Source organism: Anser cygnoides, chromosome 3 (assembly GCF_040182565.1).
Source record: "Anser cygnoides isolate HZ-2024a breed goose chromosome 3, Taihu_goose_T2T_genome, whole genome shotgun sequence".
NCBI lineage: Eukaryota > Metazoa > Chordata > Aves > Anseriformes > Anatidae > Anser > Anser cygnoides.
The window spans coordinates 55,701,175-55,989,532 of NC_089875.1; the positions used below are offsets into that span (position 1 = coordinate 55,701,175).

The following is a 288,358-nucleotide window of genomic DNA, read 5'->3' on the forward strand; positions in this document are numbered from 1 at the left end:
GTAGTCAGGTAAGTATGTTAGAGGTGGGCAAAAATGAAAGAGCTGGGGGAATTGACTGGGGTCTTAAGACCAAACATAAGTGTTGATTGGCTTGCCACAACAAATGAGTATGTGTTGATGACACTGGCTGATACAAAGTGGGATACATAGTAAATATAGAGATGGTTTAGAAATAATGTAGGAAAGAGCTGTGTGACCCCGAGGACTGGAATGATAAAATACAATGAACTTGGAAGAGGAGAAAGTGCAGGGTTGAGTGCTTTGCACTAATAGGAAGAATGCCTCTGTTGATGTTTGGGAGTCACCCTCTGAAAATGAAAGAGGAAGGGAACAGAACAGACAGCTTTATTATCCATTGCTGGAAGATTGTGTGCCACTAATGTGATTCAGCTGGGCCCTAGGATATGTCAGTCCAGGTATTTTTGTCTGTGTTAGGGAAGAATTACTATTGTTGTACAAGGTGCTTGAGAGGAATCTTTGGGAACAGCATTTAAACTTCTGAACATCCATGTTTCAGAAAGATAAATTCAGCAAAACAGGTGCTGATGAAAGGCATCAGGGATGAGCGGATGTTAACCTTTCCTAAGGAATCATATGCACGCGGTTTATTTAATCTACTAAGGGCTAATGGGAGAAATGCAGGACTGTGGGAAGGGGGGTGGGAGCAGAGGCCAACCAGTGCTCCTGAGAGAGAGCCAGTGCTTTGGCTCAGGAGCTGTCATGGCTTCCACATGGCTTGTGACACTAATCCCAGGACTTGGACCTGGCCTGTTATGGAAATCGTTGGACCACAGCAAGGCTAAGTGAAGAGAATACAACTATATCAGGAACAGGAAAGAGAAAATAGTTTGCTTTTCACAGAGACCGAAATTGTCACCAGAACGATGAGCAGACGCAGAGCTCCCAGATATACATTCAGGCATAGATCCAGGGGTACAGACCTAAGTCTTGTACTGCTCTGGTGCCTTTTACAAAAACTAAGGTATGGAGCTCACAGAAAACTTAACTGAGGTTGGTAGAGTTGAAGCATATTCATTGCTAATCTTGCTAACCTGGGAAGTTTTAGAAGACACGAGTTGTTATTTCTGAGTGGAGAAGTTAACTGTGCTTGGGAGATTAACTAGAATTTTATTCTCAGTTATGCCAAAGCTGCTGAGTCTTGGAGTTTCCTCTCCAGTGAGACGGGATACTGGAAACTGTGAAACAGAAGTCCACTGCTAGGTAGCAATTCCTATGTTACTATGCAAATATTTATTTTGTTTTTGTGGACGTAAATATTGATTTGGGGCTTTCATGGGTTTCTGATGATTTCTATTACAGTGTTCATGTGTTTCTTTTTGATTTAATACATCATCTGCAATATAACTTGGCTATAGTTTCATGCTTGGCACTTAAATGTGACCCTGCAATTTTATTAGGATAATTGAATAAACGCCTTGTTTTTTTGGCTGAGTTCGTTCACCAACTGTTGCTGCAATCAATGAAGTGTTGATCCCTTCTGATAACAATGCGATTGTTCGTGCGCCTAACTGCAGATTTAACAGCCTAGCTCCCTATATTGGAACTTGGAGATGTCATTTGCATCTAAAGAGACTGGTTTTATCTGAGGCTAGTTATTAAAAAAGCAACTAATTCCTTCCATATGATACTATAAGGAGCGTGACAGAGGAAAGCAGCAGCGAAGAGAGTGTTAGTTTGCAGCTGTATACATGATGCTGTTGCGTGGATACGTTAAATGCGACTGAGAGCTGCTCTTAAGAGAGGGTTTTCATGACTGTGACATTCCTGCTGTGGTTTTGGGCGGTAGGTTTTCACCGGGGCGGCTCACCCAAGGATGTTGGGAATACCTACTCACTCCTAATGAGCTTAAAAGTAGGGGGGGAAGAAGGACTACAAACAAAACCCAAATAAAGAGAGAAAATAAGAGACCCAGGAGCTCCTTTTGGACGAGCATCCTTGCTGTGGAAGCCGGCGGTGGCTGTGGCATGCGGGGTCGGCCGAGAGCCCAGTGAGGGCTGCTCCCGGCCCCGCTTCGGGCGGCCGGTGGAAAACCACCCTCTGGTGAAGCCTGCATCGTGCTGCTCCGCCAATGGAAAAAATTGAGCACCAGGAGGAGGGTGTGTAGCCTGCAGACAAAAATACATCCAGCCTCGCGCGGGCAAGGGCTGTTTTTAGTTCCCAACGGCTGAGCTGAGCGTTTGGAAGTGTTAGACACAGTTTCCTGGCTTGCCTGGGGCAGGGAGAGTCGGTGTGTCTGCGTGTGTGTCCATGTGTCCCGACGGCAGAGTGTGGGGCTGAGAGGCTGAAGCCGGCACCCTGGGGGAGGTAAGTGGGAGAGGGAAGGGGGCTCGGGCTGGGGAGTGGGGAGGAGAGGAGAGAAATCCCCCTCCAAGCCCAGAGAGCGGAGCAGGCTCGTGTCGTGCCTGAGCCCCCAGCCGCCGCGCTTCCTCTGCCGTCGCAGGCTGCGCCTAAGATGAATGGTTTGCCTCCAGAAAACAGTTCTCGCTGGTCATCTGTCAAAGCCGATTGCCTGAATTGCTAAATAAACCACCGCACCGTATCGTTTTACAGCTCTGCTGCAGCAGGGACGGATTTTTTTCAAGACAAAGTATGAGAAAGTATGTTCAGTGTTGTAGTTTCTGCAACATTGAAGTGACTCTACTAATAAAATATGATTCGTAATCCCTCCAAATCTTTTCTATTTTCTGATTCTGTCTATTTTCGCCAAAATTTAAAGTTAACTCACAATACATAGACAGTGTACCCAAGCAAAGGTTGGGTAGCTTTTTTTGTGAAGCGTTAGAGGAAAATATTTCAGTCAACGCTACTGCTACTTGTGAACTGGGATGATGTGGAAAAGCATAGCTGCTGCTTCTGGCAGAGGTAGGTCCTGAACAGGTTTTGATCTTTCTACAAAGATTTTTAATGCTGCTTAGATTTTAAATACGTAACTCTACAGAAATTGTGTAAATGCTATGTTCAGTGGCACAGGAAAATTTAAAAGAAAAAAAAAGAAAAGAGGGAAATGCCCAAGGAATGGAGAAGTGTCTCTTTTTCCCCTCTTCTTTTTTTAAGAGGAAGGTGATTAATTGCTTGTGCAATGCAACCAAAGTTTGCCACTTTGTTTATGCTTCTTGCTGATGTGGTCACTGAGTTAATTTTGTACTCTGGTGACTTCATACTTCATTCTGGAAATCATGCCTTTCGTTCCCTTTTGAGTGGATGATTTGGTAAAATTATACAATGTATAGCAAATTGCTGGTTAGAGTCAAGGGATGGATTTTTTTTTAATCTGATCAGCTTTAACAGGAAAGGGTATCTGTATGTCATGGAAGAGAGAACTGGCACTTTCTGTAGCTGTAAAGCTACAAAGTGAGCCTTTTAGCAAGGAAATGTAATCCTTAGAGTGCTTTTTATTCTTGTAATGTGTGAGTAACATGCTGGTACCGTGGAGGTACAGGAAAGTAAGCCCTAAACTGTGCTGCTGCTGCTGCAGGGCTCTTGGCATGCTAAAATCAAGATCTGCTTTTAATTTTCCGAAGGACCCTGTCTCAAGTTAAATTCCTGTGACTGAGCCCCAGATCCTCTGTCCTCTTCAGGAAGTCCCAGGGCCAGCGGTGGGAAAGCATTTACTTTGGGGTCAGCACCCTCAGATGTTTGTGGATGTGTACACCAAGAGGCAGGACAGACCACGCCAAATGCAGTGTGGTTTTTCCCCTCCATGCTATGAGGCGAGTTGTGTCATGGGTGGCAGGCCCCATCTCTCAGCCCGAAATGCAGCACTGGGGCTGTATTTGATAGCATGAGGTGGTTGCTAGTGAAGGGGACAAAAGAGGAGGAGGAAAGATGTATCTGGCTAGGATTTGAGACTTACGGTTGGGCCACAGAGCTCCAGTCTCTCCTCCTGCCATTATCAAAAGGATGGCTGAGGCAGAGACCTCTGGGGGGTTTGCCTGGTCTCAGTCCCTGGAGCTGGGGCTGTGTGGAGCATCTCAGCACCTTTCAGGTGCACTGTCCTCCCTAACCGAGGCCCCAGGCCTGGAAATCCCTTGAAAGCACCATGCGAGTCTGCTTTGGGGCCTGCCAGCATGCTCACAACCAGAGTAGGTGGAGAAGAAAAGACCTTTCAGATCACTGAGTTCATTTCCCCTCCAAGGGCAGGAAATAGACCCTTTGACATATCAACTCTTTAACTACTACAGCTACTGCATTAAGCCAAGATGTGAGCTGGCATTCCTGTTTTTTTTTTGTCTTTTTTTTTTTTTAAGCTTAATGGCTTTTATTTAAATGGATGGGCACTTTAGCCATTGTGTATAAATTCAATAACATTTACAAATGGTGAAATTTGTTTTTCCTGCCAAAGAAAAATAAGTCTCTAGAGATTTAGATTGTATCAGCATTGGTATAATATGATAAGGATCTTCAGGCTTGACTCAACCTTCCATATTGCTCTAACTTGAAAGCTGTAAGGCCTAATCTAATTAAAGTGCCAATGCCTTGGACCCAGAAGAATGGGTTGAAGAAAAGAAGGAATCGTATCCCAGGTGAGATGTGTCATTCTGATGTGATATACCTGTGATGCAGTGTAGACCTGTTGGGATCAATGTTAGTTTAAGAGAAGGAACCAGAAAAGGGGATTGTCCCCTTCTTACATAAATGTGAAATTAGAAATCTATGTGTGATGTTGGTATGATGAACAGCATGAAATGAATTGTCTAAGGTCATGATGACTATATTTAATGAGAAAAAAATATTGTTTTTAATTCTATCTGTGAGCTACTAAGCAATTCCTAATATTATAACTATACAGGCTATAATTCTTTAGAGACTAATGAGTGAGTGAGGAGTTTTGGATTCAAATTGGATTTTTAAGGCAAAATTATCCAATTTTTTTTAAGGACATACTTGTGGTGTTTGGGTTATTCATTCTTTGAATACAGTGGTATATAATGCAAAATATCCTGCCAAGAATACCACGGTACAATTATTATGGTATATTTTTGTAATAGGAATGTGATTGAGATTGCAGGAATAAGAAATCTGCTTCTGATTTATGGGAGCATGTGACCAAAGTGCGTAGTTCTAAAAAATACAGTAAATTGTTTCCAGTAAGAAACTCCATATTTAATCCAGCTACAGTGTTGTGCTATCGTGCCTCCCTCATTAGTTCTGTGTGCCCGTCGATACGCAGCCATGTGGGAAGGTGAGGACAGGTTTACGTTCTAGCATTCTCTATTATTTTCATATTAAAAACCAAAGTAGATTAAAAGTTAATTTAAACTTTAAATCTTCAGTTCTCTGTCCCTGCAAGAATTCACTGAGCACATTGATTCTTTGCAAAGCTTATGAACAGGTTAATATCTGAAAGATAATTATTTAAAATTTCTAAGGCTTCATAAGCCATTTAAAATGGCTGGCGTTTTAGCCTGGTGTAAGGCATTAGAGAACGTTGAAATTATCTGAAAGGAAAAAGGAAAAACAGGAATTGCTTGGTCAATTAAAAAAACTTTTCTGGCTATACATATGTACATACATATATGTATGTATATATATAAAGTAGGTGCTCTGCATCACAGCCTGCAGTATGTTTAACTGGAAAAGGAAATAATAAATTGGTCACTTCATGTAAATGAGGAGGGGTTCTGTTTCATTTCTTCTTTCTCTGAAGTACTTTCTGATTCTCCATTATCGCAGCTCCACAAATGCTGATGACAGTCTCTCGTGGTGCCCGTATGAAACACATACCCAGAGCAGCTGTCTTTGCAGGGCCCTGGCACCTCCTGTTCTCTTCTCCTCCATGCTCCCCTCTGTACCTTCCCACTCCACCTTGCTTACTCTGGAGGTGAATATTACAGTCACACTCGGCAGCTGGGAGAAGAGTCCTAAGTGCCCTTTTGGAAATAGGTTTTCCAAATACAACAAAAAGCATACGTGACTCTTTGCCTGCTTCTTTCTTCGTTACCGTAGAGTACGTGGTGGGATATACTCACTGCCCTTCATATATAAAGGCCCTTTGTAATAGTATTGATTTCACTGCAAAGTGAGTTCAAACCCTGATTTTCTCTGGCAAACGTATATTTGCCAGTTGATGGCTGTGAGTGATCGTGCACGGAGGCAGCTATAGAGAACTGGTTCAGTGGCCCTCACAGAGGTGTCTCACCTGTACAGGGGACAGCCGATATTAACAGATAATGCTATCCTAATCTTGACCAATCCATATTACTCTCTTTTGTTGTTGTTGTTTTCAGCAGTTTTGCACCAATGCCATGTTTAGGGGAGTGCGAATCAACTTCCCTGCACCTCATCAGTGGATTCACAGGAAAGCTTCAACAGGGATTAAATAGTTTGTAGTTCACTTGATGCAGATCGCATCTGTGGGTGATGGTTCACTGTTACCAGCCATCCAGAGAAAAAAGGTGTCAAAATACAGCAGCCATACCTTTGGTGCATGGCTTCATGTCTCCAGAACATAACTTCTTTCTCCAGGTTAAAGCTTACCATTGCTAAAGCATACATAATTGATCTCTTACAACACCCTGGGTGGTGACATTGTCACTCCCAGTCACAGAAATCAGAACCTCCCTAGGGAGATCTACCACAATCTCTTGTCTTTCTCCACGTGGTGTATGGCCACTGTCTGATACTTGCTGTGGTTGTGGAGCATTCAGTCTACTTACGTTTTTGTGCTCGCCTCCCATCAGTCTGGAGTTTGTGGTTTTCTAACCTGTAGTTTTAGAAAGTCTCAGCATGGTGACTATGACTGTACTGGAAGCAGATGGCTGGCAGCAGTGAAACTGTGTTTGGTGTAAGCTGCTGCTGTAGCAGCCCAGAGCAGCACAGGAGCCTCGTCACCCTTGACTCAAACTTACCACCAATTCATTACATAAAAATTCCTAGTTATCTCATAAGCAAACCTAATACTGGAATGTTATTGTTATGGTTCAGTTTTGCTAGTAATGTAGTTAGCGAGTCAAGCTTCGTAAACCTTTACTTTGAGAGATGAAGACTGGGGAGGCGAGCACCCATCCAGTGGCAGAGAGCTGCCCTACATGTGCACACACCTCGATCCTAAGGGAGACGTTTTCCCCTCTAGCATTTATAAGGCAGTCTGGCTGCTGTGTTATTAATAAGGGAATATAGGTGGCAGGCTCCTGAGCTTCTGTGTTTGTTTTTCTGAGCCAAAAACATCTAGGAGGGCTTTATGTGCAGGACTGTAAAGGTGGGGAAATACGCTTTTAGCTCTGGGGTTATGATTTGCGTTAATTATTGGGTGCGGTGGTGATGGTGGGGTTCCCGGATTAGCATGTTTGCATAGCTGTGTTTTTTAAATGTGTCAAGGGGAACCAGGGTGAAGATTAAAAACTTCTTTTTTAGGGAATGTGGTTATAATTGAAAGCAAATAAACTTTTAATAGTCATCTTCAGGTGCTGCGAGCTGCTTTCTAAATATACTGATTATAATTGCAGCAAATATTCATAGACTTCGGTGTTGCTCACAAGAAGTATTCATCCCTCTACCTCTGCAAACAAACAGAGAAGAGTACTCTGTCTTCTGGGTAGGAGGTTGCTTTGAGAGATGGAAGGGAAGCTGAACTCAGTCCCCTGCACTGTAATTTCTAAAACTTCCAGAATTAAAACAGATAAAATGCGGGAGTGTTCGGGAAGAGCGCAGCCAGAGTTTTGCCTTGACCACCTCTGTGACCTAGTGTCACGCTGCCTTTGAGAGCAAGCCCACTCCCCCTGTGCCCCCTATTGTAATTAGCAGAAAGAAAATCGCTCCACACAAGTGTGAGGCAAGAGAAAGGCATCCCAGCTGATTTTCAGGGTGATGGTCTTTGTGCGACCCTGCAGATGCCGCGGTTGGTTATTACAGTGTGCGTGAATGTTTAACCTACCGTAGCTTTCTGGACGGCTGGGATGCAGAGAAAAATCCCTTGGGGCCATTTCTATGGGATTTATTGACTGTTCTGTTGTAGTGCTAACTGATTCCTGCACAGACTGAAATGCTGTTTTGTAGACATTGTACCCTGAGATAAATTTATTCATTCACCCATTATGTGATCTGTGTATTGGATCAGACGAGTACAATGGATGCTGTAGCAGCAGCTCGAGCCTCGAAGAATTGACTGTCTATCTTCTGAGGTCCATGACAGCAGCTTGCTTGCTACCCCACTCTGTTAAAAGGATTACCTAACCACTGCACAATTGCTATGGAGACCAGATGGTCTTTTAGCCTGTTTCTTTAGACAAATTGGGTTCAGTGTTCCCTTATGAATAGATATAAGCCCCTCAAAGCCCCCTTGTTGAATGTAGTTTTTGCTCCCAGATGAAGAATTGTGAATGCAGACTTGTGCTTGTTTGTGGTTGGCGCCTCCTTGACTGAGGAAGGCAGTTTTGCTGGGTGGGTGTCGCAATTTGTTCAGAAGTTTGGGACTTTGTGAAGCTTGTGTATTGTCTTATGTTTACCTTTACCTTCAATGTCAAGTCTTTGTTGTTCAATGCTTGTTACATTTGATGTCATTAACACTGTTTACACCAATGGGTGCACTTAGCAGCATAGGCGCATCAAAGCTGTAAGGTAAGGGTGTCCTAACTAGCAACCTTCCAAATTGTTAGAGAACAAATAAGTTAAACATATTCTTTGTTTCACTTTGTTTTCAAGGGTAAACTGAAATTTGTGGCGTCTTTTGTCAAATCTTTGTGATAGTAGCCATGAATTTGTGTTTGTAGGTCTGTAGCATCTTTAACGTGAGCGAAAAGGATATATCCCTCCTAGGTTATTTATTTTCTGACATTCTTCTAAGCTTTCTGTTGAGACTGTTTTTAATTCTCATTGGCAACCTTTACATTTGGTTACCTGTAAGGTAACAAAATACCTAGGTTACGAGTGAATTCTGTTAAATATCTGGAAGGTTCTTATGAAGAGCCACAAATATGCCATAAAACGAGTCAAAAAGAGCAAAACTCTGTATTCAAACCAGATAGTTATTCAATTGAAAATTGTGAACAATATCCACTGATTTTATGCAGCAAATAATATTTTTGGGAGTATTGTATCTTTTAAGAATGGTTTCTAATTAAAACCTATGTTCCGACACTGAGCTCTTGTACAGCTTCTTCTATTGAATGCTTTAGTCCCTGCACTGCTTCCGTCATCTGTGAAATTCAGCTTCTGTCCATCCCTTTTGAGTTACGGCCTCTGTGTGCTGAGCAAAGAGCTGATACATTTGGATGGCCAGGAAGAACCTGGGTCTTGCTATCTGTTGGTGTGTGCAGTGCTTGGTGCTGCCTCTCTGTTGTTTGACTGGCAGATTAGCTTAAAATCAAACAAACCTAAGGAGAGGGCTTGGTGGAGTGAGTTGCGCAGTGGTCTTTCACTGCAGGGGTCGTAGCTGGAATTTAGGCAGGACAGGGAAAGATAAACAGATCTTGCAGAACATGCCCTGATCAATTTGGTCTGAATTGTAGTGGATCACTGCACAGTCCAGTGATCTGTAATTGGTGCTCCAAAAGCGAAATGGAGGGTGCTCAGAGTTCACACTAATACATCAGTGAGAGGGGAAAAAGGTAGAATTAGAAAATAAAACATCTACCCAGTGACCTAATTGTATTAATTCAGTGTCAGTTGTTCAAGTATTAATGTTATTCTCCATTCTGTTTCTGCTCCTGTTTTTTTTTTTTTTTGTATTCGTTTTGCTTATAGCTTGAGTAAAGTATGTTTTCTTTGACTAAGAGCCATTTTTTGTCTTTTTGGTGTTTTCTAGAGAGTCTGTGTACACCTCCATCCTGGTTTTTTGACAAGTGTAGTGGCTGGCCACGAAGACGATGCAAAGCATACTAACTGATAACCGTATTCACATTTAAGAGAGTTCCTACAGGTATGTTCCTTGTTTAATACAGTGCTTTTTAGCTAAAAATGGTAAGGGCTAGAACTTAGGATGTTAAAATGTACATAAACTCTAGAAGATAAGATCCTGTCATCACAATTTTATTATTTTGACAACATTTTGATGAAACTGTAGTGAATTCAGAGTGATAGTCTGAGAGCTGACAAAGAGGCATAGTGCTGATTGAAAACGTGCTTTGATGTTGTTTCTGTAAATTACAAACAGTGGAAATTCATTCCAAGTAACAAAAAGAACAGAAGGATCATTTTTACTTTTGAGTACACTTTTTGAAGGTCCAAAATCGTATTTAACTCATTCTGGCAATTTGACTACTCCACTGTGTGCCATTCCCTGCGAATCCAGTAAAAAGATGAAGAGTGTTTTACTAAGTGAACTACCAAACTGTCCCATGCTGAATGAACATAACGCAGTTCTGTGGTGTAATGGAAGATGAGGCTTTTCACTAATCAAGTGCATTTTTTTTTCTTCTCCTTCTCCTGGATTGACTCCATTTAAACACAAAGCTGGGGATTGCTGAACAGTTTATTGAGGCAACACTTGGTTGCACAGAAGCCAGTCAAGCTGAAACTGCAGTTTGCTTGTCTCCTGGCAAAAGGGATTTCTCTGAAAGTACAGTTCACTTTACATCTAAGTAATGATTATCTTGCTGTCTCCCTTTCATTATGCCATTGTTCTTGGGAGCCAGAGGTTTTGTAAGTTATAAGAAAAGGATGTTGCCAAGGGTGTGGGTGGAGAAAGGTGTTGACATGATTTCAATGGAGTTAGATTCCAGCTTTATAACAGAGGGGTAATGAACCATACAGAGAATAGGCTTTCCTAGCCTGCCCCTAAAATAAATTCAGTTATGAATTTGATGTTGTAAATGGCTATTTAATGGTCTTTTTTGAAACAATTGTTTCATATCATTTTTTAAAAATGCACTTTCCTGTGTAGAGAATAAAAATGGTCTGTTACTTTTCGCTTTGTCTTCTGGTCAAAGATTCTAATGAAACTCTTCTTAATTTAGTGGAAAATGGGGAATTCAGAAAGCCAATACAGTCTTCAGGGATCAAAAAATCATGCTGCTGCCACAGCTGGTGCCAAGCAGAAGCCTTGCTCTCTAAAAATTCGGAGCATTCATGCTAAAGATGAGAAGTCTTGCTCCTTGCATGGATGGGGACCTACCAACAGTGGCTCAAACTACAAGTCGAGGTCTCTTGCCAGAAGTTGCCTTTCGCACTTCAAGAGCAGTCAGCCTTATTCAGCCAGACTCAGTGACACTGCGGTGAAGGTCTCTAAAGGCAGTGTCCATGCCAAACACAGGACAAATCCCTCAGGCGACTACTGCCAAGGAAATAATGCAGTGTTTCTGCCTGATAACGGTTTCCACTATATTGGCCTTCAAGCTGGAAGTAATCATGCTGCATCCCGAGAATGCAATGGGCACATTTTAAATTGCTACGGAAAGAACGAGAGCCTTGCATCAACCTCCCCATCAGAGGACAGGAGGAGTCCAAAAGTTCTCATTAAAACACTGGGGAAGCTGGACGGTTGCTTGAGGGTTGAGTTCCACAACAGTAGCAACAACAAAGTACCAACCGAGGAGTCCAGTGGACCGGTCCAGTTGCTGAGGTATTCACCTACCTTGGAGTCTAAGTCAAATAACCTGCTTGATGTCAGGAGGAACTCCAGTGCAGACTGTTCTTCAAGCCATCGTCTGTCACCTACTGATTCAAGGCTTCGATCTAGCAAAGGAAGTTCCCTAAGCTCAGAGTCTTCATGGTATGACTCTCTCTGGGGAAATGCTGGGGATATCAATGAGTTGGATGGTCCGTATTTGACCAGGAGCACTCCGGATACAAGCATTCATGCCAGTTTCCCAGCAAGTGACAACAAGAAGACGTTCAATCAAAGTTCATCTCTCTCCTCGCTTCGAGATCTCTATAAGGATACAAATTTGGAAAGCACTCCTTCACCTGGGATCAGGCTGTCTGATGAGTATATTGACACTCACGGCAGTCTAAGCAATCGTGTCTCGTTTGCCTCAGACATTGATGTTCCCTCCAGGGTAGAGCAGGGAAGTCCTGCACATTACTCCTCCTACACGCTCCCGTGCAGAAAGTCCAAGCCTCTCACTGAGGAGGCATCCAAGAAGGATACGTTAAAAAGCCGTATGCGACGCATCAGTGACTGGACAGGAAGTCTCTCGAGGAAGAAAAGGAAGTTGCAGGTATGAACAAATAAACCTAAGACTAAGTGTCTTGAAGTTGGTTTGTAGATTCCTCCTATAAATGTAATGATTGCACCATGTTTGCCTTTCTACCAGAATAGCTAATTACTAATTTCCTTTAGTAATTTGTGGAATTCTGTGAAATATTCCAACCCAGAAGTTGTGTGAAGTATCAGCAACAAGAACAAAAAGATGTAGATTTTTGTACGCAAATTCTCTCTTCCTGTTTGGGCATTGTCTTAGATAACTTAAGCTTCATATCTCAGTGAATTAGCTTTTGAAATTATTGCATTATTTCTGAAGTGTCTTGGAGTTTTAAAGCCTTCTCTTTGTTTCAGATATGAAAAATATAACATAGACATATACTATAAATCAGCATACATTATTTGAAGACCATGGAGGGAGCAGTAGAAATAAATTTGAGACATAGCATGTTATAAATATCTTTGCAAATAGTCTCTGTTTGTATTGTGTGATTCATCACTGGCTTTGGTTTCACTGTTGGTCCACCTCTAGCAAGGCGAGCAACTGTAGACCGCTGGCCAGACTTGCTGGTTCTGCCCCTACCTCCCATGAAGGTATTACATGGGGTGCCCTCCTCCTTCCTGTGTGTGAGCTTAGCTCACCAGATGGAGGAGCTTGAGTTGCCATCTGGCTCGCCAGGAGTTGGTGGTATGGAGGAGATGGGAGGAGGGCAAGAGGGAGGGAAAGGATGTTTCTTTAGAATTTAAGGCTAATCCCATTAATAGGAATTTAGGATGCCTGTGGTCAGGAATGAAATGCTCATAGTTGTAGGCCCCCGAGTCAGCTCCTTAAATGCCAGACTGTGCCTGGACTTCTACGTGTGAGTTCACAAGCTGAGCTGGAGGGCAAAGACTGTATTTTTATTTACTTTTTTTAATCTTCCCTAGTGTTTCTCATACAGAAAGAGCCACTGTGCTTCTCTAAATGAAGGATCTGCTCCCTTTCAGCAACATTGGGATGCTAGCTACTTCAAAGGCAAGCAGAGAGTAAGAGGAACCCCAACTTCTGCAACTTAGGCAGCAGCTAAGCTGTAGATCATATAGCGCACTTTCTGTGGCATGTAAAGCAAATGCCATCTCCCATATTGGAAATTTGGACAGGTATTGTGCCTGCTTTGAGGCATCTGTCACTGCAGTGTAAAACTCCAATGGCTCAGAAATGAGGTCACTATAAGGTTTGCCAGCATAAATCCTAGGTAAGGGCTACAGAACCAGGAAGATGAAAATGAAAGCCGTGTATTTGAATCACTTCTTTGTGAGTTGATGCTCATGTATTTTATCAGATGTTGTCTTTTCACCTTCTTACTCAGCTGTGAAAGAGAAGGCAGAAAAACCGGAATCAATAAAGTGGGCCTCAGCACTTTCTGCCAGGATTCTTCACTGATTTCGACATCCGTAGCTATTCTGGATTTTATAGCCAGGCTTTACATATGATTTCTGCATCCCAGACCTTTGCCATGTATTACTTAGCTATGACATTTTCAGAATGGTATTTGTGGTGCAGGATTCATAGCTGCCTTGAATTCACTATGCACTGAGCTGACTTCAGGCACAGCAAGGAAATTCTGCTGGTGAGATTGCATCAAACTGGAAATTGATTCTGGTGGAAGGAAATCAGCCCTAGCTCCAGAAATGATGATTTCTTAGAAAAAGGCATAGTAAATAGGCCTTGATTTTTATCAGACAAGTATCCACAGGTAAGACAAAGCAGGCAGTGGATTCTTTATGATTTTGCCTTCACTGTGAGGTTTGGTCAGTTCCTTTCTGCATCATATGTTGTGATTAACCTGTGATCTTTTCTAGGGGCTGCAGTGTTGCAGTGTGGTGATGAATACGCTCTCACCAGCTACTTTGGCATAAAAGTGTAGAAGTACCATGCATGGTTCTGCTGGCAGCTGGTTAGTCCCAGTCGATAGGACTGTTCTTCACGGAAACTGCAGCCCCTGTGCTTTGCTCTGAACGTTGTGTCCCTTTCTCCTTACATTACTAATAACTGGCTGTGAGTCACTTAGGCTGAGCGTAGGTGAAAGCTGGAATACTTCCCTGTCGGCAGGCTTAAGCATTGGGTGGATGGGCCCTCCAGCTGGCTAAGCCTCCTGCTTCACAGGGGCTCAAGGCCAGAAGGGACAGTCTGGGGTGTTGAGGTCAGTCCCCAGCCATCAGAAAGGCAGCGGGCTATAATCTCCTTCATAAATGTGAACAAACTGCAGCTTAAAATCCAGTAGACTTGTCCCCCAGCTTGAAGAGTGTTTCCAAACCCTCTTATTCAGATGCTTGGAACTCGTCATCTAATTTGCAGACTAAATATATTCCTGGCCACTCCATTCTGATGCTGGTGTTGTCCATTAGTTATCCTTCCTTATTATTTAATGTGTTATAATTTATTTAAAGGGAGAAATTGTGTCTAATGGACCACCTTTGCTGGGTCATGCAGACTCTCTTTGGTTCGCTGTCTTAAGATAGGAAGTCTGTCTCCTTTTTGTTCTGGCATGTTTTCCCTGCACCTGTTTTGAATCATTCATAACCAGACTTGGATATGGGATATTCAGGATGAGCCCTTGGCTGTGCCCTATCTGGTGAGCTGGAAGCATCCTTATGCCTGACTTGATCTGATATATCCTGGAACTGAGTTTATCTTTCTCATAATGGTCTCACGCCAAAGGCTTGCAGTTGTTCTGTGCCATCACCCAACCTTCTTTGCAGGAGGGTATCCTAATGCTTTCCCTTTCTACGTCACTGATGCTCTACTGCAGGACCCATCGTCATTGATTTAATCCTGGCTGAAACAGCACTGAGGAGATGCTCTATCACAATATGTTACATGTCGGTACTGAGGTGTGACTGGTGCGCGTGGGATGGATGTGTGGACAGAGCTTAGGCAGACTTGTTGCACAACCAGCCCTGCTAACGACGGTCATGTAAGCTCCATATGCAACTGCGCATGTGTCTGTCTATATAACATGGAGAGAACAGATTTATTCTGTGCAAAATTAAAATCCAGCCACCATAAACAACTGTGCAGATAGGTTCTTGAATGAAGTAAGTAGCCTCTTTATAGGAATTGTTTCTGAAATGTACAGGCTTTTATAAGCCAGAGCACTGAAATTTGGTGGTATAAAGAGAATTTAAAAGAAAACTGCGTTGAGGTGACTTCTTTACTTGGCTTGAAAACAGGTATTAGTTCCCACTTTCAGCTTGGGTCCTAATGAATTTAACAACCTGCATTATTTCCTGCCCTGTTCCTTTCAACTAATTATTAAATGCGTCACTTTGTCTAATTGGTATCTTAGTTAGCCGCTTTATCTTTTGCGTTATCTGCAATTATTCCAGGATATATCTCAGACATTGAGAGATCTGCTTGAACACAGCTGAGCAGATATACTGGTAGTTTTCTATCATCGCTAGATACGACAGACCGAAAATGAGCAGAAACTCGCCCGGCAGGGTGAACACCCCTGGCAGCAGTTTGGGTCAGGCTTTTTCAGCAGTGACCAGATACTGCTACAGTGTCAGCCTCCCTGAGGATCAGCAGAGACTGCGTGACTGTGACTGTGCCAGTGCTGCTCTTTTAAAACTAATACAAGTGATGTTGTCATGGTGAAGTGTGTATAATCCCAAAGTTTCATTCATTTTAGATCCTTTCTGAGAAAACATAGGATGTGCTGGTGGGCAGGTTGTATCCTGTGTGTTGTTCCAGTAATGGCCCTTCACAGAGGTCACCTTCTTATATCTGCTTCTCTCTTTGCTTTTCTTATTAGTGATTTGGGATTGAAAGAAATAGAATATGTTCCATAAACCATATGCTAATGTTTTCTGGAGAACACTGTCAGTTTCTGGAGAATAGTCAAACAATTAAAATGCAGAATTTTGGCACACAAGTTCAGTGACAGTAATTAAAAAGAGGGTGGAGAAAGCTTCCCGTTTCCCACAGAACTGCACATGGCCGGTGCAGTTGTGTGACCCATCTTGTACAGTCGTTTTGTGGGCATAAACACATTACATATGTGATTCCCCCTTTCTTCAAACAGTCTCTCAGCTTGCCTGTGGAAAATTGTTTACTGTCATTGATGCCTTAGATTTATTCGTCTGTTCTCACAGGCCCCGCTGACTGGAAGTCTGTATCTTTTCAAGCTGTATATATTAGAAAATGCATTCCCATTCATTGAATTTTAGGGTTTTTCCTGTAGGCACATTTGGCATCATTGTCTAAAAAGCAAAACTGCTGATGTTCGTCGAGCTACTCTCCGCGAGCGTCGATGAAAACTCTGCCACGAGGTTTGTGAGAGGTGCTGTGTTACTGTGACAGTTCCATCCTTGTGGCCAGGCAGTGTGAGGAAGAGAAGCCAGACTTGAAGCTAACCGTACCATAACGAGTGATAGTTTTCAACTGAGCATGGTATTTGGGAGGCCACCACCAGCAGTGTCCCGCTGCTTGAGAAGTGGCTTGCCCTGTGACACTTGCACCTGCACGTGAGCTTGCTGTGGCTCCCGGCTGTGTGCTGGAGGCCATTATACCATCAAAACACGGCACTACTTTTGCTCTGCAGTTTTGAAGAGCGTTGAGTAGGAAGCAAAGAAATATAAAAGTAGTTGCTTTCAAAGCTGCTGGTGAGAGCAACTCACAGGAGACCAAGGTTTATTTACTTTATCTGTGTACAGAAATCTGTGAGCAAATAAATGCTACTATAGAGACAGCTTGAAAGTATAATAGCTCTATTTTTACTGAGGGTTAATAGCTTCGCTGCATTGATTCTTTGTAGCCATCTCTTGTTTTCTCTTCCCTCGTACTTTCCAAGCAAGGGTCCTAAATTTTCTCTACAGCAAAAGGCACTGGATTTTTTGTGCTATATGCTCTTAGATCTCAGTTGCTTTTAAATGCTATCAGTAACACACAAGTTGGAAAGACAACAAATGGCCTCCTACGATGCACGGCATGGCTCTCGCCAGGGGGGTTACTCCAGGTATGAACCCCCCCAGCCATCGCTGGAGCCTGGGAGAGGTGGGAGCAGGCAGCTCATTGCTGGGCAAGGCCTCAGCCAGGCAAGACCCAAGCTGCCAACTCAGTCCCACTTGGACAAGCGGCAGCAGGATCTGGGCATGTATTAGCAGTCGTATCACAAGGTAGAGCTGAAGTCATGCACGACGTACCACCAGGCCTGGGTATTTCAGATTAAGTTGGCCGGCCCTCTCGATGCAGGGATGAAGTTGCACAATGCAATTAGGGGAAAGGCCCATGGGTGCCTGATGAGACAGTCAAGCTCCTGTGGGGTTTCCAGCAAGTCAGAAAATACACACCTCTGCAGTCTGGAAACTGGATTCCTGCCAGTCAGCAAGCCTGTCTGTCTTTTTTTTAAATTGCATCGTGTGTTAGATTAGATTTTTGTCAGTTGGTCAATGCTAACAGGCTTAAAATATTTTAAACTTTTGACCCTTTTTGTGTTGGTTGTGCACAGTTTGTGTAACAGAGAGAAAGCAGAGGTAAAATCAGCCAAGTTGTGCTGAAGGTAAAGGTAGCTGCCTCGCATGAGCAGTGTCAGCAAAGTATCGAAAGCCCTGTAATAACAAAGCGACTTGCTGTGGCATTGTTCCCGCTTGGCGGACATGTAAGTGGCAGTTTCATGTGGAGAAACGACGAAAGCCTTGACGGAAGGTCTGCTGTTGCCTGGAGCCCATCAGGTTTCAGGAAGCAGGAGCCCCAGTAGTTACCACTGAATTTGGAGGCTTCTTGCTGCCGTGCAACCTGGTCTGAGTTGCCAAGGCCGGTTGACTTAGCGGTGAGGCTTTAATGGGGGTCTGCTGAGTGAGCAGAGGTGGTGGCAGTGGCTGCCGAGGTAAATAAAGGCTGTGATGTAATGGTGAAGAGGTAGCCTTTGAGGAAGGAATTGACTGTGGCTAAACACGCAACAAATTTAAATGCCAAATGAGGTGTGTCTTTACTTTGAGTTCTGGTGACTGATTGCTGGCAATTTCCTTTTATGCACAGGAGCCAAAATGTAAAGATGGGAGTGAATACTTTGACAGCAGAATGGACAACTTTAGCACAGACACTCTGGCACCATCACAGCTCTCTGCTTTGCTGTGGTCACCCGGCTCCAGCCACGTCCTGTCCCAGAGAAGCGAGTCTACCAATGCGGTCAGCAGCGATGCCCTGAGGCAGAACATTTATGAAAACTTCATGCGAGAGCTGGAGATGAGCAGGACAAACCTGGAGAACACTGAGACTTCCTCGGAAACAGAGGACTCCAGCAGCGAGTCCCTCAGCTCCTTGGAGCAGCTGGATTTGTTGTATGAGAAGGAGCAAGGGGTGGTGCGCAAGGCAGGGTGGCTGTTCTTCAAACCACTGGTAACCCTGCAGAAAGAGAAGAAGCTGGAGCTGGTCACACGGCGAAAGTGGAAGCAGTACTGGGTAACGCTCAAAGGTAAATTGCTGTGTTGCTCCTCTGGCTTGGCAGCAGCAATTGTTTCCATTGGGTCTCCGCAGCTTTTCATGCATGACGGGTCCTATTAGCAGTTCCAGTAACTTTATGCTGTCTACCCTCATGCTTAAAGTGGAGCGTGTGCCAAAGCAGCCTGCTTAGTAGAGGTGCTGCTCATGTGCTTTGTATTGCATGTGCAGCCTTGCATTTACTACCGTAGTGGGAATTGTTTCATCTGACTTCCCAGTTTCAGTACTCACACAGAATTAGTAGTTCAGAAGATGCTTTGGGATGTTTGGAGGTCAAAGACCAAACTGAACCAAAACTGAGAAAAATACGTAATGTGTAACTTAAATACACGTGTAAGTGTCTCAAGGGAAGTCAAAATTCAAGGATCAGAAAGCCCCTGGTGCCTGATTCCCTGGCACAGGCACGCTGTTTCCTTGTCTCTGCTATACAGTTTGCTTAAAGTTGGGGTAAATTACCATAAAAACAGTCAGTTTGTTGCCAGAGGATTAGGTGGCAACATAACGAAGAGGTCAGTGCCTCCGTGCTGAGGTATTTGCACAGAAAAGCATTGCCCTACAGAGGTCCCATTCTGGGCAGAAGCAGTAGGGGAAAGTCTGCGGTGACTGAGGCTCAGCGTGGGGTGCTGGCTCCCGAGGCCACTCCAAGCACTCACCAGTTTCCCTTTTTGCCACGGATGGTCTTTCACATGGCCTGATCCTGACATTGCCAGGCACTTCTGCCTTTCAGCATGCCTGCCTTCCCATCTCCCCCATCTTACCCTGCCGTGAAACAGCCCTGTGGGAAGGCAATCCACTTAACAGAGGCTGCTGCCAGTGGGCTGCTGTGTGATTACTGTGTTTAGCCCTGCGCCAGCAGCACACATTGATGGCTCAGAGTAATAGAGCAGGTAGGTGTGCCACAAGAAGTGGATAGGTGTCAGGAAGTGTGAAAAGGAAAATAACATCTATTGTGGGGAGGAAGAGGAATTTAATGGCTGAGTTCATAAGCTTTTTTTTTTTTCTGTCTCCCCCCCCGCCCTTTTTTTTTTGAACTGCATCCAAAGGATTTGCCTTTCAGTAAATATAATGTGAAGTTAATGAGTAAGGAAATGATCAAACTTAATAATTTCCTAGCATATCTGGGACTGGAGGAGAGAAAATAACAACTTTCCCACAGGTTGCCCTTTTCAAAATTCTGCATGGGTGTAGACCTGAAGAAAAATGAACAGCAAACAGCAAGTGCTGAGAATGTTACCCTTGATAGTGCTGATTTAAAAGAAGCAAACTTGCAAGAATGTAGCAATTCTGCCTAATAATTCAGAGACCTGTTATCAAAGGATCAAAATGTAGGCAGTCTTAACACTTAAATCACTTATCCTGATCATCAGATAGCATGATTCATGCTTACAAGCAGTATATACAAAAGGAAAAACAATATCTGAATGCCACCCTTTTATTGTATGTGTTTGCGTTATGGAGTGTGAATGTGAGTTTGATCTGCTTCCTCTAAAATTCAAGTAGTTTCTTAACAATCCTGCCAAATGCCTAAACTGTAAGATATGTTATATACTAGTAGTCCATACATTTTTGGGATAATGAAGCTATGGTGCTCTGAGAATGAAGTCTGGTGCTTTGTGTTCAGTTCTCTGATTTGAAATTGACTTGCTGGTGACCTTGAACAAATCACATCCCTTCTTGCTAGCTGAAAATACCCAACCATAAAAAGAAAATAATAAAATTATTTGTAAAAAGCTTTATTAGCTTCTAACATTATGAGAAATATTAAATATAATGCTTTCTGTGTAGTATGAGTGATATGGCATTAGTGGTGCAGAATATCCTCCGCTTTGTTTGCTGTTTTAAGTATACATTCCTCATTTCCTTGATCTCATACCTTTATTGTCCTGTAGAGAGTTCTGATGCCAAAGTAAACTCGCCTGTCTGGATATCAAGGCGTAGTTCTGTTTTTGTAATATGCTGTATCAAGATCAAGGCACTTGCTTTAGCTCTTCCTTATACAGGATTTTGAGTAAGTCTGTATTTAATTTGTTCTGGAAATTTAAATAGCCAAGATATTTTAAAATATGACTTAAAATAGCCACATATGCAAATGGAGAACAGCATGTTTCTTTGCACTCTGGTGAGATGTGTTTAATTATAAATATGCAGAAGGCTCATAACCATCTGGTTACCTGCCAGACTTAAAAGTATACATGTCCTGAGGCCTTTGCTCCACTTTCAGGGCAATCAGGACCCGAGCTTGATTAGTAACCCTTTAACATGAGGAACTCTCTTTCCCATCTGTCTTGTCCAATTAATTTATTTTAATGAGGGAAATAGCTTTCCAATTCCCCCCTTGGTTTACATTTTGATCAAAATACTTGGACTATAATCAATCTTAGTGGGTCTGTCAGAGTTCATGAAACTACTTATTGCTAGGAATCACTTGGCTTGACCCAAAGATACATCTGGGGTGCCATACACCTAAACACACGTGCATGCTCTTCATCTATTATGTATTTATTTGTTTGTTTTTGTACATGTAAACTATCAGGATAAAAAGCAACATATCTTTAGGTACCTTCCTGATAACACATAGGGGAAATATGGAAGTTTTAAATAGAACTTAATTTGCATCTTTCTAAAATGCAGAAGTGGAAGTGGTTGTACAGTGTTGCTGCTGAAGAGTGCAGGAGACTTGGATTTACTGGTTTTGCTTGCACTATTATGTTGAAATGATTACAGAAGTCGTACATCTGATATGCAGTGTAACAAACCATATCCTTCTTTTCCTACTGCAGAGATCTCCAACTGTCTCTGTACCATAAAGGAGAACAAGTGAGGATGGGTAAGGAGAAAGGATAGGACCAACTCTATAGGATCTACTCTTATTCTAAATATTCTGCCAGACAATCTACAGTAGGACAGCAATAGGAAAAGGTGCACTTAAATAATGCACAGGCAGTTGGATTTATTTGATGCCTTCCCTTGAAAACTTTTCAGTTGTCAACCAGTTTGGTCAGTAACCTCTAATATATATTTCCTTTTTTTCTTGCAAGTGCTTTACACTCACTGGTGATGGAGAATGCAAAGAGATTCACCTGACTGACTTTCTCTTTTCATATGCTATAGATTTGGGCCATGAGAGGAAGAGTGGTCTCCAACTCATAACTTTTCACAGCAAATGTGCTCCACAAACTCTAGCCAGCCCATTGTTCCCCTTAATGAGACAGAAGAATCCAAAAAATCCTCTTGATTTTGGTTCTGATTTCAGATCTAACTTTTGAGTAATCTCCACCTCAAAATTTCATGAATTCGGATGATGCATTTGAGACTTTTAACACAGTGTTAAGTGTAAATGCTAGAGAATTGGTAGAATTAAGGCTGATGTCTGCTTTTACCTAACAATTTTAAATGTGTGTATAAAAGGAACATTTGTATTTTGCAGGTTTTGCAACATTCCCTTCGTTCACACTGCCTAGGTATATTTGTTTAAGTTTTGATGCTGCCTTGTGTTGTGCTGCCTCTTCGATTTGAAGGAAAAACAACAACAAGAAAAGGCAGATCAGAGAAATGGTGTAGTCCTAGCAAACTCAATCCTTGTATTGGCTGAGTTTCAAGTCTTCTACTGAATATGTATAGGGGTTACAATAGTAATGTATTCATGCATTTCTGGTCCCTAAGGGACCATTGTGATCATTTAGTCTGACTCACTGTGTAATGTGGCTGTAGGTCTTCCCTAAATTAATTCCTGAATGAATTCAAGCATATCTTTTGGAGAAGAATGTCATTGCTGGAGAGTCTACCACCAGCCTCAGATTTTTCCTAAATGCTTAGGTTATCATCAGTTTTCAAATTGTATTTATAACATCTGCTCTTATTTCTTCCAGGTTAAACATCCAGCCACAGCATAGTATTAATCAGTCTTCCAAATTAAAATAATAATAATAATAATAATAAAGTAAAATCAAACCCTCTTTTTTTCATCTGCTGTTTCCCAGGTATGAAAGTGAGGTGTATTTACATCTTTTCTCTAGATGCACAAATGGGCTATGAAATTCTTCAGAAATACAAGATAATTTTTAACTAGATTATTTTAGTACATGCTTCAGACTATGACTTCCATCAGCGGGTAAATCGGCACATCTCAGAAGACAGTAGGTTGCAACATGAGGCAGGAATGAATAGCTCACAAGGGATGTAGGAGAAACAGGCACCTGTTAAGCCAGCTTCATTGCCAAACGCAATGTCATCGTACTTCTGGGAACTGGGATCAAGGCTGCTCTGCTGTCCTCCAGAAGTTGTTCCCCTTGTTGCATCTATGATTGTTGTTACCAAGGATGAAATTTGCTTTGTGGATGCAACTCTCCTGTCTTACATATTATGCCATCTATGAGACTGAACATGATCAAACTCAACCCTTTTAAACTGTTTTAAATTATCCATAGTCTAAATCCCCAGTTTGCAGGTAGATCAAAGGAAGCCCAGTTTAAATTTGAGAAGTTTATTCACTTAGCATGTTTTTGGAAGACAGATGTTTCTACAAAGATTTCTTCAACAGCTGTTGAGAGAGAGTTGGTTCCCTTAAATAATAACGGAACACAAAAGCTGATTTAACTAAGCAGGAATTTTTCTACATGCTTAAATATTTTAATAGCCTGAGTTTACTGAGCTATCCTGGTGTTGTTTTTGTTTGTTTGTTTGTTTTTTGTTTTTTGTTAGTCCTGCGTATTTGTTGCATCTCTATTAGATTTCTGTTCCAACTTTTCATTGGCAAATTCAACATTAACTTCTGTTTCCCAGTTTAGAGGATCCTCCTTATTTTTCTAGCTCAAAAGAGGGTAACAAACATTCCATGTCATTGGGAATTTTAATTCACAGAAACATTAATATAAGAGAACTTGAATGGGACATCCAACTTACTTTCTCCTTACATTTTTTGTCCCTCTGAACTACAAAGGTTGTACTCTGCTGTTCTATGAGACCTACGGAAGGAATTCGATGGAGCAGAGCAGTTTGCCTCGATATGCTCTGTTTGCAGAAGACAGTATAGTACAGTCTGTTCCAGAGCATCCCAAGAAAGAAAACGTGTTCTGTCTCAGCAATTCGTTTGGAGATGTCTACCTATTTCAGGTAACAGTATGCATACCTGATCTTGTGATTGTTTCTGTTTTAGGATGTGTTTGTGAGTATGCACATGTGTGTGACTATGTATATGCATACATACACACACATCATGTCTGTACCAGTGACTTAAAATTAATACTATAGTTACACTATTACCGTATACTCTTATAATATTGATTTAAGTGTATGATATGACTTTAGGTATATGGTATTACACCAGTTGGCTCAGACAATTACTGTTCAGAAATAGAGAGAACAGAGATCCCAAATAAACAAGACACTTCTGGTCCCTACTTGTTACAAGCTTCCAGAAAATCAGCTGTGTTATCGAATGTTTTCATGTCTATCAGCATTCTGCCTTTACAGAATGATGGACTCAACCCTAAATCTGCTGGCCTCAGAGAGTTTGAGTGTGACATTCAAAAAGAAGGTTAAAAATAGTCTAAAGATCTTGGCTGCTTAACTGCAGCACTGGAAATGTTAATAAAGAACAGTATTATGTGGAACCGCCTGCATAAAAACATGTTGATTCATAGGCACACTTGTAAATATCTCTGGAGACACTTTGTGCAGATGTATTCTCTTTGCCTTGCTGTGCTGTGTTCCACTAATTTGGCATTTTTAAAGTAAGCAAACACCTCTCCTCAGACCTTACTTTTAAAATCATCCCTGTTGCTATGTTACCTCCACAAGAGGAGGTTTATCTTTGAAATGTGTTGGCTTTCACCTTAATTAATTGGAGGGATAAAGGATGTAAGTCACATCTTGTCCACAGCTCGTAGGTTCTGTTGCACTCCCACCAGAGCCCTCAGACCTTGAAGGTCTAAGAAGCAGAACCTGAAGGTTGGGGACAAGTCATGACAGTGCGGAAAAAACTCACAGTTCCTTTATTTTGCATAGTCTTAAAGGTAAAACCTTACTTGAGAAGTTTTAAGATAAAGTGCCTGAGATCTCAGGGAACCCGTCAAGCAATTCACGTCCTAGAGTTGCAGATTCATTTTGATTTTCTCTTGTCTGGTTGTAATATTGCACCTCTGTTTTGTTCACAGGCGACAAGCCAGACAGATCTGGAAAACTGGGTTACTGCCATACATTCAGCCTGTGCTTCCCTGTTTGCGAAGAAGCTTGGGAAAGAGGACACCATTCGGCTGCTGAAAAATCAGACCAAGAGTCTCTTCCAGAAGATTGACATGGACAGTAAGATGAAAAAGATGGCGGAGTTGCAGCTCTCAATTGTTAGCGATCCGAAAAACAGGAAGGCCATAGAGAATCAGGTACTGGAAATAGCGCGGTTTGTTTCTGCTACAGACTGTTATTGCAGTAGCATATTTATCGCCATTTCTTGCTTTGGCCTCCTACTATTGATGGTTTCTAGGCCTGAGAGCAATTGTCTTGGGCATAGCTGGCATGGTATGGTAGTCATAACTATTGCCAGGTTTCTACTACAACAATCCAGAGCAGCTCATGAAGTAGGCCAGCACTCAAAGCTGAGGATCAGACCAGTCTGTTTTATGAGCACAAAGCTATTTCTTTTCACTTCTGGAAAAAATGTAATTCATTTTCACGTCTCTGTTTTATGATATCCTTAACTATTAATAATATCTAGATGTTACATAGCATACCACAGAATATAGAGTATCTTCAATGAAAAATTGAAAGTAAAGATTTTAGTGTAGGTACATAGCAATACCTTTCGGCACCTTAAGATAGGATGTGAAGTATACTTTATCCAAATGGAATTGGAAGAAGGGCTAAGGCAGGCAAAACAACGTGCTTCAGTTGAAATTTAGCCATGACTAAAAGGTCAGGGATCCTCCAGGCTTCTTAAATAGCCCCCTAGCTGTCTAAATGAGAACAAGAAGTCAAGACCAGAGGTTCCATCTTGGGGGAGAAAAGCACCTCCATAAGTACCACTGGCAGTCTCTGGAACATTATTCCAGTATCAATTCAAAGGAAAGGGGCACAGAGTTAGTCACTAACAGCACTTCTTGTAACACTCTCTGGTTGTGTACTGGGAATTGTTTGTCTCAGCATAAGCCCAGGTCCATTGGTGCTTAGCTTGGGAGAGCTAACGCCTTACAGTCAAAATCTTCACCCATGGCTGGAACAGACAAAAATGTTTGCATCCAAACTTGTATCCAGGCTAATTTTGTTTCAGTGCAGCAGGAATTGAGCTGAATCATCAGGTGCTTCCCCCTGTAAATAGCTTTTGGATGCCTAATGTGTTATTCTGATCACAGTTTTGTATGATGGTGTTAGGAATACATGAATCTTGACTAAAGCAGCAGCTTAGTGCTGAGGAAGATTCACCATTAAGGTTCGTTTCTAAAATGAAAACTGGAGCCCCTCCTTCCCCCTTGAAATTTAGTTTTCTTGGTCTGTGTGTGTCTTGGGATTCCAGCCAAGCCCTGCTTAAGACCAGGCAGATTGATGAACAGCTAGAACTGTTCTTCAGTTAAAACAGTTACGTTATTGTCTGCGCAGTGGTGCATAAGACGTGAAGCCTTACTCTGCTCTCAGTTCCAGCAAGCGAACCAGGAATCCCTCCAGCGATACCTTATGGAAGTACATCTTGAGATTTTGACATCTTGTCCATGCCCACAGATTTGCAGGCGGCAACTGGCACACGATGCTTCAATTATGCATGCTCAGTGTCCGGGCAAAGGCTTCGCTGCCCAGGGCCTCTTATGTATACTAAGCTTCTCTAGTAGTTCAGCCTAACAGGTTTGTGGATTGAAGTTGCTGTATCTTTGATTTTATTAAGCCATTAACGAAAGACGTCTGATAATTTTAGTTCATTTGAGAGCTCTGCCTTCTCAGTCAGAGTAGCTATTCCTCTAGTATTACTTCAAGCTGCACATTAAGGCCTCTTGGGTAGCAACCAGAGTTTATTTCCTTTGATTCCATACAGCATAATTATGTTACTTTCGTTGGTGGAACACTTACTTTCATGAAGTTGATGCTTGTATTATTTACAATTCTTATTCTACTGGTATGAACTTAACCAAGGGCAGACTGACTTATACTGACTTCACTATCAAGCTCTTTGTAGAACACTTCAGTCTGAAGCTATATGGGCAGAGTTCAGAAGGTATGCAGGTGTGTGTAGGGATATGTGGTATTCATAAGAGTTCGTAAGCTCGTAGAGCGCTCAGATGTTCATAATTTCCATGTCACTTTATTTTATGGCCCAGAGCCCAGTGACTTGAATGGAGGATGAACTAGGCATCCTTTTATTGCAGTAGGTTTTGAGACCTATAAGTATATACAGATTTCTAGAGATGCTCTAGCGGTTAATATGGCCCATCATATGTGACGCACTGAAAAAAAAATCCTTATGTATAGCAGCTTAATTTGCCCACCCACTACGTACTGATGCTAGTAGTTTATTTAGAGTCAGCTGAACAGTATTAATGATGGTCAGGCTCTTAATTTCTGCTAATTAGATGTTCTGTCCTTGAACAACTGCCATTGTTTTCCAGCTCAGTCCCTGAAAGAAGTTGGCTGCATTCTGCTATAACTGCAATCCATCAATAGGGCTGCAGAAGATTTATTCCTGCTAATCTTCTGTCTGTTAATTTCTCAAAACATCGAATGGGGGCAAAACAGTGAGACAAAGAGTGAGATGGATTGTTTGCAAGCATCCACTCATTAGCAAACAATAAATTTATAATGAGCATTTTGTCCATTCTTGAAGCCTTTGATCTCTTTAAAATCTCTCCTTACAACTGCTGAAGGTTTGTTGGCAAAGTCACTTTAGAGAAAAGTCAGTAGATAACTTGGTTTCCTAATCTTTTGATTTAATGTCTCAGGGATGGGTTTCTGAAAACAAACAACAAAAAAACTTGATATAATTAGTAAGTAAGTAATATACTTACTAAGCTAACAGTTTTGAAAAAGTATTATTCCTGAGGGAGAAGTTTGCGTATATGTAGCTCAGTTGTTTAGAACTGTGGTTGTTTAGTTGTCTTTTGCCCACTTTTAGAAGCAAAAGGAATATAAATTCTTGGGTTTGTTTCCTCTAAGTTTGGTGGTGTTTTCAATCATGTAGGAGTTATGACTGAGGTATTGTATACATCCTGTTCAAGATAACTTCACTAGCGATATGTTTTGGGAAGTCAGAGGAAATACTATGATTGACTTCAGAGGGACCATGGTGGTTTTTGTGTAAAAAGATGAGGCACAAAATTAATTTATTTTCTCTGGGGAATTATATCAGAAGTTGTGATTTCTAAATCCTTTCTCTCTTTCCTTCCTCTTCCTCAGAAAAACAACCACACAACCTCAAGTTTCTATTTTCTTTCACATCTGTATTGATTTAAAACCAGTACTTTTCTGCTGAAGACTTAGTAATTCACAAGGCTCTACAAGTATGCAAAACCTTTTCTTGTTTCAGTTACCGTCACCTGAAAGGCAGTTGCATTAAGGAAATGTGGACTTCTAAAATTGCTCTATGTGCTTACATGTACACACGTGTTTTTTTAATTTGGTGTCCAGCAAGTGGGTGGATTTGCAGGCTGGCATTTGATAAAGCTAATGCTACAAAAAGGAAGTCCAAACAAAATTTAGAAAGGAAAGGTTTATTCTCTAGAGAAATGAACATTTTATAAACTTGATGCTATCAAACCAGTTGAGAAATGTCTTCAACCTTGCAGCCTAGACCAGGAATTCCTTCTGTCCGGATTTACAGGTCAGTATAATAATAGATTTAAGAGCAGTGTACAAGAAAGTGGCAGCCATTTGTATAGCTATCAGTATTGTTGGGCAGTTTAGAAGAGATCAATGAGAGCAGTGTACATACAGCAACTACTCCCAATAGGCCACTGGCCACATGGCTGGAAATCCCAAGTCTGCCCATACGACCCATGGCCATGTACGCTTATATTACTATATGCAATAAATATGTTGGTGGTGATGTTGTTCCCCAGGGTATGACTTCTCTCCCAAACATAGAGAGTAAGACAAAAGGTAGCAAGTTGGAAATTCCCATGGCACTGAGGATGATTTCAAAGCCCATGGAGTCCGTCTTTAAAAAAATATTAGCTTTCCTAGCTGTTTAACCTGGTAGAGAAATCACAGTGTTTGCTGTGAATATGGAGTCCTGTCTAACTGCCATTGAAGTTAGCAAAAGGGATTATTAGCATTTATTCAGAGCTTTTTTAACAAAATAGTACACATTAAGTCAAAAGCAGGGCTGTCTGTGCCTGTAGAACTGTTTTTAATGGGATGGAAAATCAGCCTCACAGTGAGGGCACTGCAGCTCTGGGTGTATTTCTTTATGTACTTGGTACATAAGCCTATTCTATTGTCTCATTTTAGTACAATAATATGAATAATGGTTGCTTGAAAGCATTCTGGGCTTTTCTCTTCAAATTTTAATATATTGGTATAATCATGTTTTCCAAGCTATTTGGAGTTTTCTGATGTGATTCATATTTTCTGTGTGCATGATACTTAACTTACTTATCAGATGGGTTATGAACAGAGGTATTTACTTGCAGGCACTGAAATGATGAGGCATTAATGAGAAGAACAGGCATATGGTTGGAGATGATTTTTATGGAAGATTTGTATGTGTCCTGCAACCAAAAGTAGTTTATCTGTTACTATAAAAAGCAAAATAAAGAGATCTGCAAGGTGATGTTCTGTTTGCTCTGGATAGTCATTAGATCCATTGGTACCTTTCTTCTTTTCCCTGTGGTGGTTTTTGACCTTTTACACAGGACATGACCCCATTACATTTTGTTTAAAATGTACCTATTTCCCTTTCCTCTCACTAATAAGCACAGGAAGACGACTGGAATAGTTTCAGGAATTTTAGTCTACAGGCTTCCCTCAGAAGACCAAGTTGCATGTCTTCATTTTCTACAAAACATCTTATGAAATATTGTCCAACATTAGGTGAAAACTCACAATAACAACTCAAAGAGAATCTTTTCAGGGAACTTTACTGGCACTTGCCAGTTTTGCCACATACAAATTCAAATTTAATTGCAATATATAGTTAGTTTTCTTTTTTTCATACCCTCCTAAACTGAAAAACACGATCTAAGCTTGTTATAACCTATCTTCAGTATGGGTGGTCTTTGAACTGGATAGAGCAGAGCTCTGCTTTCTGAGAGATTCAGTTCTTTTCGGGTGTTACACTTCAGTGTGGGATGGTTCCTCTCTACATTATTAGTAAAATCCTTCTCTTTTGGTAGTAGCCTGTCACTAAGGAATGAAGTGAATAGGCAGCCAGGAAAGTTAAGGAAGATCATCTCCTTTCTCCTCACTGTTGTAATTACTGTTTGGCAGATGACTGAATTTCCATCTTTGTTTCAGGAAGGTTTGTATAATGAATAAACTATTACTGAATGTAGAATTGCATAGCAGTGGCTTGTAGGATGAAGTTGGTGCAGGAGTGTGTGCAGGAAGATCTCGTCTTCTGTTTTTTGGGGAGGGGCAGCTGGATAATAACAATCAGTGGCTTTCTGAATTACATCCCTGGCTATAGACATGCATGTAGTACTGCCAGTTTCAGTCAGATTATTGACAAGAATATAAATTAGGTAGATGCAGGTGAACTTTTGTGCTAACAGTGGTATTGGGAATAGGTTTTCTTCTCTCCATTTTGGTTAGAAATCATGACAATTCTGACCATCCAAAACAATCAGGAAGATGACATTTAAACAACCAACCAAAACAACAACAACAAAAAAAAAAACATAAAACTATCATCATGTTATTGCAAGAAATTTTAACTGTTTCTTAAGTCAGTAGGCAGAATGAAAAATAAAGGAGCACATCATTGTTGTTTCGCTGTATTATATTCTATTTTTATTTCTTTGAGCTTAAAGTAATAACAGTATCTCTGTAGTATCCTTTAAAGTAATGGAATTTCTGGGAGAGTGATATTTTTGCTTCTCTGAGTTCTCTTTAGGAAGTAATGACAATAAAACTCTTTTCCCTGTCCCCAGATGCTGAGTGACTCATTTATCCAGATGGGTGCAATATGAATTGTGTCTGAGAACCGGGGACTGGAATGCAAAGAGTTTGGTGTTGTTTGTAATGTGGTTAAAAAGCTGTTCATATAAAACAGCAGCAGAAGTTTCTTTTAAATCCACAGAGTTCCCTACATCAGCTCGCGGAGACACTTTCAATCTGGACAGAAGATGTGTAGGGGAAAAATCTGCATTTCTTGTTTCTAAAGATAGTGAATTATGTCAGTGAGGAGCTCATGTTTCTGTACAGTGTAAGAACTGCTGCTAAATCAAATCAGTTTAAAAGGCTTACACACTGAGAGAACACCCTCCTCCCTCTGTGTCTTTTCTTGTATGCTACCTTAAATAAATGCAAAGTGGAGAACTGGTTTTGTTGTCAGGTGAGCTGTCCAGGAGGCAACTTCCTTCCTTCCTCCCATTCCTTGAAGTATTCCTATTTGAGTTGATATGGTGTCATTTCTGGCACAACTTTCGGCTATTCATATTCTGGTTTGGGTTTTATTACATTGGGCTCTCTTTGTGGATTTGAAAGAGAGAGAGTCCTTCCCCATTCCCAAAGGATGCTGTTTGCACTGTAGGATAGGATGGGCAAGGAGCCTGAAACTGTTAGATAGGAACTGTTCTTCCCTGTCCACTTTTTATGATCTCCTAAGCAGTACTTGATGGATCCCTGTGTCATGTGCTGGAACCTCCTGGCCTGAGCTCCCTTTTCTGAATATATCCCTTTGGCTTTCCCAAGCTCCCAATTTAGAGTTTACATGGAGCAAACCTGGCAGAGTTATTGAATGAACAGAAACCCCCTTTAGCTCACCTGTTCGCATGATTTAAAATGTAATTAATTTACAGTTGTTTCACTAGCCTGGAGGAGAATTTACTGTTTATAATCTGAAAAAGATCATTACTGCTATAAGGACTGCCAAAAGTAAGTTAACCCTTAAGATCTCCTGCCTGGTCTAAATCTCTGTTGCCAACATTAGCCCTTTCACTTAGCAATCCCCACATAATTGCTGTCTTGTCCCTGCATCAGGCTTCTTTGCCTTAGTTTCTCCCGATGGCCCAAACTAAATCATCCATGGCCCTAACTCTTTGGGCTTCCTGCATTTTACTACTTTCTACCCTTCTGCCATAGTCTCCTTTTTCTCTCCACTTTACAGGGATCCTATTAGCCTTGAGAGATTTATTTGGGTGGCCTCTCCTTGTCTTTCTCAAGTGCTCTCTCATGCTGCCACTAAACCCAGACATCCTTGCAACAAAACTTACCTGTTCTGAGGATGCCATCTTGCCATTTGCTTCACCTCCTTTAATGCTTTTCCTAGAAGTCTCTGCAGAGTTTTTTCAACTGTGATTGAAACTGGGTTAGAGGGAGAAGGGCTTTGGATGCCCTGGATACTCAAGCCTGCAGTGCAGGCAAGCAGTAATAACTGAGTAGGTCACACTGGGTGCGGTTTCATGTATGCTTGTTTGTTTTGGCGCGCCTCACTTCAGGCCATTATCTCTTATCTCTTTGCGGACTCACTTCGTACTGCTGTTAGCCTCTGTCACCCATTCCCACTCTCACTGCTGTCTGCTGCATCCACTTTTTCCCATTTGCTTTAGAAGAGATTTCAAAAGGTCTGTCTTGTCTGTGCACAATGAAGCTAAGTCCTTGAGCCGTCTTTCGGGCAGTCCTCCCACGTGGGTCAGAGATTTTCCTGACACAATAGCAGAATGAGGATTGCAGCATCTAATCTGCAGGCTGTAAATTAACTTCATGGACCAGGTCATACTGCACTTTGAAGTTGTTGCTTTTTTATTTGTGAGCTTCCCCCATTTAGTTTTCAAGAATATAAATCTTTAGGAAGAATTATCATAGTTTAAAAGGCTTATACAAATAGCAGCTGGTATTGGTTCGTGGTCTCCAATTGGTTCCAGACGTCCCTGGTTTTGATAAGACTGCAAGACAATCCCAGAAATTCCCTGCCTACAGCTTTTGCTAATGCCATTAAATGTAACATCGTGATTACCGATGCTTTTGGAGCTGATTAACTAGCATCCTGCATGACTGATAAACACTGTAATTTAATTATTTCTTCTGAATGTCCTTATGTTGTACCTCCTTCCCCTTCTTAGATTGTCTTTATTTGAATGTACAACTGAGTAGAAATGTGTAATCAGGATCTTGAAGAAAGCCTCAGAAACACAAGAATGCCTGTGTTCAACTCGTGTTCAGTGGGAACAGGATGCTCCACTCCAGCAGCGCCCAGAACAAACCTTGCTCTGTTCCTGAGGTGTTCAAAATTGGCTTGGCTTTGTACCCGTGGAGATGTCATCCCAAAGGGAAAGACTTCACCTGAACTTGTAGCTTTTGGCTTTGTGAAAAGCTGGCAACCATGTTCTCATTCTAGCTGGGTGTCAACATGGTGAAAGAGCTAGGCACAAAGCCTCTTTCTGGAATCATCCCACATGTAAGGTACTAGCAAGCAGAAAAATACTGGGTGAAGAGTGTCTGAGAGAAAGAAAAAAAAAAAAAGCAAAGTAAAGGACAGGGATCAAATAAATCCAAGAAAAAATTATTGTTTTTGTTTTGTACATTTTTTTGTTTTTTACATTTACATTGTTTTGTATTGTACATTTTGAATGTCTGTAGTGAGAGATTAGAGGAGGCATCTTCATTGTGTGCATATCTCTGTCCTTTTTTCTCTGAATTTTTGTGAGTTGCTCTCGTTATAAGCTTTTGTAAATTCAATATTTTGCTTTTAACAATGGTTTCTTGAAAGATTTTTTTTGTTAGTGTACAGTAACTAGTAATTTCATATTTGCAGATGTATCCTCCCTGCCAAATAAGATCACTTCTTGCTTCCACAGGTTTAGCTAGCTATAACTGATGCTATAGTCTGTAAGGTCATGTGTAAGGAAGCCAGAATAGGTAACATCTCTGTCAGTTGTAGTACATGCCTTTAGCACCATTTTGTTAAAAGGGCAGTTCTTGCCCTTTCATTGCTCACTTCATCATTGTGGAAAGTAAGAGAAAGTAAGACACTTGTGTAATTTGTGGTATTTGTCAGCATTATAAGGAAACTGAACTGATTTTGCTTCTAGAGCCTGTAGGTCATATAGTTCACCTGATATTTTTATGGTTTTTATCAGTTTGTTTTCTAAGTCATAAAGCTGCTTGTCCTTGATTAATCTAAACTTAAGGTGATAATGTCCTGTACTCCCAGGGACAGGCAAGGCGTGTCGGTGAAAGGTATGAAGGCAATGGATGTTAGAAAAAGCGATAAACTTCCTCCACAACCCTAAACCACCTGTTTAACAACAAGCTTACAGTGATTTGAGCTGACATGTGAAGGAGAGCATTGTCAGGGAATTTTAACGATCTTCAGCTAATGAACATGAACTTAATGTACATTAACCTAATGTACATGCCTGTTCTGCCTTTTCATGTGTGAATATCTACTATATTAAACACAGCTGTGTTCTTGTTGGTACTATTTATCAATCTTATTCTATGTTGTACACTGTGCTGCAGATTTTAGCTGCAGCTACCAATTTGTAAACTGGGGAAATCAAAAGCAAAATCTGACTTCAGTGCAGCGTTTATGTGTTTGTGTAGGTGAGTGCGCATCTACACAAATACTTAAAATCTGTCATCCAAGTCTTGATTCAGAACTGTACTCAACTAGTATATATTTGAGTCTTTTCACTTTCTTAATTTTACCTTAAAATTAGATTAAGCCTGTCTGTTACATTTGCATCTCTCTGTGTTAAATATGTTTAAAAATTTCACGAAGAAGTATGTATACATTCTTGCTTTTGGTCCAGCAATTCGTATTGAGTATATATAACTCATTTTTGCAGTATGGCTGAGCATAAGCATGTCTTAACCTATTAGTCAGAAAAAGAGTCGTACACGCTCACATTGCCAGTATTGTCTCCTATTTACGGATAGAGAGGCCGTAGGAAGATGGTAAAGCCTGAGCAGAACCTATCAGCACAGCTACTTCACCTAGCGTAGTGAATTGTTGTAGCTATGCAGCCTTGCTTTCAGCCAGGCAGCTGTACAATCTAAGCTCATAAAAATGAAGGAAACAAAACTAATCTCCAAAAAGAAAAAGGAGGAAAAAAAAAAAAAGCCCTCATGAACCACAGGGTTATGTTTTTATGTAACTGCTTTTGTGGCTATCAAACTACCCGAAGTTCATGGTATGTTCATCTTGTCAGTATGCATTTAAGACCACCAGCTTTGTTTTATTTCAAGCCATCTTTTGGGTTGATGTAACACAATATGACTGAATGTGTTTTGGCAGGGAATAACTAATCTAATCCATATACCACCAGATGAAAGTAATTTACTATGGGTTTGTGGAAGAGCTCAGATTTTCAGTGCAGCCCACAAAGACATTTTTCCTCTTTTAATTGTCCCTTTTTATATCTAAACAGATCCAGCAATGGGAACAGAACTTGGAAAAATTTAATATGGACCTTTTCCGAATGCGATGTTACCTAGCCAGTTTGCAAGGTGGGGAGCTCCCAAACCCAAAGAGCCTTTTGGCTGCTGCCAGTCGTCCTTCAAAATTAGCACTGGGGAGGCTCGGAATTTTCTCTGTGTCATCCTTCCATGCGTTGGTAAGTCTGAATGCACTTCTTATGGGTGTGCTACACAAAGCCATCATTAATGTACTTACATGTGGAATTGTGCTAGGATAATTCATGGGTGCACCCACATTCATTGTTCAGATGGCCTTGTTCTCATCCCACCCTTTCTGTCTCTTCCTTGACTGCAGAAAATGTTCTTACACAGAGACAGACTTTGAAACCATGAGGATATGGCCATGACTTTTTTTGGTCCCTAAGGAATCCAAAATCAGGCACTTTTGACTCATATCTAAAAATAAATAAATAAATGAAAGTAGATGTAAATGTAAAGAAGTCATAGTGTTGGAATTCTGTCACTGGGATTTTACCCCCTTTGAGTTAGGAGTTTAAAGTGTATAGGACCTAAGTAACTTATAGTGAAAAGAGCCTAACACTAAAATTTCCACAAGTGATTCTGGTCCCTCTGGGCTGAGCTGATCTTTTATGGAGGTCCCAGACCACCTAAAACGTTTTTCAGTTTTTAGAAGCAGTTTGATACCCTCCTGAACAGAAAGTGTTTTTAGAATAGGCTGAAATGTCATTTAAAAAAACTATGGCCTCTGTTTGCAAAGAATGAGGAAGCTCCTCAGCTACTGTAAGCTGTTGTCAACCTGTTGGCTTCAAGAGAACTACGGCAATAGCAGGTTTGCCTCCGCTTTTTATCCTTTACAGGGCTGTGAGGCTGGTCCTTGCAGAGAGGGGTGGACCTTGTTTGCTGCAAGGAACAGTAGCCCTCAAAGTCTCATCAGAGAATTCGTTTCTCTCTACTGCTATTTTTAACTGTGTGTTTTGTGTCATTGCTTGTTAATAACACAATGGTATAGCACATTTATCTCCTATATTTGCCAGTTTAGAGTCTTTCTTCCTCTAGCAAGTTTATATCTGACTAATAGATTATCATTCTTCGAGTCTGTTCATTAACTTTTTCTGTTGTACAGAGCAATATTTTCTCAGTTCTTTCAATCTGTCTTCTTTTGCCCCATGACAAATAATTATGCTGTTATGCCATTTGAATACCAAAAGAAGTGTTGGTACGTAAAGTTTAATCGTTGTCCTTGAGATAAGCTGAAGTAACTTTCATTTGATGTCTCAGTTTGAAATAACTAGGTCTTTTGCTCTTATGAAAGTGCTATAAGAAGGCCTGTCTGTGTTTAAATAGATCTGCTCCAGGGATGAAGCTGCTCTCAGGAAGCGTACCCTGTCTCTGTCGCAAAGAGTCCGTAATAAAAAGGGTTTATTTTCTTCACTGAAAGGACTGGACACACTGGCAAGAAAAGGAAAAGAAAAGCGACCTTCCATAACACAGGTAAATCTTACTTGCTGATGATTGGGGTACTGGAAGCAGAGAAGGGCTTGTTTCTTCTGGGGCTAATTTTGGCAGATGCTGTTGGTGCATGGGGAAGGAGACATCTGTCTATCAAACTTGCCTTTGCAATTTCAGTAGATTTGTGAAGAGGCATCAGTACATATCTATTTTTTGATTCCTTTGTGGTAAGCGTGGTTGGTAAATGAAAGCTTTTGACACAGTGGGTTAGTTTATTATCTGCAGTGCGAGACCATCAGGTTTGAATTTGTAAGAAAACTCGTCTTTTGGCCACATTGTAAACTGTTTGGAAGTAGGGTTTTGTTGGAGAGGGCTTGTATGCAAATCCTTAATACAGCATTGTGCTGACACATAACTAGGACTTTGAAGTACTATTGCAATTTAATACAGAAGAACACAGGTGAGTTTTCAAGGAAAAAGAGTGACTGGTCTGCGGATGGTGGCCTTGGAATCACCTCTACGAAGTAGCATGTTCTGCCTGGAAGTAGCCACAAGGCGAAGACTGCTTTCGTGCAAGGAGGCCAGTTTTCCAGTAGGTGCAGACAGCCGACGAATGAAGCTGTGCCAGTTTACTTAAGCTGAAGGCTTGGCACAGATGCGATGTGCTGGGGCAGGCAGGCCCCTGCGGGAAAGGCTGCACCACTGCCTCCAGCCAGGCTCACAGATGCCTCTCTGGAGGGCTGCATCGCTGCTAACACAACAGCATCTTGCAGGGTCCTCTTCTGTTTAAGAAACTAACAGCCTATGCATGCATTTAGTGTAAACCTCACACTTGTGGAATCTGTATTTCCTCAATAAAAACACAACTGAATGTGAAACAAAAGTTCACAGCCTTCCCCTTGGGGAAAATAAATAAATAAATAACAGCAGAGATGCTTCCTTGATGGTAAGGCAGAAGTTGTAGATGTGCACCCACGCTCAGAGCATTACTATTGTCGTTGGCCTTTGCCACGTCTGCTGTTAATACTGCAAAGCAGTATTTTGTGCTGTGTTCATCAGGTGACCTTGCTCCTGCTATTCCCTGAGTCTTGTATTTTGATTTTATTAGTTAAAAAAATCTATGATTGGCACTTGAAAATTGGCTGGTGCACATGTGGCATTCTGCTTGTGGAATATTTAAGCAAGCCTATCTGTGCTTGCATTGCAATAGACCCAGAGCTGATGCAACAGATTTACTGTTGCAAAATAACACGTCAGGATTTTCTTGTTTAGTGGTTTATATTTTTAATGGGTGAATATTTATCTACGTGTTGTGCTGGGTTGAAAAATCTTTGGGTGACTGCTAGGAATTTTAGTATATCAATCAAGATGTGTTTACATGGTGAAATTGAATAAGAATAGAAACTCAAGTCTGCCTTTTGAAAGAGGGAACTGAAGGAGGGATTTTCTCCAGGTGGTCCTTTTCATATGTTTTTCAGTGTACTCCCTGGCAAGGGAGGGTGGTCTGTGAGTCCTGCACCTCTATTTCTTTATTAATAACAGGCCTGGGGGAAGGGATGCTATGCCCCTTAGCTCTGTTCCCAGCTGGGCTGATACCTCTCACTGTCTTAACTGCGTGATACATCCTCCTGTATGCTTTATAGCCCGTGAAGGGGATTCTGTGGAGCTCAGGGACAGGGAATCTCATTTCCGCAGCAAGGAGTGGACGCTCCTGCTGCCCTGCCAGTGCTTTTCTGAGCACGGTGGAGGGAGCCCTGGCTGCAGGTGGAGGTGTCCCCAGCGTGTCCTCACCCTCTTTGTTCCAAAGCTTGCAACCAGCTGGCCCAAAAAAGTGTTCATTTTCATCCAAGAGCTCAGGTTCTTGTATTTATTATTTTTCTTTCTTTCTTTCTTAAACATCCTACAATAAAATTAAGGAAATGTAAATGCTGAGTGCTGCATATTAATAACACCGGGCTATGACTGAACCATAAAAGTGAAAAATTTTTAAAAGCATGGATTAAAAACTGACCCATGAACCTGGAAGGTGGCAGAAAAGGGAGCCATGTCATTGCTCAGACTTGTGTGTATGCACATAATTGTATATTAAAATCAGAATGGGCCTGGGGCTGTCTTTCTTGTCATCTCTTTCAAATGATGGGAAACTGGGTTAAGCAGAAAAATGGAGATTGGTTCTCTCCTTATTGTGCTCCAAAGCCCGTTTCAAAAAATAGGTTAAAAATTTCTTGCTTTCATGGATTTAATTAAAGTTCATTTGACTACAGCTAGTATGTTTTTACCTACAGTACCCTAGCTTCAAAATTAGATGTTATGTTCTTGAACATCATTGTGCCAGAGAAGTTTTTACTTTTAACTTAATTGTATGTTGTTAATAATAATTTGGAAAAAAAATAAAAGGGGGAAAAAATGTGTTCAGAGCTTCTATGCTGAGAGGCTTTCATAAACATTATTGAAGTGTCTCAGTCTTTTAGAAATCAGTTAATAAAACTGAACTGTAGCAGATGGGGGATGTCTAGGCTCACATTATCCTCAGTTTCTTAAATGCTTATCTGCTTTTCTTCAATCTAAATGATAAACTATTTTGAGAAATCATAAACAATAAAATGCTTTGACTACATCTGTGGGTAAGGCAAGGAAAAGGAAGTTAAAAAGTGGTGCCTGTTATTCACATTGTCAAAAACTGCATTTCATATGAAATTTTAGAAATCCATTGCCTTGGATTATCCAAAAGGTTTCTGCTAGGAAAAAAAAAAAAAAAGTAGATTTAAGTTTGATATTGTCCTGATTTGTTGACTTCAGTAGACCAAAAATGCTATTTATATTTGCACTTTAGGATGGTAATGTTAGTACCTGCAAATCTCAAGCCGGTATGTAAGATGGATAGACCTATCTTTATGTTTATACAGCCCTTTTCACCAAAATATCTGATTGTATCCTTAGCTATTTATTGATTTATTTTCTTTTTTAATTACATGAATAATCTTTCCACCTTTGTGAAATACTAAAAACTGCTAGTTACGGTATCTCTCCAGAAACTACTGACTTCTACACAGATGGAGAATGTAAGTTGCAGTTTCTGCTTTCATCAGTTACAGAGCAGGCACAATAGTCAGTTATTTTAATTCCTTGCTAGTACTGGTGCGGGTCAAGTATGCCTTTCAAGCTAAAGTTAGTTTGCCATGAATAGAGTCAAGCTAACTGCTCAGGTAGAAGAGCTGAAAAACTACAGGGTAAGAAGTTTTCTGAAAGTTCAACATTAATTTGATATAGTTCTTTTAAATCATTACGAGATTTGTAGCTATATCAAATGATATGCCAAAGGGTAAAACTGTATCTTGGAGCATAGTGGCAGAGTGCATGATTTGAAGGTAAATAGCTTTAACATTATTGCTAAATAGTAGATAGGAAAAACAAACAAAGAAAACAAACAAACAAAAACAACAACAAAACAAAAACAAAACAAAAAAAACAACAAGGAAACAAGCATGTGGATACTTTGATATATGTGTGAATATAAGTGTACATGTGGCCTGAATTTGAGAACTAACTTAAATTTTCTATATGGAGGGAGAATTCATTTCTTTAATACTAATTCTAGCCAGAATAAAGCCATCAGAAGTTCAAAACAATCCCTGGTGTTTAGGAAGTTGATATATTCATTTAGTTTTTGGTTTTAATTATTCAAAGAATTTGCCTAATGCACATAAGAAATAAAGTTTTTAATTTGTTTAATCCATTTATTTATCTGTATTATTTTTAATAGATTTTTGATTCAGCTGGAGGACATGGATTTGCTGGTGCCCAGAACTCAGCCAACTCTGCTGAGGTAAGATAAGCCTGTCCCTATTCTGCACCATCTGTTTTTCAAATTCCTAAATATGTTTCACTAAGCATATGATGAGACTGATTCAGAAACCCCACCGAGGTTCATAAAAGTACAGTTAGTGTTAGATGCCAGAATTATAATTCTGCTAATGACACCACTTTAACGTAAGTTTCTGAAGATGCATGGTAGCTTTAAATAAATAAATAAACAAAAAAAAATCCCATGAAACTTATTTATAGCACTAGTCCATACAGGTATACACTATCTGTAAGGTGGTGTCTAAGACAGAGAGAGATCTGGAAGTGAATCTGCTAGAAAACATCTTTCATAGCGTGGCAAAAACCATGCTGTATTTTCTACTTTGCCAAGTTCAACAGAAACTTTATATTTCTAGTATTAAGGCAAATTAAGTCTAATTTAATCCTGTGGGGCATACCAGCAGAGAAGTGTGAGTTAATGTATAGCTAGATATTGCCCAAGTCAAGTAAGAGGAAGTGGCATCCCCTCAACTGCGTTGCCCAGTAAAATAGCTGCTGCTGATACCGTTCAGTGCCCACAGAAAGGCGCCTTGTGCAGGAGCAGAGCAGAGTGCCAGCACATCAGGCACCGTCCCTCTTCGTTCCTGCAGCCTCCCTGAGGACAGCACTGTTGTCCCCTGGTCTAGAAGCAAAGCAGGATGCTCTGAAGTTCGTAATAACACATGTAGGACCACTAAGTGTTTTCTACCTACTGCAGAGTTTATATAGATAGACTCCTCCTCCCTTAGTAGGCTTGTGCAGATAAGCTGCAAATAAAAGATTAAAATTAAATATTAGACAGGGTTTCTGGACTTTGTTTTGTGTATAGTATAACTAGATTGCTTTAATTATAACACATACCAGACAAAAAGAGATGTTTGTCTTTCTACTTAACCTTCTGTCCCTTTTCCTCCTTTGTTTCCTGAGTCAGATATTCTCCAACGTAGTTTAAAACTTGGAAGAAGACTTAACAAAAAATAAAATAAATAAAAATAAAAACCATGCCACAGAACTATTCCTTTTCAGATGAATATGTATATACCAGTTCTTAGACAAAAAGTCAGAGTTTGCATTTAGAATGAAATATTGCTCTTGAAAATGATTAACTGTAGTGAACAGTTGTAATGAATCTCATGACAAAGGTTTGGACAAAGTTCGTCATTTCTCATAGTTTTATGTGTTGTTGTATTTTTTTATTTTTATTTTTTTTAATATCACGTGCTGCAAGGTTTATTTTCCCATCAAGGATATTCATTTAGTGGCTACATAATGAATATATAATTATGCAGAAATGATACCACTGAGAGGCATCTCCAACTGACAGCAGCTAATCCTGTAATGCTGTTTTGCCTCCTGAAAGTATCTTCACTTTTTTGTGTGTCTTTTGAAGAAATATACCGAAACAAATGAATTCCCTTCATTATTTGACCACCCTGTTATTTCCCTGGGATGGGAAGGTATTTATACCAAATCGCCCTGCTCTTTTCCAAATAAATTTGGGATTTCTGGGTGACATGGTCTCCTGTAGAGAACACTCACCAATTCCTCCAAAATGTACCGATGGCTGTGGTGTCAGATTGCCTCAGTTTCACACCTTGGCAATAGCAAAGACGATTCATTCTTGTCAGGTCCTCTTAAACCATGGAACGTAAGGTCCCTCCTAAAACAGATGAGGCAAAACCTCTTGGGTGCAACTCGTGAAGGTTCCTCCCAGAGGGATGCTGTGCTGCTCCCTCGGTTTAGCACTGACCCCATTGGGGTTGATGGTGCCACCGTGGGTCGTGTGTCCTCTGGCACAGCTCGCTCTTCTTGAACCCTTCTGAGGAGATACAGACAGGTTTTGGAGGTGCCGCAGGGCAGGGAGAAAGATGTCTGCTTCCCTCAGTGTCGCTTCCCTTGTCTGGAAAGGGACAAGGTCTGATGTCTCGACCCAGCGTTTGCAACGGGGCTTATGTGTTATCCTAAGTTACTTTGCTGAATTCAGGCAGGGGCTCACTGCCCTGCTTCCTGGGTGGAGGGGGCTGACGTGTGGTCAGCCTCGCTGCAGAGTTTGGAGACGCCGTTTGCAGAGCTTAGCAGGGCTGTTTCAGGACTCAAAACCCACTTCAGTTTAGGTGCTGAAGTGGAGCTCTGGATCTCAACTTTATTTCTAGAAAAACATCATCTGAACTGTATTTCAAAACCCTTTTTTTTTTTTTTTTATGGGAATTAAATATAGTGTGGGCATTTTTAAGATCCTGACATTTTCATGAATCATCCGACAACTCAGAAGTGATTCATCATAACTCTGAAAACCGTTACTTTGGCGTTAGCCCATTTTCATTGGCTGATTTCAATAAAAAACACAAACAGGATCAAAACTTTTATAAAATGCTACCTGAGGAATGCAGTGAATTACAAACAGTGAAGTCTGCCAGGAAGGCTATATTTTCCCTGAAAAGGATGATAAAAACAGAGACAAATAGTGGGGGAAATTATGAAGTAACCTATTGGTCCTGCAGCAACCCTATGGCACAACGTGTGACAGTCTGCAAATCCTGGCGCATATTTCTGGAAAATTGGATGGGTTGTTTTAACTTTACGTGGCAATGAATGAATGAACTATTGTAGTATTAGTCACTGCAGGCATAACAGGAAAAAAAAATCTCTTTTCATGTCACATTTTCTGAGATGGAAAATGTGGATGAAGCAACAGTATCTTGACGGCAGTTAAGGAACATATTTTTGTTTAGTAACAGAGACAAGGCTTATGTTTGGGCACCAGTATGCATGGCAAAGAAAGGAAAGAGTCTTTGGGTGGAAGAACTTTGTCTTGTCTTAAAAGCTGCCAGAAGAAGGTGACTTTAAACTTATTTCTCATCACCTTCATCCTCTTTATTTTAATCCCTGGCAATAGTGTGATTTATTTCTGTTGAACAGATACGAAGAGCTACTATCGCAGGGCAATAAACCATTCTGGTAATTACAAATGTCTGAATTGCTGGGAGCATCTCCCTACCTAAGTCAACATGGCTTCAGCTTTCCCTGAAGGAAGCCCCTGGAGAATTCAGTCTGACCATTTCCATCTCAACTCTTGCAGCATGCATGCCTTGCCCTTTCTCATTCCTCCTACTTACACTGTGGAAGGAGGTCATCATTTATTACCAGGCACTTGATTTACTGCTTTCTGAGAGGACCACGGTTCTGCTGGAATTATCTTCTTCAACAATAACAGTTTTACAAGCAGGTTGGAACCACAGCCACCGAGGTGAAACTTCACCTGGTGTAGATTTCATCGCTCCATTAATTGCAGTAGCATAACAGGATTGCTGTTATGCATAGTAGTTGCTCTATTTTAGTAGGATTCCATGGACCTATGTTAATCAATGTGTCATTTTTAGCTATTTAAAAAGGACAGTTGAGCAATCAGTATAAGATTCTTGCATGCTATTAGTGCATTAATATAATTCTGCCAAAACCAGCATTACTCTTGCATAAAATTATTCCTGTGGTTCGTTTGCAACCTGAATTTCTGCATTGTTTGGTAATTACATAAGTAGGACCGCTTACTACATCGTTTTTACAGCCACAGTTGTTATTTAGAAAAACAAAATAATACTGGTCTCTTTGTTGCTACTGGTAGATTGTTGTCAATAACTTTGCTGCCTGCAGCAAGGGAAGCAGTCCCTGTGCAGTGATTTTGCTGGAGCTTTTAATTGCAGTGGACCACTGGCCTTGTGTCCCTGCAGAGTCAGGAGGAAGAATTGCATAATCAAGGGGCTTTGTGTAGGCAACAAAAACACTCCAACCCACAGCAACAGGGGAAAAGAACAAACCAACAAAGAAAAAGCAGTCAGGAAGTAGGCACTCCTGAGAACAGCTCAGGCTATCTTAAGATCTGTCTTGGGTCACAGTTCTGCTGCTTTACTGGGTTATTGTCACTTTCCTTTGGCTGAAATGGGGAATCCAGGGAGCCTCTCTATATAAACACCTCGATAGGGGCAGTGGAGTGACATGCTGAACAGGCAGACCCAAATAGAGAGGTGAAACTCCAAGTTCAGAACTGCTCTCAGTGTTTTTCTTCTCCTTGTGTGGCTTCTGAAACGTCTAGCCTGAAGTGTAGTGCAGAAGAAAGCGTGAAAATGAAGGGCGATAAAATGACAGGGATTTTAGTTAGGGTGGATATTGTATTTGATCAAGCTTGAGTGGCTTTGCAATGAATGTGAATGTGAGCCAGAATGGTAAACAAGCAAGTACTCTGCTACCTATCAAATAATATGATCTTAAACTGTAAATAGAATGAGAACATTTTATTCCTGCTTTAGTCCTTTATGTTATGGCAAGCTTTGCTCTACAGTGCTCTCTGCTGGAAGTTTGCTATATTATCATTTTCTGCTAAAATTACAGTAATTATGTGGGTTTTTTTTTTGTTCTTTTTCTTTTCACATTTGTTAATTAGATAAAATTGTAGTACTCAATTCTTCTTAATAAAAGTTTCCCACTGCGGTATAATATCAGGTAGCTACATATTTTCACTTAGAGTTAAATCAACAAATAATATGAGATAAAGGCATAAAAGCCCATAATGGGAACTCAGTGGGAATGCAATCCATTCTCAAGAAAATTGAGTCATTGACAATGAATAAGAACAGGTAACAGAACTTTGTCCCTTGCTTACCATGGGAAAATGCACAGTACTGTGTCTGAAGATCTGGTGGTATATGTGCACTGCAAGCTATCAATGGAACTGTATATTTTTTATTTTAGCAACATCCTCATGTGTTGTACCTTTCTCCCTTGTTTCCAGCAGCAAGTTGATGAATTTTTGAACGTCTACTGCTCAGTGCCAGACAGCATCCAGAAGGAGGGTGCCTGGGAAACACAAACATATGTGCACTTCTGCGATGGCCAAGGAGTAGCATTAACCCTCAAGCCAGAACACAGGGTGGAAGATGTTCTTTCTCTGGCCTGCAAGGTATTAATTTTTCATGTACGATTGTACCTTGTTAATAGCTGTGGACTTCAGAAGGACCGTAATATATCTGAGGACTCCTTAATAGTGAACGAATAATAACAGTGTCTGCCTGTCCCTACATTAAGGCACATTTTGAGCATTTGCACCATTTCCTTTAGCAGTATTATTTATGTATTGTAGCCAAGGTAGCAGGACTGTGGAAAGCTTTTCAAGAGGCATTGCTCAAGTCAGCGCACACTGAATCCTTAAGGAGTGGTGACAGTTTGCCAGGTAATCAGCCCCTGAGAGATCTCCATCCGTGTCCACTCTGAGTTGTCACTGCAGCAAACTGAGCTTTCTGTGCAAATTAGTCACAGAGGAGTAATGGGGACTGTTTGATTTAATGCCAGGAGATAAGACGTTGAAAACTGCTGTTGCAGTGGTTAACATCTATGTTTGCTTCTTCAAGGGTCGTTTTTTGGCTTTTGATTAACGAAGTGCATGTTCTCCTTGAGAATTTCAAAGAGTGCATTATGTTTTGACAGTCAGTGCCAGAAATTTGAGGGGGATTGCAGTAGATCTTGGGACAGAAAATGGAGTCACAGATGGAAAGTAGAATAGAAATACCAGTTTTAACTACCAACAAAAGACCACCACCTCCAGAGCATCACAACTTACCTGGCACCTTGGTCTTCATTTGTGTTAGTGGTTGAATTTGGCTCTGACTTCATGATTCAAATCAAATTACACAAACAAGCTCGTTGGAACAGCTAAATTTTCACACCCAAATCATGTTTTCCTATTTTCTAACAAGTGGTAAATATAGTTTATTCACTTCACAAGTAAAGAGAAAAAAATGGAGAAAAAAAAAGAGGATTTTTTTTTGTACATAGTCCCACTCTGTACAAAATCTATTTGTAGCTTTTGGCATAGGTTAGTGTGAAATTTTAGGTGAGCTCATTCAACTGGCTTGAAGTTAATGAATTTTTAGGCTTCTAATGATGTAAAGGCCCCAGTTTAATAGCTCTTTCCACATGATAGTGTTGTATAAATAAATAAAGAAAGGAATTATATAAGTTTCTAAAAATCTAGGATGTACTACGTGTTTTAAATCAAAATAAGCACACTCTTTGTAGTCAAGTCACAGTTAATCTACAAGACATCACTGAGAAGAAATTATCTTCTCATTACTCTTGTTAGTGGAGACTGCATCCTGGAGAAACAGTTTATTAGCCTAGTTTACTTCCTAAAAATTCACTGTACAGGTTAAAGGAATTTTATGAGATATTGTTTGACCAGCAGATGGCACAGTAGAGCTGAAACATTTGGAAATCATTAAGGTAACGTAGAAGACCATTGAAAGAGGAAATAAAATTTATATTTATAAAATTAAGTTGAAAAGGAAATTCCTTACCTCTCTTACTCCATCATTCCAAAATATTTGTAATTCTAAAGCTGGCTCTTAATTTTTTAATGTCTGTGTCACATGAAAATTTAGTTTTAAGTATTTTTTTTCTGAAACATTTTTCTGTGTTATTTTTTTTCTATTCTGTGTGTAAAGCTTTTCATAAGCATTCTCTAATGCTGAATACTTTCTATTAATCTATTCTGGTTCTTTTCCTTCTTACATTTTCATTCTGCTCTGAGGAGTGTAAGGAATCTTTCTTCTTAACAGAACATGTTTGAATGTTATGTGTATAAGGATAAATTTCAAAGGTTGTTTTTTTTCTTCATTCATGCTTTATGGGGTTTATACTTTTCTCATTTCTGTTTTCCATCTGAGTCTTTTGGATAGCACATATAGAAGAAATGTGCATTTGAATACGATTACTTAGGATACAGTACACATGCAACTCATAAACTGCTACACATAATAAAATGTTCAAGTAATTACTAGTTACTCAGTATATTTAGTTTTCATAAGCTGCAGAGATGTGTTAAAGAGGTTAAATAATCTGAACGTATGCAGTCATTCCTCCTTTTCCCTTTTTTAAGCAATGCTGCTGTATTAATATGTTAAAATAAAATGTTTTGTGCAGTGGTCTCACCAGCATCCTGATTTTTCAGAGATACTCCCATCAGGGGCTCGACACTTTCAGGCTAATATCCTTTGGGAATACTCCTATCTCCCTTTGACTTCCTGTTGATACAGGATTTGGGCTTTGACCTCATGTGGTGAAAAAAAATAGGTGAAACTCTCTGGTCGTAGATGAAACCCAGCAATAAAAATAAAATCCAATAAAGGCAAAACCCTTAGGGAATCTGCTTCCCATCCCATCCCCTTTCCTAACAGCCCATGCATGCGTATACATTTTCTACATCAGAAGAAAAAGTTGCTGAGCAGAACTGAGTCATTGCAAGTAGTTACAGAAAAGGTTGTGAATGTAAGTTCAAAAGGACACAAAGCAGTTATAATATCTTTGGAAACATATAACAACATTCAGTTAATCTATTAGCAAAGACAAGGTGCTTATGAAAGAAGTTGGGAGGATTTTAAGGGAAAATGGAAATTGCACTTCAACATTATCTTCTCAGCAATGCAGCTAGTTTTGTTTATATCACAAAAATAGTAGTTAGAAAATTACTTGTTTAAAATTGCGTGATTCCTAAAGGGGTGTGTGTGTGTGTATGTATCGCTTATTTGTCCTCTGGGATTCTGGAAATAACACATTCTAATACCCATTCTTTTCTTATATTCCTTAGATGAAACAGCTGGAGCCGAGACACTATGGTCTACAACTCAGAAGACTGGTTGATGAAAATACTGAGTACAGTGCTCCTGAACCATATGAATACGTAGTAGACCAGGAAAGTGTGATTCATTTTATATAAAGCTCCATGTTGTCTGTAGCTACAGTTAAATTATCACCTATGAATATGTGTGATTTAGATCTAAAATAAGGTTTTAAAGCTGTTCATGGATTGCATTCTGCCATCCTTGTTCACACAGCTCATGCCTATGCAGACGTTCAGATGGCTAGGCACTACAAACACTCTCTTCAAGAGCTGTTTGAAGATTGAAGTGGGGCTTCTGGTACAGACACAAAGTGTCAGTCTTAACTCTAGGCTGGATTTTCTATGTTTAGTTTACTCTGTGTTTAGTCCCACTGATGCAGATGATGCTTGCAAAGTAACACAATTCTGTGTAAATATAGCAAGGTTTGGCTCTTTAATAATTTAAATGGTGTTGTATTTATTTCCCATAATGTATGTTTAGGCTTTGATGCTTGCAGTTTCATAATTTGATAACTTCTGCTGTTTTGTTTTTTGTTTTTGTTTTCTTTTTCCAACAGGTGTATGATGAAATAGAAATTTGTCCATTAAATGTTTATCACGTTCATCTTACAAAGACTGAAAACATAACTGATTTTGGTAAGTTTAACCAAAACATCTCTCAGGAATTCTTATTCTTCTCATTATCTACTTTCTCTTTTCAGGAGCTTTCTGTCCCTGAGAGCAGGCAGAGCCATCCTTCACAATACCTGAGTCTGCAAAGGACCCATGGCATTATAATGAAGTCTCAAATTGGTTGTTTTACATTGGCAAATACATTTCTTATTTCTCCATTTGGGAAGGGCCTGTTTTCTGTTCTGATGCGTTAGCCAAATAGTTCAAGTGTGGAATTATCAGAATATGCCAGCTATGCTGAAATTAATACTATCAGCCATGGTCAAGGTCTGCCCTTTTTTTGGTAGTAGGATCCACTGTTGTCATAGGGTCAACGGGTTATCCTTTGGTATAAATTCTGACAGACTTTTTATTTACAGGAGGCGTTTGTGGCTAAGAATATATATATACCTTGCAAAGGTATCTTTGTAAGGTAGCTCTGTGCTTTTCTTTAGCTGTATGTTTGTTGGTATGAATGATATTTTTGGGGGGTAACATATTGGTCTGTATGGATTTGCTGCTCTCTAGTTTGGATTTCCAGTTTTTGGAAATGTTTAAAACAACTATGTGTCTGATGGACACATTATAGAACTCATACCATAATGATGAGCTGTGTTATTGAAATGTCCTGTGGGGCTAAGATAGAAACATTTTTTTTTTGAAATGTGATTTATCATTTTACAGCACAGCATGATATTTCCTGAATGTTGAAATGTCCTGTTAAGTTTAGCTGTCCTTACAATCACTCAGAAACTATGTGATAATTTTTCTGTGATCTGTGAGTGTTCTCATGAGAATTGTCAACTTGCTGATTATGTAAAGTCTACTAAATACACAAAATAAGAGTTATTTCGGAGAAAGTTTATTTGATTTAGAACTCTTCTACTTCAGGTTTTGCAGTCACAGCTCAAGTTGATGAAAATCAGCATCTCACCCATATATTTGTAAGCGATGTTCTCCCTGATGGACTCGCATACAAGGAAGGTATGTATCATATTGATGCTTAACACTGCATTTCATTATCATTTTAAATTCACATACATGAAGGAGCTTTAGTACTGCTGTCTGAAATGGTTCTTGGCTTTTACTATGCATAGCTTTCTTTCCTTAAAACCATGGAAAATATGTGATATTGGGAAAGATAATGTACACAGAGTAACTGAATTATCCTTCCAATATAGTGGGGAGAGTTCTTGTTCACTCTTGGAGACAAATTTTGCATTCAGCAATCCAACCACGTGCTTTTGCATGAAGAAACAAGCTGGAGGAAGAATTCATCTCACACTGGGGAACCGCATGGGCTTGGTCAGTCTCCAAGACCCATCACTTCCACTTTTGCTGACAGTGAAAAGTAGCCTCCCTCCCCCAAATAGTTTTCTGCATACATTTCCCTGGGCAACTTCTCTACTACAGTGCTCAGAAACAATGTTTCTTTTCAGCAGGATTGTGTTTGTTCTGCTCTCTGAAAAATAGAGATACAAAAACATAAAGCATAGACAGAAAGTTTCAGTAGCTACCTGAGGATAATGACCACTTGATTGCTGCTAACCTTGAAAGACAGCAGTTGCCACTGTTTAGATTTATACAAAAGCTAATGAAGACTCCATCTGTTATTATTCCAGTTTAGCATGAATGATTTGATCTGCGTGACTAGTTTCTTGTTCTTCTCAGAGTGGGATAATGCTATTTGTATTAATGCGCTGTATGCTGATGGGCCGTCTTTTGAAATGAATTCAGGGTATCTGAGTCATGAAAGGTGCTTCTATTCTGATCTTTTCAAAAGATGTGCTCCCCTCCCACCCCAAAAATCCTCTTTAGAAATAAACAACTTAATTGTAGTAGTATCAAAGTAAACATGAAGTCAAACTGTATAATTATAACATATATAAAACTCCCATCAGTTCTAACAGATTTATGGAAAACAAAAATAAAAGGTGAAGCAGCGTTAAGTTTGGTTTGTGACCCTTTCTATTTTATGTTCCCTCCTTTTTCTTTCTTTCGTTCTTTTTTTTTTTCTTCCCTTTTCTTTCCTTTCACATGGTCCCAGGGCTACGAGTAGGCAATGAAATCCTAAGCATAAATGGAGAAGCTGTGTCTGATCTTGACCTCAGGCAGATGGAGCTATTGTTTTTGGAGAGAAGCGTAATGCTCACTCTGAGAGTGAGCCATTGCGGAACTCTGCAACCCTTGTGTGCATCCTGGTCAGATGGTGACATTTCAAGGGATCCAAAAAGTTTGTTGCCCCCTCCAAACCAGTCACAGCTCCTGGAAGAGTTTCTAGATAACTTCAGAAAGAACACAGCAAATGGTAAGGAGTTGACAACAATTTATTTAAGTCTAATTTATGTTTACATTTTTGCTTATGCTTCAGTGAGAAACCCAAATGCAAACCAGTGAAGTTCCATTTATGCTTCATATCTGTCTGTTATTTCATTATTTTCTAGAAAGTAGAAATGGAATGGGATATGATTATTTCTGCAGGAAGATTACATTCTTTAAATGCATTTGGCTGCACCATCCAGTATTAACGGCACAGTTCTGTGTGATATTGGGTATTTCCACTACATCCATTTCCTGGGCATTAGTGGTTGAAGTGATGGGATGGCTTTCAGAGACAGAAGTATTGCTCTGTGTTTAGAGTGCTTTTTACGTATGCTAAAGTGCTATGTACATTAAGAGTACCTTAAATGCAGTAATCATTATCACCTCAGAAAGGAGTCCTTCAGCTCTGCTGCTACCCAAAGATACTACCTCTAGCACATTCCAGCTGAATACAGCCTCTCACTGTGTGGAGGAAAGCCTAAGAAAACAGCTTTCACAGAGGTTGTTTTGCTGCCATACCCGCTCATATTTCTTATTCAGTGCAAACCACTGTACTAAACATCAAATGGAGTGCCATGTCTGGGTTAGATTGTGATGGTGCGTGAGGAGCAATGTAGGTCTCTGCGGTAAGGACTGCCCCTGGCCCTGCCAGCCCCAAGGAAGGTGCCAGTGCTCACTGCTGGGTTGCCTTTCCAGCTGGAAGTAGGAGGTGGCACATCGAGGGGCACAGCCATGCTGGGCAGAGGAAAGCCATGGTTACCCTTCCTCTTCCTGGGGCAGAGGATCCTACACAGGATCTGTGAGGAGGTGTGTGACAGGCTGCAGGTAAAGTTGGCCACCTCCAGCGGCCTTCATAGCTGGGCCTCCGAGCCAGGGGGACGTGAGAGACTGATAACATGCAAAGCTATCAGTGTCCTTAAGCAAGCCTCAGTGACAAAAAGATGAAGACCCACTGCTATGGAATTGCTGTAAGCTGTTTAACTCAAGAAAAACCTTTGCATCCTTTCCATTAGCACTCACTGCTGCAGCGTGCAGTCCGCTGCTGCACTGGCCTGTGGCAGACAGGCCCATGCATAGGGAACATGCTGAGAGGGGGACCATTCTGGGGGTTTTGATGTGTCCTGGGTGTGAGGTGTGTGTGTGCTTCAGTAAGAGAGATTTTGTGCTGTGCATTTACAAAGCACTGTGGAGTGATCCAGCTTGTTTCAGCTGACCTTACTTCATGTGAGAAACACATCTTGTAATGTTAGAATACATGTAAATACCTGTCTGAAACAGGAGGGATTTGGGAATTTGCTCCCCATCTCTCCCATGCCTTGTCTGTTTTTCAAACAAGATTCAAGCAAATTTAACTCGTTTCTTGAATGAAAAAGGTGCAATTTCCTCATTGCACCTCTGGGGGATGCTAGTAAAATTCTGCAGGAAAGCTAGCAAGAGTGCACTGTTGTGTAAGGGAGAGCCATAAGAGGTGCAAAAAAGGATCTCTGCGTTTCATATATAATTATGGTAGCAAGTGTTTCCTGATTGGAATTTTTTGTAATTAAAAATGGGAGGAAAAAAAAAAGAATCGCGTAGGAGAAGTTGTTAGAATGGATTTAATTATAAAGTAATTTTATTAGGTCATCTTTTGAAATTAAAAGAAATCTGAATACAAGATCTGCGATACAGTAAGTAGCATCTCTCTCAGGGGCCTTAGTTCAATTTAAAATGCCATTAAATTGACTAGTAGCACATAAAAGTTAGTGTTATAAAACAAAAATTATGATAGAGCTAATTAATTACATAATTATACCAGCACTATCATTCAGCTTATTGGCTTGATATCATAAGCCAGCATTACCTGGAGTATTTGGTATAATAAATGTATGTGTCCATTCACTAGGCTCGTCATTCCTTGGGGATAAATTTGCAACCTGTTCAAATAGTCCATTATATTAGGATATTACTGGAGTATGTATTATACTCTGAGCACTAGCGTATAAAGGGACATAGCATGTTTGCTTTCCTGCTTAAAAGCAGTGAAAGAAGATTTATTTTATTCAGAAAAGGAACAAATAGTTCTAACTTAAGCTTCGTGAGAAGGCCTTCCATGTTTATTGAATTACCAAGTATCAGTGCTTAGTGTCTGATCTCCTGATCAGGTTCAAATGGAAACAGAAGAAAATGACGTTGCTTTGAATTAAGAGATCATCTTAAAGGGTTTAACTGTTCTGTGTTCTTTGTACTTACTCAGAAATTCAATAAGATTTTAGATAAGAAGAGGGGATATTTAATAATCTTAGCAGGGATTTGGAGGCCAGGAACTTCTGAATTCTCATACATTTTTTGATATTGTTCCGTCTCCTTTGATACAGTTGAGCAAGTCACTCTTAAGACCACAGTTTTCAGAAATAGTTTCTGGTATTCGTGCATCCATTTTGAGCAGCGCCTTTGAAAGTCAGTCAGTGCCAACAGAAGTGGACCTTTTTTAAAAAATCAAGCACAATTTATCTCAAGGTACATACCTGGAATTAAAAGCCTTACTGTTTCTGCTGTCACCTTCTTGTCTAACCCTCCCCTCCCCACCTCCCACCCCCCAAAAAAAAATCAAAAAAAAGCAAAAAAACTAATGATATTTATATTTCTAGAATTCTCTGAGGATTAATAAGCTAAAATTAACAGACTGCTTGGAAAATGGAAATTTTTAGGGCTCGGAGAGTCATATGGTAATACCCTGCCTGGTGCCTGCAACAACCAACCAAATGCAAACCAGAATTTATTTTAAATCTCTGGCTTCATATAATTTGGGTGGAAATAGTTTGTCCACAGTTGTTTACAGTTTTGTGACTGCTTAGCATAACCCTGATGAATGCCTTTGCCTACATACCCTGCTGTGCTGAGGATACCCAATTATACCTCTTGCCAAACTTTGGCAGCTTTTACTATACAGAAGGGAAGTGATTGACTTTTTCCAAAGCCACTAACTCTGCCACTCCTAAAAACCATTCCCAGTGAAATTTTTTGTCAGAGTGATTCATTTTCTCCAAGAGGTTGCCATACCCTTGTAGCTGTACTTTGGACCTGCCTGCAGTCATATCATTTGACCTTCCACATGGCAACGCTGTATGCTTGCTGCTTAGCCATTTGGCTGGTAGTAAGCTTATCCTGGAAAAGAAATGAGGTGAAATACTTTTAAAAACATATTCGTAAATGTGGAAAACCAAATAACAGAGCTGCTAAATTTGCTCCAAACTCCAGTGCTAAGCAAATAAGGCAAATATTTGTATAGAAGAAAAAAATAAAGAAAGAGGGAATTGGGGTAGAATTCTTACAACTGTGGAGGGAAAAATGCCTCATTTTAAGATGGCGTGGGGAGTTGAGGAATAAACAGCAGAGAAAGGACGAGAATTGAAAACTGCATTTTCAGGGCGGCCCCGTGTGGGTTAGTGGTATATCTATAGAGTGCTGAAGCAGGAGGCAGAAGCTTTAGTAGGTGTGAAAACCCATGGCAGTGTGCAAGTTGCTGTCAGAGTTGGACTTTTTTTTTTTTTTTTTCCCCAGCAAGTGGGTTTGTGCCAAATAAGCTGTCATTTCTGGGTAGCTGACACTGTTGAAATCAACCCTAACTTGTAAATAGTTCTGACTTAAAAGGAAAAAAAAAAAAAGTGGGAGATAGCAGTTTGGATATGCTTTAACAAATTTCCACGAGGAAAAGTTTTTATCTGGGAGGGTCAGAGATTTAAGAGGCAAAGAAACAACAAAAATCACATAAAAACGGACAGTTTTTCTTCGTTTACCATTGTACTCATCATCTCTGGGGCAAGGCACCCTTAGAGAGGCCTGGGTTGTTCCCTGCCCATCCTTCTGGAGGTGCTGTGCCACCAGCAGCACAGGCAAACCAACAGTGGCCGTGGCTGCAAAGGGGAAGGCTTGCTCCTCCTCCTCCTTCTCCCTGGGCCCATCCGTCCAGCCCCCAGCACTGGTCCCACCCCTGTGCTGGCAGTGGCACTTGCTGAAGCCTTTGACGAAGCTAGTTCAGGAGAAAGCTTCTCTCTTTTTTTTTTTTTCTTTTCTTTTTTCTGCAAACTCAGTGAGTTGAACTGGCGGGTGCAGAGGTCTGACCAGGGTCGAGTCAGGTAAGCAGCAGGACCTGCAGCTGGGAGCAGGGAAAGCACGGGAGACAGAGCTGGTTGCAAGGAGCGCTGCTTTTGGAGGCCGCAAGCTCTTTTTCGGATGACCTTCCCTCAGAGCACCTCTCATCGTTTTGGAGCATGGGTTTTGCCTTATGCTTTCCCACCACTTGCGCTGATCCCCAGGCAGCAGGTTAGCATGGATACACCTGTTTGTGTTACCCCACATGAAGCTGTTTCACGTTGTATAAAGCATGACTGGAGTCAGAGAGTCAGGCTTTGTGCAGTTTGACAGGTAGCCAGGACGTGCTGGAGAGGAGCGATGACGATTCAGCACCTCATCTACTAAATATCTACCAGATATTTATGCAGAATGTAACTGTTTCAGGAGGAGGATCGGTGGCTTGAACACTCACATGGAAAGTGGCTCTTCTCTTTCCAAGGAAATAAATGACTTCTGATTTTAACCTTCAAAATCACGCCTAGAAGCACAGCACATCATTTGGCCACAAGTCTGATTTCAGCATACCTAAATCCTTCTTAGAAATGTGGTAGCAATAACAGTTGGATTGCTGTCAATCCCAGGGTGCTTACTATTTCAAATACATTTTTGCTGGATGGTTTAGGTGCCTCTGTAAAGCTCAGTTGCAAACCACAACTTCTCCAGAAAGCCTTGCTCCATCCGTCAGGTGCTGTCAAGCCTAGGGAGGAAAGGGCAGAGGTTGGTTCCACAGCCAGCCAGTTGTGCTCATGTCATGGTGTGAGCCTTGCCGTGTAACACAGGAACAGTCCCCGCATGCTCTTCCAGTCCCATCTAATTTGGAAAGACCTGCAAGTCCCTTCTTAAAAAATGAGGGAAAGTCAGAAGGAAAGCAAAGGTAACTTGCTGCCTGCAATAGCAAACACCGGCTCCCACTGCCCCGCTTGTTGCTTTTTGTCCATTGCTTTTAAAGCGGTTCATAAGCCACTTTTAAGCTAAAGTTCAAAGCATTTTGCAAACAAAAGTAAAACTAAATTGAAAAACATTTCTAAATAAGCTCTTCTTTGCAAATCACATCCTGTTTGTTTGCCGAGCTGGTGTTTCAATGTCAAATTCACTTCATCTTGCTGTGGGACGTGATCTTCATGGTGCTGTGAGGCTCTGTGTGTGTGAGGAATAAAAGCAGTTTATTTTTATTCTTTCAGAGGAAGCTCTTTTGAGCTCTGAGGAGGTGAATATTGCTTTTTATCTTCCTGAGGACTCCCACAGCCCTGTTATAGATATGGGTCCTCATCTGTGAGGAAGGCGTGCTAGTTTTTCAGGTTCCTACACATTGCTGGCTCTTGCCTGGTGGCTCCAGTACCAGATACCTAGTGGCTTTGCATGGCGTGAGGCAACATGCTAGAAGACCAGTGTCACGTCCCAGCATGGCCATGTAGCTGTCTATGCAGCATGACTGGTTATCTATGTGAAGATCTATGACTTGGGGTTTCTCTCTTCACTCGTCACTCTGTGTAGTTGAGCAGGAAGCGATGTAAGTGTGAGAGAACATGCCGTGGCTGGTTGTCAAGGAGAGCTCAGAGATGGAGGGGTATGTTTGAAATAGCATTGGATAACTGTGTTATGTTGGCTTCCACTGCAACTGCTTTTGTGCCATTAATGCAAATATCCTGGTGCTGTGCTCTGGTGCATCATTGGGAAAAGATCAGTCGTGGCCCTGGGCAACACCTGGGACTATAACGATGTAGCAGTTAATTCAAAGAAAGCATTTGCCTCCTCGTAGGAGCACTTGTTGCCTACTGCATGTTGTGTAATATAGAATGTTTCCCAAGAGCGGTGGTTTAATGAGCTCTTACTGGTACTTGACAAACTGTCCTGTTTGCTTCCTGCTAGATGTGCATGTTGCAAATGAAAAGATTGTTTATGCTGTAAAATGGGACATCCTTAACTGCTCTTCGTTGTGCTTTTCTACTGAGAGAGCATTCTGTTCTGCTTTGCTAAGTGCTGCTATGATATAATCCCTGTGAAGTCAGTGTCCCAAAGTTGTGTTTTTCCTGATGTAAACTCCATTAAACCCCATGGAACTGCACATTCTGGCTCAGTGACAACACGTAGGCATAAATCATGACATTGCCCATCCTACTGAATCCTGTAGAGTGACAATACAGACAACAGGGAGATTTATTAATAATGATAGAGTTAGAGAGGCATCCACATATAGACTACTGCCTTTGGCACGTTTAAAACACATCAAACAGCAGATGGTGTTATGTGTTTCATAGAGGTAAGGTAGGTTGAGTAATTATAAAAAAAAACTGTTTAAGCTAGCCACAAATTCTTGCTAAACTATTTACTTCTTCTTTTTCACTTTTTACTGCCTGTTTTCTTTACTTTTGTGATTTAGATGGAGGAGAAAATGTACCTCTAAGGTGTTGCACTTGGCCAGCTCCATTTGCTTTCCATCTCTCCTGAGAGCAAATGACCTCTGAGAATGGCCAAAGCTGTCCCGTGTAAGCAAACCCACAGTAGCAGCAGAAGCCAGGAGGGGAGGTGTTGGCAGCAGCCCTGCGTGTCCTGCAGCCCCAGCCTGGAAGACCTAAAGGCAGCTGTGGGCTGCAGCCTTTGCTGATACTTGTAGAGAATGGTGGCCACCCAAAAATGCTGTGTTTTCCTCTGTACCACAGTCACGCATCACCAGTTGTTGAAATGGAATAGAAGGGTGATGTGCTAGACACAGCTAACACTGGCCTCTTCTAAGAGGGCATTTAGAAATATGCACTTAGGAAATGCATGTATTCAGGTAACAATTCGAGGAGCCAGTGTGAAGTGTTAATCTTAAAACCAAAAAGCCTGAATAGTTGTCTGAATGGCAGATACTTGGACAGAGAAAGTTTAGCAAGTTAAATAACCCTATAAAAACATATCATTGAAATGCAGGGGGTAATCAGGCATTGCTACAGAAGCGTAGGCAGTGATTTCCTATTATGTTGGTAATTTGTATCTCCTATAGATTACTGAATTAGCAAATGAGTCGAATTACTTTGTTTCATGATGAGCAGTTAACCAACAAAGGAACTCCCAAGGGTTCTAAAGGACTCTGCTCTAACTTCAAAATGGATGTTTCTGCAGATATTTGAGAGGAAAAAAAAGAAAAAAGAAAAGAGCATAAAGCAGCCTACAGAAAGTCGCACTTGCAGAAGTAGGTGGCTTACTGGAGCTAAGCCACTGTTAGTATGTGGCCCAACATGCCTTAAGCTTTATGAGACAAGAATATTTGCATGAACATACTGGATTTTTCTAAACATGAAACTGTGGAATGTTTAAAGAAGAAGCATCACTTTCCTCGCTGAAGGATAGAGAACAAAGGTCCTACTTGAGCATTTCAGACTCTTGCCAGAAGTGAGCTTCTCTTTATCTAGGCTGTATCAGATCTGTAAAAAGAAGCCTGGTTGTGTTGTTCTTCAGCAAGCATATAGAGCACCTGCTGATGTTTCACAGCTTGCTCCCTGAAACCAAAACATCTGGACAAGAGGGGCCACGAGTAGAACCTCCTTGTCTGGCCAGTCACTGCATGTCTTGTTTGGCAACAATTAGTCTTGTCAGTGACAGGCATCTTTTCATTCTGGTTTGAACCCTATCTGAGAAGACTGATGTTATGACAGCTGCATTATAATTTTCTTTCAAGATATAATAGCGTGAATGAATTCCTGAATGAAGTTTCTAGCTACACCAAAGAGTCAGTTGTTACAGCCATGAAGCTAAGCTGAGAACAAGCCTTCCAGCTAGTCTTAGAATAAGTTACAAAATACTTCGGACAATGAAGTGATAAAAGCCCATGTATCTTGAAGAAAGAAAATTTTTCTGAATGTGAAAATCCCATACGTTTTTTGTGTTTCTCTAAGATGTTCATTTTCTAGAACTGGAGTTTCTCCATAGTTTACTAATATTAGTACAGTGAAGTGATGTTAATTTAGCAAGAATTTGAGCTAGTTCGTATCTGCAGTTATGTCAAAAGCTTTCTGAAGAACTTGAAAATTTCCTAAACAAAAAGAGGAAGAAGTTTTTGAATTGGTAATAAATTGTGTATGTCACTACCTTTTGAATTGTTAGTTAAAGCAGGATAAAAGCTATAAACCACTGCACAGATAATAACTACAGTTATTGCCCACAAATTGTTTTCGATTCTTTCCAGCAAGAGTCTGCGTGCCTAAGTAGTAATACTTGCCTGTGAGTACCAACTGCAGGGAAGCAACTGAACTGTCACTGTGCTACAGTTAAACACTTATCTCTTTTCTGTAATTTTAACTGGAATTTATGTAACATGAATACTCCCATAATTCTGTGAAACTTAACTGGAAATTAATAAGAATCTACAGTTAGGATATGTGGTGCCTGAATGCTGACCTTAGCAAATGAGTCAAATTACTTTGTTTCATGATGAACAGAACCAAGGAACTCCCAGGGGTTCTGAAGGACTTTGCTCTAGCTTCAAAATGGAAGCACTCATTTGGGCGGGTGGGAGGCTGGAGAGCAGCCCCACGGAAAGGGATCTGGGGGTTCTGGTCGATGGCAAATTGAATCTGAGTCAGAGTGTGCCCTTGGGAGCCAGGAGGGCCAACCGTGTCCTGGGGTGCATCGAGCATGGCATTACTAGTCAGTCAAGGGAGGGGATTGTTCCACTCTGCTCTGTGAAAGGTCTAGAGAGGAAGTATGAGTAGCAGCTGAGGTCCCTTGGTTCGTTCAGCCCAGAGCAGAGCAGGCAGAGGGGAGGCCTCATGGCGGCCTGCAGCTCCCTCACGAGGGGAGCGGAGGGGCAGGCGCTGAGCTCTGCTCTCTGGGGACAGCGACAGGACCCGAGGGAACGGCATGGAGCTGGGACAGGGGAGGGTCAGGCTGGGTGTGAGGGAAAGGTTCTGCACCCAGAGGGTGGTCGGGCACTGGGACAGGCTCCCCAGGGCAGTGGTCACGGCACCGAGCCTGACGGAGTTCAAGAAGCGTTTGGACAATGCTCTCAGACACAGGGTCTGATTTTTGGGTGGTTTCGTGTGGACCCACAAGTTGGACTTGAAGTTCTTTGTGTGAGTCCCTTTCAGCTTGGGATATTCTATGATCCTTTGACTACGTACTTCAGTTGTTTGCCTAGGTTCACAGAGAACCATAATAATAATAATAATAATAAAAAATAATAAATCTGAGAAATCTGAATCAAATTGCACCAGCTTTCAGCTTGAAGTGGTGGAGGGCATGATGTATTTCAGTGGATGTTTCACAACAATGTTGTTTACCTACCTGCCTTTCCTTGTATCTGTTTCCTTAGTGAAGAAACTACGTAGAGAAAGCTTTTGGTTTAGAAAATAAATGTTTCTGTAACAAGTCATTGTGCTGAGGCTTGTGCAAAGGAGTGAAATTTTATATTTATTTATTTATTTATTTTCCTGCTGGGACATGCAGAGGAACTAGATCAATGGGTTGAGGTAAATTAGGACCTTTCAGTGGAGTCTTCCAAGGTGGAAATAAGCATTCCACATGCCACTTTTTCTGGGACATTGTTGTATTATGGGTTGTGAATTTTTTTCAACTGACTCATCAACAAGTCTATAATCATCTGTCTCTGGCCAAAGAGGGTTTAGAGAGTTTAGACCTGCTTTCATATGAGATCCTTAAAGCACAGTCTGCTTCCAAATGCTTCTTGATCCTTCCAGACCTGGGCCTTCACAATGTCAACTCCAGTGTCCTCTTGCATCACAGCTCTACCAAACCTTCCTACCTAGTGTTATCCACACACCTCATCTAGACCCTTCTCACTTATACTAGCAATTTCTCCAGTGCAAATAACCATTGTGGAACAGGTACTGAACCTTTCACAGGAACCTGTTTTCTCCTCCCAGGGCAATCTTGTTTTTCTCATTCCTGACTGCAGTTACAGTGCTGTTTGCAACATAGACAGAAATTTAAAGGACTGAACAAATAACATGAGCTATGTCTTGGATGCCAGCGGCTGAGAGCCCCTTCCGTGCTGGTCCCAGGAGAGAACATGAGCCAAAGAACTGAAAGGTCTGATCCTGACATAAGCAAGACATATGAGTTATTCATAACTGAGTCAGTGAACCCAGAAACCTTCATATCTCTCCTGCAAAACTTGGATGCCTTCTTGAACAAAGATTGTGAGAACATCTCTTGAAAGACGTTTTATAAATTCCTTAGGATCAACTGTTACTTTTTGAAAGATATTTCTTGAGGTCTTTCAGAAAGGAAAATGATACAGAAGGAAATACTTACATACCTATCTTTTAACTTCATTACAAAAGAGTAAATAAATACACTGTTGAAAACCTGAAATATATCTAGTTGTATCAGACCAAGAGAAATAAGCACATGCATGCTACCTGCCAGGCTGAGCTGTTTAACTGAGGTTATGAGTACTGGTCTCTAAGGGAGCATTTTTAGAGTTCAACACACTGATATTTCGTGTTTCCAGGCAATGCTGGAATGCCTCACCAACCACTCCCTGGTTTTCAGTAAGTCTAAAGGAATTAAGACCACCAAGACTTTGTACCTTTCTGAGATTTGGCTCAGGTTTTAGTATTATTTGCACCAGGGGTTTTGGAAATGTTTGTTACCTTCTCTTGGAAACTTACTTTTCTCTTGATAGTAACATTGGCTAGAAGTATATGGGAACCGCAAACTTACTGTAATTAACTGATCAGTCTGGAGAATTCACACAACAATGAAGTATGCAACTTTCCATACACCTGGCTTAAGTTTATTGCCCAAATATAATTTCTCATTTCCATACTAACCTTGAAGCCATGTTATGGAAACTCTCTGTAGTGGAAGTCTACAGATTGAGAATATCCTGCATGCTAAAGGTTGGCTTTGTTATGTGTTACTGGCAGTTTTTAGAGCAGTAAGGAATTAGTGAAAATATTGAACACATTATTTCCTAGAAGATAGACTGGACCTCATATTCTCATAATTATGGATCCTAATTTTTTGAGCTTATAATTCATATTGGAATTCTCAGATATAAGTCACCACCCGGGTTATTGCTGTTTTGCAACCTATATCTGAAATTGACAGTACCAGTGTTTAAAAATGCTGTTCATTGCTCTGATCAGAGATCTGGGTATCTGTCTTTTACAGCCTAGACCAAGGCCATCATAATTGGTTGAAGCTGTGCGTGCATGCATGTTTTTATATCTGAAACATCTATCTGCTGCAGTCAAGAGGACAGGAAATGAGAGCACCATTTCCCTCCCATGTGCCAGAGAGATACAACCATGATTAAGATCAGTTTGCAGCAGAGAAACAACTAGAGTTAATAAAGAACATCTAAGCTGGAATCAGCAAGTGACTGGCGTGCAAGACAACCATTGGCAACAGAGTTTCTACACCTATGCGCACTTGTGCTAGAAGCATTGTCTTAGTCATAAATGCTCTTTGCCCAGATCTTTATACACCAACACTAATGAAACAAAAGTACTTCTTGTGCTCTACTGCACAGAGGCTTCTGGCTATCTATTTTCCTGCATAACTGCATTTAGCTATATACATACTATTTGTGTTACGTTAGTGACCAAGGAACATAGGATAGGAAGGAATTCCCAAACTCACTGAGTCCAGTCCTCTGCTAGTCAAGGCTTTCAACAGCCTTATTCATACAATATTCCTATTTCAAAATAGGATAAACTGTTTTCATCCTTTGCTCCTGGGTAAGCCTGTTTCAGAAATTCATTTGTGTGATGGTTAAAAGCCAATCTTATTATTGCACTGGCATATTCCTGATCAGTGTTATAACTGATCGGCCTCTGTGGGCCTTGACCTTTGCTTAGGTAGCTTTAGCTCAAAGCTTGATGTTTTTACCCTCTTCTCCACACAACCACGCTTTTTGCTTTTTCATATTTCCAACTGATGAGCTGCAGCTTGTAGAAGGAATTATTCTCCTTAGTCCCTGAAACTTTGTCCTGTGTGACTTCATTCTGGGACTGCGGCTCTGTGTTCAAGGTCATCCTGCATCTTCTGTGTGGTAGTCCAGTCATGCTCTTAATTAATGGTATGCATCAACTTTGAATGATCAGTGTATTTAATCAGAGTAATTCCTGTTGTGCTTTCTGTGCTGAGACAAATAACGAAAATATCAAGTAAAATTGGTCACCAAACTCACCTTGGAAGAAATCCACCAGTAGCCTGTCCCAGACCTAGAAGCTCTTTCAAGCCAATCTATTGCTGTCTTCCCTGTTAGCCACTTCTGCCTTGTTTTAATTACTATATTTTTCCATTTTAGCAAATAATTTCCCTTGGGATATTATAAAGCTGTCTTTTTTTAAAAGTAAGGTTCTGGAACATTAGATGTATCCTATGTTATTTGTTTTTTAAAGTATCTATTATCAAAGACAGATGTCAGGTTAGTTTGATGCAGTCTGTTTAACCATACCTCATGTATATGGTATCCCATTAATCTCCACATTTTTAATTTTTTTCCTTTAACATTTGATTTTGAAAGCCTTTGGTTACTATGAAGGCCATAGATCTGCCACCTCCTACAAATAGACTCCCTCAATATTTTCACTCCTTCTTTAAACATAGGTATTACTTGTTATTCACAAGATGCATAGCATCATCCCGGCTTCCCTATTTTTAGTTGGATCAGTACTAAAATTCTTTCTCTTGTGTTTCAATTTCATACACCAGGTTTTAATTGTTGTGGGATAAAGAAAGTTTAGCCCTCTGCTGGGCATGAGTGCAGCTCAGTTTGCACCCACCTCAGATGTGGTCATTTTCTAGTCACTGTTTCCTTTCCTGCCTTACTCTTTCCTGCTGAAGATAGACAGATTTCAGCCTGGGCCACTTGTGTCCTATAGGACTAGCTTTACCATGAGCTATAGAGTCTGAATCTGTGCGTTGTAGTGAATATTTGTTGATGCTGTAAGTGGATCAGGTGGAGCTGGAGACACCAGGAAGGACTGGCAGCTATTAGCTGTTAATCAAGGAACTTACCTTAGCTGAGGCATACCCAAGTTCAGTTTCCTTGCCTGAAGCTGACAGAGCAGCAGACTTCATCTCTCTCTCCTACATCATGGATGAATATCCTGATGTCAAGCTATTTCTTTTTGCCCTGCGGTGTTTCTTTCTCAGCATTTTGGCAATAAATAAATAAATAAATAAAATAGCGTAATGTAAAAGAACATGGTTTCATTTTGATAGAAAGCAAAATAGTTTTGAAATCTCAGAAATGTGGCAAAATGGAAAAACAATTTTCCATATTGGTGTAGGAGATATATGTATATATATGTATGTATTTTGTTACCAAGGTCAGGACTGCCTGTGCCTGTCATAGTGTCAAAACTACTTGCAGAGGGTAGTTATCAAATGATGCACAGAAGTGCTGCTGCCAAGAGCTGAAAATGATGCCCCTGCAACACTCTTAGTATGTCTTGGAGTAAGAGACTGCTGTGATGTCTTCTGCTGTAGATGTGGAAGGAATTTTTTATTTGATTTATTGTTGTTACTAGAGTGGCAGATGGAAACACACCCTCTTTTTGTAGTTTGAAAAGGGGGTGGTTAACCACCTACATAGTGCTTGACATTTGATAACACTTGACATGCCTGATATGAGGATTTGACATTTTTGAAATTGGTGAGAAAAATCTAAAACAGAACAAATTCCAAAGTATTGGGAAAAAAAAAAAGGAATTATAAATGAAAGAAGATTCTCAGTTCCTACTTCCTTTGTTTGCAATGAGTGCTGAAGTGGTAAGAGCTGCACTGACTAGAAAGTAATTAAGGTTTCTTTGTTAATTAAACAGAAAAAGGAGATCAGTGACATTTGCATTTGTTGATGACTTCTTTATGGTAAACGAGTTGTCGGATGGTCGATGTTGATGTTTTCCAGTTGATTTCCTTTGGTTTCTTGGCTGGGATTGTAGCACAGATTATTATTGTCTCGCACATCTGTTGAAGGATATATTTCCATTGTACCTCATCGCTCACAAACATTTGAATGTCTTCCATATTGACCACTTGTATGTGCATCACCACAGAGATGTGGAAAAGACATTTCTGTAGGCGTACAAAGCTCTTGGATGTGCTGTATATGTTTATCTTTCTCAGTGATTGTCCCATCTGTGCACTCTGTGCCTACTTTAAACTGAATAATTAGTAGTGAGGAGCATGACTTAGGAAGTACCCTTTCTTTCAGCTTTTAGTGGTTACATTAACACTTCTTTCTTTTCACTGTATCTGTTGAATGATACTGAGTTGTGTATCTGCCTGCCAGCAAGACACAATATTGCAGGAATAATGGCATTAGGGAGGAGATTTAATCAGAACATTTGCATTTATTGGTCCAAACCCTGAAACACACACCACACCTTCTCCTTTGGCGATGACTCTCCTTTGGTAGCTGAAAGTGTGCTGTTCTTAGTGCTGTTCATTCATTGTTAAAAACTAAGCATAAAGCTTGGTACACGTCATATGATTTAACCTTTTCACACAATGGCATTTTGTCCCTGTACTTTTCCGAGGGTTTTATCATTTATCTGGGGTTGCTACTTTCCTTGCTCACAGCAAGCTGACTTTGCATTTAACATCTGGAGACACTCTGGTTTGCTAAATAAGAAGCAGCTATCTGCTTCTGAGGATGCTGTCCTTCCCAGATGGAAGCGATATACATTTCCACTCACCATGGATGAGTGTGTATGTGTGTGAACAAGACAGAGGGGTGTGCATTCAGTATCATGTGCTGCAGTAGAGAAAAAATATTTTAAAAGATTTAAACCAAGTTATGTTTAACCCAGCATTATTAGTCCCTTTTTTCTTCCAGAAAGGTTTATCACAAATGTATCAGTAGGATAAATATAATGTACTGCTGTAATGGAGCTGTATAGGCAGACCTAGCCATAGCATACTTGCCATTACTATGCTGGACAGTCTCTCAGGCAATATAGTTCCAGCAAAGTAGTCCATGTTTTCTCTAACTAGTCAGTAAAGTAATTGTACTGAGGTAAGGAACGTCAGAGGTGGTTAAGAGGAAAAAAGAGTTGCCAGGAAGTGCTGATTTGACCTTGCATTTGGATGTTTTTTAGGAATGTGAATCTACTGGCATACTCTACTGTGCAAATTTCCAGCAAAGATCCAGAATGTTATATACTGGAACAGTTTTCATACATGCACATCTGTAACATTTCTCTCAATTCCGTGCACACTCTCTATTGTTGTGTTACTAGTTTTGCCTGAGAGGATGGTGGTTACCCGGCCTGTAAGGTAGCACAACTTGAACATCTTTGTTACATGAATCCTGCAGTAGAGCTGTAAAAGTTTAAAGAAAATACAGTTTGTATGGTTACTCCTCTTGTTATTCCCCTTCCACTTAGTGCTACAAGTAGAGAGAATTTCAATATTAAACTTGCTATTGTGTTGTGTCCTTAGGCTTTGCATTTGAAATTATGCATCCTCTAAATTAGTGTTCGTTTTTCTTCACCCCTTGACATTTTTTTTTTTAGCTATGCAGCTGATGTTGATGCTTCTCTGCTCTTTGGGAATAGTTCAATGGTGTGTAGGAGTAAATCCAGAGGAAGTCTGCTTCTATAGTAAAAGGAGGAAAGGGAGACAGGATATGGATGCTAAACTGATCAACAAGCCATGCTTCCTTCCTTCCCTCCCCATGTTAGTTTGGCAAAGAGCATGCAGTAGGATGTCCTTTCTCACCTTGGATCCTTTCCGTGTAACTTTTTTAGTTATTACTAAATAAAAACATTTACTGTTGCTTACCTTAACTACAATCAGAAACACACAGTGTCAATAGCTAATGCTATAAAACTGGGCAAGACTATATAGGCCCACTTCTGACAGCTGTATAGGCTACAAAGAAGAAAAAAAATGGATAAGGGTGAGAAGAGGAAAAGCTAGATCATCTGGAAAAAAAGAAGTGGTACACTGTTTTGTTTGTCTGCCTTGGCTGTTGTTAGTTCCAGTTTGTTCTGATCATGTTACCTACTAATTGTTTTACCTTTTTGTCCTCTTCCTATATTTATACTTTTGCTTCATTGCTTATGTAGGTTAGTTTTACTTCCTGTTTTGTTAAGGTCTGATATGTTTGACGGTCACTTTGTAAAATCAGGGAAAGGTATCTCTCTAAGGAGAAAAACAGACAATCTCAGGTGCGTGCTGTTTGGAGGTAAGGGGAAGAGGTGCATTTTTTAAAACCCAGAAGGGAATTAAAAATAGCACAAATGGGAAATAAAGTCTATTCATGTTTTAGGGGTTGGCTTACTTTTTGTGAGCCCAGGAGCTGACAGTGGTTGAAGTCAGTAGGTGTTCATGTGGACCCATATTCAGAAGAGGAGCTCAATATGACTTTAAAAGTCCTTAGGGTAAAAGAAAATTATTCAAGCATGGTGGAGGAAGAAGGGTAGAGGAATAATAAAATAAACAGACAAGGTAGGCTCCTTGTTAAGTTCTTAATGGAGGTGGGTAGATGTTTGGTGGAGCTGTGTAAAATGTGTTATTTTTCTGCAAAGTTGGTAACTCTCAGGGTATCTGAGATACCAGGAGCTACACCTGATACCAGGAAGGAAAGGTGCAAAAGCTTGGGGGGAGGAGAGTGATGGGACACTGGTCCTACACGGATAGGGAAATGACAGAGTAATCTAGTCTTTGGTACCTGAGTGGAAAGTGTCAACCTTGACACTAAGCTTGACATAGGCTCCTTAATAACATATGGAAAAATAAAGTTTCAAGATGACATCACGCTGAGTCATTTCCTCACAGTATCCTCAGGGAGAAAGCAACATTTGCATCTTTCTCTCTGGCTTTCTTGTGAAGCATTTCTGCCATGTTTCGTCTTCCCAGGACAGCCCCCTGTGGGCTGCAAGGTGGTCTTTTGGGCCTAAAATTCCCACTTCTCTCTCCATTTCAGTCTGTGTCTGCGAATCCTCGCTGACAGAAGCTGCTTCCGCTCTGTGGGGACAGGACAGCAGCAAGTCCCTGCCCTCAGCCAGATTTGCAGAGTGAAGCCAGATTGCAGAGAGATCGCTGAGCTGACTGGGAAAGGGAGGTTTGGTCGGTAGCTCTCCATCAAAATGAGATGGTGCAGAGGATACAACAACAACTGCTTCATATTAAAAATGAAAATGGCAAAAAAAAAAAAAAAAAAAAAAAAAAAAAGGCCTGCTTCAGGGTTTAAGCACCCAGGTGGAGAGGGACTGTTGTCCTTCATGATTTTATTATTGCAGTCTCTCATGATTCTACTGCAAGATGAGTGCTACTTGTTCCAATTATCGCCTCAGTTTCTGGAGTCAGTGATTAAATGCGAATCTCAGCTTTCACTTAAAAATAAATCTCCAGCATTTGTAGGTGTTAAGGAAAGTTTGAAAATGTGGTGTTAATTATGCCCTAGAGGCTTACAGGATAGAAGACAAAGTATCAAATTAAAACAACAACAACAACAACAAAAACCAAGCACCAAACCTTCATTTTATTACTATTTTGTAATATGAGGTTGCTAAAAATCTTCATTAGTGTTTTGGTATCTGCTTTATTATTTTAATGGCTTGGGTTGATAACACTGCAGATCAAAGATCAGAGGAATTTTACTTCAGTTCTTAGAGTTTTAATTAAAAATGTCTCTACAGATTTTAAGCAGCCAATTGAGGAAATGTAATGAGAAAAATTCCTTATTTTATATGAATGTTCAGCATTGTTTGATAGATCTTGAGCTTACACAAATGTTATTGATAGCTACAGCCTGTCAATGGGGAGAGTAGGGCAGTGCCTCTTACTATTTTTTTTATTTCTTTTTTTTTTTTTGCATTGTACCAGGTGCTACGTATTTGGACTCCAAACTTAGTAAAATTGGTACACTGTTGGTAAGAGGAAGAGATTTTGTGATTTTGTCGGTATTATTTGCCTTGTTCCAAGGCAAAATTCTCTTTTCTTTTTAAATCTTTAAGGGATTCAGTACTAAGTCCTGTCAAATAGTGTGCTCATCCAAGGAGAACTACTGAGTGCATTTAATTATCCTCATTGGTTGTCTCAGCACAGAGTGTGCTGATTATAGATAATGCTACCTTAGAAAGCGTGCCGCTAGCAAGAACGTGAGGTTTATTTTTGTAGATCAGATACACTTATTGCTTCAGATGGTCTTAGAAGTCCAGCTTGTTGTTTTGAAAGCAGAGTTTGCAAGCATAGTTTCTCTTGTTTTGACCTCTTGTGTTATTTTCCAGGTGATGGGGGTGAGTGGCAAATCTTGTATTCCTTCTGTCCCCCTATAGTAATTCTGCTAGACATTGAAAATATCTGCAGATAAAAGCAAATGCTTTTGCTGTTCCTCTCCTCTAACCTTCTAAATTATTTGTTTTCTCTCAAATGCAGATTTTAGTAATGTACCCGATGTCACATCCAGCTTGAAAAGGAGCAGTACTGATGGCACTCTGGACCAAGTGCCACACAGGGAGAAGACTGATCCACCTTTCAGGGTAAGAACATGGTTGATGTAACAATCCTTATAAACAAAAAGGCAGCGGTGTCTTACTGTTAATGCTCTGTGTTCTGGGGGGAAGAATGTAGTGTATGGTACTAATTTGGAAAAATTGAATGCCTATTAGTGTACTTAGTGTTTTGTTATCTTGAGGTCATGCTGACAGATCAGCATCTCAGGAATAGCTGCTGCATCTCCAAAAGCATTGTGATAGGGGCAAATAGCAAGTAGGTGGAAACTCATAAATTTATCTTCATGTGTTGCTTGAACCCAGTTCTCCAGAGAACAGTGAAACTGCTATAGCTTTTTAACTAATCCAGTTCATGTAATACATACATATATATGTATATATAATATATATATATATTGCTGATGCTTTTAAGGCTTGTTGTTAAGATTGCAGTGAGCATAGCAACACTTACTTAACATCAGTAATTTCAGACTGGACTACAAACTTTGAGAGACACAGTTTTGGGGAGCCCAGTGACTCCTGCTGTCTAATTTGGGGAACCATTATGCACCTGCAGTTTCTGTTTAATACCAGCTAGAGTAATGGCTACTCAAACCTTCTCTCAGTCAGGGCTTTGGAGACTGAGGCAGGAACCCCCAGAATTAATGCGTCAACCTTTGAATACGTTGGTATTCAAAAAGTACTTTTTTGTCCATTTTGCTCTGTGTCATTCAAACTGCAATCTGAGTCCAGCTCAAGTGCATATTCTTTTGAACCCTCCAGCTGCTAGCATGGGTAGTTTTCACGTCTGTGGCAATGATTTTACTAGTTACTGGCATTCTGACAGCAGAAGTGTTTTTGTTACTTCTGCTGATGAGTTGGTCGTATCTCAAATCAAATCTGTGAGAACACTTGCATTACACAATTACGTAACAAAAAAAGAAAAAAGTTTATATAGTTCTGGAATATATTATTGTTTTTTACTAGGTTGAATGAAATTTTTAGATGGGGAAGCAGAGATAAGACAGAAAGGGTAGAAAGGTAAGGAAAACGTAAAATCTTGGAGGACTAAAATGAAGAAGATGCATTGTGCTCCTAGCCATACCTTACTGAGAAGAACTGATCCTCTTTTACATTTAGCATTTTTTTGGTAATTATTTCAGTCCACTATAGGTGACTTTATGCAGTTTCCCCTGAGAGCAATTTGATTTGGGGCCTTTAGCTTATTTCCAGCTTCACAGGGGATTCCCACAAAGGTAATTTGTGTCTTGTGTTCCACCTTGGTTACACTTCTAAAACGTCTTTGCAACCAGTAAAGAATAAATCCTAGGAAGATTTTTCTCACCTTAGGCCCCATTACTCCTTTGGAAGTGGCAATGCAGATTTCTCTACTGTCCAGTTCTAGGATGTATGCTGTGTGTTACGGTCGGGGGTCAAGGCACCTGCCACCTGCTTTGTGAGAACCCAGCCGAGGTGACACCTAGGCTCAGGCAGTGTCTGGCCATGTGAGCCTGGTGCTTGGCAAGGTCCCTCCTGCAGCCCAGGTGCCTTGTGGTGCCCTTCTTCCCAGGGTGCACAAACAGGACCGGGCACCTGTCCTGCTGGAGGGGAGGAGGCTCTTGGGCTTAAACTTCACTTTAGGCAAGAAACAAAGGCTTTGCTTGTCAAAGTCACTCCTGATTGTCCGTGTCAAATACAGCAAATAGTAGGAAATTAGGGAGAGTTCATCAGATTTAAATGCACAGAGAACAATTCATTTAAGGCAGTTGTTGCTCTGAACATGCTAAATTTGTCTTGATGCTCTGAATTATGTGCTGCAGTTGTAGTTCAAAAAGAAAGAGGGGAAAACAGACAGGTCTGCTCCCTGTCCTCTCTCCAGCTGAAGATCTGTCACATCTATCAGTATTAATGGCTTGTGCGCAGTATGTTGCAATAACTGCCCATACCATATTGCAGGTCTTGGGCTGGCGTGCGGGTCTGCTAGTGTCCTTTTTTTAAAAACTATCCGAAGCTGTCCTAGTTTTCTTGGTGCAAGGAGGAAGAAATGGCTTGGCAATCAAAGGCAGTCTGACTTGAACTGCAGCTGTAAACGAGTCTGTGACAGCTCTACAATTTCTGCAAATGGTTTGTAATTGATTGCCGCCTTTCTGTTGGAGGGTGCCTATTACTGTCAGAGCTTTTGTCTGACCCTTTTGATTTCTCCAATAGATGGAGAATTAAAAAAAAAAAAAAAGCTCACAGTAAATTTAGGAAGCAGCGTATACTATATGTGCTTCAGTGATTGGGTATAAAAAGCATTAAAATGATTTCTGTTTTTATAGCTGTGATTTGGGACTGCTCACCAGATGAACAATAGCTATTGCTAATAAAAGGTAGTCTGCGGAAATCGTGCAGCCTCAAAAAGCACAGCATCTGGATTTTTTTTCCCCCTTTGCCTTCTGTTTCCTGCCTTGCTAACTTGATCCATGCCTGTGGGAGACCAGTAGTGCAGACACCTCAGTGTTACGCAATGTTGCAGAAGTATGGGGGAGAGAAGATCTGTAGCCACAGCTTTGTGGAGAGGACGTTGGTGGCACTAGGAGGTTCTGAGCACAGCCTGGAACAACAGGCAGTTTGGGATTATTTCAGAGGAGAAGCAGCTAGACATGCTCATTTCCCAGCTGACAACAGCTGTAGATGTAATTACGTGGCTCTGAGGGAGCAGACTCCTTTGAAGTTTGTTTGATTTGTTTCCCATAAAATGTAAGTAAATAAAAAGCAATCTTAAAGCTTTCCATGTAATGGTTGCATGTTTGATTTCTGGATTTTAAGTTTCTCATTTGGAACATTTTTTTTCGGTTGATTTTCATTATTATTCTCTTCAAGGTTAGACTCAACTGAAAATGCAGGGAGGCATTTAGGAAGTAATTTCAAAGGAAAAAGTCTTTTGTTTCATGTGTACTACACTCAAACATGCGCTCATTCATTTTTTGTAGTCCAAGAAATGAATGAATTTTGTAGAGCCTTGTGTTTGTCTTTCATCTGAGTTAACTAATGAATTAGAAGGACAATAGAGGATTATTTTATTCTAGAAACCGAAACTGCTCCTTCAGTTATAAAGTATTATTAAAAACACATGCATGTCAAGAACATCCATTCCAGATGCTCATTAGTTTTGTCAGCTCTATATTCTCTGGGATGTCTCATTTATACCTTTAAAGAAAACTTGCTTTATATTTGTTTTCTCTTTCATTTACCAAGGATAGATGTTATACCCCTCACACATTTTGCTGCAGTACATTTACAAACTGTGTTAAAATACTGTTAATGTGGCAGTGGCAAGTCATCCCTGCAATTGTTGGTTCTGGAGTATGTAGGCGTCCTGTTGACAGAAGAATAGAGGACCTCAGAAAATCGGGGGATTCGGTACACCTGTCAGTGCAATTAGGTTTAGTTGTGTTTAATCATTTTGAGAACTAATTGTCAGTGCCCCTGGTGCTCTGCTAAATCCTAGTATGTTGACAGTTGCCAAGAGTCAAGGTCTCTGTGTATCACAGTAGCATGAAACTGAATGCAGAATGCAACTTTTCCTTTAGTTACTTGTGATTTCTATTTGCAATCCATATCAGTTAGAAATCCTTTCTCTAGCCCATGGTTTCCTCTAAATTAACTTCAGTAGTCTTGTACTACTATGCTTAACTTTACTTTGTATTTGCAATATTTTGAGAATATCCCCTTATGAAAGGTAAGCATAGCTAAAAGATGAAATTTTACCATATATGTAACTCCTATCCTAAGGATAGGAGTTGAGACAACATGTTGCGATCTGATTCTCAGTTACTCTAAATCTTTTGCATATGATCAGAGACAACTATTTTCCAAATCAAAATAAATTTCAACAGAAGGAAAGACAGATCTTCATATAAATGCATCTGTGTGTGTGTGGGGGGAAGATATATTTTCATTTCAAATATTTTACAGATCATAATAAAAAAAATGTAGAGTAAGCTATGCGAACATGTGAAATAACTATTACATTCTCAGTTATATCATAGAGTATAAGAAAGATGGATAACTTCACACTTAAGAAAAATAGCTAGTGTGATACTTTGTAATCAAGTTAAAAATAGTCAATGAATGCAAAATGGCTTTATGCTGGCATCTTCAAAAATTAACATTGCAGATGCAGAAATGAAAGCTAGTGTGATGAGAAACTTTGAATGTTAACAAGAATTTGCTTTCTACAGAATGGCCAACAGGTTTGATTTCATAATGTTTTTGAAGTGGTTCTGTATTTCTTTCAAGTAATGAAGAGATTTTGGGAATAAGTTGGGTATAGAGACTCTTACAAAATCGCCTTTGCTTCGCTGTGCAAACCAAAAGTAGAAAAAGTATATTGTACAAACTTGTGCATTTCAGAATCTGCTTTTGGATGCTAGAGTTTTTTATGTAATGTCAAATAATCTTTTCAGTGCTTTTGAAGCTTGTGTTTTCTGTTTACTGCGATGCCAGTGTTGGACAGTCCCTCATTTGCCAGAAAGGAGCTCTGGCAGGTGTAGTGAGAAATTGATGTTTCAACTATGATGTTTCGACTATGAGGTTTTATTTCCAGACCATCTAAAAATAAGTGCAACTGAGCATTTGGATTGCGTGTCAGATGGTCCCTGAGTGGTCTAATTGGAGAGATTGAGACTGGGTCAGAAGGCAACACTTATCACAACAAGCTTCCCAAAACAGCGCTTCCAACAAAGTCAAATTGCAGCATGATTTCAAAAAGGACATATTTGTGTTACATATTAGCTGATTTCACACGGCTATTTCTGTAATAAAAATCAGTGAGTATTGTAACAAGTTTGCTGCATATAGTGTTTTGGCCTCTAGTGTATACAGTGTAGCCATGTACTGGACGGGATGCTCTTCCTAAGGTTAAAAAAATAATGATTTCTTGTGAACCCATCTAAAACTAGCGTGGAAGACCATTCATTAGAAGCAGCACTAAAGCCATCAACTTCTTGTGCAGAAAAGAGTAAAAATCCCCAGGTGTTCTATATGGTGTTCTAGGTTCAAACCTGAGTGTAAAAATGTGTATCCCATTGCTAGTCTGTCTGGACACCCATTTGTTAAAGAAAAGGTGGTGGTTGGTTTGGTTTTGGGGAGAGGAAGGGGGCAATTGCAGCAGCTGTCACGGAATAATGGAAGCTAAAGCAGTTAGTAATCATTACTCATATAGTCCCATCTTAGCAGAAAATTAACATAATTGTTTAATGTTTATGGATGATTTGAATGACATTTCTTCTTCCAGAAGAAAGCAAGTGGATGCTAGAAATGATATATTCCTCTAATTTATTACCTAGAAAATATTGTACAAGCATGTGATCTGTAGCATATGTGCTGTTCAGGACACCGTTATTCAAAACACACCCAACAGCCTTCTATAGGCACTGTCAGTAAATGTAATCCTATATGTTCAGTTGTGGTGGTTTGTTTATTTTGATCTGGTGATGATACTCATCCACTCTCAGAAATGATATAAGGATTATCAGTCTGAATTTGTATGTAAGCACTGGATGGTCGTTAATGGGTACATGTCAAGAAGGGTTTATTCTTCGCCACCAAAGTTAAACAATTTCCTGGTATGCTTTTGAGTGAGAAAGTTAAAGATTTACTAAAATATACCAAGTTGGAAGGAAGATTTGCAATAATATTTTGCATAAAACATCAAAACTGGAAAGTAAAAATTGTGTTTTGATTGCATTTAGGATAGGGTGACTGTGCATATATGTTCAGCATGGGTCTGGTGGTTTTCAGGGCCATATTTCTCTCCATTCACTATAGTGGCATCTGTTCTTGCTAGTCAGCTAGTGATCCCTACCCCCAAAGCATCCCCAAAGGAACATTAATGTTGAAATAAAACTGGGGGGAAACTAAATAAATAAGTGTGTGCAAGGAGTAATTTTGAGCAAAAACAAAAAAATCTTGAAAGGTGAATATTATTAATCAAATAAACACCAATTGTTAAGTTGAAAGAAAGAGAAGTAGAAATGACCAGAAGCTCAACTGGGGACCCTCTGGGAAAAGTAAAACAAGAGGAGTTAAAAACTACCGGTACGCCCATGTGGTCCCAAACCTATTTTATGCATGGAGGCAATTACAGTTAAATGATGTTCATGGTGATAGCTTCTCATTAGCTCTATTTTGCAGTACCCAGGCAGTTCCTGCTTGCACAGCATGTCCTTAATTGCAAGAGAACTGTCTGCCTGAAGGTCTACTCAACATCCATAGGACATTAAGAATTTTTCCCTAATTTCCATCATGAGAACTTCTCTTCAGCAGTTGACGAGATCCAAAAGCTTGGGGAGTAGTCCACAATTAGCATTCCTTCTTCTGTTCTTTGTAGGAAAGGGATTTAACAATGATAAACGTAGTGCTCTCGAAATCGTGTATACACCTCTTCAATCCCAGTGTCATTTCTTTCCAGATGTGAGATGCATTTAGGGAGTCTGGGAGCTAACATGGGAAAAAAGCATGTTCCTCAGCAGTGGTTTTCCTTGATTCATTTCTGCCTGGAGGGGACAGTTCTGTACTGAAAGCACAACAGAGGCCGTGGGGAGCTCTGTTAATTATTGCACTTCCCTTGCAGACAGCTCAGCCTGCAGTGAGACCAACCAGAGGGGCTGGCTCCAGCAGTGTGGAGCCAAAGCCCTGCTGTCATCGTGCACCCTTTTCAGGAGGGTATCAGTGACATGAGTTTTCACTCATGGCCTATTGGAAGTCTGTAAGCATTTTGCTAATAACTTTAGGTTTCACTACTTTATTCCATTCCTTGGAGAAAGCACCAAAACTGATGCACTAGGTTACAGAAGGCTTAAACTTACCAGTGAGCACTTGTTTCTAACCCCAGTCCTGGATTTCACTTAGTTGCCTTTGTCAAGCAGTTCTTCATAAGCAGCAGAGCTATCCTATGGATAACCTAAAATTCGAATACAAGTTGCCTGTCTTGACTAACGTAATGGGGAGCCTTGAAGACATAAAGTTTTAAGCATGAAATGTCCTATATCTAGAGTGAGCCTGTAACCAGACACTAACTCAAGCTCTAGATGGAGAGCTGCATATGTGCTTACTGGTGGGGAGGCACAAGAATGGCAAGAAACAAAAGCAAAAGGAGCTTGTGCAGTTCTTGCATGCAGACAGAGGCGTGAACTTGTGTTGTGCTTTGTGCTGTTATATTGCCTTGCTGGAGCTTGGAGAGGAGGTGGTGGTTGTTTTTCCTCTGACTGAAGGAAATGCCCTCCCAAAAGTACGGTGACAGTTTTCAGTGTAAACTGTGCAGATGGTTTTGGTCAGGTGAAGAAACTCTGTTGATGCTTGCAAATGTAAGAAGCCAGTGAGAGACAAGTTATAGTGCAGCTTGTCTTCCTGGTCTTCTGGGAAAAAAACCTGGGGCTGCAGGTAAAAAGAGAAGCATGTGAGAACAATGTTGGTTCATTGGCACAAAATATGGTTGGCAACGTCACTGGAGATGCTTTTGATTTGACTGATGAAGGACAGGAATCTTCATTAGCATCCACCACCCTGGGCCTCCAAAGGCAACCTTGGTCACCTGCAGTACAGGACACGATGGCTGCATTTCGCTTTGAAATGGAAGGCAGAGATACCTAGTCATGATGCTGACAGACTTGGGGAAGTGGAAAAGCTCTCTGCCAGCTGTAGATTTATGTGTTTTTTGTTTGTTTGCCTTTTTTTTAAAGACTGAGATACTGTTCCATTACAGTGCTGACAATAACATATGTTTTCCCCCTTGCCACGGAGAACCATTTAAGCACAATTTTAGTGCATGCTGAGGTATGTGATGTGCCCAGCATTTATCCACAGGACACAAAGTCACTTCAAAGTTGCACACAGTGTCGCACACAATGCATCACACACAGGGCACAAAGTCGCAGTACAGGATTTCAGACAACTACTGCATCCTGGGTACCCTTGTGCACTTTTGTTAGGCTTTGATTCCTATTTTCTTCTGTCAGGAACTTGTAGAGCCAAAGGTAGATCTGAAAAGCCAAAACTGAAAAAATCCAGTACCTGCAGGAGATTCTGCAAAAACAAAAAGATACCTGAAAGGAAGGAAGAGGGGGGAGAATTAAGAAATTATGGGATCGGTTGAGTCAGATACTCAGGGAGCTGCCAACAGATTTTCATGTTTCATTACCTGCTGTCCGTAGCGCTTGTGTGCCTGTCTCTGCTTGTCAGCATACTGTGGGCACATCTAGACCTTCATTCACATTCTGATTAATTATTTCCTTCTGAGACAGCCGAATGCCCCTGTAGTGCCCAAGCAAAAGCCCACTGAAACCAGGGAAAGGGTTGGTGTGGAGTTGAGGGGTCTGCCTCTGTCTTTACAGTGGGATTATTGCATCTTTTAACATTTGAGATTCAATATGCCCGAAAAGGTAAGGGTTGCCTTCTCTGACTCTACAGAAGGCACTTTGCGGAAATATGTTGTGAAAGATGAATGCAACTGCAAAGATAATGTCTTAATGGTTGCCATAGTTTCTAATTCGGCACTCAAAAAAAAGTTTTTGTATTCAGCACAAAACACTTTGGGTGAAAATGTTAAAAACAGTATTTAAGATGCTTGAAATTAAAAATTAAATCAGAATTCATTTTAAACATTTGGAACATTAACTATTTTTTAAGCACTGGAATTAAAGCAAGTGTCTTCATTTTGGTCAATTATGCTTTGAAAATACGTTTTAAAGACATTTTAAAGCATGTTATTAGCATAATAAGAATGACAAAAATACTGAGAAAAATCATCCACCCACATTTATAAGAAGTGAAAAACAAAGTCCTTCTAGATCACTTTAGCGATCTAGAGACCCGCTGAATTAAGCATGAGCTTAGAGATTGCAATGCTTTGAGACTACTAATATGACAGAGCTCCTGTTTAGTCCAAGACACTTATGTATGTATTGTACATATACATACACAAAATATATGTTGCATATACAAGTTATTTTTCTGCTTCACCAGTGGTCCTGAGCAATGTTAAAAGTTAGCCCACAAGTGCTCAGAGTTGTCCCAGAGGCAAGCCGCTGTTTCCTTTAATTCAAAGTGGATAGAGACAGAGCAAAATTAGCCTTTTACCTTCATGGATTAAGGGCAAAAGCAGGATGGGAAACGAACTCTGTGCAGCTAAGTGCACCTAGATGCATCGGGACAATAGAGGGAAGCCTGCATTGCGAAGGAGGTTACTGTTATGGTAACTATCAAGCCTGGTGCCGCTGAAATGGAAAGATGAAAAACAGATGTCTGTAAAGGGAAAGAGTGTTACTCAAAGCACACAGGAACAAACAATGAGACTGTGTCGTTTTTCCAGTCATCTTAAAAGTATTTCAAGGTGATTGATTATTTTGTGTGTAAATTTTACTTAGGAGGCATATACCTAAAGAGGGATTGAATGTTTGTTTGATGTTTCTGGAGAAGAAGAAATGCTAAAGAAAAGGCTTTTTCATTCATTTGATATTTGATTTGTTTTAGTTTGCGTTTTTTACCTTTTGATTTATCCCAGTCCCTCAATAGAAGTTGGAAATATTACTAAAACATTGTGTTTTTTTTTCCTAATGAACACACATTAAAAAAAATCTGTTAATTGGTAACATCTTTTAGCTGGCATATGGCTAGCTAATAACTCAGGCTTAATTAGCAAATCTGGGGAAGAATAACTTCCTAATATGGAATTAAAAAGACCTGTCCTGTTTTTTGCCCTTTTTTTTTTTTTTTTTTAATCAAGATTGACGATATCGCTTGGACCTGAAATTTGGCAGCCTTTTTTTTTTTTCCGGTCCCAGTGGATGCACTGTGTTTTTAACATATATCTGTTACAAAAACAGAGCTTGAAGTTGCCACAACTCATGCTGATTTTAAAAACAAAGCTGAAACAATGCCTTTCCTGACAGTATAGATAAACTCTTGATAAATGTTGACCTGACATCTGTCACTGATTTTTTCAGCGCCATATGTGGTACTGTAAACGTTTGGTTTCAGAAAACTAGTGATATATTTTTTTCCTTTTTTTCATTCTTGAACTTGATCAGTGGATCCCTAGTATCTGTGGACTACTGCAGAAGCAACCACGAATGATGGATAAGAAAAGTAATATGTACATGCTACACGGTGGTCCATGTAATTGGATTTTTATACCAGGGTGTGTATTCTGAAAAATCTGACTCCTTTGAGACCATTCCTTCAGTTTTCTGTTGCACAGTCGTCTTGCCCAGTAAATCTGATATCTGTCTGCAAAATAGCCCAGTCCTTAAAAAACATCAGCTAAATGAACGGTTCCTACTCCTTTGATGTGTTCTGTGTGCTTTATCAGCAGCATGTTGTTTCAGGGAGCCAGCATCCTTGTTCTTCTGATAGTGTGCTGCCCGGCTGCTGAGGTTTATGGTTTGGCAAATGCTGAGCTGTCAAGTTGTGCTAACGGTTTGGAAAGAGATGGATGTAAGTTTAATTGCAGTAATTAAAGGAGAAGGCTATGTTATTCCCTTGCTTGTAGAGAGGTGAATATCCTTGAAACCTGTGAAGTAGCACACTCATAACCAAGGATATATGCGCCCAGGCTTAGTGTGTCATCTGGATGCAAGAAAAAGGGTTGTGAGAGAGCAAAGAGGTGGTTGGCAAGGGCAGTGCTGAATGAAGCCTTATATCTTAGCATCCTGGCACCCTAGCAGTGCTGTAATAGAGAGAACATGGGAGTTACTGTGTTTTATTATGCCACTGGTATAGTTCTCCTTTTATTAATGAATTGCTTGTCAGTCTTGTAACTCTTCAGCTCCATGGTGTAATGTCCTATAATGTTATATTTAAAGTTGCATTGTGCTTAGAATAGTCTGTGGACTTGATTGTTTTGTGTAAATATATCAACATGGGTACTTTTACTTTCAAGCCTGAATTCATTACTGAGCACAGTTTACATTTCGTTTTATTGATGTAATTACTATGAGAAAGTTCAAACAAAGGACAAGCACAATTATGTGAACAAATCTTGCAGAGAGCTGCCTATTTGTTTCTCATTTTATCGTTGTAAGTTAATTTGTATGCCACACCATTTAGTGGCATATACCCTTGACAGAGCATCAGTACCATTGATAATTCACACTGACCTTCAGGGCAGTCAGCACCCTCTAGATATTTTTAGGTATTTGGCTAATTTTCTCAAAGCACCTGATGTTTTGTTTATGCAGTAAATTTCACAGGCAGAGAGGCAGGTACATTTCTGGGGAGATAAAACCCACATTCCCTTGCTATAACTGCACTTTGTCCAGCATTTACTACATCAGGCAACATATAAAAAATCTTCTCATCTGGCAGGTTTTCACTGTGTTTGTAGTAATAACGGAAGGCATGGCAGTTTCTTGTGTCCCATTTAAACTGGGACGTTGACAGTGTTTTGTTAATCTGCTGCACAAAAGGAAAAACTTGTGCACTGTGTTTGTATGTGCTGGCACGCTGTGGCTGAGCACAGAGAGAAGGTGTGCTCGTGGGAGACCGAAGCGTCCCTGCCTTCCTTAGAAGGGCCCTTTCCTTTGGCAAACTTTGTATTCACGAGCCACAATGCCCGCCTTCAGGAGGAGTAAAACCAGAGCGAAGAGTTTAGCGTTGGCTCGCAAAACCCAGCAGCAGGCAGCAGCAGCTTACGGCTCCCTGCACAGGATGTTTTCTATGGTGAGTTCATCAGCGGCGGCTGGGAGGGCTGGGGTGGGGGACCGGGCTGCACGCCCCTGCCAGGGTCTCTGTGCTTGGTGAATAGCAGCTCCAATAATCAGGGAGTGGATGCTGGTAACGTGCACTCGGTGGGTGAGTTTATATCAGTGTGCTGCACTGGAAAAGGTTTGGGCTTTCTGAATTTTTAAGGGGGGGGTGGGGGGGGTGTTGGTTGGTTGTGTATGCTGCTTGCTGCTGAGCTCCAGCAAATGGTTATTTCTTGTGCCCGTCAGAGAAAGGGCTAAGTGACGATCCGGATTTTGACAAGAGGTGGGATGGTTTTAACATGATTCTTCAGCAAAATTTGGAAATGTCCGCAGCATTAATTTTGACCAGTTTTAACCACTTCCCTGGTTTTTGACAAGTAGTTTGGGATTGTAGAAAAAACATGGAAAAATTAAGAACTCCAATCAAGGACTGTCTGGGAAATACAAGAAGACAGTAAATATATTACACAGATGGTAGAAAAATACACGAGCCTTCTGTATTAAAGATTGGCAGCATCAGGATAAGGACCTGGGAAAGGGGAGAGACAATACTTTCACAGGGTCGGGGTTTGGGAAAGTCTGCATTTTGTGCTTTGATGTTACCTGACGAGAGTCTCCGTCCTTGTTGTGACTTGGGCCGTCAGGGTTCCTCTCTCTTTGCTCTTTTTTTATGCTCTTTTCCCTTGTCTTTACATTTTGTGTGGTCAGGGTTTAACCTTGTGCAATGGAAATGATTTCTGGTTTGCATTTACCTTTGATATGCCTTGGATCCGATGACTTCAGTGAGTGATTTCCAGAGAAGCTGAGCACAGCATCTGCGAGCTCAGCAGGAGCTGCTGCTCCTTGGGGCCTGGTTGCCGCAGGCTCTTGGGCCCAGACCCCATCTCACAGACTCGGCTTACAAACGCGTGTAACTCGCGTTTCCACTGAACACCAAAGTCACCCGATGTTCTTTCTGTGTAGCCAAGGAGAAAGATGGGCAAGGGAGGGCGCAGGTTTCCCACCACACAGTTCATGTTATTGTACCTTAGGCACCGAGTCAGATGAATTGTGTCTTAGTTGGTTTGCACAGCCCTGCATTCGGCCTTCTTTCAGGCCTTGCCCTCTGCTGTCAAGAAGGAGTTAGGGGAGCAGCAAGCCCTCTTCTTACTGCACTTTTGATTCCTGCATAAGTTTGGCGATACCTTCGTGCATTACCAGCACAGGATAACTTTGCTAATGTAAATCTCACTGAAACTGGGAAGTTCTGACTGAAAGACATTATTTCTCCTTGACTATTTCCCTTTAGCAATTTGTAAAGTGTTCTAAATAAAAGGCAGGCAAGAAAAACAGCTAAACAGAAAAGACCCCCAGAATTTCAGCAGTGTCGGTCAGGAACAGTTTCATCTTCTAAGTGGCCTTGAAGTTGTGGAAAAAAAAAGAAAGACCAAAAGAGAAGTTGTGATGAGTGAATCTACTACTTTAACTTCTATTGCCCAAAGCTGAGCAGCAGCCTTGCCCAGAAACCCATGGTGAAAATCCCACAAGGCTTTTTTCAGTAAAAGCGTGCTGAATTTTTTCTGTCTTAATAAACGGTTTAGAGGATTGTCTGTACTGTATTGGTGTCCAACATGCATCTGCTTTCTTCAGCAGTCTTGGGTATCTAAGACTTTCCAGCCTTTTGCATTACTTGGTTACAAAGTATTTGCCAGACTGAGGGTGACAGAGAAGTCTGTACAGTGGTAGACACACAAAACGTGATGGCTGCTAGGCCTGCCTTTGTTCTGGAGAGAAATGTCTTCTGATACAGAAGGAACATGATGGACACCTCCAAAAGCTTTCCTTCTTCACAATGAGGGGTGTAAAAATGTCTCTGGCCAGTTGTTCTTTCTGAAAATCCCATGTAATTGTGTTTCTTCTGCTGACTGGTGCTTCCAGTCTTACTTCCTGGAAAAATATACACCAGACAGCTCTGGGCTGTAAGCTGCTCATTTTTAAAGGATAGAAGACTAATCTGTTTCAGCAGCTTGCTTTCAGAGCATATGCTTCCTCTTTAGATAAAGAATTCAAAGGGTTAGTGATCTGCACATTGGCGTGGTCAGTGTCCTCCACAAGGGTACAGGAATCTGGAAACTTGTCAAAGGACATGCTCCGTTGTAACCTTCCCAAGAAATCTTCCTCAGCCTGAAGAATTTTGTAAGCCTATTCAATATTTCCCTTTCCATCACTTTAAAAAAAACAACACACAAAACACCACCACTACCAACAACAACAAAAAAAACCCACACCAAACCCTACTGACAGAGTACATGAGGTGTATAAATGAGAGTAGAATAAACAGCAATGAGCAGAGACACTGTAACACTAATTGACCTTGTGCAGCATTTTTTCTCAATCACTATCATTCAGTAGAAAGTCATGGGGTAGCCATGAAATTGTTGTGCTAATGCTTAACCACTGCTGATTAATGTCTTCTGCACTCTCACCAATTAATTTTATGGAGATTTTTAATTCTGGTGGGGATAGCATAGCCGCAGATGATGATATGCTTGTCTGCAAGGAGCAAAGAAAATCTGTAAGACATTCCTTGTAAGAGTGTCTTTTGTTCACTTTGAAGGAATAATCTCTAATATTTCTTCTCATGAACATTATAGAAAATGGGGCATGCTTCATTTTACAAGCTGAGCACCACTGTAGTGGTTGACAGCTATGGGTCAAGCTGACAATTATGTGGACTGGAACTTTCCCTGCTAAGTTTGCTGTGAACAATTCTCATTTATAAGGAATACTCCATGCAAAAGGATGTGGGACCTAATTATGAGTCATAAACATGCAGGGATGAAAAGAAAGTTTCTCAAGGCTGTTTCTATATATCTTTCCATTTTTTAGAGGCTGAGAGTTTATGGGACAAGAAGCTTCCTCCCTTGACTGCTGAGTCTGGTAGAAGGGTTTACACAGCTTTGTTGGAAAATCTGTGAAAGCAGCCAATAAAGTGGAGAAGTGCTGCTTAACTTGATTCTGGAATGCAAGTGCTTGCTTTTCTACAAACCTTGCATAACCTCCCATTCTCTTTCCCAACTTTGCCATTCAAATCTAACACTACTAGTCTGAGTTTTTGGATCTTTAGCCTTAGCTGTCTGCTGTCCAGAGCCAAAGATAAGCCGAAGCTGCTTTGCAGTTTCCTACAGCTGTTGCTGAAAGTGGCGTACATGAGCTCAAGTGATGGATTATGGGGAAGGTTTGTTGCTTCCACTGTATGCTCTTTGACTCTTCTCTATACCCAGCTGCATTGCAGCCTTGGCCACAGTCAGTCACCTGGGCTTTTCTATCCACCAACTAACATAATTTTATTCTGATGCGCTGCATGCTATAAAGTTTGGCATAGAACATTTTTTACTAACGACTCACAGTCGTGGCCTTGTGCAAATAAAAGAAACTGTGTGCTTGAGGACTTTACCAGACGTATTTGAGAGTCAAATTGCCAGTGTTAGGTGCTGCAATGCCATTTTCAGAGCAAATTCAGGGTTAATTCCCACCTTAACTCAAGGATGCAGTGTCAACTTGGGGCTCCACTTGAGGCTTCCTGGTTCAAGGGCACTGGACTGCTAAACTCTGCTTTGACACCCAAAAAGCCAAGGTAGCTTTGAAATTCCACTTGCAAGCAGTAACAGGGCAGAGCCTGGGCCTTTCCTGCCCACCCACCTGCTATAAAAGATGTGTTCTTAGGGGTTGTCGTTAGAGCCCTCCTAGAAAGATGTTTTAAAGAGCAGGACATTGTTTGGTGTGGTAGGTGGAAACCAGCATCCAGAGCTGCATAAAAGGATAGGGATCCCAACCCAGGTGGTAGGGAGTTTTGGAAAGAAACAGGGAGCAAGAGTTATTTTTATTCCTTTCCATTTGTTCATCATTATGAAGTTCCCCATGAATACTCTGCTTTTGGTCCAGAATCCAATGTACACCTTGTGGCTTCACTGGCAACATGTATTCTTACATCTTGTATGGTTCTTGCGATGTGTAGGAGTGGATGTGCAATAATTTACGTATGTGTGTAGCTTCTGATTGAGTAGCCTTTCATGATTCTTGGTGGCAGATGCAGCTCCAGCCCAAAACCCGAGGGTATGGAGGACATGTAGCATGTTCTCCAGCATCTGCCTTTCCTACCCCTTCATGCTGTGGTGATTGAGGAGGAATAGAGAACTTTGTACTCCTCCTGGTAAAACTATGCATGATGATGATATTTATGACTGGCTTTCAGTAGGCCGTTTCATGTCCTTGATCTAGTACCCTTGATCAGGCATCATGTTGATGTAAATCAGGCTGCCCACACACACCTTGAGCTGTAGACAGCGTAAAACCTGAGTCATTCAGATACAAACGCAAAACTTTGACATAAAAAACAACGAAAACAAAACTCAAGTACTTTAGAGCTATTTAGAAGTTGTTTTAAAATCCCCCCCCCCCCTTTGCTAAACGAAGTTATGATTTATTTCCAAAACACTAAATATTTTAAGTAGCACAAAGATGTTTTTTTTTTTCTTTTTTCTTTTAACATACTCCATCAGTGTGTATCCGTAACTCCAACAAACACCATTCAGTTCACATTTCATTTTGTCAGGTCCTAATAAATGCTGTAAATACAGTATATATCTGAATTTCAGAGTCCTGAAAGCTGTCATTAGATAGGATTGTGGAGGATGGTTTCACATCTTAGTGATGGAAGTAACAACTTTTTTATAGAGGTGGTGGCATTGCTCAAAACTGGAGGCTGGGAAGCTCTGGAGTGATACGGACTACGTGGCAAGTTTTTGACATTTTAACATTTATTTCCAACAGAGAGGTGTGAGGGATGTATCTGTTTTTTTCACATGAATGGCTGAGATTTAATATTGCTAGTACATTTAGCCTCCACCTTACAGAGGGTTTAGTATAGCTCAGTTCCATTTCAGAATAACTTCTGCATTTGCTCATTTGATGACACAGGATGTTGGTGAACTTCGCAGTTCCACCTAATCAGTGGTGAATCAGGAGATCCAAAAAGGGCCAATTGAAACAGCTTTCACACAAAATTAGTACAGATCAAGACAGTTCTGAAATGCACTCATGCCCTGATTTCTTCAATGAAACAAGATTTCCACTTGAAATAAGGCAGCATTCATGTAGTCCTCATTTGAGTGCATTCACTAAATAGGAAATAATCAGTGGCACAGCATGTGCAACTGTCCAGTATCTCGGAGAGAGTGCGTAAGACAGAAGCACTTAAGAAAAATTGTTTCATGTAGTATAAAGAGGTGGATACCAACAGTTGCTAAGGTAGAACTGGGTAATGGTAGCAATATTCCAGAAAAATGTTAGCAATATTCAGGAAAATGTTATATATGAAAGAGAACAGTGGAATGATTTTCAATCTAAGCATTATTGCCTGAAAAAGCTGCTCTCAGGTACTAGTGGTGGTCGTGCAAAAGCAAACTACACAACCATTTCATAGTGTCAGAAAATCTCTTTTTCCTCCATCTTTGCTTTATAAGATTAACTGTTGCTGTTCCGACTCCAACTTGTCTTGAAATATTGCGTTTTTTTCCCCCATATTTATCATTCTTCTAAAAAACTTCAAAAATTTGGGTTTCCATTTCTCATTTTTGAAAGCAAAATAAACATCTTTTGACAATCCAGGCCTTTTGAACAAAAAACCACACACACACACCAACCTCCCTAAAGCTCCCCCAGGTCAACCAGCAACAAAGCCACACATCACAATACAGGTAGCAGACAACAAATACAAGTTATTCTGGATGCTTAAAAGATCTTTATCTACCAATTCCTTCTATTTTGAAGTAGTGATTGTTGCAAGAGAGGTGGAAAATACTGTGATGCTATTGTCAAAAGAATCAAATCATGATATATCTGAATGCTCTCCCATCTTTTGCATCTCACAAGCTTGTATGTAAAGACTCTAAATTCTTTGCACTGCAAAAGCGCTAGAAAGTTTTTATTTAATTTTACTCTTATGATCTAGATCTGTTACAAATTCAAGCTGTTCAAAGCTATCAGGATATGCATTTGACAAAAATCAGCACATGCTCTGGAGCCTGAATTTGGAACAAGAGCAAAATTTGAGGAATTTAAAAATAATTATAGTACAGTTTGTATTCTAAAACATCAGTGCTTGTCTCTTCATTTATCAGAGCGCAGAACAGATCAGCGCGTTGTGCCGAAACTTCCAAGAAGTCCAGGCGAGCAGTATGGAAGGACAGAAGGATAACCAGGATCCACCTCCACGACCACTGGCTCGCCACCTTTCTGATGCAGAGAGATTGAGGAAAGTCATCCAGGAACTTATGGACACTGAGAAATCCTATGTCAAGGTAATAAATAAAGAGAAAGCCTGGCTAGCTACACCCTTCTTTTTGAGGCTGGCCATAACTTATAGATGCTCTTAATATATTTCATGCTTACCTTTATGTAACAAGGGTCATAACATACAGAGTCTGCTTACTTAAATTGTTCCTGTTGTTTTAATAAGCTGTTATAGAGGCTGTATTTTAGTCAATTTGTATTTATATTGGAAAGTGGTAATTTGTAGGGAGTAGTTATCTGCAGTACTTGAACACTGGCGTCTTCCAGGGGATTTTTCCATAGTTTTCAAAATGAAAATAAATCCTGGTAGAACAGAACAGTCTCCTACAAATTATTAAAAAAAAAGTGTAACTGTGGAAAATAGTGCTTAATTATTTTTGAATCAGCAAAGCTAGAAGACACAGCTCCAGTTGCTTGTAACATCATACATTTTATGTCTACTTTGACTGATAAGCCCATAATTTGTTAGATATGTCTCTTCTTCTTATAAATTCAAAATTCATGTGGCTGAATGCCAAAAGAAATGTGATAGGCTTGATATCATTGACCTTCAGCAAGGAGGAATCATTTACCTGATCTCAAAAAACATACTTAGCGATATCTGCACTTGCTGCAGTTATGTGTATGGAAAACAAGAGAAAACACTTTCAGGCTGTTGTTTTTAGAGTATCTACCCACACACTAATACAACCATATGCCGTAAAGCTTGAGGAAACTTTACCGAACACGATCCCCTGTGTATGTCCAGCTGGTGTTTCTGACAGAGAAATCACTTGAACAAAGGAGGCATGACCATGGAGGTCACTGAAATGTGCAGTAGTACCAGGCAAAATCCTAGCAGGTTGTAAATGCTCATTATGGGGTTCTCAAAGAGATGCCCATTATTCCTTCTCCATAAGAATTTCTGCCGTTTCTTTTCTCAGGGTCACAGAGCCCTGCAGTGTGGGCCCCAACCTTGCCGCCATGCTTTGGTGTGGGATAGTAAGTCTTCAAAAGTGGCACCAATTCTTTGAAGAAGTGACTGAAACAGCCCCTAATTATGCCTCCCTGACAATATAACCGAATGCTTTAATACCTGTAGGATTTTAAAACGTTGTATGTCCTTACAAATATTAGTGCTGCTGTTTAAATGAGTGGCTATTTATACGGTTTATCTAACATGCATGATTAAAACATTGATGCTGTTCACATCCACAGACCTTTGTACTCTTTAGAAAGCCATCATCTGTAACATTTTCTCCTCATGCTATACTAAAACATAATTTGTTATAATCAGTCTGTAAAGCCTTAAGGATGAAACACAAACATTACACTGAAATCAATTTGCTTTTAATTTAGCAATCACTTTAGTGCTAACAACACACAGGTGACTTTGTTACAGAAAAGGAATTTTATCTCTAGCTTACTCCTGAAAATTACCTGTAATCCCACAGTTGTCATATAAAAAGCAATTTCAAACTGTTACATAAAAAGTGAATAAATTCTGTTTCTTGCAGGACTTAAGCTGCCTCTTTGAGCTATACCTGGAGCCTCTTCAAAATGAAACCTTCCTTACCCAAGATGAGGTGAGGGAATAACCGAGAGATATTCTTTTCATTCTTTTATGGGTTAAGACCTTGGCATTTGGGTTTTTCATTGCTGAGAGCACAAGAGAAAAGGAAAACAAAGAACATAACAATAGGAATTACACCAGTCAGTGCCTTTCTGTTTGGTGCATGCGTCACTCCTTTTTTTAAATGGTAATTGTTCTGACTTAACTGCTAAGAAACCTTTAGGGTTTTGTAACAGCTTTTTTATAAAACCCATTCAATAGGTATTAATGAAGATGTTACTGGCCTTCGTGACCTCTTTGTGTGTCGTGTCTCCTTAGCGGACTGTTTTCTCAAGACCACAGTTCGATGTATGCAGTGCTGTACTTCATAGCCTGATGTTTTTCACAGATGGAGTCGTTGTTCGGCAGCCTGCCAGAAATGCTGGATTTTCAGAAGGTGTTTCTGGAGACCCTTGAAGATGGAATATCTTCTTCCTCAGATTTTAATACACTGGAAACACCATCCCAGTTCCGGGTAAATATTTGGTCATTAAATACCTCTCAATGTGCCTGGAAATGTTTGTGGAAATCCAGCTTTAAAACTCTGTTTCATATGGTTGCTTTTATATTTGAAGCATTACTTTGGATTACAGACACCTATTCAGCAGTGAAAGATAAGTGTTATTTTCCATGGTTTTATCTTCCTCTTTCCCATGGCAGAGGATGTAAAATGGGAGATGCAGAGTAGTCATACTTCTGAGTATGCTATGAAGTAGCAGCGCTTACGTGGTGCATCACTTTTGTAGAAAGGTTTTTGTTGCTGTGCTGAATTCTTCCCTGCCTTGTGCTCCCTGCTATGCCCAGTTCACTTGCTACAGACTGGAAACTTTTCCTGTTAAATGCAGCACGAGTTTCTTGTGTTGCAAGGTCTCGGAGGGCGTATGAAGTGTAGATGACTGTAGACCGTGCCCTCCCTTGTTGTGCTGTCTCTCCCTCCGTGGCACCACTCAGTACCTGACATAACTGGAGGAAGAAGGTTCCCCAGAGATGTTGTCACTGTCACAGAGCTGGGCGAGACTGCTGGCAGGTCTCCCTGACACTTGCTGCCTTTTGTGGAGCAAACATTGATTAAAAAGAGGGGAGAGGGCTGCTCTCCTCCTCCTCTTTCTCCTCCCCCTCCTCCTCCTTCACTACTTCTTGTCTTTGCTTTGGGAAGCATTTTTCTAAAAAGATCTCCCTCGTGATTCAGTCCCTCCCACATCTTCCCATCCTCCCCTTCATCCAAGAGAATGAGAGGTGCCCTGTAATTACCACCTGCCTCAAAGAAGGAAAACAGTTGGAAAGCAATCCTGTGTTTGTTTTATGCTGTCCCTTCTGGCTTTGGTGCTTCTGTGCCTTGCTTCCACGTGCTCATGTGTTTTCTCAGCACAACATACCCTATTAAGTGTCTTGTTGATTTTTGTTCCTGTGCCACCTCAAAGATACAGTAAGTCAATGTCTACAGTGGTGTTATCTGCTCAGGGAGAACTGAGGAAAAAATGCAGGCTTTGCCTAAATAGGCTGAACTCTACACCCTAAGAAAAACACAGAAACATCACAGAACTACTACCAGTAATGTATTCATGTAATATATATATATATATAAGGTATTATATATATATATTATAGGATATAGAAATAAAGAAAGTAGATATTCACATCGTTGAGCCTCTGTGTTATGTGCCTGACCATTTATTTTGGATTCTAGTGATGAAGTAAATACTTTGATTGTGTTGATTTCAGAAATTGCTGTTTTCCCTTGGAGGATCCTTTCTGTATTATGCTGACCACTTTAAACTGTACAGCGGCTTCTGTGCCAACCACATCAAAGTTCAGAAAGTTCTCGAGAGAGGTAATTTATTTTCGTCATTACTGTAATTCATTAGCATGAATTTAAATGTCAGTGAAGCGCTGTAACAAATCTCCTTGACTTGCAGAGAATATTGGTACAAAGCAAGGGCTAACAGGGTATCTTTCAATAGAAATAGCTGAGATCTGCAGTTCTGCTAAAGCATGGTATAGAACTGAAGGAGTTTCTTTTGTGACAACTAAGCAGTAGCCTGAAGAGCAACAGAAACATCTGGCCACAAGTTTGTGCTGTCTGCAGATGCAGCTCATACTTCAAAAAGCAGCAGCTGTATTTGGTTTGTATATGCTTGCATGTTAAAGGATGGATGTCAATCAAAGCTGCAACAAATGGCAGAGTAAGCGAGGAATTACTTCCTCTGCTATCACATTTTTTTTTAATTTGATGCAGAACAGGTCTGCAGTGCAGTGGAAAAATGATACAGAAGAATAATGTCACTTTGAAATAGTTATTCTCTTAGCCCTTCTGTATATTATTTAATGCAGGAAATGATTATGAAGTGAATGGTGTAAAGCACCTATTGAAAAATGTGAGGCTTTTGGTGCTGGTTACACACTGCAATTCTCTGCTTTCAAACTATTACTTCCACGTTCAGCTGACCGACTGTTTTATTTGTATTTAGCCAAAACAGATAGTGCCTTTAAGGCCTTTCTGGACGCTCGCAATCCCACAAAGCAACACTCTTCTACACTGGAGTCATATCTCATAAAGCCTGTTCAGAGAGTGCTGAAATACCCTCTGCTTTTAAAAGAGCTGGTGTCTCTGACCGACAACGAGAGTGAGGAGCACTATCATTTGACAGGTAACTTCTTGCATTCCTCTACTGGATTGAATATGAGATAAGTTTGTTTTCCAAGCTTTTCTGAAGATGCAGGTAGTCATTCTGGTAGACAGCACAAAACTCATCAAAACCTAGAGAATTTCCTCCCTCTCATTAAAAATAGCAAGTAGCCTTCTTGTGCTTTTAGCAGAAATTCCCACTTGGTGCGTCCAAGTCCCTGTGAGAGGTATATATGCCCAGGATTTGTCATGACAAATAGGACTGGGGTCTTTCTCCTGAATTCTTGTGACAGGAGCATGTCAGATCATTGTGTTGTTCTTGCACCTGGGAAACACTGACCAAAGCTCCATCTTGTGGTTAGTAAGTTCTTGAAATGTGTCAAAGTTTAGCAGCGTCACAAAAGGAAATTTTATTTGTTTGAGGCTTGGCTGTGACTCTTGCTTGCGTAGAAGTGTCCTGTATCAAAGCTCTGCTGTTTTCCCACTCAGAAAGACTTGTCTGCCTAATACATATTAGGGTTGATTGTTTTTCTAGGCTCAGATGCTTGGGACTTCACCCTGGCAAATTCCAGTTCAGGTCTGTCAGCAGCTCATAGATGAAAGTGCAGAGATTTATTTTATGGATCGATTTTCATTTTAACAAAATAGATTCAGGCCAAATATACTGTCAGCAAAAAGTCAAAAGGCTGTTACTGACTTCAAATGGAGCTTCTAGTACTGATTCTTTGCCATTACAACCAGGCTGGGGGTGACTCAATTGCAGGTCAGGGGAAATGCCAAGCTGCTAAAAGACTATACCATTAAGAGCTGGTAGAACTAGAGAAACTAAGTGCCCTTCTCCAAGTCCTTTGTGGATTAACATAGAAGTAATGAAACCTAGTGTCACTCTTGCCTGGAAAACAAAATTTAAACAAAACCTGACTACCAGCATTTAATTTCAAGGATAACAATCAGTGAGGAATTCGCACAACCTAGCACTGTATTTCTTTATCCATTTTGTGGAGAGCCAAATTCAATTGGTTTCCACTGAAGCTCATCAAATGACTTACTCTAGTATGGATGTAGATTACTCTGGAGAGCCCAGTGGCCCCATTTATACAAAATGCAAAACTTAATCGTGTTTACTATCATGCTGTTGTGAGCCCCCAAATATACGAATATTCATCTCTAGAACACATTGCAGTCTTTTTCAGGTACTTAAGAGATCAGACAAGCATTTTTCACTTACTCTGATCAGAAAGCATACTTTCTGCAGTTGCTATGAGAAGCACTGATCTAAACCTAGAATTCTGTTCACAAACCCTTGGAATGCTGCAAAAGTTTGGCTGCTTCAAGTACAATTCAATAAAAAATGTCATGTTTAGAAAATACAATTGAATTACATAGCTGTCTATGAAATTTTTAAACCTTACAGAAGCACTGAAGGCAATGGAAAAAGTAGCAAGTCACATCAATGAGATGCAGAAGATTTATGAAGATTATGGCACTGTATTTGATCAACTGGTTGCAGATCAAAGTGGAACAGAGAAGGAGGTAAGCGAAGGAACACGTTTTATTCACTCCTGCAGCGTTATCCCACTAGCTGTTTGGTGCCTTTATCTTTCCTGAAGTAATTTTGGGAACTTATTTGTGCTGGGCATCATTCATTCTCCTTTAATATTGTGACTTCTTTTTCATATATGCCTGTGAAGTTTCTTTTTGTCACTAGGTTACAGTAAAAATTTTCAGACAGCTGCCAGAGCTGCCTTCTGGACTGACAAGAATTGCAAGCAGGCATAGACACAGTTCTCAATAGCAAAAAATAAAGACATCCTCCTTCTCTCAAATGCTGCAGAGATTATCTATGCCCAAAGGCATTTAGATTTTATGCTTCAGACTTCTTAAGTTCTTAAGACTTTTTTTTTTCCACACGTATAAATGAAAGTGGCAATTCTAGGGGATTCACATTAATGTCTGTTACTCTCATTCTCTACACTTCTAGTGCTGAGGCATCCATGAGTATCTGACAGAGCAAAAGCAATTAGTTGAATGAACTGTGTGCACACATCTCCCTGAACTGGGGCAGCAAGGTCTCAGCTTAGCCATTTACATTAAATGATTACTAATCAGATCAAATCAGTAAAGGTGGAGATCAGATATGAAAGATGCCAGCTCAGTTGTTTTATTTCCTCGTAAAGCCAAATTGCCCTCCACTGGCTATGTAGTTTCCCATTATTTATAGGAAACAAACCTGACAGCCTGAGGGATTCTTCAGTTTCACGTTGTGGTCCACCGAAGAAAGAAGACCCTTGGAGAACTAGGCCTCCATTAATTTTGCCATTGACAGCATCATTAATACTAATTACTCCATGGAAATTAAAGATACGTACAGCTAATAAATCAGGCAGTTCACAACTGGCTATACATAAATGACAGGTCATCAGATCAACTTAATATTCTTCTAAGTTATTAATAGCAAGAACTTCTATGCAGCTTCCGTAACTTAGGTGCTATTACTTTTTATGTTATTATCTATTTTTAAAAGGGAATTACTCATGTTTTCCTGCCTTAGTGTAAATCTGTCTTGCTAAAGACAGTAACATACAGTACAATAAATACATTACAGTAACGTTACATACAGTAAATAAACACATCCTCAGTGTTATCAATGTGTACTCACTTTAACATTTTACTCACATCTGTGGATCACAGCATTGATGTATCAATTGTTTATATTTTTATTAATTGTCTATATTTTTATTTATTGTTATAATTCAATGCAGGTGACCGAGCTTTCCATGGGAGAACTTCTGATGCACTCTACAGTTTCCTGGCTGAATCCTTTTCCATCGTTGGGCAAAGCAAGAAAAGACCTTGAACTTACAGTGTTTGGTAAGTGTCTTCCTTCACGACTCTCTGCTCTTTCAGATCTAGCTATCTAGGCTAGACTTGTATCTGAAAACATACACAGAACTGTAAGACTTCCTAACATGAAAAGTTTCCGTTCATTTATTTGGTGTTACTGTTTGATCCAACCTCAGCTGCTCTATGTGTAATCTATGGAAAACAGTGATTTTCAAGAGACAATATTCTCTCTAGAACAATATGCTAAATCAGTCTTTCACAGGAGACTTGTAGGAAAATGGAGATTTATTCCACTCCTGGCAATCCAGCCTCACCTGTTTTACAACTGTTGCATCAAAATGTGTTGTCTGGCAATCTCCATACATGTTATTTTAACCTGAAAAACGGAAGTGGAAATGAGAGCATACAACCAAACATTTCACTGAATACTATATATATATATTGTTAATCATTTAATAATTACCTGAGTAATCGAAAGGTTCCAGTCAAGCATGGTACGCACTTATCCATTTCTTAAAAAAAAAAAAAAAAACACACCAACTTTTCTTTAAAATGTCATTTAAGAAGACAAGTTTCTCTTCCTCAGGGCTGTCAAGTACTCCTCCCCTTGAAAAGCATGACAGATTAGGGGAGGGCATGCTTCCCTCTAGAAGAACAAGCAGGAGCATTTCCACAGGTTCACCTGAATGAGCTTCTCAGTGATCCACACATGCCAGACACTTGAGCCCAGGAACTGGGAGTTCCCAGCAGGACATGTATGAATGAAAGGACTCTGGACTGATGCCTATTTTAGACTGCTCATCTGTCACTTGGGAAGTTTTATTCCCACTTCAAAAACTGTGTGGGCAGCATGGAAAATGCACCCAAAATGTGGGACTGAGGAAAACTATGCCAAGCTCTGGGGTAAACGTGCTTGCTGTGGCTTTGTCCTGGCTCCTGTAGGCCTGAGACCCAGCTGCTTATCATTGCCTCTCTCTTCTCTTCCACTGGAAGGAAATGTGGATGCATGGGCAAAGGATAGAACTATACAGCCTTCAAATCCAATCTGGGATCCAGGACTGATCTGGAGAGCCATCCCATAGTTCAGGTGCAGCTTGAATGCACCTGTTTTTCTGTTCCCTCTTTATTGATTAGAGAGAACATGTCCCCGCCTCATAGGAGGCTGAGAGAGTAGATAACATGAGTGAGCCACTCCAGTCAGATGCTGTGGAAGACAGTTTCCAACTGAACAGAACGCTGACCTGCAGGAAGAACAGACTTACCTTACTTGTTCACCACACTTGTTCACCACAAAATCTGAAGTTGCTATTGCATGAACAAGTATAGAATGAAAAAGTCAATTGTCACTTTAATACAGGGCAGATGCTTCTCAATCAGTACACTTATCTTACCCTCTGACTATAATATTCAGCTTCTTCAAGATATTTTCATCAAATACTACACCTGTAATTAACAGTAGTTTTCTTTTCTTTTTTTTTTTTTTTTTGTAGTCTTTAAGAGGGCTGTAATACTGGTGTATAAGGAGAACTACAAACTGAAAAAGAAAATGGTAAGTCTGGTGTCAGTTAAGTGGTAAATATTTATACCCAGGATCCTGCTGCAGTGTAAGATGCACCACCAGTGCTGAAGGGAAGTGACTGTGGTAAAATGCCACCTTGTCTCACTGGGCTGGAATTTTAGCTAGTACAGCTAAAGCAAATTCTCAGTATCTATGTAACAATAAGTATTTTTGGTTGTTTAGTAAGCAGCACCATCTCCTCTGTGTGAGCTACACGCTAGTTCTGCCAGGTGGAATATGAAACACTGCCACGTAGGAATCATGGTCTTTCAGATGGCATTTTTGGTGGCCAGCGTTAACACAGCGAGGGTTAAGAACCACTGTTTATAGACCCTTGATTGCTTTGAAGGGAAAGGGAGCACTATAAATATAACCTACTCTGGCCCCATTTACAAAACTGTAATACTGAAGCAGCAAGCTGTATACCTTGAGTACCAGTGGTGAAGTACTGCAACCTGCAAATTGTAACAGATGGAGGGGCTTTAAAAGTAGCAGTAGCTACATGATTAATGTATTCTGCTAGTCTACAGTCGGGTTTCTTCATGGGAAATTTGTACCCTAGCACCACTTATATGTAAAGTATTTTTTTAATTCATTAAAAACAAATGCTTTTAGAAGTTGAAACAAGTACAAATTCCAAAGCTGTGTCTATCACCATTTCAACTACATTTACAATGTAGGGCACTGAAGGAAAAAGCCTAACTGCACTTTTTCCTGAGAGGTGGGTCCTTCTAAAACTAACACCAAAAATACTTCTTTGACTTCTGCTTCTTAGAAATATCCTTTCTTTGTTTTTGCAGCCTACTAATGTTCGTGCTGGACATACATATGGTGACTTGGATCCATTTAAGTTCCGCTGGCTGATTCCTTTATCTGCTCTTCAAGTCCGACTGGGTAACACAGCAGGTAATTTCCTTGCACTGAATACTTTGGAATGAAGAGTTTTCTGGGATTCTGTGTTACTGCTTCTTCTATTCATCTTTTTGGAGCCTCTGGAAACGGGTGTTGAGAAAGTAATATCTACTGTTGTCTCTGCCCTCAGGGGGCACAGAGTTGATTCATAAACGCTCTCCATTTGATACGCTGACTTCGTCTCTCTTCTTCCATGAGTTCAGGAAGGTGCAAAATGATGTGAAGGAATGACAGAATAGAAATACCCCATGAAAAGATACTGTGAACAGGGTGGGCATTTACCTTTGTTGACATCTTGGTGATGCCCTTATGCTTTTGTGTGTGCTAACTCTTGCATTTTTCCAAATGTGGGAAAGTTGACTGCACAATCTGTGGTAGTATAAGGCTGTGGTTTTGTTTTCTCTCTGAGTTGATCTTTGTGATCCTATCCAGTTGTGTATCTTGTGTAAAGTGTCACTAGAGGAAGGAGCTCTACACTGCTCTTTCTAATACCAATGGTTTTGTGAAGTAAATACAAAAATAATGCTTCCTTCCATGCACAGGAACAGAGAACAGCTGTATCTGGGAACTGATTCACACAAAGTCAGAGCTAGAAGGCAGGCCAGAAACAATTTTTCAGCTGTGCAGCAGGTAAGCTTTACGTGGAGGTTGTACTTGACAAATTACATTAATGGATTTAAAAAAATAAGAGCTCCTCTCCCACCCCCTGTGACCTTTGCGTCAGCACTTCTGAAGCATGTCTCATTCTTTAAATCCAGGCACTATGCCAGTGTTTAACTGCGTAAAATATAACAATTTGAAATTAGAGTGAACTTGGTGAAGTGATCCAATGTCAGAAATCTGCACAGGCATATGATGATAAATGCCAGTATGATCTGGGCAAAGTAACTAACTTTACCAGATTCTTGGTTGGTTAGCAGAAACTACCTTCTGATAAAGACCACTCAGAGGGTAATCCCTTGGGTCCTGAAGTTACTTTCAGGCTGTTTTATCTAAGCAAATAACAAAGATCTCAAAACACAAAGTGTGTAGAATGCCTAACAACACAGAACAATGTTAACTGCAAAACCACTACTAAAGAAATTGAGTGAAAAAACTACTACTCTAAATGACAGCAGAAAGCAGGAGGGCAGATTTTATTCCAGGTGTCTTACTTCAGAGGGAAAAATGAGGTTATCTGTTTTCTTAACTTGCAGTGACTCTGAGAACAAGACTAACATCGTGAAGGTGATCCGTTCTATTTTGCGGGAGAATTTCAGACGCCACATAAAGTGTGATCTACCTCTGGAGAAAACCTGTAAAGATCGCCTTGTCCCACTCAAGAACCGTGTGCCTGCAACAGCTAAACTGGGTAAGAAACAGGTTTTCAAAGTGAAAAACAGGCTGGAATCTAGAGTTGGCAGAAGATTCACAATTGTTAACATGACTGTAGTGTCGTACCAGACACACAAATCCCATTTCTTTTTCAGGTTGGGTAGCTGTGGTGACAGTTCTCCACAACTCAGTGCGTGCCAAGAGCTAAAAGAGATAAGCAAGCTTGCTGTCTCTCACTGTTGATTTGTCATTAGCTGGCTTAAGGGAAGATTTAATAAGGCCCAAATTAATTTTGCTGGTTAGAAACAGAGTCCCTTTGGCATGCAGAATACTGTGTTCTTTCCTCTGGGTTATCTCTAGTGACTCAGCCTTGGTAACATTTAAAGCTAAAACAACTGACAAAAGGCAGGGGTTTCGCTTCTTTCAGTGCACTTAGTCTGCATTCCCAGCAGCTATCCTAATTAATTAAGCAAGGCTTCAGATTTTTTAGCTAACTGAGTAGGTGTTGGCTACTAGTATTTCTAGTTCTCCATGTGTTCAGCTGACTGTAAAATTCCCATTACAATGCAGGAATGGGGACAGTTTGGGCCCTCTAGTGCTTGAAGTGCCTGCGTCAGTTTTGCTATCCCGTAGATGTGTGTAAATCATTACTGCCATTTTTGGAGGCTTTTGCATAGATTGCACATGAAAGCAAGCATATAGCCCTGGGTGGGGTAGGTAGAGTGAAAAATCTGCCACTTGATTAAGCTGTCAGTATCAGAATGCTGACACACCTGCCCTTGGACCATTATCAAGTGAGACTGTACACTGTGACTGGAAGGGGGCTATTGAGACAGACAGCATAACCAGATAACATTTTGATGAGAAAATGAAACTGCCTTCTTCCTCTGCACAGCTTCCACAAGGTCTCTGAAGGTACTGAAGAGCTCACCCAGCAGTGAGTGGAACGGTGAGCAGGGGAAAGGCACCTTCCAGGATTCTGATGAGTGCAGCCTGAGCAGCAGCACTCAGAGCAGCAGCTGCCACACCACAGAGAGCATACAGGAGCCCAAAACCTCATCTCCTGAGAAACATGTACAGAGCTGTGCCTCCGACTTTTCTAATGCTCTTGTCAAGGAATCTGATATTCTCAGCGATGATGATGATGACGACTATCAGAGCCTAAAGAAGGGCAGCCCTACTAAAGACATTGAAATACAGTTCCAACAGCTGAAGATTTCAGAGGAACCTAGTACTGACTCTGAACGAGATCAAGCTGCTGAAAAGGAGGAAGGAGATCGTTTCAAGACAGGAGACCATCCAAAGCTGGTGCGTGGCCACTTCTGCCCAGTGAAGCGAAAAGTGAACAGCACAAAGCGTAACAGAGGAACTTTGACAGCAATGCAAGAACGTCACCAATCCCTTGACAGTCACTCTGATGCTGCAAACTTGGATCTGAACTCTATTTTAGAGAGGGAATTTAGCGTCCAGAGTTTAACGTCTGTAGTTAATGAGGATTGTTTTTATGAAGCTGTGGAGAGGCATGGAAAATCCTAGCTTGAAAATGTTCATTTGAAGTCCACATAAAATTCAACAAACTTATTTTGCTTTAAAACCAGTGAATTCATGGAAGCCGCAGCAAAACTACTATCTGATTTTGTGCACTAATACATTTTTTCCACAAGAACAGCTGTAAAGGATTCTTAAGTTATTTTAATTTATTGTGGATCAAAAATAGATTAAGTTGGCCAAGGTCTGTAAATTAGTTCATCCCTTTCAAGCAGTTACTGAGATCATGTAGTATTCTTGGGGAGGGGAAGGAGGGCCTTGTTAGTACTTTAAATTATGTGGAAAAGGTGCTAGCGAGTGGCAGAGGGGCATTGCAGTGGAAAGCAGCATTACAAAATGACTTCTTCAATACCTTGGGCATTTAATTTCTTTGGTTTTCATTTTTGCTTTATTTAAAGCAGAATTAAGTTATTTTAATGTGTTTTAGTGCACAATAGTGCAGAAATTACATTTTTGTATGTCTCAAGATGCTGTTTATACTTATATATATGTGTAAATACAAAAAACAAAGCTTGGCCTGTAATCTTTTATTTGACTGTATTTTTTATTTTCTCTACCAGCCTGTACAGTAAAAGACACAAGTATTGTACTTAGCCATGTTTTCTACTTTTTATCATGCTGCTTTTCTCTGGTTAGAGCTTAAAATCCCAAGTTCTTTGCTTTTGTATACATGAGAAGAGTATTAGCAGACCTTGAGGCAATCTGTGCACTTTATCCTCCTGTAAGCCAGTCACTTGAGTATATTTATACAAGGCTTTTGGTTTTGTTTTTTAAATTACTCTGCACAGTAGGATTTTCCCAGATAAAAAGAGCACAAAACCCTAAACAACATCTTTCTTACATGCTGAAGTACGAAAATTTTGTTACTTTCTTTGTTGCAATAATGCACTCCCATTCATACAAAATGCATTATTCCAACTTAATTACATATCTCCCGACATAATCTCCCGACATACCTTGTTCTGGGTATTTGTTCTGTCCATTCCCCTGAAGTAAGAACCACCTGTAGGCAACTTTGTAACTGGACTGTCCTATAACTTTTGTCTACAGCTGAATGAAATGAATAAATAAAATGGAAAAGCCCTCTCCACCACTTTTTCCAAAGTATTTCTTCCATACCTGAACAGATGTAGGAAGATATAAATCAACACCAGTCAACATCATCAGTGAGTTAAATCCAAATTCAGTTCACTGCAATTACAGCTGTTACAGCTAATTTTCCTCTTCAGTTTGTTCTGTCTGACTGGTATTTTTAGGTAAATGCTGCCGCTTCTTCTGCTTCAGTTCTTCTCTGTAATTGTATGCAAAAAGGCTTGGGTCTTCCTCACACATTTTCCTGTATGTATTGCACAGATTTCTGAAGTGTGACATGGACAGCTGAAAAGGACGCAGAGTTGGATCAACATCTGCTGCCATCATCAACTCTTCTGTTTTTTTCAAACGTTCACTTTCAGGAAACAAGGTCCTACAGGCAGGGCAAAGAGCAGAAAAACAAGTTCAGACAATTCAGACAACTAAGTTTCCCCTAAGAGAGGCAAAGTTCTCTTGGGATTTTACATACTCTTAGTATAGGCCATTGTCTAAGCAAATGGAAATATATACAAGGGCCATTTTTCTGCAAATGCGATTTATAACAACATTGGAAATTACTTACATATATTATACATTGAACACACACTATATGCTCATGATTCACAATATTAAAAAAAAGAGCTTTTGGGTATGGATACTGTCACAGAGCCTTCTTGGAATTAGCCTAATATTTAGAGAGCAACAACAGATTCCAATTTGGTTTGTCCTGATCTATTTTGCACATGACTTTTTTTAGGATGTATCATTCCAATGGGACAGATATTGTTATCACTTGTCATTAATAGTGTAATTCCAATGCCAGAAAAAAAAAAAAAAGCTAAGGAGGAAGAAAGTAATATTTAATTATTGTTCATGTTTTAATATGGAAGATGTGCCTGGAGTCCTAGATTTCATTTTCTGCTCTGTCACTGTTCACAGATGGTCAAATAAGCTCATGTATTCTGTCACCTGACACATTAGCATTTTTCTTTCACAAGTTCCCCAAATCTTAATAATATTAGTTCTAATGATTTTAAATGTCTCGCAAAAATGCATTAACAAAATGCCAACTACTGCAAGTACTAGCTGACTAGCTCTTACTTGCACTCATTCTGTCTACAATAGGCTAGGAAGGCAGAAAATTTGCACATGGTTGATGTGCATGTCTCAATTTTGAAATTACCTGCCTTTGTCTTACATACATAAGACCTAAAAATGCTGTGCAGTGAATACAATAGCACATCCCACGCCCCCAGACTGTGCTTTGCGGGTTGCCTGGACAAGCTAGTCAAAAGGCTTTGTATAAATAAAAGTTGACTCTTGGTGGAGACAGAGCACAAAGCTAAGGAGGTTTAAAATGACAAGAGAAGGATGGAATTTCTAGGAACAACCTGGTTTAAAGTAGTGTGCCACAAGGCCTTGATTAAAAATTTCTCCAATATTTTCAGCATCGTTGTCAGCAAAGTTAAAATGGATCAGGACTTTGATCCTTTCTTAAGTTATTCTCACCTTTAAACTGATAGTTAAAAGGTGTTCCTCAAGCCAAATATATTTAATCACCTTTTATACAAAGACTATGAACCATCTTATAAACACACATGAGCAGTAACTCAAACTATTTTTCTTCATCGACTTAGTACCTTAATCCAACATGCCACATCTCTCTCAGGTGTCAGAGGTTGAACAAAAATGTACACTAATTTTTGTTTTCATACAATACCTTGTAACTAATGCAATAACCCCATTATGCACCAGCAGTTGCTGTTGTTTTTTTTTTCAGGTCAACTAAAGAATAAGAGGATTGTGGTTCTTTGCTGCATGCTAGGGCTAAAGCACGTTAATCTGTTATGGACTATGTGATGTCCAAAAATTCAGATTTGCCTTCCTTGCCTCAAAAGAATGCGGAGCACTTATTAGCTACTTCAAATTACACAATAGTTGATTATTTTATTTAAAAAAAACCTTGGCACAAATATTCTGCATAACATATACATGCTGACTGCGTGTGCCTTCTGCTTACATTGTCAACTGAAGCCACTGTTTCACGAAGAAAAAACTTTAAATCAAATACAAACCCAGACAGTTTGCATAACTCAGTTTCTCACTACCTCCAAATGGATACTCAAACGTTAGCACAGGTGCAGCAACATTCACAAACACTGATCAAATGTTTGCATCCCAGCCATCAATACCATGCATTGCCTCAGGCAAAAAAAAAAAAAAAAAAAAGAACACTACCCCATCTAAAAAACTAGAGGCAAAATTCTCTGTTCACCTTCAAAATAGCAACAAATAAGGCATGTAGTTCCACAAGGTCTTATCCACTCTAATTCTAAACTGCTTCAAAATCTTGTCCAGCAAAATTCAGCTAGCCAAAACTATAGCTGTATGCCTCCAGAACCTCACCACAGCTCTGTCACATATTTCTACAAGACTGAATGCCGGCTTTTCCCATACCAAATCAGACACGTGTCTGTGCTAGAGTTTTAACAGGACCCCTGGAGAACAGACAGAAGTTTTCCTGCATCAGTTACAGAACCTAGTAAATTCTCTCAGCAAGACATGGGGCTTTTTAAAGAGGCAATAAGAACTCCATACAAGGGCAGGCACAGAAACAAGAATTTGACCTTTTGCCACTATCCCTCATTTCCCACAGATCAAATTCTTTCCCCACACACCGCAAGCTTCAATTCAGAATTTTGAGACTTTCATTTTTTGAACTCAACAAACAAATGCTGTTGTTTTTGGGGTTTTGTTTTGTTTGTTTGTCCATTTGTTTTAAAGTATCTGAGACAGACAAACTATTGGAAAGATCACCAATTTATCCCAGTAATTTTAACAGCTTCAATTGCACTAACAGAAATGCAGAGTAATTATTCTACAACTAAAGCAGAGAAACATTCACCTCTCAATTTTGTATCTAAAAATCATTCTGAAATGGAAAGATTTGATGAACTATGATAACATCTATAAATAAAATGCATGGCTAGAAGTGTTATCAACTGATGTAGTAGCATTTACAAAAACATGGCCCGAGAATTTTTCTTTAAAGTTTCTTACTCGATTCCGCGGAAGCAGTGTTTTCTTCTAAACTGAAAAGCACTTCGAACCACTTTTTCTACTAGCTCAAACGGCTGCTGTATCTTTGGTTGCACCAATGGAGTGAAATGCACTACAGCCACATCCACCTATAAGGAAAAGCAAAATATCAACTATTTGAGTAGATGTAGTCCTTTGAGAGGCATAATTTCTTTAGCGTTAACAAGTTAGGCAGCAGGAAACAGGCAGAACACAGGAAGACATTGTGACAGGTAACAGCTGTGTGATGACTAGTGTCATAGTATTTGACTTGGCTTGACTTTCAAAGCCCTGGAGAATTTTAGTCTTTCTTAGTTATCTACATATTTCTAATTAGCTCACATGCCAGTAGTCCTTGGTACTTTTTTCCCCATGGCACCTCCTCCATCAAGAACAACTTCCACGTAATCTGTAAAGTAATTAGCACTTCTTTCTTGAGATCCTTCCACAAGACAATTCTAACGTGATACACAGACAGTATTCGATATACAGACTGAAGGGCAGTTGGAAAAAATGGTATTATAATTAGAAATCAAATCCATTCCCTATATATTTTCTGTTGCTCTAGGGCTTTCGCAAAATGCGAGCCAAGGACCTACCTTTCAATATATTAAGAATTTAAAAACCTAGCCTATTCAAAGGAATGATGGGTTGAAAGAAATTTGCATTCAATTTAAGTGACAACTGAACTCTGTATTTACACTGTGTTCCATCACACTTAATCCAAAAGCGTTTTTGAATGCTTCCACACATCTCTCTCTCAAGTTTGTTTATTCTTTTATAGTTCTAAAATCAGCTTGGTTCACAGACCTCTCTCTTCCCCTGTGTCTGAAAACAGAATGAAACAACATCCTGCCTTCGACACACAGATGTACACTTTATATACACAGATGTACATATAAAAACACACACAATATGTCATGCAATTACAGCAACATTGTATTATGTTGAAACACCCTAAAAAAAACAACACATTCAGAGAATGCTTTTTTTCCCACTTCTCCACTTTTTCTGTAAGCTAGAGAGTCAAGACCAACACAGAAAATTTATTTACAGGACTAACACACAAAAATAGTAAATAAAAAAAGTTACAAGAGTTTATTTAATTAAAAGTGAGATGACAAATCAAAACCTGACATATGGAATATGCAGAGGAATGCAGATAGATGTTTTTGCAAAGCCGCTTCTGAATCTCTCACGTGCTTCCACGCTTGTCAGGAAGACCACCAGCACACAGTGAAAACTTGGGTTCACACTGAGTGTCTGAAAAGTTGATCTTTTAAAACAGGGTAAATATATGCTTCACATGACCAACTCCTTGCACAGAAATACTAAGGGCTTATTTATATACGTGTATGTTTATCTACTTTTTTATTATGCAATATAAAAATACCTTTCCCCCACAAAACTAGGGACAAGAAAACCACCAGAGACCGTTTGGGATCTCCTAGTCCCTCAGTTTTGCAGAACTGCTCCTACATGAGGTATGAAGATGCTTTTGGTTTTGAGAGCAGGACCTGCATCTTTAAAAACAAAATTCTAAGGCAGAGGAACAAAGAACACCGTCTAGAAGCAGTGTAGAATTCAAATGAAAAAAACAGCTCAATTTGCAATCTCAAGGCCAGTGGGCAATAATTTCTGCTTCTGAACCAGAACGCAGCTCTCCTCAGCATTTGTTCCATTGCAGACACGGTTTTCTTTGGACCCCAGGAAAGCTGCCTGGTAGCTATAGCAACAGATACAGGGCAAAGCTTTTTACTTGTAATGGGCCGCTCCTTTACAATGACACAAGCTATTTTTCCCTAACCTTTTTAATATGCATAAAACAGAGAGAAGAATTATGAAAGCCAAAACAGAGTTCATGAGAGCACTTAGAAAGCACAAGTTCATTTTATTAAATTTTGTCCTTTATTAAAGGATAATTTGATTGGTAACACTCTTCTTGCCCACCAAGTACACTAGTAATGTTTACAAAATAATGCTCAATTCTTATAAAATAATGAATATGGAAGTTATCCTACTGGTATATCCTGAACCGTCAATAGCATAACTACTCTCCCTTACTGTATTAGTATATGAGTATATAGTATATATTCAGCATATAGCATTTATATAGTATAATAAAATATAGTATATATAATAAATATAGTATTTATTTAGTATATATTTAGTATATAGTTCATGTTCTAGTAAGGCAGGAGGAACACGTGACAGTACAATTTAATTCAGTCTGCTGCCTTGCTCATGAAATCAGCACTTGAAATTAGAGTAAGCCTAAATGAGACAGTTTTACTACTCGTTAAACATAAAGGTCTCTTGATGGGCAATGCATGTATCTGGCAACAAGCCTGTTAAAAGAAAACTCACAAATCCCCTTCCAAGCTGTCATTTTCTCCTATAAGGAACTGAAACCTAAGCAGAACATACTACACTTCATTAGAACGGACTGTGTGAGTTCCTGAAAGACAGTCCTAAATCAGCACTTTCATCAACCGAGTGGTCAGTACCAGCACTGTACCTGTCTACTACAGACAAATGCTAGGTCTAACACCAGATACATCTATCCCGTAGCGGTCTTCTTCTGACGTGAGGGTTTCATTTTGGTTCCCTTCCAGCAGAAAATAACTGCAGCACTGCACTAATAGCAATAATCTAATTCCTGTGCAACAACAGCCTTGTAAAACTTAACTCCATTGCCACTACGCTCGTATCACCTCCAGGGCTTGAAAAAAGTCCCTTGAATGTTTTGTGCTTTTGAGTTACAATTTAGATGATAATCTCTTTCATACCTTTGGTGCTCATCTTCATCTGGTTTCCTTCCCTACATCTTCAGAAGGAGCATGGTAGAAACAAAGGTCAAGACTATTTTCAGACACAAGCTTATTACTGCTGATATTACATTTTAAGAATCATTCCCAAAGTATTTTTTAAGTAGCGAAGGCACTGGTGTTTTTTCTGACGTAAACTAAGAATATGTAAGTATGGTTCAACTCAAAGGTCCACCAGGTCTAATAAGCAGCACTCACACACACAGAGAAAGAGCACCAGAACAAGTCAAACAAACAGCAAAACTTGTCCAGGATGCCCACTCTCCTGCAATCTGTGCGCAGGGACCTGCTGAGTTAAAAATGATGTCTTCGCATTTACTAAATTTCAAGGGATTTTTCTACCAAGAATTTGGCCTAGTTGCTTTTGAATGCCTGCAAGTATTGTGCATATCCCTGTACTGTGTGGAGACAAGGTTTTACAGTTTATGCATGCAGGAGGCAACGTAGCCCTTTCACTTTGCAGCTGTGCCATCTACTATTTTTAATACACAACTCCTTCTTATCATACTGGAAATATGGAATTTTCCTTCCCAATCGTACTTTGAACTTCCCAGTCCTTTAACATAACCCTCATAAACAACACCACACCAGCATGAAAAGGCACTGGATTATTTTTTCTCATACAGAAGTTAAAGCATCTGATTGCCTTAGTAACCACTTGGAGCAAGGAGCCATCAAGATATGGGTTTACAAAGTACCAAAGTGAACTACACTACAAAACTCTAAAAAAAACCAACCAAACAAAAAAACACAGATTAACGAATTCAGACTATTGCTGCATGTGTGTTTTTCCCCTTGTGTCACTTCATATGTATTTGCCTCACTGGCAAATGAAAATAAAATAATTTTGATCCCTCAAATCTTTTACACCACAAAGATGAACACAGGAAACCAAAAGCCAGAAATAGAACCTACGGTTTTATCGCCGCTGCAAGCAGCAAGACTCAAGCAGCAAGACTTCTCCCAGCTTCTCGATTTCTCACACTGACTTGTTGAGGCCACTTCACCTACAAGTTGTAGGTACCATATAAGCTTTATTAGTAACTTTATTCCTATATTCTTTTACATAGAATGATAACAAAGTAAAGGATGACCTACAGAAGACCAAAGCTATTAAGGACTGATGGGCAAAACTTGTAGCTGAATGGAAATATGCTGCTGTTCCAATTAGAAATTAAAATACATTGCATAGTTCTTTCCTAGGGAGTTTAAACTTATAATAAGATTATATGTGATGAAAAAAAAAAAAAAAGGAGAGAGAAAGAAAAAAATAGAAAACTGTCTAGCTCTCAGACCAACTTAAATGAATCCTACCTACCCCCATCCCTGAATTCGTAAATCTATGGTTTCTGGATTATCAAGATTTTACTCCTCCTTTTAATCACTGTTTACAGCTTTCATCATAGAAGCTGGATATCATGATGTATTTAGCACGAAGGGCCTCCATGTATTTTTCTCTATAATCTCTTTGCTTTCCCTTACTAAGTGTTTGTCAAACAAAACTCATTAAACAAAGTAGTCCTTTATTCTCTGCTAGATGGAACTAAGAGAGGGAACAAACAACAGTACTGCACTTGCTGTAGAGAACAGAAAAAACAACACTCCAAGAAATTTTGTTAATACACGCCAATGCAGTTTTATATGAGAAGGGACAGTTCCACTCAAGAGAAACTGTATTTTTCCAGGACATCTACAGTGAAGAAAACATCTCAGACCTCACATCGAGCAGTAAGTGATACACAAACAGAAATGTACGATAACTGTGTGTTTTATTACACTTACAGTGCTTATAGTTGAATTTATCATGCCCTTAAATCAGTTCACCCCGTTAATTATAATATATGATTACCATTTGCAGTGCTTTGGGTTTATGCTTACATGCTTGAAAATGCTGAAATTTTAAAAAGGATGCAATAAAATGCTAACTCGAGATCCTAATTAGATCTTCCAGAATATGCTTTTGAATGACTTTGAGCTACCTAGACGTGTCAGTTCCTTCTCTAGAAGGAAGATAAGACATCTTTCCCATGGGCCTGATATAGCAAATGATATATATTTGCCAAAGCAACTCTACACAGACTGAACAAACCGAAGGGATCTGGAAATAGGGAAGACCTGGAAATAAGATTTTTAAATAGAGTAACTTAGCATATTCACCTTAACTATAATAATTTGATATATACATATATTTATGCTGGACAGAGTTAGCACATTCTTAAACTATTACCTGAATTAAGTAAAATATATAAATTCTAGTTTATTACTAACCCTGCACTACAAAATTAGAGAATTACTTGATATGTAATACTACTAAAGACATAGTGATCAAAAATTTGCAGTTTATGCACAAAAAGGTGAAATAAGAGTATAATGCCATCGTTATTTTGTGCTCTACTTAATTCAACTTCATCCCTATTATTATAGCTTTTCAAAAAAGTTTTAACAATACTGAACAATAACATTAAAATTGGTCTTATTTAGACAGAATGTCTGAGAAAGCATAAGGACTGCTCTTTCTTTATCAGGCTGATAAAAAACAAAACTGGCCAATTACAGAGCCCCACTCAAAAGGCAGGACAGCTTTTCTAATCCGCATCACTGGTTTCAAAACATTTTTCTTCATCTGCTACCCCAACAGTCCAATTGATGTAACACCAATGGTTCTGTCTTCACAGGTGTGTCCTACTACCCAAATGTTCTACTCTGTCAAATTAAACTTGACCCTTTATGCAAGATTTTTTTTTTAAAACCTTTTTTTTTTTAAATTTTCACTGTATGGCAAATTTGCAAATTATTTCCGATGGCTTTCTGATTAAAAATGCACTTACACAACTGAGTTGCTCCTTATCAGTATTAAAGCCAGTATTTTATTTTATAAACAACAACACATCATATTCACACTTAGAATGGACTTGCTAAGACTGTTGATCTATGTCAAGGACTGAGAATCACTGCCTGAAATAAAGCAGTGATTCAGAAATGTTACTTACATAAGTTAACCATGAAATATTGCAAGAACTAAGCACCTTCTTATTCTTCTTCAAAAACAAGAGAATTGGGATCAGTTACCAAAGAAAAGAACGACAATATTTAAAGACCTGAAATAAAGGGTTGCTTTGAACTATACTTTAAACAAAAGATAACAATGTTCATTGTTAAAAAACAGTCAACAGGAGCTACAGTTACATCTACCAACACACTTAAGGTGCATTAAGAGTACAATATATTTTTCACCAATGTGTTTTTCTACAGTGGCTTCTAACCTGCAAGTTTCTAATGTACCATTCAAAATGTTTATTTGTCTAGTATGCCTGCAATCTGTATATGATTACTGAGTGCAACTCCAGTAAAGTAAGTTTTGTTTGATGGCTTTTAATCACGTATGAAAGAGCAGCCCCTTCTTACAAGCCATGCTAACACTGTCCATTTGTCGTCATTTACGTTTGAGTGCCTTGCATGCAGCTGCTCTCATCTGCTTCAGGGTCACGTTCAGATACTCATTCAGATAGCTCTGATTTCAAATGCAAGCCTTTTTTGTTTGCTGATTTTTTTTTTCTTTCTGGCTGCACTTCTCCTCCTCCCCCTCCTCCCCTTCCTCCCTATCGCACAGACGGCTCCAGCCCCGGCTACGAAGCTGCCAACCAGTTACACACGTTTACAGGAGAGAAACGGGCAGACAAAAGGGGACAGCAGATAACCATGGCATCAGCCGGTCTGCAGTTCTTTGCTTTTATGCTGGCTTTGTTTGGTGCTTTTGGAGACATCGCAGCCACCTTGCTACCAAACTGGAAGGTGAACGCAGATGTTGGTTCAAATATCATAACAGCTATAACACAGATGCAAGGACTTTGGATGGACTGCACGTGGTACAGCACCGGGATGTTTAGCTGCACCCTGAAGTACTCCGTTCTCTCGCTGCCCGTCTACATCCAGGCTGCACGGACCACCATGGTACTGTCTTGCATCCTGTCAGCTTTTGGCATCTGCATCACTACAGTTGGAATGAAATGCACAAAACTGGGAGGGGACACTGACAGCAAAAGTCACACTTGCTTTGCTGGAGGAGTCTGCTTCGTTCTTGCGGGAATCTTTGGATTAGTACCGACATCGTGGTACACGAGAGAAATCATTTCAAATTTTCTGGACCAGACCATTCCAGAAAGCAGTAAACACGAACCGGGAGGAGCGGTTTATATAGGATTCATTTCAGCAGGGTTTCTGCTTATCGCAGGTGTGATCTTCTGTACTTCCTGTTTCAAAAAGCAGCAAGGAGCATGGATTTACCCTCCAAAGCAGCAGCATTTCCCATCCACACAGCAGGAGAACAATGCAGGTTACAACTTGAAGGACTACGTGTAAATATAGTTGTTTCTATCCATTGAGGCTTTTTTTTTTGTGCTAAGTGTAGTTTGAGTACTTTAAAGAATGTATAACACTTAAATTTTCTTACATCTGGGCTGCAGTTATATTTATGCAAGGTATTTTGGTTTTAGTGAGATCACCAGAAAGAATGAGGTAGGAAACAATGCTTAAGTCTCCTGCAAAAGTACTTTTCGGTTGATTTTTCAAACCATTCTTTTCAACTTTCCAAGTAACATTTGCTGAATAGAAAGGAATTATTTCAACATAAGCAACAGTACAATTAATGTAATAGTGGCTTTTTACAGCCAAGATGCTTAAAAACAATCTATTTATCAAATCAGGCTATCAGTAACATAGAATGCTTAATAGAGTATTTTACTTTTTCTCTTTATCTATGATGTAAGGAAAAAGAAAAAAAAAAACACACAACACAAAACAAAAAACACCTCTCTGTCCAAGAAGCCCAACTGAATGGCCTTTAAGCAACAGGCACATTTGCCTTTCATTATCAGTTCCAAATTGTCTTGGTAACTAGATTTTCTAAAAGGAAAAAACCAACCAACCATGCAAACAAACCAAAAACAAAAAACAAAGCAAGAAAAAGAACAACAACAAAACACACACACAAAGACCTGTACCCCCCCCACCTTAGCTGCATTGTTTATTTGCATATCAGGATGAAGAATCAGCAGTACTATTCAGATGGTGCCAAAAATGTGTCTTCCCTCCTCAAACTGCCACCTGCTGTGGGTTTCCTTTATTATTGTTACAGAAATGCCTATTGGGCATTCTCCAATTGCTACTAATCTATCACTACATAATGAACGTTAGATTTGAGGAGCCCTACAACAGAAATGTAACCAAGACTATGAAAACATCTGTAAACTGTAGCGCACAGGATGCAAACCATTTATCTTTGCACATGAAAAATCTGGAAGCCTTCTGGCTTACATTTGCTCAAATTAACTTTTAGCAGCTCAAACACTACAGCTACCATCTATTGTCTTGAACATTTCTGGCCTTCTAGAAGAATTTCACAGGTGCTTTTAATAATTCCACTAAGGCCCACACCCAGGTATTCCATTACTGTAAAATGTAATATACAGTGGTGATAAAGAAACTGCTTCTTCGTTTAAATGTATTTTGTTAACCCCCTTATTTTGAATAATAATCATAGATCCTTTAACCTTTTCTTTCAACACGCAGATTTTATTTCTTATTGCTCACTGGCAGAGATGTCCTATCGAAATGCTTCCCCAAATGAAAATCAAATTGATGTTAACTTGCTAGCACAGGTAACATGATGCAGGCCACTACATTTAGGAATACGATAATTCCGGACAAGTCTTTCAATAAATCCAACTGATACGTATTCTGTGTACCTATATACAACTTTCACTTCCCATGTTATTAGCCTGAAATTTGTAAGAACAGTATAAATTATACTGTTATCTATTATAACAGTGTAATGTTATATATATAACATTATATACAGAGATAATTTACAGAAAAAGTAAAAACTTCTGTTACAGCATTTTAGAAAGTGAAATGCTTTATACATCTAGTAATGTAAAGTGTTTTTGTTCTACTGCCCATATTCTCTGAATGGAACTTCATCTTGCTTTTATTACTGCTGCTACATGGCCATTTTGAACTTCCTATCTATTCATCAAGGAACTCATTTTGCACTATTCCTAACATTGTCATCAACAGTTTGCTAGTATTGTGGAGAATGAGCTATGAGCAAAAGGCCATTTTTTCTTTGCTTAAGACACAACGCTGTGCAGCACTGTTCCATGAACCAGAAGCCGATTCCGTTTCAACTTTCATAGGTATTGTTAAAAAAATATTCATTCATTGAGCAAATGAGGTAAACAACTCATTCCCACAAACCATGCTTCTCCACCTTTAGGAAGGGTCTGACATGACACTATGCTGTGATTATTGCTAATACATGGGAATTAAAACAAACATTTATAAAACAAGAATCTAAGATGTTTTTAGAGGAGGACATATGAAAAATATAATAATTGCATACTACAAGTGAAATGAAGTATTCTTAAGATATATAAGCAGCAAGTTTTTAGTTCTAAAAACTTTACACAGAAGTACCTGAACATCTTTGTATGCCTATGAAATAAAAATCAAGCACTGAGCTGCATCATTCACAATACACTGCAAGGGCTTTCCAAGAATGTAAAGGTTCTATCAGCAACAGTAACACCTCAAACTATGTCATTTTACTGCTAAGGGAGACAGGGACAATACAGAAGATCAGTCTACAACAGGCGTTTGAAAGAAACAAAATACAGAGGTCCTGGGACCATCTGAAAAGCTTATACTTTCTGTTTTTGCATTATAATCAATATTTGCTTTAAATCAAAGAAATATATTGAATTAATACATGCTTGCCTTTATTGGTACTCCCTTTTTTATAGGATTTGCTTATATTGAGATGTTTGTCACCCCTCCGTGAGCTTTCTCTCTCTCTCAGTCAGCAAAGACCTTTTCAATAAAGGAAAATGGGAGTATCGGTTAGAGCTTCCCAGTTCTGAGATAAAGATGGCAGGAGCTTTTTCACTACATCTCTACTATGTTCTCAAATCACTGCCACCTTTGAGAAACAACCACCACAAAATTGGAATTTGGGCCTTATTGAACACTATTTCACATAGGTGGAATCCTGAAAGTATTTTTGAAAAAAAATCAGCTAGGAGACAGCAAAACCAACCAACCAACTAACAAACAAAATGCAAAAACAACAAAAAAAGTCTTATGCATGATCATTTTTCTTTAAAACAGACTGCTGTCACAAATAATAATTTCATGTTTGGCAGTTACTTGCTCAAAAAAAAAAAACCAAAAAACTAAAGGAATTTTTAATCATAATCAAAATATGCACAAAAAAAAAAAAAAGACTGCAAAATTCACTGTGGTAAGAGAGAGGGAATGGGCTTAAAAAGGTTCTCAAGACAAAAGCCTGAGGAGTAAAAGGACCAAATGAGAGATTGTGATAAAGAGAAAGGATGATTTATTGAAGAGCTGAACCAACCATTTCAAGAAGATTTTTCAGAAGCAGAAAGTAGATTTCCATGTGCTCTTAGGGCAAACAGACCCCACTCAGTGTATCAGGCAAATATTTTTACAAAAACAAAAAACAGATAGATCCACATCCAAAATCTAGTTCAAATTTATCATTCTCGATTACTGTAATCCTAACGGCTATTAATAAAAAAATGGCAGTAAATATGAGGATAGCAAAGCCACTGTTCTCCTCTCAAGAGCAGATAGGAGAGAAATCAGATGGTTACTTTTTAAAACAGGGAGTAGGATGTAGGTGACTAAGTGGAATAGTGAATAGGAGAGTGTTAAATATACTGAAGATAAGCAGGGTGATATGTAAAGATTATAGATGTGGTAAAATTAGAGATCTTTGACATAAGAAAAGCTTTTGTTTATCAGGGTCTTTCAGAGGACCCACCAAATTTTCCAGGCACAGTTCTCAAACTGTTCATAACTGCAACCTGTAAAATAGCTGGCTTTCCAAATATGCTCCAATCCTAGCAGATTATCCTATCGCTAAATTTGTATCTCCCTCTCCAGAAACACCCATAGAAGTACAGTGATCTTACAGATAAGACTTGAAGGTCAAAGCCAAGTTCTGAGGAACCAAAAACCAAAAAAGTATCTTCCTGAACCATGTACGCTTCACTTACAGGTGTAGCACACCACTCTACTTAGTAGTACAGAGATGCTGAACTGAAGATCAGATATATTACCTGTCTGAAAAATTGACAATAAAAAAACACAAAAAAACAGACTTACCTCTGGTTTTGGAACAAAGGCTTGACCTGGTATTACGAAACGGTTTTCAACAGTGCAGAGATGCTGAGACATGATGGACAGTCTGCTACGCTGCTTGCCTCCTGTATTAGCTGTAAGCCTCTATTGAAGAATCAAAATACACAAATCAGTGAAACTGAATTGACCAAGTAGTCAATTACATTAAAGCTTGATTATCAGCATAATCAAAGACAAAGACATATTAAAAAAGAAAATTAATTCTTGTGAACTCACATCAGAGTTTATGCCCAGTTCATCTAGAATTCTCTTCTCCGATGTAATAGCTTTTCATTAAGATATCATGGTAATTTACAACCTCAGTCCTTCAATCAAATGCACATGAAAAGGAGCTCCTCGAACTTCTGCAGAACTTAATGAACGTTCAAATAATTTTGTATGGGCACAAAAGAATACTATAATGCTGACTGCAGAATTCAAATTGACCACCACTGGCTGATGGTATTCTCACATACTTTCCTTCGACTCTTTCTGAATCAAGTATTTTTCTTTCTTCTCCAAAACTGAAGCTCCATAAACTCAAAATCACATACCAAACAAAAGTTATTCACTATAAACTGGCGTATGTTTACTACATATGCAAATAAGTTCAATCTACTTTACTAAGCTTAGATACCTTACAATACGAGCATTTAATACCTAAAATTGAAATTAGCATTTCTCTGGTTTTCTCAAGGGATTTCTTACACAGAGAGTCACAAAGTCACCCAGAGATTGGAGGTCTTCTACACTTTCACATTCTTTCAGTTTTGCTAGCACAAACAATTATTAAACACAAAAAGCCCCAGTAAAACAATTCTCAAATGCTAGAAAACATTACAGAAACTACATAGATACAAAATTTTGAAGTTTCCTGTTGTTATTTATCATTAATAAAAAAAAAAAAAGTCAATTTGTGTATCTGGTAACATCTGTACATTTATGTAGCTTCACGTGACATCGAGGTGCTCGAGCGAGTCCAGAGAAGGGCAACGAAGCTGGTGAGGGGTCTGGAGAACAAGTCTTACGAGGAGCGGCTGAGGGAGCTGGGCTTGTTCAGCCTGGAGAAGAGGAGGCTCAGGGGCGACATTATCACTCTCTACAGGTACCTTAAAGGAGGCTGTAGAGAGGTGGGGCTTGGTCTATTCTCCCACGTGCCTGGTGACAGGACGAGGGGGAATGGGCTAAAGTTGCGACAGGGGAGTTTTAGGTTGGATATTAGGAAGAACTTCTTTACTGAAAGGGTTGTTAGGCATTGGAATGGGCTGCCCAGGGAAGTGGTTGAGTCACCATCCCTGGAGGTCTTTAAGAGACGTTTAGATGTAGAGCTTAGCGATGTGGTTTAGTGGAAGGCTTGTTAGTGTTAGGTCAGAGGTTGGACTGGGTGATCTTGGAGGTCTCTTCCAACCTAGATGATTCTGTGAAATTCATACTCATGAAATCATGCCACTTTTATTAAAATTGTGTCTGAAAAATAAATTATACACATTGCTGAAGATTTTTTTTTTCTGTTTTTCACCAAGTCTCCTAAAAGGCAGTTCAAGCATAGAACCAATAAAATCCTTTTCAGCGACTTCTCAGAAAAAAAGCTCAATGATTCTGTTTGCCTACATCAGCATTTAAAACTACCTTCATTATTGCTTCAGAGGAAACCTATTACATATATACATATATGTGCCATAGTTGCTATTCTTTTTAAAAAAAACAACACCACATTAAAGTCTAACAGTGCAATCAGATATGCACTTCCTTTACCTCTGCAATGGAAATGAAATGGACAGCACTTGTAATCCTTACAGTGCCAACTCAAACAAGCTACTCTTACTTCCCATGAAAACAGCAAGCCTCAGGCTGTTAGTGCCTACCTCTCAGCTACAGAAGGGATAACTTGGTAATATCCAAGTCTGGGCAGTAACATCTTAAATCACTTGAATCACATCTGCAGGAACATACCTGAGTATGGCACTTCTCAGTGAACCCAAAAATGCTGAGAACATACTTTTATAACTTAAATAAGATGGTGGCCTTTTTTTCATCTTAAAGCTCAACGTTTTCTTTGGTCCTACCTTTAAAATGTGGATAGCATCTGAAACTGCACTAAGTCAACCATGCTAGAGGGTTAGCTAGCTAAGTAACATTTTTTGTATCTACTATTAAAATTTCATCAAGGCATGAATCAAAACAAGGATTCTGAAACCTAATCTGAAATACAGCCTAGATGGTACTTGACATCTCTTTAAGGGTGCTCACTACCAACTCCTCTCAAGGTACCTCAGGGATGATTTATTTTTTTCCCCAGTTAGCTATCCAATATGACTGTGCTTTTCACAAGCACGTATTAAAACCTCGTTATCAATGAATCTGCAAAATCCATCACAGGAATTAACATACATGAAGAATTAAGATTGGCAAAGCTGGCCACATGAAGGAATTTTAAACACATCCTTGTATACAAGCCTCTTTCTATTTTTTTAAAGAATATATTTATACTCGACTTATAAGAATTATGAAAACATGATAATTTTTCTTGTTTGCTGTTCAAAAACCTGAACCATCTCCCACTTGATTAGTGCCTTTTTTCTAGTGTTCTAAATAGACAGCAGTGTTAGACCCAAATTAAGTATTCTGCTCTTCTAACAAGCCTGTCTTCTAAATGCCTAACAGCTTATCACCCAGCCTGGCAGCCCTCAGACGGCACTGGCAGGGCAGTTCAGATGAATTGCACTCTGTGCTCAGTTTTACTTAATATTAGGGACTAACAAATATCTTCCATTTAAACTGAAATGAGACTCCTGTTAATGGTCAGGAAGTATCCAGCCCAGGTGCCAAATTTGAGGTGAAGTACTGAGTAACCTGTGGCAAAGTAAAAAATCTTTTCCTCAAAATAAGGATCAATTTTACAAAAATAAACTATAGATGCAAAATTATTTGACTGACACTTACAAATGTCATTTTAATGCTGGGGATATCTGACCTTATCCTCCTTAATGGGCCTCAGAATTCAGTATATAACAACATTACTACTGGTTCTCATCAACAATTTAATCAAATCATATCAAACACAGAGTTCAGTAGTAATAGGCCTATACTGACATAATTGATGACAATGTAGCTGTGTTAGAAGAAAATGGGAAAGCAGGAAATTAACACCAGCAAGGAATGAAAAGATATTTTAACCTGTTATAATAGCAGAACCTAGCTTGACTGCAAATTAACATGGCACGTTCCTTTATTTTCTTACTGTTAACTTCAAGTTATTCTGATTTATTACGAAGCACATGGGTCCATTCCATCACAGCAGGCTACCCTTCCACCGAATGCATGGTATATGCACCAAGACTTTCTTTAGTATTTAGTCTCTTAACTCTGAAGGGACCAGTGAGGACACCAAGCTGTTAAGAAATTTTCCTTTCAGGAATGTAAATCCATAGATATATAAAATATTAGTAGAAAATTAAAGACCTAATTTATTATCTGCGTTAAACTATTCTGTATTTGCTGGTACTAAATATGCGTGTAGTTGCCAGATCACAATGGCTAAGCTACTTCAGAAGATCACAAAAAAAAAAAAGGCACAGGTTTTGATTACCATTCCTCCTAATCAGAAGACCAAGTAGCCTCTCCCAAAGGAGTATTAATTATGTCAAACTGATTATGGAAACACAAACCATGAACTATGAAAAATTTTGTCTTCAGTGGAAGCTCTCTGCTTGAATAAGCACAAGAACAAGAATCAGGAGGTCCCAGAATGTAAAGTCAACAACAATTAACACTGATTCATTGCACAACCTTGAACATATCACTCAATTTCCTAGTGTTTTTAACTTCACTTTCTAAACACAAAGAACTTAAGAGTGCATGGTATTTTGCATCTCATTTGAGCTATGCTGAGTGCAGAAGCACTATAATCTACATGTCACCAGTGGTGTATGCAGCTGGTTACAGCTATATAAAGCACAAAGTCCATTTATGCTCTCAGCGCTAGGCCACTTTTTCCACTGCTTTTACAAATCATTGTATTTTAATCATCATCACTTTGCATTTTGTATCAGTCTGCGAGCCATATCTTGCAATGAGGTGTAACCTCAGATGACGTGAAGTCCTTCTAGAAAATGGAACCGTGTTTTTTCATGCCAGAAACCACATGAGCTCAGAACTGAATTAAGAACCCCATCTCATTTCATAACAAATGTTCGTCCCCAGTGTTCTCTAGAGCCACCTACTGGAACAACTTCAGTACTCACCTTGAAGCTTGATTTCAGGGCTAGATTAATGACAGCACAGTATGGTTTGCTGTGACCCCAAATGACAGCAGACACTTGCATATATAATTACTATTAATTTACATACAGCAAAACACAGCAAGATTTTCTTTTTATAATTTTAATTGTAACGATAATTAAAACAACACACACACTTAGGTTGCATAGAGAAAACCTGTTATTACTAACTAACTAGATGGAAATTCAGTCTTCAGACTGATGTGCAGTTCCTTTTTTTCATATATATTTTTTAAAACATCAAATTGGATTCAGGTAAGAGACATGCTACTTTCATAATTATAACACAAAAAGTCTCCAGCCTCTATTTATGGTATGTTTTATGCAATGGCAACAGAAAAAAACTGTTAAGTCTGAAGGCATTATGGACTAAAGTCATCCTAATATTAATTTACTTAGTGTTAATAATTCTGATATCAAGTCTTGTTCAAAAAAAAAAATCCACAAAGTCAGTTTCCATGGTCTCAACAAAACGCTCCCTGTGTTTTAAGTGTTTAATCTCAACTGGAAATAATGCTAAAACCTTCCAAACCTGCAATTCCTTATTTCCCTCCCTGTGTACTTCCTGAGATGATTGAAAGGTAAGGAAAAACAGACTGATGAAATGGTGCATGAATGACTGTGATAGTTAAGGACAGAAGAGTGCTGTGGAATCTATTCAGGTTGAAGAAATCAGACTGAAAAAAAAAAAAAAACCAACAAACAAAACACACATTAAGTACCTTAAGAAAATATAACCCTCTATAAGAAATCATAAAAAAAAAAGTGCTGTGAAAGGATCAGAGAAGATGATTATCTCAATGTTAAAAACTGAACTAATATCTTCTCTTTTTAGAGGCAACTAAGATTGTTTTTGAACTTTTAAACAAAATGTTGCATGTCAACCAAGTTTTGTTACATTTATCATCTTTAAAATATTTGGAAAATGGTAACATCTTACCTCTGCGACTTCCTTCTGAAAAGTCAGTGTCATCTGTGTCCTGCCATAAATAAAGGGCCCATTCTTTTTGGAAACATTTTCAAGCCATTTGATGATTAGAGGAGTTGAAACACTGAAGGGTAGATTCCCAATGATATGAATATTTGGTGGCTCTGTTAACATTTGATGGGAAAAACAAAACCAATAAACAACTTGCAAAATGTTTGGGATAAGACTTTGCCATGAAAGACTACTTCAGAAAGATATGTGCCTATCAATCTAGACTTAAGTATGAAAACAATTTTTATTGTGCCACATCAAAATTATGCCTTTCCATTTATGCTTGTCTTATACTGACAAAACAGCATTACTGTTCATGGTAATTAGCTAGAAAAAAAAAAGTTGTTAGGTCTGGTTTTCATTTACATTAGAATAAATCAGTACCTTTCAGCTGATTTCCAGCTGCTCATTAGATTTCAGCTGAGATACTCCAAAACAGCAGAAATACAGACAACGGTTCAATGATTTTTAACTACAACTATCAGGTACAGAGTAAATAGCCATACTCATCATTCTGTCCAACACATTACTCCAAGACGCATTTTACTGAGTCTTCATTACCCCCAAAACAATCACTTAGCTCAAAACGAAGAGAGCTCTCCTTTTGTACAGAGCCCTATGAAATCAAAAGGTCTTCTAACAAGCACAAGGCTTAGCACAGCTCCTTAGCCATATGAAGTTATAAGTATCATTCAATTATGTAGTGCATCAGTGTATGTGTTATACCACACAAAGCAGGCACTTCATTAGTAAGGATCCTCACCTCTAAGCAGGAGAGCAGTAGAGGCGGACAAAATAATGTGTTGCAGTTTCTTAGATACTACAGCATTTAATGAGATGACAGTATTCAGCTGGTACTGGGGCATACTTTACTTATTATGCACTTTCTAAGCTGTGATATTCTTAGGATATTTGTGATTTTTCTCAAATACCAGAGATGGGATTTCTTTCTGAAATCCACCAGACTTTCAGATGTTCACATGGCAACAATATAATATATATATATATATAATATAAAAGTATATCTTACCTGTAATTAGTCAGCTCCAAAAATGAGAATAACTTATATGTATGTAGAAGAAATGTTAATTTTTTAAAACTACACACCTTCACATATGCATTTGGTCATAGTTTTGTGAACCCTTTGCAAATATGCAAGGCATTTTTTAAGGTGAAGATAACGTGGCATACTCTTTTATGTCTTAAGTTCAAAAGCAGTTTACTGTTCTTCAGGCACTGCAGACAGTGACTCTACGTTAAATTAAGAGATTTGGAAAAGGAGCCTGGGAGGTCATTTACAATTTATCTAAATACTGTTACACTTGAATTAAGGTTTGTTTCTTGGAGCGATCGAGTCCTCGCAAGCACAGCTCGTTTCTGCAGATTACTCCCCAAACTGTCGTTTGGAAGGTGAAATCAAGCCCTATGAGAATTTCAGATCTAAAATTATGTAAATAAATATATAAATCTTTAATTGGATTCTACATTTGTCAAAGATATATATTTGAAGCTAACGCAATGATAAGAAAATCCTAAAAGCTTCTAGGAAAGCTATAGAAGGATCTTTAGTGGAATGACAACAGTGGTTGCTTCTGTCTTGTTCCAGAAGAGGAAGAAGCTAGGAAGCAAGTATACTATTCAATTTGCTTTTATACTTTCCAAGACTTACTAGCGTACAGTCAGAACACCCTAAGGCAAATAACTGCAAAGCAGTTATTTTAAGCAGCAGTAACGCTGATTAAAGTGAGTATCAAACAAATTCTGTTCAGTCTTAGAACAGGATGACAATTTTCTAACTGCTTCTTTCTAGAAAGTAAGTTAGCTGCTCTCTATCCTTACCTTCAACATGTATTTGAAGAGAGCAACACAAGCACTGAGTGAACTCCAGCTATATCTCCAAACTTAAGAGTAAGTTGGAAGCCTTAAACATAAAACAAACCAAGCCCAAATACTAACCGTCCTCCCAGTTCTTTTTTAAGTGCTTTGGAAAAGCCTTCTCCATCTTAAATGTCAGAATATCTCCATGAACAATGCGCACTTTTCCTGGAGCTGCTTCAGACAGCATCTGTTTGTAAGCAAGCAAGTAGGATCTACAGTGAGTATTAACCACACCGATTTCCAGCAACAGCCACAGTAGGAATTAAACCCCTGCTATATATTTATCTCCAATATACAAAAAAAAAAGTAACAGCTCAAACTGAGCACACTATTTACAAGTATTTATCTTCAAAAAGTGAACACTAATGAAAGAAGTTCAATGCATGCCTAAAAGCTTATTATTCTCTGCTGCAGAATTCCTAGTAGAGGATTTAAACCTAAAAAGGCTGACAAAATTTTCTTCAACAAGGATGATTAACAAGCCCCAGGCCACTAATAGAACCCCACCTAATTTATGTGATAAAGCAAGCAGCTGAGTTTGAAAAGTTGTTGGACCTATTACCTGTGCAAACAAGGCTCATAATGTTTATTCTGTCTGCCCCAGTAGGGTCTACACAGGGTCTATTATTTTAGCTATATGTGATATAAGGCTGTAGAAACATTCAGCCGTTTTTTCCTTTTCCATAAAAAAGGTTGTCTTAATATTCCTGGGAGTAGTCTGAACTCAAACCATTAGAAACCAAGGAGTTCTCCAAAACAACAAGCTGTATGAATACCTAGCAGTAGAGACAATCTCAACCCTTTGTATCTTGTAAGACATCTCACAATCTACCCTGTTCTCTATCCCATCTCTCCACACCATTTTTGCAGATGACCTGGTACTTAAACGGCGAAATGCCAACTTAGATGGAGTTTGATGACTCTTTCATTTCTGGTGTCAAATTACACAATAAAATTTAGTTACATTTTTTAGTGCCGTATTTTATCTTACAGTATGATACTATGAACAAACAGAATAACTCAAAAGCAAAGTCAATTTTTACACAAAGATGATGTTTGGGGATATTTACCATTCCTAAGTCAGAATAATGAAAAATGGCTTAAAGAGCAAGTCTGCTTTTGCGCAGAAATCCTAATCCATAAACAGTTAAGTGCTATTGGCTTAGCTGATGAAATAAACTGCTCATCGTTAGTTCCATCTTCAGTCTAAATCCTGCTAATAAGCTCAGGGGCACAAACGGGTTTCACAGGTCTCTAAGCCAAAGGAAAGTGCTGCTTTCATACTGTTCATGAAAATGTTTTCATGAAAATTTTTGGAGTAAAACTTTTTTTTTTTTTTTTTTTAACTTCAAAATAGCTAAGTTCTGTGTAGAGTAGTAAAAATGTTTAACTAAAAACTAAGTGTTCCTACAGGTTTTAAGTGCAATTATTTTCAACTAGAAAAATAAATCTAACCTCAACTCCAAACCACTTAATGGGTTTTTCAGCATTACATTAGCAATTATATTGCATACATATTCACTAATCTGCCATGATTTGTCAAATCTTTCTTTGAATCTGTCATAAACATGATGAAAGGCAACATAAGATCAATAAACTTAGAAAACAGTACATGAGAAAACAGACAGCTGCCTACACAATAACGGATTATTAACATATGTTCTATCTTTTTTTAACAATAGCTTCCATGCAGAAAGGATATATATATTTTTATTATTTTTAGAATCACACAACATACATTGAGAATGCTTTTCTCAGCAGAAAATCACAGTCGTATACTTCTAATTTGAAATAAAGTCTGAGGAAACTCATTTAAACTTTCTCCGTTTAAAAGCCGATGTGTACAACTAACATGGTTCCAGGAGCTCTTGTGCACCAAGCACACGAGCCAAGTGATTTTCCATTATACAGACCCTCTTGTTCTTCGCACACAAGTGAAAAGGCATAAGGAAAACAAAGGGTACAGTTCAAAAAACTGAAACGGTCTTTCTGGAAGAATTCTATATTCAAGCCACTCTGGCTGAAAGCACCTTTTCTTTCCTGGTAAATCTTTCCAGCCTAACAACTATTAGGGCACATGGCATAGGGTGAGACAGAACTGACAGACTCCCAGCTTGTGCAAACTGTTACTCTGTACACATATGTTCTTCCTCTATTTCCATTTTGCAGTAAAGAGGACCCCAATTTCAGCTTTGTAATAGAGATCACTGCCTGAAAAACAGGTGATGAAAAATGCTGTATGCTTTACATCAGTGATTTTATAAATATTGAAAAAGATATTTTTACGTAAAAGTCTCCAATTTGTATTTTTAATCTCTGACTTATTTTGTTACTCAAGTCACAAACCTTTTATGAGCATCCAAATTTTGATACAGCTTTTAATAGCAAACTAGAAAAAAGGAGGTAATATAACCCACACTGTCACAAACAAAAGAATCATTCCATAGTGCATCATCTTATTTGAAGGGGAAAAAAAAGAAACAAAACCTAATTTAACACTAATGGATGCAATATATTTCTTGTCCATTCACATTCACAGGTGCTGAGTTTTAGCGTCTTTATATTTCACAACTTCATTCAGACATATTTATGTCTACTGTGAAGAGGTGGCTAACGAAAAATAATGACTACTGTTAACTCACTTGAGCAGTAACTATGATTACCTATCAAAGATTATAGATCCTGAAAAGTACACTTTCATTCAGAGGAATCTGTTCCAGCAGCTGCATTTTGGAAGACCAGAAAAAAGGTCTAAGTACATAAAAAAATCTGTTAACTTAAGTCAGTATCATTAATCTCAAATTCTTTCCAATCCCAAAAAAGTTCTTGAAATCTAAACTAAAAATGCAGATTTGCCACCATTCAAGAAAAGTGAAAACATGATGTGTTCATACTTCATAAGGCATATGTGGCATTCTGTAAATTACCAACAGTTAAATCAACAAAGACATAGTTACATGCATATTCAGGTTTCAGGATAGGAGTCATTTTGTTGATATTTTAAATTATTAATGTCCTACAAAGAGATGGTAGCCGTTCTCAAGTGAGCTAGCTACTTTTTTTCACCACTGATTCTTAGAAAACTCATATTAAACTGCAATATAAGGAAAGCTATTCAAATTGCTATGATTTGATGTTTCAGAAGCATAAGAAAACAGCCAAATATGATGAGGTTTTAGCCACTGTTTTTCTTGCTAGGTCTATATAGTCAAATTCTATAAACTTTAAATTTTAATAGCAATACAAGTAGACAGTATTTCAGAAATACCACGAGTTGTGAACTTATATCAGTTTCAAAGACAGGAGCAAAAATTTCATTTTTTTTTTTTTTGACACTTTGAACGTTTCTATCTTCTTAAACTGTTCTTATTCAATGTTATGCATACATTTACACAAATCATTCTACAGTTGATACCTGCAATCCTGGAATGAATCGAGGATCTTTTTCAACTAAAAGGAGCTGTTCAACATCAGCATTGAGAATAGACCTGGTAATTCCTCCTGGCCCAGGGCCCACTTCACAAACATGAGCATTTTTCAGCTTGCCAGCTTGTCTCACTATCTTGTCTGCAAGACATAAAGAACATACTAAGCCTTTATTCTCCAAAGGATCCAGCTCACTAAGATAAATTTATTGTTTATTGTTAAAGCGCAAGCATGCTTATCTCAGAGTAGACACAAACAGTGACACATCCCACATAAATGATCACATGCCTGCTAGACTGCACAGAATTCAGATTTGTTTCATGCTAAAAGATACACTCGACTGTTTTTTAAAAAGGCTATTTTCAGTTTACTCTCTTTACAATGCAGTTTAGTGCAGAATCAAATCAAAAGAGAATATTATTTTTCATCTGTAAATCAACAGTAGTATTACTCTTCCTCTAAGTAAGCACTTCTGTTCATCAACCTTAAGTCTCAACTACTTACATTTACAAAGGTGTTTCACTACAGAACACCTATTTCAAGGGCAAGAATTTAAGAAGCAAAAAGGATACAGTCAAGTTCTAACAAGACTACAGTATGTAGAGAAGGAGGAGCCGGAGTAAAGTTAGAGTTGGAATACAGGTAACTGGTAATTATAAAGAGGCAGGCAGTTAAATGATAAGGACATTTCCTTCCTGTACCAAATGGAAGGATACAACATGAAAACTGATTACAGACTGAAAGGAAAACATATTAATGATAGAAAGATGACTAAATTAAGGATTAAAAATGTAGCTAATGAAAAAAAGACACTCTTAGGAACCAAGGAGTGGAATGATAAGGGATATTATGCTGCACACTTATAAGCCTCCTAAATATGCAATAAAAACAAGAGATATCTGAAAATGTGCCTACCTACAAGGTACTCCTAAACCCACACAGACATTTTTATTCCAGGGTAAGAGTCTGGTTATTCATGATGGGGAACTGAGTTTTATGTTCACATCTTCAATCTTTATCACTTGATTCACAATGCATAATCAAATCATCAGATACATGAAGCTGCACTGCATTTATTACTGCAAAACCCAGCCACCACTAGGGCAGTAAAGAAACCCTCTATGAATTGAACATTGCCATCTTTGTCACCCACTACTGAGATGAAGCTGTAGAAAACTGAATTGTTCAGAACAACGTAACTGGTTCAAAAAGCTACATTTCTGACAGATAAGACAACTGACCTTTTAAAAGACACAGTTACTACACTTTTTATGATACATAATAACCTGAAAATATCCTTCATTTTTGAATCAAACTTATAAACTGAATTTATTTGCAACTTATCAAAGCTTGACAATACTTTGATAATACTTGATAGTACTTATCAAACGATAGTAACTCAACAGAAACAGTACTAGTGAGGCTTTGAGTTTTGCATTTGAATTGATAACTCATATTTCATATAGGAATATGCTTTCTACCTAAAAATTATTCTATACTTTACTCTATAAAGAAAGACATTTTCTATAAATTTACAAGTAAAATAAACTAGTCTAAGCTAAATCTACTTTTAAAAGTAATCTTCTGACTGTCATAAACTTGACAGATGTCATCATGCAAACATCATCTCCTTAGCTAGGACCTGGATCCTGAGAAAACCCATGATATTATGTTTTACAGTAGCTAAAATCTGTAAGTATTTAACCTGTCAATCGCAAATCCAGCAGAAAGTTCTGGGAAAGCTGTTTCTGTGCTTGAAGACGGAAGAGCTTAATAATCTCGCCAACAGTTGGCAGAGGAGGCAGGTTGAAGGCAGCCACCTTCCCCCGAACAGCCATAGGGCAGCGCTTCTGCTCCTTCCCCCCAGCAGAAACCAAAAAGCTGACTCTAGTACCTGCAATAAATTAAAATACGCCGATATTAAAAGCCTGGCAGAGTTTACAAGTTGACGCTTGACAAATCATTACACAGGTGCTAGGTTTCAACCACCAGAATTATAATTATTGTATGTAGTGCTTATACTGAGGACATGTATGTGGGATTTGGGCAACAGCCTCATCTTGTGGGTTTGACAAGCCATTAAGCAAAACAAAACCTCTCAGAATTTTTAGTTACAGTTTTTTTACGCAAAATACGACTTCAGCCCTCAAGGGGAGGCTGCCCCAGCCCCGCCCCTCCCTTCCCCTCCCCAAGGGGGCGGGGCTCCATCAGACCCAGCCCACCCCCTAAGCCACCACCCCCCCGGGCGCCCCCGATTGCGCATGCGCGGTCGCCGCCAGCATGGCGGAGCCGGAAGGCGTGCGGGGAGGTGTTGTGCGCCGAGCCGCAGCGCAGCCGCAAGCGGCTTTTCTCCCTCCGCCGTGGCGGAAAGGAAACCCCAGAGCAGCAGCCAGGCGGCGCCGCCGGCCCTTACGGTGTCGCGCGGGAGCTGCCCCGGAACAGGAAGCTTCTCTCCTCCCCCTCTTCCTTCTCTTCCGCCTCCCGGACGCGCATGTGCCGCCTCGCCCCCGTTGGCCGTGGCGCTCAGGGAGAAGCGGGGCTGCGCATGCGCCCTGTGACGGAGAGGGCCACCCGCGGCGGCTGTTGCGTGTGCGCATGCGCGGGGGCGGGGTAGGGGCAGAACAGAAGGCTGCGACCACCTGATGTTTGTTCATACGTTGTTTGAGGGTTTTTCGCTTGTGTTTCATCTACCTTGAACAGTTGTTGGGTTTAAAAGTTCTTTAGCTTTTATAATGTGCTTGATTATTAAAGCAGTGTACATAAAGAATCACAGAATGGTTTGGGTTGGAAGGGATCTCAAAGCCCACCCAGCTCCAACCCCCTGCCATGGGCAGGGACACCTCCCACCAGACCAGGCTGCCCAAAGCCCCATCCAGCCTGGCCTTGAGCACCTCCAGGGATGGGGCATCCACAGCTGCTCTGGGCAGCGTGTGCCAGGGCCTCACCCTCCTCTGAGTGAAGAATTTCCTCTTAACATCTAATCTAAATCTCCCCTCTTAGTTTAAAGCCATTCCACCTCATCCTACGCTTACACCCCTGAGAAAGAGTCCCTCCCCAGCTTTCCGGTAGGCCTTCCTTAGGCACAGGAAGGCTGCTGTAAGGTCTTGCCGGAGCCTTCTCTTCAGGCTGAACAACCCCAACTCCCTCAGCCTGTCTTCACAGGGGAGGTGCTCTAGTCCCTTGATCACCTTTGTGGCCCTTCTCTGGACTCACTCCAACAAGTAATTACTGTTGCTCCAACAGGTAATTGCTTCAAATATGTTTCCAGAAAGCTAAGCAGTTACTAAAAAGCCACAATTAATCACGGATATTGTTAGATGTAAGAAAATGGAGACATTAAAGGAGTACCGAAAAGTAATCCCTCACTCAGTGTAATAATTAAATAATAATTTAAAATATTGTTGTACATTAGACATAGCTTCTGCCATCAACAGCATGTTCTACTTAAGAATCATCTAAGTTTGAAAAGATATTAAAGATCACCAAGTCCAACCATCAGCTTCTGCCATCAACAGCATGTTCTACTTAAGAATCATCTAAGTTTGAAAAGACATTAAAGATCACCAAGTCCAACCATCAACATCAGCTACTGAGTCCCATCACTAAACCATGTTCCTAAGTACCACATCCACAGATCTCTTAAATACCTCCAGGAATGGGGACTCCACCATGTCCTTGGGCAGACCATTCCAATGCTTAACCACCCTGTCTTTGAATAAATTCTTCCTACAGTCCAATCTAAACTTCCTTTGGCACAACTTGAAGACATTTCCTTGTGTCATATCATTTGTAAGCTCAGAAAAGAAACAGACACCTTCCTCGCTGCATACTCCTTCCAGGTAGTTGTACAGAGTCATTAAAAATGTAAGGAACATTGCAATTAGTCTTAAGAAAAGGAGCTGGACAATAAATCATTGTTTATATACACTGGAATATTGGAATAAAATGTCGTGGCAATCCTAATTGAAACACTGGAATTTTGAATTTGTGACGTATAAAGCATTTGCTTTTTTATGTTTTGGGGAATTTGAAGTCATTATAATTGAAATAATAAAATGCAGGCTCCATCTGATGGTGGAAACATGGGATTTCAAATGGCATCAGTTAAGAAAAAAAAAAAAACAAACATAATGATGATTTTTCTACTTAAAATAGAAAGAAATGTGAAATTTGAAGAAATATGGACTAGAGGAGCAACTGTAATAATGGCGTGCAACGATACAGCCTCATCACCAGCTGAGGCATCCAGGCTATTTTACCTCTAAAGTAAAAAGTTGCCAGTTTAGTAGTTTTTCTCAGTACCTGAAAAATGTTATGTCAGACCATTCTTTTAATAATGTCTTTCATACTTGACTGTCACCTAGGCTGAGCACTTTCATCTTGCAACCTCAAGTCTACTGTATCTTTCTATACTAAAATTGTTCCATCATTGATAAAGTGCAGTCTCCTTCCTGATGAGTTGCACATACGGAAGTTTCCAGGTATTTTGTGTGGCCATAGCTCTTAACTGTAATAATAGCAAGATATGATAGCTTTGTATTTAAGTAACTTAAAGAAATGTAGCAATCTATGCTAATATTTTTATTTCGAGAAAAAATGGTAGAAAAGTCATTCGCTAAAATAATAATTACAGTGTATAGTGCATAGGTTTTTCAGACTCCTATAGATGCTGTAATGTTTTAATTTATGGGTTGAAGGGTCACGGTGGTCCTTGAAACTAATGAATGGAAAGTGGATGATTTAACCCTTAACCCATCACATCATCTGATTGTTCCTAGTAGATGTCTCCAACTAAAAATCTCAGATATTATGCAAGAGGAAAGGTGAGCCTTCTGAGCATTCATCTATTCATTCTGCTTATTCTGGCTCTTTCATTCCTTTGCAAGCTATGGGAGGCCTGCAGGAAGAGCAGATTAGATAGACAGATACCAAGGAAAGGTAAAACAGGCATCTGAAGAAACTCACGTTCAAGTCCTGAGATCAGTTGTGCAGAGGCACTCTTAGGGGATCACTTGGATCACAATTCTTTATCTTGAGTGCAGCTTCCATTCATGTTCACTTGCCAGCATTGCAAGCATTGAAACCAAAGTGGCACTCATAATTGCAAAAAAGCAAGTGTACCAGTGAAAAGTTTTCATTGTAATTGTGGAATTTCATTGTTGATTTCAGGTATTATTTTTAGAGACCTACTGTGTTCATTCATACATATTAATTATGTACTGGTTCTGTGTTCAGGTTGCTACAACTTAAAAATAATTCCTGTGAAAGAAAGCATGATACCACTGCCCTAAAATGATTGTATTGTTTGGGGTTATTGTTACTAGTTTTGAATTATGGCATCTTGTTGTAGAAAATGGGCATCACACTGTATTCCCACAATGCCACACTCCATTTGAATTCTCAGAAGAAAACATCTATTTGGTAATTATTTTACATCAACTTAAGGTAAGTAGGATGAAAAATTATAAATGGACAGTGCATTGAAAAATGATATAAAAATGTGATACACAAAAGAGGTTAGACAGAGAAACTCTTATTTTCTACACCAGTTTTCAAGTGTTTTCATACCTCTATTCTTCAGCTAGTTCTCATATACAATCTTTTCTATTGTTTGTTAAAATAAAATGTTTATTATTTCTATTACACTACCTCATAAGGATCCTAAATAGACTTTAGGAGCCCATTGCACCAGGCACTATACAAACAACACAATGACTGTCTTCCCTCAGGAAAAGCTCTGCCACCACATAAAATGCTGAAGAAAATAAATTAGCAAATGGTAAAAAAGTTTTGGTAAGATAACAGAAGGGAGAGGTATATTTGCATATTCACAGTAATTTTAGATGCCATGGGCTGCAAAAAAAATAAAATAAAAAATAAAAAATTGCAAAACTGTCATGAAACATCTTACATGTTAATTGTGTAGAGGATCCATAAAATGGTTTCTTGCTCTTTCTTGCTTTTCGAAGGGAAAGGAATTTAGAGCACCACTTTTGATAAATAGCCTGTTAAATGCAATAGTTGCATACAATGTGGAATACAACAGAATTACTACACCCATACCTTGCCCTAAAGCAAAACAATTCAGTTATGGGGAAAATCTTCCTCCTTGTGACAGTGGGTTCATCAGGCCACAGTATGATCAAGAACAGTGTTTTCCCTGCTACCACTTCAATAACATTGTATAGCAAAAAACTAAACTCTCAAGGAACAAAGACTTCCCATTAACAGAAAATCTGGCAGAAAATGCTGTCCAGACTGCTGAGTTCTTTCCTAACATAACTCAGGAAATACAAAAATCTGTGGCTTTCAGTATTGCCACAGCAGATGTCTAAAAATCATTATATTTACTTTAAAACATTTGAATTTCTTTTACTGCTTCTCCTTCTGATGTGCCATTTCTGAGCCATTTAATCTAGTCTGGTCACATTGTCGAGGTCTGGCCATAGCCATCCATGCTAAAAAGTTTATTTTTAGTTGACACTTTTGATTTCCACTTGATCATACCTTTTTAGGTTCTAGGACGTTTAGAAAGACTATCTTTAATGCAAATTACTGCAAAGCTTGTGGTAACATTTTAGGAATGCTAGGAATTATGATGAGCATTAAGACCATTCTCATCTACGTTATTTGTCAGCCTCTGTAGAACGGGGGAATTTCACACTGCAAGTAGGGCCTGAAAACATAAAAATGGACTCAGCACTGTAAGCCACTGCTCCTTTGTCACCCATATAGCATTTGGCATCATTTTGAAACATTGGTGTTTTAGCAAGCTTGGTCTTGTTCAGGCTTCCCAACACCAAGTCACCTTCTTGGAGATTTTTCCCATAAAGTTAACAGTTTGCATCTTAATTTGCCTCTCTGACAGAATATTTACAAATCTGATATTTCTTAAAAAAAAAAAAAAAAAAAAAGTCACAAAAGTTAAAGATGCAGAGTAAAAGGTTTCTCACTACTGGCAATAGTCCCCCCCAAAAAATTCATTGAAAGTCCAGCATACCTATTAACTAAAAGAGGTAATTTTTATACACTGTGTATCATGAGAAATGAATACAATATTACATGAACCTCTGAGAAGCACATGAAACTTGTAATATCACACGCTCTAATTTAAAGTTAACAGTGTTCATGGCCACACTGTGTTATCACCTATACCTCCTGTGTAACGAACTGATGAAGCAGTGCAGAATTTGTGTGTTCATTGCAAGGACAGATCACAAAACAGGCAGTGTCCCTGGGCTTTTCTTTCCTGTTGCAGTGTTTCTTTGAAGTGTCCTGCAGGGCAGTTTTGACACATAAACGTACCTCATCTGGAGTCACTGTACAATGTGTTGAAGTAAGTTAAGGGTCTTGCACTCCTTCCTTTTCTGTGGTCATATTAAGCAAGTTAGTCTCTGCCTGATCCCCCAGAAATAAGCATTACCCCGTCTAAGTGTGTAATACCTATGGCTGACTATTTTTTCTCTAAGAAAAAGTGATATTCTAACAGATTACAGAAAGGACACCTTTTATCTTCAGTTCTCAACCTTCTGTCTTTCAAGTAGCGAGGTGGGAGAGGACTCTGAGCTTGAACAGGGAAGCATTTCTGTCTTCAAAATGCTGGAAAGAGATTTATAAAATGCAGACAGAAACTTCAGGGCGTAAGTTTTTGGACCAAGCTCTCTGGCCACTGGGTGCCACTCTTGTTCCATCGTGAGTGAACTGCACAGTCTAGCAAGGAACAAAAAGTTTACTGACTTCACTCTGTGTCCTTATGTCGAGTCAGGCTGCTGGAATATGAAGGCCGTATATTCTCCTGAGCAGAAATAAAAAGCAGAAGGTCAATGATATAACCTTACAGTAAACAAGAAAGGAAGATTTAGCAAGCAAAGTCCAAGCTACAAAACCTGGAGGTTCAGGTTTACTAAATATGCCACGTGGAAGGGTAGGTTGTTAATCACAGCAGCTCCGCTCTTTGGAAGCTCCTAAGTAGGTTAGGTCAGAATTTATGTGTTGCTAAGAAAAGGGTAAGAAGACATTCAAAAATCTGTTCTAAAAAGAAAGAATTACATTTAATGTTAGATTTTACGTAATTTCTTTCCTGATAAAAAAAAAAAAAATACAGTATTTTACAGTATTATACAACATGTACAATAAAATGTAGTGCCTCTGTTTGAACTTTGACTTGCTTGCATCATGAGGATGTTGTAGCTGCCCCTGCATTCTGACCACACATTTCTGAGGCAGCAAACAACCACCATTACTGTAGTGATGAGTGGTGAAGAATACAGCTAACTGGAGTGATTTTACTGTCGGACAAAGGGAAGTGCTGTACTGAAATTAAAAATCATCCACAAGAAGTTGCTCTCCTAATCAACAGTGTGAATAGTCTCAAAATATATTGTGCTTGGACTTTTTACTGCTGTAAGTTGTTACAGTTCTGTTAAAGCCATGGTGACTTTGCTGATTTTCACCAGATGGAAATACATTTTAATTCTTTTATGTCTTTTTGGTTTGATTTGCTTTTAAACCAATATATTTTATTATTTTTAAAAACATAGCAGTGAACTGCTTACTTCTAGATACTTGCTGTCATACTGTAATCTGAAAATGGAGGTAGATAGGGTAAACTGATTTCTTCCTTTCTTTTCACTTCCAAAACTTGTTTGAAGTTAATTTGGAGTCACAGCTCCATTCAGGCTGCTAATGAATGTGTCTGTTCAGCCTTGTATGTTAAATAGACACTATTCAATGTTGTGTTCAAAACTTAGAAGGGATATTTTTGATATCGTAATTACACCCAGAGGCCCCCAGCAGAACCCCAGCATGGCAGACTGGGGTCTAGCACAGCAGAAGATATGAGCTCTGTCTGGAAAACCTTGCTGTCTATGTGTAAAAGAATAGAGAAAATGTGGATACTGGCAGATGAAGAGAATAAGTTAGTAATTGTCAGTGTGGCAAGCTGTGGCCTCAGCAAGGCAGCATTTTTCTTATAGCATCACAGAAGAAGGATCTGAAGGGCACGATAAGGGATCTTTGTGGATGTTTACAGGGAAGGCAAAGGGGAGAAAACATCAAGGTGCTTCACTGAAACATGGGCTGCTCTCATGAACCAGGTGGCCCCTCAACAATGAATAGGTTTTTGGGAAGCAGACTCAGGGAGCTTTGATAAGGGGTGAGTGAATGTGAGGATGCACGGCATATGTTGCAATATAAAAGGAGAGGATACAAAGAAAGGGATCTTGCCAAAGTGAGAGGCAGATGATGAAGGATGAGTGATTTTTGCTGGTTATGACAAGTGATGCAAGAAAGCATTTAAGAAGGCCGGAAATCAATACAAAATGCAGATACTATAAACTGATACAATCGGGAATTTTCAAAGATGCTTAAATTAACTATTTTCTGTAACTATTTCTTGATTGTCTTTGATAACCATCTTGCAAGGGGCTTTCTTACACTTAGGCAGTGATTTCTAAGTCATACGCTCAGAAAGATAAGGTGCTCGTCTGGCCTCTATAAACACATCTGGCAACTTCTTAACTAGTCATGTAGCTTTCTCTTTTGGATCTATGATAGGTTTTCTCTGAGGAGCCATTTAGGTCCTCTGCCAAGATACAACTTTGAATCCTTATGGTTAGTTCGGACAGCACAACTTTGAATTTTCCATAATTTCGGTTGGCCACATTCCCCTACTAAACAAAAGATATTTTCAGCTTTCTGTCTCACCTTGGTATTTTGAATAATGGTTTAAATAAACAATTGGATTTGATGATCAAAGGGTTTTTTTCCAATCTGAATGAAAAAGATTCTATGATTCTAAATGAGAATTACTGACAATTTGTTGTTGTTTTTCCAGCAGAAAGCAAAATCCAACCACATTTTTGGCAAGTAACACTAAACACTGAATTATGTTATTATTGAGAATACTACATGACCTGTAGATGCTTTGCAAAGTATGCGACTCCATCCAACCTGCCCTTCAGACTGAGGGTATATTCATATTTTCACTTCTGGTTCCTTTTCTTTTTTCTTTTTTCTTTTTTTTTCTTTTTTCCTGCAGGTTCAGCATTTTCTGGTGCCCCTGTGTGTATAATTACAGAAAGGGAGAAAAGTCCATAGATCACCCTTCAACTTGTTAAATTCCAAACAAGAAATACAGCAACATCTTTACAGTATCACAAGATTGTTTAGGTTAGAAGAGAGCTCTTGAGATAATTTTTTTCAACCCCCCTGTTCAAACAGGGTCAGCCAGAGCAGGATGCTCAGGACCATGTTGAGTCAATTTTTAAATACATTCAAGGATGGAGACTCCAGATCCTCTCTGGGCAACCCGTGCTAGTGTTTGACCACCCTCACAGTTACAAAAGTTTTTTCTTGTGTTTAGAGGGCAATATATGTATTGTTTCAATTTGTGTCCATTGCCTCTAGTTCTGTCACTGGGCACCACTGGCTCTCTTGTCTTCATTCCCTTTCTTCAGATATTTATACACGCTGATAAGATCCCTCTGGGGCTTTTCTTCTGCAGGCTGAACAGTCCCAGCTTTCTCAGCCTGTCTTGTTATGAAAGATGTTCGAGTCCCTTATAAATGTCTCTGTGGTCCTGTGTTGGATTCACTCCAGTAGCTCCATATCTTTACTGGGTAGCCCAGCACAGCAGACTCAGCACTCCTGGTGTGTTTGAACAATGCTGAGTGGAAAGGAAGAATCACCTCCCTCAACCTGCTGGCAGTGCTTTCAGTAATGCAGCCTGGGGTGTTGTTGCTTTTGAATGACCTTGTCTGACTAGAAATCAAGATCTGGTGTTGGGAAGCCCTGATCCCTTCCTCATGTGCTATCTTCACTGGGACATTTACCTAAGATATTAGGAATCCTGGATGAGTTGGCATCCCCTTTGCCAGTCGTCTGTAGAGTGACCTTAAAGCCTGGTGAGCTCTCTTGGAATTTTGCCTGCCCCGGAAACAAGTGGTTTTCAGGTCAAACTGCAGAGACCGTTTTTCTGTGATCCACCTCCAGTGATCCACCATTTGGGGCAAAATTTTAATTGTTTTGAAGAAATACGAGGAAAAGATGTTTTCTTCTAGGCAGTTATGCCAGTGTACGGAACTTGATTCATGATCCATAACAGAAATCAGCCTCCTAGGGTCTAGTTTCCAGACTAAACCTGTTTGCAGCAAGGTCAGCCATTTGCCACCATCTCCTTACCTAAGTGTCACTGTCTCTGTGGCCACATGATAGGGTCCACAGCTGCTCCTCATAAACTTGTGTTGGGCTTGTTCAGGTTTGGGAGCTCTGAGTTGTCTGCTACCTGTGTCCCTCCCATTGTAATTCTAGCAGCTTTCCAACAACCTTGGAGATACAGATAAATGTACACAACATGAGGGAACTATAGACATGAGTTTTGTGACTTCTTCTCAGTGAAATAAATTAAGGATCTCTCCTTTCTGCGAAGGTGCTTACTTCTCCTAAACCTCTTCTGGTATCTGCCATGACTCCCAATGTCAATGTGGACATTAAAAACTAGACACAGCTCAGAGTGGAGCCCAGCTCAGGAGTTCAGGAGGAGTTGACAAACTTGAGTTAAGGTTCTTAATATTTTTGGCTCTTCTGGTTGTCTAAAGACCAAGTCAAAATTCCTAGAAGTTTTCTGTATATTATATCATTTCCTCAGGGCTAGAGACATTTCTAGAAGCAAAACTTTTTTGTACGGTGCCAGACAGAAGTTATTACAAAATCACTGATTCAACAAGGAAACATACTTGTGGGCGAGCTGCACAAATTCCTGGGCTGCATTGATGTTGTCCTGAACACAAGTCTGAAAAACATGTTTTTAGCCTAAATCATCAGTATCATCAGTAAGCATCTTTACTGGCATTGCTACAGGAATAGATGGCAGTGCTATGCCCTGTGCCATACACTGTGTCAATCACAGAGAGAGAGACCATACATGGCTGCTGCATTCGTGGGCCTTGCAAATCACTTAAACATCTGTAGAGGAGCTACTGCCATATTAGCATTCACTTGTGTGTGCCACTACCTTGTGTGACGTATCTGAACCTAATCCAGTAGTTAAAATAATTATTGCGGAGCCTCTTCTTGCCTTACTGCCTCCTGCAGCTCCTGCTACCCTACCACCCATCCTGCCACAACTTTTGGAACCAGTTTGCTCATCAACCATACCCTCATTGCCCATGTTTGCCCCACTACGGAACTGATCTTATCTTCAGACTGTGACAAGTGACTGCCAAAGCCATGTTGGTTTGAGTCTACAAGCTGGCTTAGCTTGCATGACTTGTAATAAATTCTAAGGCAATCCACACGCCAGACAGAAGAAAACAGCAATGCTCCTTCAGTCAGCACAAGCAAGCCTTGCAGCTATTCCTGGTTGAGAGCAAGACCATGCTTCACTTAACAGTCGGAACTACAAATTCTGTGTCCTCTTACACTTCCTCTGCCCCTCCTTTGCTTAAGGCCTCTGGCTTCTTCTCAGTTCAAATGTGCTGCTGCCCAACACAGCGAAAGGCTTGTCGTACCTGTGACATGGGTCAGTATTGAAAATACTAATCTATATATGTCACATATTTATGTCACATAGATGCCTGCATTGTATTGAAAGTCAATGTGATTTAGTCTCCTAACTCAATTCCTTTTGAAATGTTACCTTTGATAATCCCATGTATTTGATGAAAAATCCAGTTGCAAATATAATTTTGATTTAGTTGATAACCTAGATGAGTAAATGTTATGATTTTAAGCAGCTGTAGCATCATTTAAAGACATTAGCAGATGTGGTTTTATAGCCATATACATCTGATCATTGTCTCCCAACCTAAACACACATAGAAATCTCATTCTTGTCTATTACAGAAAGCAAAGTATACAAACAATAGCAAATAGGAATTCATATAAACTGGAAGAACACAAAAGTGCAGCCATGGAGAATGTCCCAAGTTAAAGCCATTTTGTAAAATGTAAAATTAACTTGCAAATATTCCATATTTATATCCTCTTTAAGAGTGATCTCAGCTATTTTCCATTCTCAAAGTAAAGGGATCAGCTCTATCTACCCTTGGTTTTTATTTCCACATTATTCCAGATATCTGCATGAACAAATCGCTCTGATTTTAAAAAATTGCATAGTTCATACTGTCAGCTTTCTGTGTTGTGCTTTAATATTAGGATATTCAACTTTGCTGAAGTGGCTATGTAAAAGTGAGATGACAAAGGTGCTTTTTCTATAGCTTCCAAATATATTTGGGCAAGGAGTAGCTCTGTGCAGATAATTAAAAGATGCTTTTTGCAGAAAGTGTTTTGCAAGTCAGTCTGTATTTAAATACCTTAGGTCAGCTTTGTTTTTTAGGAGATTTTAATTGTTCATCTCTTCCCTTCCCAAAGAACAATTTAATCATGTGCTCAATCCTTTTAAAGCGACTGGGTGGAATTTTAAGTGGCAGAATACTAAAAAAGTAATTCAGCTGTGGAGCTGCTATCATTATGATGGTTTGGGTTCAACCCTACATGAGAGCATTAATTAGCTTCAGTTCATGAAGCAAGCTCTCAGTGACTGAATTTCTAGATTGATATTGTCTTTTAGAGTAGTTTTCATTCTTCTGTTTAACAGTGTGTACCAGTGCCTCGTGGACTTGAACTTACCTGGTAAGGTATGAATTACTTTTTTTTTCTCCCTACTGATGGGAAATTTTGAAAATTCATAGATTCATTTCCCTAGATGAGCTTTGGATTTTTTTTACAGTAGTTAACATCAGAAAAAAAAAATAGGATAAGAGCAGCATAATAAAATACCTTCTGTTCTATTCCTCCTATCACAACTGCAAATGTTCATAAATATTTTCTGATTACTTCTGCAGGACGTGAAGTATACTAAATCCTTCCTCCCCTAGCATTAATTTAATAGAAAATATTAGTGAATGGAATGAGAAGGAATGAATTTACTCTTGTAAATGGCATTATTGCAGACACAGCTTTAATGTACCTTTAAGCAGGGCAATAACTAAATGCCATTAGCTTGGATTACTATGGAGCCAATAATGCAGAGGTGATAAAGAGTCAGGATGAAGACACCATATATGTTTCTGTTAGAATTTATTTTAAGCTGTTAATGGGAGATATAAGAAATAAACGGGTCCACCTTTGCAATCTCAGAAAATTCTCTAAGTATGAGCAAGGTGGCAGAAATCAGAAAGCAAACAAATGCAATGTAGGCTCAAATAGTCATAAAGGGGATAAGTGCATCCCAGGAAACTGAAGCAGACTGTTATTTATTTACCTAGCTTTATTTTTTGTTATAGTTTGTTCTTCACATGAAATATTTAAAGAGGAGCTTTACAATTTTCTGATCTATTGTACTTGAAAATGAAATCTTGGCCTTCTTGACAGCCCATTACTGTGCCATGCTATGCTGCATGGTGTTTAGTTGGATCCCCTTAGCATGTGAGGCAACAGGCATTTTCTTGTGTTCTTTGCTTGGAGTACAATCAAGCTTGAGTCCAGTATCAAAATCTGTACTAAGATATCTGGACACTATTGCTTAGTAGAAAACCCTAAAGCTTGTTTTTTTTTTTTTTTTTCTATATATACTTTTTTGATTTTTTTTTTCTTTAAATCTCCCATTTAATCACAGAAATCACTCACTGTATGTCAGAGGACCTACTTCTCATGTAAATACTCTATAAAATGTATGCAATTCTTAGAGCAAGCAAGCATGTATCACCCAATTCATGGGAATCAAAATATTTGCCTTTCAAGTTGTACTGTCTAATAGCAACGTTAATGATTGCCATTAGTAAGAAAATCATTCATTTCTGTTTCATGGTCATTCAGAAAGCTCGTTCTCGGATATTATTAAGGGCCATGTCAAATACACAAAATGCAGTTTATAGGAGAAGATTGCTGTAGCAGTTCAAGCAATAGTCTTGGTCCTGGAAGGCTGTGGTTTTTTCCTTGTTTTGCCATTTTTCTGAGAGTTGAGGTAAATGTCTTAGCATTTCCATGTCTCAGTCCTCCATCTAAAACTGGAAGTTCTAAATTTTCCACCTGACAAGGATATTGTGAGAAAACATACATTCAAAGCATTTTGAACACTAAAAGGACCACTGCACCTTTTTCCTTTGATGCTTAAGTAGCAGCAGCCAATAATTGGCACCTTGTTACTCAGGTGCAGCAATACATCCACTTAACTGAGCCTAACTTGTATCTGTCCAGTATGGATATGTACTGGATCTTCTGGATCTTCTAGAGTTGCACCCAGGCTTGATGGGATGACAACAAGAGATAGAGATTTTACCAGGTCCTATGACAGTGTCTTTCCAGTAGCTATAGTGCTTGTCTGTTAAAAGTAACCACATTATTTCCTATATGAAATTGCTCATTTTGCTAGATTAAAGAGTCTGCTGGTTCCTAGACTTTCTCCACATGAAGGTGCTTGCACACTGTTATAGAGTCATCTCTTAATCTAAGTTTTCATATGCTAAGCTGATTGAGCCCTTTAATTGCAAGTGTTTTCTGAAGTCCTCGAGTATGTCTGTTTTTTTTCCTCTACCCTCATTTCTTAACATTCTGAGATGTACAACAGAACAATTTGCAATATACCAATATTAGTCTCATCCCTTCTGTGTACAAAGAAACAATTATCTCTTTTGCTGCAATATTTTATTGAGTGAGTGTGATGGGACGTTTGTCTGGTAAAGCTTCAGTTTCTTCTTTAGAGTCACTAATTTCCACGATTCAGTACTATGCTATGAGCCTGGAATGCCTTCCATGCTCAGAGGTGTGCGGCTTCTCAGTCAGGGGTGTTCAGACACTTTGTTTCAGTGACTGCTCAGTGGCATTGCTCACTTGTCAAGCTTTTGAGGTATTCAGACCATTTTGGTTATATAGATTATATAAGAGTTCAGATTAATATACCTTATATCTTGGTTGAAATCGGTTGGTAAATTAAACAATATTTGCTGAGGGAGAGAGAGGCTGGAAATGGAACCAATATGCAGGCAGACAGACAGCATAGCTGTATGAATCCTTTTTCGTTAGGGAACCATATTACAACCAGTTTTTACAGGAAAATGCAAACCTAAGAATTGAGGTTGGTCCTACTGGATCCCCAGAAAAGAGGACAACCAATTTCATGCCTGTCTTTAATGATATGATTTATTTGGAGAAAAAAAGCCCAGGAGATTCACAGTTTCTTCAGTAACCCTGTGAAAAGAGTCTTATATTTTGGAAGCACTGCCACACAGAGGCATTTGGGTTCTCACTTGAAGAAAGCTTTCAAGATATGGACGAAGCCTTGAGCATGTGCTAACCTCCTTGAAACACAGAACCTATCTTGTATGCCTTTAATTAAGCATAAGCACAAATGCTTTGCTGAACTAGAGCCTAGTGTAGTAACAGTAACGTCTGGATATAATTGCATGCTTCCCCGAAGAGATGTCTTCCCACTTATGGACTTCATTATTGATGGCTATCTATACCTATAGTAATAAGACAATCAGCATGTAGTAAAGCATTGGCTATGTAACTATAAACAAAGCAGACCATTTGAAGTGAATTCTTTTTTTTTTTTTTTATTTTTAACTTCAGCATTCAATATTGGTAATACATATAATTTTGCATTGGCATTGACTATCTGAGCCAAATTATACTGTCCTCTTTCTGGCAAAACTCCAGTTAATTTCATTGACTGGACTGCAAAGGTCTGGTTCTGCAGAATGCCGAGCAGCTACAATTTCTTTTGGTTTTACTAAAAGCTCTTACAACTCAGCACCTCCCAGCACCAGGCTATTTTTAAAGTATTTCAGGCTCCTTTGTGAATGCACAATGTTATAGAAGGATGAGGTATTTGCTGTAATATGCATAGGGTGGCCAGTGTTTGTGATTATGCTTGATGTCTTGTACTATAGATACATCTTTGTAATGACAACCACAGCTTCCATTAAATAATAAAACATGCGATACATATTCCTGTCCGAGACATTGTACTTGGGCATGTTTATGTTACCCAAAGTCCAGTTCAGTCAAATCTTCCTGTTCTCCACATGTTTATATTTAAAGTAACTTGTATGTTGACCAGTATCAGAGCATACGTTGTTTGCTTCATTTGTTTGTCCTGCATAGCCCTCTGAATTTCCTTAGCAGCATACAAACTCAGAAAACAGCATGGTTATTTTATTAACATTAATGTGTAAATGGTAGGCATCCCTCAATCTAAACATTGAATCTAAATGTAACGTAATTGTATAGTAACGTGTAATTAATGAGTGTTCAGTGTTGTGGGATGATCAGGTTCCTGTGACCTTTAGAATTCAAGTTTTTCTTTCATTTTTTAAACTTTGATCAATTCCTGGAAACCCAAGAATAAATACATTGTGCTTGTTACAGTAAGAGGGAATTGTGAACATCAGTGTCTGTGAGATCTGAAGTACACAGGTTTCTGCAAATTTCCTATGTACACCCTTTCCACAACTACTGTGTGTTAATTTAGGTTTATGCGTGCTTCTTTATTTTTGCTCACAAAGTTCCACTTAGTTCAGTTTTTGACAGTAATGATTTCTGTGTGGGTTTTTGCAGCCTTGGACAGCAGCAGAAGGAAAGATGTTGTTTTTATGCAGAGAAGCTAGGGCACAAACCATTGAGTGGGACAAGAGATTTAAAATTCAGTGCAGCAATGCTGGGGAATGGTCAGACGTAGGCTGGAGACCAGGCACGCTGTTTCAGAGGACAGACTTGTATCTGCCCTCACTCCTGCTTATTTTTGTATTTCCACAGAATAAAATGTTCAGATTTAGTTATTCATCATTTGAGAGGAAAAAAAAAAAAAAAGAGGAAAACTCTCTGAACAGCCACATTTTTTCCTTACAAGAAGCTACAAGACCACTGAAAACCAGGCCTTTTATTAAAGTGCATAAATGCAATCTTATCTGTGTACCTTAAGGCGAACATGACTGTAAATTGTCTTTCATATTCAGAATTACTGCACCAGAGAAAGTCTCTACCCAAGAATCAAGACAGTCCAGTAGTTTAATAGCTGAATAATACAGATCAGCCTTCCGGACCCAACCTTCAGCCTGACATCAGTCTTCTATGCATGAGCTTCAAAGGGAACCATATTTAGTCCTCTAGGACAGTAAAAAGATTGTTTGAAGTTAGTAGAGCACATGTGTAAGTATTGGCAGGCTCAGGGCTTTTATCCTCAATGAATATAAATGTCTTACCATGTTAGAAGTCATTATTGTTTAGAAATAATAGTTGCAAATATTTGAAGCAGCTGGCCTTTGAAATATGCTTGTTTGAGTGGTTCATTATACGATACAACTTTTGTTTGTTTCTATGTATTCTGAAAGGATAGTAACATTTAAGCCTTTTAGTCCTTCCTTGCTTTTGATAGGAGAAAAGGTATGTTTCCATGTCAATTAACACATTTGTTCACATATATTAGAACCATTGTGCAAATGAGATTTTTTTTTTTTCACTGTAAGACATGATTTGTTGAAGGTCAAGAAGACTCATGTTAAATAGACTATCTTGCTAGAGTTTCAAAGCACAGGTCATCAGTTCGCTCTTGCTTGAACATGTTCAGCAACATGTAAGGAGGCATTCCTGGGATATGTTTCTGTTCCTGTCTGCAGCTTTAATGTAATGGACACCTGATTTTATTTCACAGACGTAGAAGTGCAGAATTTCTCAGACAATTAAATGATCAGACACAAGGAGATGGAATTGCTGCTATAGAACAGATGCCCTGACTGATGGAAGAAAGCCTCAGCTCAGCCAGTTTTCAGCACTCGGAAAGTTTAGGCCAGCAGGTCCCTGGTAGGTTGCCCTCCACCCTGCGAGGTGTTGTCTCTCGTGACCAAGGCAGATTTGTGCCTGGCATTTGATTGACTAAGAAGTGTCAGGAAAAGAGAGAATGGCCTGGGGACAATTAGCCTCTGCTGCACGTGGTCATGCACCTTCTGGGCTATCTCCTGCTATACTGCTTTGACCACCATGGGTTTGCATTCCCCAAACGCACATTTTATTTTAGCTTTTGGTACTCATAGGGCAAGCTGCGTGGAAGTAGTGTCACATTTTTCTTTGCCTTTTCACTGTTCCTGAAGGAATTCAGGTGAGTTCCCCTTCCACCCCTCCCCCCCCCCCCCCCCAAAAAAAAAAAAAATAGATAAAATAAAAAATCACTGAAATTGTTGACCTGCTGGGATTATAAAGCCACCATGTCATTTAAGTTTATTACTTTTCCAGAGTGGCTGAGCTGCCTTTAAGGCAGTTCTCATAAGATCTCCTGCTAATCAGGCATACTCAAACATTTGAAAAGTTTTGCACTTTTTTTGCAGTTAAAATTCCCTCTTAACCCTTTTACATTTACCGTTAACCCTTTTACATCTAAAAGCAGGAAAGAAGCAGGAGATCCTTGTAATGCTATGGTACATGTCCCATATGATAGACATCCTGTTAAAAGTGGTGGTTCCTGTTTAACCTAAGACACACACTTGCTTAAATAATTTCTACTGCATGCATAACTTTGGGGGAGGGAGAAAGGAGGAGAGCCCAAAACATAAAAACATATTTCAACTTATGCTTACTTGTGATTAAGTTTAAATTATCATAACACAACCCTTATTGTAATACCATTATTTTTGTTGTTAGAGCCAAAATAATTAATCTGTATATTTATGATCCTTGTCTATGATTAGTTTTCTGTCACAGGATGTGATCAGCTTGTGTTGTTATGACTATACTTTATTTACTACTATTTTCCTACACAGTGCTGAACACTTCCTGCTGAAGAAGCTGAACGGACAAATCCATGAAGATATGTTTCATTTTCCATGACAGTGAATGATGTTTCCATATATAAACATAATAATAGAGTCATTACATATGCACTCACATTATCATAGCTGCTGTGTGCTCAGTGTTATTCAAAACAAGGCAGGAAGCCAAATCTTCCTAGTTTCCATTTTGATTTAAATTGTATTTGTAATAAAGGGATTTTCATTCAACTTAAATGCAGTTTCATCCTAGTCCAACAAACCTTCCCACTTCTTTTTTTTTATTATTATTATTTTTTTTCGTTTATTCTAGGTCACTCAGTCCTGATACAAGTGAAATTCTCCTCTGGTGGTGATAACAGCAGTGCTACTCAATGAACTATAACAAGGGCTCTAAATGCATCTCCTGTAGCATACCACAGTGATTTGCAAAAGTGGGAATAAATCAAAGCAGTGAAGAGATGCCATGTTGAGCCAGAAGCTAAATGTTACATCTTGTTGCATGAGGCTAGGGGGAGAACAGATCCTGTTTTTCTGGCAGCACAATATCTTTGTGCTTGTTACCTCCGATCCAACCCCATTAAAACAATCATTCAGAATCTGCAGGAAATTGTCACCTCTTTCTTTCATGCAATGGCAGCTGGTACTGGTGCCTACACACATTTCTCATTTCCTTCAAGATTTTCAACGCACATAAAAAAAGAAGCTTAATTTATATTAAAAAATGTGTCAGCTTACCCTGAGGCTCAGCACGGGCACCAGGGAAAAAAATAAAAGATAAATGCCTCTAGGTGAACTGGCAGAGGCTCTAATTCTCCACTCACTCTACTGCTACACAGTATGCACCACATTAATCATTTCACACAGGCAGGCGTTTAAGAAAACTTCAACAATTTTAAAATAAAGATGCATTGCCCTAAACTTAATAATAATACAACTGTATCTTGTAGATCAAGCTCGGTTCACACATACCATTAACCTCCAATAGAAAAGATATAAAATAATCTTGTAGTCCTCTGTGACATAATTTTTATTATTGTTTCTTTTGTCTATAAAGCTATGTCCCCTCTAGTGGGCATTTCCCGCGCGTGTATGTATAAGTGTACATATATAATGTTGCCATTTGTCTTATTCAAGATATACACAGGATGTTTTCTACCTCCCACCTTTATTGTGTGGCTGGGTAAATGCATTATGTGATCCTAGTGAACTTCACTACACCTCAGGCCAATTTGGTTGTAGTTTTTCTTTAACTTTCTGTGCTGGGGGAGCAAAGTAAGGAAATATATTCCATGGTTTTCTAGCTTGCATGAGTCCCACATATTTTATTTTGTTTCCCCCTATCCTTCTAAAGCTATCTGTATGTTCCACATGCTTAACAGTGCTGAAGTCACAAAGATAAGTACAAATAGGACTTGAAGGTGCAAGACAACATCAGATCTTGAAAAGCAGCAATGATACACTCAGGCAGACTTGGAGGATGAGCAATGCAAAGCTGTGAGGGAAGCACCTCTTTTGGAGGACAGGAACTATAGCAATGGCAGCTCTTGTGCCAGTGAGAGACATTAGAAGGTGGGAGTAAAGACTGGTGTCTCATGAAGGCTGTAGTTTCATCACTTTGACACACACTGTGCCACAAGGCTGGCTCACCTAACCAGATGGAGACAGTCATCTCTTGGAGACATCACCACTGGTTGTACTGTGGCATGCACAGCTTTACACTCGTCTCACCATATTAGAAGATGTGACTCCAGGGACTGCTGGCACCTGGCTGGTTTGTTTGCCACAAGGTTGCCAGGCAGCTCAGTAGCTGGTCTGAACTGTACATCTGGACTCCTAGCAGCCACCTCAGAAGGTCTGCAGAGGTGAAAAGATGACTTATTGTTTCGTAACTACCTCTCAGAGCTGCATCAGTATATCAGAGAACAAAAAACTGTTCTGGGTAACAGTCTGTGACCTGTGAGGAAAGGCTGGATCAGTTACAAGAATACAAGAAATGCAAATAAGAATTAGACTTTGTTAAAAACACTAGGCAGTGATATATGTATAGGTGCATTTTAGATACACCATTCTCAAGGCTGTCAACTTGGCATGTGATGAAATGGCATGCAAATACAGTTCCTCCCACATCTGCAGACTTTGTTGAACAACCAACCAACCAAAAGGCTTTTTGATGTGATGAAGAACTTGGGGATGGATCCTGCAAGTCAACAACTGGTTGTGCAGCTGGTGTTGACAACAGGGAGGTGGCTTATACAACCGTGGGACCCCCTTCGAGGATCGAGGACTCCTAGGAAAACATGGGATCTGCCTGCAGTGGGCAAAGGCCCATATGCTGGCCAGCCTGTGAGGAGAATTTTAAACTAGGAATGATGGGAGGGAGTGGTTGACCGACGGCCAAGTGAGGAGACACAGTTGGCCAAGTGTGCAGGACAATGTGAACAGGAGAGGCTGAGTAATCAGAAATACAGGCCCACCATAAGTATACACAGGCAAAAAAAGCAAGTGCCTGCAAGACAGCATGGTGAAGGAAGTTCTCATACCTTCTCTGGAAAACCCACATGAGAGGATGCCTCTCTAAAGTGCTGTACACTGACACACATAGCATAGGGGGGACAAAGGAAGAATTAGAGGTTTGCATACCATTGAAGGGCTATGATCTCACTGGGAACATAGGAACATGGTGGGATAATTCACTTGTTCGTAGAGCAGCAGTGGATGGCTACAGGCTCTTTGGGAAGGACAGGCTGGGATGCTGAGGAGGGCAGCTCTCCTGTACGTGAGAGAGCAGCAGGAATGCATGGAGCTCAGCCTAGGGATGGACGAGAAGCCAGCTGAGAGCTGGTCAAGATTAATGGGCAGACCAATGTGGGTTATGTTGTGGTGGGTGTCTGCTACAAACTACCTAATAACCAAGCAGATGAGACCTCCTTCAGGCAACTGGAAGTCTCATGTTAACGTGTTGGTCCTCATAAGGAACTTGAACCACGCCGATATCTGCTGGAGGGACAACATGACAGGGACCAAGCAATTCAGGTGATTTCTGGAGCACAGTGATGATGGCTTCCTTATGGAGGTGTTTGAGGATCTAATTAAGGCAGGCGCTCTGCTGGAGCTCACACTTAGAAACCAGGTCAAGTATGTAACGGTTCTGGGCAGCCTTGGCTGCAGTGACCATGAGATAGTGGAGTTCAGGATCCAGAGAGAGAGATACAAGGCAAATAACAAAATCACAACTTTAAGCTTCAGGAAAGTAGACTCTGGCAGGGACCTGCTTGGAACGATCCCGTGTAAGGTCCTGAAGAAAAGAGAGATCCATATAATTGGATGATTTTCGAGAATCACCTCCTCCAAGCTCAAAAATGATCCATCTGGCTGTGGAGGATGTCAAACAAAGGTGGTAGGAGGCCTGCATGGATGAACAAGTCTCTCATAGAGAAAAAAAAAAAAAAAAAGTAAAAAAACAAAGTGCAGAAGAGGTGGAAGAAGGGACTCATGACCCAGAACCTCCAGAGGTCCCTTCCCAGCTCAGCCACCCTGTGATATCTCTGAATCTGTGAATCTATATATTTTAAAGCCTGTTCTTCAATGCCCATGAAGCAGTGTGGCATTTAAAGGACACGTTACTTTTTCCCTCAGTTTCAGTTGCCTGTCTCAGGAGATCCATTTGCTGAGAGCAAAAATTTCTGGAGTCTACTTAACCTTCAGAAAATATTAGATTATTGCATGCACCACCAGTATCACTGCAGAAATGGCAGGTTTAAATGGTGCCTGCTTTGGTAGGTCAAAAGGAATTTGTTAGGAAGTATATATTTAAGCAGCATTGCTATGGAAAAAAGACGATGTAGATGTGTGCTCAGTAGGAGACTAGAAGTACAAGATCAGAACATCAGAAAGGAAAATGCTTTGAATAACTGGACATGATTTAAACAGCAGGAATGATAATATTGCCTGCAGTAGTAGTTTGATCATACACAATAGCAACGTACAGATCTAAATGGCCATTTTTCTCGCACCTTTTCCTTTAAAGTATAGTGATTTGTATTTGTTTTCACAGAGGTGTGGTTGGATTCACAGCATCATTGACTAAGCAATGAAGAATCAGCCCTTCGGTTCTTTGAAGGAAAGGCTAAGGATAGGGTCCAAAACTTTAGTTGGCATAGGATGGCATTTTTCTGCTGAAGTCAGTGCAGCTGCTTCAATTTACAGTTCTCAACATCTGGACTGAATGCTGCAGAATGGGAAGAGGACAGGAGAAGGTGAGGAAAAATGCACAACTTGGTAATACCTATTACAGAATTGAGAAGTACAGCCTAGAAACTTTCTTCATTGTAGTTAAACTGAGCTCCTCTTGGATCAACTGATGAATAGGAGCTGCACATCTTTTGAAGGATCTTAGAGAGAGTCTTGGGTCCACAGAAGAATACTCCAATACTGTTGCTGTAATCACAATAACAACAAAAAACATAAAAACAGCAGAATAAATAGATAAACTGCAATTTTTGACAGCATCCAGCTTTGTTTATATCTTTTGAAATGGCTTTTTGAGAAATGCGTTTGAAAAGTTTTGTTACTGTCACAAAGTATTACAATATAATTATTTTAATACTTCAGTGTTTATTATGTCATATTGCTTTATTTATTTGGATTGCTGTATTAGAGGTCACAAATTATTTTGAATCATAGTTCTTTGGTTTTGATTGTCGTACTTTTTTTTTTTTTTTTTTTTTAAATTCAGAGAAACAAACACACTGCTTGGCCTGAAAATGTTCGGTGCTTTTTTTCCACAAGTTAAATTTTTTTTTTCCCTAAAAAATGCATAAAACGTTCAGTTGTTTCTTAGTATTTTTCTTTGTTGTTGTTGTTGTTGTTGTTTATTTCTTTTTAATACTGATGGCTGATTTAAAAAAAAAAAAGTAAATAGTTCTCATAAATAACAAGAACATGATGAACAATGTAACAAACAGTTGTGCTCATAAGTGCACAAGTGTGTTAAAAGGAACTGGAAACCTGGTTTCTTGCTGCAAAGGGCTTTAAAGAGTTTTCTTTTAAGTATACAACACATGTTCTTTTAAACATATATATGAGCACACAGATGCACATATGCTGTGTTACTGGGGGAAACTGAGCCTACTTAAGCACAATGCAAGTGACAAGTGACAGTGTGTTTCAAAAAGTTTGCTCCAGGAAAGGAGTGGCTGTAGATCTGATTTTGGTGCCAAAGTTGTAGTCCCCCCATACTGCTCTAGTTCTTGATTACACTCAGGTTCAACCTGAGTGATATATTTGTGCTAATCCGCAAAAAGACACCGTTGCACCATGGGAAAGTTGGTAGACCTAGATGCAGCAACCCAAAATTTAGTCAGTTCATACAAACTGATTTTTCCAACATACAGTAGAAACTCTTGAGTTTCTTCAACTCTTGAATCTTCTGTAACTCAGAGCAAGAAAAGGTAGGGAGTTTTTTGATTCAGTGTGCACAAGGAGTGTATATTTCATGCAGTGTTTTCTTTAAGAAGTTCAAAGTTGACCATCAACATGTGCATCTAGGTTCAGAAGCAAATACAGATTTTTCTGTCACTTGAGCACTGGCTTTCTAAGGAAATATCACAAGATCCAGTAAAGAAAATTAATACCCATCTCCTTCCCTGAGCATCAGAAAACCATGCTTTTCTCAGCTGTTCTTAAAAAGGTAACAAAATTATAATGTTTCAGCTATAACTTTAAAAAGCTCTGTTTTTGCAGTAGAACCCCTATAAAAGGTCTTTCAAAAATCATATTTTCTACCCTTGGCCTCTTTCTATTTTTAACCTTCCCTTATTTCCTGATTGTATTTATTTTGACCTCTATCAAGTGGTTTCTCTATTACTGTTATTTTTGTAATTTTATGGTATTCTTGTAGCTTTCTGTATTCTCTTTGATCTCCTCCTTTTCAGCTTTCTCATCTTTAAAAAAAAGTTTTCTTCTTTTTTCTTTTTGTATCTCTGTCTCCCAAGTGCAAGCCTTTATTTTGCATTAGCAGGTAAATGTTTGGAAATCATAAAGGGTCCCAAAGATTCTGGAATTTTCTACCGCTGAACACAAAATATTTCAAATTCTTGCTTCAAAGACTTTCAGGAACAAAGAAGCTTTTCTCAGACCACTAGCGAATCCACCAAGTTCAAATGAACTGTCTTTGCCAGCAGAGATGAACTAATAACAGAACAGCATAGTCTTGCAAGAGTAGCCAAATATGTTCAGGGAACAAACATATCCTTGACATCATAAGAAAAAAATCACAGTTTATCTCTTTAATAACCATCTTCAAGGGAAATTAATGCTACTTTGTCCTTTGTGCAGAACAGTAATTGGATTGTGTGTTTCAATTATATCTGGACAAAGGCCAGGATATTGAAATACTTCTAAATATTAGATTTTCTTGTCCAAAAATTAGATTTTATTGGCATTCTCTTTCCGAGATTTCTTCATTAAAAGCTTCATTAAGCATAAATCTTCTTTCCACACAGCTAAAAAAACTGAATTAGTTTAAAAGGGTCATTTAGAAAGGTTTGCCCTCCCCTCCTCCCACTGTTTATGCTGAGAGACAAGTTACCTAACAAGGTTAGAAGCCAACCTGCCTTACCTAGGATGTTTTTCGGCTAGCTGCTTGAACTCATTGTCCCAGTTTGGCCTTCCATAGAAGGTCTTCTGTCTCAAACCAGTAATTACATCCATCTTGTCATCATAATGTAGGGCTATGTGAGTAGCCTAAAGGCAAATTTACAAGATAATCATTTTAGAATCAACAGTGTATACTCCAAGTAATAGGAGAAAGCAATAATACAGCTTCTCAGTGAAAGACAGAAGTATTAATAAGGGAAAGAAAACTGTAATTATCAAATGGCAATGAGGAGAGAAGAGAGGGGAGGAGAGGAGAGTAGGGGTACTCAAGAAGTCTAATAAACACTTCCAAAAGTGCTCATAACCTGGAAGGTGTTCAGCTTCTTGAGACAAAATGTTTGAAATGAGATGGATTAAATATCTGTTTTTACTATGCCACTTTTACAGGCAGGATTCCTAAACTTCTTCTCAGTCTTTGAATATCACACCTTACACTTAATTCTCTGCAGATCCTGAAGTGATAGTCACCACTTTAAGGCCAAGTTGGCCTTAAAGATGGAGTTTAGGAAAGGGAAAAAAAGTGAATTGTAACAGAATTTGACAATAAATATTAGAAACTACATGCACCTTAGGGACTCTTGGTATGTCCTGACCATTGTGCTGCTGACATACCAGCAGATAGTCACAGATGTACCAGCTCTGCAGGGGTAAAACTCTGACTGTTTTGACTTCTCCTGGCATGGAGGCAGGTGCAGAAGTTAGATCAGCTCAGGTGAAGCACTGATCTAAGTGAGCTAAACATGTGTCAGTGCCAAGAAAACAAATCCTGATTTTCATGGACATTTACTGTCCCTCAGCTCTTATGCTACACCCATTTCCATGCTATCTGAGTACCACTAGATATAGAAACAAACCCACCATTTCTCTCAATTGTGCTGCTGTTGTGTAGGAGTAATACACTTGTTTTCATTACAGACTATCACTGTTACTATCGCTGTCACGAAATTACTGGAGGAGAGCTAAGTTAAAAAATGGGCTTTGCATTTAGTTCAGGCCACTGTCATCTCTTTCAGAAGTGGCTGCTGAAATTTAGATTCATTTCATGGTAATATTGTATATTTCTCATCCTAATGAATCTTATGAGTCTTCCATGTTGATTAACAAATCTATTATTCTTGTCAAGTGCATTTGTCACAAGAGGTCACAAAAACTCCTTGTTAGTTTGGGCCACTGTCATGGAGGGCTTGGAAGAGTCTAAGAAAAAACTCAAAGTCTTTGGTAGGAGTGGGAGGCAGGGAACGACATAGGATATTTGAATTGCTTACAGCAAAATTGTGCCACTGAGCAAAAGGGGTATTTCGGTTCACATCAAGCGGAACTTTTCCAGGATTTTTGGTGTCAGTCCTTTGTATAGCTCACAGTGTTAATGAAGAATCTCAAGAGCATTACAAGAAACAATAGGCTGAAACTTAATTTCTTATCCAGGAAGAGGCAGACCTGTGCCATATCTGTTTGGTCATCCAATACCAAGAAAGAATATACGAAGAGCCTGAGACATTGAAAAAACCTTATGTCTGGGGAAGGGGTAGGGAAGTGGGGGGCAGGTAAACACCCTCCAGCAGTGGAAGGTGCACTAGAAGACATAAATTGTCCATCCCCCTTCATTTCAGGATGAAGTAAAGTTAAGCATCATCCAAATATTACTGGAGATGAATTTCAAATTATGATGAGTGATGAACTGGAATTTCATAACAATAAAGTAGACCTATAAGAGGGAGTTCTGTGGATCACTGAAGAAGGGGGAGCAGTTATGAAACACAGCTGGTCTTGGGCTTTGTTTGAGATGTAGCCACTGAAAAGCAATCCTCTTCTGCCCTAGCTCTTTGGAGGTGGGGTGCTGAGGGGCTCTGGGAGCAAAAGCAGTACCAGCGTAGAGGAGAGGCAGCACGACTCTGGGGATGTTTCTATATTACCTAACCAGCAGCACCAGATAACATAGCAGTGCTGACAAGAGACTGGACAAAGGGGTTTGAAGGGAAGGAGAGACTTCAAAAATGTGCAGGGCACACAAGTGAGGAGAGTCAGGCATCTGAGCAAGAATAGTTGTCTGCCTACCTGACTTTTGGTCTGGTATTTGCCCGAGAGGGAAGTGAGATGTTGACAGCTAAGAGATGAGGGCAGCTTTGTGCTTTGTTAGGTTCGTGAATAACTTCTTTCAAAACTGATTTTAGGTAATACCTCGTGTTATTGGTAATGCAGAGTAGTGACTTCTATGACTGCTTTACTGCTTACTTCTATGACTACTCTGCTTTACGATGGGAAGAGATTTTTCTGAATACATTGTTTTACACATACCTCATTACTTGATCAAATCCCTGAAAAAGGCAGAAAGAAATTTTTATTTATTTATTTATTTTGTGGTAAGCAGCAAGGGGAAAGATTTCTGAAATCTGATTTTTAATCTGTAGTAGACAGTCCTTGTCATCCATTCAGTAGAGACAGCAGGAAATAAAACAGTAGAGCAAAGACTTTTCTGTGAGAGATTTTCTGGCAGGTCCCTAACTCTGATCACAGTGTGATCTGAGAGATGAGTTAAAAAAATACAGAAAGAGAAAATCAGCTCTTTTAGGTCTAGGTAAAGACTAAAGTTGAATAAAAGCCACCCAGTCTAAGGATTAAGTACCTCAAGGTGGGATGACAACTTGAAATTACAAAATCACGAATTTAAACTCAATCAGAGAAAATATATTTTCAAACAACATAAATTAGTCCATAGAGTTTGTTGCCAGAATGTTCTGAATGCAGCAGGATTCAAAACTGTACTGGACATATATGTGAACAACAAAAATTATGGCAAATAATAAGAGTAAACAAAACCAATGCTTTTTATACAACCCTCCGTATTTCAGCGTAAATATGCTATAATCTATTTAAGGGATGTTCCAGAAACATGGACAAAATGTCCCTTCACAAGCTCTCAAAATGCTCTCTGCACTTGTGTTTGAAACACCTGGTAGTCAGGGCTGCCCAAGACAAGAGACTGGACTGAAGGGATCACTGGTTTGATTTCTCTGTTCCTGGTTTTCTGAATGTGCGATGGAAATGGAAACAGTCTGGTGTCTTTATATTTACAGTTCTTTGTCTCTCTGTTTCATCCATCATTCATTCATCTGTTCCTGTTCCATATGTTACCATACTGGAAAAGCAAGGTACATTAACTCAGACTCATAAGAGTTTCATCATTACCTGACTTTCATCCCAGCCAGTAAGAAATATATGATAACTTAGAAAATCATTTTTCCCCTTTTCAGCCATTTTTGTTTCCAAAAGGAACAGAAGATCAGCAAACCACTCAAATGCTGATGGGTCTCGACAGATCCAGTAAAAATAAACCTGTCAGATAAAAGTAAAGAGATTAAGCAAGAAGAAAACTTTCAATAAAACTTCCTAATGATTAGCTCAAGTCATTAACCACAGTGTGTGTGTCTCTTCTCCACTGTAAATTTAAACAGAATCACACATCATTTTGATGATGAAGAGGCTCTGTAATTTAAAAAAAAATAAAAAATCATTTTCATCTTAAAGATTGAGTGAAGATTGATTCATGTGTCAGTGAAGCTAGGCAGTGCACAAGTTTCCCAACTTCTCCTGCCAGTACACCTTTAACTAAGAGTACCTAATCCTGCTTTTCTTGCAAATAGCTTGAAATCCTTTGAAACTTTGCATTGATTTTCAGTCATGATGAACAGGGAATTTCAATTTTACTCAGCACTGAAGAAAGGAATTCTTGTTTCTGAAGACTTTGTACCATAGGTTGACAGATGATGTGGTCAAAAGGTATTAGTTATGTACTTCAAGTTAAATACCCTGTATAAAAAAGTCTACAGAATGTCCCTAGTTTTTTTTTTTTTTAAATGTATGTCTTGCTTAATTTGGAGCATATAATTTCTAGAAAAAGATTAAACTGTAACTTTAAAGTTGCCACAGGGGTCTAATGAACCACAGTCCCATGATTTTGTTTTCTATTGTTTAAAGACCTCCTCTCTATGAAAAATTTACACAGTTTTTTTTCCTCTAAATTTCTCTAGTTTCATCTTCCATATGCTGTTTTTTATTTTTTTAATTTTTTTTTAATGTTGTAGGCTGGATTGGAGAGCCCACTATTAAAGCTTTGTTCCCCAGGCAGAAATTAGAGGCTGGGATCAAGTTGTCCTGTAATTTACTGGGATCTTGGCATAGGGTAATGCTTGCATAGGGAATCAGATTGTTCAAACCAGATGGTCAATCACTGTCCATATGATGATGCATGTTTCTATTTCAAGAGTCCTCACTGTGGTATCTTCAGCTGGATCAGGTAAGACTCCCCAGAATCCCTGTTCAGCTCAATACTTAAATCCAGGTGGCCCAGGGACCTCTGTGACCACTCCAGCACGCACATGATCTACTGTGATGAATTATCTTACCTACATAAAAAGTATCGTTAAACTAATTAACTATGTATAAAAGACTGTCCTGCATGACCATTTCTGCAGGAACAATTCCTGCTGGAACTGTTTATTTGCAAGTGTGCTATCCATGTATAAGTTAATCAAATTTTCATCTGGAACCATCTGTGGAGTCTCAGAACCTGTGAGACTCATCTCCCAGGATCTTAATCAACACACTAAAACATACAGCTGGCTTAGGCAGGGCAGGAGCTGCCTCAGGGAGTCTTCAGAACAGTTGGAAATTCCCACCTGGAAACCTCCTCCACTAATCAGTCAAATGCTGAGCTGTGAAGGTGTCTGGCAGCGCTGCCCATCACCTCATTTCATCTCAGTCCATTGTCTCAAGCCCATCCAGCTGTGCACAGGACAAGAAGGGGAATTCCTGAACCACTCAGGAGATAAATGTCCGAAGTGCACTTGGTGTCTGCCCAGCCACTGCCATGAAGCACAAATGAACCATGACTATATATACCATTTTATATATATATATATGTATATATATATATACACAAATTGATTGCCATTCTCATTACTTAAGTTCTGGAGCTCTCGCCATGCTAATGCAATCCATCATTACATTCAAACAGAGGGCAGCAGACCTTGAAATACCCTGTGTGCCAGGCACAGCTGCATGCAGGGACAACCATCTGGAAGTAATGTAAGGTCTCTCAGTCAAGAGCCTTGAGCATACATCTCCAAGGCCATTATGTCCTTCCAAAAAAGATACCTGATGTCCAAGCTTGTGTGGTGAGATGGTCTGCATATACTGAGTGGAGAATTTTTGAAGCCTAACTGCAAGACCTAAAAGTTCTTCCTCAGTTATTTATAGCCCCATTGCATACTTAGGATATGCATTCAGCTAATGTAAATTTTACCTTTGGGGAAATGGATGCTTCTCCAGACCAGCATGAAGCTCAGCAGCAAGATTTGAATGCAAGATGTTCTTTGTGTCTTTATGGTATAATGGCAAAAGGATAAGACAAAAATATCATGGAAAAGGTAAAGAGGTAAACAAAGATAAGTAGTGTAGAGAAAATTAGGACTGACATAAGATAAAGAAATTGTGGCCAGAAATTTGAGGAGAGTTACTGGAACTCTTGGAAAACAGACCACTGAGAAGCTCAGAGGTAATGAAACATCCGAGGCATATGGAGTGGGACTGAAACCAGAGATGAGACAAGAAACCAGTGATGAGATCTTAAAAAGATCAGAACATCAACAATTTGGAAAGAGAACATAGGATCATATTTGCAACACACAATTTTCTTCCTAAAATCCTGGGGTAGAACCCAACATTCCTAAATTTCGTGATTCCTCTGCTTGCTCACCAGGAAGCAGGATCAAGAAGATCCAGTGACAGAGAGAGTGCTTGTTCTGTGCGCTTCTTTGCCAAGGACTCAGAGACTGACTGCTGTCAGTCATTTCAACAGCTCATAGAGAGCGGTTCTCTCTGGACAATGTAATTTTGAGTGTAATTTATATAATGCCTCCAAAGGGATACTTCACAAACATGGAAGAAGCTTAGAAATACATGAACTCAGATTAAAAAGGAATGACATGGAGGTCAACTATAAACTTATAATGATGGGATGGCTGGCACTATTTTTATTGTGACTATGATTTTTTATATTGTTGCAAAATCTCTTAATTTCCTCCAACACATCTCTATTTGTGCTCACCAGACCCTTCTGTTTTTTATTATATATCAGTATAAAATGTAATCTAGAAGGTCTGTCCCCAAGATGATCACTCTGGGGAGGTCTGAAAATTTGGAAATTATAGATCTTTTCCATAGGATCAATGAGCTAGAGGTGCATATTAGACATTTCTGAAGTGAAAAATCAGAGGAGAAACCAGGAAGCTATAAAGAGATTTCCCAAAGTTTTAATATAGCAGGTTGTCAGATTTCTGGTAAGGTGGTGGGAGAAAAATGTGGTAATACCACGCTTCACTGGAGATTTGGTGAAAGAGACTAACAGTAATTTGAGATGTTTCCTAGATCTGAGCATGCCGTAAGGGACCGTCTGTGGTTTCTGTAAGAAATATAAATGAAGTATGAGCCTAGTAAGCACAGATAAATCATTCAAGCTTAAATAGGGTATTTTTACTGCCCAGGAATAGGACTGTCTGCAGAATGTTAGTACCAACCATCTTTGCTGTTTGCTTTTTCCTGTTCTCTTTTAATGTTTTACTTTACATGGGTTCAATGCTGATTTACACTGACATAGGTTGTGAGGAAAAAGCAAGCCCACTGACTTCATAGCATTTCATTTTTGTGCCTAACAACAGCATTATTTTAAATTAACAGAAATACGTAATTTATAGCCTTAAGCTTAATTTATTTATTATTTTGTGGATGAATCCTGAAGTCCCTGGTTGTTCCACGTCCACTGCACCTTGAAAATGAGGCCACAGAGCGCTGTCAGTCTGTATCACACTGTGGCTGTTGATTTGTAGTGAGAAATTTCTTCTCTCAACCTCTACTTGATCATCTTATTTCTCAAGTCTTTTCAGCAGTTCATTTTATGGAAATATATCTGTAGTATGTGTGTGTGGAGAGGAGGCATGTGCTCCTAAATGAATAATGAACTGTGTTCAGGGTAGCAACTGGGAGCAAGTGGGCAGGACTGGGCTCCAAGCACGTTCAGGGAAGGAGGAAGAAAAGCCAGCTGATGAGCTGAGACAATGTGGTCCTGGAAATGCAGAAATGCTTTCTAGAATATCAGGCTATGTAACTTGAAGGAGTGGTTTTAGCTGGTTACAGACCTAGCTGTCACGGTAACAGCCAGTTCGACTGAATTAGGTCAAGCTGCCTCTGGCACAATCCTCTTGAGAAAGGATATCACTTTCTGAAGCTGCAGAAATTCCTTAAACTCATTGCTGGTGCAGTTCTGCTGAAGCTGTATCCATTGCACTGCCTCTAATTTTCATGTTAGCAGTGGAAAACATTGGCTAATGAAGAAAGACTGTCATTATAAAAAGTATTTTCAGCCATGACTATAATCTTAGAAAGAAAAGAGCTAGTGAAGAGGGCTGGCCTATGGATAAAAGGTTTGCTCTTCCCTTAGATCAAGGAGGACTTCCAGTATAATACGTTAAAATAAATGCTGTTTATGAAGGAGTCTTCCTTTCTTTACAGTGAGTACCCATAATGTAGCACAGCATATTACACATATAATTAAAATACAATAAACACATCATAAAATTCATCCTTATTAAAACTGTAGAATAAGACCAGAATCAGTGCATTTCTATAATTAAACAATTATTCTGAATTCTGTATTTTTCTTGTAAGCCTGATAATATTAACTGACTGTGCAATTATTTAGAACCCTTAAAATCTGTTTTAGATTTACGATTCATTAGTCTCCACCCACCCTACCCCCATCAACTACATTCATCAGCTTGATGGCTTGCCCAAGTAAACTGTCTTAAATTTTCCAAGTGCTCTTTTTGCAAATTGAGTTAGATGCAGTATTGCTATTAATCAGAAATGTAATGCAAGGGCTTGAGTAGTCACTTATTTCTATATTTCTATAATATTCTACTCCCTTGCAATGCATGCATATTTATCATTCATTTTCCCCTATTCTTAATTTTGTACAACAGATGAGGAAAAGCTCAGATACTTCTTTCCTGTAAGGTGAAAGAATATACTGTGTAAATCATCTTCCATCACGCAGAAAGTCATTAATAATTATCTGTTGGTGACCATCTGTCTGTTTCTCCCTGCTCCCCGAAGACAGAAGGGGAGCTGTGGCTCTGAGCAAAGCCGTCTTTCCACCAATGAGGTGTAAAAGGTGATGAGCCCAGGGCTGTCAGAGAGACACCTTCATCCCTAGATCTTGCTGCTCCCCCTAGACTTGAGACTGCTCACTGCAAAGCCCTCCTGTATCTGCAGCTGGACACCTCCCTGGAAAACCCCTCCTGCTCCTGCATAAGCCATGCTGCCCATGGGCACATGGGCACATCAAAAAAGATCAGAGATCTGCCTCAGCCAGTGGGCCTCTACAGGTGAGGTGCAGCAGTGCCGGCAGCCAGGGGCATGCACAACAGGGCATTGATTTGGAGCTATGGTGGTGGCAGGCAGCCTTTCATATAAGTGCAGGATGAGACTAGAATTCATACCCCTATGTCTGATGCAAGAGGCCAAAACTTCTCTCAAAGACAGCCGAGGTCACATTTGACAAGTAAGATAGCCCAGTTTTTCAGGCCAAAATGTTATGCTGAGGAACTCATGGACTGGAGTGGGCTTTAAAGCAGAAGGTTACCTCAGATAGGTACGGTCAGTCTCAAAGCATATGGTAGAGGGTATTTTAGCAATGAGTAGTTGGACTGCTGTTGAACTTACTGCCATGATATTCTATAGTTGTCAAAAGTCTACACGGGTTTAAAAAGCAATTAGAAAAAGTCATGGAAGAAAAATCTATTAAGGGTTATTAAACACAGAGAGGCAGCTCTTGTAACAAGTTATTATGGAACTGCAAGTTGCTCAAAGGCAAGAAAGTGTACAACAAAGAAATATCACTGTATGATTTTCCATTCTGTACATTTTTCCCATGGCATCCATAAACAGCCACTGTTGGAGAAATGATATAGAGCTAGATGGGTCTTTGGTGAGACTCTTTCTTATGTCCTTATGTAGGGTAAAAGAGAAAGTGGATGTTTGCTAAAATTTGCATCTGATGAATCTGTACAATTTAATCAATTTCAACAACATTTGCTCTGAAAAATTATATCACTAATGTGAAAAAAAAGATATTTTTGTTCTCAACTACAGCCAGTAGAAACTTTCCAGCCATAACGAGTAGCAGTTCCCTTCCTCATCACGAAGAATGATGGGGAAATGAAGGCTCTAAGGCTACTTAATTGTGAAGAATCAATTAGATAAAAGTGTACTCATTTTGATTTGCTGGGTTTTATTTATTTAATTAATTTTTTAAGTTATACAGCTGCAGACATTATGGAAGCTATGAGTATTTATATCTCAACAGTATGTGGGCAACACTAAGAAATATTAGTTCAATAAGCATAATGATAGCTGTACTCAAATCAAAATGAAGCTGTTAAAAAAAGAAAAACCTCTTATTTATTTCCTTAATAGATATTTCTATGGTACTCATCATGGCAGAGAGTGCTGAATACTTTGAGGAAGATTAAATTATTTGTAATTATACCACAAGTGGAAGGTTTTAACCAATGGAGGGGAGATAAATAATCGTTCTCGACAATATGACTGATTTTTTTATTTTATTTTATTTTTTTTAGGAATGCTGTGAGCTTCCCCCAGAACCTTTCATCCAGGCTTTCAAAGTACTTTACAAACAGATGAAGTTTAGCCTTATAACACCTGTGAAAAATAAGCATTGCTATTCCCATTGCACCAATAAGGAAAACAAGATATAGAGAAAGGACATATAGAAATCATTATATTTTGTATTTCACGGGAATTCAAAAAACTGAACTCTATAGCTGAAAACTGTGGCAGAATGCACCATACAATTTTCCTTGTAGACTCACTTACCCAATATTCTCCCTGAGCTATGGATGAACACCCTGAGGTATACTATTCTCTCAAAGTATACTTAAATTCAGTTCTTTTCCCCTTAAGACAATGACAGCAATGATAATAACAATTTTACGTGTTTGCATATATAATATGTGAAATATACATTTGTAACACATCTATGCATATATGTAGCTCTCCACTGGAAATAATCATTCTGGTACAATGGGAATGTTTGCAAGTACACTTTTCACATCTAGCACATATTTTCATTTTTATTTCCCTCCTTTCTCACAGCTTTTTCTGCCTCAAAGATCCCCCCTGGCAATTTGAACCTGTCCTCAACTCCTCAGTTGCTAAAATCCCAGACGCTTTCTCAGTGGCAGCTTGTCATTAAGATGCCAGCTTTAACACTCTTTCATTTAGAAAAATCAGCCCCTTGGCCCCACAATCAGCTCCGTATGTACTGACCCTCTCAGAGATCTGTCCACTCCAATGCAATTTCAACATCTGTCCTTAAATGTGAAATGTTGAACAGTTCCTGATTCAGCTTTTACATTGAAAAAAAGAGCTAAAGGAAGCTGTAAATCTGCAAGTTACCACTTGCCATGGTAGACAGGGAAGAACACGTTTAACGCTGATTTTTTTTTCTGTTACCTTCTTATCCCTCACCCTGCCTCACCCGTTTTTTTCTTCACCTGTCCTCTTCCTGTGCTGCCACACTGTTCTTTAGCAGAAGATGTATAATAGGTTCTCCCATCAAGAGTTTGTTACGTTAATTGGTGCCATCTATGCCTTAGAGCCCACAGTATATTTTTTCAATGAAATAATTAAAGTGGTTTACAGGCAGCAATATGCATCTTGATATATGAATCTCATCCAGAGCTTAAATGCCTTTTTTCATTCCTTCTTGCTTGCTAATGTCCCTCTGATTCTGCAAGGTGAGAAAAGCAGCTGGTGGTTGCTTAAAGCAGCATTTTGGGTAAGGACAGACACCCCAAGGGCCCGCGTGAAGCCTGTGTCTGGACAAGGAGCAAGTTCTGTCATCAGGGCTCCCTGAAATGACCCTGCAAGATTTGTTTTATAGGAAAGAAGACAATTTTGTCTTCTAGCTCTCTCTCTATATCGGTCTAGTTATGAAAGACATTCTGCATTTGTCTCCAATTTCTATGGAAAATCTTATTCTTCAGCTTTTACTAAAAACACTGCAACTAGGGCTACTTAATTCCTCAAGAAATGACAGGGAATGTGGGAGACCTTACCACACAACGGCTCCTGAAGCAGCTGGAAAGTGAATGACTGTGTCTGAGGGCAGGTTATAGCACTCAAGTGAGTCTCCAGCTCTGAATTGCCCTTCTACCCTGGCACAATTGGCTTATTTGTGGAGTTTTTTAATGGAGTGATAAACTTTCCCACCTACCTTCTGCAATGCCAGTACCGTGTTAGGATTGCAGCACTTGTACCAAATGGATTTTAAAATAGAGGCAAACGGTGTGACTCCTATCCCTGCTGCAATGCACACACTCACTCTGTAGTGAAAAACGTCTGTGGTTGCAGATCCATACGGTCCATCCACAGCCAGTCTACAGCAAGAAAACATTTAGTCAGGGGTCAGAAACTTATAAAGTGACAGAAAAGTTAAAATGTGTTGAGCTACGTGTTTTCAAAATTGAGCTTCTGTTAAAATAAAAGAGGAATGATGTGCCTAAGTTGGCATGTGAATAACCCATACAAACACATTTAATTTTCATTGGATGTCATTTAATAGCAAAGCAACTGTTTTTTTCTGAAATGAAAGAACAAGAGCACCCATGTGGGTTTGGGGCCTGGCCATCTATTTAAGCATGCAATTGCAATTTTCTGGCTTTCTGAAATGTGATTAGTCATATAATTGCATGTCCAAATTTAGCTGAGGAATTTGCATATTTAATTATGAATTACTGAAAAGCATCCTGTTTTAGAGCTTTATTTTCTGTATTGTATATATCAAAGTAAAGATGAACTGATTATATTAATCATTTTGAAAAGTTCTTCTTATGTATTAAAGTAATAAAAGAGAAAACAAAAAGAGGTCATCATATGCAAGGAAACTAATATTTTCTCAGCTCTTTCAGAACAACTAATATTTCAGAAATTCATTTTTGGCAATAATACTGTACTTAGTATCTGACATAGAGGTGAAATTTGTAAGGAGAAACACTTATTTATATTGCTAGCCCCTATAATCAATGTTGTTGATGTAGAAGCATTTATTTTGATCAACATTAGAGATGAAAAAGATTATTAAATAATCTGATTCATTCCTCTAGAAACATGAAATGTAAATACACACTCCTTTTGAGTGCTCTGTCTAGTCTGTCTTTAAATAACGTAAGTGCTCTGGAAGATTGTTTCACAATCTAACACCAAGTCTTCAGAAAAATGGCCTTTTCTCCTTCTTTCAGTTTTTCTGATGTTTTGTGATCTTTCTTGCATAAGTCATCTTAAAAGTTCGGTTTCAACAGTATGAACAAATATGCAGACATGGAGACAATTAAGTGTTTTAACAGGAAAGGAAAGTAGGATCACCAAGCAATGGTACACATCAATATAGGGACACAATGGATCTGAAACCTGATTGTTGTTTTCCTGAAATGTACTTGAAGTCTTAACAAACGTTCTCCCTTTCATTCATACTTGTCACATGGCTTGTTTTAATTTCAGTATTCCAAATGCTCTTCAACTGCAGTAGCAAATGAAAGAGCAACTCAGGGATAACTTTTGAAAATCTGGCCTCAGATATAAACAAAATTAATTATTTTTAATATATGTCATTATTCAGATTACTGTCAAGTCCTGTGCTTTTTGAGCACTCAAAATTTCTTGTAAAACAGGAATGATTTAGGTTATATATGTAAAATGTTCTACATAGTTCAGTGTGGGCTTGGTAGCAATTCTCATTATTGTTAGTAGATTGAGAAGAAATTGATCTGGAAGGAATTTCAAGAGATTATTTAATCTGTCAGCATGCTATAAACCAGGATCAATTATATCTAAATCATTCCTTACAGGTATTGTCAGTATGTACCTAAATCACCAGGTGACAGAGCTCCCATCATTGGTTTGAATGCCTTGCTGTGCAGCAGCTAGAGAGCTTAGCCTAATACAAAGACTCCAAGAAGGCAGGGAAAGAGAAACTGAACTATACAACCTGTTCATTTGAAACAGAGAGTGTGTTGGAACGTAGGAAGATAGTAAACAAAGTAACAAAAAATATATTTCATTTGCTTATGCCAAGAGAGGACTAGAAAATAGGGATATAGACTGTTCCTGGTTATGGATTACAAATATATTTTAGATACACGTATATTTTCTTTCCGTATTCCTTTATTAATTGCAGTATGCATACTTTGTTTTTAGAACCTTCTGCAAAATGTCATTTTTGACTATAGCTACCAGTTTGGTATTTATCTTTAGATACAGAAAAATGTGAAAAAGACTTGTTTTTTGCTTTATTGTTAGCTTAACTATTGAAATAATCTTTTTAATATATTTCAAGAAAGCAACTGGACTGGGATATTAGGCAGCCTAACAAGATTATAAAGAAGAGGTTTTATATATGACTGTGCTGTTTATTTCAATGCTGCATTGTGGCCAGCAACATTTGATAATATTTTTCTCTTTCCCCCTTACACTGGCTGTCAATCACTTCAGGCCATTTGTGCTCCAGTTCTGCTGAAATAGCATAATTCTCATTCCAGTTGCCTTTAACAAAGGCTCAACTTTCATTTCTAATTCTTATTAACTGATAATGCAAGGACCACACTAGACTTTCTTCTATGCCCCCACAGTCTTTTTGCCTCTGGAGCTTAATGGCATAAGCTTTTTAGGGGAAAGTTCACTAGCATCCAAGTCCCACTAAATTATGTAAATGTAGTTAAACAAGTGCGTTTTGCTGTTTAGTTTTACTGGAACCACCTCATCAAAAGCAGCTTTCTTGGGGGGAGAAGCAGTCACTTCAGTGGCAGAACCTACACACTCCCCTGTAATTGAGATGATCCTCTGTTGGTCTATTTTCTGTGGTGAAAATCTCCACTATGGCTGTGAGTAGCTAAATGGTTTGAATCCATCACATGTAGAGCCAAATATTTAGCAGGTGTAAGTCAGGATGGCTCCATTAACTTCAGCAGATCCCTGCTGTTTGCAACAATGAAGGATCACCATTTTGCGTGGATTAAGATGCCACATACAGAATATAAATGTCAATAACTTTTATATATTAGGACAGGATTTGGGCATCAGAGACAGAGTTGAGGGAGACTGTTAGAAAGAAATAAGGTTCAGTGAGAGGTTTCTTTCGATATGGACTTTAAATCTTGGATTATTCATCAGGTCTTCTTGATAGCTACTGGACTAAGCTCATAACTGTATTTATTTTTTTTTCTTTTTTTTTTACCATAATGGCATATTTCTGGATCCAGAACTATGATTTAATACAGTGCCATAAGGAACACGCACAGAATTAATTGAAATAAAAAATGTTAAAATTTATTTTAAAACATAAAATTAATATTTTTAAATGTATTGTTTGATATTCAAACCTTGGTAACATCCACAACTCCTTGAAAGCTTTTTTCTCTTCTCCAAAGGCCTTGAAGAGGGCTGCAGTCCAGTCCCCAACCACCCTGATGTGAACACTGAAGAAGTCTTCCTCAGGAGCTGAGGTGAGGGTGAAAGGGTGCCACTCCAGCGACGACACCGATGAGCACTGCAGAAAGATATACTGACCAGCTTCCATTTTAAAGCCATGCTTCTTCATGTGAAGCTCAAGGACTCCAGAAGAATGGGTCACCACCTAAACGATAATAAAAGGGAAGACTTTGTTTTCCTTGAGAAGAGTAATAGTTTGTTTCCATTAAGCTACAGCTGAAGATTTAATCATTTCTACTTGAGTCCAGCTATGAGTTAATCAAAATTGGGATGCACAGTAATTTGTAAATGTCTTGTAGGTAATGGCTTAACCTCTGTGTTGCGGTGCTGCTGCTGCCCAATAACTTGCAAGCATATACAGTATGAAACATGAAGCAGCTTGCTTTGTGAGTCTAAGAAACAGATTAAAGGCTGTAACAAAGCAACATTTTGTCAACTTTCCATTTTAGTAGAGCTTACGCAGAAGTACTCCTTGACAGGCTAAAATAATTTTCCAATTTTACTCTCATGTAACACAATTAACTTGTATGTATGGGTAGGATTATTGTTGGTTTGGCAAGAAGAATCAAGCCCAGTGGAGTTCAATCCTAAAATACTTTTATTAAGAGGTAATCTCAGTTAAGCAGACAGTTTTATATGTCACACATGGCATACTGAGATGCTCAGATCACAACCACCCTATGAAATCAGAGGCACGACTTATCCTGGATGTTTTCCCCCTCACACAAGATAAGCCTGCTTCTGATCGCTGGCTTGATATGTGTAGACACAGCTGCTCCAACAGCCACATCCCTGATCCATTCTACCACGAATTAAATGGGGCCTCAGCACACAAAGGCATTTCCAACTGGGATAAATTGTCACAGTTGTACTAGTTTTAATGATGCTTTGACTATTTATGCTGACTGATAATATAACGCTTAATCTCCTTGGAAGCCTCCAGATTTTAAAGTAAAAACTGTATTGTGCTAAAGTCAAGAGCCTCTGTGCCGTTTACTGCAGTGGAAGATGTGCTTCAGTTCACTGAAAAGAGATAGCCTTAGCACAGAGGTTTGTGATATACTGGTGTAGCCTTGTAAGTCTGGTATTTCATTAATCAGGCTTGGTCCCATATGGAATGTTCTTATGGACTTGCTATTGGAATAAATGCAAAAAATGCTAAAATCAATACTTGGCCGAAACCATAGTAATGATGAAAGAGCTGCTGAAGCTGGAAGTAAAAAATAAGGTCATAATATAGAGAAGTTATCTATAAAAGATAAAAAAGTCATTGGCATTATGTTCTTTTTACACAGACATGCACGCTATGTTACATACCTTAGTAATGACCACCTCCTGTTGAAATCTCCAGAATCTAACAATTCTTTCACAGATATACAACACCACAGGACTTAAAACCCACTTCCAAGCCTGCAGGAAGTTGCATATTAAAAAACAACATTTATTTCAACTTCTACAAAAATGTTTTGCATTTCTGGTTTAAATCAGCAGATAGCCTAAAATGAAAGTGTTTGCTTTCTCTTCTGTGATTTTTCATTTGCCTTTCTCAAGAGAGTATTTCTGTTGCTACCACAGCAATTCTGGCGTTCTCACAGAACAGACATATGGGACTCCATCACAGAAACACTCTAAAAGCAGTGCTAATATCTATCTGTGTTCTGGCCAAGAAGAGTCCTTTAAAATCCATTCCTACTAAAAGGCAAAAAGATTAATCTATTTAGGAGTTATATAGAGAGATTATTGGACCTGAAGGAGTATAGATGCATACATTGATACCCATTATATCCTCACTGTTCTGTTGCTCCTCAAAGTCTGAAATATTTCAGAAGGGTTGGATACGAGTACCTCTTATTGCCAGCTGTGTGTTTTCTGAAGCTGCATGAGAAAACATTCAGTCCCAAATACACAATTAGAGAAATAAAATGTATTTCCATTTAATCCATTAGTCGGCTCTGTATCCATAAATGTATTTTTTCCATCTAGGATACTAAGATGATTGTACTTTAATTGTTGCAGAGGATCGCTGTACTTGTACTTGCTGATTGTACGTCCTGATCACTAGAATGATCCAAGGTACTTGGCTATTCAAGGATACTAGCTGATGATTTTACTGAGTTGTACCATGACAGCCTAGGTAATTATATGTAATTGAATCTTCAGAATTTAAAACCAAAAAAAAAAAAAAGTTTGTTTGTTTTAGGAGGTACAGTTTTATTTCCAGTTCAGCTACATACATAACTCATGTTAGCGATCTGAGTACTCCACCATCATTTGGCTTTTAAAATTTCCAAAGTAACTTTACTTGCTGAAACATTGACTTTGCTCCACAAGCTGGGTAACAGGGGTTATAAAGTATCTTTTATGAGAAGCAAGCCATAAAATTATGTGGCTTCCTTAGAACATGCTTGGAGGATGGAGTAGCAATTTCCCAAGGTTAAGTCTTGAAAATTAAATAAAATTAAAAAAAAAAAAAAAAAGCATGATTTAATAATGGGAAGAAACCATCATAAGCCTGAAGATTCTGAGTTAAAGCAGAAAGCCAATACATCCATTGTCCCTAAATACTACAGGTGTCTCTGCACAGTGGGTAATCACACGTCTTGAATATATTAGCATACATCAAGGCACAATAATGATGAGACCTGTTTTTCCTCCCTTCCATTTGTGCTACCTGTAAATAAAAGCACGTGACAGGAATGTTAAGGCTGCAGGCTCTCCCATGTGAGAGCTCAGCTGAGATTTCAAATGTGCCATTGCTCCCATGCAATGGAGCATTCAATCCAAAATATCTTGTGGCTGGTTTCCAACAACAGGGCATCCACCAGGAGGGGTGGGCTGCTAAACAACATGGCTTCTGGCCAGAGATATGAGATATGGAGCACGGTGGGATGGCTGAGAGAGGGGCTCTACTGCCTCAGCCTCCCCCAGGAGCCATTGTGTGTGCACTGGTGCCATGTTGCACAATCCCAGCTGTGCACAAGCCTGTCCCCCTCTGCTCAGCCACATCTGCCCCCGCCCTGCCAGTACTGCCATCACTTCTGAGCCTCTGAATGGATTTGAGCCCACTGCAGTTTCGAGCATGTATCCCACCATAGCACACCACCCATCCAGCAAAGCACTGTTCCTAGAAACAATCTATATGCCCTATGGTATTATCACAATTCATTTAAAGTAATGTAACTTTGCAAGTATGGCCTAGGGTATGCAGGAGAGTGTGGCAAAGTGCGTTTAACAAGGAGAAGCGGAAGTTCTCTCCAGTTAGCTTTACGATAATGAATGTCAAAGCATGCTGTTGGAAAGTTCGTGTCTGTATTCACAGTGCGTAGCCATGTATTGATTTTTATGGTGACATGTAGCTGAAATTTTTAGAGAGGCATTCATTTTCTCATTAATATGCAGGTTGGGTAGTGGCTAACAATAGTTTAGTTTAAGAAAAATCTATGTCAGCCATTAAAAGAGCTGCAAGATACTGAATGCTAATTTTTCTCCTTTACTTTAAGATTTCCTTTCATATGTTTTCTCTTTCTGGAAGAAACAACAAAAACTTGCATATGAGCAAGCTAAATCTTGAGCTGTAAATGTTAAATGATTTTGTTTAGATGCTAGACATCTGACACACTGTACAAGTCTGCTACTTAATTACCCCCTGTGGATTTGCAATCTTGTTGCAGCAAAACCACCCTTCCGTGGGACATTTTTCCTGCCTTTTGCCTTTCTCTTTCATAATTCATTGTTTCAAATTCTATCCATTTTTCCCAACTTAAGACATCAAGGCTGGACGACAGGAAGTATGTGCCCCAAAGCAAGGACATAGTTTTATCTCTAACTTATTCTCCCTTGGTATTTAGACTATTCATATTAAAACATTAGTTAAAATAATAATAATAATAATTTGAATCTCTAGCTCTCCTGTTCATTGTATTTTCTGTATCTCTACCCTTATAAGATTTTCACTTGGAGGCTATTTTCATGCAATAAACACATCAAGGATATTGGTGATGCTGAACGGTAAAAAGTAAATGTCCTAAAAAAAAAAAAAAAAAGGAAAAAAAAGGGTCCAATTCTGAAATCTATACCCTTCAAAGGGAATGTTTGCTAACTAATGTTGCAGAAATAATAATAATTATTAATGACACCTAATTTTTACACATCTTTATCTTTACCTGTCTATACAGATTATATAGGAGGTATATAGGAGGTGGGGATCACTATCTTCTCTGGGCACATGGAGAGGTTGTGGAGCAGAAATATGCAATTACTCTCAAAACATGACACTAAATGCCAGTCTTTAGCATTGTACACTCCAGCCCCCCCACTATCTAAGACACACAGCCTCTCAGGGGAGGACATTAGGTTAAAAACAGAAAACAAACATCACTCTTACCACAGGTTTCTTGCCAGAAAACTGCGGCAAAGGGCACTGAGTGACTTTCTCCCATTCCAAGTAGTGATCTTTGCAGTAAGTGACATTATGAAGCAGCAGACTCTGGGAAGTCTGACCTCGGATTAGCTGACTTAAAACAAAAATATTCATCAGTAATATGCTTCTTTGCAATGTTTCTATGCATCTGTAGGTTTTGTACTAGTACTTGAAAGCAGACATGAAGAAAACTGAAGTTCAAGAACTGGACATTTTGTGCCTATTCTTTTCTCTTTACATTTCCTTTAAGTTTACCATGACTTTTTGACCAAGTGCAAGAAGTATGTTATAGTATTGGTATACATCAGTGCCAATGAAGGGTGGAGAGTTCTTGCACAGAGAATGTATGTTTTACTTTCTGTGGCAAAATCAAAATGACTTCCAAGTTCTTTGGAGCAGACACTTTGACCCCGTCTATATATGAACATCTGGTATTGTTTAGAAAAACAATAAAATTTTATAGTGACAGACCTTCTCTTTCCTTTGCTGCTTTCTAAATGAATTTTTAAAAGCTGCAAATAAAGTTGGAGGACCGTAATTAGATGTGTGCTTTCTAAACATATTAAATTCTAGCTTCTTTACTTCAGAGAATGTTAATGATGTGAATTTTCCCAAACATATCAGTCTTGACTGTTCAGTTTAAATAGGTTTCAGCTGGTGTTGATTATGGGTAGAGAAGGAAGATTTTTATGAGAAACCCTGTGCGTTTCATATAGTTCCTCTGAATTTTCCCGTACTTACTTTGACTCTACAAGTTTAGCCTGTCCTGCTCACTTGTCTTACAAAAGACAAGGAGACAAGAAGTGCTGCCTTCTTTGACATGGCAGTGTCATCATCTGCCACCTGTTCAGATGGAAGGACAAAAAAGGAGGTAGGTTCGAGTGAGCAGTTGGTTTTGTGCTGGGAAGTGGTTTTGTCAGCTGGGAAGGAGGAAGAGATGTGAAGTGGATGAATTTGTCTTGATTGGATGACTTGAGTCTTGACTTTTGACTCTCAACTTTTCATAAATCAAGTGGTGTTAGAGACGTGTTGGAGCAGCAGAAGCTGCTTTGTTGCAGTGCACTCCCCACTTGGTGCAAGCATCAGATTCACCTAATCTTGTTAGTAGAGCTGCTAAATGAGTGTCCCCTTTTCAGGGAAATCTATTGCTGGGAAAAGTCAATCAGCTGGCTAGGTAGAGGGAGCATACAAAGCCAAAGGGTTCTGAAGGGTCCATTGTAGTTGTTTGAAATTGGATTCTTAAAGATTTAAAGGTGAGAACTGGGGGGTGTTTTTTAATCAGGCCAGGATATAGTTTACGGCATGTATTTGCAACCATGACTCTGAAACTTGGGACTAATTAATTAGGCCAATTTCAGGAACCCTCAAGGCCAAACTAAGTGTGGCAAGTCTCAAATCACAAGGAAGGAGGTGCAAAAAGTGACAGACCTCAAAGCATTGAACCAGTCTGTTACCTGTCCCATGGTGACTCCATGTACCCTGCGGAAGCTGACGTGCACAGACTGGGTGGGGGCTAACAAATTCCTGTGTGTCAAAGAGCGATGGTCTGCATGTGCTTCACAGGTGGGCAATACCATCTGAATGTTTTATGAAATGGACATAAAAGGATATTGTCATCACATCAGGTGACACTGCCCTTAGATCTGAAAAGCATTGCAAGAGCTTAAAGTCATGCGTACACTGGGTAGTCAGCAGGAGAAGATCTATAGAACAAAGCACTTTTTGTTGAGGGCCTTACACGGTACACGTTTTAGTGTTACAAAGACTTAGGACTAGGTCTAGTTCTGTCCCATGAATGGATCATTTGTTAGTGCTTGGACCACAGAGACAAGACTGTTGGTATAGTTTCATCTCCAAACACTCCACACTATACAGTCTGAGGTTGTGCAATGATGTGAAACAAAATATAGTAAGTGAGGAAGAGCATGAGATTTACCTCACAACTGCACTCCCTATCTGAATTACAAGAATGTAGATGTACTGCTGGAGATTCATAATAGTGCTATTGCAGAGAAATGAAAAAGGGAAATGAGGGGAAGTGCACAAGGGAGAGGAAGGGTAAGATGTCAGTGGAACTGGAAACAGAAGATGGAAATGTTTTAATTCCCAGTCTCCTCCTTGCTCTCACATTGCACACGTGATTTATCAACCCCTGAGTTTCCTGGGGAGGCTCTCCCATCATGCTGTCCCTCAGCATGAGAACCAGGAGCCCTGTACCAACAGGATGGACCTTCCTTCCATGCTGAGTAACTGGGAGACCATCAGTGACCTGGCAGTCATTTCTCTCCATAAAAGCCACCTGACTGGGCTAGTCTTAACCTTGAGTTGTTTAAGCCTGGAGAACGACCGTGGTTCACAGTGTAGTGCCTACTGTTACTGCAGTGATGAAATTTGGGATTCCTTCCACCACAGTGAAAGAGGGGCAAAATCATTTTATATTTATGGATGCAAAAGAGATTGTTGTGCACAGGAACATTCACCTCTGAGCAGCTGAAGTGCTGAAAGCCTGGCAAGTTTGTACAAGCTCTCTTGAAAATGCCTCACAAGAACTATGAGCATAAGGACTCCTTATTAATTAGAGCCCATGAAGGCCTCAATTCTCAGGGATGAAAGTTCATTCAGACTGATGCATTGATAAGCTGCAGGTCATAAGAATGGTAGATGGCAGAAGAGTATTTGACAGGACTAAAACACAGAAAAGTCCTCAGAAAAGTGGTGTGTTTTAATTTCAAAATATTTTCATTTTGCAATCTGTCTCCAAGCAAAGATCCCACCAGTTTTTTAATAGAAAAGCACAGAATGAAAGATTTGAATCGTGTTTCATCTCAAACTGTGTACACATACACCATGTAGTTCATGCAGATACTTACCCCATACCATGGATTATTAAACCAATAAAGAAAACCACAAAGAGGTGGTGGGTATACCAGAACACCTCATAGCAGGACCTTCTGATGAGCTCTGTGGATGAAGTCATGATCAAAACAAGAGCCACAGTTATCACAACTCCAGTTACTCCAGCTATGGTGGTCAGCACCTCTCCTGTTGTGTTCTAGAATGAGCATATATTATTACTATTACTATTGTTGGTGTTGTTACTACTATTTTCACTGTTAATATTGTTACTGTGGTTACTATTATATATGAAATCAAATTCTACAATATATTTTCAGCATAGGAAAAAAACAAACCACAACAACATAAAAAGACACACAGGTAAGGTAAACTTCAATTTCACTGTAGAAGAACACGGAAAAACATCCCCCTGTTCTATTTCTACTCAGGTTTATCCCAAACAGATGTGTAAATGTTTGCTTCCACTTATTTGTTTCAAGAATTAAAAGGAGGAAATTAGGCAGTCTCAGTTGTACTTTTATCTATTTATCTTATGCAAAAGTGTCTCAGAAAAAAAAAATAGAAAAAGAAAAGGAAACAGATTAGAGAAAAGAGAAGATTTAGTCTAGAGATGTAATAACCAAAACAACATTACAAACTGTCCTATTCATGTGAGGGTGATAAAATGAAGTGCTAAGACACCTGCAAAGTGTGGGGCTTTTCTGTGCTTTTTTTAAATCTCAAAGTCTGTGAGTTCTTAGCAGCCCTGAAATGGTGTATTAAAATGGCATGCTCTCATTTACTTAAACAGCATATCTCATTTACTTGCTCCTTACATTTACCTGTACAGTCATTGGATAATATTTACTTTTTTTGAAAGACATGTTTATGCTTATATTTATATTCACATTTTTTTGCTTGTCAGCATTGAAACATTAATATTCTGGGCTACATCAGGTTACTTTTTTGTTCATGACTCACAGACATCAGCACAGGTCTGTTACATCTGTCTAAACCCACCAAAATAAACTGAAGTGAGAATGAAGATGTATTTTGAACACAACAGTCAGATGCTGATCTCAGAAAGTGCAAATCATGAAGAACAGCAGTAAAAATCTCACACACAAGATGAGACTCAAGCTAAATATGCCAGCAGAGTGTAAATGGAGTCTCTACTTGGCCTGCAAAGCGTTTATATATATCTGTTTTTCTGGGGCTGATGTGCAAGAATGAGGGAATTGAGCATGCCTACTGGATCGTGAGTTGATTCTACAGCTTAATACCCTAAGAAAAAAAAAAACACATATTGTGCTTCAAAGTGCACTCATCTGATATGGAAATGCTAGAGGTGATAAAATTCCACAATGTCATTTTTACAGTCACTTTTTACAGTAAAATCATTCTTTCAAATGTTCACACTTGACAGAACACAGCACATTTTCAAATTGGTGCCTGTGAAGAGTGTATTCAGATTCTTTAACATATTAACAGGATTGATCTAGGTGATATTTTGAACATTTCCACTACAGTGGCTAGTTTGAATGTTGAGATGAAACAAGGAAAAATGTCAAAGACACTTAGTACATCGCTACTGGAGGGTTAAAATGGAACAGAAAGAGAAACCTGAATTGTTGTTCTCAGAACTTTCTTCTCTGAAGTTAGAAGAAATCTTTGCTTTGCTTTCCTTCATAATTTATTAATTCTGAGTATAGCTGCTAAGACAGAAGTGCGAGATAAAAGAAATATAAACATTAGAGCTTAGAGTATAACCTAGGCCGTAAATTAGAAAGTAATTGTGGGGTCTATTGCTATGAAAAATCTGGGAAAGAATCTCAGAAAATGCTAGCTTTCCTTCTCAAGGGTATTTAGGATCTTAATGTTAATTAGAAGCCTACCTATCAATTATAGAGGAAGACTTAGTGGAGAAAAAAATGCATACTGGAAGGCAGTAGGTTGCCATTCAGTACTGCGAGCTCTGCTATGTTCTGGGGGAACATTTCAAATGTAAGTGGTGAGAATGGGCACCGAGTATTCAGAGATACTAGGCAGCTTTGTCCTTGCTCACCGTTACGCTTTGGCTATTTTCTCAGCACTAACATTTGTATTCATATTCTTGAGACCATTGATTTGCTTATTTTCTTCAAACTTAAGAACTGTTTATTTGTCCGTTTTGAAAGATGCAGAAGTCACATTATCTAAACTGGAGAAGAATGGAGAAAAAACAGGACAAAATGCCTTGTAACTGAAAAGCACTATGAAAATCTTCTGATGGTTGTCCAGCCATCATCTCACTTTGTTTCTGATTGAAAGGCCCCCAATCCATGATGTTCAAACAGCCTTCACTATATGCTAGATATGCAGGAATTTCCTCAAGAGCAGAAGCAATACATATGGGAGTCTTGGCAGGACATACAGCATACAGCAATGTACACTAGGAAACAGATAGCATCTGATGTACAGAATAATGTAATAATGAAAAAAGCAGAGCAACTTTTGCATGTTTTACACTCATGCATTGCAGAAAGACTGTGTTTCTCTTTACTTCATGAGTATTTTAAGGAAGATCTCCACCCATGCTGAGAGCAATCAGAGCAATTTATTTGCAGGGCTCAGGTGCCCATAGTCCTGCACACACTGTCCCTAGCTTCCCAGTGCATAGGATATAGTGCTTCCTATAGACAACAAGCCTCTGGATGTTGCATATTATTTTCCCTGGTCAGCCACACTCTACATGTAATGGGGCAGAACCAACCCCCAGACGGGGAAGATAACACATGGGGAGAGGCAAGTAACAACTATGAAAGAAATGTTATGTACTATTGCTGTTTTATCCTTTGTTGCTTCTCTTTCTAGAAGGAGGAAGAAAGAAAAAGAGAGAGAGAAGTTGTGTTTGCTCTATATATTTATAGTTTACTTTAGTTCTTTAAATTCCTTGCAGGTTTGTTTCATTGTCTACTATTCATGACACTCCTTACCCCCCCCCAGCTGTCTCCTGACAAACTAATTAAAATACTATAGACATTTCTTTGAGCTTAGTAACCTGAAAATTGCAGCTCTGAGTAAGTGTTTTCAGCTGAAATTGAGGTTAACCTCTGGCAGCACCTTCTCGCTCTGGTTAAAAGACTTTGAAATATAGTTTTCCCGACAATAGAATCCACAGAGGAAATTTTTTTCATGAGGAAAACCAAAAAGTGGCAGCTTACCATTTCATAGGTTCTGATTGGGTTCAAGTAGCTTTCATTTGGGCTCTTGCCAAGGCCAGAAAGTTTTTTCTGTAACTCCCCTGCTTCTTTTGACTGGCTGTTATGATACCGCTCGATGTTGATCAAGTGGGCAACAATATGGATGGCTGCATTAGGGAAGAATGGGGCAAAATTAGACATGCTTGTGTTTGTCCATTGCACAGAAGGAGCTTCATTAAGCACACTCCAGGCTATTTGAAAAGCCTGTGCACAGATCAAGAGCATTGCATAGAATAAACTGAAAATTTGATTTTATATATGTTTTATAAGTTGCAACTGCTTCAAACTGGAGAGGAGAAGAATTGCTCCACGGTCATCTCCCATGTTTACAGTCAAGTGTCCTGCAGGCTTTGGTGTCACTGAAGGTGAACCTCTTGAGAGATGAGATAAAGGCGGTTGCCTCTCTTTTTAAAGAGTATGAAATAAACTAATTTATTTATTTATTTATTTATTTATTTATTTAATTTATAGACTAAGAAGTGTCAAGGCCTGATTTTGGTTCAAAAGATTCTACCTTGTCCATTTTAGGCACAGACTATGTTACACCTTTAAATAAGAAGACTTAAGAGATGAATTCAAAATCTTCCCTTATCAACAAGCCAAGCAGATATAGTATCACATTATGCTGGTGGAGCCTGGGAAACCCACAGGAACTATGATTTTAAGGAAGAGGTCTGAATCACAGGATTAGCTCTGATTTGCCCTGAGAATAATATATCACCTCTACTTCTGGCCTGCTCCCAAAATGGATATCAAATGGCCAGTTTAGAAAAATGTCCGAGTGAAGTAAGAACTCTCTCATAATCCTTTTCCTGAGTAGGAAGATGATAATTTCAAAAGAGGAAAAAATACTTTGTTTTATTATTGGCTAACATAGATAAAGTCATAATCATGCTAGGTGTAGGATTTCACAGTTTTCAGTATGAGAGATTCTCAAATCAATTACAGGAAAGTTGTAATTAAGGCAAACTATTAAACACTGAAAGATGAAAAAACCTTGAAAAAAAATTATGTGTTTACAGTAGAGCTATTAGGATACATTATTTCTAATTTTTATAATTAGTTTCCCATCACCATCTCTCCTTCAGTGTTTGCCTTTTACTGTCCCTGACCATCAAAACAAAACAAAACAAAACAAAACAAAACAAAACAGCAACAAAAAAGTTTCTAAAAAGCAGTATTTGTAGCAAAACAAATACGATCTGCTTCCCTGAACAATATTTTCTCAAAAGAAAATTATTTTTCTCTTTTTCCTCTTTTTTTTCCTCTTTTCCTTTTCCTTTTCCTTTTCCTTTTCAGTTTTTGTTCTCTCTCCTTTTTTAATCATTACTCCTTGCACAAAAGTAATACCTTACTGCACTAGTCATTGTGTAATTATAGCTGCAAACACAGGGTTTAATACATAAGGATTTTGGTATTGCAATTCTTTTAGATGGCTATCCACTTAGTGAACTCTCTCACTCCCTATGCAGCTCCTACACATCATGTGGAAAGAGCTACAGGCATGGGAATACAAGTTAAGGCAGGATGCTGGCCATGGAAGTGCTTAAAGCATCTAGGGCAAAAAGGTGGAATATTGCACTCTGCCCCCCAACAGCATCTGTCCAGGCTGGAGAGAGGTTATTTACACTCTGTTCTGATGGGATCCTTCTAGAGCACTGGTTTCTCCAAACATGCTCTGATTGTCAGATTGACATACGGAAGTATATATGTACATACAAAATGTACATACAAAATGTAATGTCAGTTTAGGTGAAAAACCTACTTTAAGTCCTTACTATATGTAACATAGAGTAGGAACTTAAACCAAAGAACATGTTCTAGTCACCAGGCTGACTGGGTATTCTCTTCTGAGCTACTCCTGATGAAACCCTTAATAAAAATAATCAACAATTGAAACCCTTAATAAAAATAATCAACAATTTATTGTCATCCCAAGTGAATATCCTGAGCACCCACAATGCAACTTCAAAACCCCATTTTTTCTGAATCTTTGTTCCAACAAATAATGAATTCATACAAACTAGAATAGCTTCAGTAGTATGTAGACTGAATCCAGAAGGGTATAAACTGCACAGATATAAAATGAGACTGGAAATTAGAAGACAAGTTCAAGCCATCAAAGGAATGAGACTCTAAAATAACCTTTCAATAAACTGGATAATGGGATCAAGCAATCTAAGAAGCTCTAGGCTGAAGGTTGGTCATTTTATAAAATAAAGTATATGACATGACTGCCAGCATTAGAGGATATTGGGCTTGGTGATCCAGCATGTCCTGTGTACATCATTATGTATTAGGCATTGCATGCAAAACAGCCTGGCCACCATCAGGCTCGAGGTGCTTGCTGCAGCCATGCCCTCGGGATGCTGGAAGATTGCATGGGACCACAAACAGGGAGGGAGACGTGTGGATGCAGACTGTCAGAACCCAAATGCCTGAGAGGCTCCAAGCTGCAGGGTTTAGGTGGCAGCTGTGTGGGGGCTGTGGCAATCTGTTCCCAAGAGTACAACTGATATATAAGCAGTATATAAACATTGTTTATGTATTTAAGTGTAACAGCATTTTTAAATGCTGAGTGGGAAGGAGGGAGCTGTTCCTACGTGGAGCTCCTTTCTGAACAGATGTTTTGGCCTGGTAAGGATGTTATCAGATCCAGCTGGAAGGGAATCAAGTCATTGCTTGATGCAGACCCGATTTCTGTGACATCTGAAAAAGCTCACTTGGAGGGCAGGATTGAAGTTGCGGAGCTGTATGCTGCTTGTAGTCCTGTACCTGACCATGGGAAAGAGGAGAAAAAAAATTCCAAGGTTGGTAAGCCCTGACAGTGAATCTCTGAGTGGACTTCCATTGAGGAGTTTTATCTTGGCATCTGTAAGTGATTAGTGGAGCAATCAGTAATGGTACTTGGACTTCTTGTTACCTATACCTGCAGGATGAGCTTTATAACTCTGACATAGTGTAAATAGTCACCACAGCCTTGAGACCACATGAATTTCACACAGTTGTGATCCAAAGCATTGTCTTACCAAGGGTTCCCTGCAGCAAATAAACTGCAGGTTTTGGACTACACTTGTTCACTTTAGAATAGAAACATTGACTAGATTTGGAGGTTTGAATCTGTGTTCATAGTATAATATATTTTCTTTTCCTTCAAAATATCTAAATCTATGAAGAATGGATATTGCACATTGTGAAGTCTTCATGAAAAATGAATACATTTTGAATGTATTTCATTTCATGAATGTATAACATGAATCTGTTGTTTAAAAAGCTGCCAAACTGTGCACTTTCCTCAAAGTGCAGTGATGTCTAGTCACATCAGCAGTGTCAGGAAACTCAGTGTTACCTACTACATGTTGAGAGCCTAAAGTGAGATGAAGTGGTACTTTCTTCCCGAACAATCGAAGTCCATGCTTCTTAACAAAGTATTTGTAATCCTGCACAAAATAAATAAATAAACAAACAAACAAATAAATAAATAAAATCCTGTGGGTTGGATAGACATCACTTCCCAAGAACGTCTCTAACCCAAGATATATGGAAGGGTAATCATGTTGCAACGTATTCCTGGCAGAAGAAATCTGTTATCTGCTCCTTAACCTAGCACAATTTTTCTGTAGGCTATTAAAAGACATGGTTTTACTTTTTTTTTTTTTTTTTTCCAGCTGCATATTGTTCTGCTTTACTGTAAATGTCAATGAAAATATCATCCTACACTCTTCTTAGGGACTTACCCCATTTCCCTTCTGGGTAATATTCTCTCCAACTTTCATCTATCAGGTAGAAGATATTGCAAGTGTGGAAGACTTATGGAATGAGCACGATAGGCCTTGTCTGCAACCTATTCTATAGTAACTGTTAGTGTATAGAATATAATGATATAACGAAAAATATTAATATTCAAAGTAATGTACTGAATATATTGGTTTGCCTCAACCTCCCATGATCTTAAATTTTGCCTTGAGTGTCATTAGATTAATATTTCTGGTGTTGTTTTTCTGTGCTGCTAGGAAAAAATGACTCAGTCTAAAAGTGAATTATAGCTGAATGGTAAGAGTAATGCAAAGATATAATTCCATTTTCAATGTGGTTCATTTAATATACAATAATTGTAACAGACTAAAAAATCTGGCACTGAATACATTGCAATTAACTAAAATATTTTACTTCCCAAAAGTATACTTTCTGAAGGTCCTTTACATCTGCAATGTATAGAAATTACGAAGTAATTCCAAAACTAGTATGCAAATTTCTGAAATCTGAGCTTACAGCATTTTTTTGTCTTCGTGTGTGTGCATTTTTTTTTATTTTTTTTTTCCTGCACTGCTTAGATAAGCTAATCATGAGAGCAAAGTGTCAGGTACTACATCTTAGGATTTTCAGTTCAATGTTTTCCACATTCTGCATGACTAAATATAAAGTACAGAATAAATCATGTAATCATTTAAACAAAGTTTGTTTTTTTTTTTTTTTGTTTTTTTTTTTTTTAATCAGTGCATGAAGACTGAAGGATTTCAACTGTTGTTTTTAACATCTGGAACCTCTGATGCACTTAACATGCATTAATTTGTATTTGACCCTGAGATGTTCTATGCAGTCCACCTCTGAGATCAAATAAAAGGTTTTATTGGAAAGAGTGGGGGAGGGAAAGCGTTGCTATTAGAGCATGATATTTACTGTACATATTCTTAAACACAAATAGAAGTAATTAAATTATCTCGAAAGTCTGGTCAATTTAGCTAGTCTTATTCAGCCAATTGTGCCTTCAGTGAAGCATGCACAGATCTCATTGAACCAAACAGAAATTACATGTGTTTATCTGAGGACAACATTTCTGTCTTTTTCTGCATGCCTGTACAGGATAGTAAACAAATTGAAGCTTGCTGCTAGCAGTTGAATGTTTTGGTTAACCAGCCCATCATGGTCAAAGGGTCAGATCCTGGCCTTTATGACCACGGTGAAGAGACCAGCTCTGCAGGAACCTAAGACAAGCACAGGCAATTCTGCCCCTGACCAAAACTGTAGTCTTTTGAAACTCAGTGCCTTATGCCATTTCTGGTTACAGACAACACTTAATTCATCTTTGTGCTGTCTATGTGGATCAAAAAAGTACAGATTATGTTAAAAGTACAAGAGTGACCACACATGAAGTTGCATTAGATTTTTATTTTTATTTTTTAATGGTTGTAAACATCAAACGAGAGCTTGACTTGGGCCGGTTTTTATCTTAGCTGGAAGCTTATAATCTTTAATGTATTTTTCTTCCTAGTATTTGCACTAGGTCTAGAGCTAAACAATCTCACTGGAAAAAAAAAAAAAAAAGAAAAAGAAAAAGAAAAGCTTAATGGAAATTTGATTTTCTGCTATTTCTGGAAGCACAATACTGAGATATCAGCTAAACCTCTTTTGAAGATAAGAGTCGATTTTCCTGAAAACTTCCTAGTTTACACAAAAAAATATTACTCAGATCATCAGAGCCCTCCACATAGGTATCACTACCAAACAATGGTTAAAAAAGGAAAGGTTTTCTATTTATTTTTTTATTTTTTTTAATTGTAGATAGTTAAGATCTTGTCATAAGCCAAACACATCTGGTATCACTGTATTTCTGTCTGCATTTAGCACATTTTGAAAGAAAAATGCACTATGGGAATTTCTAAGGAAGACGAACCACCATTTGAAACAGACAAACTAAAAAGAAACCTTCTGTCCTTCCCCTACTTTCCCTTAATTGCTTAAGCTTTATTTGTTTCATAATTCAAACACTGTTGCAGCAATATATCTGTATAACCTTTCTGCAAGCATCAAAACAATAAAAGGAGTGGGTTGTTCTTCAAAACATGCACTGTATGCCAAAGTAAAAAAAAGTTCCCCCAACAGTGCTGGCTTCATAAAATATATAAGTATACTTTCTTATGACAGTGAAGACAAAACAGTGAGAGAAAGGAGTTGTACAAAATGTTATTTACTATCTCTTGTAGATATCTTTAGGTTCAGTGTATTCGCTCTCAACTGCAAAATCCCTTTTTGAATTAGAAAGTATAGAATGATTTGCACTGATCAGACTGAGTGCATGAAAAAATGATTTTATTCTAGCAGAATTACAGGTCCATAAGGAAGATTTATTAGTGGGTGAATAACTCCCAGACAGCTCTTATCATAGACTGGCATGCAGGATGCAGGAAGCCAAACTAAGCAGAATTCCCTTTACTGAATTTTCAATGATGCCCTTGATTATAGATAGCATTGTTTACCCTCTCTTCCCTCCAACTTTCCTCTTCCACTAGTCTCTAATTATACCCCTTTATGACCTTACCAATTAAAGCCCGATCTTGAATTTGTATTAGAGCTGATGAAAAATTAAAGATACAGATGTACTTTTTCCAAGGCCACGCACACCTCAGCTGAGCTGGCTGACTGCTAGAAGCCAGACAATACAAACGTCACACTGACTATTTTTAGCACACTATTAAATAAATATGCTGGAATAACACCACCTGGCAAGCTGAGATGAATGCATGTTACTTTAACAATAAAGAAGTCTACAATTTTATATTGTGAGGATAAGCTTACTGATCTGATCTGCAAATTGGTTTAACTTCTTGCTGCCACATTTAAGCTATTGATCATACAGGGGAGAACATTCACTTAACTAAGAATTACTAAATTGCAATAGTCTAATAGGAGTCGACTATGCTTCTGTGTAACAAAAAGCAATATTGGTAGTACTTGGAGAAATAATGTGTCAGTTGAGAGAAAAATAGCATCTGCTTATACATGATTTTAATATTGTTAGATTTTTTTAAAAGGGACTCGATATACTTGTGGGTACCTCGTTTCTCTGAAAGAAGGAATGGTGGTTTTCTTTCACAATATGTGCTGTAGATTGATTTTTTTTATTATTATTATTATTTTTAATGCATTTGAAATTTAATTCAGACAACTGAGCTTCTGGTAATTCTTCATCCAAGGCTGTCTCTACAATGAAGTAGTGTTTTTCCAAACAAGATACTTGTTTTCAACTTATCCATTAGAGAAGCATGAGTTTATAAGTTGTCTTGTTTTTTCATCAAATTTCCCTGTATTTGGTTTTCTTCCTCAATTATCAACTATTTGTCCATTTTATATTCTGGAAAAACAAAACAAGCAAGCAAAAAAACAACAAAAACAAACAAAAAAAACCCTACTAACATTCAATTTCTGTCTAGAGAGTGACTAAATTAAATAATGGTGTTTTCTGACATTTTATATGAGCTCTCTTTTTTTTGTTTGTTTGTTTGTTTGTTTGTTTGTTTTTTCTTGGAAATACTGAGGCTATAATGTAATCACCTTTCTGATAGACTTGCACTTCCAAAACCGTCCAACGTAGTGCACTAACAAACATTTTTATATAAATGTAATAAACAAACAAACAAAAGTAAAAAAACCACACACACACACACAAAAAGCCAAAAACATAAAGGCTTTGACTGTGCAGTTTTGCTTTCTTTTTGGAGCATGACAAATTATACACCAAGTAGAAGCTGGCTAATTTACATTCCTGGGTTGATTTGCTAATTAGAGAAGCAATGTTGCATTCTGGAGGAATCTGCTATATGCTGAAACTGAATTCTGATAAATGAATGGACATGACAGATAAGTAAATCATCATAATGTACTATAGGATGCACATTTTCATCCCCCAGCCTTCCCCTCTGAATTCTTTAATGCTACTTACAAAGGCCAAATTTTAGCTGTTGGTTCCTGATAACAATCTTGACTCCAGATTCTTGTCTCTCAACATGGGGATATTGACTGTCCATATATGCAAAGGAAAGAAGCTCCTAAATACAGACTGAAAAGAATATTGGGACCAAGATCCACCTGATAGCCCGGGGGTAGAACTTTTACCCTCCAACGTATTATGATTGTAAATAATCCTGATTAACTCCTGTGTCTCCTCCACCTTTTCTAAGAGAACAATGCTGTCTGACCTAAATACCTCTCCATCTCTATGTGCTTATGTCCTTCTTCACATTGCCATTTGTTCTTCTCTGCATATTGCTCTTTCCCACGCTATCTCCTGTTCCCCATAGGCAGTCTAAATTCATCGAAACTTCAGTCCTGTGCAGGTCTTTTAACCATTTGGGGAACAGAATAGTACTGTGTCTTCTTCCCAGCCAGGTGAATGAACACCTTTAGATGAATAGTCACAAGAACAAGCAGAACAGAAAACTTCAGATCTCAAAATGCAGGTTTTCCTTCATAGGGGCAATGAGTTCCCTTTACCCATAACCTATTTTAAAAAAATATTTAGGAATGTAATATTTTTGAGACAGCTGCTTGCCTCAAAGTCAGATGAAATGTATTACCTGAATGAAAAGTTATAGAAGAAGGGGATGCAGCAGTGGACAGATGAACAATGTGACTTGTAAACACCATTTCCTTAGGAATTCAGACTATAATGCTATTTCATCTACCCAAACATCTGTTCTTGGGGATTTAGTGGAAGTTACTTACACCAAATGTTAAGAACACACAAGCTGCTCGCATTAGCTAAAGGGCAACTAGTAGTTACTATCCAAATTGAAAGTTTATTAACAATCAAACTTTTCTCATGGAAAAAAAAAAAAGAAAAAAAAAAGAAAAAAAGAAAAAAGGTTGCAGATCATTAATCAGCTGGGACTCCAGCACCTATTTAGATTTGCAGTCACCAAATGATTGCACTAAAATAGCACATATCAGAGCAGATGGGGACTACAGAATCACTGTGAAATTCAAAACAGTTCAAAGGCAAAGAAGAACAACAAAGTAAAATAAAGAAAGCTTACTTGCATTTACAGATATTCCATAGGCAACCATCTTGTGAAATATGATGTTTTTGTCAAGCTGTCTCCTCAGTGCTCCTCCACAGCACTTAGTGAAAAAGCAAAAGTTGTTTTACATCATTCCTATTACTACTTGCAACTCACATTCTGGAGAGGAGAACAGAGGAGTTCAGTACATTTTAAAATCTAATGCTGAAGGAATTTGGTGGAAGTTCTGATTCAAACTTAACTTTGGGGTTTAAGTAACTGTTTTCAGCTTAGCAACACTCCAGGTTTTCTTAAAACTATTCAGTCTATGAGGGGCTCAAAATGAGGTCGGGCAAAACTCTGCTGCTTTTCTCTGTGATATTTATGTGTTTTATCTAGGCTGGCAACTCATTTGCTGGCATAAAAACAAGACCTTTTTGCATGCATAACCAGGCTGGGCTACCACTGCTTGCAAGCTCACAACTTATAATGAAAACATTCTTGCTGCTTTCAGGAAATGCAGATCCCAAGATGGTGAGACTGTCTAGACTTCGGGTGTTTGCATGCTTGTGCATTACTGAGCCATCTTCCCATTACAGGATGTGCTGGACGTTGGCATGCTGGTGGGCAGCTGGGTGGCTCTGTGCAGAGCCCACGTGGGGCCAGGGTAGGCTGCAGTGAGCCAAAGCTAACACGCTCTGCTGGAGCCTGGACAACACTGGCGGGCCTAACTCAGCCTCTGAGGTGTGTGCTGGCTGTCTAGATTGCTCATTTGGCCTGGCAAATTGCCATGCCAAAGATCCTGATATGTATCCATGTTGCTTCCCAACTAACAAATCATCCAAAAATCTGCCACGTGGGGTGGCAATGACTTTTGGAAGGTCATTGGATCAAGCCCTGAGCTGACCATGCTGGAGCCAGTCAAGTTGTTTCCTACCAAGGGCAGAATATTGTTCAGAAAATCAAAATTTTAATCATCTGTGAGAGGACTTCCAGTTCTCCAAGTTCTTAAACAGCATTTAAGGGCATGGAAATATTTTATAATTCACAAACTGAAGTCCAGGAAGATTTTTTTTTCTTAAATTCTCAGCTCTTAGACTCAAAAAGTTATAAAACAGTATGAATTCCCAACCCCTAAAGACCGTTTGAAATGTAACAGCGCTCTGAAGAAAAAAAAAAAAAAAAGGCAGAACTGAGAATAATAACAAGCTTACAGTAAAATAAATTAATGCTATGATTTCTAAATTGCAATTGTTCTTTGAGTCAGGAAGTGATCAGTGATTTTTTACCTAAACTTGTGGTATTGGAATTGCTCTGACTGTAATAGTTCACTGCAAGCTGAAGCTATAGCTAGTAAAGATAAAGCCATAAGTACTTCCTATGTGTGATGCTGAGGTTAATGTAAATGCCTCTAAGCAGATGACAACTCAATTACAAATACTCATGTTTACAGGAAGGGAAGACCTGAATGGTGGCCACTCAGTCAAAAGGGTTTAAACATGTTCCTTATTATCTTTGTGACACATTTATCTGTACATTTCCTCTTACTGATTTTCACTTTGCAGTTACACGGGATACTCATGATGGATTCATATTGTCTCCATTTGGCCGAGTTGCATTCTTATGTCCCCTTTTTGTAACTCCTCACTTTTCACTTCATGACACCATGCTATGCAGTGGCTGCCAAAATCAGTGTTGCATTCAGCACTGTGTTAAATAAGCCATTTGTTTCTCCTCAGTCATGAATACTGACAATTTAAATGGTAATAGCTAGGCAACAATGTACAAACTTGTCTATCAAAAATTAAAGTTCCTTGGAAATTGTTTGATATGGACAATATTGCTGAACTACAGAAGTAAAAAGGGGAGGATAATATGTCTATTTGAGAAATGGTACTTACAATGTTTGCTCCTCTTAAGAATGAAATAAGATTTCTACTGACTGGTAACAGGATTAGCATGCAGTTAAAATTAAGGCACGTTGCAGAAGCTCTCGCCCAAGCCAGCGTTGACTGTATATATAACAGTATAAAGAAATTGGATTACAAGTTTGGTATAGTAAGAAAAAAAAAAAAAGAAAAAAAAAAGAAAATGAAAAGGAAATACTACAGTAACATAATACTTTTATATGTGAATTTACTGTTGAAGCATCAAAAAAAATACTATCATGAAAGCTGTGAATAAAATCAGACTATGCATACATTCTTCTTGTGGAGCACTTTATCAAATTTGTACTTACTCCCAGCATAATCCGTGTATAAGTATAAGCATCTTCATCTTCATACCAATGGAAGGTATCAATAAACAAATATAAATTCAATCCCAGCCACACCAACTACAAAGCAGACAGGCTGCAGATTAGTGACATTTAGAGTATTTTTAATGCATATAAAACTGGTTATGGTTATAGTTTGAAAAGTATCTGAGAGATACTTCAAAATCAGTGTGCAATGCAGCTCTTGATCACAGATGATAGAAATCACAAATGCCTGCTGGAATGAGGCTATCTTAGCAAATGCAGGATTATAGCCCTATCCCCACATCCCCAACAGGGGATATAGATGACATTTACTGTGTGATGGTAAACTTGATCTTAAACACAGAGCTTAGTCTGATCTCTAAAAAGGCAATAAAATCTAAAATTAAAGAATTCCAGAAATGGAGGGAGTTAGGAGCTACGGAAATTCCTTTATCTGCCCCCCATGCATTCACCAAAGCCCCTGAAAATGATACAGAATATAATTGAATCACAATTCCAAACGCCAGTTGCCTTTATCTGAGGAGTAATGTATACGGACTTAGAAATAATTAAAAATAAAACAGTAAGACTTTAAATTGTTTTTAAGACTAGTTATAAAAAGGCTGTTGAATATTTTATAGCAAGTTTTACATTTAGCTTGGGAGTATTACTGTAAGCAAACCATAAAATGTCTTTTAAACAAGCTTAAAATATTTATATATATCCAATTATTTTTTCTTTTCTTTTTAATACTAAAAATACTCACTAATAACAGGACCGAGAGTTTTTCATTCAAAATCCAACATGCCATCCTGAGTGCCTCTTCCTATGCTACGAGCAGCTGACTCTTGCCTTGTAGTGTAACCTGAGTTCTCCATCTATTCCTCAGGTTTTTCTACTAACTCCTTTTGTCTTTAGGTTTTAATAAGCACCTAGTGGGAGCAGGAGCTCTCTAGGAATTTTCTAATTAAGGACTCCGCGACAAGAGCAGATCACCCAAGTGACGTGTGTCGTGACCTGTGTAAATAAAATGTTGGTCATTGTCCAGTGTTTCTCCTCAGTTATTTCTCAGCAAATGAGAGATGCTGTCACTAAATTGTCCTCTTGTACTGACATTGTCTTGTTTGCTTTTTCTTTTCTTTCACTTTTCATTTTTTTTTCAATTTGAGCAGAATATCACAGTTTTTCATGATTTGTCTTCTAATTTAGTAGCAAATGAGAGTATCCCTTATGTGTGCATAACTGTACTCAGAACTGCTAAAAAACAAACAAAGAAACAAACAAAACACCACACAAGAAAACAAACTTGGAGGTGGCAAAGTCACCCAGTCAGGAGTCAGGAATTTTCAGAATAAAGGGTGCCCCTGCAACATTCATTTGGATTTCTTGTTACTGTGGTAATGTTAAAATGCGTGATAGTTTTTCATTCAGTTGACTGCAATGAAAATTAAGCAGTTACTTTCTCCTATTACTCTTTGGTGTAAGGACACAAATCCTGCTTCCTTCCCTCTCTTCTAGGAGGAGAGAAGCAACAAGTAATTTCCTCCCAGGTTTCCCTGTCAAGCCTCACAAACTTCAGCTGCCTTCATCCATTATCTATGAGGTGAGGGGAGGATGGTCTGAGCACCTCTTCAGGGGTCTGAGCATAGAGGGTTTAGGAAAGCTGTGTCGCTTTCTCATATGTGTGGCTAAAGCAGCCTGGCAGGTGGCTCTTCATGTGCTCCTGACACTGCTCCCACAATTTGTCTGCTGATGTGGCTTTGGCAGCACTTAAGGTACTCAGGAAATACAAGTCTCTTCCAAATGCAATACACAAATACTGTCCAGGTCTAGAGTTTACTCATTTTTCCAGGATTTGTTTTTATTTACAAAACCAGATGTTTCTGTTCTGCCAAGTTTGTCCTGAGGACGTTCAGCTATTTCCTTCTCCTCAGAGGTTTGTTCCAGCAAGGATTTAATGAGCCACCTGCAAAAATGGGTGAGCAGGACTCAGTATCTATCAGGAAGATCAAAACCTTTTGACAGGTCAGTTTATCAGAGAATAAGGTTAGTCTATCCAGGACTTTTTAGTAGGTGGTTATTTGAATGGTCAGAGCCATAATTTGATTCAATGTGAAGAACACATTTTCTGATTTTCCTTTACTAAGAAAGAATAATAATTCAGTGCCTTTTCTGCACTTCTCCAGGGGGGAATCCCTTCCCCTTGGCTCTCCTTATATTGTGGAACTGACAGCAACTGATCTTGGGGAAGGAAGCTGAGGGTTCTCCCCCAGGCTGCTTTCAAGTGTGGTCAATAGCCTTTGCAGGAAGGTCCTGACCTGGTCTTAGCTCCTTTTCTGTCCTGTCCTGATGACTGATCCGCATTTGCCCTTGGACCCCTTCCCTGAAGCTATGCAAACTCTGCCTGTGATCTCCTTCCTTACCCAGTAAAACCATTTCCTTGAGGCCTTCCTGACTTGGCCCCAAAGACTTCTTGTTGACAGTATAGCTTAAAATTATTATTATTACTATTATTTTTAATTCAGTTGCTATTAAGCTCAGCTACTTTTTAAACTAGTACTAATGACAAATACGAGTTACCAGAACCATGGAAACATGATTATGAATATTTTGAATATAAGCATTTACAATAAATTTATTTTCAGCTTTATTTTTCTTAGATGGCACAATTATGAATTCTTTATCGATAAATTTTGTGACAAGCCATGTGCATTATTTGGCCATCGTCTATTATGTGACTTGATAGAGGCTATTACCCAAACCACCCTCTTTATAGTATCTTTGATAATGCAGGAGCTAACAAGATAGCAAGCATTGCTGTATTTTTCAGAGGTCAAAAGGAAAGGAAATAAGGGAGAATGCAAGAAGAATGAGTAGAGAGTGAGGAGAAACACTGGTAAGGTCAGATGCCAATTTTAACTACTTTAAAAAAAGGGGAGGGAAAAAAAAAAGAAAAAAAAAAAAAGCACTATCTGGATTAGCTACACTTCAAAGGGAAATGCTGCACTGCGATGTTCTGCTTTGAAGTTCAGCCGATCCAGACAGCAATTTTCTAAAATGAGTCAAAACTGGCATCTGAAATAGATTTTTTTTTCTGAGTACAGCAGATTCATATGCTGGTTTAGGCTCCAAAATTTGTCTGGATCAGCAGCTGTACTTCAAAGCAGCACATCTCAGTACAGCATTAGACTTTGAAGTGCATGTGGTCCAGATGCCAGTGCTCTTAAAGGAGCCGATGAATCAATTGCACTTTATTTTTTGTCTGTTGAAACAGCTATGTTTTTTCTCATATATAACGATAACGTGTGTGGTCTTCAGTATGGTATCTATCAATAAAAACATAATGCTAAAACAAAAGCACTTTATTGCTTCATTTTCTACAAAGGAACTGGCCATCATCATTTTATTATACTGATTTGCGGTGATCTCAGCCAATTTCTAGCACAAACTGTTCAGACAAGACTCAAGAAAGGATATTTTATTGATTAAAGAACTAGCTGTGTTTCATTTCTATATTGTTTTATCATTATCATGAGATACAACTGTCTTAAAAAGTATATAGAATAAGGATGAAAACAGGTTAGTTCTGGCAGACTGGGGAAAAAGCAGTGATGGGCATGTTAACTTCCCATGGAAGAGACAAGCAACTCTGTCATTAGTTTTGAAAGGTCAGTTTTTGCATGGAAAGAGGTTTATGAGGTGCTGAATTCTTCCATTTAACTATCTCAACATTAATGTCAATGTTTATATCAATTACTGCTACAGATCTGTATTGCAGTTAGTTCTGTTTGACAGCAATCTCTGTCTGAGGTTGTTAGTAATTTTTTAAAGTACTTTCAACAGTGCTTGCCCTTTACAAGACAAATTAATTGTTATCATGAGACTGTATGCATATACCTATATGTATTTCATTTTGCTAGGCTGTCCTAATTTTACTATTAGATATGCATGCCTTGTTTCTCAAAGGCAAAATAATTTCAGTTGACTCTGAACTATGCCGTAGACCTTTCATAGTTTTTCTGTGTTCTTGGCTTTATGTCTGTTAGCAACCTCAAGGAATTCAATAAACTTCACTATGCTACATAAAGAGGTGGATACAGGTAAACAAATGACCCAGAGGATCAGGGTGCTCTAATTTTGCAGACCTTCTCACAATCATTTGCATGCTGGTTGTATCAGAGTGTATTAGACTCACTTTGTATTAGACTATACCAAATGAGGATTTGGGTTCTCTAATCATTACATTATGTTTATAAAATATTTTCTTATAATGTCTAGGAAGTGAGAGGGATATTTGTCTTCATTGAATGGTGAAGGAGCTAAACAATACAATTGATAAACCATTCAACATTTGTGGAGAGAGGGGAGAGAGGGAAGCTCTTGAAACTACAGTGCAAATTTTTCCTTTTTAAATTTGTTTGTTTGTTTGTTTGTTTGTTTGTTTGCTTTTCTTTTAGAGACAATTCTGAAGGAACAGAGGCCAAGGTTCAGCTTTGGTTATTCTTCAGTGCTCTAACTCCAGCTTTGTAAAAGGAACTTATTGAATATCTATAAACAGTGACTGAGTGACTAGTAAGAGAAAAACAGCTACATTAATTTTAGAGATTTTCTTACAGTTTTTTTAAGAGCCTCATTGATGTTAATGGATTTTTTTTTTTTTTTTAATGAACTGTACTTCCATTACAGATGAGGAAACTGTTCTGGAGTTTGAGAGCATTCAAAAAATCCCTAAAGCTCTAAAAGCCTAAAATAATATTAGACTCATCAGTGTTGAAGATTCAAAAATCATCAGATGGTTCTAAAATTTACGAAATTAAAAAAAAATAGTGTGGATTTTGGGGGGACAGTGATGAGTAAAGAAGCTTCAAGAGCATATGGCCCCTCATTTGCAGCTTTTTTTTCCAGTAACAGTATGTTTAATTTTTAATAAAAAGCACGAGTTTTATTAAATATCTTGGCCCAAAAAGTAGGATTGAAAAGAAAATAAATGCAATTATCAAAACACTTGTGATACAGCTGCCAGAATTAGCAGTGGTAGAGCAGGTTTTGTACTTGTGGTCATCTCTCTACTCTGCTTATGATCAATTGCCTGGAGCAGGGCCCCAAGAATTTCTTAATTTCTAAAACTTGCTTCTGTGGAACACAAATAAAAGACATTTACATCCATAAGCAAGGACTATGTCTACAAGCCTACTCATTGGTTACAATGCACAAAATGGAGAGAAAGACTTCTGTCTTTGTGCAGAAAAGAAGAACAAAGTCCTTTAAAAGAAGGAAACATCTTTTAGTGGTAGGTCCAGCTCCTCTTGAATTCCACGAGCCAATGGAATAAAGTAGATATGCAGGTGTGGTTCCTGTCCCCGTGTTATCAGACCTGATACTGGTGTCAAGGCTACCTCAAATGAAGGGCAGTGCCTGGACTGGCAACTGCAGCTTACACCATGTACACTCAGGGGAATCAAGATAAGGAACTGAAACAATGAAACATAAGGGATCTGGGATTAAAATCAAATATCATGTTGGAGGCTAAAAGGAAAATTGACACTGACCAGTGTGGGAACCACTATTGCTACTGCCTGAAGCAGGGCTCACCCCATTTATATAGGGCAAGCCCAATGCTGAGTCTTTCCACAAGCTGGTAGAAAGAGTTTATCAATGAGAAAGTGTTTAACAGCTTTAGCTTGGGAGAGAATCAGTTCCCAGCCAAGCAATATTAATATTTGAATCCAAATCTTTTATCTCTCAAGGGACTCCTTTATTACCATGCTCACACTGTAATCAAAATATATTCAGGAGTAATTTCAGATGTTCAAAAGCTATTTGTTTCAATAAGTGCCAAAATCTCCCAGCTCTTGACTGTACATCTCCAGAAATAGAGCATCCTACCTTCCTAATTATATGTGTAAAATGCTGGTTTTCCCACAAGAGCTGTTTTCCAGCTTAATAAAACAAAACAACCCCTCAAAGCAGCAGAAATCTTGTAAAAAACAAAAAAAAAAAAAAAAAGAGAGAGAGAGAGAGAGAGAGAGAGATGTGTCCATGGGTTACACAGACGGATTTTCCCTTTAGCTGTTTTGTAGGTAGCAAGCTGTAAAAAGAGGTTAGAAATGAAGTGAGAAATGGGAAGAACAAGGAGCAAGAAGAAAAAAAAATGAGATGACAGTAATATCCATGTTTTCTCTTGTGTGACAGACTTGAAAGATCCCATAATAGAGAAGATATTTTTCATCTGGCCTTGTTCCAATAGAGCACTACTAAGTTGTGCATCAGCTGGCCTTTCTCCAGCTTTTCATCTCCTGTACCAGGTGCAACTACTAAGTCCATTGATCTGCAGCCTGTGACACTTATTTTGCAGGACTGTGCTCACAGGATCCCCCTTATAGGTGCAGGCTCTGCCAGGCTGAGTATTACCCAGGGTAAGGGATAAGTGAGGGCATAGCCCTGGAAGATGGGGTGACAGAGGGGGATGATGTCCCCCTCATTCATACACACCTTTCCATGTGGGGTGACCAGCTGTGCTTTACGTCCTACACCAGGTGACGGTGGCTGGAAGGAGAGTGGGGCAGTGCCCTGAGATGAACGAGTTGCTGGCAGAGCGTGACATGGGGATGTTGCTCCCTTGTGTTAGAAGGAAAGCAGAGACACTTGGGCTCACCACAGCCCAGAGTGGCTGCAAGGAGAAGGGAAGCCAGAGACCGGGATGAGTGGGGCCTGTGCTGCTGTTGGCTGCAGGTTGGAAAGGGTTAGTGGGGTAGCCAAATCTGCAGGGGCCATGGACTGGGCTGAAGGCTGACAGCTGCTTATTCACCTCCTCCAGAGCAAGGGCACCACAAACATTGTAGAGAAGGTAGACTCCGCTATGAGAGAGACACTCAGTATGGGCATAAAATAGTTGTTCATGTCCCATGTCAGCACACAGCCAATTCCTCTGCACTGCTGCACATGCATAATACTCTTCATGCTCTCCAGTGCTGACCAGGTTGCTCAGCTTGCAGTACACAGTCACTTCTCATACATGTATTTTCCTCGCACACACCCTGATCATACCACAGCAGCAACACTAACCCTCCCTTACACCTTTCTTGTACATCCAAGCTGTCATTCCAACTAACATGGCAAAATACAGATGTCTTCCTGCTTCTGAGGGGAAAAGCCTTCTCCAATCAAAGCTAAGCCTCAAACTTAGTCTAAGCACTTTAATTATTTGGTCAGACATCTTGCTATAGCAGGCCTTCTCCAATGCAGCAGGGTTCTAGGCTTCATTTTTATACAGGCAGTAATTCAGGTTTTTCTCAGAGAATTAAAAAGTAGTAGAGTAAAATATTCTTAGCAAAAGGGCTAAAAAGTGAAAAATGTATTCTAAGGAATTCTAAGGAATTGTAGCAACATTTATTTATCTTTACAAATGTAATTTAATTACTACTTACACCAGTCCACAGGACCTGATGAGATGGCACCCATGAGTGCTGAGGGAGCTGGCTGGTTTCACTGCAAGGCCACTCACAATTACTCTGAAAGCTCATGATGACTGGAGGAGGTTCCTAGGGACTGAAGGAGAACAAACATCACTCCTGTCTTCAAGAATGGTAAGAAGAAGGATATGGAGAACTGCAATCTGTTCAGCCTCTGCTCAATTATTGTGAAGGTGATGGAGCAAATTTTCCTGGAAAACATTTCCAGACATGTGAAGGACCAGAAGGTGATTAGGAGCAGTCAGCATGGCTTTATGAAGGGGAAATGTGGTTTAACATCCTGATAGCCTTCTGTGATGAGATAACAGGTTTTGTGTTTAGCAGGTGGAAAAAATGAACTGACATGAATCTGGTAAGTTCTACAAGGGGAAATGTCAAGTCCTGCATCTGCGTTGGAATAAATCTATGGATCAGGACAGTCTGGGGGCTAACAGTTTGGAAAAAAACTTGGCAGAAAAGACACTGGGGGTTTTGGTGGACCACAAACTGACCGTGAGCCAGCAAGGCACCCTTGTGTCAAAGAAGTCTAACAGCCTCCTAGGTTGCTTGAGGAAGAGTGCTGCCAATAGGTGATCCTTCCCCTCTGCTCAGCCCTGGTGAGGCCACATTGAGTCCACTGCTAGGCTCCCCAGTATAAGAAGGATATGGACTTATAAGAACGAGTCCAGCAAAGAGCCACAGAGCTGTTCAAGAGTATGGAGCAACTTTCATGAGAGGACAGGCTGGGAGAGATGAGATTGTTCAGCCTGTAGAAGAAAAAGTTCAGGGGGATTTTATCAATGTGTATAAAATACATTCAAGGAGGATGCAAAGAAAATATAGCCAGGCTCTTCTCTTTGGTATCCAGACAGAACAAGAACCAATGGGGACAAAGTGAAACACAGGAGGTTCCCTCTGAACATCAGAAGACACTTCTCTACTGTGCGTGTGACTGAGCACTGGCACAGGTTGTCCAAGAGTTTCCATCCTTGGAGATACTCAAAGCCTATCTGGGCACAATCTTGAGCAACCTCCTGGAGGTGACCCAGCTCTGAACAGTGAGGTTGGACTAGATGATCTCCAGAGGGGCCTTCTTACCTCAGCCATTCTGTAGTGCTGAAATCTCAACTTAGTTTGCTAGAAAAAAAGTGACTGGAGCATTCTGAAGTTTCTGAACCTAGACTATGAGCATTCTTATTTTAACTAAATTAATTTATCTTTTGTTAAAATTTTCATGAAGAAGTTATTAGATTTGTCTGATTTTATTTCTGGCTCTTATTCAGAACTTTGTGATCCCATTAGCCGTCAGTTTTTATGAGGATGAAATGTTTCCAAGTGCTGGATTGAATATTTCCATTGGAATATTTTATGGCAATTTTTGATTGAGTCAGTCTTAGATTCTTTCACTGGATACATTAAAAGAAATGATAACGGGGAAACATAGATATTTAAGTAACTTCATATACCCTTAAAATGAGTTGCAATGACATGAATAAAGACTTTCATTAAATTAATGTAAGGCCTTGTATATAGGTATGTTTTTAAGTCTGTTTGCCACAAATCACGTTTTTCCAAAACACACATCACCATGCAAATTTCTCATTTGCATAGCATTAAAATTACTTGAGTTGATAAACTGTATGCTATCTGAATGATTTTTAGACTGTGAATGACTTCTCTTCATTTGGACTTTATTTTCTTCCCAAATTAATTCTGAGACTAGTGTTAAAACCTATTCCATATTAAATTAAAAATAAAACACAGTTTTCTTAACACAGGAGGATTAAGGGGTCATTTCTATGTACTCCTTGGTGTCAGTTATAATATGCACTCACAGGAAGAGCAGCAATACTTACAACCTTTCCAGATGGCTATTCACTACCGCGCACAAGAAGAGAGGTCAAGAGCTAAGAGTTCACAGCATTTTTCTAGTATGTTCAAAGTGGAAATTGTATTTTAAAGTAATTTCAGGCCATCATTTTTAACACTGCAGTATAGCAATATATAAAGGAATAAGCTGAAAGTATTCTGGAATCACTTCTCTGCCACTAAAACGTTATTTGCTTCCATTACTTTAAATTCAAATAAGCCGGTGGCGCTGTCTATAAAGTATCTCTCTGTTTTGAGAACAAGCCATAGGCAGCAGGGGAGAACAATGAATGAATACACGAAGAAAAGGAGAAGATACAATGAATAAAGACAAATTGGGAAGATGACACATTCAAACAGTATTTTCATAGTCTAAACAATAATACCCTTGTGAGCAAAGATTTCCAACTGATGCCTGCTATTTCTCCTTTCAACATTTTCTCCTCACATCTTCATCTCTTCCCCCAAACTTTTTTTTTTCTTCCTAAAAGCTCTGCAATTTTTAGGAACTAAAACTAATTAGTTTTATGTGAGACTTCTCCAACACCTCACAGCAATAGTGTGCGTATGTAAAATGTCCTTTACTTACAGTCTGTGACACATTTGATTTAAAGTGCTATGGACAAAGCAATGAAGTATTAGGGCATCGGATCCACTCCAAAGAGCCAGATCATTGCTCTTAATGCATCTCATGACTTGATCCTCGAAGCTGAAATTGTTTAGTGATTCCTTTTAAATAAGACCCCAAGCTCATTCCTTCCCACCACAATGGATGAGTACCCAGTCAATAGGGGTCTGAGTCTGAACACAGAGAAGAAAGCAGCAGACCAGCTCATGCCCCTTTCTCACCTCCCCACTCCTTTAGGCAAGGCACTGGGACCTCTTCCTACTCTCCCTGCCATACACCTACTGGTCTCCTGCCATGGTGCTTTGGGAAAGCACCACGAGCTGCACAATCGGCTCCCCTCTGGCAGTGACCAGCAATGTCCCTTCTGACCCATCACCATCCCTTCACCCTAGCCCCTCAGCCACACTACAGCCCTGCCTACTTGCCATGGCATCACCCCATCACCAGGCTTTGGAGAAGTCAGCACCTACATCATTTCGCGCCAAGCTTAGATGAACACTGTGTGTGTTCTCCAGATTTGAGCTGCCTGCAGTTGCTGTGGAGCCATAAATTCACCTTATTTTCAGTAGGAAAATAAAGGTAACTGTAAGGATGTGGTGATTAAAGTCTTTAATGTATGCCTGTTTATATTGTAGTTACAACTTAATCTAATGAATTCAATTTTATTAAAGGTTTTCCCAATATAGTGTTTTAAAACAGAAGAGATTAAAGTAGGTTTATATTCAAATATTGCTCATTTCAGATCTCATAAAAATTTGAATAACTGACTATGCTTTGAGAATAGAGAAATTAAAAGACACTTAAAGGCCTACCAGTTAAATGCTATTAATTTAAAAGTTGAATAACATTTAAAAACAAACCAAAAACCTTGAGGGAACTGTATTTATAAATCATGAAAATTTTTAAATCGTTTTAACACAGATTCAGTTAAAATGTTCTATTTGTTGCGTACCTCAATTGATATGGAGAAATAATATAGATTTCATTCAAAAAAGGTACTCAGTTTTTTGGTAGCTCTTGTCAGAGTTAAAGTACAGTACAAACATTTCCTTTTAGTCTTTACATCAAATACTGTATGAAAAAGATAAGATTATAAAAAGAAAAATAATCAGGAGACATGACTTGCCATAGGAGGCATGGCAATTTCTAGTAGGTCTTGAATAAAATTAAGAATTTTTAGGCACCTCTCATAAGCACTTCACAGGAATTTTACTATTTTGTCTATCATTTGGGGAAAAGAAAAGAAAAAAAAATGCATTCTTCATGTACAAGAATATTAAAACTATAATGTAACATAAACAATGTTAATTTTTATTTCAGTGTAGAAAATGATGTGTGGTCACTAAACCCAAATATTTTTACTACTATTTGGTAGACTACTTGAAAGAATGGCAGTGAGAAACAGAAACATAAGAGATTTATTGTGTAATTCATTATTTGTCTTCTAACATCTTTCTCCCTCACACATATTAGCAATACTAGTTCAATGAGAAACTGCTGACATAACTTGTTGTGAGATCTGCTCCAGCAGCACTGACATTATGGCTGATGCTGGCTTTGATGGCTGGATCAGTCTGGACCAGCCCTCAGCCTGCTCTCTGTAGGGAGCAGCTCTCTCCCCTGCCCAGCCTGATGGAGGATGTCTCTGAATGTTTGGAATGAACTCTGAATGTGTGAAGGGGTGACCTCAGAAAGGTTCATGGTTTTGAGCAGAAAGTGGGCTCATTCTGAATTCCTGTTGCAGTGAGTTGGCAAAGTGAGACAATGACTGTATAGCTGTCGGAGTCCTGGCTAGGAATGGGAATATGACGTGCTTCATAGCATTGCTAATAGTAACTTAAGAAAATACATCCAGAGACGGTAGTCAAAAGTGATGTAAAAAAGTTGGGAATAAGAAGATAAAGAAGATGGTACAAAGATCAGGGCTGAATATAATGCCGTCCTTTCAAAAACTTTTGTGCACAGTCAGTCTCAAATACTTTTCACCCCTTGCCCAACAACAGTGCTCAAGAGTCTCAGATTTCAGTTGACAAATAAATAAACAACGTCCTAGACCTTGTTATCGTGGTGACAGCCTTGAAAATATAAATCAAGTGTAAACTGATCTAGTGATGTTTTCCAGACCTTAAAGGCATCACGGGGTGATTGCTGAGGAACGTGAAGTGTCCTACACATATTAATGGACTGTTAACTCAAATCTAAAAATGACAGCCTATGGTGCATTGGAAGCTGAAACAGCCCAGACAGTATGAAATAAATGCAATATCAGACGTGCTATATAAATCATGGTCTGCACTGTTGTATTTCATCAAATGAAATAATCCATAAAGTTAAATATTTACTGCCATAAAATTTCCACTGCAGTTTCACAAAGTGTGAGGAGCTTGCCTCGGATTGTTCTTCCAAGACAGATAAATCTGGGCTGCAATAAGTGAGCAAATCTTCCATCAAAGCTGGCTTAACTTTAGCAACATCATAAAGACTGACAAGCTGCAGACTGAGCCTGTCAGAGGATGGGTGTATTTATTAAAACATGTAATTTATCCCTGAATTTAGGTGTCATGCTACACCAAGTAGTTTGAATGAGAGGGGGCAGAAGTGCCTAAAAGAGAAAAAGCAATGATGAGGGTGGCTAATTAAAGTTCTAAGGGAACAGATTTTGACTTGCCCTATCCCATAATTTGCTTTTCCTTTAATGACTTACCTCTGTCTCCTATACATATAAATTACACTGTCTGAACATACACTGAATGTCAATTTCTGCCTTTTTTTTTAATTCCATTCTCTTTCATCCATTTTCTGATCCTCAAAGCCATTAGAAAATTTGTTGATATTAAATTTTCCAACATAGAATACTATTTGGTCCAATTTGTATTGGTCAAAAATATGATATTAAATCTGGCAATATCTGTTTACATTGGTAGTTTATACTTAAAATACATTAAAACATCCTTTTATATTTTTTGAACTTTGAATTTGTTTTCAGTTTTTGAAAAGAAAGATTATCATAAATTAGATTAAAGTAGTTATACAAAGCTTCTTATATTTGATATTAATAAAACAGTTTAACTGTCCTAAATGGTGTTTGAGTTTATGAAAACTGTTTTACTTTTTTTTTTTTTTGTGAAGAATGCGTAAAAGAAGTCAAGATAAGAAGTTATCTGTGCCCAATATTGATTACCTTCCTATCAATACTGAAGTGGTCTTAGAATTTCTGTATGAAATTTTCATTTTGAAAGTTCCCATAATTTTCTGAGTATTTATTAGATTCAATGTGAATATTTTTAGCTAAGTACATACAAAAATTACTATGCAGTGAAGGGATTTTATTATTGCTAGAGATGGACAGAGGGTGAGCTATTTTGTACCTTATATATCCTTTGCCCAAAGGACAGTGAAGGCTGTGAAACTGAACTCACCCTGACCTGATCAGTGATTGGCTTGGGGCAATGATTTAAGGAAACTACTTATATAAGAATTTTTCAACATATTATCTTGAACATAAAGCCAGATTTTTGACCTGAGTCATTAAGATTTGAAAGATACCACTCACCCTTTTTTAGTGGATGACAGCCTAAAGGCTATTTATCTGCATAGCTCCTCAAAGAGAAAAAATATCACAGTACTACGAAGAAATCAAGTTATATGAGCTTTCTTTAGCTTCCTACTTCTCATGCAACTACCTGCTGGAGGAGAATAGGGGATGGAGTCAGACCAAAAAGGCAGTGGGAAGTGCAGTGGAAGTTTCATTTTTTTAATGCATTTTTTATTTATGACATTTGCTCTTTGGAAGGAGAGGATTGCATTAAATTCAAGATTGTTTTGTATTTGGGCAAGAGGGAATGTATCTGATACTCTTAAAGCTGTGCAAATGAATACCTGTATCTGCGTATGTACTATGAACTGTGAGTGTTTCATGTTTTAGGCAAATCTGAGTATATCTTATTGGCTTCCTGCAATGGAAAAAAGGTACTTTTGCATCTGATCCACAGAAAGGTGTCTCAAAGGACTGTACTGAAAAACAAGACTAAATGCAATAGTGTGAAAAATAATCTCGAGGTGGCAGAAGAAGAAGGGTGTGGGAAACAACTGGAGAAGAAGTCATGCAAGAGTTTGACCTTTCATTTTTGTGTGTTTGTTAAGCTGCAAGTCTCTACAAAGGCAAGGCAGACAACCATGATCTTGCATGTATCCTTAAACATAACTGGCTAAACTGAGAAGTCTAAAACACTCCGAGCAGCACTGTTTTCTAGAAGTTTGTGTTTGAATGTTTAGTGGCTTTATCTTTCTGAGAAAAAAGTAATGATGCAAGCAAATGCAATGCATTATGGCAATCTATGGTGCATTTGTATCAACTTCATTTCCATATATACTGCACGTTTATGGTGTACCTTCCAGGGAGATGAAGTGGAAATCAGACAACTTGCAGGTTTGACAGGAATAATGGGAAAAGACAAATTTGTATTACAGTGAAAAAGTGATAAAAACAATGAGGTGATAAGAACAAGACAGGAAGGCAAAGCGTCTCTGGAGAGGAAGCTCTATGGAAGAATCTAACAAGCACAGCAGCGTCCCCTGAGTGAGCAGGGACATGAGACAGTGTTTGGGCTCTCTTGAAACTCTTGAGGCTTAAAATATTTGGATGATACCCTCCTTGACAGTAACCTGGTAACTAGCTGACAAGGAGTGCTCAGCCAGATGCTCCCATAGAGGCATTTTCAGTGTCATTGCTAGAAGGGTGCACATATTTAATTAATGTGAATTATTTCCAAAGTTGACAGTGCATGCACCCTTAAATCTTTATTTCTATGCCTTTCACAAATATATTGTGAAAAATTCACCACATTTTTTTTTCCCGATTAGGGATGGCATTTGCAACTTACTTTTTAAAACAATAGTCTTCTCATGGGAAATTCTGAAAACATTTTATATAGAAATAATTCTGTTTCTACAGCATATATATTTTTTATCACTTTTTCCTATTGATTACTAGAGGTATTTGCATAAAAATACACACAAAGGAATTTATCTGTTGCTGCTGTTTTTTCCTAACTTGAAATCAAAATCCCTGTGGAACAAATGTACTCCTAAGCAACAGAAATTTTTATATGAGTTTTTTTTTTTTTTAAATAAAAACAAGCAGAGAAAAAATTTGAAAATATTACTACTTTTGGAAAGTACTTTTTACTAATGGCTTCCACAAGCTCTTAATACAATAAACATGCTTTTAAAGCTCTCTCATAATTTAGTTGCAACCAATACAGTTTAATGCAGAAAAATTGATAGCCTGTCCCACATTAGTATTGTTGTGGTTTGTTCTGGAAATCTTGATCTATTTGCAAAAATGATCTTGAAATTAAATTTTTCTCCTACATCTAAAGCTGGTCAAAAGAATCATTTCATAAAACTGCCCGTGCTGGGTGTATAAATGGAGCTATGTTTTATGAATAATTTCCCATGATATATCTTTAGCATTCTCACGTAATCCGTAAAGGAAAGTCATTAAATTTATGTGCAATCATTTTCTTGCCTGACTGGCCCTAGCTCTTTCTAGCTATTTTACTTTTGTTTCTTTAATAATGGCTAGCACAATGGTAAACTCTTAACTATCCAAGGTATTGTTAAATCTTTTTTCCTTGTCCCTTGTTACCAAGTTTGCTTGTTTGTTTGCTCGTTTTTCTTACCCTAAACTGCAAGATTCTTATTCATGGTCCTAGACAAAAAAAGGAGGAATAAAAATCCAGAAAACATTCCATTCTGAAGAAATCTAAGGCTTTAAAAAGAGGATTAGATAATATATGAATTCTAGTTTTGCTTAGCCTGCCTCATTTTGCACACTGACACATGCAAAAATGAGTTTAAAAAGCTATTCCTCCTCTTCTACCCAAGCTTCTGTGTGATTTCTCCATCAACCCACCCTCAGGGCTGCTGTGGGGCTATCTCCCAGGCACAATTAGGGGACAAAGTGCAAATACCACCTTCTGACAGTGTGCGTGATGGGGGAATTAGCATTGGTTTGGCACAAGATCTCCAGTGAATTTCCATTGATTAGAAATGAAAGCTGAATCACAGTAACAGTAAATATCACTGACACTAAGACGGCTAAATTCTGATCTTAGCAGAAATTTCAGGTGTCTCTGCATAATGTTAAAGATCAGAAAACACCACAAAACAAATAGTGTATCCTAAGTCTTACAAAAAAAGCAAGAGGAGTGATAACTGTGATCACTGTTTGAGTTTATTTCTCAGCTGCAGAAGTATGAAACGAGCAATTGGAATCTAACTGCTAATGTCAGGTGACATCTTCAACTGCTTATCAGAGTGATACAGATAGGAAGCATCAGTATTTTTCTTTCTTTTAATTTTTTACTTTTTAAAAGTCTTCTATGTTATTCACATAATGATTCAATGCACCCAGCAATACTGTAGCTAATGAAACCAATCTACGTCAGACTCTTGAACTGCTAAAAATGCCTGTTGCACCAATTGCTTTTCCCCTAAATTTATCTGCCTCTGAGGATGATGATAGACCACAGATACTTCTCAGTGTGTGCCTCAGCTGATATCAGTAGCTAGAGCTGAAATTTTTGCCTTATAAAGAAGCACTTGTACACTGGAAAGTGGAAAAGTATCTAGGTTGTCTTCTAATTATCATTGCTGATGTAACTGCTTTAAAGCTGTTCTAAGACTGTTGAATGAACTTTTCTATTTCATAGGAAAAGATTATAGGACTTGTAACATCTGAGAACAATACTGGAATTCTTATTTTTAATCAATTCCAACAGCAACATTGAGATAATTAACAATATGCAAAGTTCAAAGTCAAACTAGAAATACACACTACTGACTGCTGATTTATGGTACTGAGTGCCAAAATAAGGCAGTATGAGTCCACTTTACTGTGGCAAAATTAGGTAAGCAAATCTAAGTTTTGTTTGTTAATCAACATGGCATAAATTAGACAGAATTAAAACAACCCACATCTCTAATCTGGTAGGCAAAAGAGGATGTAGTTTCTAAATGATGAGGAAGAGAAAAAAAAAAAACACTACAACACACAACAAAGTAACAATAAAATCTGCTCAATCAAACTTGAATAGTTTATACAGTTTAACACCTTACTTTCCAGTCATAATACGTTATATAATTTGGATACTGAATTATTCAAAATGGATTTCATTAAGATAGTTATAAACTTGGGGACTTTTGAAATTACTTTTTTTCACTACCTAGCTACATGATGAAGTGGTTAAGGAAACACTTGTAGTTAAAGATGAGTCAAACACTGGAATTAAATTATTAGGTTAAAACAAGTCTAGTTGATGAGATATCACATATCTGAAAGAGAAAGGTATTTAAGATTGAGTTAGAAAGTTATTTCTATAAAAGATCATAAACTTGTCTCACAACCTTTCAACTTTTTAGTTGTGTAGGTGAGCTGTCAAGATGCACTCTGTATTGATGTGTAATTGTATCACTATTACCATGATTTATATATTGTCAATGTCTGTTTATAGGTTCTGCTAATTACTAAGTATAAACATTGAATTCAAAGCATGCTCTTATGATACGGTGATTGAAATTCTAGTATCTTTATCTTTGGCTTAAGCAGAGCATAGTTATCATCTGGTGACTTTCAACTTGCTATAAAGGCATCTGTGCTCTAAGAGGAAATGGATTTATATGAAGTTGGTGAAGAAATTCCGTATGGAATAACAACTATATCACTATCCATTATAAAAAATAACAATAAAGAAAAGGCAAAATATGAGACACAAAATTTTATGCCTCTTAATTGTTGAATTGCAAATACTTTCAAAGACATTGGTAACGTTAGTATAATTAAAAGGTACTTGGCAGTATTTCTCAAAATCTGCTAGTTAAGTGATTCCGTTTTGTTTCATGGAATAAATCTAGTGGATGGGGCCATGCCTATCCTCTTTATGTTTCACATTATGCGTCACATGTTATGTTTTGGCTTAGGCATTTCTGGTATTCAAAAAGGTAATATATCTTTATATTAAATTATGTTGTCTTGAGATAAAAAGAAAATACTAGTTATGAAACTCAAAACAATAAAACATACACATTTAGCTATAATAATTCATTTTCACACTTCCTTTAATGTAATATGGATACTTCAGTTAAATCACTACTGAATTTATTCATGACTATTATTGTATTCCCTATGTTTTTTTTTAGTTGTTGTTGTTGTTTTGTGTTTTTTTTTTCCTTAACCTTAATATTATGGTAAAGTTAATCTGTACAAACATCTAACTAGATATAAATCAGTTAGGGTAATGTTCAAATATTTAGTTTGAAACTAGCTCTACATGTGCTATTTGGTTAAATGTGCATGGTTGCACATTTGTTGTCAGCTTATCTGAAACGAGCAGTGGGAAATTGAATTTATCCAGGCAGAATTTTTTCCCCCCAGTGTGTATAAATGTGATCTCTGCAAGTGTCTAATAACAGAAGTACTTTGGGAGTTCCCAGGCAGACACTGCAATGTCTAGGGAAATAGCCAGATTGTGTGCTACTTGTGAAAGGCTCCAGGAGCAGATAGTCTTTGAGGGTGCTAAAAGGAGGTTCAGAGATGTTTCCCATTTTGTGGAGGGAAAAGAGAAGAAAAGAGAAGTTAGGATTGTCACCAGCAGAACAGTGTTCACCAGTCTTAGAGGGAAATATTTTCAGAGCGGGGCTTTACTATAAAGCAAGTGTTAAACTGGGCCTCAGCCTTAGGGTTTGAGCCAGATGCCACGATATCACTGATATCTGTAAAAAAATGTTTTATGTATAAGCCTCCAAGATCTTTTCCCTCATGAAAGTGAATCAATTTAAAAGGAAAAACATATACTGACAGAAGAAGATACAAAACACTGGCACCTTTTGCTTTTCCTCAGCCTCACCACCTCTAGCTCTTTGCTTAGGTGACATCAGTGCTTTTGAGAAATTATTAACGCCAGACTGTAGGTTGCCCTCAAGATGTTGTAAGCAAAGGAATACAAACTTGCAGCACTTTGCAGATAGCCTCATAGACTGGTAAAACTTCTCAGGATTTACTAAGAACATTACAATTGCCTCTAAATGTGCAGATCAGGAGAATAAAGATCAACCCAACATCTCTTTGCCAGTCTTGGTCCTCCTCAGAGTTGCAGCTTGTAGCCTGTGAAGGAGACAGCTGCCTGTTTCATCTTGCCCCAAAGAAGAGAAATCATTCTTGTTGGAGGATCCACACTTCCATTAACTTGAAGCATTGATATTTTCTAAGATACTTAGATACTTATTTTCTAAGATTTTTTTTTCAAGTACTTCCATGCAGGAATTACAGTAGGTGAGTGGGCATTGAAAAAAATTCATTATGCTTGCAGGTTGAGTCCCAGTCTCTGCCTCCTCCCCCTCTAACTTCATCTCCTTTACAGAACCTCCCCCATGTCAGAATTGATTTGTTATTTCAAATAATAGCTCAGAAAGAGTTGTCACTGTCTTCTACTTCTCATCCATCCTCCTCTCTACTTAATAAATAAATTAAATAAATAAATAAATAAATAAATAAATAAATGTGAGCGGACTGGAAACATATATCTCACACTCATGGACTGCATCTATTAGATCTATTTATCAGCAACTGCATTCCCATCCTTTTGTTAATAACAACTCATTTGGTTAAACTGGAGTTACAATTTATGTCTAACATTTCTGCTGATTTGTGAAAATGCTATACATGTCTTCAGAGTTTGAAAAGTGTGGTTTTCTTTTCTAGGATTTAAAGTCAATGAGAACAAATCATATATAAAACCTTATCAACTAATCCACTCAGTATAATGATTATAAATTCCATTGGCAAAAGTTTCACATTCACAGAACAGATTTTAGACCATATGTCTGTTGGTGATGCAACTGAGAATTCATCCCTAGTTCTCAGACAAGGTATGTTTAAAAGTACTGTGTCATATGGCTTCACATGTTAGGCATTTCCATAAAAACATTGTCATGCTATCATTTCAGATGCTTTTAGTCATAAGTGAAATACATCTACTGACCATGCATTCACAGCAAGCATTTAGGTGCAAGCTAGAATCCTACATTTATATAAATTTTCTTCATGGAAAGATGTGGGAAAAAGAGGGAAAAAAAGAGAGAGAAACCTTTTCTAACAAAAATCTTGTTGCTTCTAAATAAGGATTGCACAGAAAAGAGGGCAGAAGGATGCATCCATCCCCAAGAAACAATGAAACTGATGAAAAGCCATAGTATTTTTTTTATTCCAATGAGGAAAATAATTCAAGTACTTAAATAATGTAATAATGAGCTACATAATCAAATAAGGGTCAAATATTTTGGATTACTAAACCAAACTACTATGAGATTAGTAAGGATAAGAAAGTTTTTTATTGGCAGAGAACTTACTACAGTCACTACTAGAGTCTTTAAGGAGAGAATTGTTTTTAAAAATCTTTGAAATAATAATTTTTTTATTTTCTTATTTTTTTTACAGCAGGGAGCTGTTCAGATTTCACTGAAAGCTGGTGCTAAATATCTTGCATGTTGCTTCTGTTGTGGGAGAGGAAATGCATCTTTCCCATACTTTCAATTTTCTTCGTGTTTTATGGAAGATGAAATATGGTAGTAAACTCTTCTGCTCCAATACAGTCTCATCAGTTTATATTTTCAGAGCCATTTGCCCAGTCATTACTTCTTTACTCTACTGAAAAAAAAAAGGAAGAAAAAAAAAAAAGGAAAAAAAAAGAAAAAAAAAAAAAGAAATCATCTTTGAGACTTGGGAGAAAATCCTATGCTTGTAACCAAGTTTTGTGCACTTGTCTATAGGGATACTGCATGGTTAAGACATGCAAATATTGGCCAATTTGAATGTGGGTTATTAAGACTTTGATTTTCCTGGCAGCTGGAAGAAATCTGATTCTGCTGGCTTGCAGTTTGATTTTGCTCCTTCTAAAGCTACTAGTGATGTTGGCTGTCAGTTTTATTAAATGCAGATCACATTCTAGAAGTTAAATTGTGAGCCATCATCTTTCGGCACTTAATTTTATATATTCTTGTGTGCAGTACACTGTAAAATGTTTAATGTGAAAACAAATTCCTGTGCTGCTCCAGTGACAAAGTAAAGGATTAAACTGATGTATATTTCTGATTCTTGACATTTCTCTATAATCTTATTTGTCTAACACTTGATTCACATTTTTTTAATAAACATATGTATTTGGAATATGATAAAAACTAGTTATCATCAGTTCACTAACAAAGGAAAAGATTACTTTTGTATTTTCTCCTGTTAATTATTAGCAATTCATAGCCATTTTATTAGCATGCATTTTAACTTAAATAGTACAGCTATTACTGGGTAAGTGTGCTCAAAATAACCACATTTGAAAACTAGTAATTTCTTTGCACTTAATAACTGATTTGCTTGATCGCTGAAAAAGTAAAATGTTCAAAGCTCTATTTATAGTTACAGCTTCGTAACTTTTTTATTTATTCGCTAAATATTTTTCTTAGTACTATCTGAAATATGGTATTTTGTCTGTGTTCAGCTTGGTACACTGTCTGTTCTGGTATTAATCAGTCACAAAAAGTATCTGGTACATCACAGTGAGGTAGTTCCATGTATGTAGCTGCACTATGTGAAAAACAATAAAAACAATTTTTACTTCTGTTAGTGAGCTGATTATGACTACATTTTTAGTCTTTCTAAAATGTATGCATAGGGTTTTGATTATTTTTTCTATGTATTTTATTTTAAAGAGTTGTTATGACGTCTACACAGAACATGCTAGATGAGCTAGTAAATTATTTCTGTGTTTTGTATAAAAATACATTGATTATCTTAATTTTCTCTTTTACACTGAGAATTTCTGTTAGAACAGAACACTGCTGAAACATAACATTATTGGGTTACATATGGCTGCCCATCAAGGGACCACGTCCATCCCTTATTCTGGGAATATTTACCTTAATAAGGAAACACTGAGACTTCAATAACTTCATATCTTCTTCATACATTAAAAACCTCATTATGTCAAGTATACAAGAAGAGGCAAAATGCATCTAGATTCATTTGTGCAAAAAAGATCTAGTGTTGAGATCAACACAAGATCTTCGTGATCTCTGGTGAAAAGGTAACTCTCCATTGCTGACTGTGAGGTCTCAGTGACAACATTTGGGCTTAGGACACACTTCCTGCAGAGTTCTTCTTTCACTATTTCCTCAAGAGAAGAAATTTTACACCTGAGAGTCTCCTTTTGTTGCACTGTGCAGTAATAGTCGCTTTCTTGTAAGGAACGGGGATTTTTATCATGTGAGGACAAAAGAAAAATATGAAGTCTCTCTAACTATATCTTCAAAGCTATTTAGGTCACCAAAGCCTCTGGGAGTCAATGTAAGTTCAGGAACTTGATATTCTTGAAGATCTTGAAGTGATTATTTTATACCTGGATGCCCTTTGAATACAAATTTCTATATGTATTCCAGCATTTACAGAGACACTTTATTATGGATATAAATGAAAACTTCTGTGACTTCAAGGGAAAAGTATTATGAGAGTTTCCTGATCCCACCTTATTTAATGGAGAACATTGCTGTGTGTTTTATCTCCAGGAAATATAATGGATTAGCTTCTTGACATCAGAACTCCTGTAGCTGTTCATGAGTTTAAGTTGAACAGATTCATGAATTTAAGGGTGTTTCAAGTTTTTCATTTTTTCCCCTCAAATTGAAATTAAACACAGTAAAATATAAATTAAAAAATAATAATCATGACTTATCCCCAAACTAATAGAGGTCAAGTACTAAGATTTGGAATTTTTGCAGGTAAGCTGGGTAGTGATTCAATGTATAGACTAATTCAGAAATCAACAGCAACTAGCAAGTGTATTGAAAAGGGAAGATTTAAACAAACACTGTCTAAAAATAGTTTCAGCACTTGGATAGAAACATTCTGTCAGGCAGGTGCTCATCCAAATGTTGTCAGATGTTCAGCTCGGTACCAGAGGAAGCCTGAGAAATAAAAAATAAGATCTCCACCCACCTACCAAACTGAGTACTTTTTTAACTGTACTTAAATTAGTACTTTTTAAGTAGCTCAGGCTACAAGCTCTTTGAGGCAGATAAAGTCCCCCAGAAGTTGGGACAGGAGGAGTGTGTCCCTCCTGTTATTCTGGAAGAAGTTTGTGTTCTCTAAGTAAAAAACATGTCCTAATAACAATCTCTTGTAGATAACATTTTTGATGCTAACAGAGTTCCCACAGTCTCATTTTGCTACATATAAACCTGCAATATTTATCTATGCTATTTTTGCATCTTGTATTACATTGCTCATGCCCAGGATTCATGCAGGCAGTGTAGATTTGTATTTTCTGACTTGTCTCAGCTGCATTCAGTCCACAGTAGAGTGGAAGGGATGCAAATATCCCTTTCCTGCTGTGCCAACAACCCTGAAACAAGCAGTCACTGCATTGCTTTATCCAACAGCATAGCTTCCTCCAGGAAACAACTAATGCAGGGAGGTTCAAAAGGAGTCCTAGTAGTCCCTACCTACAGATGGCTGTTTTCTGTAACAGCAGAGCAAGTAGCTAGGACATTACCAGAAATGGTTTCATGGAGCCCAGTTTTTGATTCATAAATTAAAAACACTTAACTGGTCCCCTAAGGTATAAATTACAAATTATTTTCAGAATCTCTGGTCCATTTTCAGCCATCCTCAGAAAATGAAAAGCTTTTTGTCTTTTCATATGCCTATGCTGCAACTTCAGCTCTGAAAGTGTCCTGAATACTGATTTCACTGGAAATATAAAATCAAGGAGCTTCATTCACTTTAGGATGTTATGACTGATGAAGTCTAATCTGAACTTGTTATAAACCAAGAAAAAAAGGGAAAAAAAAAGGAAAAAAAAAGTTAAATTGTTGTACCGTTAGTGCAACAGTAGAAAATCTGGAATGTTCTAACTAACATTTTATAGTAGGGAAAGTGTCTACTATCTGTGGAAACAATAACCTAGATGAGCCTTTTTTTTTTTTTTTTTTTACTTGAAATCTTCTCTAAATTGCTACTGAATAGCTTCCTTTCCCTCTTATATTAAAGTCCATACTCCAAGATGTGTTAAATCTTTTTTGCATTTGTAACAATACTGCAAACTCAACATTCAAGCTACAATTGCTAATCCTGGAAAGTCCACATTAATTAAGATTAACGACAGGCAGTGTGCAGTTAAAGTGTTTGCAGAGTACTACCTTTATATTCTTTTACACATTTCAAAGCACTTTCACTCCTTCCTGTTGACTTAAATTATGAATTTCTATAGAATTACAATCATAAGATAATCAGAGGTAGTTAGGGATATGAAATAAGTCTTAAATAAGTTAAATATACAGCACTATTCTAAAATGAGTTTTAAAACCTGATTTTGAACTTTGTAAGAGACAGGTTATTTCAAGTGGAACAAAAAATACTTACTGGTAAATCAATTTTTTTAGGTATTAGTAATCATAGATCCCAGGTTTTATATCATACTATTCCAAAATAGTTGAAAAATTGGAAGTGAGTTCATATATGTTTTTCTAATTTTCCCCATGATAGACTTTTGCTTTTTGCAGTAGTATCAAAAAGAGGTTTTTTAGCATTCAAAAGCAAACAAAAAAACAAAAAACAACAACAACAAAAACCAACACCATAATATTCCTGGCTTTAAAACATCTATTTTTCAGATTTGTAAGCAGTACTTTTGTGTATTTATGTAACTTCTGGCTTGCAGAAAAAAAAAGTAGAGTTGTCTTTATGAACTAGAATTAAGTTTCAGGAAGCACAGGAGTTTCTTTGAGAAAACTGTTTCTTATCAGAACAGATTTTTCTGGTTTATAATTTCTCAAATTATAGCATTTTATTCTTTTTTAATTATCACATTAACTCAAATTTTAGCAGAACTAACAGTTGATGAAATTTTTACTGCCACTAAACTTTTGATTCAGATGACTACTGCAATTCAGCTAATATTCTGAAAAATGCGTAGCATGTTCCTGTATAAAATGAGAAAGTAGTGAGTCAGAGAATAAAAATGTTTAAGTTCCTTTACATTTTCACTTTATTTAGTATATTAATTACTATTTAACATATTCTTTATTTTACCACTCATTTTATAAGAAGTATCTTTTACAACTGAAACAATGCCTTCTGCTTGGCTTTCAGAAAGAGGTTCTGTAATACTTTGAAAACAAACATGGAAGAAAGCATTTTAATTAAAAGTTGGTTGAAAAATATCTACAATAGCTTAGCTATGTAAGGCACTGCTTAGTTTGCAGTGGGGTATTTTCAAGTCTAGAATTAGAATTTCTGTAGAATGGGACTGTCTGCCAACAAAAAGCCTTGTACAGAAGAGCTTTATCGGGACAGATCAAATGTTTAAGTACACTTGTATTTTGAATACTGTAAATGTCCGTTGTTTCATGACTGAATCATTAAATGTGTGTCAGATGAGTTCATACAGCAAAAATGTTTTAATTTCCTTATTGGTTTGCACTCGTTTGTAACAATTGATTTTGTTTTGTAGTAAAAGTAACTCTTTCTAGCTTACTATTCCTAAGAATTATTATATATTTTAGTGTTACTGAAATAAGAAAGCATTTATCATCAACAAAAAAATAACTGAGCATCTCATAACTTTGCTGTAGTTGTCTTGCATGTAACTCATATTTCATGTAGAAAATGATGCTAAGGGAAAGATACGTCTGAAAATACCATGTATTCAGAAATTAGCAAGTACAAATTTGGCCATGCAGTCATATTCTAAATCCTTTTTTATCTGTCTTCTGATAGCGTTCACATATGCAAACTGTGACAGAACCACAGGTACATCCATCTTTTCTGGGCTTTCATCCTGTGTTGTAACAGAAGGTGCTTTTTTCCCTACTGTAAAATATTCTTCCTTTAATCACAGTACATTCTGCACACTTAATGAGGTAGGGGTATGTTATCATGTCATTGAAGACTGTATCATGATATATAATAAATGGGAGCTGATTTAAAAGTGCATCACCTTTGATGTGCTTGAATTTGCAACTGTAATTTTCTTCTTTTTGTGTTATTTACAGTGATTATGAAAACAAATTCTGTTATATGCAAATATATTGAAACCGCACAGATCACTACCCAGTTTACTCAGGCCGTCTACATTCATGGCTCTTCAGAGCCTTTGAAATTTCATAAGTTTGGAAATTGAATAAATCTACATAACTTCTTATAGGTATCACCCCCCCGCCAAAAAAAAACAAAAACAAACAAAAAAAAACCAACATTCTGTTACCTGAGCAGTATAGTCTTACTGAATTTAATCTGTGTGCTCAGAATCTCATAAATTTAATAGCTCATCAAATAAATAGTAGTTATGAACAAGGCAAAGTTATACTTTTGTCTTTAGTGTTAAAAGATTATCTCTAATTGTTATTCTCCTTGCTGCCTTCCTTCCTAGCACCAGGGAGGCAGCATACCCTAACTGAAAACATGTAAATATACTAGAACTATTGAAACACACAAATTTATATGCGAGTCAATGCATTAATACAGAGAGAGAATTGAGGGGAAAAAAAAAAACCAAACAGGTCTCGAAATTTCTACTGCCCAGGCACACACATATGTTGGGCACCTGTCTAGATTTACTTGCAGTATATTTCTGATAGCTCAGTGTCAGCCTTTTTAAAATAGAACTATTTCTGAGGTAACAATCCAAGATAAACAATGGCACCAATGTAACCCTGAATTGCTCGTACCTTTTACAGAATCACAGAATCACAGAAAGGTTGAGGTTGGAAGGTACTTCTGGAGGCCATCTGGTCCAACCTCACCTGCTCAAGCAGGGCTACCTACAGCAGGTTGCCCAGGATCATGTCCAAGCAGCTTTTGAAGATCTCCAAAGAGTCTTTACAACCTCTCTGGGCAACCTGTGCCAGTGCTCAAACACCTGTACACTAAAGCGTTTCCTGATGTTTAGACAGAACGTCTCGTATTCCAGTTTGTGCTCATTACCTCTTGTCCTGTTACTGGGAATCACTGAAAACAGCCTGGGTCCATCTTCTTTGCACCCTCCCTTCATGTATTTGTAGATGTTGATAAGATACCCCTGAGACTCCTCTTCTCCAGGATGCCCAACTCTCTCAGCCTCTCCTCAGAGGAGAGGTGTTCCACTTCCTCAATGATCTTGGTGGTTTTCTGTTGAAATCTTTCCAGTACATCAAGGTCTCTCTGTGGGGTCCAGAACTGGACACTGTATTTTAGGTATGCCTTCACCAATGCTTAATAGAGACTCTAAAGACTCTAAAGAAAAAAAAAAAAAAAAAAGGAAATGAAGAAAAAAAGAAGAGGGAAATGAAGAGGATGAAGAGGAGGAGAAGCAACATTTGTTTAGTAGGTCAAAGTGATTCCACATTGTTTTCATATAAATCATTATTTCTCTCTTTCATTGACAGAACAAATACTTGCAGAACAAGAAATGGCCAGTGAAGTCTCCTTTTGTTCACTCCACTCATAGGTCTTCATGAAGTAGTTTTCCCAGCCAACTAAAACCCAGTTTAGAGTTTAAGAGAGGAGAAAACCCCCTGAGTACACGGTTCAGAAAGACTTCTAACAATAATTTAGAATTTATAGTAGTGAATTATTCAGTTCCAAAACAGTTGAATAGAATACTAGACATAGAGGCATGCAGAAGAAAAGTGTTAGTAAAACACTAAAGCTACAAAGTGACCTCTCAAACCCTTATGTTCCTTATATCTAATTAGTATGTTTCTTAGAAACGGAAACCAGTTATTAAAACCATATTGTCGTACTTTCACCACTTCCATTTAGCTTTTAAACCATTGTTCTTTTCTACAGCATTGTTTTTGTCTCTAAAAAAAAATACTGATAAAGGATGCACTAAATATACCTCAGTCTCAATTTATCCTGCTTTCCACTTTCAAACTTTCATTTACATTGTTTCCAGAAAGAACCCATCTTTCAGCTTGTCCATAATATAGCTTTGATGGCATACTTAATTGTTTTATTTCTTTATCTCTGACCCCATATTGTCAAAAAGTTACTATCCATGCATTCTTGTACATTTGACCTATTGATCAGGATATCAGAGGCATGGTGAAAGTCTTGTTACCTTTTAGTGCTGAGTTCTTTACTAAAAATGGACATTCATTTTGGGCAAAAGCTCGATATGAATTCTCCAGCCAAAGGACATTTATTGCCATATTAGTGGCAAACAAAACAAATCAAAGCAATCAAAGCTGTCTAATAATCATAGAATCATAGATATAGAATATCATATCATAGAATACCTTGGGTTGGAAGAGATCGTAAAGATAATCTCATTCCAATCCCCCTGCCATAGGCAGAGATGCCACCCACTAGATCAAGTTGGCCAAGGCCTCATCCAACCTGGCCTTGAACACCTCCAGGGATGGGACATTCACAGCTTCTCTTGGTAACCTGGTCAATAACCTCATTACCCTTATAGTGAAGAATTTCTTCCTAATGTCTGAACTAAATCTATCCTCCCTTAGTTTAAGACCATTCCCCTTGTCCTATCATTCATTACCTAGCCGAGTAGAGTCCCTCTCCATCTTTTTTATAATACTTGCTCTAACAGATCCACATCCTTCTTGGGCTGGGGGCCCCAAATCTGGATGCAGTACTCCAAGTGGAGCCTCACGAGGACAGAGCAGAGGGGGACAATCACCTCCCTTGACCTGCTGGCCACTCCTCTGTTAATGCAGCCCAGTTGGCCTTCTGGGCTGAAAGTGTACACTGCTGGCCCATGTTGCACCTTTCATCCACCAGAACCCCCAAGTCCTTCTCTGCAGGACTGCTCTCAATGAGTTCTTCTCCCAGACTATACACCTGTCTGGGATTGCCATGACCCTGTTGTAGTACCTTGCACTTGGACTTGTTGAATCTCTTGCAGTTCACATGGGACCACTTCTCCAGCCTGTCCAGGTCCCTTTGAATGGCATCTCTTCCTTCTGTGGTATCAGCTGCACCTCTCAGCTTGGTGTCATCTGCAAACTTGCTGAGGGTACACTCAATTCCATCATCTATATCATTGATGAAGATACTGAAAACCGCTGGTCCCAAGGCAGACCCCTGAGGGACACTGCTCATCACCATCCTCCACCTGGACATAGAACTATTGCCCACTACTCTCTGGGTGCAGCCATTGAGCCAATTCCTTATTCACTGGATGGTCCATCCTTCAAATCCATATCTTTCCAATTTAGAGATTAGGATGTTGTGTGGGACTGTGCCAAAAGCCATGTCCAAATAGATGATATCAGTTGGTTTTCCCTCATCAACTGATTATCTGACTGATGATGCATCCTCCTCAGAGGTAGCTTCATATTTCCTTTCTATGTTTTTGCAAGCACAGATGTAGTCTGTCTATCTCCAAAAATAGATCTGCCAGTGTAATCATGGCTTTCCTGATGCTTGACATACCCACCTGCACCTGTATCTGCTGCATCTTTTGCCTGAAGCACGTCAGTGACCACTGTCACCAGTCCTCCAGAAGCAGACTGGTGGAACCACCTGTCTCTTCTCATTCTGCTGCACGTGGGCACAGAGATCAAGAGGATGCTCAGATACAGTTTCCTAAACTGTATATTTTCCAGGCTGAATAGTCTGGTGAGCTTTAGGACACAATAAATTGAGATGATGCATTGAAGATATATTTTCAGTGTTATACTGGAAGCACCTTCTCTGGGATGAACAGAAAGAGCTTGGGAAAAATCTTTTTAAAAAATAAAAGCATTATTTTCAAGTGAAATTTATCACTGAGAATGTTGTCAGCACTTTTCTGTACGGTATAGAATACTTGGATGACTTTGAAAATATCTCTCAGTGTTTTGCACCATGGCATTTCAAGAAATAGCTTTAAGTAAGGCTAATTAACTTCAAAGAAGGAAGGAGTAAAAAGGGTTTTCTTTCTTATTTATTTTTTAGCTAAGTGCTGTCTTAAATTAAATGAATCATGAAAAATTAAAATTGTTACAGTGCCACCCCTATAATTTGATCACTGTTTAATTTGATTTTTTGTTTTATTTAATCAGAGCCACAGGAACCAGCTCATTTGTATTGTAAATTACACAACTTCTGCCCTTTATTTCATATACAGTTGATCACTTTTGGCAGATAAGATTGGATTATCTAATCATTGGCCATATGAAATTGCCGTTTAATCAATAGGGAAGGTCAAAATTTCTAAATGTGATCCAGAAACAAAGTATCTAAGGAAATTAGAAGCTGATGAAATCCAACTAAACTTTTATATGTTTGAAACATTATTATTGACTATAGGGTCATTATTACTGTAACAGATGGCTGCTTTTATCTTCTCTTGCCACTTACATTTTGATGGCCAAACCTGTGGCTCTGGTTATTGATTATAGCTACTGATGACTTGATGGAGTTAGCTCTTTTGCTCATCAGTGTCTTTGAATGTTGTTTGAGTCAAGAGATAATGAGTTTTATACTGCCTGTTCTGCAAATATGTAGTTAACTGATAGACATCTTCAGTCACTGAATATGTCACTGTGAATACAAAGTTAATTTCTTACTGTTTAAAAAACATATCCACATATATTATTTGATAGCCTACAGATAGTGACAGACTGGCAGAATATGTTTCATCCTTATTGTCCCATCAGCAGTCATGTAAGTCATAAAATAATACAGCACATTGCACTCAGTCTTTTGAGTTGTGGATTTCTTGGGATGGGACTTGCTCCTTGCTAGTCTGCAGATATGTTTGACTCTTTCTGGCAGACTGTAAGAGTGTTCTCAGGTTGCACTGTGGTTCATGATGACCCTAATGACTTCCTTTAACTTCTATCCCACATCCATCACATTGTCCCATGTTTAAAATATGATGACATTTTTTATACCCTTTTCATCAACAAAAACACAAATATATTCCCAAGTGAGTTTTGGTAGTCCACTTTTTTTTTTTTTTTTTTTTTTTTTTTTAACTAAGATCTATTAATACCACATTAACACAGAAGGGTGAATCATAACAACAAATACAACACATCTGGAAAAAAGGAAAACTATTGCTGGCTGCCCATTCAGAGGATTTTGCCAGCTTGTAGAGACAGAACAGGACACTTTGCTGCCTACTGATAGGAAGCATGTTGGTTGGGGAAGAGTCTGTTCTTGGCATATACCAAGTTCTGTAGGGTGAAGGATTAGAAGTAGAGACTACTTGTTGTCTTCTGACAGTAAGTGTAAGAGATATAGGGCATTGAATTTTCTGGAGAAACATTTGCTCTTAAATGGCAACCCAACTTCCTCATGCATCTTGCAACAGTCTGTGGAGGTATGCAGGGAAGGAACTGAAAAGGATCTTTGAGGCAAAGCTAAGTTTTACACATGTAGTTCTTGTTGAGGTTTTATGTGCTTTATTTGGAATTTCCTGGGTAAACTGATATTCTTAAAGCAGAAAATTAGAGAGGAGCAGTACCATCCTGTGGAAAAGAAAGGTGACAACAGGCCACTGATGACAATGATAAACAACAGCAGTCAGATCATAGCAAATACATGCTCTGATCTGTGATTGTCCTTGAGCTAACTGCATATTAGAAACTGTTTCCAAATTCATGACTAAAATGGCAGACAGCAATATCAGAAGGATTTGGGTTTGCCTTCAGACATCTGAGGCTTCTTCTGGAACAGGAATGCTACTCCTATCTCTATGGACCTCACAAAGTGGTCAAGGGTTAGAAGGAATATGTTAAATTTGAGCCAATCAGCAACAGAGTAGGATGTCATTTGGAAGACAAGTCGGGAGATTCAAACTTGCATGTTTGATGTTTTAAGTCTTATGGACTTTGTTCTTAAATAACATACTGCTTCAGCTCCCCACTGACCAAAGTAGATCTGTTAGTAAATCCCTATGTTCCTGTCACTGCAGGAAAATGTTTCCTTATGTGTTATCACTGGTAGGAACCTTGTGAGTCACCAAGTACCTTCATTTCTAAATCACAGGCATATACAGAACTGTTCCACTTTTTCTTTCCAAATTCATTGTACTCCTTAGTAGCTAAATACACATAATTACCTGCTGACCTCAAATGCAATCAGACACCTGCTGTGGTCATTCTGGACCAAATCAATCACAATATAATAATGCCTTTTTGACCCTGAATAAACTAACATTTATTGTTTTTATAGTAATTTTTTCTTCAGCTGCTTTTTCAATTGTGAATTTTGTTTCTTTAATTTGTTTCTCAAGTACTGTCTTCAAAGTACTTGTCCCTGACAGGACAAGAAGAGAACAAATGAATCTTTTCAAAATATGCTCTGAAATATGTAACTTTGCTAAGGTCACCTTGCTAAAATGTATGTTATTTATCTTATTTATTTTAGTGATAAATTTACTGTGTTCTTATCAATAGAACTGTAAAACTAAAATAATAACAATAATAAAAAAATATCCAGTGAACTTCTCCCAGTCTTCAAGTGATAAAAAAAAGGAGGGGGGGGGGGGGGGGCGAGTGGAGAGAGATAGAGACTTGTATGTATTGTATGCAGGAGAGTTTAAAAGATGAAGCAACAGGTCAAAATCAACTTCCAAACCTCTCAAGAATAACAAGACAGTAAACTTGACGTTGCATGATATTTGACATACAGCAAATCACTATTTACATTTTATCCCAAAACATTTACCTGAGAAAAGGTCATGGCGTTAAATTTGGAGACATTTACAGCAATTGCCAAATGTTTACTATCTACATGAATGTCATGCTTCTTAGTCAAAAGAAGGTTGATGCGCTAAATGTCAATTATTTCAAGTTGTTTGATGGTAGCACAGATTGCCAAGCAATATAAAAAGAGGTTTAATAAATATTATATACACTGTTAACCATTAATCTTTCCTAGCAGAGGTTAGAGTTTCACATAGAGAGGATTTATGACAAGCAACAGTGCAGGACATTAAAACTCAATTATTGCTGTCCTGGATGAAGGCATTATCATTAAGTTGTGGAAGCAGTACCTCGTTTCTTCTGATACTGCTGTCAAACTTGGGAAAACATCAGGGACAATTAAATTACTTTAGGAAATCATGCCATTATGCTTCTCCTTGCAATATTTTGTCCTTTTTAGAATAAACAATGAAAGGACTAGTTAAGTAGCTTTTGCAAGAAATCTAGAAGTTCAAACTATATCTTTTGTTGAAATGTAAACAAAATTATTTTACTAGAATCTCAGGTTCTTGGAGCTAACACAAGCAAAATTACACCTACAGGAATAAAGATTAAGGACATTAAAACTGTGTCTATTAAGTACATGTAAGATATGCATGTCTAACAATGTACACATCTACCTACTCCAGACGAAACAGAGGCAAAAAAACATTGCTCACAAGGGAGCACTTAGTCAAGTTAGAACTAGAAAGTCCTCAAAAAGAGTTGTAGAATCAGTAGTGTGCACGCAAAGGAATTGTGACTTCTACTTATAGTCTGATTACTATACAAAGAGCAAAGCTCAGAACATTTAATTTACCCATTAAACAGGTCTGAATGTCTGGGTGATTCCTGGTAGAGTAAGAAAAACTAATTTCAGAAAGCCTAAGCACAGTATCTTTAAAAAAAAAAAAAAGAGAGAGAGAGAAAGAGGGGAACCTTTATTTAAAAAGTCACACAGTGAGTTTGGTTTTCATCTCTTCTTTGAGTCATATTTTTTTACATCTCAAAGGAAGTCAGTTTGTTGTTGGTGAGAACTATAACCAGCCCAAAGACCCTTCAGACCACCTGCCTCTAAAGGAGACATTCAAACATTCTTGCCAGTTCTTACAGAAATCATAAAATCTCTCTCTGTTCATATTTGAACTTTTGGTTGCTGAAGGCTAGATTTCTTAAGTGGGTGCATTCTGCTGATCTGATTAAAAACAACAACAACAAAAAAGTGTGAAAAGATGAATTCTCAGTTTAAGCTGAAAGTTTTTTCTCCCTTTATCTAAATACATGAACTGTATGCATACATGAACTGTATGCACACACATAACTCTATTTCTGTAAATAATTCTTCTAGGCCACCAGTTTACTTGTGTAATCCAAATCCCTTTTTTTTTTTTTTTTTCCCTAAAGCTATACACTGGTTATTTCTTCAAATCCTCAGACTAATTATTTTATCTTGCCTTTCTTAAAATTTTTGCTGAAAATTTAATCCAGTTGTCAATAACAGTGGAATGCTCAGCTCCATTGCTCTGTGATTAATTTGGTATTTTCTATAAGATAAAATCGTCAATGCCAAGCGTAAAAAATATCTTGCTGTACAACTCAAAAACCTCTGGCCTTTTTCACTGTCACTGTGGATAAAGATGTCACTCTGATCTTATCACCACAGCTAAACAAATTCAGGATAGCAATGTTTACAAAAATTTATATTCTTTTACCATTGAATAATTGAGCAGGTATCAAACAGCAATGTTTCAATTATTCATTAAGTTACTTACTAGAAAGATGGCTGTAGGCAAATAAGTGTCACTTCTATTAAAGTGTGAACATCTTCGTGAGGTTTGCTAATCAGATCTTCATTGCTAGACTATAGAGAATCTTTACTCATACAGGGAAACACAGTAAAATTACTCAGTAGTGGACACAGTGCAATTTTGATAACAAGGAAGATTTTTTTTTCTTTCTTTCTGCTCAGACTTTTGGTAAATGAAGTCAAAGGTCTAGTTTATTTGTTGAGATTGCATCAATTGTAATGGGTATGTAACTTCCCACAAAAGGTAGTAAAATTCCCATTCTCTCCCATTGCTCCACACCAACAACCAAGTCCTTTAGCATAGGGCTCCTATGATTCGTAGGGTGATAAAATACTTTGTGTCAGGCAAGAGATAAGGCTATTCCACCATGTTTCTAAACATTTGTGACCATATCTATGCTAACTGATAAAAAGCAATGACCAGGATCTGTTCTCTGGACTTCAGGGCATATCCTGGCTTACATCTGTCCAGCTAAATTCCGTCCTTCATTCTTCATAAACAGATGACTCCACCCATACAGCTTACTAGAATCATTTCCTGGCCATGGTATCCAGCAGTTCATGCCATGACACTGACTGGGGAGATGGTAGCTGGCCCAGCCACAACCATGATACAGAGTGTTTTAAATATTAAGCCCTGAGTAATGTCATGGTAACACTCAAGTGTTGGTCCTACACTTCAGTTTACTACAATAGATGTAGTCTCTGTGCCCACGCTTCTCTTCTATTGAATACCTTCTTGCCTTCTCCATAACTGTGAAAAAATAATCCCACTTCTCTTCTGGGTTTTGTCTTCTGTAATATTTTTATATTTTACCTCATTGTTTGCATACTGGGAGGAGACTTTTGATTCTGTTTATCTTTGGTCTATATAGACAACCAGGTAATGTGATAGTCCATAAATAATCAGGCTCCTTTTCCTATCAATTTCTTCTGCTACCTAGAAAACAGAAAAACAAAACAAAACAAAAATCAACCAACCAAAAACCTTTTCATTTGTTTATATCATAGAAGATGTCAGAACAGTGTTGGAAAAATTAGGTAAAACTGGTGTAGTTGAAGGTGAGCATCTTTGTTTTGATTCATTCAGAGGACCTTTCTTAAGTTTACAGTAGAACATATTCAATAGGAGGGTTGGCAGAAAGTTTAATAAGAATGACCCAGGACTGCAAAGATAAATCAGATCCATAAATAATTTCCATGCCTAAGTTAAATCTCTGTTGCACATTTTGTTGCATAAAGTATCACAGTGATAAGATCGCTGTAGAATCCTGAATAGAAATCTTTGAGCAACTATGTTTGGTAAAATTGTTTATAGCTTTTCCCTAATTATATTAGCAATAATAATAATAATAATAATAATAATAATAATAAAAGGTAGTAGATCAAAGCATTCTAGACTGTGAAAATATAAGTCAAGATTCTCCACACAGTCTTAACTCTACTGTCTTATTTATATGCATGAACACATGCTATTTTTTCTGAAGGATGCCTTTCTTCTTGGGTGGGATTCGTTTCTGTGTAAAGATTTTGCTTTCAGTTCTTTTATTAAAGCTAGTAGGGGAAGAATGGACTTCAGAAAGACAAAAACCTATTATATATATATATATAACATATATATATTACTAAGCTAAAATATTTTGGACTTTGGGGTATAATAGAATACAGATAATTAATTCTTGACATAAAAGCCAACTTCTCTTATTAATTATCATAGCAAACCTCATGATGTGTTCATTTGTTAGGACTGGAATGTGTTTGGACTAAGTCAAGAGAGATATTGTTTTGACGCTGATAAAATATGAGGCAAAGTATTTTGAATCTAATGTGTCTGATAAAGAGATGCAATGTTCAATAAAGATAATACTACGATTTTAATGATACCATGCTGAAAATGAAAAATGAGACTGAGCTTTACCAATACAACACTATGACATGGTTTATTATCTAGTCATGCATAAGATGTATACTTAACTAATGAACAGATCATTTAGCTGATTTGGAGATAAAAATAATAATTCATTGGAAACATTTCTAAATGTGACATGTTAATACCTGAACTTCATCCTAGATTTGCTAGATGAATTTAAATAACATGCAGGAAAAAAATGGAGGAAAAAAAATGTGTTAGTTAAAAAATTTTTGACACTAAAATCAAAGTAGGTACATCAAGTCAGTCAGGTTCTCCTCATAATGCTGTCTTGACAGAAACACGATGTTGGTAATAAATCAATAATCTCAAAACAATTTAGAACTTAAGTGAATTCTTACACAAGTAAGAATTATGTAGGCCTAATTTTGAGCAGATCCTCTAGACTTCTTTTATAGCCAATAGACAGAGGCACTTTTAAAATATGACTCCTCAAATGGGAACATCCAAATTAGGTGAAATGAGTTGTTCTTTAACAATACTCCTTTCTGTTCAACAGAGTGAAAAGTGACGAGCTCACAATGTTGTAGGCTTGTAAATTTGGTGAAATAAATTTGCCTTCAGTTTAAAGATTCAGTAGCAAGTGGGAAATAACTGTTCCATATTTATTATTTCCCAAGTACTGTTGCAATTTAACAAAGGATGTTGCTGTATAATAAACCATCTGTGCTGAATAAGGCAGCTTCTTTTGTGTGTGCCCTAAATGAAGAAGGGAAATTATTGCACTTGTGACTGTGTGTGGGCACTACCGTACATTCCTCTAAAGCATCATGCTAGTTTTTCTAGGAATTGCACAGTGTACTTTTCCCATTAGGAATTCAGACATCCTTCATAAATGCACTGGCAGAACGTTTACAGCAACTTTGTTTAAGGTTAGCCAGAGGGGTTTGCTTCTCACCAGGTGAAAGTGAAGCGCAATTCCTGCTCTATGGCTCATCCCAGCTATCAGGAAGATCTCCCTAAGTCAGGGAAGCCAAATCACTATTTGAAAAATAGTTCTATTATATCTTTTCCACATGCATAATATATATATATATTTAATGTTGCTAATTGAATGAAAAATGAAAAATAATTTCAATTATGATTTATATTTGTTTTCTTCTTCCTTTTCCCTCCTTTATTTTAAATCTTTATTGTTGTTTGTCCAGGTGTACAATGCATTAGAGAAGAAATTTCTTTAGTGATAGTCATTAGCAAACAATATGTCCTATATTACTCATTTTTCAAGAACTCACATTTGTCCAAGGCAGGAAAAAATAAATAAATAAAATAAATGTGTAAATCTTTGGAGCATAGAGAATTCCAAGAACAAGATATTTTCAGTGGTATTTATCCTGCCAGGGACTGCTGTGAATCTAGCTTAAATATCTGAGTCTTTCTTAATAAAAACAAACAAAAAATCAGCCAAACAAAAAATAAAGCCCACCAATTTAAAACAGAGTTTGGAAGAAGTGACAACTGTGAGACCTGGCAGTTGCATTGTCTTGTTTTAAGCAACTCAGTGGAATAAAGGATCAGCAAACTAAACAAAACATCTACTGATTAGGTTTGTCAAATTTAGTCTTTGCTCACCTCTGCACAATTTCTGTTTCTGTGTATATATATGTAGTATATATATGTTTGTTAAGCTACAAGCCTAACGGACGGTGGTTGTCCTAGATTATGTCAGGTTCACTTAGCATGACAAGGCACCAAAGATCCAAAGATTATTCAAGCTTTTTGTTATTGTTATACTGGAGAACTTCAGTGTTTAGACATTTATGATTTAATGGCCTTTGAATCCTTTTCCACATATTTGAGGGTTGGGATTTGGTGTTTTGTATTGTTTTGGTTTTGGTTGGTTGGTTTGTTTGGTTTGTAGGTTGTTTGTTTTGTTGTTGTTGCTTTTTGTTTGTGTGTTTCTTGTCTGTTTTGTCACAATTTGCACACGTTTGAACATTAGACAAAACTGTGAAGCCTGTGGTTCTATAGGTGTCTTTCTGTAGGGTGGTAAACTCAGGTAAACCTGGATCTCTTGCTTTGGCTTGTACTAGCCCAGACTGCTAGTCATGTGCATGAAATCACAAATCTTTGCAAACCAGTAAAGTTCCTTAATTACATATGGTAAGCCATTACCTGAAACAAGCTCATTCTGAAGCCAAATCTGATGCACATTGCCATGGTACGATTAATCACAGTGCTGAATAACATCATTGAATTTACTTCAAAAATGAATTTTCAATAACTAACTAGCAGAAATAGTAGTTTCTCTTTGTTCAGGTATGTCATTCTATGGTCAGTTGTTGCCAGGCTCTGCTGGATTCTTTACAAACTGTCTAAGGTCTGTTCCAGCTTTGTCCTGATATTTTGCACAAATGAAACAATCTGTGACTAGTTCTTCTAACTGTACGTTCATGCTGCCAGTAAGATACTTTTTTGTTTGTTTACTTTTTTCCCTATCTTTTACTTAGCAGCATGCACAGGAATCCCTCAAGAGTCTTTCTGAATCTCCAAAGACAGTTTCACAGGGATCACTATTTAATCTTTATTCAGCAATACTCTCTTTTACTCAGGAAACCTGTTTTTCATTTGAATGTGTTTTAAAAGCCATGTGAACCCATTTGAGGTCAGAGACGCATGATAGTGCAAACCTAAAGAGATAAAATACTTCATTTCTTCATGATTTCTTATTTCTTTACAATTCCCTCATTTATGCTGTAGGTTTATGTACAGATGCACAAATATTTTGTAATATCACATGACACTTTTTTCCTAAGTCTTCCTCTACTTTTCAGAAAAAAATATCTTCCCATGAAACATGCTGGAAAAGATCTGCTAGAGAACACTTTGTTTTGCATTTGCTTTTCACTTTCAGTTCATGCTTTGTAACTTGAAGATCATAAGGTGATCTCAGTGGGCTGATAGTTTTCTCAAGAATGATGTGTTTTACCTGTTAATGTTCAGCTGTTGTAAAGCTATTTTCTATGCAGAGATGCTATATGGAGAACAGCTAAGAGGTATGTCCATTAGGAAGATTTTCTGAAGGCAATATTCAATTGTGGAGCATGAGTTTGACAAGGTGGGACACTAAGGAGAATTTCATATTGATGCTGACAAGTCTGACACAGTGCAGCATGAAAAATATATTGGAAACCGGGTATAATGAATGCACTGTGGTTTATGGTATGCTATGAAAGCTAGACTCTATATGCCAATGAAGTAACAAGAGCTTAATCCGCATATGTTGACTTGAGAGGAAACTCCATCTCACATACTTTTGAGTTTTGAGTGTAAATTCCTCATGCACTCAAGGATATTCTAGCGTCCAGCTAGAGAGGGCATTTATTCCTTTTTTTTTTTTTTTTCCTCCAGTCTAAGGCTTAACTTCCAGCCTTGAAGTGCTTTGGGTCTTTCAATCTTAGTTACAATTTGCTTAAGTTTCTTGAGTGCCTTTTCCCAATAACACCCCTTCACTTGCTGTTGTGAAACACCTACTTGTAGTGTTAGTTTCACATTTTCATTGTAGGATTCAGCTTTGTTTGGATGGTGTGAATACTCCTAATTTGGTATGTTTGCCATTTGTTACTGTGAAGCTTTTAGATAGCTATCTGTTGTGTTAAAGGTTAAACTAATTGGGAGTGATGCCCAATTCATCGTTATAAATCCAGTCGCTTTCAGTGTACTGAACTATCACAATTATGGATGCACAAATAACGTAACACACCCTCAATCTAGTCGCGTTCCATGAATTACCATGGACACACTTAAAGAGTTTGCTTGCATTCAATGAGAACTACCATGGCTAGATTAATGAGCAGTGCAATTTATTAAAGCAGCAGATACACAGGTTCTTCGGATTGCCAGTGATAAATTCAATTTCTGCAAAGCACGTGTAAATACCAAAACTATGAGTAATACAGCCTGGCTACCAACATGTTAGAAGATATAAAGTGACTCTATAGAGATTTCTAAGTTTGCCAGGGAGGCACTTGGCATAGTCATGTGTGTGAATCTTACCCAAAGGTGTCCTGATGGGAGGGAAGAGAGGCTCAGCCTCTCGACTGATCCTAGAAGTCAGAAAGTATCTTTCGTGATGGTATCTTCTCTTACATGATGGTGTCTTCCCTAACATCCTCTCTTCTTTAAGCTAATCTATATCATTTTTTTATCTTTTAGGTGGAGTTTGACTGATTCTAGTCATACATATCTCTTTTATGATTGGTGCTAATTTTTCTCTCTTTGCTTTTAAAGGTATAGACTAGGAAAATTTAAAGTGCAAGCTCGGTGAGGGGTGGTTGCACCTTGGAGGCAAGTAGCCTTTGGGATGGAGGTGTTTTGGTATTTTAATGATATTATAATGGGCAAAGTTCACCAAAAGGACAGCATTTTGTCAAAACACGCCAAGCCTTTGGACCAGGATAGCAAATATGCAGTTTGTCAGTTCTGATGTACATTCAAGTTCCCAACTTATCACAGAGCCTGGGCAGTGTCTCCACTCCACCCTCTTAGAGTTTCTCTTAGAGTTAGCACACGAAGTTCCCCTGGTGTGGTCAGCATCTCAGGCCAGAGGCCTAGAAAATTTCTATGGAATGTACCTACATTCCACCCTGGAAGCTTCTTCAATGCTGTACCTTTTCTTAAAAATGTGAATGTAAGTTTAATTTCTAAGTCACCTCCAGCAATTATTCCACACTATCATACTTTGAGAACACCTTTTACAAGCATTGAAAGTATTGAAAGGATAACCCATTGCAACCATTCAATCTGATGTGCTAATGTAGGACTGAATATCTACTTTGCTAAATATACTTGTTCTGAAAATACTTTTGATCCAACTGAGAATAGGGAGGCTCAAGCTTTGGCTACATTGGACCACAATCCCTTGTTACAGAAATAAAAATATCCCACATTTTAATATTCACATCTTTACATTCATCTTCTCCATGACCTTCCAAGATTTCTTTTCCAATGACGTGGATTTTGCTGTTGATAGCACTTATCATGGCTCATTTGCTATGGTATTATATTTAAAAATAAATGTTTAACAAGAGAAAACCCAGATATGCTCCTGAATTGTATCAGCTGTACAAAGCTGTCAGTAGATCTTCTACAAATTTCATTATTTCAATTTATGATATTATTTTTTGCTTAATACATTGGGACAGAGATTTCCCTGGAGGATATTTGTACTCATACTTAAGAATGCTTTTCTCTGTTTAGTAGAGTGGAGGTCTTATACTGCCTCCTAGTCTCTCTGATGATAGTGATGTTAATTATGTAGTATGAACTTGTGGCACAGAACTTTAACTTTTCTCTGAGATGTGACTTAATGACATGACCTGCAGGATGGATTTTGTGGAGATTTATTCTGCTTTTCTTCTGAATATACGAAATTAGGCTTTTTCAAATGTCTGTGTTACAATAGTAAAAATGTATATTTATTTCCATTTGTCCCATTGAGGACAACCCCCTCTTTTTATTATTGTCTTTGAAATCACATACTTCTATTGTTGAATCTCGTTGGGTACTTCCCCTAACCGTTCTCCTGGTTGATCCATTCTCCAGGTAGGTTCTTGATATATTACACACAAATTCAGTTTCACAGAGAGATTTGCTTAGAAAACAATGGGCTCAGTTACCTCAAACAGCCTGCAAGGATTTCTTTTTCATCTGTATCAATCTGCAAATATCAGGCCAGGAGAGAGAGATATTAGAAAAGAAAGCTCCAAAGGCCTTTCACCTTTCTGCCAGATTTGGAAAATAACAGTTTCATTACCATTTGCCCAGTTCTGCTCTTGACTATACAATTCAAACTCCATGGGCAGTAAGTTATTTCCTTTGTACTTCTGATATCATGTTTAAATTACCCACATGTATGGAGATACACACAAGACAGGGCAAATGAAGCAGGTTTCTTGTTTATAAGATCTCTCAAAAATAATCTTCAGTCTCAGCCATTCAGCACCATGTGTGTACAAGCACACATTCATGTAAAGTAGTAACATCCAGGAGTCATTTCCTGTGCATCTGTTAAGGTATAATGCTTCAATAATCTAGCTTGCCTCTGTTTAATAGAACGGTTACAACACTTCATTCAACAGAAGGGGAATCATCATGAAGTTGAATATATATGTGCATGCTTGAGGATTCCAGTGAAAATCATATTAAAAAATCTGAAAGGTTTCAGCATCTCAATATTGTAGATTTTCAGACACTGCAATATATGCAATCTGTGTTAAGGAATATTGTCCTGAGGCTCCAACAGTTCTTGTATAGCAAAACTGAACTCTCTTCAAGTAAAATATGTCAATTTTTTTTTTAAATAAAGTATAATTCATTGTTTTGATAAGCTACTCTTTAGCGTTTAATGGTTTTAAAGAAACTTTAGCTGTCTGAACTCCACTTGAATCCATTGGTAAATACTAATAGAAAAACCTGTCTGCATTGTGTTAATACAAAGATCTGTACCTTCCAAATCAAATGAAAAATGTCCTGGGAACCAGGCCCAAAATATAAATCTGAGGATCTAATATTAACAGAAGACAAATGACATACCAAAAACAATTTTTTAGTTTGTTTAATAGTGGCACGCTATATGTACTCACTGGAAATTGTTTTAGAGTAAGAAGTGATAGTCCATTTTCTTGTGCAAAAATAGGCTAAATTATTTCTTAGGCACCTAAATTTGAACCGTATTTTCTCTCTCTCTTTTTTTTTTCTGTGACATGCAAATCTCATTGTTATTAATTAGGGTGGATATTATATAGTAGATTCAGTAGACATCTTTTTAAAACACTTCATTAGGCCCTTCTAGAAATGCTGTACAACAAGCTGTTGCTAATGATCAATAGTTATTTTTTGGGCTATGGTATTTGAGTAAAGTTCACACAAGTATTTTTTTTAAGATGGAGTTTCTGTTTAGATAATCGGTGAAATCCAAGTGCTAGCAATTAATACATCTTGCAGTTAAGCTTATAGGAACGAGATAGTAAGTCTCACCCCCATAAACTAAATTGCTGGCAAAGGTGACGTTAAGAATTCCATCCCAAATAAAGCAATCAATCAATATTCCGTCTCTGTTTACTCTCCAATCTTTAGAACTGATGGTTACGCTAGCTAGATGGATTTACTTAGAACAGTGAAAGACATTCAGAAAGACCATCCAATTTCTTGATTTATTTGCTATTGATGCATAAAATAAGCTTGTCTGTGAAACAGCCATATTGAAATTGCTGTTCTCATGCATTTTTCATTGTTGTTATTCGGCTGCGCTGACTCTTGAGGGTCAGATTAAAATTCATTCATCTAAAGTTGTACTGGTGACAGTAGATAGCCTTAAATTAGCTCTTCCAGTTAATATCTGTACCAGTATTTGTAAAACCATTAGTACTGAGAATATTCTGATTGGACAATGCATGTTTTAACAGAAATTCTTTTAACCTTCTGTGCCATGAAAACTTAGAAAGCACTGCTTGATATTCTTGACATTTAATTTATCCTATTCCAGCAAAACATTGTGGTCTTCACAAAGTCTTTTATTGCTGGTGATGAGAGGTCATTGCTTATTAGATAATCACATCCCTTCTCTGCAATACTGGGCATACACATTTAATACAATTATAATGCTTAACACTTTTATAGTGCTTTTCTTGCAATTGCTTTACAGACATTATGTAATTAAATTCTCAGCATTCTTGGGAAATAAGCTAACTCCTTATTACAAACAGGGATATTGGGCCAGAGGCAATTTTCAAATATAGTCTTCAATTTTTAAGCTGGAAATTGGAGCTGAACATGTCTTAAGATCAGGCTGTGTGGCACCAAAATTACCAGTCATTTTGAAAGCCGTAGTATAAAATGTTCTACCTTAGGTCACTGAAGTAGGTAGGGTGAGAAATAGGATTGAAAATCCAGTCTTGATTCTTCAAGCTTAGAGTGAGATGCTGAAATCTTTCTTTCATGTACATGGATTCTGCAATCTGTACTGAGGTAAAATGCCAGCTGCCTTTGACTGAGCATACACAGGCAGGCACTGTAGTGCACATTCATCACTTTCCATCTTTTGATGACACAAGAAGTTTTCTGATAAATAGTCTTAATATACAATCATGTTTAAGCTATAAGTCAACTTACTCTGAACCTCATTGAATATTTACCTCACAGGAGCACACTCAGGAGCACGATGGAAGGCAGCAGGAAGCTGATGCACAGCATGTGGAGCAAGGTTGCAGAGTAAAAGGCAAGAGGAAGCAATGGCTCTCAGTAAGCCCCATCTCCATCCACAATCACTGTTCCTCAGCATCACCTGTTTTGACAGCAGCAGACACAGGAGGAAGCATTGCATTTTCTGGAAGCACCAGCACAGGTTGCCACCATCTTCTGGGGAAAAATGATGAGCTGGACTGAAACATCGTATATACCAAATTGGTCCTAATGGCTGCCAGCTGAGTTGCATGGTATCCTTTCACCTCCCACTCACCTTTCCCCAACAGTTCCATTTCCAATTCCTTCTGCCTCTCTCCCTCTTTTTTAAAATCCTTGTTCCTATCACAACCACCATTTCACAACACACATGCTAACTTTCTCTGCACCTTTGTTCCCAATTCTGTATTCAACACCTGCCTTTCCCTGAGCTGTTGTTGCCCCTTGTTCTTCCCTTACTTCCTCAAAGACCTTCTTCAGACCATTTTCATAATGTTAACGCTGGTCATACTTAAATAACTAATGCCATACTTGTAATCAAATGCCATCTTCATTCTCCTTGGCTTCTCCTTGCATTTCAACATTAGGGTAACTGCCTTGAAATACTACCTTCCCTTTGTTTCCACAGCTCAGTCCTCTGCTGTCTCATCTCCTACCTCTCAATATTTATTTAGGACCCTATTCAGAAAACTGTGGTTAAGAGCATTTATGTTCAGGGCAACAATGAACTCATATGCTTAAAAAATGTATTGAGTAAAGATGCCTTTCTGAACTAAAGCCCAAGCAGCTCTGGTTTAGATGTTACTCTTTACCATTCTTACCTTTGGGATCAATACTCCATTCCTCTGCACAATATCTCTCAGTATTTCATCTCTAAGAGATCTCTTTCTCCACTCCCATCCTGCTTCCCTCTGCCCAATGCAAGTGTCAGAGAGACTCATTCATACATCTTTGTGAGTTCCTAATGTTGATTTAATCTTCTAATGGCCAAAATTGAACCATGTCTTCTTCCTTAAGACTTCATTTTGTCCCCCTTGTTTTTGTCTGTGAAAAGTATTTTCATGTTCCTAATGCACCCTGTGGGTGCATTCTGTCTGAAGTCATTACATACTATACTTTACTCTACTTGAGATAATAATAAAGCAGACAATATGGTGTCCAGAAGTACTGATTATTGTAAGGATGTTTATTATGTTATAGTGTTTCTATATTGTATTACTAATTTCTGTCCAGAGCTGTAATGTTGGTATGTTTTGGGGAAAAAAAAAAAAAAAAAAAAAGACATATTTCCTGTCATAAAATTGTATACTCCAAATTGAAATGTTGTTAAATAAACTAAATCCTAAGGCTCTTGCTGAGGAATGTAAAGTAGTTACAGGGTTAAGAGTCTCTTTGACAGTCCTCTATTTGCTTTGTTGCTTCTCCCTCTCTCTCTCTTTTTTTTTTCCTTTATTTCTGTTGTGGGTTTTAATATGCATATATAGATTTATTAATCATGGTGGACTAAGAATGGCTTGGAGGTAATGGCATAGGGAGGAAACTAAATGTCAGGAGCACTGAATGGTTTCAGCTGCTGAAATCAGGTTGCTATTCTGTTTCCTTCAGTAGGCTTTAGATCGTGTCCCAAAAGGGTGAAGAAAGGAAAGCACCTTAGCATAGAAATTCTGCTAACCAACCAAGATAGTCAGCTGGCTGCAAATGTAAAGGACATGGAAAATTAAACTTTCAGAGTCAGTTAAGTGTGGATATTAGGATGTTAATGAAGAAAATAAATCCATGTTAGTAAATGAACATCTCCAGGAAAAAAAAAAAAAAGAAATTTTATATCTAAAGCAGCCCATATTACAGGCCATAGGTATTTGTGGGACAGTCAGAGCTGCTTTGCCCAAGCTTGGGAGGAGTGGAAGGGATCAGGGCCATGCTGGAGGGATCAGGGAGTCAGGAAGTTTGTTATACACCACCACAGAGGTGGGGTTTCTTGGCTTTGCTTTCTGCCAGGATGCCAGCTTCTATCTATCCAACATAAAGCAGTGAGGTATAGATATGTTTGGCTGGAGTACCTAGGATGCAAAGTCCATCTGCATGGTAAAGCAGAATGCTAAGCAGACCAGCAGAGGTGTGGTAGCTCAAACACAGTCCAAAGAGGATGAATTGTGGTCCTTGGACTCATGGTGTCTCACAAAGAGACAGCTGTTGTGTCTGCACTTGCAGAGTCATTGTGCCTTCCTTTGGCTTGGGAAAGGTGACTGGCAGAGTTTAATCGGATGACTTCCATAGTGTGACTCACTGCATGGTCCCTGGTGATGTCAAGGCCATTTTAAATATTTGGATATATCAGTGGAGACTCAAACATCTCTGGAGTGAAATCTCAATTATTTTTCATCATAAAACAAATTGCACATTATATAACTGAACATAATCTAAGTGCTAATAAAAAATGTAAACACCATTGCCATCTTGTGGCTTAAAGTTGCTTTAACAGACTTTTATAAACAGATTATATGCTCCCTCTGATGTTCTGTAAACATAACGCATTTTCAATTAAATAGGCGAATTAAAGTGGCACAACACAGAAACAATGTCCAGGCCTGCACATCAGAATCAATTACAGGAGTGGAGAAACAATCCTATTTGTCTAGAAGAACTAATCACATGGCCAGCTGTTGGGAGCTGAGTGTGCACAGATCATTATTGAATGAAATAGTGGTGACATATTTTACTCCATAGAAATAAAAGTACATTCTGCAAGAATAACATTTTTGGACAACTACCTATCCTTTGTGAAAAAAGAAAAAAAAATGTATAAAGTATGAGACGATACTATTTTGAGCTGATGCTATTTACATCAAAAACTTCTTAGACTGCAATGGGAAAAAAATACGCTCTTCGTTTTATTTTTTTTAAAATAATTTTATGTTATGCAATATTAGATAATGTAATAAATACAGAGTGCTACAGGTACACATATACCTGCATAAATTATGTTTAGTTTCTTCATTTTCCAGTTTTATAGCTGCCTCTGCAAATGGTCCTCTGAGCACTGTTAGAAATAATATAAACTATTAAATAGGGAATGCTCTCCTACATCAGATCAGTGGTCCATGTGTTTTACACAAGAAATTCATTGGGAGGTTAATGTTGAATATTTATTTTAAAATTTATTTATTTATTTATTTAATTAATTGTTTAGCTAAATAACTTTTAGCAAACTATGTCAGAGCATCAGATTTCATTTTCTTTTTCTATATTCAGTTACCAACAGCTAATGAACATAATCTGGCAGGAAACAATGTCTTCGTCCCACTGAACTGTGATTTTTCAAGATTTCTTCTGCTCAGTTCTTGTCAGAACTCAGACCCACAGAAGTTTTCTTCAGGTTATTAGGGTCACATCAGCCACAGGATGGCTGGTAGCCTTCTGTTTATGGCACTTGCTAAAGATACTGACAGCTAAGATGAACGTCCTTGATTGCTGTTCTCATACCCCCGTATTCAGTAAAACATTGTACTTTGTTACATTGCTCATTCATATGGGATTTTTATCTCTGTCTACTCTTGACCAGAAAACCCAGCTTAGACACAAAAATATTCTGCCAATAAGACATTCTCTGTTTCTTCCCATATAAACTTTGGCTTGGTTTGTGTTTTTCTCTAATTGTTTTCTTAACTTCTCAATATTATTATTATTATTTAATATTTAGAAAAGCTTCTCAGTCCTAAGAGAAATATTGTGGCAACATGTGAACAATTTAATATGACACAAAAAAATGATGACTAATGACCAAAACCTATGAAGAATAAATATGAGGCATTTTGTTCTGCTCAGTGATTACATTTCTGCACTCCTCTAGTTTGGGAAAACATTAAAGCCTTGTCCGGAATTAATTTAAATTTTTGCATATTCTGAACTCTCTCTTTGTATATCTATATGTGTATAAATCTCATGTCTGTGTGTATGATTTTTTAGAACCTATTGTAACCCAAAGCCTATTAGATCACATTATTTTGACTAAAGTAGAACAATGAATCTACCCAACTCTTCTGAGAAAAAACACCATAGTTGTGTAGTGTAGTAATAACATCTACAAAGTTTAATTTGATCCTATTGAGAAAAAGAGTATAACATCTACAATGTATAATATTCAAAGAGAGTTTTCTTTTAGAATATATTTACATCAGTGAGATTAGTTTACTTTTAAATGCTACAGATATTCTTAGTTGCATACTTGCACAAGTTGCATACTTTTCTGTGAGAATGAGATATAGGTTACTTGTAGGGTATAAATTACGTTTAGTTTTACAATGGTCTGTTGAGTAACCATAGAAGGCAAACTATACTGTCTGGATTGAACTGAATCATTATCACTATCTAGATCCAAATATTAAACTGTGTCTAGTATTACAGCACCTACTGCTCCTAGTGTGATATCAAAACACAAGGTATAAGGATGCCAGACCTTCAATAAGGACCTAAACCAATGGCTAGGAACTGTCAAGAATGAAGACACTGCCCTCCTGAAAAACAGGAGCTGTTCCCTCCATATTGACTCATTGCAGTCAGTTTGCAGTCAATCATCTTCCTTTGGCTAGAGAGAAGCAAAAATAGCTTGGTTCCTGGAGAGTTACCGATCCTGCTGTAGTAAACCTGTGCCTCCAACAGAAGACCAAACAAAACAAAAATAAAACAAAATAAACAACCCCCCCCAAAACAATAACAACAACAACAACAAAAAAACCACAATGCTGCTCCTAGCAAAACAGCTTTCATGAGAAAATTAGGTAGTGATTACTTGATTACTTCATAGCACATCAGAAGCCAGAGGTCAGAATGTGGTCCTATGAGTTAGATGTTGTAAATTAACATAGTGAAGGACATAAATAAATGTTGGTAACCCTCATCCTGGACACCCTCTCTTCTGCTTTGCCACATTTAAGGGCTGATCTGTCATCTAATTTCTAGTGGGTAAAATAGGTAGCCCCTGTTGCTGAAGGCTTGTGAAGTCAAAGCTTCTGGCATTTGATTGCACTGAGAAGGAGTAACAGCAGAAATGTACCTCCTCAGGATTGGGACCTTCTAGTGCCAAGCAGATGCTGATTGCAGATTTGGAGAATGTTGTTTTTTTTTTGTTGTTGTTGTTAGATTTTTTTTCCCCTCACTTTATTAGTTAGCTTCTTCACACATCACCTCTACCTAAACAAATATATAGGTCTTAAAAAAATGCATCTTTTAGAATTTTACCAATCACCATTGTGATATTTCAAATATTTTAATCTGTCTCACTAAGAATACAAGTACTGAACATGCAGTTTGCTCGTGTACACAGGAGACAGTTTACAGAAATTCACACTGAAGTTATAGATATGAAACTTTAATGGATTTTGCCTGGTACTCCAGTGCATATTGCTGGCAGATACCGCACACATGAATCCAAAACTGGATGAAAAACTAGTAGCTTATGGAGTAGGCTGTTAGATTGCAAATGTGTGATCTAGACTATAGCCTACAATTTTGGTCCAATTTGGCAAGCAGCACATATCTATAACATCCCATGAGCAGATCAAAAAATAGACTAATTCAGAGTCATGCTTACACACTAGTTTCCCCCTTAATCTCCTTTTGGTCTCAGCACTGGGGGAGAGAGATGAAAATAGAGCCATTTCACAGCTCTTACTCATTGTGCAAGGGATTCGTCAGACAATAAATATGTGCATTTACAGCAACCCCCAATCACTTCACTGGTGCTCTGCCTTTTGGCCCTTTTGCAGAGCCCAGGTGTGTGGAGTCTGTAACAAGACAGCATAGAAAGTAACAAGTTGCTTGGTTACAGGAGCCATGTACTGATTTATTTCCAGGGTACAGCGTCAAGACTGGTAAATTTTCAGAATTTTACCCATTGTTATCCCGCATTCATTTAGAGATATACTAACTCCAATGCATGCTGCAATAAATCTAGCCCTAGGATTCCCATTGCAGGTTTGCACCCCATGCTTGTTTAGCATACATTTACCAAATGTCTTCAGATAAAGCCACTCAGGAAAAAACAACACAAAAAAAAAAAAAACCACCTCTTTGGGATTTGTGGTTTTTTTGACTGAAGTGCTGTCCAGTTTCCTAGGAAAGATCCTTGAAACACACAAATTATGTAAACAAATTTATAATATGCACACATTCATGCAGTAACTTAATAAATCAGAATATACCATATATTCTTTATACTTCCCTTTAATGTTCTCTTTTTTTTTCTTTTTTTTTTTTTTTCTGTTGAACAAGTGTCATGCTCTGCTTTTGTTGGTTTAGATACAATTTTGTTTCTCATCCAGTGCTATAAAGAACATTTTTGTTTGTTTCTTTGGGAAAGCAGCTACTTAACTTGGTATATATGAGGCAATAAGGATTTTGATCCCATTTTTCAGGAACTGATAGTTCATATTGTAGAATATGGGACCCCACTTTGGGACCCACATTGGAGTAGGGGCAGAGAGTGACTGTGAAGGAGCGGCAAAGCATTAGGGAGTGACCACAGCCCCCATTCCCTGTTCCCCTGCACCACTCAGGGAGAGGAGTTAGAAGAGGGTGGAGGGGGTGGGGGAAGGTGTTTTTACTTTTCTTTTAGTTTCTCACTGCTCTAGCCCACCTGTGATAGGTAATAAATTATATTAATCTACCTATGATGAGTCTATTTTGCCCATGATGATAATTGGTGAGTGATCTCCCTGTCCTTATCCCAAACCTTGAGACTTTTTCATTGTATTTTCTCCCCCTTTTTCTTTGAGAAGGGGGAAAGTGGTTGTGGTGGAGTTCAGCTGCCCAGCAGGGTAAAGCCACCATAAGAATACAAAATATAAAAAATATATTTTCCCCTATTAATATGCAGGTGAGAGTAATAGAAACATGGTTGTTTGTGTTCAGTATAATTTGTCTCATCTATCTACACCAAAAAGGGGCAATGCCAGTCCATCTTTTAACACTTAGAAGCTACTGATTTACCACCGACATATGTGGAAAAAAGTGGCTTCCATTTTGCAGGCAAACTGAGTGGGCCGTTCTAGCTACTGGCAATCCAACACACATGAAAGATATTAATTGAAATGTTATGATTATTTTTAGATTTTAAAGGATATTATCTTGCACTGGTGGAATAAAATCAAACTGAAGCTCTGATAAATTTTTAATCCCTTTGACAGTTATATTACTGGGGAATAAGGATTTTATTTTTGTGTTTGTTTTAGCTTAAAAAATTGGATATACTCAAAATAAAATTATTCTATTGTGTTAAGGACTGATTCACATAGCTGTAATACTAGACTACCCTTTGTTACAGTCTTAAGATTTCAAGTAACCATGTACATAATGCTCATGAGAATTACAGTAGCACATACTATTGTAGGAAAATGGCTAAAAATAGTTATTAAGACTGTAATTGTATCTGGTCTATACAAGGGTAAAGGTTTGTAAGTAGCTGTGCATTAGTTACTTTAGTGAAATAGATTTATATGCAGTAGAATTGAAAGGTATCAGTCAGTGATCTCTGAATCGGGTTAGAAAGGAGTTATGCCTTTGCTTATGAGACATTCGGATCCAGTAAATATATACCTCCTTTTAAACTAGAACAACAGGAGCTCCTCCAAAACGTAGAGAAAAAATCTTAAGAATGCTGGCAGAATATAAGCTTTCCTTTGTGCAGTTTAGAAACCTACAGAACTTATTTTCTTTCTCAAAATATAACAGATTTTTCATCAAGTTCCTGGAAAGGTGCCATTTTGGAGTCCACATGCTTTTTCTTCCTTCTTTATATCAGAAAAATAATTAAATATTTTTCTTCCCTCCCCCACCCCATCCAGGATAATTCAGAATTTTGTTGAGTAAAATATGGTCACTTCTCTGCCAATTTGAAAAAAAAAAAAAACAAAAAAAAAAAAATCCAGATTTGACACAACCAGGAATTTTCCTCTCTTCTCTTCTCTTCTCTTCTCTTCTCTTCTCTTCTCTTCTCTTCTCTTCTCTTCTCTTCTCTTCTCTTCTCTTCTCTTCTCTTCTCTTCTCTTCTCTTCTCTTCTCTTCTCTTCTCTTCTCTTCTCTTCTCTTCTCTTCTCTTCTCTTCTCTTCTCTTCTCTTCTCTTCTCTTCTCTTCTCTTCTCTTCTCTTCTCTTCTCTTCTCTTCTCTTCTCTTCTCTTCTCTTCTCTCTTCTCCTTCTCCTTCTCCTTCTCCTTCTCCTTCTCCTTCTCTTCTCTTTCTCTTCTCTTCTCTTCTCTTCTCTTCTCTTCTCTTCTCTTCTCTTCTCTTCTCTCTCTCCTCTCCTCTCCTCTCCTCTCCTCTCCTCTCCTCTCCTCTCCTCTCCTCTCCTCTCCTCTCCTCCTCTCCTCTCCTCTCCTCTCCTCTCCTCTCCTCTCCTCTCCTCTCCTCTCCTCTCCTCTCCTCTCCTCTCCTCTCCTCTCCTCTCCTCTCCTCTCCTCTCCTCTCCTCTCCTCTCCTCTCCTCTCCTCTCCTCTCCTCTCCTCTCCTCTCCTCTCCTCTCCTCTCCTCTCCTCTCCTCTCCTCTCCTCTCCTCTCCTCTCCTCTCCTCTCCTCTCCTCTCCTCTCCTCTCCTCTCCTCTCCTCTCCCTCTTCCTCTTCCTCTTCCTCTTCCTCTTCCTCTTCCTCTTCCTCTTCCTCTTCCTCTTCCTCTTCCTCTTCCTCTTCCTCTTCCTCTTCCTCTTCCTCTTCCTCTTCCTCTTCCTCTTCCTCTTTCTCTTTTCTTCTTGTTTCCCTTCCCTTCCCTTCTTTCCTACCTGCCATAAAATTTAGAAATATATGAAGTTTTTCTTCCAATTAAATATTTTTTTTCCTCACTAGGACACCAGTATGGATATGGCTACCACTTAAATAGCAAGTATGCCCATCAGTAGCTTCTCTACAGGGCTTACATCCAAACGCTGACAAACGCCCCTACTTCACTCAGACTTCAAGAGCTAATCTGTTTCATAAGCCTCAGGATTCATTTTTTAGTGAGAAGAAGATGTTCATAGTATGACTGAAAAGAGCTGAAAATGCCCTGGCTGAATCAAAGGGCTATTTTATAATGTTTCAAGACTCTCCTGCCCAGAAAGCAATATAAATGTGTCCCTCTCTAGATACAATTCTTAAGACAACTCCTTCTCACACATACGATATTTCTTACTTCACTGAGTTAAAGTAGGCTTTCATTAGCAATTTGAAAGGGAGCTGCTACTGCCTCACAAGAAAAACTGCCACTACCATCTCTAAACCTGCAAAAATAAAAGTGGACCATCTTTAAAATGGGACAGCTATTAAGTAGAGAAATGCACAGTGAATTCTTAATCCAGAAAGCAAGGAAAATGTCTAAAAATTTTCAGAAAATCATATTTTCTCAGACTCGTATGCTCTTAAAAATTTCTTTTTCTACCAAGAGCTATATACTAAAGAGAGAGTGACACACTGATGCATGCTATATTAACTCTCAGTTATATAGGCTAACTTCCTTCTTGTTTGTTTTTGCAAGTGAACACAAGGTATTGCAGAATGCTGAACACCAACCAAGTCTACACAAATTACTGAAAATCTGAAGTAATCTGATAGATTTAGAAATTGCTGCAAAACTGTTCTTCTGTAAACAGAGTCTGGGATCAAAAGTGATACAAACAGAAACTTACCACCTCACTTAGAAAAAGTCAATTTATAGCCAGTGAAACTTTCGCTTTTTTGAAAGGGTTCAGCTACAGATGCAGAACGGAAAACAAATTACCTAAATCATTTACAGATGCAGAGCTTCCTGAAAGGCTGCTACAAAAAGAAGTTTCTTCCCACTTCTTCATTAATGTCTGCAAGAAACTTAGTTTCAATATGGATAAGTAACAGTTATTGTAAATGTATTTAATATGAAATGCAGTTTCAACTATCAGCTTGTACCTTTCTCATAGAGAGCATTTTACCTTAAACGTATATTGGGTTACTGCTGTGACAACTGGACCATTTACTTGCAAACATATTAAGAATTCAGATAGCAAATATATAATATTCCCAGGCAGATTTTTAATGGGAAGGGAAATGGTCTTCTTGGCCAAGCTTTGGAGGAAGTATATCAGTTGTGGCAGGCTTATGACAGCAAAGTAAAATTCCTAGTCAGTGTAAAAAAAAAAAAAAAGAAAAGAAAATAATAATAATTTATGGGGGACTTAATGCCATGATGCTTTTCCTGTGTCTCTTTGATGAAATAATTTATCAGACTTTAGAATTAGTTTCTTTTTTTATCAACTTTTGTTTATAAAGACGTGTAATAATCACCACATGTCTTGCTTAGCCACAACTCTTGTAAAAAAATATGAATACAGTGGAATCAGGTCTTCATCTAGCCAAAAAGTCTCAAACATTTTCTCATTAAATATTTTAGACCCATTTTGATCCTGTTCTGTTTGAAATGTTACCACTGGTAATTTCTCCTACTTAAAAATATAAATTAGACCACTGACATTGCTTCATGTAGCCCACAGAAAGATGCTTAATACCTTTAGTTTAGTAAAATTAATATCTTTAGCCATAAACCAGATAACCCTTATTCGGTTCTGATAGTGATTTTTTTTTTCTTTTTCTTTTTTTCCCAACAGAAAGAGTATTAAATGTTTTAACTTTATTGCAGTCTCGGAGATGGTTCACTTGAAGATTGAACACTGATTTCATCACCACTGTTGGAGGTATAAGCTTGAATGAACCCGTAGAGGAATAGTTGATCCAAAACACTGTACTATCCTTATGAAACAGTTTAACAATGCTTATTAGCAAGATTCATTTTGTCTCTTTATCTAAATAACTCTAGTGAGGAAGAAATAGATCATGGCTTGGCAAATATTACATTTTAGGGAAATAACTTGCCCTCAGTGTACTGAAGACATGAGAAAATGATGCAGTCTGTCCCAAGAGATTGCCAATAACACATTAATTTATGTTATGACATCTATGCTTCTATGTATGATACTTATTTTACCTATCTCTAAAAACAGGTTAAAGGCAGAAAAGGGGCCTCAGTGCTAAATGTCTCTTGAAGACATTGACTTGCTTTTTATTTTAACCCAATTTGGTTAGATCCTGGGACAGTCTTTTAGGCTTTGTGGTTTGCTCTTCCATCTTTAACAGGTCCTGGGTCCCAAGAGGTGATGAAAGAAGTTTGCATTCAATGTTTAGAATAGCAGGCAATGGCTGCAATTTATCATGCTGAGGTATATGTAAACGTTATCTTGGCCCTTCAACTAGCACTGGAGTCATATATTTATCACAGCCTAAAACAAGAGGTCTGAATATGCTCTTGTCCACCCGATCCTCCTTTAGAAGCTTTCTGCAAAGGACTATCCTCATACTAGCAAAGCAGCAAGAAAAATATGAATTACAATTTTGTTCATTTGCTTATAAATTGAAGCTCTCTTGGGAAAGTTTTTCAGTGAAAAGGGAAGAAAAATTGTAACCAATATATTAAAAGTGCTTCTAACCTGGTCTATGCATAAAAGTACCTTAGATCCATCTTAGTACTTAGTTCCAGTGCTATCAAACTTTACTGAACAAGAAACAGTGTTGTACATCTCAAGAGCAGACTGGCAGTCTCCTCCTTCTGATGACAGAAGTCTGGTTTCCAAATCAACAAGGTGGAAATGCTGCCAATAGAGGAATGGTTTTGTTGTAGATTGGCTTTCTCAGACATGGGAGCAGTTATTTGCACATAGCAGCTGAAAGAAATTAAAGGAGAACAAGTAATATGGCAAAGTGTGCAGAATACAACCTATGTCGAGTTTTCTGTGTATTTTTTTAATACTAAGTGAATATTAATACCTGTTGTGTATTTCTATGTGGTTGAGAAAGTCTTGCAATTGAAGACGTTGCTGCATTACCTGTTACATGGATACCACTAGTACCTACATTTATCATATAGCAACTGAAATGATTGTTTCTCAGGATACATCTTGATTGTTTTTAATCATGTTATTCAGACAATAAGTAGCTGACTACTCCTACATTTAAACTGCTAGAGCAAATGAAGGTTGTAAGTTTGCCACTCTGATCCTAATGCAATTTTTGTACATATATTTTGCAAACTTTCAGTTCTGTTTGTCAAAAAAAACCTTCTCTAACATTTCTTCTGAACCTGTTCTAAAATAAAGCAATGTGAGAAGAGGGGGCAGCAGATTAATTAGTGAATAAGTGAACCAGTTAATTAATATTACAATTAAATCTGCCTGAGGTATGCTTATAGCATCCTTGACCATTTTCAAGTAATGAAAAAGTGTTTGCTCTTACCCTCTTTCTCAAAGCACCACTGAAGATGTGGCTTGTCTGAAACAATGCTCATATGAAGTTGGTCAGAATGAGGTAGACCAGAGAGTTACCATAATGTCAGAATTATTTTGTGTCCTATGGTAGGGCTATTCTTCTACTGTTCACAGAACTAAAGTAGAACAGAAAATCTGTAATTATATACAATATGCTGCCAAGAGATCAACTTTGTTGCTTTTGGCAATCACTAATGATTTTTTTTTTTATTTTGCAAGAGCAGCATAATGTTTTATTTCTGCCCCCATTTTTCATAAAACGTTAATTTGCATACATTTCTGCAAGAGTGAACCATGTTACTATGGAAAAAAAAAAAAAAAAAGCTCTAAGAATCATCTGAAACAGAAAGAATTTACCATACATGAAAAAAAATATAGTAAAAAGAAAAATGAAAATAAAGGTGAAGTACAATCACATAACGCATTTCAGGACCAAGCCTTCATATTGAAAAAAAAGGTTTGCCTTTCCTCTGGTAATAAACCAGAGTCCTATTTTGCATGTCTGGTCATCACAAGAGTGTCTGGGGGCTAAATCCAAACAGACCAGATGAGCTTGGCTCAGTACTGAGCTCTGAACACATGCTTCCCACGGCTGGTGATGTCCCCAGCGTGGTCCCCAGGCTCCCTGTCCAGCACAACCTGGCCCTGGGATTTACTGAGACCAGACAAGCAATGCATCAGTGAATACTGAAAAGAGGACTTCCCTTTATTTCAAAAGTAGTCTTTTGAAGCTCTGGGTGGGGAGCAGCTGCCCTCCTTGCCCTGGAGCTCAGCACCTTAATCAGACCCCTTTGCTGCCACACGAGCCATGTGAGGCAGCAGCAATCCTGTGTCTGCATACTAAAGGGATTACAACAGTCAGCAGTGAGCCCTCACTGGACCCTGCATCTCCTATGGGGGTTAGAGCCATGATTTTGCTTCTGGGCATCGAGAAGTATACTACCTGGGCTCTGTTTTTTATTATTATTATTTTTTAATCTAAAGGTGAGTACAATAAATTGGAGTAAAAATCACTGGAGAAAGGAAGGAAGAGAGAGCAATGAACCTGGCAGCCTCAAGAAGTTTTCAGTATTTCACATCTATCACTGGCAACATGTTTTAAAAAAAAAAAAAAAACAGATTAATATATCCACTTCTATCTGGTCATCTGAGAAATGTGAAAATGAGGGCAAAGGAAGAGTAAGTCTTTTTTCTTTTTCTTTTTCTTTTTTACAAACAAACACAGTACAATTTTCTGTTGGTATTGGTCAATGACCAGGTGGAAATTTGTGACGTTCATTTCAAAAATCTACCAACTCACTAACTACCACAGTCTGCTTCATCACATGTGCTCCTAGTGGAGTGATGGTGGTAGAGGACTGCAGCACATCCACTCAACAGCCCTTTCCTAGTGCGCCATAAAGCTCCCATACTATAACTGCATTTAACCCCATCCAAGATTTCCTGGCACAGGAGCATGAGGGCTGTGAAATCTGCTTCACCCTTGGACTTGTACCACTGTGCAGTCAGTAACTTGGCCAGGGTCTTATGGCTGAAGAGTCTGAGTCCCAGCTTTCCAAATAGTAAGAAGATCCTGCTAACAAAATGTATTTCCAAATTTGCCCTTCCTTCTTATTTTCCTCACAAACTTTATGTAAAAAGATAAGCAAATATATTAATATGGGTATTAAATTATTATAATTCCACAATTGTGATTATTTGTGACGCTTTTGTCAGAGATGATAGCTGTATTCCAGATGAACTACTAAAATATAGATAGGAACAATTGGATAGAGCAAGCCTGCATTTTGCTCATTGCAGTAATCTCCCTTCTGCTGCATCTAACTGGCTGCCACAATTGTTACCAGAATCATGCACAAGACACAGGAGAACTAGAGGCAGCTACAAAAGAGATTAAAAACACCAAAATACAAATATTTGAAGGGAACTTGAAAAGCTATTAAAAAAATAAAAATTCTATACCTTGAGCTTTCATCATTTAGAGCAAATTTTTAATTGACTTCTTAAAGTCTGAATGAGACTCCAGGATATTTCCCCACTGTTTAATCCTGTGATGCAGCTCATTTTCCCCTTGCTGATCCCTTTCTCTTCCCACTGGGGACTCAGGCTGTAACTCACCCTGACCAGCAGAACAAAGCAGCTTCCCTTTCTAGTGGTGAGCCTATATTTCAGTAAAACTTTCTCCCATGGAGCTCCCCTTTAATTGGGATCCCAGAGAGTGAAAGACCCTGATGAAAAGAGGAGCAGGACCTACAGAAAGCGGTTCTTAACTGAGCAATGATGAGTGCCTGGGACCATGATGAGCCAGCAGGACCTGGGCAGGCACAGCCCCCTGTACAGTGATGGGGAGACTGCAGAAGGCTTCAGTTTCATTGCCCATTCTGCCACCCCCCTTTTGTAATCTGAAATTACTGTTGTTTATCATCATAAATCTGATTTTCAGATTTATTTTTTTCCTAGGTTGATATAGACTGAATGGATTTATCCTTTCTCCTTAGCTATCAGACTAAACAGGAACTGTTCTTTTGGAAACTGAGTTCTTACCGCTTGCATTTAGTCCCTTACGTCTCATGTATTCTCACTACTTGGCTATTGTTGTTCATATTTTAACACTATTTTAAAAGGAGATATGCAATTTATAGCAAATAAAAGGTGTGAAAGACTGAATCAAGGCCATCATTGATTTCACTGAAAGCAGAGTCAAATGCTGAATCAAATGGAGCACCTTGGAACTTAATCCTACAGACTATTCAGATTAAATCCCCATTGAAAACACGGGGGAATTTGGTATAAGCCTTTCATTATCAGAAACCAAAATTTCCATTGCAAAAAACATCACAAGACTGCTACTGGCAATTAAATCTGCTCTTTGCCTGGGATAAGGACTTAATACCAATTGTTTAAACCAACCCTTTTAAAAACACTGTGTTTTAAATATATATTTGGAAGGGTGAGGAAAGGGAAAAACAGGTTTGGCAGTGCATCTGAACATCAGATAAGGTGAAGGTGTATTGTATATTTTTTTGAACTATGTCAACAAAACAATACAATCAGATTTTGTGCTAAACGTAATTCACAACTAAGGCATTTACCAATTTTGTGGGTCAGTATGGCTATATTTGATCTTCACATCCACCATTCCATGAGACAAAATATTAATGATTAACTTAATGCATTTGTTAAACTATAAACTGGATTTTTTCCTCATATTTTTTCCATAGGAGGGTTTTTGTATATTCAGGGTACTTTTTGTTAATTATTCATTTACCTCTTTGGAAGAATAATTACATTAAAAATATGTAAGATGGCTATAAATCTTATTTGATTTAGGCAAGGAGAAGATGGGTATTCTATTGAAAATAGGTTTTACTTAAGCAATATCTTGCAAAGAAATCATTTTTTTTATTAACACAAATACTACAAAGCAATCCAAATATCATTCCTGTATTGTAAATCACACACTATTGCAACTACCTGTACAGATTCAAACATGCCCTTATTGTACACACACTAATGAGAAGCATTTTTGCAATAAATACACTTTGCATATGACATTTAAAGCAGTTGATTAAGCGAAAGAGATAATTAAAAGTTGGTAGAAATGTTGGATATCCATTTATGCATTTTCTATGTTTTATAATTGCATTAGTGTTATACAAATGTATTCCACCATTTCTGCAAGTATTAGAACTGGTTTACTAGATTATTTGCAGTGAAAATATTTTAAACTGTCTCTTGTAGCATGTTTCTTAGTATGAAAGCCTGAGTATTTCCAGCAGCAGTGTTGTGTGGTAGTGTAGTGCATTTGGCAGCATAGAGTTAGAACATGACTAAAGGTTATCTATGAAGAAGATATGGTCAGGTGTGTCCTGGTGCAGTGAATGCTAATATGCCTTCAGTAGAAGCACATTATGCTTTTATTTCTGACTGTACACTGAATTATTTACACCTTCAAGGCAGCTGATTGAACTGCAGCATCAGTCAATTAGCAAATCAAAAATTTATATGATTCCAATTTAGCATGGAGTCCTTCTCTTTTTTTTTTTCTTTTTAGATTTTCACCCTGACAGTGACAAATTACTCCTCTGCTGGCTGAGATTGGAAATTAAAAGCATTTAGAGTTGCTCATGCATTTATGCTAATGAGAACTTCTGATATGATTTGCATGCAAAAGAGGACAATCTGAAAGCTCATCAGTTTTTCATGCTTCCGCATTTTGATGTAGTAGGATTTTTTCTGTTTTCTGCAGAGCAGAAAAAATTTTCTTGGGGAAACAATACTCTATGTGAACAAAAAGAGTTTTTCTTTTAAGTCAGAAAGTTTTTTTTTTTTCTTTTACCCTCCAGATTCTTGTCAAATCATTTGCTTTGCTGTTTCAGAACTGCAGCCCACATTCATTAGCATTTTAGATGTTTATCAAAGGAACGATCCAGTATCTGCCATGCAAGATTATAGCTCAAGCTTCATTTTAAATTCAGCAAGAAAAAAAGACCCGAGGACAGATGAGAAGAGGGATGTGCACTCTGACAGTCTTCTTCACACATACGCCCGAATTAATCCTATTTAGAGCAAAATTTGATTAATCACCAGAGGTGGCAGCTTTAAGTTTAGTGAAATAGTTAACTCTGACAAATTTTGGAGACCTCTTTGGCATAGTCTTCCTGGAATGCAAATAAGAAGCCAGGCATTAAAAGTGAGACAACAGATAACTTTAAAATGATTAGTAAAGATATTGCTGCCACTTTTAGGTGTTTAATTTTGTTCACCAATTTACTATAACAAAAGACAGGGTGACAAAGAAGGGTTTGTATATAGCAGAAAACATCAGCACATTTATTCTACTTTTGCAGTACATGATTTTGTATACGGCAGGTAGCAGAGTTAAAATAATTTGCTAAATAAAGAAGAAAATTATTTTCTGATTGCTTGCTTTTCCTCAGAAGGTTGATCAGGTTATATCTGTGTATGTTCTAGTTTTTTTGTATGTGCATTTTTTGTTTCGGAAATTATCTTTTTGACACTGGTAATTTGAAAGACCCTAAGCATTGTTCTGCATTTATGGAAAGTTTTGGTGCTATAGTACTTTCTGAATATTAGCATAATCCAGTAATTCTTCCAGCTCCCAAAAGTTACTGTTTAGAGTTTTAATTTTAATCATTTCTTCTATCTTATTGTTCACCTGATCAAGTTCCAATTTACTGTTTGTTTAGTAAAACAAAGAAAAAACCTGTGACATCTTTTTTTTCACATCTGAGTTAAAAATAAGAAATTAAATGCAGATCATAACATATTCAAAGCATCCTCCAGAATACACTTTACACCTTGGATCAATTTTTCCTCCAGGTACATACAGCAGCACTGAAGATTTGCAGGTTTTCATGGGTGTAACAGAAAAGTATTTCACTCATTGATTTCACTGGCTTTGTAGCGAGGTACTTTACAACCAGTGCATTGTGTACTCAAAACCAGTTAACACCAGATGTGTGTGTACTATATTCTGATAACATCTTCTGTCTTAAGGCAGTATTCTTGCTTCATGTGTGTGAAAATAAAATATCTGTTTCTTCAGTAACTACAGCAGTTCCCCTTTCTCATTGTGTTTTCTCCTTTTTTTCCCTTCTGTTGTGTTGATCCCTGGTTCATGCAATAGATGCCTGAATTCATCCCTTGATGAGACTGAGAGGGGTGTGGTAGGATAATCACAAAAAGGGAAAACAAAATGAAGAAAAAAAAGAGGAGCCAAGGAGAGAAAGGGCCATGCAAGATCATAACTCAGTCTTGCCTGTCCTCTTTGGCACATTAGAAGTTATGGTACAGTGGAAAGAAAGGAGCTACCTAAAATCTCCCCAGCCCTTGATGATAAGTTTGCCTGCAACTGCCACCAGTAAATCAAATAAATGGCTTCTCGTCCTTGCTTCAGAACAGAATCTTGGTATCACCCATTCAGCCATGCTTCTTTCAATAGCCAGCTAGATGGCTCTCATTTCACATTTCTGAAGGTGCCTGGCCAAAATCTCTCGCAGGGTGTTCTTCTTCCAAGTCAGAAACTTTGCAGCTGCAGCTTCTGATATTAACTCCCTGAGGTTTTGAACTTTTCAAACAGTTGAACTGGCTTACCAGTGATTGAAATCTGGCTTTCTTCTTCCTCATACATTTCTGAGCTATGCAAGTGACAAGACCTTGGCTGTTAAGATTAGGTCTCAACAACAATGACTGTCTTCCACTTTCCTGCCACATCCATAGGAAGCCCTTGGGCTCTGTGGATGTTTCTCTCTTACAGTAAACACATTCAAATGCCACAGATGCAATATCAGAACAGAACTGGAAATATCTCCACTTGCCAATATCTTAAGAGAGGGCACCTCAAAAACTTCATGGATATAATGTAAATCTTACATGAAGTTCTTTCTTCATCCACCTTCACCAAAGTTTTCATTTAACACAGGTTAAAAGAAAGAACCAGAAGAATGAATTACTTTTTTCCTTTCACTCTCTCACAAGTAAACTTCATTTGCCAGGATTACATTGCTTCTTACTGAATGCCTCTTGCACTGCACAGGCTGAACACTTTAATGTGTCTTGCTCTGCTGTCTTTCCTGAAAAGCCCTGTTGAGTTAACCTACCAAAATACCAAATAAATTAAGCAAATTATTTTTCTAACTTGACACCTCATGCAATGTGAGTTGTCTCCAGAGTCTCTTTTTTAATCTCTGCTGAAATTCACTTTTTCTGCACATAGAATCAAAGATCTCCGGAATCAAAAAGCTACTATTTATGTTCCTAAGAAGAATTTATATGCCCAGCATTTTCTTTCATCCTTGCAAAGTTTTCTTGCCCATTCTGAATTCTTTTCACAGTAAGAGGATTTGCAAACAAAGACTTCCATTTGAAGACACTCAAGATATAGCTGCTCTGATTTGAGTGAGGTGTTTTACTTTGTCATCCTCAGTGATGGTGGCCTGTGGTGAGGAGGAACTTTTTCCATTGAGATTTCCTTCCTAAATTGCTCCTTCATGATTTCAATTGAATAGCTGAGCTCCTTGAAACCAAAGATTATAACAAACAAATGTAATCATTTTGGAATATAGTCTCCCAACATAATGTAGTTAGTTTCTCAGGAATGGTAAGAAACCTTCAGTCTTTCTCCCTCACAGTTCATATATCTTGATCTCTCTCTTTCACTCCATTGGCAAAACACCATTTTCACAGGCTCCTCCTCATGGCCTATTTTTGGGGGCAAGCCAGTACTCTTCATCCTTCAACAGATAACTTGTAAAACACCTGTTGTTCTTCAGTGAAATAGGCAATCCAAAAGTATCAAAAGAGAATTCTGAAGGCTATAATTTGAAGGTTTCATTCATTTTGCATTATTTTGGAACTAATCTTCTATCCTCCTCCTCATCCTATCTTCATTAATATAGGTTCAAATTTGCCAGGTAAATGAGTTCAACTCTGATATCTGTTGAGCCTCGGAGTTGATTCTCATCAGGATTTGTAAGTTCATATGCTGGTAGAATGCCTGCCTTGAAGCTAGTTCGATGATCTAACATATCTGTTCCCAAATGCAGCAAATGAACAACAATTACCTTTGCTAATAGAGAGTGCATCAACAGTTAAAATGGCTGTCCTGTGTTTGCACAGCCATTTTCCTGTGTTCAACAGGGAGGTGGGAATATTCTGCTATAAATTTATCTACATGAAATATAATAACAGAAAAAAAATCTTTGCAATCACTCTTATTCTGTTGGGAGATTTCTTAAAATTTGCCATTTCCCTTTTATAGAGCAGTTCAGGTCAGTTATCACAATTTCATGTGTACTAGTAACTTTGAAAATAGGTTTGTATCTGGTCTGCTTCTGTAGTGACTTTAACCGGCAAATTGTTTGCTTTCTTCTATTCTGATAGCAACCATAATGATGCAATTTCTTGTCTTCATAACAGGCACAAAAGTAGAGTTTGACAAAAGGAATTACTGGGAATAATTTTCCATTCTTCAGTTTACATCTTAACACCAATGTAGACAAAGTCATGAATAGTTATAGGAAGTACTTTAGAAGTGTTGCATTATATTGCCATGTTCTCTGTGTGAAACTCCCCTTGAAGTCAATAAGAGTTGTGTATGCTATTCAGTGGCATAATCAGGCAATAAATTATGAAAGCTCTGCAAACACCAAACAGAACAAGCCACAAACAAATGACATTAACAAATGACAAAAATACCCACTGTTATGCTAGTAAAAGACTTAAAGCTAATAGTTTTGAAAGTGATAAAATTTGTATGGTTGGTAGGATTTGGCAACCTTTAGCAATCTGGTCAGGGGGAGAAGTTCACCTAAATGTATACCTGCCTATTTCAGAATTCAAAACCTCTTCTAATCAGGCAGCAAAACTCAAATACAGCTGAGATGGAAGACCAGGCTGAATGGAGACTTGTATGCTCTGTTGTTTCAGTCTCTTCTGCTCCAGAACTCCTCATAGGGGGCTTTGCTGGGGCTCAATTTTGATTCTCAGATGTGTCTTAAACTGATGTAACATAAGATAACATTTTAAGTCAGTAGTAAAACGACATGTTTGAATTCCCCTACCAGAAACTTTACTTCAGGAAAACCTGGCTACAACAACTGCCTTTGAAAATGTACTTTTTCACAGTACATTTTACATAAAATGTTGAAATAGAGTTTCCCAAACTGACCACTTTAAGCCTGTAGTCCAAGACGGAATTTACTAAAAAATTCAGAAGGCCTTGATGCTTACAAAAAGAAATGAGAAATGCAAGCCTTGCGTTGACTAAAAGTGACAGTCTGAAATAGTTCTTTCAGATCTTAAAAGCCAATTAAGAATAAACAAAGGATCCCAGAGGTCTGAGATTGCTTTAGGCCCTACAGCAGAGTCTATCTTACAAGCAACAAAATCTTTTTAGAACACAGTCCTGTTTCTCCTCTGAGTATTTGTAATCACAAGACGAATGTGTGCTGAGATGCTGCAGCTGTTAGCAGAAGCCAGAAGTTTATCACAAAGCGGGGAGAAATGTGGCTGTCACTGCAATGGTTCTTCCACCTTTCCATTCAGAGGATGCACCCATGGTAGTGCTTGGACAAAAAAGGTTTCTGACTCTCCCTATGAAAGCATTCTTCAGTGCCTGCAGGAATAATTCTGAAGCCTAGGTTATAAAAGGGGATGTGGTGCTCCACCCAGCCCTACTTTTAAAGCAGTGACAGACTGACCAAAAATTAATTGGGCTGATCCAACTTCTTCCTACAATGTTTCCCCACAGCCCATCTCCCTTGAATTAGCTATGGCCAGTTCCAGGATATTTTGTCTGAAAGAAGGCTCATGCCCATTGCCTGCTCAACCTTCCTTATCACAAAAAATAAAATAAAAAAATAATAAAAAAATAACACTCCAGAACAGGTTTTCAGTTTTCCAAGATCCTCCATTCCTTTCTTAACAACAGCAGTTGAACATAGCAAGGGTGTTATGTTCCCTTGTCAGACTTAAGGGTGGCTGCCCAATGTTTTCACCATTAGCTCCTGCTACAGCTCAGACAATGAATTAGTTTTTTTTTGTGGGTTGGGTAGCACATGGAGAGCAAGAGCACTCTACAGAAACAGGGAAGGAAATGCTCCATGGGTAGGTTGGACAAATCTTCTCCAGGTTTATATTAAACAGTATCTGGAACCATAGATATCATATGAGACTTCAGAGCTGAAAGCCATATACAGCTAGCCCCCTATCCTGTGCTGAGTAGGCTGTTACTGCAGACCAATGAATTGCACCACCAAAGCACAGTAGGCTTGTCCTCCCTCCTGCCAGGCTTTCTTGCTTAATAGACCAGTTCTTAATTCTCTTCCTTCAGGGAATCACCCCCAGAAGCTCAGGAAAAGGTTGCTTTGGGAAGTGGGTAGCAAGAGAAAGGCACAGAGGAGGGCCCCCACAGTCTGGTAGTTAAGAGATTGTCTTCCATTGAGAAGGTCCTTCTACACACCTGAAATTCCCCTGTTGCCCCTTAGGCCTCATTGTTGCAAGTCTGGGCTAGAGCCCTCTGCTTGCAGGAGCTCTACTGTGATATTTTGGTTTCACCTTAAAATGTGATTTTGTAGGTAGATGATAAGCATTTTTCATTCTTGGCAAAATCAAGGGCTCTTATGGAAAGAAAGCACCGTAATAGATACTGCTTTCTGATCATTTATCTTTTGCATGCAGAAAAAAAAAACGTAGAAGTGTGTGTGTTTTTCATTGATATTCATTTGGTCTTTCATGAGTTACTTAATTTTCTTCAAAAAATAAAAGGAAGAGAGAGGGAGAGAAGAGATTTATTGTATAATTCCCACAAAATATTTCATACATTGCTATTTTTTTCCACAATCCACTGCTGTGGACAGCAAGAAAATGTCTATTACTATGTTACCAATTACAGAAGCACTCTCCTTCAGTCTACAATTTCAAAAAGACAGTGTACATTTTTCAAGTCTGAAGAAAATTATTGTGGACATTTAGCCAGCAATAGACTTAGACTTCTAAGCAGGTTCTACATTTACTTGAATTACTTTTATGTATGCCAAGACAAATATGGCTTACCTTTATATTTCTGTTTACCATTTACTGGTTTATACTGTCACAGTAGTTATTTTATGTGGAAGGGAACATGTAGTATTTTTTCGTGTTCCACTTTGTGTCCGTGCATAGCTGGCCGCAGCTCTCATGCTTGTACTTTACAAGCACTCCTGGACAGACTGGAAGGCCAGAAACATAACACAGTGCTAACATTGGACATGTGTGTTACTTTTCATCATTCTATTTCCAGGACAGTTGGATTCAGCCTTTAGTGGTAGGTTCTCTGTGTCCAAGCTGTCCAAAAAACAAGAATTTTAATTCATGAAATGTGATGTTTAGAAATTTCTTTTAAAAGAGAGAGAGAGAGATATCAAGACCAAGCCATTGTTCAATTACCAACAATTGAATGGTTAGCCCATTCACCTACTTAGAGCATTGAATTTACTTTTGGCCTCTCCCAAAAGTTGTTTGCTCTCAAACTGACCTTCCTCCCAGGTAAGGCCTGAGAAACGACGGAGAGGTTTTGGATTGTTAAAATGTCCAGACAATTCTATTTATATCATTAGCTCCAGGCTTGTTTCCCTGTTGTTGTTTTTTGTTGCTGTTTGTTTGTTTGTTTGGGGGTGGTGATGGTGGTGTTCTTCCATAGATTTCCTCACAAAACTTTATCCTGTATGTATATTCTCAGAAAGACCATGTGGTCTCTTATGGAAATTTTGATGAAAGTTTCCTAGAACTTACAAGATCTTGTACTTAATATGGTTTAGATTCTATTTTCTAATGGCCCAACCATTTTCTAGACCTTCCCATCTTTTGAAGGCATGGCCAGGTCATAATTTGTCATCTGGTTTCTAAATAACTCCAGCCAAGCTCCTCTGCTTTTTGTGAATTTAATGAGTCATTTTGTGCATATTCTTTGTCTAAATGAGATACATGAATCTGAATCCAGCTCATTGTCCCCAGTAAAGGGGCAAGGCTGATCATTTTTTATATTCCCTTTTTTCATTTATGTAACTCTATAGTTGAATACAAGTTGCTGGTTGGTTTGTAGTGATCATTTAATGAGTAAACAATAATGGTGAGAGAGAGGTGCTCCGTCTGTATTTATTTTCTGACATAACTGACAGCAAGACTGATATCTTCTCCTTCTTTATTCTTTTGTTACAGCAGTACTAATCATACCACACAGAAACACATTTGTCGTTATATGTAATTATGTGCAATATGTTTACATTATAATATTTTATATTGGAGAGTCATAGGTTTCATAATGTTTTTACTTCCAGTTCCTCTCTGCTACAGATTATTTCAGTTTATGCATATTTATAAATGATATTTAAAAGTACAATAGCACATTAATTATAATAAAATGGTGATTTGGAAACAGGAGCAACTAGAGAACTGATCTAGATGGCTACATAACTTCTGACAGAGGGGCAGCATTTTTTTAGTGCATGCAAAAGTTTCCTTTGGCTACTTTACAGCACAGAGAGAAACCACAACTTATTAGGAAAGCTGCCATTTTTTATGTGATTAAAGCAGGTCTGAACAATCCTTGATCTTTCAGAAAACTTTTGAAACACATGTTCCTCTGTAGACCTGTTACTAATCCCGACAGCAATGTGTTTTCACCCTCTACTCCCATTTTTTTCCACTTCCTCCCTCTTTTCTCCAACCCAATTAGCAGATTAGCCAGCAGGCTGTGATGCCTGAAGAAGCAGAAATTAAGTCTACTTTTATCACACACCGAACTAACTATGGAGTTATCCAAGAGCGCAACCATACCTCAGAGAGTCCCTTGCTTAAGGATCCTCAAGGGTGGGTAAGGAAATCAAAGATGTTATCAAAGAGTCCTCGAAACTTATGATAATATCCACACCCAAAATATTTCCCAGTGATATATGGATGAGGCCCTGATGTTGTGGTTAGGTGAAGTGCTGTAAGGCCAGCTTACCCCTAATGTGAGTGTGTGATAGGGCTGAACAGGACAGATGAGAGACAGAAAACAGCAGTAACCACAAGCAAGCACAGCTCCTCCCTGTGCTGCCATCAGCAGAAGGAGAAAATATATTTATTTGTGGTGTTTTAATTGTGTAGTTGCAAATGCTGATAATATGACAGTGCTGACAAGGCAGATGTAGTTGCTAGGTTTTAACAGGTTGAGGAAAACTCATTATGTAGGTAATAAAGATACATTCAAACTACAGCGACGTTTTCTGTGTTGGTATGTTACCATTCATTTACTGGCACATGCTGATAATTATTTTATCTACATGTGAAAGCATCTTCAGAATTTACTTCTGTAAAATTCAGTCAACCTGGAGGAGATATATAAAGGTGAAAGATCTGCACCACTTTAGACAGGTCTGAGTAGTTGTTTCATATCTTATTTTGCATAAAATAAAATATATATGATTATTGTAAAGATGATGAAATGGTGGCCTAGGCTATGCTACATGAACTACTCTCACAGGTAAAGAACAGCTCGTAAGGTTGGAGAACTATTCAGGTTTGAAAAGATTTTTGGAGGGAGGTACAGTATAAAGTACAGGTTCATAAAGTAGCTATTTCTGCATAACAATCTACTTCTGCACTTGAAGAAATGAGAGTGACTGTGGAAAGCATATATTTTACTTCCACAGCAGAGGGGTAAGGACAAGTTCCTCAGATAATGGACTGCCATAGAACCTCTTGCTTTGACACAACCCTAGGATCTGTTAAACACTGAATATTTTCACTGTTTTTTTGCCAACAAACTCAAAAATAGACTGTCAAATGTCTCTGCCTCCATACAGAGCATCACAGTAATGTGAAGTCTGTTTCTGCACACACGCACCTGAAAGACTTACTCTCTCTGTTCCATTCCATTCCTCTGATTGTTAGCTCTCAAGCTTAATGATAATGCTCTGTATAAAAAAAAATAAAATAAAAATAATAAATAATAATAATAATAATTAAAGTTTAAAAAAAAAGTAGTGCAAATACTTTGCTAATAAGTATTATTATAATAAGTATTATTATTATAATAAGTTAATCCAATCCTGCTGACAAAGCACATTCACTGTGAATATCTTTCCAGACTAATTAAGATTTGAGGCTTTCTTTTTCCTTATCTTCATGAAATCAAAAAAAAAGAGAAGGTTCAAGATTTAAAAAGATCTTTGAGGATCAGGACAGAAAAGCTGAATCACAAAAAGAAAAGACAACAAAACACATTTCAGAGGAGCAGAAAGGTAAAGGAAACATTTAAAGACAGATAATTTTCATAGTAGGTAAGAGAGAATTTTAAAATGCAGCTATTCATATTTATAGTTCATGGCACATTTTTCTGTTTTGGTTTTGCATGAATTTACTTTTAAATTATTGTACATATTTTGACTGCGTGTTTTCCAAGTAAGTTTGAAGAACATGTGGGAAAATTCACTTAAGCAACAACATCCTGTAAAATTTCCAGTGGTCCAAATGATAACACACAGAAGGTCAAGTTAAACACATATAGAAACATGCAATAACTTGCCACAAATAGAGGTAGTGTTATGTCACCCCATTCCAGCTATGGGGAACATACCACCAAAGTCTGGGAACTGGTTCATTTTTATGCTTCAGGGAAAAATCCATTTTTATTTATCTACGCAAATGCATAATGTGTCGTGTTCTACGTCTTCTGCTTCAGATAGGCTGCTGTGGCAAATTCTCATGTATGTCATACAGAGAAAGTTTATTTTTTATATATATTTATTGGTTGGAAAAATTAACTTTTAATGGGACGCTGGTGTTAATCAGCTCTGAATGATAAGAGAGGTCTGGTACAAGGAAAACATAAAGGAAAAGGACAGTAAATGGTGATTGATTTTGTATCATTCTCCTGCCATATTCCACATTCCACTTGTTATTTTTATTTCCTTACACAATAATTTAGTAGTGGCCTCTGGTAAAATTTTACACCTAAAGCGTTGTCATAAAATATTCAGAAGTTACCATATTTTAATACTGCTGAGTAAGTGTTTTGTTTTTATTCTCTGGTGATTATAGCATGGAGCTGTATTTCTGTATGACAGGCTAAACAACAGTACAAAAATACAGACTTTATACTTAAAGTTTAACAGCAACATGCACACAAAATTTTGGGGGCATGTAAGGCTTGAAAGGCCAGGTAGCATCAGCAGGTACTCCGGCAGGTTGAATTCTCCAGGGTATGGCTCACTGCAAAACAAAGAGAGTGGAGAAAAGCAGAGCTCTGCCACTTTATAGCAAGAAGTGTTGTACGTGTCTGTTTGGCGAAGAGCTGCTCTTGCTGATTACCTCCTCAACATCTTTGCCCTGGCAGACCTCAGCTGTGCTTCCAATCCCTTCCATGTGCAAATGACACTGCCTGAATATGAGGATGACATGCTACTTAATATTTGTACAGACACACTTAAACACTAATCCGCAGGAGCTCGCCTTGCATGCCTCTCCCCTGCAGAGGGGCAGCTAGGTGGGAACTGCCTGCTAGTTTTCAGCAGAAGTGCACAATTCCCAGAGATCCATTTCTCTCTTTTTTTCTGCCTTTAAATGCTGCTGCCTAGAGATTGTTTCCAGACTTTTCCTTTATTTATAATGGTGAATACTTTGCTAGCAGTAAACAAAGAATTCCTCATTATACACCAAATACTAGCCACAGTTTTTGTCTGCAGCAGGTTGCATCAGTCATACAGAGAAGAATCCATCCTCAGCGCTGAGTTTGGAAAGCACAAAGTGGTTCCAGTTTCACATGCTACTTAAGCTAATGCCATGCTTGATCTCATAAGATATTAGGCTGAGATCTGGTTTGGTAAGAAGTCACATCTGAAAAAAATAAATAAATAAATGAAAGGGTTCCCACCCCAAGGTCTTGGTGATACACAAATGCCTAAGTAGGAACCTTTCCATCTCTCGGGGCAAATCTGGAAAATTGAGTGCTTCTATCCCCCAGCCAGTGAAGAGGACACCACACTATTATTTCTTCTGCGTGGAAGCAGGGAAGTTTCTCAATTGTTTCAGGCAGAGAGGCAAGCTCCAAACTGCTGTGGGGGAGCTGAGTCCTGGAGAGTTGATTCAGAATGTAGACACTAGAAAGGACAAGCATAATGACGCCTAATGGGAGAAAACAACTATGTTTTCTCCATTTCTCTAGCTACCTCTAACCGTGCCAATTTTCAGATATTAACAGGAGTTTTGAGGAGTGAGCGATAACACAAGCTCTTTCACCCAAGACCCTCCCAGTTCTCGTGGATGGTATTGAGCTTCTGAGGCTGGAAGGCTGCTCTGGTTTCCAGGAAATTTCAAATGACAGTTAAATGTTCTGGATAGAGGGTTAAATGAGACACTTTAGAGTTTCTTGCGTTCCTCAAAGAATATTGATGGAGTCCAGAACACCTCAAAACAATATTTTTTCTGGAAGGTTGTAGTTCAAGGGTGAGTGACCTACAGAGAGATGCCAAAGCCTATAAAGTTCTCTGTTCACCAAAAATCCTAGGAAAGAATCGAACAAAATCTGTACTGAGCAATCAGGATTTCTTACTTCTCACCACGCTTTCAACTGCACCTGCCAGCACAGGACTTTTATTTGCAGCAGATACCATACACAAACCTCTTTCGGATCTTAACCTAACACAACAGGTTAAAAACCTTCACATTGACATCAGTGGTGTTAAAGCAGAAGAGCTTTCCATGAAAAGTATGACATTCAGATGTGCCGACACCTTGAAATAGTTATGAAAGAGCACATCAAATCATTATCTAGCTACATCTTGACTGTCATTAAATGTGTTTATTATTATGTGTTTTGTTTTTTTCATCAAGAAAGGATTTTACAGTGGAAAAGACACCTCTCCTAAATTATATTTTGATTACATGCCATTATAAACTTAGGTAATTATGGCTATTTGAAGTGAATGTTAGTGTATATTTTCCAATATATTTTGATTTTACCCTAGCACTTTAGCCCATCCTGTTGCAGACTGCTAGAACAGTCATGCTACAAAGAATTTTCTTCATAATCTTTTAATACTTTCTGCTGTATACCATCAGTGCCTTTCAGTCAAGTGCATAAAGGAGTTGGGACTAGCAACTGTAGTGTTTTGGCAGTCTAGATATTGAAATATATATATAAAAAAAATGATATGAGTTACTAAACAATATTATCTTTTATCTTAGTTTATAAAATATTTTGAAAAAGGATATCACTTTTCACAAAAAAAAAAAAAAAAAAGATACCAAAAGCATTAATTTCTAAACCAAATTACAAAATAAAAACTAGACATTTGGACCAAAATGAACCATTTCAACTCATAGAACAGATCTGTTAATATTATAAATACAAAGTGATCTTTGTTTCAAATGGAATTTCTACAAGAACACTACAAATAATTAAATTTACAGTTCATGTATTATGGAAAAAAAAAATCCTGCTTGGAAACAGTACTATTTGCAGATTTCTTTTTCTTCTTTCATCCTTTTAACTGCCTCACGAATTGGTGCTCACTGTTTTCATCCTGATGTACTGCTATTGACCGTAAAAGAGCTACTCCCAAGTTAGAGAAGCATAAATAAAATGAATGATGTTCTTTGGTTCTAACCTTGTTGCTCAAGGAAAGGAGAGGAAAACGGAAACCCTCTCAGCCCGGGGAAGGTGATGTTATTTGCTGTGTCTACTCAAACCTTGGAAAGAGTGATGTTTTTATACATACAGCACGCAATGGGCCAGAGCAGCTGGAAAGGAGGCAGTATGCATAACTACCATATTTTGATGATTCTGCCTCTTCACAGGGGGACTCCATGCAGGATGCCTGGAGGAGCTCAGCAGTAACCACTTCTCCCACTGCATTTCTGCAGGCTTTGCGAAGCAGCAGGTTCAGGCCTGCTCCTCACCTGGCCTCACTCCAGCACCCACTGCACCTTGCTGAGCCCAGCTGCATGCTGCCGCAAGACAAGTCTCTGCCCCTTGGCAGTGGCAAGGTTATGGTGGGAGCAGTGACCCAGGAACCTCTGTCCATCACCAGAGAGAAAATCCAGCTCCCGCTGCAAAACAGATTCTCTGCCTTTCAGGTAGAATTTTTCTCTCTCTGCAGAGGCAGCTGCTGGCTCTTTGCTTCTGCCAGGTTCATCAGGAACCCAGCACCTGTGACCAAAATATAGTCCAGCTGCTTCCACCCTATGGCAAGTACTTGGATGCACAGAAGAAAGCACTGGTACTTACCTGGAAAATAAATAAATAAATGAGCAAATAAATAAATAAAGAATGTTAAAATGAAATAAGAATTGTGTTTTTCTCAAATAAGTAGAATTAACAAAATATTTCATTTTTCTCTTACCTTTTGGACATGGGTGTCTCAAATACCAAAATAAAAACAAAAACAAAACACATTTCCACAATGGAAGATTGCTGGGATGCCTGAGATCACATTTACATGACCAGCAGAATTTGCTCTGCTACATCTCGTCTTCTATAGAAGAAGCTATCCTCCTTGCAGAATGTATTCAATATTTAATGACCATTAAAGCATCTGTTCTGAATGTGAAGTTTAAAAATGGAAAGCAAGTGCTTAGAATGAAGTAACTGAAGAGAAGGAAAGTACATAGACATTCTGTTCAGGTACATAAACTCTTTATTTCTGATAACATCTTTATTTTTTCCACTCCTGGAATGCGTTTTTTATAGTGTGTGTATAAACCTGTATGTGGACATTTGTGTGACACTGATCAAGGTATGTGCCATAAAAGGACTTACTGAGTTTAATTGGATGATTTTTAACTAGTTTGTTCTGATCTTGTTTTCCATCTTCTTAAAGACCTGAGATCTATGAAACAAGTATCAGCAGTGGTTCAAGTGGTTTTACATCACCAGAAGTTCCAGTGCAAAGGGATGCTTCTGAGAAAATCCAGCTACAGTATTATGCCTTTCCTAGTATCACATGTTCAAGTAAATATGGCTGATTTGTACATCATCCCAGAGCCCTTACTGTGTTTTCTGACAATTGTATCTGTATGTGTAGCAGTACAAACTAGTGGTTATTACACAAAAAAATGGTTGGGATTGCTTCCCAGAAATTTGTGCCTAGTGGTTTAGCTGTGGTAAATACTGTTGAATAAAATAATTTAACATGATCTTACATGTCAATGAAAACTGGGATGAGTGTAAACTAAATTTGGTGGGTATCTAGCTACTGGTTTTCCACTTAACTTCACAGAATCACAGAATCACAGAATCATCTAGGTTGGAAGAGACCTCTAAGATCATCTAGTCCAACCTCTGCCCTAACACTAACAAGTCCTACACTAAACCATATCGCTAAGCTCTACATCTAAACGTCTTTTAAAGACCTCCAGGGATGGTGACTCAGCCACCTCCCTGGGCAGTCCATTCCAATGCCTAACAACCCTTCAGTAAAGAAGTTCTTCCTAACATCCAACCTAAAACTCCCCTGTCGCAACTTTAGCCCATTCCCCCTCGTCCTGTCACCAGGCACGTGGGAGAATAGACCAACCCCCACCTCGCTACAGTCTCCTTTAAGGTACCTATAGAGAGCGATGAGGTCTCCCCTGAGCCTCCTCTTCTCCAGGCTAAACAACCCCAGCTCCCTCAGCCGCTCCTCATAAGACTTGTTCTCCAGACCCCTCACCAGCTTCGTTGCCTTCTCTGGACTCTCTCAAGCACCTCCATGTCCTTCTTGTAGCGAGGGGCCCAAAACTGAACACAGTACTCGAGGTGCGGCCTCACCAGAGCCGAGTACAGGGTGACAATCACTTCCCTAGCCCTGCTGTCCACACTGCTTCTTATACAAGCCAGGATGCTGTTGGCCTACTTGGCCACCTGAGCACACTGCTGGCTCATATTCAGCTGCCTATCAATCAGTACTCCCAGGTCCTTCTCAGCCAGGCAGCTTTCCAACCACTCGTCTCTCAGCCTGTAGCGCTGCTTGGGGTTGTTACGCCCCAGATGCAGGACCCGGCACTTGGCCTTGTTGAACTTCATGCAGTTGACCTCAGCCCATCGGTCCAGCCTATCCAGATCCTCCTGCAGAGCCTTTCTTCCCTCGAGCAGATTGACACACGCACCTAACTTGGTGTCATCTGCAAACTTACTGAGGGTGCACTCGATCCCCTCATCCAGGTCATCGATAAAGATATTAAAGAGGACCGGCCCCAGTACTGAGCCCTGGGGGACTCCACTAGTAACCGGCCTCCAACTGGATTTGGCTCCATTCACCACAACTCTCTGGGCCTGGCCATCCAGCCAGTTTTTAACCCAACAAAGCGTACGCCAGTCCAAGCCACGAGCAGCCAGTTTCTTGAGGAGAATGTTGTGGGAAACGGTGTCAAAAGCCTTACTGAAGTCAAGGTAGATCACATCCACAGCCTTCCCCTCATCCACCAAGCGTGTCACTTGGTCATAGAAGGAGATCAGGTTCGTCAAGCAGGACCTACCTTTCATAAACCCATGCCGACTGGGCCTGATCGCCTGGTTGCCCTGCAAGTGCCGCGTCATGACACTCAAGATAATCTGCTCCATGAGCTTCCCTGGCACTGAGGTCAAGCTAACAGGCCTATAGTTCCCCGGGTCTACCCTCCAACCCTTCTTGTAGATGGGCGTCACGTTTGCTAGCCGCCAGTCGACTGGGACCTCCCCTGATAGCCAGGACTGCCGATAAATAATGGAAAGCGGCTTGGCCAGCTCCTCCACCAGTTTGCTCAGTACCCTCGGGTGGATCCCATCTGGCCCCATCGACTTGCATACGTCCAAGTGCCGTAGCAGGTTGCCAACCCTTTCCTCATGGATAGCGAGGGCCACATCCTGCTCCCCATCCCCTTCCACCAGCTCAGGGTACCAGGTATCCAGAGAACAACCGGTCTTGCCGTTAAAGACTGAGACAAAGAAAGCATTGAGCACCTCAGCCTTTTCCTCATCTTTTGTAACTAAGTTTTCCCCCGCATCCAGTAAATGATGGAGGTTCTCCTTAGTCCTCCTTTTTGTGTTGATGTATTTGTAAAAACGTTTTTTGTTATCTTTAACAGCAGTAGCCAGATTGAGCTCCAGATGAGCTTTGGCCTTTCTAATTTTGTCCCTGAACTTGATCACCTTCAAATAATAAAAATAATAATAATAATAATAATAAATAATCAGATTGGTGGTACTGTATTTTAAAATATTTTAAAGTGAAGTAAGCAGTAGATAAAAAGAACCTCCAGGGACATACAAAATGTTTTCTGTAGAGCTACATATAAGACTGTGTTTATTTATTTTGTGGAAAGCTCTGATCTGAATTACTGCCCTATCATGTTCAGCAATAGAGAAATAAGAAAAGAGAAGGTGAAAAATAGATAACACTTTCAAAGAAGAATTTTTAATAAGCATATAATGGCAAAGTACAATAGATTAGCACAACATAATGTGTCTTGTTAGAAGACTGGAGACAATTTTTAATCTCTATGATAATGGAACAGCAAATCTAAAGCACAGATGTAACTGAGGATGAGCCAATGTTGAGAACTGCCTCCTGGCATCACAGAGAAATAAATCATAAATGTAATGGACAAACAGATTTAAGACAAGTTCCACACAAATATGTGGCAACCATAGTTAGAACAGAAAGACTGCAGTCTTCTGAGTGATGCTTCAAATATCATGCACAAACTAGTATTTTAATGTCCACACAGAGATGCCACAGGACTTCTGCCTCGAGTGATTCTTGGTGATGAAAGGGGGCTTTCCTACAATACTGTCATAGTATTCATTGGGGGGCTCTGTGCAGACTGCTGTAGGAGAACCCTTTTGTTAATTCCTCATTAATTATGTCCACATGAAGAGGCAGATTAGCAGTTACTCCTGTATTAGACCTGCAATGACAAGTAGCACTGATGAGCAAGAGCCATTTAAAACTTGATTTATTGCTTATGTGCTATTGAGAGGTGATGTGCAGCTCTGATTCAAGTACAAGGCCAGTCCAACAGCTGGTAAGATTACAGTGCATTTTCCCAGAAAGGTGAAAGTTTGGTGCCTTCCATGCTGATTGAAATGTGTGGTACTTTCTGCACATACTTCTTCCTAAACATGTTATTTCCAAATAACTTTATTTTTCTTAAACCACTCTACATCTTTCTTATAAGTGCAATTTTGCAAATACATTGTCTAGAATTTCCTACTTTGCTCTTAATTATCCATCAGCCACTTTCTCCCTTATTAATTAATGCTCAAGTTTTAGCAGCAGCTTGAATCGGGTCACTGTTCACATGTTGAAACAACAGATGCAAAGGGTTTTGTGAGTGACAGGATGAAAATTAGGCACTGTCTTGGCATGGAGCTTCAGAAAGATGTTAAGAAACCTCTCTGCATTTCATGTTGGAATCTATTCCACATCTCCGAGTACTGTATATACTGTACAAATGCTTCATTTTAAGTCTGCCAACATTGCCACTCCAATTTGTCAATCCTGGAATTCTTTTTAGTAAGTGCTACAAATGTACGACTCATCATTGTTATTATGTTCCATTAGAACATTTGCCAGTTTTGAGTTCTGTCAGATATGTATGATAGCATTTGATGAATCACTTCTGAAATGATCCACTACAAACAACATCCAATTTCTTGGAGTGCTTTCTACCAGTATCGATAAGTATCTAGGGTTTAAATGCAATCCTGCTTCTGTGCACTCAGTCATATTCCTTATTGCAAATGTTTGGAATGAGGTTGGTATTGGCTACTTAATTAATCGTCTTGGCTCATAATTTTTTCTGTCACTCAGGGATTCACCAGTTTAATTTCATGGTGATATTTTGTTAGAGAAAAGGTGGCATATTCAGTTGCATGGCTGATTTGGTGACCTGTTTCCAACATCAGAGTGCTTCAACTACATCAAACATTCATTTGTACTTGAGACTTGCATTTCTTTCACTTGTACAGTATTTTCTGCATCTGGGTTACTGCAACAGACAGGACTTGGCTTCGTAAATATGCATACAAACTCTCTTGAGCAAGTCATTGATCCATAAAATGTCCTGTAGAGCAAAATCTGCAAAGCAGAATTCCTCACCCTGTAAACATACTCCTTAGGTACTGTCTTGTGTAAGTATTGGGAAAAGGAAAGAAGCAAAAATTAAAAACAAAAAAGAGGGAAGGTACAACTTTGGGAAATATCTTTGCATTCCACTTTCTGTTGGAGCTGAAAACATTTCAACTAAAAGGTAACACGATTTTTTTACTGATATATCAAAATGAAGTCAACAAGGAGCTATATTCTACAGTATACTCTGAAGGCACTACTTTCACCATATCCTACTCGCAATTCTACAGTCAATACATTTTTTGTCACTTTCTTCTTGCTAGGGAAATTTGTCTTATTTTCAGCTGATCATTTACTCATTTGTATCCATTTCGCCTCACTGTGGACTGGAAAAGACCTTAGACTTATGATTCTTATTCATCCATTGCATTACCAAAGAACTGAGGAAATCTAGCAAAAGACTGGTTTCCTAGGCACTGAGGCCCTGCCCAAGAATAGATCCAAAAGACCTACTGTCTGAACTTAAGGCGGCAGCAGGGCAAGAATACAAAAAGATGACAGATAAGGAAATCAGCTTTGTTTTCTGTAACAGATAAGGAAGAACCAATAAGGGGATGAATAAGAATCCCTTTTGGCAGCTCTTTGGAAGAGAGATCCTAGAGAGGTAGGAGAGTAACCATGACAAGTACAAGAGGTCAAGGAAGATGACATTTTAAAAGCATGATCAGTTGTGCTAAGAGTATCTGAAGGCATAAAGAATTGAGAAAGACTGAAAAAAAATAGAGGCTAAAAATGCCCAATTTTTAGTGAGTGTGTTAATTCAGTTTTCTGTGAAGCATGTTAAGGCTAAGTGGTGCTACAGAATAACAGGGTATCAGACACATCCAGGAAACAGATTTTTCCCTAATATTGATTCTGAAAACATTTGAAAACTTTCTACTTGTTTTAAATCCCAAGTGCTTTATATGGACAGCTGAAAATCCAGCAAAATGAAATACATTAAGGAAGTTATATGTCTTTAAAAAACAATAAATAACCTTCTGTTTTCCTTACTTAAAAAAATAATAAATAATATTAAAAATATACTCACTTAAATCTCTATGCTGCCATATTACTCCTGTCATTAATTCTTTCTGCCACCCATCATAGTGTTATTATGGTAAAGAGTTTTCCATGAGCAATTCCACTTCCACTATTCTAGTATCTCCTCTCTGAGAACAAACCTAGATAGCCTTCTGCAATACAGAGAAAAGCATTTCTGTTTTAAAGATCTTGAACTGACATATAAACTTGCCACATACCTGTGGTGTAATTTAGATCACAATCCAGAACAAGATCACCCCTTCTAAATATCATTTTCTTTTCCCCAAGGTTATGGATTTAACCTCATAAGCTTTTTTTTTTTTTTTCTTTTTTTCTTCTTTTTCTTTTTTTCCCCCTCAAAGGGCAGCTCTTTAACCAAGAAGTACTCATAATTCTTTTCAAATCCTGTCTAGCAAAGAGTATGAAATAGAAATGTAGAGTGCAAAGGAAATGTCTCCAAAGAAGCAATAAAACATCTCCTGTACAGCTACTTTAGACCACTAAAATATACCACAGGCTTCTCCAAACAGTTCTAGCAGATTTTAAAGCTACTGCCTCCTGCAATTTAGCTTTGAGAAATTTCCCTTCAGCAATCAAATTATACCTCCTTTCTGGCACAAGGAGGTATAATTTTCACTTCCATGCCTTGATATAACTTAGTCATGCTGTGCACTCATCCAAGTTATATCTCAAGTGCTTGGGTCTTGTTGAAACAAGACAGAAATCTAGGAGTTCTTACTAACTTGTAAAGTGTCTCAAGGCAACCTGAAGTTCCCCAGCTTTGTTTTCGCCTTTCTCCTAGCCCCTTGCTAGCTACAGTTATCTCATTGATAAATGGCGTGTTTAAAACACAGACCATTCAGTTACCTAGCAGTATATCTGACTATAGTCCCACTCAATTGATGTTCCATCTTTCAGTTGAATCCTTCCGGCTTTCACTCAGAGTTTTTAATTCTTCTTTTGGTTTCTCCTTATTCATTGAATCATGTTACCTGCTTCCCCTTTTTACCCTTTTTTTTTTTTAATCTTATTTTCTAGTGTGCTGCCCAACAGCCTGCTGCTTATTCCTTCACCAGCTTCAGGAAGGCATTTATAAGAGTAAATCAGCAAGCGTGATGAGATCAGCAAGATTAGGACTACAGGCAGCCTTAGAAATCAGGATAACTGGGCCCTCAGTCACCAAGTTGATCAGCTAGGTCCCCGACTCTCTTCTTCAGTCAGTGCAGCATACAGCCCTTTACGGTGGAAAGGACCATAGCTAAGAATTATCATAGCTTTGAAAAGGGAGGGGATAGAAAAGAAAGCAGCAGCATTTTTCTGGATTTTAACTCAGGACAATCCTGACTCTGTCTCCAAACCTGATCTAATCCAAGATGATGGGGCATTCTCTGGGACCTTCAATCAGTCAGAGATACCCAATAGTGGGATTTGCTATTGGGCACTTTCACTCAGCATGTATTCCTCTCTCTTTCTTGCTTTAACTTTTATTCTGCATTAAGCAAGACAGACAGTGTTGTTTCAAATCCACAGAGGCAAATGCACTTTCCATCTGCTTATAATTATGGCTATGAAAAGAGAAGCTAAATTAGAGGCAACAAGTGCAATGGGAAACAGCAACACAACAGCTGAGGTGTAGTGAAGAGTCAATCATTTTCAGGTAAATGGAGTAATATTGTCAAATCTCGATAAAGTCCAAAGGTCACGGAACATCATGGTCTGTATCACAGAAAAAAAAAAAAATCAATACTTATATCTAAACTGTCCATTTCCCATGCCTGGCATAGGCTGTCAGCACTGTAAAGCCTTGACATAACAGCTCATATTAGTTTTTGAACATGGTATTGCTAAGCAGCTGACTGAGATTTTGGACCTGCCTGCTTTAGAAAGTACTTACTATTTAGCTGCTGCAAGAAAACTTCACAATGTGGAAATACATCTTATGCTTGCAAAAAAACACTTATGTCATTCTGGTGGCAGTATAGCACACAGAAATCCCCCTCCAAAATGTGAAGAGATCATATACTTCACCAACACAAGGGTTTCAAAACTTTCAAGAACAGATAAAAGCATGAAGAAAAAAATACTCTTTGAGCTAGGTGAAGGAATGATCAAAGTTCCCTGAACATAGAAATAGTTCTGTCATAACCTCAATCTCAGGCTGAAAAGATCTGAAGGTAACAATCACGTATATCTGCACAGAGATTAACATGGTATGTTCCATACAAATATGCCATCTCCAAAGAACATTGAGCAACAAGACAGAGCATTTAAGAATCAGAAAATGTCAATACAGTTGAACTATTATTGTAAATCAACAGAAGATACAGCTTCTATTAAATAATTCATGCAATAATGAAATTAGCTGAAGGAGTAAAATTGTCTCCGGTAGCTTATTAAATAGACTGCAATCAAGTAATCTTATCTTGCCAAAATGTGATCACAATTTAAAATTCAGCCAAAAATAATATCTGGAAGATGCCAAGGAAAACAAATGATTACCATGAGGCTAATAACCATTATTTTTTTCATACAGTTCTGAAGATCAGCCATAGAAGAATAAGAGTACAACTGTCCAGTTCAGCCATAGAAGAGCAGGATTATAACTGTCTAGGAAAGATTTCAGTTGGAAGAAGCTTTGGATCCAATCTCTCATGCCCTGTGAAAGATAAAATTAGAGATGAGACACGGCTTTCTGAAATCCAAATCTGTTAGAAAAATGTGAATAAACAAAATGATCTGCCAACTTTATGACCCAGATGAAAGCAAAAGAAAAAAAAAAAAAAAAAAGAAAGAAATCTGAAAAGTAAGGTGAAATGTGCCTAAGAATTAATTAGCTGATTGATGGTGTCTGAATATGCCATACGCGCAAACTAGTGTCTCACTAACAATGTACTTTATAAACAGACCAACAGACCAGTTTGCAATAAAAAATATATATCTTTGCTTCTCTATTCTCCTAGATTCATGTTTAAAAGCATTAATTTTTCATTATAATGAAGTATTTCACTGAAAAGAGTCTCAGGTGGAAAAAAAAAAAAAAAAGTCTTCCATGCACAGTGCTTGACTCGGATTAATATTCATCGAGTTTTATCACTTATGCAACCTTGGTTGTTCACGCAGCATTAAGCTGGACTACTGACATTTCAAAGGATTTGCCAGGTTTTTATAAACTGACTAGAAGTTTAAGGAAGCAGTTTCTTTCTCTTTAGCTGCATTTAATATCTTCCTTGCAGAATCAGATGAGAATGTTTGCTGACTGCAGTACAGTTTCAGTTGCAATGGATAAAGCAAAAGAGTGATATATGAATGATCAAAGGTCGACAGACATTTTCTTCTGTTCAAATTAAACTGTTCACAAAATATTTATTTCAGAGATGAGCACAGACACAGGCATTTAATGTAATAGATAGGACAAATAATCTCTGTTTTCAAATGCCAAAGACCAAAACAACAAAATCCTCATAAATTTGGATTGATTTGAAAAATGCGTTGGATATTCTCAGATTGAAAGCTGATTGAAATATATTCTGTTTTACACCACCTGTACTTCAGAACTATAATAATTTTATTTTAAAGGATGCAAGTGTTGTAACGTCAAATGTCCATCTTCAGTAGGTAGGAAATGGAAAGCAGACCATCTCTAGTTCAAGACAGACAGACACAGGAAGAAAGTACTGTATATAACTGAATTCTATTGTTAGCCAGTTTGTAACATTTAGATAAGATATTGGCAATTCACAATCTATAGGAGACAAATAGAACAGGGTAATTTATTTATATTTCAGAAAAATGAATTTATCATATTTCTGTGTCTGAGCAAAAATATGAGTCATATGTAATTAATAGTTTCTAACAACAACAACAAAAAAATCCACATTCCTATGTCAGACCAGTTCATCTTGACATTTCTTAAATTTTTAAGACCTTTGGATTCAAGGGCTAGAAATCTGATATGTGTTTTGTTGCCAAGAAGGAAATCAAAAAGTCATTTTCTTTTCACCCCATTTAATAAAAATACATTGCTTCAGGGATAGGACTTCCTCACCTCTCTCAGAGTGCTTTTGTCCAGAAATTTTAGAGCCATCTTGTTACTGTCTTTTTAGCCATTGATTATCTCACAAGATCTGCATAGCAGAAAACATCTAGACAGTACTAGGGGAGAGGAGGACCTCAGCATAGGTCTCCTTGATCTCAGGTGGTTGCCCTGAGGACCTGGTTTATAAGGTGTCAGGCTCACGGTTGTACTCTCTCTCATCTGCAGATAGCATTTAGGTAAGCTATTTAGTGCTACAAAAGCTTTAGTTCTCCTAAAATGTAACAAAAACTGCACTAATCATAGTGAAATATTTCATTTGATCTGAGATGAGGTTATTTTTTTTCAATTTGCTTAATTTTATTTATTTTTTTTTTTAAGGACTGCTGAAGAATTTTTACAATTCTATTCACAAGTGACCTTCACTGAAGATTTGGGTTTACTAATATTAAGTGGAACAGGTAACCTTTGGCAGATGTATTCAATTTACAGTGATGTTAGTAAACTTAAAAAGCCTGAAAAATACAAATGAGTAAAAGTCCAGAAAACTGTTATAGCATGATTATAAGTAAGATTCACTGGTTCATTAAATCTTTTTTACTGTGTCACATTTCATGTGACCACACATTCATATAGTTCATCAAATATTTTCTTAAAGTCATGCATTTATTTTGAAATCATATAAACTATGATCCTAAATTTATATTTAAAGACAAATTATTTTGGGGGGACTTGTCCCACCTGAAGAAGTTAGATGTTTAATATTAAATTTTTAATATTGTTATATAAAGGTAATCTCTTTTTATTGACATATTTCTTCAGCAACGGCTGTTACATGTTAAGTCAGTGTTTCTCAAATTAGTTTAAAAGTTTTATTAATCAAGAATAATGTTCACTATTGAGATCACTCATGCCTTTATGCACAACGAGCAAAGACAATTTCTTTAGTGACAAAATAAATGATCATTATCTTCAAGTACAGGGAAGAAAATGGACCTAACCTATCAGGCCCTCTACAAGCAAAACAACTCACAATTTATATTCTTTTGCATCAGAAGTGAATATGTCTTTGCAATACATTTTACCATGGCAACTAATGGCATTAAAATATCCTGCAAGCTATGCAGAACAGAAAAGCGAGCTGCCAGCTTTAAAAAAAATATTGTCTAAAATTAGTTGAAGTGTATTTTAGGCAACCTTCTGTGTATTTCAAAATATTAAAAATCATTGTTTATTCCCAGTTACCACAAAGTGAACGGTCTAAAAATCAGCCATAGTTAGAGTTCATTAATTCACATACTGAAGTGTTAACTCAATTTATATTTGCCCGATTGTTTAAGATAATTGTAACTTGTGTCTCTGAAAATTATTTCACTCTGTTGTAATCTGAGCTGCGTTTAACTAAAATAAAATCTTTTTATAGTGAAAAAAATAATGACTTTACTTACTTGTACTTTTGCTTCAGACTGCCCTTTTTCCTTTTAGCTAACTAATGCCAAGACCCTTGTGTTTTCCTACCCATTCCCTTATCCTTTCATTCTCCATATTCATTTTCATAAGCTTTCTGCCTTTTCATGCCTGATGCATATTTTAGATCTTGCACCAACTCTTCATAAACAAGAGCTCAGTAAGCCACCGATCACTGAGGTAGTACCTGCAACAAACATCCTCAGGGAAAAGCCTGGTACAGCTCTATCTTCCCATTTCCTTTGCAGATAAGAAAAAAGCCATTTAGAGAATTCTTGCACCTGCACATAAGCAAACCTGGTATGATTCTTCTCAGCTTCACTCTTGGGTGAAATAGCTGAGGTGGAGCCACCAATTTTCTTGGTCCCCAGGCAGGGACACCATGAGAAGGACCCATGATATATGTGCTAGGACCTTCAGGTTCCTCCTTCACAATCCTTTGCCAATCCTTCTGCAAATAGTTTTGTTTGTTTGCATGACATTAAAAAAATAAAATAAAATAAAAAAATAGAAAAATCCCATTCAAGTGTTTCACAGTATTTTGATACTTTTACTGCCCCCCCAAGCTTACCATGAAATGCTTCTGCACATTAAAAGGACAACACAACAGTTTTCAGAATGCTCTTAAACCTCTCAAAGGAGTTCCATGGGAGGCTGGGTTGATTGCAATTTTTTTCCTGCCTAATCATGTTTTCTTTATGCCTGAAGTGCTTCTAACACTGAAGATTATGTTTAAGCTAGAGTACATGGAAGAGTGCTTGGAAAGCCCCACAGAAACATAAAAGAAGATTGTTCATAGAGCAAGAGGGGAGGGAATGAAAAAGCTTGGTAGAGACATGGATTCCTGACCGAATGAGGTTATGTGTCTGGTATGTCTGGAATGCTTAATATCCAACGCACTCAGCAACTCCTGCTTAGGGAAACATCTGAAACCATAAATATCGTTATTACAACTGACCTTTCTACAGGTTTTAGTAGAACTGTGTGGAGCAAAAATAAGGTTCAGTGTTTAGTTCTACATTTATATACCTAACATTGTTATAGTGCATGTATTTAGAAATGAAAGACTTTCCTGAAAGTTCTTATTTTACACTGCAGAGAATTCATGCTCTACCAAATACATGTTCAAGGTATTCTCTGTACACTTACTGGGAATTTCAGTACTTTTAATTTATCATATCCAATGTCTACACAATAGAAATGTATTCAGATACCCAGTCTTACATAAAATACATAGTTGGCTCATATACTCTTGTTTTATTTAAACATTAATAATACATATATGCACTATGGGTCCAATATGGATGTTTTAATAGCATGTCTAAATCTCAGACAGGAATGCTCAAATTAGTACTTAAATCCACGGAGTGGGCATTTACATATCTAAGCATCCATGTAAGTAACCAAATGTGCAATTTGGGTATCCTATTAAGGTGCCTAGTTTTGAAAATTAGGCTGACTTCCCGGCATTTTTGGCAACATGTTGCATAGTGATTCTGGCAAAAAATGCAAGATTTTAATTCAACCGCACTGAGAGGATTCTGATGGCTTGCTTTGGGGAAAAAGGAAAAAAAAAATACTGTTCTATAAATAGATTTTACTTTACTTTTACTTTCAATGTTTGTCATGGTCTTGTAATTGGGTATTGAGATAACAACTGAATGTTACTGCCTGAAGTCCAGCATTCTCATGAAAAAAAGTTCTAATGTCTCACAGCATATATTGAGGTTTGTCATATTTTAGTGTGAGGAATCATAAAATGCAATATCAAAGGGTTCTGCAAGTTCAGTACCCACTGAAGCAAAAGAGTTAAATAAGCTCTCTGTTTTATGGACCCTTAAATTGTAAGTGATGTTCTGTGTTGCACATTGTGAGTACAGCTATGAAACAATATATGTAACATTTTTCTAATTCTCTACAAAATCCGAGTAGGAATCTGAAAGCCCAGTAACCTCAGTGGAGCAAGTGCACCATAAAAGCACCTGCCAGACAACTGTAGTCAGGTGCATTAAGATTACCCACCACTTTGGAGTATTTACAGTAATGACCACAAAAGTAACATGAGCCATCTTAAAAAAGGTCTTCCAACTTTATTATTTTTAAAAAAAAGTATCTTTTTGGCCATGAGGTCTGAAGTTTTCCCTCTTTCTTAAATAAGGAAAATTATTCAAGATAAAATGATCTTAAACTAAAGTAGAAAGCATAGAGAAAATAAAGTCTGATAGACCATAAGGAAATGTATGTCATTGCTTCCATTTCTTTTATAAAACAGCAGTACCTGTTCTCTGACAGCAGTGCCAAGATTTAGCTAGATTTCAGCTACTTTTAAAGCAAACCTGATCCAATATGTCTTTTTGGGCCTTAACATTTTTAGCACAGACCACCCATTTATTACTGCAAGCTTTTGTTTTAAGTTTGTATTTGAGACCTGGTTAAGTATTTAGGTGTTTGAGAGGTTATATCTTTTTCTTCCCCATATCATATGGGGATAAAACATATTATCCCTCCCTGCCAAAATTTGCCTGTACTAGAACTGTGTACTTCACAGCTTATGTCTTGTCAGTCTAATAGGCACATTAGAGATAAATCCTCCAACTCAGATTTTGCATGTTTCTGTATATCCTAAATTGTTGTTGGTCTTTATCAAGCTCCAGGTGTTTTCAACTCATTTACGATATCAAGTCATGCCTTTTATAAGTGGCTTTATCATTTTGCTTTAGATATAATTTCCCTTTCCAGTTGTAAAATCAGTCTCTTCCCTTTTTTGAAACAACTCCATTCTCATCACTTAAGTTCTTTGTCTTTCCTTTTTTTATCACCCACAACAAATGTACAGTTTGTATAGCATGGGTCTACACTTCAACTTTCAAACCTCCCTGTTTTATATCAGAGTTGCACTTATTCATATCCAAGTGAAGACTGTGAGCCATACATGATGTTGTTTTTGCCTTCTGTATTTGTAAAATTTCACAGTTACAGTAGGATGCAAACTAAAATAAAAATCACAACAAAGAGAATGCTGACATAGGTGTGAACGCTTTATATGAGTCAAACTGACAGTCAGGCTTCAGGGTGCTAAAGCACAATGCTTGTGTGTCACCTTCACTACAGTTATTTTATCTTTATTTTAGTTTTGTAATGTATATCTCATCCAAACGTTCAGCTTTTTTGTTCTAGTATTGAAATGGAGGAAGAATCAAGTTGACAGGAAAATATTTTGTTTTCTGAACTAATGTTCCTCTGATCATAAATCTGAATACACCAGCCCATGCTCATACAGAGATCTAGCTTCTTCCTAAGTTTCTTCTATATTAGTAGTTGAGTAACATCTCAGAAAAACACTGGATTTTGTTCTGAATTTGGCATGTGCCTAACATGTTTGCCTGTAATACTATATTTTCATTCCTCTCATTTTCTTTTTGTTTATTTATAGGATTATGCAAATCATTGTTACAAATATCTATTACTTATTGTGTATATTTTTTAACTCTTGAATTAGATCAAAAAGGATTTAACTATTCCAACAGGTTTGCACGGCACTTCCTAGGAAGCACTGACAGTTTCCATCCCAGAGTGTGGACTCGATGCATTTCAGTGCATCTTTTCACTTTGAGGCAGTTGTATGCTTTCAGATACAATAAAGATGCCATTTAAAATACTACATTGTCAAGTAGCAACCACTGAGTAACAACTCTGCTGTTTAAAACTGACTAACATACTGCAGAGAGAAACAGTGAAATTGGTGAACATTTGACCTGAAAAAAAGCATGTGTCCTTTTTTCTGTTGCAGCAAAATGCCCTCAAATTCCTCAGAGGATCCCCTTTCCAGTTAAATGAATGGGCATAACTAACCTTGAATGACTTCAGTTAATTATAATACAGTTATGATGAATGTGCCCCATTATGAAGACAGAATTAGTAAATGAAAATTTCTTCTGCCTAAAACCCAGCTTTTCTGTAAAAAGTTTATTTTTTTCCACAAATTCTGTTAAATAGAAGGCAGGAGGAGCAAATAATCTTTCTTCATCTCCTCCAATTACATATTTGTTAAAATGTATGAACAGTCATAGTCAAAAAATTCTGAGTTTTCTTTTTTCACCCATCCTGTGTACAGAGCAGTTTTTCAGCTACATCTGAAAATAGGAAAACCTACGTGTGCACAGTCCGCCCATCGCTTGCACCTAGAGCTTGCATCAGACTTATACTGAACTGCAAAATGAAACCCAGAAAAACCTGTATGAATAACTGTGAACTGTCGAAAGAAATACACTGTAATGTTATCACAGATATCTGTGAGAAGGAAATTGAGCATTCCCTAATATTTTATGGACCAGTATAGAATTGGACAAAATAATTTTGATAATTCAATAGTGTGGTGCCATACCCCTCACTTGCAACCTCTAATTTTCCTGCTTACTCTGTCATGTCCTTTCCTCTACATTCACTACAGCATGTCATAACAAAAAGAAGGTAAATACTATCAAGGAAAGCAACATTTTACCAATAGAGGTTGCTTCGAGTATATAGGAAAATTTTTCTTATGTGCAGAATAATTTAGTATTTATTACATTTTCTGTAGCATAATGTCAGATTAACTACACTGAAAAAAAGGCATAAAGAACCAGAAAAGTATCTTCTCCTGAAACAAAAGCTGCAGCTTGCATCTCCTTCTGTGGTTCATACGTGCTTTTCCTTCCTCACTGGCCATTCCTTTTTGCTACTTCTACCTCACTGCCTGCATTGCTTGAGAGTAGGAAGGAAAGTATATAGCTTCAGGGCAGGAAATTATAAGCCATGTTCCCACTGTTTACAGAATTATCACAGTTCCAACAACTATCTTTTCTTAAAACTTACCAACTGAAGCAGTCTGTAAGGTTTTCCCCCAACTACTCTGAATACAGCTGTAGTTAGAATACTTTCTATGGATATGGGTCCTATCTCTAAAGTCTTTGCAGGCATATATTAAATTGCTGTCAGTAAAAAAGATTAACTTTTGTTTCTGTATTCCTTAAATGTAGCAGTGGTAGAAAATGGGGAAATAGAGCAGAAAAGCAGGCTAGAAGACACAGGCTTGAACCACAGAACAGAGTAATTGGGTAAGGTGCCATGGGAAAAAAAGGGAAGGACAACATGAGAAAAAAGAACTGAAGAATAGGGTTGCAGTGAATAAGTAAGAAGCAGAAAATCGTGAGCAAGGAAGAAGAGAGATGAAAACAGGAAGGTAGGAGGATGAGAGAGGAATAAAATACCAGATCCTAGATCTATGCAGAAAGTAGTTGATGGGTAGTTTTTATTTTATTTTGTTTTGTTTTATTTTGTATAATTTTTGTTTTATTTTATTTTAATTTTATTTGACAGTCAGAGAGTCTCCTCACTTCTTTTAAGTCAATTTAAGGCTGAAGTTAACATTGCTGGAAGAAGAGACTTAGAAAGTTCAAGTAACATCAAAGAGCAAGGCTAACTCTTTGTTTTATATCCAAAGCTAATATTAAAGAAAATTGGGAAGTACAAGAAATTTAGACACAAAAATACAGTGAAATCAATATTAAGACTAAGAAAGTTTTGTACAAAACACATTATAGGCTGAAAAATCAATTTTAGAACTTTCAGATACACTATAATGAAATATTGCTGTTGAATGGAAGAATACTCCCAACCATGGAAGTGTGAAATACCTCCTTTTTCTACATAAAGAGATACAGTATTGCAATAACTGTGAAATACTTACTTTATCAACCAGCATTAGGAAGACAATAAAATACCTCTATACCACATCTAGGAATATTACAGAGACTGGTAAATATGTGCTTAGAGGATATTCTATGAAATAGCTGCAGAAGAAAGAGATACTGAATTGCTTGAACTGGAAAAAACATGTACTTTATTAACTAACACTAGACAAATTGTGAAATACAGTAGTACACATACGGAAACACAATGAACTAAAAGAAGTACAGAACCTAATCCTGCCTGAATTTATATTGAAGTGATGCAGTTCAAGAGAATTGAGCTATTGTGGAATCACTGAGCGGTAAGCAAAAGAAAAAAAAATCCCATTGAGTATATATTATTTAATCTTAGAGAAACAATAAAAATAGTTTTGGAAGCTAAAAATACCTGCTAAGCATACAATAAAGTTCACTTTTGAAATATTAAATTTTAATGGCCTTTCCATGAATCTTCCTCTGACAGCTATACAGTGAAATGTTTGTGGAGCTGCTGAATGTATTCCAAACAGCATTTGTTTTTCTAAAGCTACAGTTACTGTTGTAGACCAAGTATAGTCATGGATAGACTGCTTTGTGCAATCCTTACAATGAATTTAAGTGTCATATTTTGCTGCAGCGAAAATGGAAGTGACAATAAATAGTTTTCTTGTCCTAGTTAGAAGCGAACTCATGCATTCAGGAGGGACAAATTGTGACTATTCTGTATGCTGGGTTTGAACTTTGGATGCTCTTCTATCAGGAGAGAAACCTATGGTGGAAAAAAAAAAATAGTGAATTGGAGGATGTATTGTCAATTCCTGATTTTTATTGACAGCTTTGTGCTACATGGTAATTTTTGTAGATCTCAGCTCCTGAATTAAAGGGATTATGTGAAAATTTCTGCTTTCTTTCTCTTTTTAAAAGTATCTTATTTTTATTGTGCTACAAAATGCTTCAAACCCAAATCTTAATTCAGCAAAAAAGAGGCAAATATGAAGAAATACAAATATATTCTTTTTAAGAATTTGAGGGGAACTGACTAATAATCCTGACTGCCTACCTTTGGTGTTATCCTTTCTTTTCCTCAGTAGGTTATAAAAATTCCTGGTCAGAGAACTTCTCACAGACAATAACTGGACTCTAATCATAAGAAGCATTTGTGGAGAGGGAAAGTTGCACTATTTTCTATAATACATTATTTCTTATTAAATACAGGTTTTTCTGTTTGCACTCACTGGCAAAACTGCATGCTTCTGCCTATGTTTAAATAACCTGATCTATCCTCTAATAGTGTGTTTTGCCCATTATTATGTTACATTGAGTAAGAGGCAAAAAGGTCTTGGTCACTATATATTGCCTAGGTAGACACAGTCTGTAGTCAAATCTATTTGACCTTCAAGCAAGGGAAAATTCTGTGTTGGGTACACTTTCTTTGGGTACACTTTCCATCTCCTTACCCCCAAATTCCTGTGATGAGAAATTATGTGTTATTATTCAGTTCTACAATCAGACTGAAAGATAGCGGAGACTGCAAGGGCAGCACTGTTCATTTAAATACATATTAGACTTAACACAATCCACAAAATTCAACTGCATTTGAAAAGACTTTTTAAAGTATTATTTTGCTGAATTCATGAAACCCTTATAGAGCAGAAAAAGCAGCAGTGATCTGGACAAAGGGAAAAAGATTTTCCAAGGAGTGAAGCGATATCAGGACATTAAGAGAGAAAATAGGTTTTTCATGAGCTAACAGAAGAAACAATAAAGAAAGGTTTTGTGATGAAAAGAGAACTGCAAGAAACAGTGCAGGCAATGCTTAAATTAAAATGCATCTGATCTAGAAATGCTTTACCCAGGCTCTCCAGTGCCAATGCTCACAAAAGATCTCAGCTGTCCTGGGGGCACTCAAATGCGTATTTCTTCCTCTGAGGGCAGTCTCACCTAAGGGAATAAAGCAGCTTTCAGAAAGAAAAAAATATCCTTTACAGCACAAACAGCAACAGATTGTTTGTCACCTGAACAATTTCCTCTCAGGCATGGTAACACAATGCACCCAGGTTTCTCAAAGAACGTATTTCATGGTAGAGCTTAAGACTAAGATCTGTATGTTTACCAGATCCTGAAAAATAGTAGCATATCATGAAGACTAGTAGTGGACAGGAATTTCCCACCTCAATCTCTTCAGTAGAAAGAAGGCAGAAAGGAAGCTTATGGGTTCACCTGGGCATGGGAACTCGTCACTCCACTTCTCTGACTGCAAACAAATGTCCAAGTCCTATTTCTCAGCCTCCCTTGCTGAAGCTGCTCCCTGTAAAGCAGCCCATGTGCCATCTACAATGTGAAAACACCGTATAGAAGAAGTGTAGAAGTCTGCAGTGTAGAAGTCACCAGTAGCATGGAAGACCAAGGCTCAGTTTTCTGCTACTTTGCTGGTCAGCTCCCCTGGAGGAGAGAGAGACCCCTCCTGAGAAAAGTCAGCGTCTAACAGCCAGGACATGAGAAGGACATGTGGAAAGTCAAGAGGTGGGTCTTCAGCCTGAACCAAGACAGGTGTTTTTGCTGAGCTCCTTTGTCATAGCACTGTTGACTACCTCTCTGACTTTTGTCATTATTCCTACCCTGAGCCTGCAGAATCTTTCTCCAAAAGGTAGGATGAAAGAGAAAGTTTCCACTGAAGGTTTTAGGTTTGATGAATCATTTTTTTTATGATGAAAATACATTTTCTCACAAAATTCCTGGCAAACTCTAGTGGAGATACTATTGTCTAGCATATCTGTCAGACAGCCCTCCTAATTAAGCTATTTTTATACAAGATTCTGGGTATAGTTTGTGAATCACAAAGCTTATGACTCTAGTTCCATATCACCACAGGGAAATTCTCCCAGAGGGAAATTATAATACTGTGCTCCACAGCCCAAAATTGTTATATAAAGCATCTACTCTTCCATATTGGAACAGTCTGTCCTACTATCTTAGCAGCCTTTCAATTTTCTCAAAACATGGCACAAAAAGAAGACTGTATGAACAGAGAGGCATTTGATCAAAGCTTTTCATGTGTTGCTGGACGTAGAAGTATTTCATAATGTAGCAGTTAGACATATTCATATCAAACATTGGAGACGGAAAAGGTAAAATGAAAGTAAGAAAGTCTGATGTTTATTTGAAGTAATAGCAACAGATGTAAAACCATGTCAAACCATCATGTCAGTACTTCCCAGGGGGTTGAATTGTTCCCTGACTTCTACAGCATTTATGCTCTATTAACAAAACCTAATTGGGTGATGAAAGCATTTAAATGTCTTTAGTCAAAACTCAAGTGCAATTTTGTAAGAGAAGCCTTCTAAAAGTCACACAGTAATTAATAAAAAAAATAAACAAAATAAAATACAACGACAGCAGTTACATCCATACCTTCTTAGAGTTGCCTGTTTTTCACCCCACCGTAGAATAAAAAATTGTATGATGAAAGTGGAAGAAGAGTCTTGATTGGTACATTCCAGCTCTGGAATGCATCATCACGAACAAGGTTCAGTTTGTCATAATACCACTCTCTCCACATTTGACTCTTGCTCCAGACTCGTTTCTGTTTTCAAAGTGGCAGCCAACAATAATTTTATAATAACATTACTGATTTTGCCATTACCATTACTTCCTTTCCCTTCTCAATTCATTTCCAGGGCCTCTTTCAGTCACCATAAAGGTCATCCACCTATTTTCTCATGTTTTAGTGTACAAGGCTTATGGTATCACCACTGTTTTATTGTTTTCTCTATTGATTCTTCCTTTCTAAAGGATGGCATGCATCTGAAAACCAAAAAATTAAGGCTCACCATAGGAGAAAAATCACTTTAACAGACCTCTGGACATATACGTCTGTACAGGTTTTGTTTACCACTAACTCTTGTTCATCTTTGTTCAGCTATAGAGCTATATTAATGCCATGAACATAATCAACAGCAAGGAGGAAGCAGGTGCATTACAGCAACAAGCCCTTTAATGTGTTGTGCCTGAAGACTACTTAAGAACTGGTCAAAATCAAGGCAAATCACCTGACTAGTACCCTTTCCTTTCTATTTTTACTAACCCTTTCAAATGCTGCTAATATTCTGAATTGCCAAACTTGTCATGCAGAAAATCATTCCTTGAAAATACCTACTCAACATGCAGCTTCCACTAAACCCCTTATTTTCAATTCCACACAGAATTACTGGATCAGAAAGGAGTGATGAATCTAACTTGATAAAAAAAGGAACACCACAATGTCTGGTATCCAATAGTGTGCGCTGGACTTGGCGTTCACCAAGGAGGAGAAAAGTATTCTAGATGTACAATCTTAACAAATATTTCCAAGTGACTATATGTAAAGTTTTGTTGAAATCATTAATAAGAAAATAATTATGTATGATGACTAGCTTCCAATTAAATAAAAGTGCATGAAAACTATAGCCTGAAAACTTGAACTTTTAAACCAAAAAATCAAGTGCAGCAACCTGAAGTTATGAACCCAGCAGACATTCTGGTGCTAATCATCTCTAGATCTTTTTCATCTTCATCTCGAGCTGACATGGAAAAAGAAAGTAGATAGTCACTGAAAGTGAGGACATGTGACATGGGAGGACTACAGAGATGCTGTTCACCATTGCAGAAAGAAAATTTGTGTGGTCAAAGCTCAATTAGAGTTGAAGCTGGCCAGTACTTGGGAGATTTTTTATTATTATTATTATTTTTTAATATGTTAAGAGCAAAAGTAGGACCAGAGAAAATATTGGTCTGTTACTTGATGAAGATGGCCACCTCACAAACAGGGATATAGACGAAGCAGAGATGTTTAACCACTTCTTCAGCTCTGTATTCAAAACTGATGGTGGGCTCTGGTACCCCTGTGGACCTGAGTTGGAGGACAGTGACTGCAGTAACAGTAAGTGTTAACAGTAAGTACTTTACATATTTATATTGCACAGTTACATTATTGTAACTGTAGTAAATCCCTGCCAACCCCAAACTTGTGCAGGATTTGCTGCTCCAGCTCGACCTGGATGCATATAAATATATAGGGCCTAATGGGATTCATCCCAGGGTACTCAGATTGCTGACTGATGTCATCACTAGACCTCTCAATTATTTTTCAAAAGTCTTGGGAATCTGGAGAGGTCCCAGCCAACTAGAGGCTGGCAAACTTTGTTCCAGTTTTCAAGAAGGGCAAAAAAGAAGACCTTGTTAATTAGAGGCCTGTCAGTCACACTTCAGTGCCTAGGAAAATGATAAAGATTATTCTGGGAGTTATTGAAAAACACCTGAAAGACACTGGTCACAGCCAACAGCGGTTCATGAGGGGAAAGTCCTGTTTAACAAACTTGATTCTCTTTTATGACAAGGTCACCCACCTAGCTGACCAAGAGAAGCCAGTTCATGTAATCTTTTGGGATTTCAGCAAAGCTTTCAATACAGTACCCTTCTGGAAAAAAAACATCCTGCATAAAGCTAGATAAGTACATGATATAATGGGTGAAAATTGGCTGATGAGTCAGGCTCAAAAGGTTATAGTAAATGGGGTTACATTGGGCTGGTGGCAAGTTACTAGTTGGGTTTCATGGGGCTCCTTTTTAGGGCCATTTTTCTTTAATGCTTTCATAAATGACTTGGATGCAGTATTTGAAGGTATACTAAGTGAGTTTGTGAATTATATTAAATTGTGAGGAGCTGTTGACTCCCACAAAGATAGTGAGGTCTTGCAGAGAATTCTTGACAAATTAGATAGCTGGGCAATTGCCAAAATATGAAGTTTAGCAAGAGCAAATGCTGGATTCTGCAGCTGGGATGAGGCAACCCTGACTATACATACAGACTGAGGGATGAAACGCTAGAGAGGCAACCCTGACTATACATACAGACTGAGGGATGAAACGCTAGAGAGCAGCCCCACAGAAAGGGATCTGGGGGTTCTGGCCTACATCAAGAACACAAACCAGCAGTGTGTCCTGGCAACCAAGAAGGCCACCATATCCTGTGGTGCATCAAGAATGTCATTTCTAACTGGCTGAGGGAAGAGATTGTCCCACTCTGTTCTGTGTTGGTGAAGACTCACCTCAAGCACTATGGACAGTTTTGGGTGCCACAATAGAAGAAAGACACAGAACCACTAGACACTGTCTTAAGGAGGGCTACAAAGATGGTGAAGGGTCTAGAGAGCAAGACATATGAAGAGTGGCTGAGGTCCCTTGGTTTGTTCAGCCCAGAGCCGAGCAGGCTGAGGGGAGGCCTCATGGCGGCCTGCAGCTCCCTCACGAGGGGAGCGGAGGGGCAGGCGCTGAGCTCTGCTCTCTGGGGACAGCGACAGGACCCGAGGGAACGGCATGGGGCTCGGACAGGGGAGGGTCAGGCTGGGTGTTAGGAAAAGGTTCTGCACCCAGAGGGTGGTCGGGCACTGGGACAGGCTCCCCAGGGCAGTGGTCATGGTAGCAAGCCTGCCAGAATTCAGGAAGCACTTGACAAGACTCTCAGACACATGGGTTGATTTTTTGGTGGTCCTGTGTGGAGCTGGACCAAACAATCCTTGTGGGTCTCTTCCAACTCAGGATATTCTGTGATTCTGTGATCTCAGAAAGCCTGCTCTATTGAAGAAGATAAGTGAGGATACCAGTGAGGACAGAGGATTCTAATCAAGCTCTCCTGTTGACAGTTTCTGCCACTGTGTTTTCTTCCTGTAACAATAACTGTACTTTTCAAATATGGATATGTCATCTCTGTTCTATAGTAGAGGAAAAATTTTAAAAAAAAAAAGTATATATTTGCTGAAAGCTATCTGTGAATAGAAGTTGTCTTGAGCTGTGTGCCTGGATATATGCCATATATTAAATTTCATCAGTATAGCTTGCTTTTTTTTTTTTTTTTCCTTTTTGCCACAGTAGCAGATATTTGTGATGAGAACAGCAGGTATCATTCCATGGTACATCAAAAGTTATATTGCATTTTTAAGGGTCTCTGTTACTATTTGCTCTCATTATAAAGAACATATTTTCTACCACACTCACTATTGGCATGCAGTTGATGAAACTGTAATAAGCATACAACAAGTACAGTAAAATGTTAGGAATGCAAGAAGTACTTTAGTTTGGAGCTGTAGTTTAAAACTTCTTAAAGCTAGAGTTAAATCATAGAATCACAGAATGGTTTGGATTGGAAGGGACCTTAAAGATCATCTAGTTCTAATCCTCCCACCATAGCCAGGGACACCTCCCACTAGACCAGATTGCTACAGTTAACAACTGCATTTTGAAAGGAAACAAGTTTATTGCAAACAGGCATTATTTCAAGGCTCTAAAGGTCTCTTAAAAATGCAGTATTATCAGTTTCAGGCATCATTCCATAAACAGTAGTTGATTTCTGCAAGTCAATTTTAACTTTTTTTTTTTTTTTGCATTACTTGTTGAAGAAGAGCAAAGTGAAACCTGAAATAATAATAACAAAAAATAAAAATAAAAACCAAAACAAACAACAACAAACATGGCTGCTTTCAGATGGCACTATAATAATGGAAGTTGGAGTCTGTGTGCATTTAGAGAATCATCAGAGGATATAAAACTTAAGAGGCAGCCTGGGCCTCTTTTTGACTTTGCACAGAATAGGTGTATCTAATCAGTACCTTTACAGTGGTGATACCAGGAGAATTTTGGTTGCTTTGACAGAGTGCTTTCTTTTTCGATTTGGTGCTCACTACTCAGTGAATCTCATGGGAAGGAGGGGGATGCAGATTCTTATAGTCTGCAGATATATGTACTCATACATGTACTTGCAATTGTCAAATCACAAAATTTTGCAACATCACAAGTAAAGCTTACTTCACAGATTTCCCTAATGTATGGTCTGATGTAAATCCCAGCTGCTGCAGAATATAAACCAATCAAGTTCCCTCTCTAATACAGTCAACACTATTTAATACCATACAAAGGACATTACTTTTCCTACATGATCTTTCTTCCTGAAACACTATGCTTCTATAGACCTAGTGGTGCTGGAGCATTTTAGCTATAAGTCTTTAATTTGTTTATGCAGATTCATTCACTCTGTGCTGTGTAGCTTCTGCAGTACAGCACTCTAAGCAAGACTTTGTAGGTTTGCCTCCCATAGCTGATGCCACTTAGCCTACTGCAAATTGATGTGGATGGCTCTTTTGCTTTGGAGACTGAACATTTTCACCTTCACAATACACTCAGCTTTCATTGGCCTGGGGCTTAGGAACCTGAGATACATTCTTAACTAGGAAATTCCACTTTGCATTTCAACATAC

At 38.4% G+C, this 288,358-nt stretch overlaps 4 protein-coding genes and 1 long non-coding RNA gene across 8 annotated transcripts; 3 read left to right on the forward strand and 2 right to left on the reverse strand.

The window, feature by feature from the left end:
- The first annotated feature begins 9,761 nt into the window (after positions 1–9,761).
- TIAM2 (TIAM Rac1 associated GEF 2) lies at positions 9,762–101,096 on the forward strand. 4 transcript variants are annotated; one of them, XM_066994216.1, is made up of 26 exons: positions 9,762–9,877; positions 10,914–12,116; positions 18,123–18,558; positions 23,524–23,696; positions 24,740–24,964; positions 35,093–35,278; positions 36,447–36,593; positions 40,315–40,377; positions 45,181–45,348; positions 48,031–48,141; positions 48,621–48,699; positions 49,606–49,698; positions 50,762–51,022; positions 69,496–69,599; positions 87,442–87,621; positions 89,110–89,178; positions 89,554–89,679; positions 90,927–91,035; positions 91,673–91,852; positions 93,245–93,363; positions 94,593–94,701; positions 96,165–96,223; positions 97,033–97,138; positions 97,687–97,774; positions 98,341–98,495; positions 99,354–101,096. In XM_066994216.1, the coding sequence occupies exons 2-26, from the start codon at positions 10,920–10,922 to the stop codon at positions 99,992–99,994; spliced, it is 5,184 nt and encodes a 1,727-aa protein (XP_066850317.1). In that variant the 5' UTR covers positions 9,762–9,877; positions 10,914–10,919; the 3' UTR covers positions 99,995–101,096. The 4 variants fall into 4 exon arrangements, with proteins under 4 accessions (XP_066850317.1, XP_047932902.2, XP_047932904.2 ...); XM_048076945.2 differs by lacking the exons at positions 9,762–9,877; positions 10,914–12,116; positions 18,123–18,558; ... (8 more) ...; positions 49,606–49,698; positions 50,762–51,022 and adding an exon at positions 69,333–69,356; XM_048076947.2 differs by lacking the exons at positions 9,762–9,877; positions 10,914–12,116; positions 18,123–18,558; ... (9 more) ...; positions 50,762–51,022; positions 69,496–69,599 and adding an exon at positions 71,887–72,293.
- On the reverse strand, positions 100,527–128,528 carry TFB1M (transcription factor B1, mitochondrial). Its single transcript, XM_048076951.2, has 8 exons — positions 128,162–128,528; positions 127,454–127,642; positions 125,738–125,889; positions 122,401–122,509; positions 120,406–120,557; positions 115,171–115,290; positions 104,138–104,265; positions 100,527–101,471 (listed from the first exon to the last, which is right to left on the reverse strand). The coding sequence occupies exons 1-8, from the start codon at positions 128,433–128,435 to the stop codon at positions 101,219–101,221; spliced, it is 1,377 nt and encodes a 458-aa protein (XP_047932908.2). The 5' UTR covers positions 128,436–128,528; the 3' UTR covers positions 100,527–101,218.
- CLDN20 (claudin 20) lies at positions 106,279–112,702 on the forward strand. The gene is made up of 2 exons (XM_048076952.2): positions 106,279–108,711; positions 110,594–112,702. The coding sequence occupies exon 2, from the start codon at positions 110,683–110,685 to the stop codon at positions 111,340–111,342; it is 660 nt and encodes a 219-aa protein (XP_047932909.1). The 5' UTR covers positions 106,279–108,711; positions 110,594–110,682; the 3' UTR covers positions 111,343–112,702.
- Positions 128,529–139,230: 10,702 nt separating the features above from the next.
- On the forward strand, positions 139,231–146,943 carry LOC106034210 (uncharacterized). The gene is made up of 3 exons (XR_001205858.3): positions 139,231–139,385; positions 144,401–144,549; positions 145,822–146,943. It is a non-coding gene; the product is annotated as an uncharacterized lncRNA (long non-coding RNA).
- Positions 146,944–149,055: 2,112 nt separating this feature from the next.
- On the reverse strand, positions 149,056–217,407 carry NOX3 (NADPH oxidase 3). The gene is made up of 14 exons (XM_066993192.1): positions 216,980–217,407; positions 190,173–190,269; positions 188,304–188,399; positions 187,966–188,076; positions 186,101–186,185; positions 177,249–177,394; positions 174,081–174,262; positions 171,175–171,304; positions 168,108–168,200; positions 166,682–166,935; positions 163,522–163,684; positions 155,355–155,501; positions 152,131–152,255; positions 149,056–149,948 (listed from the first exon to the last, which is right to left on the reverse strand). The coding sequence occupies exons 1-14, from the start codon at positions 217,405–217,407 to the stop codon at positions 149,822–149,824; spliced, it is 2,184 nt and encodes a 727-aa protein (XP_066849293.1). The 3' UTR covers positions 149,056–149,821.
- Positions 217,408–288,358: the final 70,951 nt, after the last annotated feature.

What these genes read in the sequence shown, in the direction of transcription:
- TIAM2 (XM_066994216.1), top strand. Translation starts at nt 10,920, where the DNA reads ATGGGGAATTCAGAAAGCCAATACAGTCTTCAGGGATCAAAAAATCAT. An exon ending in ACGTAGTAGACCAGGAAAGT is followed by an intron (nt 48,142 to 48,620) that starts GTGATTCATTTT and finishes TTTTTCCAACAG; the next exon opens with GTGTATGATGAAATAGAAAT. An exon ending in AAAGTGGAACAGAGAAGGAG is followed by an intron (nt 93,364 to 94,592) that starts GTAAGCGAAGGA and finishes AATTCAATGCAG; the next exon opens with GTGACCGAGCTTTCCATGGG.
- TFB1M (XM_048076951.2), bottom strand. Translation starts at nt 128,435, where the DNA reads ATGAAACACAAGCGAAAAACCCTCAAACAACGTATGAACAAACATCAG. An exon ending in GCTGGATTTGCGATTGACAG is followed by an intron (nt 125,890 to 127,453) that starts GTTAAATACTTA and finishes TATGTCTTGCAG; the next exon opens with ACAAGATAGTGAGACAAGCT. An exon ending in CACTGCTTCCGCGGAATCGA is followed by an intron (nt 101,472 to 104,137) that starts GTAAGAAACTTT and finishes CCCTGCCTGTAG; the next exon opens with GACCTTGTTTCCTGAAAGTG.
- NOX3 (XM_066993192.1), bottom strand. Translation starts at nt 217,407, where the DNA reads ATGGTGATGAGCAGTGTCCCTCAGGGGTCTGCCTTGGGACCAGCGGTT. An exon ending in TGGAATATCTGTAAATGCAA is followed by an intron (nt 177,395 to 186,100) that starts GTAAGCTTTCTT and finishes TCCCTAATGCAG; the next exon opens with CCATCCATATTGTTGCCCAC. An exon ending in GAGTTGTGGATGTTACCAAG is followed by an intron (nt 163,685 to 166,681) that starts GTTTGAATATCA and finishes TTCTTGCTGTAG; the next exon opens with ACTGGCTGTGGATGGACCGT.
- CLDN20 (XM_048076952.2), top strand. Translation starts at nt 110,683, where the DNA reads ATGGCATCAGCCGGTCTGCAGTTCTTTGCTTTTATGCTGGCTTTGTTT.